The sequence below is a fragment of the Cryptomeria japonica genome, chromosome 9 (genome assembly GCF_030272615.1).
Source record: "Cryptomeria japonica chromosome 9, Sugi_1.0, whole genome shotgun sequence".
NCBI lineage: Eukaryota > Viridiplantae > Streptophyta > Pinopsida > Cupressales > Cupressaceae > Cryptomeria > Cryptomeria japonica.
Genome location: NC_081413.1, coordinates 358,983,476 through 359,238,858, shown reverse-complemented (window position 1 = coordinate 359,238,858; position 255,383 = coordinate 358,983,476). Strand labels below are relative to the sequence as shown.

The 255,383-nt window shown below is 36.4% G+C and overlaps 1 protein-coding gene across 2 annotated transcripts; it reads left to right on the top strand.

Annotated features, from left to right (window-relative positions):
* The first annotated feature begins 24,302 nt into the window (after window positions 1-24,302).
* LOC131029688 (protein pleiotropic regulatory locus 1) lies at window positions 24,303-143,911 on the top strand. 2 transcript variants are annotated; one of them, XM_057960278.2, is made up of 17 exons: window positions 24,303-24,657; window positions 24,828-24,852; window positions 50,376-50,493; window positions 79,252-79,342; window positions 79,485-79,553; window positions 80,603-80,687; window positions 106,287-106,379; window positions 128,221-128,284; window positions 128,395-128,480; window positions 128,588-128,689; window positions 128,774-128,857; window positions 140,101-140,161; window positions 140,255-140,321; window positions 140,435-140,512; window positions 143,100-143,164; window positions 143,247-143,324; window positions 143,479-143,911. In XM_057960278.2, exons 1-17 carry the CDS (start codon window positions 24,512-24,514, stop codon window positions 143,649-143,651), a joined length of 1,485 nt encoding a protein of 494 aa, XP_057816261.2. In that variant the 5' UTR covers window positions 24,303-24,511; the 3' UTR covers window positions 143,652-143,911. The 2 variants fall into 2 exon arrangements, with proteins under 2 accessions (XP_057816261.2, XP_057816260.2); XM_057960277.2 differs by having other exon boundaries at window positions 24,324-24,657; window positions 79,482-79,553.
* The last annotated feature ends 111,472 nt before the right edge of the window (window positions 143,912-255,383 follow it).

Here is a 255,383-nt window from a genome sequence, read left to right as displayed (position 1 = left end):
CTAGATTTTGGAAATTTTCAAGTGATTGCAGTTGGTAAGGTTAATGAAATCTTTTGCAACTTTTGGTTGCATCATGCCAACCATTGACATTCGTCACAACGTAAAGGATAGTAAGATTTTATCATATCTCATACTAGCAACTATAGTTATGGATGTATGCAAGATGCGAAGGCATTGACAAAGCATTTGAACCATCTGATGAAATGCCTCAAAGAGATAGAAACCCATGGAATAAGATGACAGGTTTGTTGAAGAGTTTTTAGAAACTTTAAAGTAGATGCAATTGGTAAATATAAAGCCAAATTCCCCCACGCCTTTGCTAATTCCTTTCCTACACAAAATGGGAGCTTTGAATCAAGTTAAGGACACATCGGTCTTTGTAAGACATTGGAGTTAGAAATGCATGCAAACTGTGGAAACAAAAAAAATACACCGCGAGATGCTTTGGTAGACTTGTGTGCAGAACGTGGAACATACTCATAGCACGCAAATTGTCTCATCACCGCAAGTCAGGATTGCAGAATGAACGCCAAATAAACTTCACAAGCAATCTCTCCATTCTCCTTCACGGGCCTATGTTGTCCAACACTATGCTGATACTGTGGTTAAAGTGCATATGCAATGTGGAAAGCTTTGACACGACATGTGAATTGTTTGACTTAATGCCTTAAAGAAATGTGGTCTGGTTTAGTGCAATGATCCATAGAGAATAGAGGAAGGAATTTGCAATTGCTCTGGTATATATGACTGCAAAATCATGGAGCATAATCACTAAAACAAAATGTCTAATACAACTACATATTATAATCCTAAAATTGCAATCTTTCTACCCGCAAGCCAACATGGAAGCCCTCAAACTAGTCAAGGTATTCAGTAAAGCACATAGGATAAAGGAATTTTGCCAGTCATTGTAGTTGTAACTGCTTTGCTAGACCTGTATGCAAAACGTAATAACATTTGCGTGTCGTGAAGGCCAAGTCCATATGATTGCAGATCATGGGAGCATCGTTTTGGCACGTGAACTATTTTGACATTGTAGACACCCAAAATTGTCATGTCTAATTAAATAAATATTTTATTTATTTAATTATCTAAACCTAATTCTTCTATTAATTAAATAAATCTTTATTTATTTAATTAATTCATTTATCCTCTTCTAGCCTTATTTCTCATTTAAATAAATACATTTATTTATTTAAATTATCCTTTTCCTAAATTAAATAAATATTTTTATTTATTTAATTATCCTACTTCTTCTATTTATTAAATAAATCTTTATTTATTTAATTAATTCATTAGCTTTTTCTACACATGACACATGTCATTCATCTCTTAATTCATACACTACCTACCTCTTTCATTATTTTGGTATTTCTTTTACCTACCCTCTAATCCTAGCCGACCTCTCTTTTTACACCTCTCAATCTTAACCCTCCATTTCTTATTGTGTCTTCTATTTAAGGAGATGCTTTCTTCATTGTCAAACCCTAATCACTTTAATCACTCAGCCTAATCGACAATTTGGAGGACTCGACTACACTACGATCCTACTTGCAACCACATTCCGTTCTTTGTTGAGCTCTTGTGCATATAAAAATCTGAGAGCAAATATATATCAAGCAAGATCAATGGAGATAGGAAGAATGGAGATCCAAACCCTATTGGACATGTGATGGTATAATCTTTGTGATTTCATTTGATTTGCATTGTCTTAGGTAATCTTCATATGTTATGGTGGATCTTTGTTGATTGTTAGGCTAGGGTTTGGTGGTTGAATTCGTTTAGCCTTTCAATATTGTTATTATTGTTATCCATTTTCACCATAAACATTTTGGCACACCCGGTGGGACATGGATTTTTCTTAGATCTATGTTTTTTTGCAGATTTTTCTAACCCTATATTGCTGTTTTGTAAAACAATTTGGAGAATAACCTTGTGCAGCTAGGGTTTTGGACACAAAATCAAGATCTTGGAGAGATTCGATCATAGCTCATAAAAGGCTAGGAAATTTTGCACCAAATTTTTTTTGCAGGTTGAAGAAAGTATCAGGAGCTCTCAATCCAAAATTCAGAATTTTTGGAGCAAATTTTCAATTTGTAGGAATTTTTTATGATTTTTCATAAAAAATTAATTTTGAGAGCAAATGAGAGAATTTTTTGGATTTTCTTACATTTTTGGAAATCTCTCACAATTATACACAGGATCTATTCTTTATGATTTTAATTTTGATGCAAAATATTTCCATAAAAGTCGGATCTTTAAAAATTAGGGTTTTTCCTTATTTTGATCAGATCTCACAAACGGCTTTGAATTTTCACATAAAAATTTTTGTGCAAGTCAGGAAAAGTATCAGAAAGATTTAGTAAAAATTTCAGATTTTTTGGATCGATTTTGCATTTTATATGAATTTTTTATAATTTTTCATAAAAAATTAATTTTGAGAGAAAATTAGCAAATTTTTTGGATTTTCTTACATTTTTGGAAATCTCTTATAATTATACATAGGATCTGTTATTTTTTATTTTAAATGTGATGCAAAATTATTCTTCAAAAATTAGATCTTTGAAAATTAGGGTTTTGCATTATTTTGCTCATATCTCATAAGCTGCTTGGATTTGTTGCAGAAAATTTTTTGTGCAAGTTTGGAAGACCATCAAGACTCTTCAGTAAAAATTTCAGATTTTTTGGATCTATTTTGCATTTTATATGAATTTTTTATGATTTTTCATAAAAAATTAATTTTTGGAGCAAATTAGCAAATTTTCTGGATTTTCTTACATTTCTGCAAATCTCTTGAAATTTTACAGGTGGTCTTTTTTTATGATGAATCAGATCTTTGAATTGGTCAACAAAACGCATTATTGAAGGCCCCTATTTCACAAAGTCTTTTGGATCTAAAATTTACCTAACTTGTGTGCTTGCAGGAAGGGGTGATTATTTCAAACAATCCAAACTACTAATAAATCTTTGTTGCAGATCCTTGCCAAGGGTTTTTGGATTTTTATTGTGTGCCTTGTTTTCATAGACTCGCAAACACTTCCATTGGTGCACTAAAATTGAATCATTGTCTTTTGTGTCTTGAACAATAGGCTCTTTTTTGTTAATCTTTAGAGGGTCTGTCTTCCCGTGTGGTCATTAGGACTACTAGTGAGAAGAGAATGACCCAAGTGGTAGCGAGGAAAACCCACCTCTTCCGAACCACTATAATCAAATGTATTCATGGTGAAAACTATGAATAACGTGTGTTGATTAGTTCATACCGACACTATGTCTCCCCATAAACCCGTTTGATCAAATTTATTTGATCATTTGTAGGGCGTAACCCCTACCGGCTGGGAGCCTTCTGTATTTACAGAGCTGAAAGTGCCGCATGTATGGCCACACGAGCGGATGCCCTTACTAGCACCTTTTTGTTTTAGAAGCCCAAATCCTTCTAGTTGTTGAGGCAGGAGGTCGGACCTCTAGTAGCGGCCCACACACATACGGTTCTTAGTAGAGATACAAAGTTCGCCATGGGGAGTTTTCATGGGGACTGATGCTTGGCTGACCTGAGAAGTGAGTGCCGAGGGTGGAGCCAGTGAGGTCAAGCATCTAAGTATCCACTCTGAATAGCGTAGCCTCGGGGGTAAAACCCCATGTGGGATCAACAACTATTGTCTTGGCCAGCCATAAGAATTGTGCTTGACTTATGTTAAACATTCAAACAATCAATACCAAACAACAAAACATTGTGTCTTTTGTGTCTTCAAGTGTATGCAAAACAACTTTACATCAAACAACACACTTTTCTTGGAGTCATTTTGAGTCTAAACACTTGCAAACATTGAGTCCTCAACAACATTGTGTCCTCTTGTCACGAAAAACAGTCAAACATTCAGATTTGGTCACAACCAACAACTTCACAAATTGGAAAAATTTTACAGTCCAGCAAACAAGAGCAATCAGTTTCGGAATTCTTGAGCTTCCTAGGTTGTTTCTCTAGGGTTTCATTTAGCAATAAACTTGTCTTTGGGTCTCACAAAATCCATCATTGCTTTACACCTTACATTACATTCACATTTGTCTAAACTTGAGTCAAAAGGTCACTTGCTTGTCCTCATCATACTTTGTCAACACACTACATACAACAACACTTTGCTAAGTGGTCCCTCATCAAGGTTTCTTACCTTTGGGTCTCATTTGGTCTTACTTAGAGTCAAGGTCAACTTACCTCATCAAGAGAAACTATCCTCTCTTTGGAAGTCACACCTACTCTACTACATACATACTTGGTCTTACACTTTGGACATTGCAAGTAAACTTCAGATTCATTTACATTCCATTCAACTCTTGGTCTTCCATACTCTTTCCATTTTTCATCTAGTCTTACACATCTTGGTCAATACCTAGTTCATGGTTGAAACCCGTCTTCAAAAATCTAGGAGAGAAACTAAAGAGGCTCAAGAGTCCGCAAACATGAGTTCTTATGAGTATGACAATGAGATCTTTTTCAATTCTGAACATACTACATTACCTGACATGGATGCCTATAGAAACAATCCAAATGTTGAGAACATGGACACTATAAACAACAATGCTACACAAAATGACAATGTGGACAACTTTTCAGTACATTCAGCAGATGTGGAAAAATCCATTATGAATCCCCATTTCAATCGATTGGTTGAGGAAATAATGAGGAGGGATAGACAATACTTCTTACAAATGATGGCACAAAGTGGAGCCAAGATACCTCATGATTTCGACATGTCTCAAATAATGGAACATAGACCTTTGCAACAACCTCACTCCAATATGGATCAAAGGAGACCTAATAGTGGAGGAAATAGAGGACCACACATGGTACCTGAATCACCATCAGCTTTGCTTCAAAAACCAGAGGTCCCACATACACATGCTCAAACATATGATACTTACCTTCGAAGACCATTATGGAAGTCTTATGCAGATAGATATGCTCAATCACATGCTCAAGCTATGGATCAATCAAAACAAGTGGACATTCAAAGGCATACTCAAAATTTGGACACAAGGAAACCTCATGTCAAATTTGGGGGCAACACAATGGAAAATGAAATGCCTATAGAATATGGTATACATGCACAAAATAGATATGGGGTTCCTCAACATGAAGCTATACCAAGTGCTCCATATATGCCGCATCAATATAGACCTCTATATGAACATGTCTACGATCAGTATCATCCATACATGCAACAAGCTCCTCCTCAAATTGGCGTCCCAAACATGGGGTATGCTACAATAAATAGATCTCCTCCCAAGAGCAATTTGGAGCAACAAATCAAAGATTTACAAAAGAAAATGGAGGACATGAGTACACCAAAACCAACATACACTATGAGAGATATATGTCCTTATCCATTTGATAAGAGCATCCCAATGCCTCCATTTCCTGCACACTTTGTGACACCAAAATTTGATAAGTATAGAGGAAAAGGAGACCCCAAGGCACACATAAGACAATTTTTCATAGCTTGCATTGAGGTAGCAGCAGAAGAGACATATTTGATGAGATTATTCCCACAAAGCTTAGGTGATCAAGCTATGGAATGGTTCTCCCAACTTCCACCTGGTATTAAGTCATGGGGTGACCTAGCAGAAGCATTTATTCAACATTTCTCCTACAATATAGATACAGACATATCAATCACTACTTTGTGCAATACCAAGCAAAGAGAGGGAGAGTCTTTTGCATCATTTTTGCAAAGATGGAGAAATCTAGCCAACAGATGCTCTTGTGAAATTCCACAGAAACAAATGGTAGAGATGTTCACACAAAATGTTAACAAGGACATTGGCTATGATCTAAGGAAAGCTTGTTTGTCCACCTTCAAGGATGTTATTGAAAAGGGCTTAGCAATAGAAAAGGTCTTAATTGAACAAGGAGTCATTAAGATAATCAAGGAAAACAAAGATGACTTTAAAGGAAAAGACAACCCAAGATTTTGGAATAAAAACAAAAACATAGTCAATGATGGTGTTGTTGATGCCAACACAGTGCAACCCAAATTCATCTTTTCGGGATCAAGTTCTACAAACAATCAAGTGAATACTCAAACAACTTCTAGACCACGAAGGAAGTACACTCCATTGGGAGAACCACTTGAGTCAGTTTTCAAGAAGCTTGTGGCAAACAAGGTAATCACAATTCCATATTTTCCTCCATATGAACCAAAGGTTAAGCTGAATTGGTGGAATGATGATGAGTATTGTGAATTTCATAAGAGCAAGGGTCATAAGACAGGAAATTGTCATCGACTGAAGAACATCGTACAAGATCTCATTGATAGAGGTGACATTGAGACTGAGGGACACTCATCCAATCAAGAACATGAGATGTTTAAGGAACCATTCCCAAAACATGACAAAAGAAAAGGCAAAGTCACAGATGATCAAGCCAATTACACTAGAGCACCTTACAATTATGATTCTACTATCAATCACATCTCAATGGACAATCATATCTCTACTATTACTATCAAGAACAAAAATCCTGAGAATCCTTCTCAGAGACCCAAGATTGTCCTAAAAGGTGTGGGATCTTCTTCTGAGCATACCTCTGAATGTCATGTTACAACTCATCAAGGTAAAATCATGTTGCCAGGTGCCTCCACTAAGAATACCAATCCTTCATCAACCAAGCCTGAGTACGACCTTGTAGAACAGTTAGGGAAGACACCCGCGCTCATCTCTATTCTTGAGCTCTTACGCATATCCCCCGCTCATAAAGCTATCTTTGACAAAATCTTGAGAGACACTACCGTTCCTACTGATCTGAACGTGGACCAGTTTCAAGCCATGGTGGGATACCTTTCCATTCCACATTCCCTTACGTTCACAAACGCCGATGACGCCTCCATAAGTCAGCCACATAATGCACCTTTACACGTTGAAGCTTTCATACATAAACATTGAATAAAGCGAGTCCTGATAGATGGAGGAGCAGGTCTAAACATTTGTACATTGAGCACTATTAAACAATTGGGATACTCTAACAAAGCTGTGAATTCTACAAACAAAATTACCATCAAGGCATATGATGATGAAGAGCGTTCATCCAAGGGCACAGTCACCTTACCTCTCAGAGTTGGGCCAGTTACAAAGGATGTGGTTTGTCAAGTACTTGATCTTGATCTCACATACAACATATTGCTAGGACGTCCTTGGATTCATGAGATGAGCACAGTCCCATCTACATATCATCGATGCGTCAAGTTTCCACACAATGGAGTTGAAGTGACCGTCAAAGCGGATCCAAATCCATTCATATATTGCAACAATCTGCGACCTAGATCAGAAATAACAATTCCAGCTAATCGAGAAGTTGTTCCTTCATCAGCATATGTGGATCTTGAATCCTTAGAAGCTTCTACATCCAAACAAGCAGAGCTAAAAGAAAAGTTCAAGATTAAAGACCTAGGATGTGGTGAGTATATATTTCATGTTGACCAACTCCCATTATCTCCTAAGGTATTCTGTCAACAAGAACAACCTACAAACAATTTTCAATGCCAAGGAATTGGGTGTGAACCACCTAGTGTTGTGGCTACTAAGTCTGAATGCAAATCTCCTCTAGCGGTGCAAGCAACTCTTGATATCAATAGTCCTAAGAGTGGTTCTAACAAAGAATCTATTGAGTGTATCGCCAACCCTCTTGAGAACTCACATAGCCTTACCATATCATCCACTCATTCCATTTCCACTCCACTCCCAGACTTGGATCAACAAGAATCACAAAAGCCCTTACTCATTAGGGATCAAAAATCAAGCTTTGAAAAGAAAAATCTAAAAGTCAAAAATAAAGAAAATTCCTTCAGTCCAAATCAAAATCAAAAGCTACTGGACTCTGCAAAAATCAAAGTCAAGGATAAAAATCTTATGAAGCAAAAAGAACAAGAGTTGATCTCCCCTAATATCAAAATAACTGGGGGCAAAAATTCTACAATTGTAAGTCAAAAAGCATACTTGTTGATCCTAAGTCTCCATCATGCTATCCTACTTTCACTTCTTTTCACAATCATAAGCCTTCATCAATCATCCACTTGTTCCACACATCCTTTACCTTCTGGCGATACATCATGGACCTTTAATGGAGCTTCCTCGAAGGACTTTGTTATCAGGGATGCCCAAACTTCTTCAGGTGAAACGCATACGGGCCTGTGTAGTCCACACACTAGTAATCCTATCTCAGTTCCTTTATCAAGGAAGACAGACACTCAAGCTACACATCATTCAGTCAAGAAACAATGCAACTACAATCACAAAGTCAAGCCTCGCACATTTGAGGTAGGTGACTTGGTTCTCTGAGAAAACCCCAAGAATCAGCAAGACAGAGAGAAGAAGGGCAAGTTTGAACCAAACTGGCTTGGTCCTTACATTATTACAACAGTATATGGCTCTGGGGCATATCAGCTCTCAACTACAGAAGGTGAACCTTTGGAGGATCCTATCAACAGCATGCACCTTCGCAGGTTTTACACATAGCTCTTCAGAGTATCCTAATTCGAAAACACAAAAAAAACAAAAATTTCAAAAATACAAAAAAATTTATAAAAAAAATAAAAAAAATCGTTACTTGGTGAAAACCTGGCAAACAGGCGCCTTGTGACACAAAAAAATTGAAAAATCGAAAAAAGTAAAGAGAAATAATTTCATCCAACGGTGAAAACCACTTCGGTGGCGCCCTGGGCAAGTACCATGGTGAAAACTGGGTCACCAGCGCCATGCGTAGAGACTTTGCTCCTCTCTCCTTCAGGATTCTCTTTCATCCTTTCACTTTGCACACACTCACAACCTATTCATCCATAATAAAATACCCATTCCCATCATGGCTTGTTATTGATCTACCCAAGATTGGTTAGCCATTCATAATAAATCTCCCTTTTCACCTCCCTTTCCATCCATAATAAATCAGATCCTATCTGTGGCTAAGGCAATTCCTATGTCTAGTAATGGGTGTGGAACTGAGGACATCACATGTTTCAAGGAGTAAAGTTTCTTCCAGCTTTCTTCAGTCTATTCGCACACAATCCGCGATAAAGCAACATTTGCATCACAGATCCGCAATAAAGTTTCATCTTCTCCGCAATAAAGTATCAGTTTCATGGATTCAGTCAGTTTTAGATGAGACACAGCAGCAACAATGGGCTTCAACAAATCAAATCTTTCAACAGACTCAGACAACATATGGTTCAGTGCTATCTATCCTTTTTGTGAAAGTAAACATTGTGACCATAATCAAATAAGACTTATACAAGTGACAAGAGACACTAAACTTAAGGACTACGGTGGATGTTGGTGTCGAGTCTTGGCTTTCTTTTGATTTTATCTTTTTGGTGACATGTCTTTTAGCTTTTCCGGGATGTCTCTGACTAGAGATTCTATCTCCAGGATGTCTTTGACTAGAAAGGCGAGGATGGGGTATCGTCACCTATTTGCATTTGCTGTCTGTGGATTGTCTCTTAGTAATGCTATGACTTGTCCAAGGATATGAGGACACTGTGAGTCTAGTATGAACTGGGGCATTCCTTGTTTGTGACTGTCTTACCTCCATGCAAACGGGTACAATGACTTTCTGGGTCGAACAAATGCCTCGATTGTCATAACCTATTTTGCCATAATAAAGCTCAATGATGATAACGCACAAGAAGCTCTTTCACTTTCATATCTTCTGTCTTTCATCCCCCCTTTCTTGATTGACTTCCATCATCCTTCTCGAGTCCACGTAGCCTGCTATCACATGACTGAGTATAATGACACACCAAAAACATTTGCATTTCATGTAGCTGCACCTACATTACCACATATAAGCATTTCATACATACATATAGATATCACAACTGCATCACATCCTGCACACAACACCTGTTAGCACAATTTATATTTGCATTATCATATTCATCTGCATTACATACATTCACATTTGCATCATGCATACACATATAAAACATAAAAGAACAAAAAAAAAATATTGCATTGCATCATATACATATTTGCATCCATATCATAAGCATCACATAAAACATACATCATGAAAAATCTCATCACATCGGTACACATGCATATAGTTTCTGCAAAGATGAATCATCTCATATATATATAAAGTGTCATGATACAATGATGTCAAAATCATATGGCTACAATCACCCGTAGGTGTCTACATCATTATATAAAATGGTACAAAACTGATACAGAGGAACTCACTGATCACTCCTGCCAACACTATTGGTAGTGCTAATCCTATCCATGTCATGGTATCCCATGCCACGTGTCCTGCCCTCATCTCCAGTCTTGGATCCTAGAACACTCATCCCAGTGCATCCCTGTCTCCATCTCAATCGTAGGGTACTAACTCCCCATCGATCGGTATCTGCAGAATCCTATATACATCCTCCAGGGTGACTGTCATCTCACCCATCGGCAGATGAAACGTACAAGTCTCTGAGTGCCATCTCTTAGCTAGTGCAGTCAGCAATCCCATGTTCACTCGAAACTCAGGCACATACAGAATGTATCTCAATCCCATAGCCTCAATCGCGGCTCGGTCCTCAAGTGTCAACTCAGGTCGCAATCTCTATGTCGACGGGAATCTCTCCTGTGACTCTAGCATCGACAAATACTCCTGCAGTCAAACAACTCAATCATGTCAGTTATAGTGACACTCACTGTTCATCACAAAGTGTTGCTATTTATCCTAGTGGTACTCACTGTTCATCACAAAGTACTACGTGTGTGACACTCCCTGTTCATCACAAAGTGTTACTCACATTTGCACTCCCTGTTCATCACAAAGTGCTGCTCATATTTCAGTACTCCCTGTTCATCACAAAGTACTCTATCTTAGTACTCACTGTTCATCACAAAGTGCCTTGGTCTATCCTAGTCTTCTTAGAGGACCTGCTTGAGTGTATCCTCTCAGTAGCTTATCCAATCGACAGCGTATGTTCATCACAGAACTGTCGATTTGACCTAGAAGATGCAAATTCATACTTTTCAAATGCAAACGCGCTTTCCTGACATAAACTTGCATTTATTACATTACCTAGCATGCATTAATGACAACAATAAATACATCAAAGTACAAGGAGGTTTTGTGGTACTTACTGGCTCTCCTGCCTCTGCTGGTCTCTGAAATCGGCGAACGCGGTCGAATCTGTGTACGAAAGCCATTGCTGCTGACTGCTGCTGCTCTTTTTCTCACTCTGCACTGTGATCTCGTGAAGGTGTAGATGACAATGAGGATGTCTTTTGCCCATGGTCTATCTTATGGCCTACCCTAGCCCTCGCCTTCATTTCCCGAGTCAGTCTTCATTATCCCGTGACTTTGTCACTTTATCCGGTCTGTCCATTCTAGCCTTTCTTTCTTATCGATAGATTGTCTGCAATCTTTTCAGACAATTTCATCCAATCTCTTGAGGGGGCATATCATTCCCATTCTGGGGCAACTCTATATCAGTTCATCTTATCTTTTTTGAAACAACGCGACAAGCCGCATTGTCTCAAAGAGGGGCAAAATGTAGACACCCAAAATTGTCATGTCTAATTAAATAAATATTTTATTTATTTAATTATCTAAACCTAATTCTTCTATTAATTAAATAAATCTTTATTTATTTAATTAATTCATTTATCCTCTTCTAGCCTTATTTCTCATTTAAATAAATACATTTATTTATTTAAATTATCCTTTTCCTAAATTAAATAAATATTTTTATTTATTTAATTATCCTACTTCTTCTATTTATTAAATAAATCTTTATTTATTTAATTAATTCATTAGCTTTTTCTACACATGACACATGTCATTCATCTCTTAATTCATACACTACCTACCTCTTTCATTATTTTGGTATTTCTTTTACCTACCCTCTAATCCTAGCCGACCTCTCTTTTTACACCTCTCAATCTTAACCCTCCATTTCTTATTGTGTCTTCTATTTAAGGAGATGCTTTCTTCATTGTCAAACCCTAATCACTCTAATCACTCAGCCTAATCGACAATTTGGAGGACTCGACTACACTACGATCCTACTTGCAACCACATTCCGTTCTTTGTTGAGCTCTTGTGCATATAAAAATCTGAGAGCAAATATATATCAAGCAAGATCAATGGAGATAGGAAGAATGGAGATCCAAACCCTATTGTACATGTGATGGTATAATCTTTGTGATTTCATTTGATTTGCATTGTCTTAGGTAATCTTCATATGTTATGGTGGATCTTTGTTGATTGTTAGGCTAGGGTTTGGTGGTTGAATTCATTTAGCCTTTCAATATTGTTATTATTGTTATCCATTTTCACCATATACAGACATAACATACATGATAAGTATTTGACAAAATGTATGTGCACCGTGGAGGATAAGTCATGTAGCATGGACATGAGGAATTACAACAAATGTTGTAATTGCAATTGTTTTGGTAAACATGCATGCATCATGGAGCATAGACAGTGTGTGAAATGTTTGACAGATTGTTTCAAAAAGAATGTCGCCTTATGAAGTGTAATTAACAGGTGCTTAACCAAATTTCATAACCTTTATAAAACATCCTTAATTCCATGTCAAAATGAGAGCTTTGGATCAAGGTATAAACACTCATCAAAGTATAGAGATGGAATAATTTCTCCAGATGTCATGATTGCAGCTGTTTAAGAAGATTTGTATGCAGAGCATGGAGTATGTTCACAACAAATGAAATGCTTGACAGAATGCCTTAAAAGAGTGCGGTCTTGTTTACTGCAAAAAACATAGGGTATGTAATGGACGGATATAGAGATGAGTCCGATAACTTTTTGTCATCATAGTCTTTGTCAAGTCAATAATGGAGGTACTGTTATGATGTATGGGCAGCTATTGAAGCATAATGAGATCATGATTTATGTCATAGGTTATAATTGGAAATGTCCAGATATTTGAAGACTTTCAATACAAAGACAGAGTATATAAATTGTTTTGGCAAAGTTGTGAATATTCATTAAAATAGAGCTAAGTGAGCATTATTTTTATTTGTCATAATGAAATATAAGTTTCATAGCCTCGATTATGCTCCCATTCTCAAATGTTCACTTTCAAATATTGGGGATACCAAGTTGGGAAATGCAAGTCTTTCAGATTTCTGGAAATCAATGGAAAGGAAAGATAAGACTTTGATAGCTCAGAGGTTATTAGACAGTGGATTAGCTCACACAGTAGGATACCCCACATCAGTGCAATGTCCAGAATTAGTTTTAGAAAGCATGAAAGCATTTAATCCAGATATGAAAGAAATTAGGACAACAGAAGGTAACATGGTCGCTAAACTTGATCCAGTCTCCATTGCCATAACTTTCAAGTTCCTTTCAAAGATTAGTTCATGGAGGTAAACAGGGAATATGCAAAAAATTATTTTATCAATAATGAAACCGAGTGTTTGAATAACATAGCCAGAAAGTGGTTAGCAAAACCAAGGAAAGGAAAAACACAACTTCCTAAAATAATTCACACGTCTCTGCTAATGAAAGATATTGCTAATATGGTTATCTTCTTGAACCGGGTCACATGAAATGAGGACTCAAATGACTTGGAGGGGTGGATGTTCTTGTTCATTAATATCATATGTGAGGGCATACAATTTATTAATTGGGCTGAGATTATTAGCAATAATCTTTGCGATCAGTTACTCAAACTAAAGGACAATTATAACTTCTACATGACATCATACCTCTTTTATGCCATTGTTGGGATGAAGAAATGGCCAAGATTGAATGTTGGAGGCATTTATGATGATGCAACTCAGATTTACAATTATCATCCATAATTGCAGTTGGAGGAAATTTATCACCACTTCGAGAGGATTAATGATGCTTTCACTATGTTGACAGTAAGAGAGTTGTAGGGTAATATTGGACTCAAAATATCCTCAGAAGTAGCAACATGGATTCAGAAATACGGTAGTTACTTTATACAGTTTTTGAAGTTTACATACATTCGGATAGGAGGTTATGATGGCTGCCCTCCCATGTTGCCGAGGTTTGTTGAAGATAAGTTGATCCTCATTTAGGTATGCCGACAGATTGCACAAGTCAACAAAATTTGCCAGAACAAAAGAAAGGGTATCATTTCTTTTCCCATTGGACTTGGTTATTATAGTTGTGAGAGCTATTCAGATGCTCAGCGTATCGAGAGGTCTATAGCAAATATTCACCTATATCCTTATGAAATGAGATTTCCCTTTGATAACAAAGGATATGCTACAGGAGAGTTAGAGCTTGGTGCCAGATTTGAACACTTTTCTGATATAGAAGATTTTTGGCAAGAATGTGAAGATGATTTTGAAGTGCGGAAAAGGTACTGGATGAGATTTTCTATCAAACTGATAATTGACTATATAATTGAAATAAATGTGAATGGCATTAAGGATGATGAATCTAATTTGATTGATGGTTTTTACTTTGAAAGGATTCAACTTCTTCCACTTCCACCCATCAATTGGTCAATTTCAGAAATAAGAAGTATTCAAGAAAGATCGGCTTATGTGGTTCGAAGGACCCTTGAATGATTTAAAAGTAAGAGGATTGAGCCTATGACAACTAGACCTTCAAATAAAGCTAATTCCTCAAAGGATAGAAATGGAGCACAAAGAAGTTCTTCCATTCCAACTAATTCACAAATATCAAACCTGTGGATGAGTCCACACCAAAATATTTCCAAAGGAGGTGATGATGGAGAAGATCCTAGAAAAAGGGAAGGATCTTGCAAAGGCATGTGAAGTTAGCTCTGTCATTAAGAAAAAGAGATCAAAGACAAAAGGAAAGATAGTGAATCTTGTCCAGGAGCTTGAAGATGAACTAGAAAGTGTTTCACCTCAACATCCTCCCAATGTTAAAAACCAACAATTTCCTTCCGTCTCACCATCTATCATTATTTCATCACCCCAACATGATGATTTTGCCATTCACGAGGAAGTTGAAATGAATGATACTCATGTTGAAATTCAATCTCCGCTCTTCCCAAATAATTTAACATCTTTAACCTCTGCATATGTGAACAATCAAGAATCATTGCCATCATCTTCATCATTCTGGTTACAATAGAGTTTGCAGAATAAGAAGAGGATTGTTCAGCTGATAGCTCCTAGTTTTGATGCAGTTGCAAATGTACTTCATAGGACAACCAAACCCAAGAAAACCCAAGCTGCATCTAGATTGGGAATTAATCCATCATCAGGTAACCTATGTGTTGAAGTAGCTCAGCCCATTGTTGAAAAAGATGTAAGTGAAGCTAATGAGGCCGATTTTAGCATGACACGGGTGGATCTAGGTCCTACAACACATGAGGGAGTTGTCCATAATTTTCAAATTTCAGCAGCTATTCTTGTTGACAAAGCAAATAAGGATAAGGAAACAAAGGATCAACTAAAGCAACAAATTCAAGTTCTTTCATCCTACATCAAATCTATTGTTGATTCTTCAGATACACAATTGGATTCAGCCTCAACTTCAACATTAGTGCATACCGAAGGAATTATTGAGAAGAAGGTGATGAAAGATATACACAAATGCAGGAAATGGAGTAGGATGTTAGAGGAGTGGATTAATCGAATGAAGTCAGAAACACAAGACTTCATTGAGAAGGCCAAGGATGTTCACATAAAGCTGGATGCACAGGAACAATAAATGGCAACGAAATCGAAGAATGCCAAAGAACAAGAAATGTCTTGGCATGATACTTTGAAAGAATTCCAAAGGATAGCAAAAATAGATATGAATGTACTCATTGCTGAAAAGATCTTCTATCATAAAGAAGAAAATCAATCCAATACATGGTGCAAGAGTATAAGTTGGAAATTGGAGAATATCAGGCAATGCTTGGATGAGTATCAAAAACTCTTGATAGCTTGTGAACAAACAAAGATGAAGATAATAAAAGATACAATGAATATCATTGGTGATTGTTGGTAAACAGATTTGTCACTGTGGTCGTTTACCTGAAACTGACCCTGTTTGCCCGATGAGCAATGACAAACGTTCCAACAATTGGAGAGATCGTTCTGTGAAACACGATCTTCCTCTGCATTTGAGAGGGGTAGCTCCCTCGTATGATAGGGGTAATTAGGATTTTTGTGTACTTTTAACCTGAAAGTACATAAAGGAGAAAACATATAACTTAAACAAGATTAATAACAGAAAACCTACTAGAAGACATACAAACACCAAGTAGGATTCCATAAATGATAACAAAGATCTCACTTAGTTTCTCTACAAAATTCTACAGAGTTTTCCCCCTCTGTCCAAAAGTCTCCCATACATTACAAATAGCCTTGTATTTATAGGCTTCCCTAAATAACCACCTTAGTAACTAACTTTAATCCTGGGTTACTAACTAACTCTTTTCTGCGTGAATTTCAATGAGTTAGTAACCTACACTTTTATGCGTAGAAGAAGTCAACTTTCTAACCTTGGGTTACAATAAGCGACATAAGTCACTTTTTACAAACATAATATCAAACCCATTACATTGAAGAAATAATTTGTTTGTTGATTTTGTCGAGGTGGCCTCCATCTTCATTTGCTTCATTTGATCTCGTAATCATCTCACCATTTGAATTCATGTCTACAAGTTCTCGAACATCCTTATCCATCATGAACATAATGTTTCTTTGAACAATAAGAAGGCTTATATGATGAGGACATTATCATGTCCATGAAATTATTTTCGTGGTCTCCTATCTTTTGTGTGTCGTTCCATTGCAGTTGGAGAATGTTGGTTGCGGTTTGTGAAATTAGTGTTGCAATCTGCCAGACCCTTGAAGTTCTTTGACTATGGTTCCACAAGCTCTGCACTTAGATCTTCCCAACAAATATATTTGTCTATTCCTTGCGCTCAATGTGATCCATGAGTCATTCCATTACATTTGTTTGAAATCGTCGCAAGTCGTGAGATGAATTCGAGGCATTATGTAAAATAAATAGCACGTCTTGTCTTATGCTTCACATTCTTCATGTATGACGACCATGGTTTTATATCTAACAGCAATCCTCATTCATTTAGTGCTTCGATCAATTTACAAACTCTGTTTCAAAGTTTTCATTTTGTGTAGGCATGGAGGGTGGCAGCAAATAATTTGACCCTATACTTGTCAATTGCATTCACTTTAAAGTTTCTATCACTTTTCCAATGAGTGCATGTGTGTATCGCTGCCATCATTTCATTACATTCCTGGGATGAAATCTCTTTGAGGCACTCTAACAAACAATTTCTATGCTTGGTCTATGTTTCTGTATTCTGTAGCATTGTTTGTGCTTCCACATCGACAACTCTGCAAACATTTCACGGTATTGGCCATGCGATCATCATATAATTTGAGAAGTCGACTCCTTGAGATATGCTATCAACTTTTCCACCACACCTACATGATGTGAGGATGTGTTTGAGAGAACTTAATTAGATTGAAAATTTGGAGAGCTTCCTTGTGCAATCCATTTTGCATTCATATTTCCATCGTTTTCTTTCAATCCTTGAAATAAGACATCTTTTCGAGCTATTATGTCATACAGTTCACTTGCCTTGTGGGAGCCTTTCTATTATTGTATGTTACATGATATACTATCCAATACTCCAGAATCTGCCTTGTTCTCTGTCAAACGAATAACACACATTGTCTATGCATTGCAATCTACATCCATGAGTACCAGAGTAGTTGCGATTATAACCAGTTATCACATTTTTAGCGTCATTTGACCAAATCACCTGGAGATGTATGACACTTCTTTTTTTCTGATCAATATGCAAAGTAATCAACCATGGTAGAATGCTTCCTCTTGGGTAGCGATGTGGAGGATAATGGCAGGGGTCGTGGGACTTGGACTTCCACGTGCAACTTGCAAAAAGTTTCTCAAGCCTTGGCGACAGATCTATTTTCTGCAAATCTCGCAATCATTGCATTCCATGACACCACAATTCTTTGAAGCATTGTTTCTAATGTTTAAGATGCGGTGTCAATGATTGCACATCAACCAAACAAGTCATATTGCATGACAGTTGAGGGCGTATATGTTTCATTGCTAAAAAGACATCTCTTTGGAGCATTTTGTCAAACAGTTTGCACGTTGCTATGCCTTTACGATCTACATTTGGACTAGCAAATTTCCTTTATTCTCTGCGCCTTGTTGCATGTTCATACCGTCATTCAATGCTTTCCCGATCTGCACTTTATCAAATGCGACATGTATACTCTTCTCTCTACGTTTGGCAAGAAACGTTTTGTCAAACCGTTTGCGTGCTTGTGTATTGTCTATGCTCCATGATGCATTCATGACTTACAGAGTCGCCACACCTTGTCCAAGCAAATAATGACTTTAGAATGTTATGGTTTGTTTCATGTCACAAAACAATTTATAGCGTTGGTCTTCAGTTAATGAGACCATTCTTCTTTAATGCATTCTGTCAATCAACTCACAAAACTCCTTGTTCTCCTTATCTAAGCCTTCCACATGTCTGCATTTCACGGCATGGGCATAAAATGTGTTCATTATACTTTGGTGGATGTCAACATTCTTTTCATAGCTTCCATTTCAACACAGGCTAAGAGGATGCTGGCATAGGTTGCAGAGTTTGCCAATCAGTGGTATGATCTTGTTTCCATGTTGGTATGTGTTTATAACTCCAATGTTTGACAAAAATCGATGAGTCTTTAACCTGGTTCGAAGCTCCCATTTTGCTTTCATGTCTCCAGAGTAGCTACATTTTCAACATCTGGTGAAACCATTTATCTTCAATGCATTGATGAATGTTCATAACTTGCTGCTTGAAGCTCTTTTTTGTTTTTGTTTTTAAAACTCTTATGAAAAAGGTTAAGAATGCTCACTTTTTGAGAATTTCTAACCTTCTTGACAAAGTGGGACCCGAAAGGTTAAGAAATGAGGTTAGAAATGCTCAAAAAGTGAGCATTTCTAACCTTTTTGTGAAAGGTTAGAAATATGGGTTAGAAATGCTCAAAAAGTGAGCATTTCTAACCTTCTGCTTCAAAGACTATGATTTTGACCTCAAAAACCATTTATGATAGAGGAGAATAAAGGAGGAATGCAACTGACTTTTTTAGACAACTTTTTGCCTCAAATGACCAAAATAAAAATAATCTAAAATATTAAATTATTTATTTGAAAAATAATTTAAATATTTTAAATTTAATGCTCATGCTTGAGAAAAATGACATAACTTTCAAACGGTAGGGAGTTAGGTCCTGAAATTTGAAACATGCGTCAATGATAGGTAAATGGGTCTACACAATTATTTACAAAAAGTGAGCAAAAGGTTAAGAAATGAGGTTAAGAATGCTCAAAAAGTGAGCATTTCTAACCTTTTGCTTCGAAGACTGTGATTTTGACCTCAAAAACCATTGATGACAGAGGAGAATAAAGGAGGAATGCAACTGATGTTTTTAGACAACTTTTTGCCTCAAATGACCAAAATAAAAACAATCTAAAATATTAAATTATTTATTTGAAAAATAATTTAAATATTTTAAATTTAATGCTCATGCTTGAGAAACTTTCAAACGGTAGGGAGTTAGGTCCTAAAATTTGAAACACGTGTCAATGATAGGTAAATGGGTCTACACAATTATTTACACCTCATGACGAGGCCTAGGATGAGATATTTTAATCATTTTGGGGCAACAGACACCAAAAATTGAAAGTTTAAAATATGATAAAGTATGAACTGGGTTCAGGTGAAAGTTGGCCACGTGATATCAAATGATGCTTAGATCCTGATTGTGAACTGATTTTCCTCAATTTGTGATAATTCTAAAAAATCTTCCATTTTTCATATTTTTGACTAGTAATGACCTTGGACAACATGCTCATTACTTACGCATAACACCCATTGGACCTTTACTCGACACTGAGACTGATTTGAAGTTCAAATTTTAGGTAGGCCAAATATGGGGGCAATAATGATGTATCAGTAAAAGAGCAATTTCAGCTAATGGACAGTCAACTACTCTTAAGCAAGTTTCAAGATAGAATTAATATTGAATTAGTAGATGTATAAGTGTCAGATGCAAATAGAATGAAGAGGCTCAGTGTTGTTTCAATTGCCTTAGATGTTTGTGACATGCCCTCATATTATCAGGATTTGGTTAATATTCAGGATGGCCAAGCAATTGCCAAACTAAAAATGGATAATGTGATAATTCCCAGGTACCAGTTCATGGTAGACGCGCTCAAAGCATACAAGTCATTCAAGGCCAAAACACCAATTCAACAGAGACAAACAATCAACTAGCATTCTTTTTCGTGATATCGAAAAGTAACACCCTGTTCATATCTTTGTATATTCTCTTTTGTTATGGGTTGCTTGGTTAGTCTTGAGTTTATTTCTGGTTTCATTGTATAAGTTGTGATTTTCTATCTCATAGAATCAAGGTTAATAGGCTGACTTTTTCCGTGCTTAAATATGCTAGTTATTAACTCATTGTAATTCACGCAGAAATGAGTTAGTTTTTAACTTAGAATCAAATTTGGTTATGAGGTAGTTATTTTGAGAGGCCATAAATATTAGAAAGATAGATGGAAGAGGGACTTTTTGGATTTTGTGAGTTTGGGACAGCTAGAAATTTTGAATTGTACAATTTCATCATTTTTGAATACAAGGCAGACTGGGAGTGCTTCCATGATTGTTAAGTGTTTATTTTCTTAATGTTATGTAATTATCATGTGATATTGCAATAGCAAGCATGCAAATTACTTTCCCAGTTTCATGAAGACAATGGTCATATAATGTTATAAATTTCTTTGATATCTCTGAAATATATAGGCGTTATGCAAATTTAATATTTTGTGTCACTCTCTTCTCATGCGTAGTCTAGAGTTGATAGTGACAAGTTTAAAAGTTGATGTAGTCTAAGTGGCAATCGTATGTTTGTTGTGAAGATTTCCTCCAAATCCATTCATAGTTATTGTTCATTTTCCTTTTCAAGGTTAATTATTCGTGAAAATATAAATACCCCTATCATACGAGGGAGCTACCCCTCTCAAACGCAAAAGAAGATCGTGTTTCACAGAACGGTCTATCCAACTATTGGGAACTTTTTGTCACTCTTCCATTGGGCACATAGTAGAATATTTTGAAGTGACAAATCTGTTTACTAACACATCCACATGTTTGTCATTGATTTGGGATCTTGACATCCTTCCTATCACTTCTTTGTCATTTCATTTTAGTAAACTTTAGTTTAATTTGGTTTCACTTTTTTTGGAAATGAAGTTGGAGCACTATAAACTAGAATTTTGGTTTTAGTTGAAATTGAAAATAGTTTCAACTTGAGGTGGGGTTTCAAGTTCTTGGGGAATATGAATCATCTTTTATGAGCAGACAACCTTATGGATGCTCTTTTCTTTACAACACAGGTCGTTATGGATGATCTCCCTTCCTCATCCGCAAACAATAAGTAGAATAAGAACTCTTACTAGTGAAAGCAACAAAAGAAATCATTTTTAATTTCAATGACACTACATTTTGTGTAAGGTGATAGTGATGTTTGAACAAAAGAAGTATACTTCTCTTTATATATTGTTTTTTTTAATAGTGATGCTTGGACAGGTTATTTGTAAACTTGATGGATGACCATGCTATATTTAATTTGTAATTCTTGATTATTAACAAACTATGATTATTAACCTATGAGTCTATTTGTGACTATAATGAAGAACACCTTAGAACCAAGGGATGTAAAAAACAAAAAACAAGAGATTAACATATTTCGTAACAAAAGAAAATTAATGTATGGTAGAATTTTGGTAAGCATGATATTAAACAAACTAAGATTGTTAACCTATGTCTCTGAATAAGAACACGAAGAAGATTGTAGATATTTAAATATAAGAACAATGACCAAAAGAATAACTGGAAAGATGACTGTGATGCTTGAACAAAAGATAGTTAAGTCTACTTCCCTTTAGAAAATGTTATTTTTCTACAGTGATGCTTGAATGCTATCGTAGAATTTGGGTAAGTATGAATAATTGATTGGTGATTACATGTTTTGATTGTTAACATATGAGTATAACTATGATTATAATGAACAACATAGTAGAACAACAGTAAGTACAAGTTTATCAACTTTCATATCTGGCTTGAAAATTATAGTATGGTAGATTTTGTGTAAGTATGATAGGGAACCAACTAAGATTGTTAGTCCATGAGTCTAAGTATGACACAAAACAAGAAGAAGAGGGAAGGTGTAGACATTTAAATATTTGTACATATGTACACATATATATAAACCATGATTGTTAGCGTGTGGCTGTAATGAAGAACACATTAAAGTGAGGGGATGAAAAGTAGTGTGAAAGAGTTTTAAAAACTAAAATTGATAACCTCGAAGTCAAGATAAGAACAAACTTAAACTAAGAACCTATGAAAGAAACAAAGAAGAAGAGGAAGGGCTCTAGATAAAAATTGAGAACAAGAGGAAGGGTTGTTGTCAAATTAAGAGCAAACCAAGTTTTATCGATAACCTATGACTGAAAGTGAGAGGAAATTAAGTTTGTTAACCTATGACTCAAAAAAATAACAAAGGAAGAATAAACATAAGACTGAAATGAAGATGAAAACAAGACTCTTAATCTATAATTTAATTTAAGAACAATAGGAAGGTTGAGTACATATGTATGCACATGTCCAACCAACCTATGATTGTAACAAACGAAAATTAGAGCAAAAAGATAAAAAATCAAAATAACAATTTACCAAATCTAAACCCCTAGCATGCTTTTTACATAAAAAAACAATTGCAATTTTGCAATCACATACATAGTGTACACATATACACCAACCTATGACTGTAACAAATGAAAATCAAAGCAAAAAGATAAAAATTAGAATGACAGTTTTCCAAATCTAAAACCATAGCATGCATTTTAGTAGAAAAAATAATTACAATTTTGCAATGACATACACAATATACACATACACACACACATCATACTAAGAACAACATTTAGGTTGTGGAAACAATAATTTTTTTTTTTGTAATCGCATACACAATGTACACATATACACACACAACATAATGAGAACAAAATATACATCGTGCGAACAATTAAAAAAAACTGTTGCAAATACCATTCACATACACATTATAGATATAACCACAACACAACAAATTGGAAACTTCATCATTTGAACAAAATAAGAAGAAAACAAAAAAAGAGTAAAACCTAGAAAAATGCTTTGTCTTCCTTGTCTCCTTAGGTGGTTGCATCTTCTACCTTGTCTCCTTAGGCTGTTGTGTCTTCTACCTTGTCTTTTTAGGCTGCAATGTCTTTTGCTGGGTTGATGAGTCCAAAACAAATGCATAATGAAATGATTTCATGTCTATTTGAACAAGAAAAATGTACGATTTGTTGGGTGCTTGTTTTAGATGGCCTCATAAATTTTTGTCCTATAATTGTTTTTAATTTTGGAAGTTCATTCAATTTCCTCAATTGAGTTGTTCTTGCCATTAATTTATGAGATGATTGGTTTGGTGAATGCTTTCCTTTCATTTCAATTTGTTTTAAAGGAGAAATGGTGGCCTTACAACATGTTTGCAGTGGATACATGTGTGCATGAAGGTGATTTGACTAGTAGATGTGCAGTGAGGTGACTAGAAGCTGTGTGGTTCAACTAGACAGATGGGATAAAGAGTGCCATAACATGTTAATTTAGTCATGTTTTAGTGGGCACACATGGTCTTAGGAGTTGTATGTAGTTCTTTATGATGTGACAAATTTGACTCACGTGGTAGTATAATTTTTGTTGTGGTGGTTTATAAGTAGGGTGGGGAGCCTCATATGACAGTGAATGTTTGATTTTTGTTTATATGGATATATTTACTTTGATCATGCAACCCAGTAATGGACATGGTAGATTGTATTAGTGATATGACAAATGCTAGTTGATTTCGTCCACACTTATTTAACAATTAACTTTTGTATTCTAGGTTTTATTTTTATATAAAAGAAGAAGAAGAAGAAGAAGAATACACTTTTGACATCCATAGTCTATAAGATAGCCTGTCCAATCAAAACCAACTTTTGCAGTTCAGTTCTTTGCCTATGCAAGTTGATGATGAGTGCTCCCAACTTTTCAATATACTCTCGCTGAATAAATTATACCACAAACTAATAATTAAGATACTAATAAATTAATATTTACCAAAATGTATACATTTATAATTATTTTTTATTTTTAATTTAATAAAAAATTTCAATTAACCGCACAAGTACCAACCCACCTATTGGGCCTCTCTCTACATGTAAACGCGAACATCCAATCCTCTGCAGGCTATTTTTAACCAAATAATAATTTTTTTACATAAAGATGAGTCGGAGCGTTAAGCTTCCTGCGCATAGCTCTGAGTAATTAGCTGTGTTTTTGGCCTCGTGAGTAGAAGAGAGTGAAGGGAAAGCAGGTAAAGTCGGTGGTTTAGTTGGCCCGGAACTGCGAGGGCAAGCGAAGGAGATATGCCGGGCACAGCAACGGGATCAGGAACAGTGGTCGAACGTATTGAGCCGCAGTCCTTAAAGAAATTGAACCTCAAGTCTCTTAAGCGCTCATTCGATCTCTTTGCCGCTTTTCATGGAGAACGTCCACCGCTCGATGCCGCCAGGTTTTTTGTTCTCTAAAATAGTGCGTGATTGCTTTTTTTGTTTGCAAGTTAGGTTTTTCATATTGTTGCCAGATAATTCTTTGGAAGATATAGTTTTTTACAGTGTAGAAATACTGACGACGTTCCTTCTTGTGACGGCCTAAAAACTTTCACATTGTACGGCGTAGCAGTAAAAGAATAAGGATCGCTTGCAAGGTATGCCTTTCGGCTGCTCTTTTTTAATATTTAACCAAATAAAGCAAATTTAAAGAGGCGCTTGAATTGGTTTCAGTCACAACATTTCAAGTTTCATTTTCATGTCTTTATCCCTTCTTAAGCGTAGCAGTGATAGGCTAAACACATGCATTTTATTTATTTATTTTCCTTTCTTATAGGCGTCATTCTGTTCATTAAATTTGTCTTTTCTCCTAACTTCTATTAGCTTGGAGAGCATGCTTAACAGGTTTTGAACTGAATTCATTGTAGCGACTACTTACAGCATGCCATAGTCTAACCAACACATATAAGAACAAATGAGGATCGGAGGTTGCTAGAATTTGTATCCAGTTGTTTTCATGGTGATTTGAATCCGGTCCTTCATTGTGGCAATTCAGCCTTTATCGCTGAATTGCAGCCAATTTACAAGATTTAACAATAATATTAATTTCCTGGCCATTTCCGTATATTTTCCTAGATACTAAATGAAACAAGAAACATAACTTTGGTACTTTGTGAAATGCCACTTTGGTGAGTACATAGAAGAGAATCCAACTTTCTTAAGAAGCTGGCATGGGTTCTGCTCTGGACTATGAAATTTTCCTGCAAAATAGTCACAACTCTCCGCACTTGACCAAGACATGGTTTTGATAGAATTGTGTATGGAATCATTCTATTAGAGCCCAACTGTAACCCTTCTATAACTTACTAGAAATATTAAACTGAAACTTAGGTGAATCTGAAATTTGAACAGAAATGCGAAACTCCTGGAAAGCAATTTCAAAGTCTAAATCTGTTGGAAAAACCAAACCTTGTCTGGAATGCTTTAAACCCTTGGACAAAGCCTATGGTCTGCAATAACTATTGAACAGACATAGGTCTCATACTGGCAGAAAGCATTGGTTTTTCATTTCAAATAGAAATTCAGAATGTTTCTCGAATTACTTATTAATGTTAAAAATGGTACTCAGATTTTCAAAATTTGGAAAACAATCATTATATAAATTTTTGGAAATAGAAGATACAATACAGAGGAGAGAAGATAATTTTATGCCATCTTAGACCAAAATTTGTACAAGAGCGCTATGGTCCCTACACTTGGCCAAGAGATTCAGTCTTCCAATTTGCAAAACGGAAAGGCTTCTGAAGACATAGCCCGACCTTTCACAAGAGTGGAGAAGCGTCTTTATAGGTTCTATCATGAAGACAAAATATTTATTTTGTATCTGCTTTATCCTACCAAACAACCCTGCTACATTGGTTTCTGGAGACATAACCTGACCTCTCATAAGACTGGACAAGCCTCTTTATCCTACTAAATAACCCTGCTACATTATGGTTTCCGGAGATGTAATCTGACCTCTCATAAGATTGGACAAGCCTCTTTAGAGACTTTATGATTAAAACAACCTATTTATTTCATGCTAGCCAAATCCTATCAAGCAATCTCAATACATTAAATCTGAACACACTGGCCAATGGGCAAGTTATGTGAATCTGATGCCCAAAGATGCAGGCTTTCCCATCACGTCAAAAAGTGGTCTGTCTAATTGCACTTTCAAATCCAAAAGTGGTCTGCCCTGATGCTTGAAATATGTGGGCCAGTCCATCTATCTAATAAGGCTATTATCATTGATGCACAATAAAAAAGGGATCACAAGCGCCTAAGTACTATTATTTGGCAAAAAACTATTATTATCGAATTGTTTTTCCTCAAAGTAATAAATGTATTGGATTCTGAACTAATTTTGACCCTTAAAACGATTTTGTAAAATTTCCAAATTTTGAGGACAATACCTTAGGATTTTTTGACCATAGAAAATAGTCAAATAGATCTTTTAGGGAAATGTTTTTGAGAAGAACATGTGTTTGTATGGATATGCTAAAACTTTATATATTTTTCATCCATATTCCTTCACGACGTATGTGGGAAGTATAAAGTTCTCAAAGTTTTTCGTTCTCCCAATTTAGAATAATATGCTCCATTTTTGTGACCATTAACTGTGAATGCAATGACTCTGATAATTTGATGAGAAACAAAGTTGAGGTACTATGCTGTAATAGGGAAAAGTTGATTTCCTAAGTAGCTTAAGATTTCAACTAGTCCCTACAATAGACAAGACTAAGGTAACATAAAAGATTACTATTCATGATAGTTAATCAGCAATGCGCTTAAATTTTATCTAAATGTATTTCTACATAATTAGACTACTTTATTCTCTAGACAAAAATACTGAGTTGGAAATAGAAAACAGTATATACTGGAAATAGGGATAGAAGAAACAGAAACAAACCACATAAATGAAAACTTGGAGCCAGAGAGGGTGAATCTGGAAGAAGACTAGTTTAGATGCTGGTGTACCTACATTTCCTCCTAAAGCTGTGGTATCATCCCAAATTCTTGTTGTCATTGAGAGTAATAGAAAATTAAACTGTCTGTATGGAATCTCTAATATGGAAATACAAAAACAGATGACTGGAAATACCAAATAATAACGGTCTAGTCTAATAAATCTAATTTAAAGGAATTGATGAAATAATAAAGGATAGAAGTACTAAATCTCATTTGCTCGTTGAATCCTCAATGTACCTGTTGGCTGGGATGAAGTGAAAGGGGGTGATTGCTTGGGAGTATGCCAAAATGGTCAAGTTCCTAGTATGGCCTTTTGAACTCTATGGGCAGTCAAATGTAAGGAGGAGATTTGATTTGTGTGTGCTCTTAATCCTAAGTGCATCTAGAATATATGATCAACAATAGAAAGTGTCTGAATGCTACAATCTCAGGTCTATAGAGATTCAAGCAAACTAGTGTATATGGAGAGCAATATGGGAAATGGAATTACAAAGTGCCAACAAGAAACACAAGATTGTACCCACAATAAGACTGATATTGGAGGGAGTGAGAATTATAGCAAGAACAATAAGAATGCTGTTAAAAAAATCAAGCAAGGTATAAAATATCAAAACCCATAGAGTGGAGCTGAAGAGTTGGAAGCCATGAGTGGAATAAAGAAGACTATAAATACTAGTGTTACCTAACACAAGGAAGCCACGAAGATTATGCTTTACTTGCAGGTAAAAGAAGCTGCATTTGGAAAAGGTGAGATGCCCTCCAATATAGAAGCTCTAACAATAAGCAAAGAAGTCTTTGTCTTGAAAATGGAGAAGAGGAATGCTTAGTGTTTCATGCCAATAACCCCAAGAACAATTATAAACACAAAGTGTTGTAGAGTACCACTTTTAAGCTCACGAAACATTGTTCAAAGAATTTTTCTCAAGAAACCAAGGAGAGTACTGTAGATTGCATGGAAATTCAAAATTGCATGATAGAGATGATTGCATTTGTAGGAGAGAAGTTCAACAGCAGGTGACTGTTGGGATTCCTTCCAATGGGTTGTGCGACAGTTACAAAGAAGATTTGGAAGCAAGAAGGTAATTGTTTGGGTAGGAAATGAACCTTGTACGACTGTATTGTTGCAAGACGACAACATGCATGTGCAGACATTTGTGTGCCTGCGCTAAAATCTGAGTACAATTTGGCCAAAAATTTCATAGGATGGAAACAAGACATCAAATGAACACTAAAGAATTTGACAAACTCATAAGCAAGATTTTGACATGAAAGACACAAAAACACAGTTGGCACTAAGGGTGGGGTAGAGGCGAAGGTTAGGTTGAATGTGTCCTAAAAACATGTTAATGGAGATGGACACTGAAATGAGAACACTTTGTTGTGTCAAAAATTGCAGGGTGTGCAATTTTCAACTTTGCACATGCATGAAAAAATGACCCTGCAATTGGTTATTAAGCTGATAGGTGTAATTCTGCAGTGGCAGCACCTAAGTCACCGCGTTCGAATTTGACTTCGAGTTTGGCAACCATAAAATTTGGATGAAGTTCAGCAAGGGTGAAAAATTCAGAAAAAAATGCGACATTAAATTCGCCTTATATATATATTTTTTTAAAATATAAGTAATAAATTGAAAATGAGTAATAAAATAATATTAGTATACTAATATATTTAAAATATACTAATAAAGTTAAACATTAAAGAAAATAAATAATAAATAATATTTTAAAAAATAATTTAAAATAATATGAATATTAAATTTATCTATTAAATAATAAATATATTATAATAATATGTTTAATTTAAATATTTTAAAATATTAAGTTTTAACATATTAATAAACAAAATTATATAATAAATCAAGGTGATGTAAAACATAAAGTATAAATAATTTTATTTTAATTTGAAAAAGTAAAAAATTAAAATAATAACAAAACTTAAAAATTTAATCAAAGCCCTGGAAAAGCCGACTCGGTGCATAGGACTATAGTAGTTTTGTGTGCACCGCCTCATCTATACAGCTAATCTCCCGGGAGCAAATTTAATGTCGAATCGTATTCCACTAATCTATGCTCAAACCTTTCGGAATTATATATACCACTCATCTCCTGGGTAGCGCAAGGCAACTGGCGGAGCTTTCTCTTCCGCTTCGACAGAGCTTTCTTTTGCCATTGTAGTCGGGACATTTTTTTTAAAATATATTTTATTAGAACAAATTTGCTCTTTACCCTACCGAATATATGGCGAATTTCAACGAATTTTTATTATTGTTTTGAAATCTGCTGAATTTTGAACTTCATAATTGAAATTCATCGAATGCGGTGACTTGGGGCAGCACTTTAGGAGGTCAGCGAATCCGTGAAATAAAAACAAAAACTACCACTCTATGATTTTAACTTTCTATTTCTTGAAAATGCTGGAGATACATAAATTTCTATTCTTATTTGCTTTTAGTTGTATCTTGTAAATCCACAGGAATGTCTTTTTGAAAATGGTAGCAATTTATAAATTTCTATTCTTTTTGCTAGTTATACACTGCAAATACAAAGGAATGTTTTTTTACTTTTAGAACAAAAATCTTGCTGATTGTGACTTTGGATGGAAACTTTTGATATCCATCTCCACTTTCGGTGACATGTAAAATTCACCTTTCTCCCATGGTGATTTGCAACTATTGCATATAACAAAATTATTTTCCTATAACAAAATCATTTTCCTTTATGCTTTGTTGGATGTCTGTACATTCTCCAAGGTTTCCATTTAGGTGAAATTTTGTTACCAAATAAACCAACTCAACACTTCCATTTTTGCATTGCCAGAGAAGATGCATAATTTAAGAAACTGTTCACGCGCCCTTCATTTCTTTTACATGTGTTAAAGTTAAGATTTCAAAAAACTATCTATTTCTGCATTCCTAGGTTCCTCCATTTTCTACATTTCCTCCATATTCCTCTTTAGTTTTATTCTTTTTTGTGAACATAAATCTGTGAGTAAAGGATTTATTGTGCAATTTGTTTAACTTTTTCTTTTGAATGCTAAGGTAAAAATGAATTTGATGATTATAAGTATCTTAAGGTGTGCAAAACTAGTTTTGTTTCTGCTATTTTTTATATTCAATAGTTTTGTTATTCTCTTTAATTTTCCTAACAAAAGTATATTTTTAGTAATTTATTTTTAAAACTTGATATCTATCTGGCATATTTTACATATATTTTCAAAAATATGGGTATGCTAGTGTATACACATTTAAAGCACAAAGAAGGGAAATAGCAACACTTTATAGCAATACAAATAAATTGAAAATTATAAAATTGAAAAGAAGCTAAAGGACCCTGAAACAGTGCTTCACAATGACCTGAAACAACCTTCAAAATGGTCACAAGTGCTGGATTTATTTGTTCAAGCCCACAACCCCATAAATCACTGTCAAGCAAAACACCTATCACATATGAAGAGAAGAAGCCATGATTAATGCTATGTAGCCTTGAGAGAGAATTGATCCAAAGAGGAATCTGATAACTAGATTAACCTGTAAATGATTTGGATAGTTTGCAATGAATGAATGACTTGCATTATAGAAAGCAAGAGAAACCTAATCTAAAATTATGAAATTAAAATTAGCTCAAAGAACTAAAGATTAGTTCAACTAAGTGAACTTAATCTATTATTAGTCTAATCTAATATAAGATAAAAAGCACCTAAGTTTAGCTTAAGTGAATAAAGTAATTAAAGGACCTAATTAATTAAATTATTAGATAATGTCCTAATTACTCCAACACCCCCCTTAAGATTAGCTTAGGGATAAGCTAAAGAGCTACCCCCCTTAAGATTAGCTTAGGGATAAGCTAAAGAGCTAATGATGAATGAATGAATGCAAGCATGTATGGGTCCCAACAACACGGCTTGATTAGGTACCCATGTACAAACCAATGCATCTCGCACAAGTAGAGACAAGGAGAAAAATCTAGTGGGAGAAAACTCCTCTCCAAAAGAAAGAGAAGAAATGAAAAAGAGTACACGTGATTAAGAATGAAGGACTCCAAATGTCCCCCCAATTATTGAATCAGTCACATAAGTACAATTAATATCCCTCCCATAGGACAGAGAAAATGAGGATATGAATCTCCCCAAGGAAGAAGTAGCTCTTATGTCGATGATGAGAGCCTGAAGACAAAACACGATTGATTGCCTACAAACAACACTTCTCCCCTTAGGAAGAAACATAATCCATTGGAGTTATGAAAAGCCACTCACATAAACGGGAAGATGTAGGAATCTGAATTCAAATTGTGTGTGCCTTTGGAAACTGCTCATATGTCACTATGTCCATGATAGATGATGATGCCACAAACCAATTAGGTACATGCCCAATTAATGTAGGAGGTTGATGAAGAACAAGCTCCATAGGCGATGAAGATGGGTTGAAAACATTGATGAGGTTATCGACAAAGAGGAGATGGATGTCCTCAAAATAATCCTCTAGATCTGCAATATGAGACTCCACAAACAAGAATGATTTGTTTGCGAGAGAAGAATCCCAAGTAGCTGTGTCTGGAAGAACAATGTCCCACTGCACTGAATCAATGGGGGCCATACATATGCCAATGCCAAGGTCATCAAGAACAACAAAAGATGAAGATTGAGATGGTGTCTCAATGTGAGGAGTGAGAACTGAGAGGCAAGCCTTTGATCCATCAAGACATGAAAGACTTGCAATATTTTGCCTCCACTCTTTATATTTTGCTAGAATGCAATAGTTGGGATCGTCCCCTAAGGTGAAATCCTTAGGCAGCCCCTAAAAGGAATTGTCCAAGTGTTTTTGGTTGCCCAAGATTGCATGAAGCATAAGGGGAGAGCGTACACATGTTGGGTTCCTTGGGATAACAATGATTGAAAAGGAAAGAGACCAACTTAAGCTTTTGATCTTCAATATCACTCTAGGGCATGAGGAGAGAGCATATGTTTAAGAGGGACCCACAAGCATAACATAAAATGGTTAATTCCTAATAATAAATTAGTATATCCCACCCTGTTCTGGATGTTTTTTTTCTGATTTAGGGATATTTTCTAACTTCTGATTTAATTGCTCTTTATTAATATTTTTTTTTGATGTTTTCAGAATAGTAATATAATGCCAGAAATAAATTGTGAATTACAATTTAACTATTTGGTTTTAAAACAACAAATTTCATAGTTAAACCGTATTTCATAGTTAAATCCTTGCTTGCCAGAATTAAATCAATTAAATATAAACATACCCGAATTGCTTGGCAATAGATAATATATTATTTGCTGATAATATATGTTGACCAGCTACTAGCAATAATCACAATTTGGGAAAATGATTATCAATCCTAGGTTTTCATGCCCAGATTGGTGAATTGCATACAATAAATTCAAACGTCCAAGTTTGAGCACGTGGAAGCTACAATGAGGGCAGCTGGCTGGGAAAAGATGAAACATCTTTTTGCAGCCTTGTTTGGTCCAAAATGTGCCCTAGGAAAGTCACACACTTCTCTTGAAACCCTCAAATTGGTACAGCTGAAAGTTGCAATAATATTCCTCTTGAAATGTGTGCAATAACTATTCAAAGTCCTTTAGAATGCTTTCAACTTGCAGATTAGTAATCCCTAATGTATTCTTGAATCCTCTATCAAATTCTGTGAAATAAAGCTCAATTGAAACCTCTTGAAATCATTGCTCTTGGATGATGTTCGACACCTGCAAGCATTCAAACTCTTGGGAGTTTTTGTTCTTAGAAGCCTGAAATTCTCCAATTGCAGCAAACCCTTGCTCACAAGTTCTCCAATTATTCAAAAAGCAATCTTAATAATGGATGAAGAATTGATTGCTTTTTAGCTTTTTATATCTTCCTTAAAGGGCATGATTTTCTATGTGCTTTTTTAATCATGAAAAAGCACATTAAATATTTGCTTTTTGATATAACTTAATTTCTCTATGATGGGCTCCCAAGTTAGCTAAATACATTGGCTTTATTAAATTATTAATACCCCTTTTAATAACCTTTTAATTTAATTTAATATTATTAAATCATTTTACTTTAATAATACTTCAATTAATCCTCTAATCATTTATACAAGCCAAAAATAATAATCTTATGATAATTCTGCTAAACTCCCAGAAGATCACCCAGGTGTGCCAGATCATTCTAATGCCTTACTATAAATAGTAAGGTTGGACCCCATCGTGTCAATGACTTATTGAAAATAGTGTGTCTGTGAAACCTTTTGAAAGATCCCTAAAGGCGATCCATGAACCAACTGGAGAATTGAAGCTGAGTCTGAGGTCAATTCCCCTAAAATAGCATTTAATATAAATAGTAATATGCTAAACATAGGCTCAACTATTCAGGCTCTGAAACTGAAGATGTTGCATGCTAAAGCTGAGAGGAGATTGAAGCTATGGCTAGCTACCAAAAATGGTGGTTACTATGAATAGTAATTGCTTAAAAAATAAGTCTCACAATTGTGACCAATCAGTGTCAAAACTGACACTAACAATAGTAAGTTACTATAAATAGTAAGTCTTGGATGAGTTGTCCAAAATCACCCCAAAAGGTGTCATTCATCTCCACTAACCTGTTTGAACACACTTGCAACATCAAAATACTCCCCTAACCATGTTGGCACCAACCTGGAGACCAACACTAGCTGTACTACAAGAGGGCCTAAAAATGGGGACATTACAAAGTATGCCTAGATTAGTGATAAAATGATGTCTTCAACAAACATTTTCTTTAAACAAAATGTTAGTAGTTTCAAGATGTCGTTGACTAGTGATTGTAGGCTACATAAATAGAGGATAGATTGCAAAAGTGGTTAGAGAAAGTGCTGAAAATCCCCAAGAATTAATGAACAAATATTGGTACTTGCGAGTTGGGAAATTGCAAAACTGCCACAATATAGAGTTCAAGTGCTAAAGATAGAGTGCAAGCATTGAATAGTGGAAGTGTTAAACAATGAAAGTGAGACTTTACAAGACTTGATAAAAAAGATATAAAACAACAAGATATACAAGTGAAAGCAAAGTGTGAAATAAGAACGAAAGCGCAAAAGCTTAGGGCGAAAGTGCTAACTTGCACAAAAACAGTTTGCCACTGGTTTTCTAGAAAAAATAGAAACAAAACACAAAAAACAAATTATGAAAAATGATTAAAATGATAGAAAATAGATTAGTAGAAAATAGAAAATCATAGAAATAGAAGAAAATGAGAAAAATAGAAAACAAAATGAATGCGTGATTCTTTTTGTGGAAGTGTGAAACCATGAAAATGTGACTCCATAGGTCGAATAAAGTTGCCTAGCAACACCTACAAGAATTGTTATATTTCTTGCAAAATACAAGGTTATAACACTAAAAAGACAAATAAAACAAATGAGAATGAGCACGGAAACACACAATGTAAAAAAATCTACAATGATAAATGAGAAACAATTAAAAGATTTTAGAGGTGCAAGTGCTAATATGCAATGCATAAGCGCTGTTCCTATGGCGGAAGTGCTAAAGCACATGAATTAAGTGCTATTCCAGAACTTGGAATGTGTGAAAGCACAAAAAACTTACAAAAATGATGGGGTTAGGAGACCAGGCATGCCAACATGAAGAGAATAAAATGAGATGAAGAAATAGTAAAATAATGAGTATGTAAACTAAACCTTTTACCTCAATTCACCTTACTTTTTGGATTGAGCCAAAGTGAAGTGCACCCAATGCTCCACTTGATTTACTTTATTTGATGTGAGATGGATGGTGGAATGTGGTTGCTTATGGCAGTAGGATGATGTTATGATGAGGATAGGTTGGATAGAAAATGGGACAGCATGTAGTTAAGAAAATAACATCATAATGATATGGTAATGGAAGATGATCAAAATGAGAGCAAAGGCCTCAATTTATAAATTTTCTATGAGGAAAATCAAGGGCCAAGATGCATTGGTTAATAGATGGCTAAGATTGAATGAGAGTGAGGGCATTGATTGAGGGGTTAGCCTTGTGACAAGTGTCACAAGGTGAAGGCATGAGAATGACATGTCATAGGTGTAAGAGATAGGTGTGCTCACACACATAGAGAGGCTCATGAAAGAGACAAGTGAGAGGTAGGGTGGCTACCTTATGACATGTAAGAGGTAGGTTGGCTATTTAGTGACATTTGCATGCTTGCGCATGTGTGAGCTTGAGGGGGTAGGGACACTTGTCAAGTGATGATAAGTTTAGATCTTGATCCATGTAGATGGATCTAATGGCTAGGATTGAATGGACATGAATTGAGGGTGAGATGGAATTAAATATTAGATAAAATAGTAATGGGGATTAATTAGCGTAAATCAATTAATTAAGTAGGTATTAATTAATTGGTTTCGTTGGAAGAATTTTTGGGCTAAGGTTAGCAGATATTTATTTAATTAAGGGTGATGGATAAAGGATGAATTAATTAAATAAATAATGTTTTTTTAATTTAAATAATGGCTAGAATGGAGTAAAGTCAAGTGTGGTCGGGTATGAACAAATTTAGGTTTCTATAGGGATATTTAGTAAGATTATAATCTGATTACAATAAGAGACAAGTGACGTTGTCATATGTTAAAATGAGGAGTTATCTTTGTTTTCTTTTTGACCATAGTTAATGCTTTATCATTGAGTTTTTGTCACATCCCAAAGTCAAAGCTAACTGATGGGGAAATAAAATAAGAAAAAAAATGCAAGGATGGATAAAACGTGGAAGGAGGGAAAAGGAGATAATGAAAATTAATGGGAATGGCGTGGGTATGGTAGGAGTGGTGTGTAGGTGGGATGGTATGGTGTAGGGTACAAAAGCCTGGGTGTAGCTGATTAAGGAGGCATGGGCAAATGAGCCCATTAATGAGATAGGACAATGGGAGTATGGGCAAACATGGACACCCCTCCTGACATTATGAAATGTTTTAATGGGAGAGCAACCAGAGAGGAAAGGGAAAATAAAAATATAAGAACAAACGAAAACGTAAGGAGAAAAAAATAGAAGATACTAATGCAAATATAGTAATTGAAGATTTAAGCTTCTTGTTTGGAAAAAATATTCTTAGTTGAAAATAAATAAAAGGGAAGGTAGAGAGGGCAGCTTGGAGGGGACAAATAGGTAGGCAGAGGTTGGAAAGGGTCTGGGAAGCAAGCCTGATGCCTGCCAGTTGCATTTGCTTGAAAATCTCTAAAGCCTTTTCGACAAAACCATTTCGTGCGCATCCGACAATCAAGGAAGCTATGAGACCACATTTCTCTTAGGCATTTTGTTACGTAGATCACATGCTTGGTCTACGCTTCCATATTTTGTGTGCATGTCTACTAGGGCTGTTGCAACAACGACGTCTCCAAGCTACCATTTTGGCCTAGGCAAGAAGGATGTAGGTTCCCATTTTGGTATAGGCTAGGAGGATGCAGGCTAAAGGATGTGGAATTAGGTTCTATAGCTGCAAACTGCATTTTCTTGAAAGTTTCTAATGCCTTTTCAATAAAATTCACTCTATCCACATTAGGCATATCCTACAATCACTTCAATCGTTGAGTTCACATTCTGAGAGGAGAGGGAGGGAGTGTTGATTGGAGTAGACGTTTGGTACAAAACTGTTGTGTTTATAAAAGAGGAGGAACCCATAAGTTATCTTGCAAATGTAGATTCTTTATACTTGAAGATTCCAGCCTAGAAGTAATTGAGTAGACTTTTGTGCCAGCATCAAAGTGACTTTATCTAGAGATGAGTGAAAAATTGATTGCTCAAAATAATTGGATTAGTCTATTCAACGATATACAACCGTATATATAGAGATTACAAGACGATGTTCTAAATTAAGAACTAGTCATTTTAAATGAAAACTAAATAGCCAAAAAAGCTTAAAATATTAAATGAAGCTTAAAAAGCTAAATAATATAAGCTAACTATGCGTCTTTAATAAAGAAGCAATAGTTTCACTTAACGAACTAAAAAAGCTAAATAAGTCGACTAAAAGCTAAATAGCTAAATAAGTCGACAACTAAGATGACCACTAAGAATAGAAGATGACCATTATAGAATAGATATTAATATTATTTTAACACCCTCCCTACTGGTCATCGTACTCAATACCCTACAGAAGACATTGCAGGTGTTTTGATCATAACTGCAAAGAACACACTGTTGCTACGGCGACCCTCCTAGGATCTACAGAATGTAAATGACCAAGAGTACCAAAAGCCATCCAAGCTAATGTAGCTCTCACACGCGAATTAGAGATCTAGCACACGCGAATTATTGAAGCCTGAAACCATGATTTTGAGGAAAAATCAGCAAACCCTTTTGCAGAAGAGTACTGAGCATTGATTGCTCCAACAACTCCAAAATAGACTGCCAGATACCCCGGTTGCAGATGTTCGCCCTGGCAGGTGCAACATAGCACGATTTTTGAGGAGAAAAATCGCTCAAAACCAGAGAACTTCGTGAATCACAAAATCCCATGCAAACTTCGCATATTACAGATGATTTTTGAGGAAAAAATTGTAAAAACCAACAAACAATTTTTGAGGAAAAAATGGTGAAAACCTATGGACAAAGTTTTAGGAAAAAATCGTGAAAACCCTCAGACAATTTTTCAGGAAAAAATCGTTAAAACCTAGCAAACAATTTTTTCAGGAAAAAATCATGAAAACCAAAGAAATCCCACACAATCTTTGCGGATTACAGATGAGAATTTTTAAGGAAAAAATTATAAACCCTGCAAACAATTTTTCGGGAAAAAATCGTGAAAACCCTGGGACCTGTAGAACGAGAGGTCTGGCCTAAATCAATTTGATCAAGGCAACCATATTCAAATATTGTGAACAAGCGCTGTATCCAGGTGTTGTGGTAGCTGTTTAACTTTTGACTGTGTTCCAACATGATGTTGGTCAAAGATGCCATCACGAAAATTGAGGTTGAACGAGGTCAACGTAGTGAAGGCACGAGACAAGAATCTGATTAAAAAATCAGAATAGAAGCAGTTGCAAAATGAATCTAAAACCTTGGAGTGGAAACCGAGGCACGAATCCCAATGCATGAATTTCTAGGTTTGTTGAAAAACCCAGAAATTAAAATTTCTTGCAAATTTGAACCTTGAATTTTTTTTAAAAAAAATAGAAAATAATATTGATTTTGTAAAAAAAACCAGTAAAAAAAAATGCACAAATCCCAAGGTATCTTTTTGCAAAAAAAATTAAGCTTCCTGAAAAGAAAAAATAAGCTGCAGAAAAATACTATGGTTTTTATTTTTTAAAAAACCAGTAAAAAAAAAGGGCTTAACCCTAGTCGGCAACCATAAACCACCCACAGGTTCGATCAAAAAACCCTAGATGCGAAACCCAGAACGAAATCGCAGAAAATCACGAAAAACGTGATTAAAGGAAATTGCAAAAATAGCGTCGTGCGGGCCACAAATGAGCGTGAAAAATGCACAGGCAGAAATCGCGTGCAAAAAAAAAAAACGAACAGATGCGCCGCCAAAATCCTTCGCGGAACGTGAAAATCGCGTCAAAACAGAATCACCGTTGTAGGAAAAAACGCAGAAATTTGGAGAAAAAATCGCATGCCAAAAACGCGAGTATGAAACCTGCGAAAATCGTGATTGAAAAATCTGCAGGTCACAGTAAAACACAAAGAATACACAGTCGCCCAAAAACCCTAGGCGGGCCAAAAAACAAATGCGACCCTGAGCTGGAAAATCATGCAGAGTAAAAACCACAAATTCTGCAAAAATCTGAAAAGCACAAACCCTAGCCGGAACCTGCCAAAAAAAACTTCTTCTTGACCAGCAAAAACGAAACCCTCGAACCCTGCAAACCTCGAATTACAGCGTAAGAAAAAGCCCACAAAAATTGCAGCACTCGATTTTTTTTCATAACAAAACTCTTAAATTTTTTTTTGGAAATTACTTCCAGGTAGCCTCCACGAACTTTTATTAAATTTTTTTACAAATCCTATAGAAGCCCATTGACCCGCTCTGATACCATGAAAAATTGATTGCTCAAAATAATCGGATTAGTCTATTCAACGATATACAACTGTATATATAGAGATTACAAGACGACGTTCTAAATTAAGAACTAGTCGTTTTAAGTGAAAACTAAAAAGCTAAAAAAGCTTAAAATATTAAATAAAGCTTAAAAAGCTAAATAATATAAGCTAACTATGCGTCTTTAATAAAGAAGCAATAGTTTCACTTAATGAACTTAAAAATCTAAATAAGTCGACTAAAAAACTAAATAGCTAAATAAGTTGACAACTAAGATGACCACTAAGAATAGAAGATGACCATTATAGAATAGATATTAATATTATTTTAACTGAGTACCCTCGTTCCCCCTTGCTTTCCTAAGATAGTATATAATTCTAAATTTTTCACCCTTGCAACCAAGAGGAATGGATCTATTTGAATTGGGTTTGTCTAAATTTTGCATTATATAATTTCTCCCATTCTTCACGTATGAATTACATTTCTTATGACATTTAATCAATTGTCTAGATCCTTGGTCTAAGCAAAGATGTTGTTCCTAAGAGATCTTTGAACATTTAGTGTTAGCTGAACCTGAAATATGCAACTTATTGAATCATTGATATGGAAATGTGTGATTAAAAGTCATCTTATTCGGTAAGGTATATATGCATATACATTGTTTGTTCCATGTTTAAAGTCGAGATGCTAATAAGAATGCCATTATCATGTCTCAAAACATACGGATTATCATACTGTAGAATTTAAACATGCTAAAACATTTTAGGGTATAATTCATAGTATAATAAGTAGATTGGCATAGGAAGGCCTTATCTTAAGGGAAGTATGTAGATCTCTATTTTTGAAAACTAGTATGGTCTTGTGACTATGAACATTGAATTAAAGTTATTGGGAGTATCAAGCATATGAAGATCTAACAAATATATTGTTCCCACTACCTTTAGCATGACTTGGGTGTAGATTGGGCTTGAGCAAGTTAATAATTATGGTTGTATGTCTTCTTATAGTTGGATAAAATACTATAATTTACAGAGTGTAAATGCACTAGTCTTAGAGATTGTGATACTGGTATATGATATGAAGTTTTATTTAATACATCCAAGTATAAGTTTTAAACATAATTTATCCTATATTTTGTAATTATGCCAAAGAACACATTATGACAAGGTGGGTAGGGGAGAGGGGTTAGCTGTTGTACAGGGTCCAATAGTTGTACACCCACTTGTGCTTATAATTTCCAGGCTTACCACATATTTATATTATATATTGTAAATAAATAATCCACATATAAATAAAAAAAATTATCAAATGTTAGTCAAAATTGACCAATACTTGAACACAAGAGAACCTATAAATGTTATATGAAAAAGGCATAAATACATTCATTAACAAGTGAAATAAATAATTTTTTGTTTCAATTAAAATATCATAGCTATCCACTATAAGTGTGTCATTTATAAAATAAGATGCTCACTTAAACAAGTACTGTTATCATAGTGAAAAAATATTATTATTTTTATGCGTACAACTATTGAGGTAGCAATGTATATGCATTGGAGTATTTCATATTAATAATTTGTCTTATCACAAATATAAAAGGTGAACACAATAAATACCTTGTTTTTTCTGCAAAATATGAGGGATCGTCCAAAGGTTTTAGTGTTTAACAATTGACCCCTTTGTGTCCAATATAAGTTGTATTTTAGATAATAATATGTTTTTTATGTATAACAACAAAATAATTTTTTGTGTTCAACCATTGGTCTTCTAGTGTTGGATATAAAAGTTAGAGATAACAAACATTTATGATTACTAATAGGTATTTGGTCAATTTAAGTTGCATATAAGTTATATTTTACATAGAAATACGATATTACACTGATTACAAATGATATTTTTTTATTCAACTACTAGGGATTTTTAGATTAAGTTTTGGTCGAATCTTTTAAAAGTCATTTTTTGGACAATTTGTACTAGATGTGTTATTTTGACAAGTTGCATGATGAGTCATGCCTTCAAACCTTAGTTGTAGATAGTTAAGTGTCCATTTTACATTTCTAAAAAAACGAAGGTCTTCCGATATTCCATGTGACGACTACATGCTAACGAAGTTAGCCCTCACGACTACTGGTCCCTCTCCCCTACTTATAATTACAAGAACTTAGACATGAGTGGTAAGTGCAAAATTAACTAGTTCGAGAACCAAGCTACTACAAGAATAATGGGTCACAAATTAAGGAAATGGAAATAGAATGTTCAGAATATTATCACTATTGATATTAGGGAGTGTATATCTCTCTATATGAAGATAGGATGAGCATAGTGTTGCCAATTGTCTCAAGTTAAACTTGAGCGTTGATCATACTTCAAGCTAGTCGTAAGCATTGACATACGTCTTTTAAGGTTCAAAACGATTTTATGTGGCTTTATTGAGATGATGTCAATAGGATACTTGATGCCGTGGAACCATATTGAAGTAGGACCCACCGTGAGAATAATTGAGACTTTAAGATTATTTTGGCATCATTTTGATATTATGATTACATGATGTTTATTAACCTCTTATGTACCATAACCTTGATAAGAGAGATACCATGGGATCTAAGGAAGGGTTATGATGGCTATGGCGGATGATGGTATGCTTGTGAAGGAATCTTGGCTAAGGTTATGATAAACCTATGTTGTAATACCTATGAGATTTTAGACAATTGTGATATTAGAAATATTAGAATTGGTGTTACATAAAAAAGATATTAAGATGCCTATAATTATGAACCATTGGGGAAATTCTATTGTAGTGGAAATAGGAGAATTAATTTCCTTAATGCCATTTTATCCTCATTGGTTAGTGCAATAATAATATATGCTATAACTTTAGAATGGTATTTGCGTAATGGGGTAAAGGATTTTATAAGACTATAAGATATTTAATGATCCTTTTGGTAGAGGAACCTCCATATCAAATCTATCAGGTGAATTTTGAATGGTGGTGTTTTCTTGTGGGTTTGTGTGAACTAAGGTGATCTTAGGTTGAGTGATAAGGTTAGCCCCTATGTTGATAAAACAAACCTTGCGATGGTCAAGTTGGAAAAGGAATAACATAGGTGTAGTTTGATCTAGGACCTTAATAGCCTTGAAGGGGAGTGTTATAGAAGGGGTTGCTAAATTGTGAACTTAGTCTTATTTCTCGAGGGAGAAACATTGGTCTATGGAGAACATGTGTGTTAAAGAGGTGAACCTATAAGAGGTTTCAGAATATTCCTGTTGATTAACTATGGTGAGGTCTAATCGGAGATCTCGACATACATGAATAGAGGTGATGTGTTATAGGGTTATTAAATTGGGAAGTTGAGTGTAGGTCCTTTGAGAGACCCGGTGAGGGGAACTAGTGTAACTTTGACCTGTTTGGAAGTGGGAATGTAGGCTGTCCTTGGGTGAAAGATGCCCCTCCGACCTCAAGTCCGTAGAGGGAGGTTCTAGAGGGGAATAACTACCAAGTTTAGGGGTTGTTCCCATTTTCTTTAACCATCCTTCTTTAGTAGGCTTCAGATGAGTCCGAAATAGGCATTAGAAGATTATGAAAGAGTTAAGAAAATTGATATCTTGTACGTAATATATAATTTGCTTTTGAATAGCGGGTTGAAGGAATTGAATGGTCAATTACCTTATAATAAGTTTGATAATCCATTGAATAAAGGCCATCTTATGTACTTGTGAATTTTAATCCCCGATCTTTAAGACTTCATGTATATACTTCTAGATTAGTCCATTGTGATCTACTTGTTTTAAATTAGGAGCCTCTTTTCCAGTTATAGTGCTAAGCTAAGTATAGGCGTTGACTTTTATAGCAATGGATGGAGTTAGGACCCTATTGAAAAATAAATTGAATGAATGATTCAATAATCGGATGATTACATTGAACGATATACACACGTATATATAGAGGTTACAAGACGATGTTCTATAATTAGATCATAACGTTAAAGTAAAAGATTAAAGAGCTAAAAGCTAAATTAAGCTTAAAAGCTAATTAACTAAAAAGAAAAAGCTAAATGCTAAATAAAGCTTAAAAGCTAATTAACTAAAAAGCTAAATGACCATTAAACAAGGAACTAAATATAGGTGACTAAAATATAATTAAATATTCTAATACCCTCCCTTAATGGTCATGCTATCTATCACACCAAGCTGCCCTCTAAATTTGAGAAACTTTGCCGGGCTCAAGGACTTGGTGAGGATATCTGCAGTCTGATCTTCTGTAGGAATGTACTGCAGTATCACTGATCCATCTTCAACATATTGGCCGATGAAATGACAACGAAGCTCCACATGCTTTGTCCGCTCATGGAAGACTGGATTTTTGGCTAATTTTAGAACCTCTTGATTATCACAAAACAAGGGAGTAGGTCCTGGTTGAGACATTTGCATGTCTGCAAGCATCCTACGTAGCCAAATTGCCTCACATGATGCCTTAACAGTTCCCCAATACTCTGCTTCGGTCGAGGAAAGAGCTATTGCCTGTTGCTTCTTGCTGGTCCATGTGACTGCACCTGTACCCAAGCTGAAAACATACCCAGAAGTTGACTTTCTGTCATCAACACAACCTGCCCAATCTGAGTCTGTGAAACCAACCAGCCTAGGATCTTTGCTTCTGCTGTATAGAATGCCAAAATCGGGATTGCCCTTTACATATCTAAGCACACACTTTGCTGCAACCCAATGTTCAACTTTTGGGGCTGACATGAAGCGAGAAATATAGCTCACAACATAACTGATGTTAGGTCTAGTGGCGGTGAGATAGATGAGGCTGCCCACTAGTTGCCTGAATGAAGACTCATCCACTATAGGTGAATCTGATTTGGCTGATAATCTGAGCCCTATCTCCATAGGTGCAGATGCAAGTTTACAATCTTGCATTCTAAACTTATCTAGTAGGCTCTTGGCATACTTTAATTGAGAAATGAATATGTGGCTATCAGTCTGCCAAACCTCTACACTGAGACAATAATGGAGAAGTCCCAAATCTGTCATATCAAAATGCTGACACAAATTTTGTTTGACCTGCATGATCAGATGTGCTGCATTGCCAGTAATGATGAGATCATCAACATAGACTACTAGAAATAGAATATCATCACTAGTATGTTTGACATACAAATTGGGATTTGAAGGACTCCTCTGAAAGCCTTGATCAATCAAGTACTTATCATTTTTGATGTACCATGCACGAGGAGCCTGTTTGAGGCCATAGAGTGCTTTGACTAGTCTACATACCTGGTGTTCCTTACCGGCAACCTTGAAACCTGGAGGCTACGTCATGTAGACTTCTTCCTACAAATCACCATTGAGAAAGGCACTCTTGACGTCCATTTGATGGACTTTCCATCCAAATTGAGCTGAGAGAGCGAGGACAAGCCTAATGGTACTCATCTTGGCTGTGGGAGCAAATATCTCCTCATAGTCGATGCCCTCCTTTTGTGAAAACCCTTTTGCCACCAACCGAGCCTTGTACTTATCAAGACTTCCATCAGCTTTATACTTGACTTTAAACACCCATTTGCAGCCAATGGACTTCTTTCCTGGAGGAAGATCGGACAATACCCAAGTGTTGTTTTTCAAAAGACTATGTTGCTCCGCTGCCATAGCCTTTTCCCATTCAGGTACACCTTTAGCCTCTGTATATGTTTGAGGCTCATAAATACTGTGAAGGTTGGCCATAAGAGCAAAATTAACTGTGTTTTGCTGGCTCTTACCTCTAACGGATCTACCCTCAAGAGCTCATCATCATGAAGATCACCAATGGTCTTGGCCCACCACTTAGGCCGGAGAGTAGAAGTACCAGTATCTGCTGCAGCATGAAGAGTGCCTGGAATATCTGGAGCAAGCTCCTCTGGATGTGGATCGAGAAGATCCTGAGGAAAGTCAGGGGGTGCAATGTCATGCTTGGGAGACCCCACAACTTCAGAGTCAACTAAATCTCTCCCATTAGGTGGAGCTAAGGGAAGACGAACACCCATACTTATAGCCTTTGGAGGGTGATCCTCAGTGCTCAAATTAGGAGAGGAAGGCTGAAATGGCCCTCTTTCTTCATCAAATACTACATCTCGACTGAATATGAGGTAATTAGTGTCTATATCAACCAACCGATATGTCTTGTGGTTGTCACTGTAGCTGATGAACATCAATTTCAGACTCTTTGGATCCAGTTTGGTGCGCGTGGCATCTGGAATCCAAACATAAGCCGTAGAGCCAAAAACTTTCAAATGACTGATTTTGGGCTTCCTGCCAGACCAAGCTTCCTCTAGAGTCATCTTCTTAACGACCTTTGTGGGAGACCGGTTCAAAAGGTAGATTGCAGTGAAGACCGCTTCCGCTCAAAAGTGTTTTGGAATATTTCTATGCTCCAACATAGACCGAGCCACACCGTTCTGCTGTGGGATGTAAGGTGTGGTAAGCTGATGCTTAATGCCATGTGATGCACAAAAGTTGGTGAACTTTGTAGAACAAAATTCCCCTCCATTGTCGGACCGAAGAGTGACTATCTGACAGCTAGACTCTTTTTCCACTAAGGCCTTAAACGTTTGAAACATGGCGAACACCTTTGATTTCTGCTTAAGAAAATAAACCCACATGCGTCTGCTGAAATCATCAACAAATAATAGAAAATACCTGCATCTAGTGACAGATGGAGTGTTCATGGGACCACAGATGTCTGCATGAACGAGCTGCAAGACCTTGGATGCTCTCCAAGCGTCTCCATATGAAAACGAAGTCCTATGCTGCTTTCCAGCTTGACACGCTCCGCAAACTCCATGATTCTGAGTTTGAATCTCAGGTAATCCTATGACTAGATCCTCTCGAACCAACTGAGAGAGATAGTGGACATTGAGATGCCCATATCGCTGATGCCAAAGAGTGCTGATGGAAGTACTCCTAGCTGCCATGGCGAGCTCCTGAGAACCAGTAGAATCAACAAGTCTATAAAGACCATGATCCTCAATACCAACTGCAACTGTAGTGCGAGTCTCCCTGTCAACAATGCTGCACTTGTGCAACTCGAAGAGGACATTCAGCTGTGGTGAATGCTGCATAATCTGATTGACTGACAGTAAATTGAGCTTCATACCAGGTACAAAGTATACATTGAGGAATATTAAATCCCTCCCACCAGTTGAAATCTGAACGTTGCCCTTGCCGACAACAGTATACTCTTCGCCTCCACCAAAGATCACTGAATCAGTGAAAGGCATGTACTTTGTAAACCAATCCCGACGATGTGTGAAATGCCGAGAGGCTCTAGAGTCAATGTACTAGGTTGATGATTGAAAATCATCAGAGGAGGTTTGGGCCATGAATGCATAGAAGGCATATTCCTTTTGATCAGGATGCGTGGCAGAATTGGCTTTCTGCTTGGACCCTCCCTGTTTGGATTGCTAGGATGCTATCAATTTCCAGCAATCTTTCACCAAATGGCCATATATATGACAGTAGGAACACTGTAAGCTCTTCTTTTTGGAAGACTGCTGAGGTTGACCTTGACCTTGTCCTTTCTATTGGAAGGACGAAGCTTTACCCTTGTACTTATGCAAAGCTGAGGCTGTGAAAGCCTGTTCAGTGGATGAACTAGCGCTGCTTCCAAATTGCTGCTTCCATGCATCCTGTTGTAGCAACTTGTTGCAAAGATCAGGAAACTTCAAATCAACAGTAGTAGAGGAGATATTGAGCGTATCAATGAAATGCTCGTAGGATCTGGGAAGGTTTTTCAATGTGATCACTACCATATCCTCTTCCACTATGGTTCAACCTATAGCTTCTAACTGATCACTGATGTCCTTGATCTTCGTAAGATGTGCCTGGATAGATGACTTCTCATCCATCATGATAGAAATTACATATTCTTTAGAAAGAAACTCGGCTCTTGTCGGACGTTTCATGAAGATCCTTCAAAAGATCCTAGATCTCTTTTGCTGTTTTACGTGAAGGCACCTGTGGGAGTTGATCATCTATGACGGAGAGTTTGATAAGCATGACAGCCTCTCGATTCTTCACATCCTGTTTGTCTTGATCATCACCTGCTGTTGTAGGACAAGATTCCTTGCCCAAAACAAGCTGATCAAGGCAACGATACTCAAAGATGGTAAGCATATGCTGTTTCCAGGGGTTGTGGTTGCGGCCATTGAACTTCTGATTGTGTTCCAACATGATGTTGGTTAATGATGCCATCAAGGAAATTGAGGTTGATCGAGGTCAACTAAGTGAAAGCAAGAGATAGAAGAATCTAATTTAAAAAAAAAAAAATCAGAATAGAAGCAGCTGCTAAAAAAACGGAAACCCTATAGGAGAATTTTGCCACGAATTCCAAGGTTTGGAAGAAATCCAAAAATTAAAATTTTCTGCACACTTAAAACAGCATAAATGGTGCCCAAAAAACAGCAAAAATCCCAACGTCCACAGAAATAGTAGAAATTGTGAATTGTTTTTAAATTCGAAGGCAAATTTGCTGGCACAAAATTCGAGGTGTTGAAAACGAGGCACCTAGAAAAATCTGAGACCAACCTAGAAAAGCTCTCGAAAAACCCAACAAGAAATTGAAAACAGAATGCAGATCCAACGGCTCAAAAATCGAGGCACAAAAAACGATGCACCCAGAAAAATCTGACGATGACCCAGTTGAAGTCTCAAAAAACCCACCAAGAATCTGCAATCAGAATAAAATTTCGATTTGAACTAAAGGGTCAAAACCCTAGTCGAAAAGTGCAGAAACCCTAGGAAAATTTTCAACCTGCAAAAAAAATCTGTCCAGGAAGAGAAAATAAATCTGCTCTTTTGAAAAAAAAAACAAAACAATTTTAAAAAAATCTCTTCAATAAAAACTTTGAAAAATTTTAATAACAAAAAATTTCGAAAATTTTAATTTCCATGCTCTTATACCATGAAAAATAAATTGAATGAATGATTCAATAATCGGATGATTACATTGAACGATATACACACTTATATATAGAGGTTACAAGACGATGTTCTATAATTAGAACATAACGTTAAAGTAAAAGATTAAAGAGCTAAAAGCTAAATTAAGCTTAAAAGCTAATTAACTAAAAAGAAAAAGCTAAATGCTAAATAAACTTAAAAGCTAATTAACTAAAAAGCTAAATGACCGTTACGTTAAGCAAGGAACTAAATATAATTAAATATTCTAATACCTATGAGGGCATAGGTAGAGGATTGTATTCTTGTAATATGTAGACTAGTCCTCTCTATTTGAGGTGATCACCGAAGGATAAATCCTATGACCCGCTTAGGATAAGCTTATTTGCTCGAGATTAACAGTAGTCAAGGAGCGTACTATGTTGGTAGACCGTCAGCCGTACTACCTAGTTAGCGAATGGATACCACCAATTGCATGTAGACAAGAGATACCACACATTGATCTAGGGTATCGGGCAAATTCCACTAGGAGCATGTGGGCCTGGGGGCCAGTTGCATGCTAGCGATGGATGTCCTTGTTGCTTAGCCATCTGATGGATTGCAAGGAAGAGAATTTCTAATGAAGAATAAGTAGGTAATAATTGGATCAACCATTGTATAATGTGGGAATATATTTATGTGGAAGTGGTATACTCTACTTTGTTAGGATGAGGACGTGCACTTAGTGTAGTATGGGGATACAACGAATCCTAATCTCACTTGCTTGTTGGCGTAGAAGACTAGGCAAAAGAATGTGTCCCATGGTGTAGTGCGCAATGCACTGACATTCTTTTTATCTGGTATGCACTATGGGCAAGTGGTAGCTAGCCGTTCTGGCTATGTCAGTCCATCACTGTGTAAATGCTAGTCACTATGTATGTGATGCCTATTGAAGCTAGTCACTATATATATGAGTGGTGTATATTGAAGCTAGTCCCTATGAATGTGTGACGTATGCTAGAGCTAGTCACTATGTATATGTGATGTAAGCTAGAGGTTGTCATTGTGTGTGTGATATGTACGAGCTAGTCATCATGTGTTTATGGGAAGTGTGCTCGACTCACTCTCTATGGAATCGGGAATTTTGGAGGATCCCTCCCGTGTAATTGTGTATGTACACTATTTGAACGCAATTAGATACTACTTTATTATTGTTGCGCTAATTATTAATAAATAGTCTTGGTTTAAAGAGAGATCAAAGATCTCATACGAGAGGAGAGAATGAACTCCCTCTAAACTTCAAGGGTGAACTACGAAGCCTCTGACTTCCCTCGAAGTGATACATAGGCAGGGTCATTTAGAATGAACCCTCAAGGCGTAGGTCTAGGTCTAATGGGGATTTTGGTTTGAAGAGCTTACCACTTTTGTGTATAAGCATAAGTGGTGGTGTAGAGTTGTCACCTCTATGGTGATTGAAGAAACTATGAAGTCAACACTTCTAAGATAGAACAAGAATCTTGGTCGATTAAGTTGGTACTTGTGAGTTAAAAAAAATTAGTAGCAACCAAGGGGCGGTTGTTACAGTTTGAGATTTTACAACGAGATTGTTTGATTGATTCCCTGTATAATTTTTCTACATAGAACATCCGATGGCCTAACCTCCATAAGGGAATTGATTATCTTTAATACATATTTTTGATTAAATAGTGAGGGAATTTTAATGGTGTCCACACCTCATTAATTTTTGTTAATTTTGGTTTGGGCTTAAAAATTAGATTCCATTTGGTCACTGTGATTTTAGATTATAGATGTCATCCTTACTAATAGCAAGGCAGTAGGGTTCATGACCTTAAAATCAGCGCATTGAGCCCTACTAGATGCTTCTATATTGAACTTTTTTGTTAGTTATATCAATCTGAATTATCCTTGGAGCTTTATTATACCACACTTAATAAAATAACCCAACTTCAACAAATGAATTTTATGTCATCTTAGTTGATCAAAGTGGATAGTATCTTTTGTTGTTGTAATGATGATATTTCTTCCTAGTTGGATACTTGATAGTGGGTTTTTAACATGTACTTAAATTGTCATTTGTTATAGTGATATTGTTAGATACTGCAGCACAACCATCTTGTTTTGAAGAAATATAAATGGCTGCTAATTTCTAGTAAATAATTCACTGTGTTGCATGAGCGTTGGGGAATTTGTGATTTGTCGAGTACAATACATTGATTGTGACAATTTTGTAGGCACGAGATGAATATGAAGTAGTAAAGAACTTGCCAAACTCAACACAGAGAGAAGGTAGCAGTTTAGGAGCAGTGAATAATGCAGCCGAAAGTCAACCATTATCTGCGACTATTGCAGGTATAAGTTTTTTACAAGTTTTAAAGTGAGTGAATTCTTTACATATTTTTTTTCGACTTGTCAAATGAGCTGCTTTTATTTCAGCAAAATGATGTTCTCAAAATGACTATTTTTGCACCAACCTTGAATCAACCATGGAATTAATAAAAGCATTACATTTTTATTACACCTTTCGTCATAGTTTTGGGGTTAGATCAAGGCCTTGGCTGAATATTTTTTCCCCTTTAGTTCTCTAATTGTAATTTCATACAAGAAACAATGTCTTTGATAGGAGTTCTATATTGAAATTTATCCTAGATGTTTCAATCTGTTATTGAAACTTCTCTTGTAGTGATTTTCATCTACTGATATGGTGGGCATTTCGATTTTGATATGTGTACGTTTAATGGCGAACATGAAGTTCTATACTGTATTTTGACATATTTTGATCCTTGTCGATCTTGGTCATTGGATTATATTGTTATCGTTCTACCTCATTGGGACAGGGATCGACACATTTTCCAGGCATCTGAAGGAAATGAGCCCTCACCCTCGTGTAAGTACCTTGCCATGATGTTTCACAATGCTTACATGTGATCTTGGCTGTTCCACTTGTAATCTTCGTCCTTGGAACACAATCACAATATTTCTACAATGGGTACAAGCCTTTTTTTCCCCACCTGACATTCTAAACGAAAAAAAATAAAATTAATAGGTTTGGTTGCAAGATGCAACATTCAATGTCCCATTTTGGTGCCCTCCCTGCCTCGTCTGATTATACCCCTACCTCTTCTGAGGATGACACTAGTGCTGGGGAGTTGGGAGGTGAGGAGTCCAACTCGGACTTTGAGGTGGATTCTCCTCCCCCTCATAAAAAAGCCAAATCTGAGATTTCATCGAAGGCTAAATCTTCTTTGGGTAAGGGTAAGAATGTGCGGAAGCAATTGGTTGTTTCTTCTTCGTCCACCTTGGCTGGCAAGGATTCTCCTGTGTCTAGTGGTAATAAGGCTAATTTTGAGGGCTCCGTAGGTGGTAATAGGGCTTGCATGAAGCCTGACAGCCAGAACCCTGAGAAGCCCCCTTCGCCGCCCCCTTCACCGTCTCCACAGAATACCACCAAGGACCTTCATGCAAAGAGTGCGGAGTTGAGTGATAAGAGGGATGACTATGACAATGTTTTGGGAATGGCTGGGGACCATGCCATTGATACTTTCAGCATGTTCAAGTGGCTCTTTCATGAGCTTAAAGAGGTCAAACTCAACAAAAGTACCTTGGGTAGCAGGATGGAAGTTATTTTTGTGGTCACTGCTTAGGAAAATCAGAAAGGTAACGGGCAATGGATGGAAGATGAAAAGAAATCAGTGGTGTGGTGGACTGCATCAACAGAGCAGTTGAGGGCATTGATCAGATGCAAAAAAAGATTTGAGGATAGGCTCACCCATGTGGAAGAGAGCTATAAGAAAATTCAAGCTATACTCATGACAATTATGACCAACAGTCACAAGATTGTCAAACAAACGGCAGATGCCATGAATGCCTTGGTGAATAATCTTGATAAAGTGCAACAGGAGAAAGTTCTAATCAATATTGGTGATGATAATGAGAAGACTCAGGCTGATCAAGGCCCTTGTAAGCAGACCTGGGGCAACATGAAGAAAAAAGCTGCGACTTAGAGCTTGGATTACAAAGAGATTAGAATGGCTGCCAACAAGATGAGCTTGGTGGAGGTTGAGGTCGCTGAGACCCTGAAGAGCCTCATGTAATTGTGCTGTCTTTTCTATGTTTTTGTGTTTTGTGTTTTGTTTCTTTGCTGGTTTTTTGTCTGCCTGTTTGGGCGTTTGTTGGTTTCTTGGCTGCTCTATGTATAGTCCTATCTTTTGCAACCTGTTTTGTTTTGGATCTTCTAATGCTTTGATTCTAAGCCTTTTAGAATCTTCTATGTAAATGGTTTCAAGGCCCCTTCAAAACCTGTTTTTGCCTTAATCCAAAACATTCAACATCCAAAATAGTTGTTCAAATTCAATGAATATTTTATAGTTCTATCAGCTATATATGAAAAGAGAGTTTAATGCACCCTTGAGATTATGTTCTGGTTTTTTAAATGCTCCTTGTAAATCCTCTTGATTTTGGAGAGAAACATTAATTTGGTTTTTCCACTTCATATTGTGACACATGATTATCTTCTTGGGAAGCATAGTTAACATGTTTAGAATATTTATTGGATCCACATATCAATTGATTGTGGTTTTTGATTTCTCTCATCGTTGCCAGCAGTAATAAGTAAATTTTTTCATTGTAAATGTAGTTAGGTGTTGGGCATTGCACAATTTTTCATTTTACTGATTATAATTGGTCTTGAAATCAATGGCTTTCTTAGAAGGTTATGTGATCCTAGAAAGGCTTTTATAATTATGGAGATCATTGAAGCATCAAAAGTTGTAATAGCATGAGTTTACTATAGGTTTTAATTTGATTGACTTTTTGATACTTTACTTTATCTTCTTGTAAACCTAGAGTTTCATTAAACTATTCATCGGTAACTTTCTTGAGGATATTCTATTTTTTTGTGGGTCATAGTTGGCTAACACAAAACTTGAATTAGACTCATCAAGTTGAGGAGTGTCAATCTTAGATTGGGTCATGGCTGTCACTTGTGTCGGCTATTTTTTCTTTATGTGTGGCGTTTTTCTCTTTTTGGCTTTTCTCAACTCCCTTTTTTGCACTTTTCGTTGTTTTAAATTTTAGGGTTTTTGATTTTGTTGAGGAAACTGCAGGAGATGGTCGGAGATGGTATTGGGACATCTTTTGCAAGCAGCGACATCACCAATTGCGTCTTCGGTACCAGAGATGTGACCTGGTCCTTGAGACGTGTCCTAGGAGGTCAGGGATGCATCTCCCCACAACCTTGTTGACACATGAAACCGTCAACACATCTATAATACCAATTAACAGATGTAGTAGTTGACACCGATGCGTCCTTCGTACAAAATATAAATATTGAAGTAAATGTTTATGTTTTTTCCTTGACTTATCCTTGTCATATTATATCCTAGGATTTTTAAAGTGTTGACATTTCATATTCTGATAAGTAGGAGGCATTTTCCACAGCAAGTCAAATTATGATATTGCTATCAGGATTCAACTATGTAGTTTTCGAGTCAAACTCATTGACCCGTGATTCATGAGTAGTGGTTCACAAGAACCCATCTCTCATGAGAAGGAATGGTCTGCTTAGCACTCATAAGGCACAACACTTGTTGAAGGTTTTGCAAATGGGGTTGCAAGCTAAGTGGGGTTAACCTTGGAGGAAACTCTGTGGTTAAGCACGTGTTTTGACCATTTCACACATTGCCCCATCACATATGGGGATCCCCTCTTTTACTTCCAATTTTTAGGTTTTAGGTTAGATTGGCAGTAGCAATCCTTTAGATGGAGCAAGGTTGAGTTGATTTTATCCACAACGTTTTGGAGTGAATGATTCATGATGATCATTCCATTTGATCATCATCTTTTACTTGCTTAATCAGAGATGAAGTGCTAAATTTGGCTATGGCAAATTGTTTAGGAGAGGTAAATGCTTGTAGGGAAGGTTGGCTAAGGTCCAAATTGTCATGAAGGGGCTTAAGGAAAAATGATTAAGTTAGCAAAGTTGTCATCTTGAGGTCACTTTTAGCTGCCTCCCAAATGTATGAACTTCCAGTTGCCTCCCAAATGTGTGAACTTCCAGTTTCTTCTCAAATCAGCAAACTTTCACATTTTTTTTGCTTGAAGATGATTACGACCTTGCCAGAATGTTGCTAAGAGGTTATCAAAGGCTTGTTCCATGGCAAGTTAAGGGAGCAAATGAAGTAGCAAGTCAATCACCAAATGATGAATCACTTCCAATACCCTTCCAAATGTGCGAACTTCCAATACACACCTCAAGGCGCAAACTTTACCTTGACACTACCGGTGCTCACCCAAAAACACGAACTTCTTGTGATGGTCTAAAAACGCGACATTCACATTTTCCCTTCCATTACCCACCTCAAAGTGCGACCTATCACTTCCAGTGCTCGTCCTAAAGTGCGACCCAACCACATCCGTTGCCCGTGCAAAAGCACGACCCTTTGATGCTCATCACCCGCAGCAAGGAGGAAATCATATAAGTTTTAGTGCCACATTAGGAGAAGTGGCCCACAAAGAAGGGAAACGTTTTAAGTTCAAATTCGTATTGATGAAAGCAAGTTGGCCTTTGTCCTTAGGAAATTGAGATTGCAAAACCATTAAATGAAAGGCACAAGTCAGCCTTATGATGAAGCGCACCCCCTCAACGACTATAAAGGCAATGTTGATCATTTCATTTGATTAACATACAAATGATAAACTGAATGATCTCAATCAGGCAGTGATTTTGATTAAGGAGCAGCGATTCCATTCAAAACAAGATATTGTCAAGATCATCATCGCTAAGGCAGCAAATTCTCTCTCAATTGATAGCAATTTTGTTCAAGCATAAGGCGAATTCACATTCAATCAGCGAATGCAAGGTGGCATCAACGATTTGGTTCTATATTAGGCAGCGATATTCATCAAGCAAATAACAAACCTACCTTTTCAAATCAGCGAATTTACCAGCCAGGCTTGTGTCTTCAATCACAGCGATTTCATTTCTCCATTGAGAGACAACAGCATACTTTAACATCAAGGTTGCTGATCAGGCATTGTCAAAGCTCAAAATTAGCAAATTCACCTTCAAGGGCAGCAACCTTCAACATCAATCACAGTGATTTGATCAAGTAATACAAGCAGAAATCAGTGAAATTTAACAAACCCCTTATCAATTTGCAGAGAATTAAGGATAATTTTGCCAAATCAAAGGCTAATGTAGCAATCAATCAGTTTAGGACATAGTTTCAGGTCTGAAACACGCAATTTTAATCATTTTTCATTGAAAATCAGACTTTAATGCGCTGATATAGCTCCGTGGCCAGGGTTTGTGATTGAGTTTCAGGCATAGAGATTATTTCATATCATGCCTTAAGAGTACTTGAATTAACCATTTGACAGATTTTAATGCAAATTTCATGAGAATTACATGATTATGTTCAAGCTGGATCAGGTTTTACAAGCTAGGGTTTTAACATCAGGACCTATGGTTTTAGCAATAGTGAAGATTTTAGTGAATTATCAACCTTAGAGCAGAAATTGCTAACCTAGGTGATTAATTTCAGCTTGTAGGGATTAATATCATATTATAAACTAACTTAGACAACTCTCGCAGGTAGAGCATGGCAACCTCGAAGACCAAAACAAGTACACGACAAGCCCTCATCAATGAAAACTCGAAGGGAGAGGTGTTGGAATCCAAGGTTACATCATTTTGGAGCAATGTAGGAGACACCAACCTCGGGCAAATTAACAAGAAGTTCCAAGGTCCCTTGTATACCCACCAGGCCTTCCAGATTTTCAAAGATGATGATCGAGAGCGGGATAGTGAAAGTAGTAAGCTTCCCTCCGGCTATACAATGCAATGAGTTGATCGTTGAGTGTGCAAAACACTATGATGCTAACATAAGAACAATATTAGCACCTGATGGCAAGCACTTTCCTATCTATTCGAGATAGCTATCAGTAAAGCTTTGCTATACCTAAACCTAACGGCATGGTTTACAAAAGCAAGGAAGGAACACAGGCGTTGTATGAGGATGACCCTGACAAATGCCTTAACATAATTAGCAAATATTGGTTATTTGGCATATCCAAGCTACCCACCAAGCTTCATAGGATTGATTTTAAGGAAGAATTTAGTGATTTGATCACTTTGCTCAATTGAATTATGGGAACCTCTCCAGCACCCCAGTTCGAGAATTGGATGTTCTATTTCATGGAAGTAATATCGACTGGAAAGTGATGGCGGCAATATTGTACATGAAAATAAAACTAGTTAATTAAGTTGTAATTGTCTTGGTTAGTTGGCAACCGCGGGGTGGTAGTTGCGGTGCGACGGTTGGTGCTCGCACCCCCTCGGTATCTTTATATACTTCCGAATTTAACTTGTGGGGGAAGACAATTATGAATGGAATAACATCTCTTATACTTGTCTGATATCTATGGCGTTATTATTCTGCATTATGTGCTTTATGTTTTAAGTTATTCACCCGAGAGGGCAAACATTTGGCGCCGTTGCCTAGACGTACTCGGGAACGGAAGACGCGGATGGCGCACGGACACGATGGGCCTACCCGTTGGTGAGATAAACCCAGAGGCCGACAACGTGTAAACAGAACTTTACACAGGAGAAGACACCGCAACGAGAGAATTTTCAATTCTGTTCCAGGTAGCCATCCAGACCTATGTCCGACGAGAGGCTGAAATCCCACCAAGTGCCGTGTGGACAGCGCTAGAGGTTAGCCCGACAGTAAATCGGTTGATGAACCACCTCCCTCGGTTGCTTGCACAGGCATCGCTGGCACAACAGGCCACTTGGAGGAGATTGCCCAGGAAGAGCGACGCTAGCAAATCCTTCAACACTACGAAGAAAGCAGCCTACGGGAAGCGGAACGGGATGGCACCAGGCTAGGAGGGAATTGAACCTTGAACTTACTATATTCAAATAAAAGTGTCATTGACACGAGTTGTATCTGACGAAATGAATTAATAAAGACGTGTTTTGGTTTATGTATTGTGAAGTGTGGAAATGTACGGTAATTAATGCCCAACCTATTGAATAAAGATAGAAATAAGAAAGCATAAACGAATGAGTGGGAGGCCGTGCAGAGGGCCTTGATTCTGGAGCAGCAAGTAGAATGTAGACGGAGGCTGAGGCAACTTGCCGAAGGACGACCTGCCGAAGGGGTGGCCCGAGGGGAACCAAGGAGGTGTCACAGAGGGTGCAGAAGCCGACGGAAATTTCTACGTGTCGCCAGAACACAATAGGGTGCGGAGCCACGAAGAGTTTCTGGAGGAAACAAGGTTACGGTGAAATCTAGTCGAGGAGACTCGAGATCAGTTTAGAAACTTATCCCTTACACCACAAAGTGAGGATCACCAAAGGGAGCCAGGAGTGGGCGTGGGTGAGAATGAAGGGGAGGACAACTGTACAGCTGTAAGTGCGACACACGACAGGCAGAACATCGTACCCCCCAGTCACCCACGCGAGACACACCATGGGCGCTGGAGGGAGCGGCGCAAGGGCTCAGACACAGCTATAGCCACCTCAGGGGAGACGACCCCCATCAATGGCAAGTAAACAGAAACTATCGAAGTTCAATGGCGACGGGAAGGAAGATCCCGTTCACCATTGTCGAACGTGCGAAACCATATGGTCAACAAACGGTGTTACCGATCAAGATGAATTGATAACACAATTCCCAACAACCTTGAGAGGAGTGGCCATAGACTGGTACTCAGATATGGACAAGGCCAAAGTCGACACATGGCCCGACCTGAAGAAGGAGTTTGGGATAGAGTTCTGCCTCCTGAGAGATGACAACGAAATAGTCGCCGAAATCTATGGAACAAAGCAAAACAAGAACGAGACTGTCCGAGCCTATAGTCGGCGGTTGAAGGAACTGTTAAGAAAAATGGAGAGTCAACCGGCGGATGGGTTGAAAAAGAGATGGTTTGTGGAGGGATTGAAACACTCCCTTTGAAAGAAGATGAAAATTGTCCCACCGACATCGTACGAAGACGCATACAATAGAGCGATGGATCTCGAGAGCGAGACCAAGACATCGAAGAAGAAAAAGAAGAAGGATAGCTCGTCCGAGGATGATGACTCTTCCGAGGGAAGCAACAGCGATGGCGAGTCCAACAAAAAGGTGCAAGCCCTGCAAAAGGACATGCTGAGGATGATGAAAGAGCTGAAGGTTATGAAGGGAGGTCCGAGCAAGACCGACGAAGGGGAACTTTGGTGCACGAAATGTAAGACGGACGACCACACAAAAGGCTTCTGCCTAAAGAAGGCCTATTGTGATATATGCCAGTTGATGGGGCATCCCACCAGGGAATGCCCCTACAACATGAAAACACGAAGCCAACAAGTATTGCTTATGCAGGACCAACCAACTACATCGGGCGGTACCGATAGCTCCCAGGCAAACAACAATGCAACCTCGGGAGGCTACCGAGATAACTGGTGGGGAGGACGAAACAACAATAACAACAATAACAACACAAGCAGTCGGATTCAATACAACTCTAAAGGTCGATCAATGGTACAATGCAGAGCGTGCATCTAGTGGGGGCACTTCGCCCAAGACTGCCCAAAGGGAGAGGCCACACAATATTTGTGCAAATGGTGCGGACTGGGAGACCACGAAGACGCCACCTGCTCGAAGTCTGGCGTCAACTTGCTCAATGTCGAGGAAACCAAAGAAGAGGAAGTGCTGGCCGTAACCCGCGCCCAAGCCAGACACGCAATGTGCCCAGACCCGGAGATGGAGAAGCGAAGGGCATGGGAAGCATGGGAAGAAATTGAGAAAGAGATACGAGAAAGGGCGAAGGCGAAGGGTACGGCGAGTACTTCCAGCCGACTGGAGGCGGAGGATGCTATACTAAATCAAATTTTAAAATTAAAACTGGAGGTGCCTGTGAAGGTACATGACCTCCTCCAGATGATGCCTCAATTACGAACAACGTTGCTTAATAATCTCTCCCAACCACTCACCAATACCAACCACAGCACAGATGTTCCTGGGGGGTCTGCAATAGACCCCATGCTGCTTCCAGTTAACACTGGAAGGAACCCGACCATTGTGGAGATGGGTATCCTTGGCACCATTCTAACCGATACCATCGTTGATGGTGGATTAGGAGTGAATGTTCTTCCAGAAGAAACCTGGCGGAAGCTGGGGAAGCCGACGCTGTGGCCATCTACATTCAATCTGCTCGGAGCAGATCGACATGGAATCAAACCCATCGGGACACTGATGGACCAACAAGTTACCATCGGGACGCAACCCTTCATAGTGGACTTCGTGGTAATCCCACTAAAGAAAAAAGGGTATGATGCGATCTCAGGGAGAGGGTGGCTGGTGGCAGCCAAGGCCACCCGCAACTAGAAGAAGAACACTCTGTCTATGGAGAATGGAGGAAGGAAGTTTATCATAGACCTCGGGACACAGTTGGTTAGTGAGGAATTGGCATCATCTTCGGAATCGGAGGTTGAAGGAGAAGGCAACCTGAGGAACGAAGGACAAGGCTGCAGGGAGCCCAACGACGAAGGGATTCTCAAACTAGGAGAGTGCTCCGAGGATGAGACGGGGTCATTGAACGGGCTCTTCCACTGGCAGAGGGAGGATTACGAAATGTTCCAGAGCTACAGGCTCGAAGTAGAGGAACTAGCGCAAGTAACAAAGGAGGTGTACCTGCCAGAATACAGAGAATATTGGAAGGGAGACGCCCCAAACCTCGGTGACGTAGATAATCCCAAGATCAATTGTGTCGGCAATGATTGGAACCCTGTGTGGAAGGCCGCAACTTTCAAAATCTTTATTATTCTTCTTCTTCTTATGTACGGGAAGGAGATCGTTGTCCCTGTACAATTTGTGGTTCCAGGTCTTTGGATGGCCATTGAAAATAGACTTGCCACCAACGGATCCAAATTGAAACCCTACCACGCGAAGCGCGTAGGGGACCCGAGAGGATGGAAGGGGACTCGAGAGGCCGGGCAGGCGTCTTGAGAGGCACGGGACCAACGCGGGAGACTCTTGGGCGAGGAAAACCGAGAAGGATGAAGGGCGATCCTAGAGACAGGGGACCCGAGCCGACGACTCTCTAGACAACTAAATTAGGAAATTGAAAAAAAACAAAACAAAAAAAACACCGTACGGTTGTACGGGTCCGTACGACAGTTGACTGTATGACTGGGGGAAAAAAACAAAAAAACAAAAAAAAAACAACAACAACAAACAACAACCGTATGGTCCGTACGACGACCGTACGAGAAAAATAAGAAAAGAAGAAGGCGCATGATGGTGGGGGCCACTGTACGGTGGACCATCGGCGGTGGAGCCACCAAAGGATGGACCACCGGCGGTGGAACCACCGAACAGTGGGACCACTGTGCGGTTGATACCACCATGGGTGGACACCTGCATAAGTCCGCACACGCAAAGGAGAAGAAATAAAAACCCCGCACCACGCAGCCCACGCATGAAGAAAGACACGCAGCCCACGCCAAACAAAAAACGGACGAAGAGAAAAAAAGGAGAGACACGCACAGCAACATAGCCATAAACGCAGCACCGCACAAACAAACACAGCCGTACGGTGGAGGGGTGTTGACCGCACGGGAAGGTGGCCGTACGATTGGAGGTGTCAGTGCTGTTGTTGACAGGACAGGGAGGTTGTATGGCTGGGGTGCCATCGGGGCAGCGCACCTGGGGCGCTGCCCCTGGACCCCGCAAGGGGCGTTGCCTCTCGACCCCGCTGGGACGCTGCCCCAGACCCCGCTGGGGTCATTGCCCCCAAACCCCCAGTTTATTTTTGAGCTACAATACACTTTTTGAGTCTGGCGAAGGGCATTAGAGAAGGCACGGTAAGTGTTGGGTTGTTTCGTATTGTGAGAAAGAAGCCTGAAGCTAAGCATTGGCGGGGAAGCCATAAGCCGTAGAGGGAGACGGATTTGGAGGTTGTGAACAAACAAAATTTTAGGGAAGGCATTGCAAGAACGCGAAGTCATACGACACCAGAGAGTTATTTAGTTCAGTTATTAGCCTTTGGGGAGTGTGATGGAGGATTTAAGGCGTCTCCTAGCCTTTGTGCCAGAGGGTTGTGGCCACCTCCAGGCAGGAATGGTACGCTTTGAGGAACTTGGAGTATGTCTCGGCTGGACGTGAGGTTGCCTTGGTGGATGCACAGAAGGGTCGGGAGGAGTTGACCACCAGGTTGGAGGCAGTACTAGCGTGAAACTTAGCTTAGCGTACCCAGGAGTTGGATGCCGAGAGGGCAATGCCGGTGGCTATCGAGGATAAATTGGCTAGGGAGACAGTATCATTTGAGTAGCAGTTGGTGGAGGCTGAGACTGAAAAGCATGTTTTGCAGACAAGTTTGGTTTAGGCACAGGAGGATTGTGATGTCAAAGGAAGCACTAATGGTGAAATCCACACTTGAGCATCGAATGGTAGCAGAAAAGGGTTTTCAGGCGAGGACGCAACAGGTGTATAAGTTCCGGGCTCGACTGGCGTCAACAGTTCTGTTTAATGTCATCTCTATTTTGTATTAAGTCGTCCGGAGACGACTTCTTTTCTTTTGGGGGGGATGATGTTGGCGGCAATATTGTACATGAAAATAAAACTAGTTAATTAAGTTGTAATTGTCTCGGTTAGTTGGCAATCGTGGGGTGGTAGTTGCGGTGCGACAGTTGGCGCTTGCACACCCTCGGTATCTTTATATACTTTTGAATGTAACTTGTGGGGGAAGACAATTATGAATGGAATAACATCTCTTATACTTGTCTGATATCTATGGCGTTATTATTCTGCATTACGTGCTTTATGTTTTAAGTTATTCACCCAAGAGGGCAAACAAAAAGGAGAAGATCAACTGGGCAAGAATCATAAGAAACAACCTTGATATACAACTCAAGAGGCTTGCACACACCAGATAATTCTACATGAGTTCATATATCATATATTTGCTTGCCACAGCTTGTGAATACACAGGATTGACATATAGAGGTCTAGTTGGAATAGGAGATGGAGAATTGAGAGCATGTGAGTCATACACACATTTGCACTATCCAGGTAGAGCACATTACAAGAGGATGAACCTTGCAAGGTGGCATTCATTACAGGTTATCCCCATAAGCAAAGGAGTTGATAAAGAAGTTCAATGCTTGGTACATTTAGTTTCCCAAGTTCACCTACATCAGAATTCAAGGGTGCTCTTGTCCTCCCTACATGCTACCGCGATATCCTACCAACAAGATGGTATTGCTTCAGTTTGTGAGGCAATTGATGACATATAACAAAATGCAAATGAATAGTCACAAGACAAGAATCACCTTCCCCGTTTCAGTTGGGCAATCATTAGAAGTGTGTCCATCCTTACAGGTAGGCAAAGATGTGTATGTGGATATTGAAAATGAAGATGAAGAAGTAACCTCTCCACCCCGAGAAAATCAACAACTCAATGAGGTGCAAGTAGGAGAAGAGAAATCTGCTATCCCAACGTGGCTTAGGTAGAGGTTGGCAAAAGAAGTAATTATAGTAGAAGAAGATACTATTGATTTCGACAGCTTCTTGAATAGAACTCAAGAGAGTGATGAAAGGAAGAAAGCAACGAAGATGTCAAAGATGACAAGAGATAGTATAGGATCTCGAGTGATATAGATTGCCACTCCGAGAGTAGAGAAGCCCGAAGGCAAGATCATAGCAGATTGTAGAGGTAACCGAGATCATACTTGAGAAGGAGATGAATGAAGGAATTCACATAGATGCCAATCTGCTAGTTGAAAGAGTAAAGATCATATTCTTTGAAACAAATGGATCACCTTTGGAGAGGCAGTTGGATGACATACACACATTCATGGTACTTGCCAACAAGACTAAAGATTATGGGCTAAGATGGGATACAACTTTTGCCTCTGCCTTAGACGAAGTCAACTTCCTAGAAGAACAGTTGAAAAACTTGCCCGTCGCTCCAATAACTGAGATTGAATTCATGACGTCCAGATTCGTTGAATTTGCAACAAAAAAAAGGATAAGGGAAACAAGCTTCTAGAAGATAATTTGTTATGATCCCATGTGGCATCATTTTTCCTATTGGAGGATTTTTTCTTCGATGTTTGTGCCAAATGGGTGTCACATTCCCATTGGCTAATATTAATTATTTTGCAATAAGGAAGGTTTTTGGTGTAATAAACCCTAATTAGGGTATAGGTGGTAATATCTTGGCCCTTGATTTTTATTCAATCTTGGCCATTCATTGTATCTAGGAGCACTATATAAGCCCTACTCTTTTCATTTGTAAAGGATCGATTAGAAGAGTTTTGAAGAATTGTTGCTCGATGTTGCAAAATTAATAAAATCATTGAAATGTTGGTGACTTATTGTGTTTTGGAGCATTTGCTTGTTTCTTCATCCTTTTATGAGAGAACTTAATATTTGAAAAGATAGAAAAAAATAGAATGGAATTCGCTTTAAGTATTTTAGATGAATTAAAGATGCATGTGCATGATTGATGGTGAAGCTTTCATTGTTCACGCTACTGGTATTTCCTTGATGTTGAAGTATCTTGCATAGTCGACTAAACCAATTTTAGCCAAAGCTTAACTTCAATTACTATTTCATCATTGATGTATCTATGCTTTTGGTAGTGATTTGAAAATCATCAAGCTATCCCTAGAAGATTGCACTAGCGTTGTGGAGATGTTCATAGCATGTCAAAGCAAAGCTTAGTTGAGCTCAATTGAAGTTGTCCATTGTCTTGCATTCTTAGCATTAGCATAGCATTCCTAAACCTTACTCTTTTTCATTTTTTTTTATCAAAGATCATTAGTAGTAGGAAAGAGCGATATTGCAACATCATTCGAAGAACGCCATTTCATTGAGCCTGAATTGATAAAGAACAATTATGTAAGTCCCTTTGAAGGTACATCGAACACATCACACCATTGAAGCTATCCAACACATCAAGACTTGACATTGTAAGCCTTGGGGTTGTCTCAAGTGATCCTTTTCCATATTCAGCATTTGAGAAGTCTTTGTTCAAGAGAGGATAGAGTATTCAATACTTTATAATGTGTTCGATCGTGCATAAAAACATAGTCAACAACGTGCTTGGAGTAGTACTGGGGTGGGTGACCTCCCGGGAAGGCCCAATGCTTCACCTCTGTGAGCATCACCTAGATGCAATGAGTGCTAAGCGGACCATTCATTCTCATGAGAGATGGGTTCTTGTGAACCACTACTCATGAATCATGAGTCAATGAGTTTGACTCGAAAACTACATAGTTGAATCCTGATAGCAATATGCCAATATCATAATTTGACTTGCTGTGGAAAATACCTCCTACTTATCAATTGATGAGCTAAAGGGGCTCTATAATGAATAGTTTATAAGGCACAACACTTGCTGAAGGTTTTGCAAAAGGGGTTGCAAGCTAAGTGGGTTTAACCTTGGAGGAAACTTCGTGGTTAAGCGCGCTTGAGTTGGAGTAGCATTGGGATGGGTGACCTCTCGAGAAGGCCCAATGCTTCACCTCTTTGAGCATCTCTTTGAGCATCACCTAGATGCAATGAATACTAAGCAGACCATTCATTCTCATGAGAGATGGGTTCTTGTGAACCACTACTCATGAATCATGGGTCAATGAGTTTGACTCGAAAACTACACAGTTGAATCTTGATAACAATATCATAATTTGACTTGCTGTGGAAAATAGCTCCTTATCAATTAATGAGCTAAAGGGGCTCTATAATGAATGGTTCATAAGGCACAACACTTGCTGAAGGTTTTGCAAATGGCATTGCAAGCTAAGTGGGTTTAACCTTGGAGGAAACTCCACGGTTAAGTGCGCTTGAGTTCGTGTAGTACTGGGATGGGTGACCTCTCGGGAAGGCCCAATGCTTCACCTCTATGAGCATTACCTGGATGCAATGAGTGCTAAGCGGACCATTCATTCTCATGAGAGATGGGGTCTTGTGAACCACTACTCATGAATCATGGGTCAATGAGTTTGACTTGAAAACCACACAATTGAATCCTGATAGCAATATCATAATGTTCATATTCTTATGAATATCATTATCAATATCCATGATTGTAAAGATCTGTGCTGATTCTATACCAATTTTTCCCTCTTTTCCTCACTGTTTACTAATCATGCATTCTATCAAACAGTTTGTCATTTTCTGATTTGTGAGTCTATATGATGCTTGGATTGAAGCAAATGAACTCACACAACATTCACGATGATACTTTGGCATTCACACATGAAATAATAAATAGTCGAAATGATTCGAATAACAGATAATAACTATATCTTCAATTAATAGTCTGCTGTCATATTGCAGATTACAGAGATAAAGAAACACATAAGTTCTGATCTCAAAATGTAACAATATTAATTCTTAGAGAGGAGCTTGAAATATATTGTTTATCCACCATTATGTCATTGAATGAACAGAACAACTATTGCAATGCCTGTGGTTGGGTAACAATGGAGCACAAGAATATCACATCAAAGGACCATGAACAGCGGCCCAAGTCTTCACACCACCCTACCCTGAGCCACATAATCTTTAATCTTCCAATGGTCAGCAAAAAGTGTTGTTTATGCCATCTAAACCCAACATCCTCCTATATAGATAGCAGTGGCCAGCATAAAATTCTAAAACGCCTCTCTATGGTTGTATTTTGAAGATTTGAAACCCCTTTATCTGTCTTTATTCCACACGTCAAGGAATGGAATAGCAATGGCAGCCAGTTAGGACTCCACAAAGCACCTCAAATCTGTCATAGTTCCAATGTGAAGCTCTTGGTTGCTAGGTGACTAGGAATGGAACCAAATTGCCCACAAAAGATAAACCTTCACATCCAAGCCAGGCAACACAATACTCAATCGTCCAATACAATGTTTTCCATTCTGCTGTGTCCCAATAGATTCTCGAAGATTCTTGTGAGTAAAATGGTAATTTGTCTTGCTTGCGAGACTTCACAAATTATAGAAATCTCCAATCGTTAAGTCCAAGTGTGAAACCTATGTGATTCCACCTGCAATTAGCCAGGGAAGATATTCCATCGCTAAAATTGATTTCCCTTAGGGTTTTTGTCCTAGGCTTTCGCTTCAAGAAGCAGCTCCAAATTCACAATAGAGAAAAATAAACAAGCATGTCCAAATGAGCTCCCAATTCTTATTTTTTATATTTTCCTTGTAACATTCTCAAAGGGCTTTCAAATTACTGCTTAAAAAAAGTTTCATTAAAGCACATTAATAAAGTGACTTTTAATAATTCCTTTTTAATATCATTTAAGTCAATTAATTAAAATAAAGCTATCCGTAAAATTTAATTTATTTGGCAACTTTGATTAATTAATTAAATTTATTTGCTGATATCCTGAAATTAGCCTATGAGAATTAAATAGGCTAAACGGGTATTACAATGACATGGTACCTTGGCCCTCAGTCAATATTCATTTTAATGAGTTCTGTTGGAGTTTTCAATGCTTTTTATTCTGCTAACCCTTTTATCTATCCATCTATCCTAATATCATTTCCCTTAAAAGTTCAATCTTAGTGTAAGTCTTGTCAATGTCTTTATCTAACTGTTTCAATTCTTTTTCATGCTTCTTGCAATTGTGCAACTGATGTACCACATGCTCTTGCTTTGGTGATGTTTGAGATTATCAACATGTTCAGTCTGAACCTTTTTATTGCCTTGAGTGTTTCTGTTATGAACCTTTGTCTAAACTTTTTCTAGCTGTTCTAAATCTCATGAAATATGAAGCTGAATGGGAAATCTGAGACAAATGTAGACATCTAGATTTACAAAGCCATAAAGCCTGAACTGATGCAACCCGTGAAATATCTGTTATATAAGTGAAATTTGATGCTGAAAGCTAGAGTCTAAAACTCATGAAAATTTAAAAGTAAATCACTAAAAAGAAAAGGAAAATTGTAACTGTAAAATTACAGAAAATAAGAGAGTATTATATACAAGGAAAATTGCACATTATATTTTCATTTGCATGTGCCACTTTCCAAGGTGACGTTGGAACAAGTAAAAACTCACAAAAAGTGGTCTTAGATGTTCATTGTAGGGTTGACTGGCTTGGGTTGATTGATGTGTTTGTGCTTGTTGTTGCTCAAACTCTTTGCTTGCAAAATTGCTTGGCCACCTTGTTGACTTTTTTTTTAGACACCTCTAACACAGGATAAAATACCAAAGGTATTCTATCCTCTCTTGATCAAAATCATCTTGGATGCTGAATTATACGATAAACCAAGATGAGAACAAGTTTCTATTGTTTGGTCTTGACATGTAGATAGCTCAATGGTTTTGATGTGATTTGCTGGTAATCACAAGGGGGACTTACATTGAACTTGAATGCTTGAATATTGCTGGAATGTGAAATTTTGCTTTATTTGGAAAAAAGAGCAAAAGGATAAAGGGTTTAGGAAATTGGTCTAATCCTAGGAATGCAAGAGCAATGCACAATCTTTGGTGAAACTCAACTAGACTTTGCTTTGCCATGCGAAGCAACAATTCCACAAAGTTTAGTGCGATCTCCTAAGGTAAGCATATGATGTTCAAATCACTATTAACAACAAGGATAGCATCAAGGCAATGCATATCAAAATGTGAATATCAATTGAAGTTAAGCTCATTTAAGGATTCGAGTTGACCACACAAGGCAAACTTACAATCAACAAATTGCTAGTGGTATGGATATATGAATTTCACCATTGATCATGCACAAAGTTCTTTCATTCATCTGAACAACATGAAAAATGAATTGAGAAGTAGAGACCATGCAACTTGTTGAAATAACACATCAAATTCACCATAGCTTCAATGGAATCATATGCTTTTTACAACAAAGTCTTGACAATAATTTTTGCCTTCTCCTATTCTATTCTAACTGCTTGCTATCTAACATCTATCAACTATTCACTACTGTTGAACTATTAACTATTAACCTTTACAAATGAGAGGGAGTGAGCCTTATATAGTCCTCCTTGTTACAATGAAGGGTCATGATTAAATCCACATGAATGGCCAATATTACAAGATAGAAAACCCTAATTAGGGTTTGTTGCACCCTTAGTTGAACTACTCGCCAAAGCCAAAAACTCGCCAAGGCCCAAAAAAACTCAGCAAAAACTTGTTGAAAACTCCAACTTGGCAAAAACTCGGGGACTTAAAATATTGCTTAAATTTAATTAGAAATGCATTTATTTTGCAAAATTCAATGAGGAGATGCATCCAATGAGTCAATAAATGAGTACACAAAAGAAACAAGTCGAGTCTAGATATATTTAATTGATTTAAATGCAAAGTGGGTACAAAATCGAAATCTCATGAGGAATGTTGATGGCTGGAAGCAAAATAGTAAATAGTTTTTGTAAAACTAAAAGTAAATACATCAATACAATTACATCTTCCTCTTCCTAGCTCTAGTAAAAACTAGGGGAGAGGTAGAACTAGAGGGTCTAGTCCTAGAAGTCTACTTTGGCGGTGCCTCTTCGCTCGGTATGATTGGCTCAAGTTGTGGCTCGACCTCCATCCTGGTTGTAGTTTTGCCTCTAGCTGCTCCTGGCACTAGCAATGACTCCTCATCATCGTCATCCTCCTCCATGTCATCTAGTGTGAATCCAAATCTACCCCCCTCCTCCATAGCCCGCCTCTCCAAATCATAGATATCATCCTCAGTAAACAATAGAAGGTGCTCCTGCAATGTCCAATCACTGTAAGGATCTATATCATCCAAATCAATTGGACCAACCGGTGATTCCTCTACCTTCCTTATGCGCAACCGAAGATTATATTGCACAAAGACAAGGTCATTGAGGCGTTTTTGAGCTAACTTGCTCCTCTTCTTCGTGTGGATGGCCTCGAACAAGCTCTAATTGCACTCACAACTGGATGAACTACAAGGCTGACATAAGATTCAAAGGGCAAATTATTTGAGATTTGGGGTATTTCCACCCCAACTTTGCCACCAAGCATCTGCAAAATAAAATATTGAAAATTTAGAAAGTAAAGTGAAAAGTGAAAACATATTTTGTCAAATTATCAATTACTTTAGACTCCAAGTATTATACTTGGGGTTTGAGTAGTTCTTCCTCTCTTGGCTAGCTTCGAAGAGAATACCCCTTGCTTCCTCATAATTTTGGGGTTCGGCCACAACAAGGTCTCTCACCTCAACCTCGGGTATCATCCTCTAAATCCATGTAATGAGGCCCTCCATGAACACTCCATTGGGATTTGAGTAAGAATCCTCCAACTTAAAATGAGGGTTGAGGTAGTACCCTACTGCATGAATGGGTTGGTGGAGCTGATTATTCCACCTCTTATCAATAATTTCTCAGATGGGATCAAATTTGAGTCTATCCCCCTTGTAGTAATTTTTGATAGACTCCTTGGCCCTATCCATGGCCTCATAAACATACCCCATTGGGGTTTGATTTCCATCTACCAAGCGGAGAACTCTAACCAAGGGCTCCTACACCTACAATTGAAAAATATAATTACAAAAAGATTAATTATTGAAGTTACAAATTAATAATGAGAGACTTGAATCAAGAGTAATTAAATATTCAAGTTTTGAAGTTACCTTCACAATCTCTGCAACTCTTTGTGCAAATAGGTTGTCAAAGACTATGCATGCAACACCTTCTCCTTCAAGCTTTTTTGAATAAGGTGAGTCTAGCCATGCTTGACTCACAAACATTTGTTTCAAAGCTATCAATGCACCAAGAATGTTTTGCAATGTTAAGAAAATCATTGCAAACCTTGTGACACTCGCTCTTACCAATTCTTTCCCTTGGGTGTGCTCTCTCATCAAGTGAAGAACCCAAGGGTGATTGTAAATATCTTTTGTTATCCTCGCATCTTCTACAACTAGTGTCACCCAATCAAGCTTTTCTATATCCTCCAAAATAAGGTCAAAGACGTGCTGCACAAGGTGTCCAAAAAAGAGTGGGGTGCCTATCTTGGAGGATTTTACTTGCTGCCACATATGCTATTGCATTATCCATGATTATTTGCACCACATTCTCAATTCCCACCTCCATGACAATTTGCTCCAACATTAGAGCCAAAGTTTCAACATTTTTCACCTTGTTGGAGGCATACACCGATTTCAAGAACACCACATTGTTCTTGCAAGCAACCAAAAAATTAATTATGGTGCGGTTTTTGCCATCTGTCAATCCATCGGAAATAATAGTGCAGCCATATTTTTTCCATTCTTTTCTTTGGTCCTCCACCACTTATTTTGCTCTATCAATTGCATTTGTGAGCAACCTACAAGTACAAAGTGAAATTAGATCTTACTACACAATTTTGATTTAAAAAACAAGAAAAGCATTTAAAAATGAAATTAAGTGGACTAAGTTACTAACCTCCCACCCAAGTCCTTGTGAGAAGGGGCCTTGTGTCCTTTTCTTGAAACTATCAATGCGGTAACCAAATTAAGCCTATAAGGATTGTCTGCCATTGAATGGGATGTTGTTGAAGTACCAAAAATTGGCACATGCAATGTCTGTTTTCTCATGCACCTCCCTATTCCATCCAGATGCCTCTACTAATGGTTGTGCTCCAGGCGTGTTCTTGGACACAAAATAATTACCTAAAGACTGTGGCATTGATGGTGATGCAGTAGGCACTCTACTAGAAGAAGTAGAAGTGGTGGCTGAGGTGGTGCTGGGTTTGCGGATACATGGGCCACGACGAGAACCCACTATGCCCTGAAGTGCTTCTTCTTCTTCTTTGTCAAGGTCAATTGAAGTACCTTGAGATTCAGCTATGGCTGCTCTCATGGCTAGTTTTGTCCTCTCCCTTCGCAACTTTTTCTCTTCCCTAGTTGCAAGTATGGCATTAACGTCTTTGTTTATTTCTTCTATGGCCCCAGGTCATACCCTAGCATTATGCTTCTCAATGCTTGCAAGGTGGTATTTGAGGCAGTTTATGCCTCCCTGAAATACTCTTTCACATTTAATGCATATTACTGACCTAGGTTTTGGTCCTTCAAAGGCATACTTCTATTGATGGTGTTTTTATGCACTATGCAACATGGAATAAAATACTAAGTATTCTATCCTCTCTTGAACAAAGACTCCCAAATGCTAAGCTACGTGATCAAGTGGGACGACTCCAAGGTTCTCGAATGTCAGGTCTTGACGTACTCTTGGATAGACTCAGTTGTATGTAAAAAGTATGATTTCAAAATTGTGAGAGAATGAGGATGAATCAAAATCGCCTTACCCAGTCTCCAAAATCGTAGTGGTCTGCAATATAAATCGCTGCCATATGATGATCAAAACAAAATCAGTGTCAAACCAATTCGTTGATAATTAGAGGATTGAAGCGCAAATATAAAGGCAATATCGACTCAATGTGTTGATCAAATGTAATTATCAGCACATTATTATAAGGGATAGGATGATGTGGGAGGTAAGAAAGTAGCAAAGGATAGGATGGGGGGTATGCTAAGGGGATAAATGGAATAAGTTGTGGGCTAGGATAAATAGTTAGGAGGTATAAAAGGTAGGAGAGTGTGAGATATGGGATGTAGGTTAGGATAGGTAGGTTAAGATGGGGTAGGAAGTGAGGGTGAGAGGGAGTAAAGGAAGTGAGGGTGTATGAAGTTAGAAAGTGGGGAAGGTAAAATGGAAGGATGGGGGAATAAGATTGAAAGGTTAGGTGGAGTGGAAAGAGATGGAAGTGGTAGGGAAATAGAAATGAAAAGGGGAGATGGATGGGGAAGTGATTGGGCTTGGGCACCCATTGGCAATGATGAGCTTGACTCATCCTAAAGAGAGAGAGACTTTTCTATATCACATCTTAGCCACTTGAGATACTACACTTCTTCCAAATGAAAGGCTAATAGCTAAAAGACTCAAAAAACTATCCTAGAAAGCAGAAAAAAAGTGGGGTCCCCATTTGCAATGGGGCGATGTGTGAAAACGTCACAACAACTTCCAAGCCCTATCTCTAGCACCTTTAGGATGAGTGCCTACATATCCAGATGGGCATGCATCTACTGACGGGGTAGACCTTGAAGCTGAAGTTGAACCATCTATATTTGCCATTATAAATTAATGGTTAAACCGTTTACCATTAACCTACACATACAAAGTGAAAAGACAAAGTTAATATTTTAGTTAAAAAATTTAGCAAACTATCTAAATTAGTTTAAATAATTTTAGACATGATTGAAAGTTGAAAAAATAAAAAAAATTGTTAGGGTTTGAATTTTTTTGAAAAACTAGACTTTCTTGAAAAAACAGTGAAAAAATCAATAAAAATTGTCAAAAATGGTGTTAAATCTTGTTCATATGACTCTAAATCAATTTAGACTACTTAGGAATGATTTTCTATTCATCTAGATGCAACAAAAAATAAATAAAATGTTTTAAAAAAAACATAGGAAAAACAAAATCAGAAAGCCTACCTAGGAATCTGATTTTGCTTTAAAAACCACCTCAAATCCGCCTATAATTGACAAGAATCGATGGAAACCAGATTGGAAATGCTTGGGAGTGTGTTTTTCCCCTTGGCAGCAAAGTAGAAAACTCAGAATGATGAAATGAGCTTTTTTTTTGACGTTTTAAACATATGTAGCAGTGTGGCCGAGTTTTTAACATGGACTTGCTAAGTTTTTGTTAAAAACTCATCAAAAACTTGGCGAGTCAATGGCATAAAAACTCGCCAAAGGAAAAAATCATGAGTTTTTAAAAACTCGCCGAGTTTTCTGTGAGTAGTCCTATGGTTGCACCCATTACATGGCATTTAATGCTTGACCGATGATAAAATTACATTAAATAGGACACATCTCCTCCTTTGAATTCCAACCAATAGATGATAGGGGTAGGTACATTGAACTTTGTGCCCATGTGGTAGTTATCCTCTTTGATGGATGAGCTAGGTGCATTAAATCTGGATGCCTTATTCTTGAAGTGATGTGTAATTGGATAGGTGGTGACTAGGCACCTTAGCCACCTGCTTCTCCTGTAACCCATCACAAGGAAGAGTTTGTGATGGAGGCATATCTCTTGATACTCAACTTTTCCTAAGTCAATGATGAATGAGATAATGGGGGGAGATATTCCCAAATTGCATCATCTGCTAACTTTGATTAACTCTTCTGAAACTATCTCCTTGAATATCTCAATGCTGAAAGTCATGAAGGTGCAAGGGGTATATGTTGACTTCCTCTTGGTCTTGAATCTTGATACCCCTTTTACTTCGAGAGCTAATGAAAGCTTTGAATGTGCTTAGCCTCTTGATATGATTGAAATTCTCCTCTCTATGTAGCAAGTAGCAATCTGCTCCCACTTAGCTTGTTTTGAACCTGTTGATCTCCCTGACATTGTGAAGTTCTTTGTATTACTTGAAGCTTGACCTCAATCCTTTTACAATATTGAGTCCTCTAAGATGATGTTGTCTTTCCTCACATCAGACCTGAAAAACAAATACATTTTAAATCAAAATGTGATCATGATATTTAACACTTGTAATTCTCAAATCTGAAAATAAGATTTTAGGTCTGGAAATGTGGATTGTTTCAGATCTGGAAAATTGAACTTTAAATGAAAGCAACAGGTGTGGAGTTAATGGTGAAATCTAGTTAAATCTGAATGTATATTTTCTTCACCAATGTATTCTCCCAGTTTTGTACTCAATTTTCCCCAATCTGCACCTGTCAAATTTCAATTTCAGATTGCTGATAACATTCAATGAATGCTGGTAATTGCCTCAAAACCTGATATAAATAATCTTTTTCTTTGGAAAATTTGTTCCTCAATTTCTATTTCAGGTCCGAGTTCGCCTATGATGGATTAAAATTTGCTTCCACTTAACTGGAAATCATTCTTATGTGTCCCTGAGACCGCCTTCTAAGTGTGCTTCTGATTTGATTTTCTTTGAAAGTTGCCTTTAATGTCTGATCTGATTTGACCTTGATCTGCCAAATTCGCATCTGCTCCTAATTCACTGTGGATTGAATTAAACTTGATTCGATGCCTAGCAATGAACAAATTAATCCTCTTCTTAAATACCATTCCTCAAGTTCGATTTTGCGATCTTAATATTAGGCCGACTTGCACACTTGGTAGTTGGGAAATGAACTAATAAAATGTCCTTTAAGGTTGGCAAGATTAGGACTAATTGTTTTGCCTTTTAAAATTTGAGTTTCCATTCAATGAAGGCCGACCTACTTGATAATGTTTTTATTTTATTATTTTATTTTTTGATTTCCATCGGTTATGTTTTGAATGAAATGCCTCCTTGAGATCGGCTACCTTTATCCTAGTTGGTGCCACCTCATCCTCATGCATGTTGGGGATTAGAAAGGGACATGGATATCCATGTAGACATGCCGTGGTGAGAGGGGTATATGGGATGTGAAGGAAGTATATGCTACGAGTGAGAGAGGGGTGCAGGATGTTAAGGAGGGATGTGCTGCATGGAAGGTGGGTGTAAGGGATGTTGTGTAGGGGATGAGTGGAAGGGATGCAGAAGGAAGATATGCTGCGTGGAAGGGGGGTGTCAAGGATGTCAGGGAAAGGGAGGCATAAGGAATGGAGGATGTGTTGGGGGATGAAGGGGGGTAAGGGATGTGGGAGGCATAAGGGATGGAGGATGATGAAGTGGAAGGGAAGTTGGGACGTGAAAGTGAAAGGAAGGTAAAGGAGGATGTTGAGAGGTGAAGTGGTGAGGGATATTTGGGAGGTGAAGGTGATGAAGTATGTGGGAGGTATAAGGGGGTAGTGGAAGGTGAAGGGGAAGGAAGATGGAAGGAAGATGGAGGATGGATGGAAAGGATAGATGATAGGTAGGAAGGAAGGATGGATGGAAAGGATAGATGATAGGGAGGAAGGAAGGGATGATAGAAAGGTGATCAAGTAGGGATGGGCAAAAGGAAGGAAGTGAGATGGAGGATATGGGATGGACGGAAGCATGGAGAGGCAGACTCCCTCATATGAATATTTTATCTGTGAATTTCCTTCTGGAAATACAAGGTAAACAACTGATACTCCTAGTTTCACTCTTTTCATATATTTCTTACCCTGAACCCTTATCATTTAATTCATGCCTGGACACGACCTGGAAATTGCATTGCATCTTCTCTCAAGTAAGAGGCTAAAATTAGGAAACTATTGCTAAACTAAGACAACCTAAGCAAAACATCTACCCTAAAAAGCGAAAAGCTGGGGGTCCCCATTTGTAATGGGGCGAGTGTGAAAACGTCACAACACACCTTTTAATGGATGCAAGGACGAGTTGACTAAACTGCTGGTCAACATTGTTCTGATTTTAAAATCTGAATGCCAGATTGCATGACATGTGGGATTCACCTAGCTCTAAGAGGTTGATGCTGACTGACTATAGTGATCAAATAACATGATAAAAGAAATAAGAAGAGGAAGAGGAGAGGAAGAGGGAGACACCATGGACACAATCTTACAAGAGAATAAATGGGAAGAGCAGCTCGTGACAAAAGTAGCATTTGCCTTTAAGTTTAATCTAAATGCTTGAAACTTGAAAATAAAGTCTAATTATATTTTCACAGTAACAAGTTGCACAAGAACACTTGACAATCCAAACAAAGCATGTGTATAGGAAAGTAAAGGGGGAAGACAAGCAAGAGATTAAGATGATGATGAAAGAAATCAAATAAGATGCAAAATTAAACTAACCTAGGTTTATACAAACAACTCAGAAACCTTAAGTTTATGTGCCAAATGAGAAAGAAAGGGCAAAAGTTTGCTTTTTATGAAAGCTGCAAGGTAGCTCAAGAACGTTGTAAATGAATTCTGTAATGTCCTGTCCCCTACAGGAACCTTACTCAATTTGCTCTGAATTTACCTAATTAGGGTTTGGATGATGTTTGGAAATGTGTATTGTTGAATTAGCATCTTAATCTTCAGCCTGCAAACAGGTTAGCATCACAAAATAAATAAACATAAAATTCAATAACGTACATATAGAGTTACAATTTTCAAGATATTCAATAGATGCCTTTGAAGTGGCATCCAAACAATTCATTGCCATTATGGAGCACCCGTGGGAGATCATACAAGGCGCCTTTGAGCCTATCCAACAAGTTCAGGGGCATGGAAGTACAACTGCCATACTGCTGCCTGCTTAACTCTTTGGAGTTCAAGGGCACGGAAGCACATCCGACATTCTACCTCCTGCTTAACCCAGATGGATCTTCCGCTACTTGCCCTCCTTGTATGTACTATATCTCCTCTTCACGATGGATTGATTGGTTGGTTGGAGCTCTGAAGAAATCATTACATCTATCCTATATTATATATATGTGCAGATTAAGAATATGGAATAGTAACAGTAATATCATATGTTGTAACAATTATCCATAAGACAATATTATAGAATATGTCATACAATAATTATAAATATCGAAATTCAAGCTGCTGAGAACAAGGTTTATATCTGAAATTGAAGATGTTTCAGAGTACTTGTGATTGTACTTCTTTTTGCTGATGATACTAAGATCTGAAGATTTATTGGATTGATTCCTGATGATTGAGACTGTTATCTGAAGATGTGTGTTTTGTTGATTGATGCCCTTACGGAACTCATTCCTTTGCCCTTAATAGCCTAATGCTTTCTTGAGGAGAGGGGTCTTTTAGAGATTACTATCCCTGCAGTAGAGTCATACCCTTCTTGCTGGCATCTCTTCATTATCATTGTTTGTTTAAGTACCCTTGTAACTGTTGTTATGCTGCTGTTGCATTAGTGTTAATTAATGTTCCTTTAAGAAAATTGCTGCCATCTGAATCACGTGACCTTTTTTTCTCAATCACTGGTCATCCTTTGTCGATTACTGCCTGGAGATTGCCTCTTTGCATCGTCTCTTCTGTTCTCACGATCAGATCCTTTCTTGATGCCGGAACATGACAATTCGCTAGATAGAAAACGATATAAAATATTTGATGTTAGAGACAATACTACTGAAAATGAAGAGCAGCTAGGCTAATTGATTTTGAAATTGAATGTACAATCCAGGAATGATGATGCAAGGTAAGAAGTATGTTAACATTTACTTAAACAAAGAATGCTACTAGAATGATGCATATTTAAGGTTTACAAGAAAATCAAGTACTATTATGTAAACAAGCTGGAAGTTGCTCGAAACAACAAAAATCAATAAGTTGTAAAAGCTATCGAAGTTGTCAAACTTACAATAATAAACATTAATTGCCTATAGATGCTGGACACATCAAGGATGACTAAGAATTGGAAGAAATGAGAAAATATGTGCAATGAAATGAAAGAAAACAGCAAATTGAAAAGAGAACGAAGAAATTGCAAATGCAAAGACTCTTGATAGTATCAGAATGTTTAAAGTCATAAATTCGTAAGAACAGCAAATGTGAAAATGAAAGGAGATATAAAACAAATGAAATAAGCAACTCAGTAAGGAAGATATAACTTTAGCAAATCTTCATTATGAATTAAATCAATAAGAGACAGTCGAGTATCCAAGACAAATACTTAGAAAGCAATTTAGGAAAACCAAGAAAAGTAAGCAAACATTGTAAGAGACGTGTAACAATGAAAATCAATACCGATTTTAGGATGTTAGAAGAGTTTGCAAAGGACCCTACTATATGAAAGTGAAGTTTGAAACTCTTGAAAGCAACTCAAGACTCAGTGTGCCAAACTGAAATAGTCAGTTATGAATGAGAATGCTATTGAAAGGAGCTCTTTATGATTTGCAAGTGTGACCCCAAATGAAGTTACGAGGATGCTAAAAATTATGAGGCATTTGTTATGTACAAACAAAGCTAAAAACTTTCAAATGCTTGAAACAAGGATCAGGCAATCAAAAAGCAACTGATTATACAATCTGGTATAAATACAATGAATGAAAAAACAAATTATCAATTTCATCTAAACCAAATCAACTTTAATTATAAAATTAAAAGCGAGATAATCTTGACTTGCCAAACTTGTGAATATAAAGCAGACTTGAAGCAAAATGCCAAACGGGCAATGACCTCAAATATGTTCAGGAGCATATGTTTTGTATTCCTTGTGGGGAAAGGCTAAGCCAATTGATCTACATTTAAGGCAAGCCAATATTTATTGCTGATGACACAAAAGTCAAAAAACATGGTTGTATAATGCAAAAAAATATTGAGATTGGACTATTGCAATTTTTCAATCCCTTGTGAAAAAAAATGGGATATATTTAGGACTAGGAATAACACTAAAAGGGACCAAAGAAGATCAAAAGGACAAAATTTGACCAAACACAAACATTAGAGGACAAGCGGTTGAACAGGGTTTGGCATCACTAGGCAACAAACCTATGTTTTGAATAAAGGAGATGTTTGAGTCATCAATGGATATAACTGTGGTATTGCAAAGTAGGAATTATTTTGGGTGCATATAAGTACACAAGGAATTTCCCCCAGCTTAGGCTAGAAGGTTTCCAAGAGTAGTATGATTGCTACACTCAGACAAAAGATTCAGCCTTCGAGTCTGACAAAGAGGAGACTTCATAAAGCATAACAGAGGAAGCAAGCTTCTTTTTATAGACTTTACGCAAAGAACCCTATCAATTACCTATCCTACCAAACCCCACCAATCAGCCTTGATATATTAACTACAAAAATTCCTAGGTATTTAATAAGGTTGGTTGGCAAACTACTTAATAGTTATAAATTATAATGGCATATAACCAAGGAATTTGATGAGAGTTAGCATTTTAGTGTGGGCTACGTAGTTCTTTCTATGTTATAATTCCAATCATTCATATTCCATATTGATGGCAGGGTATTAGTGTTAGTAACATTTTCTTCAACTTTCTTTCATTAATTTGAGCTCCCTTGTTCATTAGTTTGGTCCCATCTTGGAGACATGGATATTGTCTTGACTCTTGATAACTTCATTCATAATTGAATATTGTGCTTTTGCTGTTGTCCTCTGCTACTCATCACTGTTTTGTCATCAAGTGCAACACAAACATTTTGTACGAGCTGCATTGGTGTATACATCATTGTTTTGCATATTGAAATTCTCATTTATTGAATTCCACTCTTTCCTTTTCTTCATTATTGATAAATGACTGAATTTTTTGGTCGTACAGGTCTCCAGAGTGATGTACCAGGAGACCTGCCAAAAGATGAAGGGAGGGAATCCGCCATTGTTGCCATCCCTTCTCAGCTACAAACAAGATTGTGTGTGGTCATTCTTCTAGTCTATACATAGATTTTTACTTCACAATTTTGAAGCCAACTTATAATCAATGTCTAAAGGTTTTTGTTTTCAATTTCTTTGCATTGATGTCACAATGTAACTAATTTTTTAATGCCGTAGCAGTGGCGATGGAAAATCCATAGCAATAGCTGGAGCAGGTGCTGCTATCTCTGGTGTTGAAACTTCAGAGCGGTAAGTTTCAATCTTTTGAACTGGTTTACAAGTACACATTATTATTTTTGTTTAACTATTTGAGTAATGATAATGTGGTGTCATGCAATATTAAAAAAATGCCACTTAGAAAGTATTTAGATGGATGAACTTAGTTTTAAGATGTATGGACTGCAAATTCAATTTCTTAATATAAATGTTGCATTTTTTGAACATTATTGTATGAAACCCACTATAAGTCTTTCCTAGACTGGCCCAGAAATGGTCAGACATACTTATGTAATGTGTGCTACATAAAATCATGGGACACTCTCCAATATATTACTTTGTTCTTTCCTCTAAACATTCATATGTGGTGACCAAATCCTCTTCTCATTTTATGTAAATGAACTCTTTTTCATTTCAAATCTAGCATTCACTAGGTTATAATAAAGTGGTATTTTTCTTTCATAATCTTTTTGTACTTTCTTTTATTTCATTTCCTCAATATTGCAATGCTGTATGCTCTTAAATTTTGAAATTTTGAAGGCCCCGCTTTATCATGTTACCTAGGAATAGAAGAAAAAAATAAATATCAGATTCTGCTTTATTTCCTAATTGTTCATTTATTCTTTAGTGGAATCCCTGTTAAAATAGTGCATCACTCCAGGTTTTTAAAAAATCTATTGATTATGTTTCCACTTCCACTTTCTACATGTTTCTTTTTTTGGTTGCTAAATTTCCATTAATGTACTGGATCCCATTCAACACCTTTAATTTCTTGCTTTCATTTATATACAACATTGGTTTTCCTTTTTTTGTACCATTATCATGATCAGCATCTTAAAATATTTCACCTTACGCTAACAGTTGCATCCATTTTAATTTGTCCTTAATTACCTTTTTCCTTTATTAGTTTTTAGATGTAAACCTTGAAGTAAGGTATTGTTATGATGGCAAATATTACTATGTAATCTCTTTGATATGAACATGTTAGATGCTTTAATTATTTCATAAAAGCTTCCTATTCTTTTAAATCTTTATTTCCTATAAATAATCTGAGCTTTTAGAATGGGGTTTTATGTTTTCAGGTACCAGCCAAGTGCAGCCATTATGAAAAGGCTTCCTAGTAAATGGCCACGTCCTGTATGGCATCCTCCATGGAAGAACTTCAGGGTATGCTATACTTCTCATTGTATGGTTCATAGTTGAAAAACTTGGACTTAGCAATTATTTGGGCTGCCCAAATTTTTTAAAAACCCATGACTATTTAAAAACTTGGTACATTTATTGAACACTGAAAAATGCATAAATTTTAAAAGATAATCTTCAAAAACACACCTGTTACTGATTTCCTACATATTTAAATAGAAAATAGAGTTTAATACATATCATAGACCAAAAAATGAGATCACATTTTTGATAGATATCAACTTCAAGTTTCAATATCAATAAAAATTACAAATCATAAATTTTTATACAACTATGAAATGCACATAGAAAATACTGAGAGTGGGGGTGGGAGGGGACGGGGTGGGGGTATTTTAAGTTTTCAAAGACACGAAACCTCATAAAACATAGAGAGAGCAAACATCAAGATGCAAACACCAACTTTCTCATGAAAAACCCTTTTGGGTAAAAAACCATGGACACAATAGCTTTCATTAACAAATGGGCACCAACCCAAATTACAAAAGTGAGCACCACCACTCCTTGAAGCACCAACTTCAATAAGCTGAAGCACCTACTCCAGTCTTTAACATACTCAAAAACTACTGAAACTTATAGAAAGATCTTCACATTTTACATTTAAAAATCCTGTCATATTCACATAAGCAGCTCCATTAAGTATCTCTCAAAGTTAAGCTCCTCACTCTGAAAATAAATCTAGACTCCTTTGAATTGCACTCAGCACAATCATATCCTCCTTATTTTCACCAGTTCACAAGCTCAGGTATCCTTCACGGAGCACACATATCTTTTTCAAAACTTTCCACATACATATATTACTGTGAACTGGAACAATGCAGAAACTTTTTGTTCTCATTCAAAACCATCATATCCCACGAACTAGAACACAAACTTTCAGCCTGTCCTCATTCAAAACACACATTTATTTTTAGAAAAAATTTGAATCAGCCAATAAAAAGGAAGACTGAGAAACAGTGAAAAAACGTAAGTCATAAAGGAATATCTCATGCCGCAAACAATCAGCACCCTAAAATAGAATCCACATTCACTTATTCAGCAAATAAAGGTCTGCATTGTATAAAGCGCTCAAAAAATGTTATCTTAAGTTTGACACCGAAAAAGATTCTAGAAACCTTGCATGTCCTTACTCCCAACCTTCGCCACTTAAAACTTTATTAATTTAGATCTGACTTCCGTTAGATATCATAATCAGTACCGTAAGAAGCAATTCTGCTGCCTCCACTCAGAGAATTAAGAATATTCAGAATGAAGGCATATTAAATTTGGCCACCATATGCCAAAGACAATTGCTGGCCATGAATAAGGTAATTGTGCCTATTTAAACCGACTTGCCTTGAAGAATCCACCACAACCAATGACATGGCAAAATAATCTGACATGGCAAAAGAAGCTGGCAGCAAGTAGGTGACTTGGACAAGCAGTCAGCTCAAGTTGACAACCACATAGCTTAACCACACAGCCAAGAAGCTCAACTGAACAACCAGGTAGCTCAACCAGACAACTAGGTAGCTCAACCAAACAGCCAAGTAGCTTAACTAAGCAACCAAATAGCTCAAGCACACAACCAAGTAGCTCAATCAGGTAGCTAAGTAGCTTAAGCAAACAGCCAAGTAGCTCAACCAAGTAAGTGACCAGCTCAAGTAGACAACCAAGTAGTTCAACTCAACAATTGATGAAGATCTAATGAATAATCAGCAGCTTGATGAGCATCTCATTCCAATTATTTTCAGAAAGCCAAGCATAGTTCCCTATTACTTTGAGTAATCCTTCAAAATATACACAACCTTGATCATCATCCTTTGACATCAATGACAAAATATCCAACAAACTAAAGCTTGGAAAAGTCTATTGCCAATTTGTAGATGTCATGGAATTGGATGGTACAGCTGTAGTATCCTCAACACGAGCTACACCAAGAGCCTCATGGATGGGATAGGATCAAGCTATGTATGTAGTGAGCTCATCTTTAATTGTTTGCCAACCTTGCCCTTTACCTCCTCATATAGTGCCACATCCACTTCCCATTCCCTTACATCCCTCTCCAAATCAGCCATATCATCAGTAGTAAATAGTAAATCCACATCTTTAGGAACCCAATCCAAGTATGGATCAATGTCAGTGAGGCCAAGTGGATGATGAGTATTTAAGGTCATACTAGATAAAGACAAGGTTTTTAAGTGCCTTAGAGTCAACTTGTTGCATTTTTTTGTGTGAATGGTGTCAAAAACATTCTAGCTGCACAACCACAAGTGCTATAGGGCTGGGATAAAATGTAGATGGCAAGCTTTTTAAGCTTAGGCATTGAAGTACCAAAATCTGTCCACCACAAATCTATAAAGACGGGATTTAGAACTTTTCAAAGGTTTTAGTAAACTTAAAAGTTAAAATAAATAGTAAACTAAAAGTAAAATATGTTTTTTTACTTGGTTGTGGAGTGGTTTTCCTACAAATGCATAAAGATTAAGAAAACAATCTCCCTTCCAATGCCTTACAAATTTGTAACTTGTTGTGTATGATGTGTCAAAGGTTCATTAGGGACCATAGTTCGTAGATTCGGTTAGTCATTGAGTACTCATGAGTTTTTCCCTACCGTGAGTTATTTCAAGGTAAATTCGCTGAAAATTTTCCTTCCTTTTTGATGAAAAATTGTTGATTTTTTCTGCAAGTCAGTGAATCACTGCAAAAGACTTGGTGTAGGGTCATGGGTTAGATACGATTTTGACAGTAGAACTGCATGCCTTACTGTATTGATGCAATTTTTATTTGGCTCGGGAAACAACCTTTGGCTATGGTAGGGGGCTATAACTAGAATTGCATTATTAATGATAGAAGAATAAAATTGACTTCACATATCAACAAATTTGTGGATTGATTAAAAATTAATTGATTTGCTCTAATTTACAATTGAGTGTGTGGACCATACCCTCTATCACCATGTTTTCACTAGCATGGGTAAGAGGAAATTGTAAAACTTGTACTTGTTACTTGCTTAGGTATGCAATTTATATTGATGATTTTCAAAGACAATCATCATAAATTCATAATAGGTATTAGTTAGTTGCTAACTATATAATCTGGCTTTGCATGGCAATGCAATTTTGTAATTCATATGTAGTCAATAATCAAATCTAATAGAAAACACTTAATTGCTCATGGTTTTTTAGACTTATTTGATGCATTTTGTAATTGAAATTTGCAAACATGTATTACTAAGAGATTTAAGTGTTGTTATAAGTCATTGAGTATTACCAAGTTAAAAATTTTGGGCTTGCCAAGTTTTTGTAGAGTTTGAATCTTCAAACTCTGTTAGGGACTAACCTCTTGATACACACATTGAGGCCAAGCATGACCTCCTCATCTGCTTTGAATGAAGGGGAGAAGAAAAGTTGGGGTTAATTGGTAGCAACATGAATACGTTGGTTCCACCTTTAAACAATAATATGCTAGATGGGTTCATGTCTATTTCTATTTGACCTATAGAAATGTGGAATTGCTAGTTTGGCCCCATCTATGGCCTCGTATAAATGCCCCATAGGTTTTTTATCCCAATCCGTCATCAATGGTTCTAATGCCTAAAACAAGAGAGTTAATAAAAGGAAAATTAGAAAATTAAACTAAATAATAACTTAAAATTACCAAATTAAAATATTAGAATTTTACAAAAAACAATTTGTAATATTGTATATTTAAAAAAATTAATTTTTTTTGTTTAAAAACTTACTTTGATGATCTCCTCCATGGTTTTGGCAAATATATCATATAAAATGGTCTACATGAGCCCCTTTGCTATAGCCTTTCTATTGTAAGGACTCTCCAACCACCTTTTGCTCCTAAGTGTGCATCTAAGGTTGGGCAATGTAGTTGCTATACATTGCAATGTGACAAAGCATGTAACTCTTCTTTGCACAAGCTTCTTGCCATTAGTGTGCTCTTACATGACATTTAGGACACACGTGGATATAGATATATTTGGTGACGCTCCTTGCATCTTGCACCACATTCTTCACCTGAGTCAATTTCCCTATGTATTGAAGGGGAAGGTGAAGGAAGTGGAAGATATAAGGATTCCAAAATATTGTAGGGCGGCTCTCCTCTAGTAGGCTACTGGCTGCCACATAAGCAAATGCATTGTTTGTTACAATCTAGATAACATTTCCCATTTCCACCTCCATCACCATCTCATTCAACGTGCTACACAAAGTCTTGATTTTTTTTACTTCACTAGACGCATCAATTGATTTCAAAAAGATATACTATCCTCCTGAAGCCTCTAAAATGTTGAGTATCTGATTCTTACCATTTGTCCACTTGTCAGATAAGATGCTATAATGTTTCCTTTTTCATATTTGTTTTTATTCGTCTACTAACTTGTGTTTTGGACCTAATTCTACAATAATAGGCCACTCAAGTCGTAATAGCTTGAGGCCTTGAAATCTTTACTTGCCATGATCAATGCACTAACTAGTTGCTCCCAATAAGGACTTGAAGCAAAGATTCAATGAATGCTATTGTAATACTAAAATTTAGTACATGCCAACTTTGCCTCATGATGCACTTCCTTGTTCCAAATAGTACCTTGCAACAAAGGTTGAGGATTAGAATTGTTATGAGGAACAAAAAAGCTGAAATTATGGCTACCCATAGGCCTAGTCCTTGTATTTGCATACCAATGTCAATGGAAGAAGAAGAGCCTACTATAGCTCCCTTAGATACAAACCTTGTAGAACTAAAAATTAGGGATGGAGCTCCCGTTGCCTTTGTCATCCTCTTTTTCTTTGCTTTCCTTTGCTCATATGTTTCAAATAGGGCTCTCACTTTATCCTTAACCTCCAAACTTGCTTGTTTACATGGCTTTACATCATGGCATTGGATCCTTGCAAGGTGATATCTCAAGTGATTTATGCCTTATCTCATATTCTTGGTATAGTGGCTGCAAATAACCATTCCTCTCTTTTTACGTTCTTAGGCTTGCTAGGTCTCTTACTTGTGGATAACATATTTTTATGTGATATGATAAAGCCTAGCAAAAAACAAATAACAAAAAAAGTTAAAACCCTAGCTTAAAAAATGTCATTAACAAGGTATGATATTAATTAAAATTTTAAATAAAATGATAGATAAAAAAATAGAAGTTAGAAATGCACATGCTTGAACCCTAAACCCTAATAGAAAAAGGTGAAGTTCAAACTTGGAAGCTTGAAGCATAATAGGTAAAGATGCAGTTGCAAAATTTGAAAATTGGAGGTTGTAGTCATCATTGTACACGTAGTAGATAGAAAATTATTAAATTGTTCCCCAATTCTGTTCACAATAGTTGGAAAATCTTCAAATTGTGCCCAAGCCATTGCTCAAAGAATTCAGGACAAAGACAAAATTATGTCACTTGTTTGGACATTCTTTAGAGTTTTTTGAAAAATGTGAGTTTTGGTGAATTTCTTGCAATTCAGGCAATTTTTTTGAAAAAACTTGTGGTGATTTGTCTAAAATTTGGCCTTGAATTGTAAGGCAATTATTCATTTGGGTTTTTTTTGGCAAGTCTTTGTGAGTCTTGTGTTACTTGCAAGTTTTTTCATCTATGATATGGTTATTCAATGGAATCAAGTATCCTTATTTGACGATTTTGCATGCGTGGTTTTAAATTGGACATGTAGATATTTCATAATGATCAACTATTTGTAAGTTTGGGAGGGCAAAATATGTTGATAAATTAAGTTCTTAAAAAACATTTTTGGGTGTTTTCCTTAGAACTATATGTTGATACTTCGAAATAATTTGTGTTAATACTTTCATAATGAAACCTGTTCACATAGAGATGACATGCATAACCAAAATTGATACCTTATTAGTGTCAAGATCACATCTGTTTGTTAAGCAGATCCATCTGACACTTGTCTAATAATCTACTATCTAAAAACTAGTTTCTAACTCATATAGTTTGAAGATCAAAACATATTGAACTCCAATATTTTTAGAATAAATGCACATTGGTGGCTTATTGTAACGAATATCAATAAACTTGCGTGAAAACTAACATATGAGAAATTGTGAAGTGAATTTATTTGTTTTGCTCCAATTCTTTGATTACCCAATGCAATAAAAAATAATTTGATATTGCCCACTTCAATCCCCCTATCTTCTAAAATAATCTAGATCTAGATGCAAAAATGTTTTGGAAGAGCTACTAGTCACTAATATATAGAGGACGGTTCCCCAAGTACATTCACAATAGTTTTAAGTAAAATTGTAAAACTTTGAGTGAATCTCTATCTTCCTCTCTATATGTTTATATATTTTAAAAACTTTCCATATACATGTCTGCCATCCCTCGCTGTCACCAAAAAAATTGACATATTATACCTATAGTTTGCAAAAAAAAAAAGAGGAATTCCTAACTCATGTAAAAGTGATAAAGATAATTGATAATTGATAATTCAATGGCAGTTGTCAAATCAATACAAAAATAGTATGTTACATGACATTTCGAGGATGGGGACAACATTCTGGGTGGGCCATTTTTTGGGGATGGGGATGGGGGTGGTCGCAGACATAGATATATAAAGAGAAAAATTCACTCAAATTTTACAATGCTATCTATGCATTACATTAAAATTTAAATGTAGAGTCTAGACATTCATAATTGAATGATTCATACAATGTATCAAAAGAAATAGCAGCATGCATGTTTATTGATTCAAGTATACCAGCCAAAAAATACAAATATAACATGTTTGATTTCATTGTTCCATTGTTTAACAGACAATATCAAAATGAAAATGTACCATGCCGGCTTTCAACACGAAAAAGGTCATTTGATGTTAAGTCACTATGTATATCATCTTGTGACTCATCCAGTGGAATCCCATCCAATCCTAGGATCAGCATCCCAAGTGCAATTGGAGTTTGTTGATACTAGAGTCGCAAGGCACCATGAACTGCAAATAGTTTGAAAGCAAATGGTCAAGTGAGAATTAACTCAAAATCAGTAAGTGTTTTAGATTATTAGTGTATATCAAGTTGTGATTCATCCAATCTTTTCCAATCTTGATTGCACCTCCTCGTCAATCTGTTAGAATCCCCAGGATCAAAATCCCAATGTACAGTTGGAGTTTGTGAATTTTGGAGTTGCAAGGCACGTGAATTGCAACTATCTTGTCCACTCATCTACTATTCTTCTTGACCAAGTGGATGAAGGTATAATAACAACTTATGAAAGTAGGTGAAGAGCAAATTGCCTCAGCTTTTGGTGAATCTTTCCAACACCATGTCCACTATTCGATAGGGTATTTGTTCACCAAAATGATTGGACTGAATTGAGGCTTTGTTTACCTTAGTTTTGGTTTTGTTCACCAATCTAAATCCAATGCAAATATTCATATTTCAGCTTCTTTAAATGATGAGGATCAGCAAGATCCTATGTCAATCTAGGGACGTATACTTGTAGTAGTGTTATGGCAAAGTATATGCACAAGAGCTGTGGGTTTTAACTTAGAAAAAGACTGACAGGGGAACTAGGTTCTACTGCAGAAGCAATCTGTAAAAACAATTCTTATGCTCAATAAAGAAATTGCTGCAAGTAAATAAAATAGTTACACATTTGAGGGTTAATATGCTACAAGTTGTCACAGTACTTCCACATGTAGTAAAAATCCTTACACATAAAATACAATTATTAGAATATTAACCTACAGCAAAGGGAAATATAATCAACTATAATTCTCACAACACAAGTATGCCACCAGTAAGCAAGAAGGAATTGTTACCAACAGGTGGGCTCCTGAGCATCCCCTTTCTCACTTGCCTGCTGCAGTTAACTTCCTTGGAGAATTTCTTTTATAACAGGAGCACTATATTTGCATTAAATTATTTGTTCAGCTACAACACAGGCTTCCTCACACTATTATATTTCTACTAAGATGTTGTTCAATCAAGCTCTATTTTATCTGAGTATTACAAAATAGACAATGCTATTAAGAACAAATATAGTTCCTCTAAGTCTGGCCTGTCTATAGGATGGCCTCATATAATAAAACAGAGTCTGGTTTAAACTAACAATTCCTATCTTTATTTGCTGCCTCCTTTCCTTGTATTGCCTTGTATGCTGATTTGTAGGAGTTCATTAAGAATTATGCGTGCAGGAGCTGATTCTAGCATAACTCTCCATTCTAGTTGCCAACTGTCAACTGTCAACTCCAATTTTTTTTGTGGATGTGTTTATCATCTTTTATGTCAATCCAATTAATCTGAGTGTTCAATGGAGATCCACCCATCAAAAAACAGGCCGTATCAAGCATGTGGATGTCCATGGGACTCGGGACAAAGATGGAACCCCTTGCAGCTCCCCGAAATGTCTCCAAGATGTCCCTGCCTGTGTAGAAATGTGCCAGATGTGTCCCCCTTGGTAAGGGATGTTGGGTGGACTCCTTGATGTCCATAGGATCACCAGGGGATGCTTTGGTGTCCTTTGACCATCCTAGGGATATTAGGGAGTCCTCACACTGAACAAAGCTTCTCCATGTCATAACAACGATTTTGATTTGTTTCAAATCATTGGACAAACAAACAAATTGATGGCATGTACAAATGGTTGACCTTGGAAGAAAGGAACATTGAAATGCTTTTGGAGGAAAGATAGACTATTAAAACAATTGTTATTGTTTTTGTTTAGTCAGATGCATGCTCTCTTATCTCAACTTTATGAAGTTGGTGATCAAATATTTCTTAACTCATAAGAGTCATAGACACCTTAGGCTTAGTAGAAACTTGAGGAAGAGCTGGGTAGTGGTGGATGTTATTTAGTTTTCTAAAATGTTTGCGAGTTTCTGTTAATTGTGTGATGTCCCCTTTTTGAAATGGAACTTAATAATAAATAATAATAAATTAAAATAAAAAATAATAACATTAAAAATAATATATTTTTTTTGCTGGGAACATTAAAAATAATATAATTATAACATATAAAATTAAAACTTAATTAAGTTTAATGAATGGTCAAAGGGCATGAAATAAAGAGTTATGACTATTGAAGGATTAAAGTGAAGAGAAGATAAAAAGGAAGCAAGCAAATAAGCAATCAATGAAGGAAACAATCAACCAATTTGGAAATAAATGATTATTCTCAAGAGGCAGCAATGAAGGGTGGTGACTCCTTCAAGAAATAGATATAAAGGGAAGCCATCGATCATTCAAGCGTCATTCAAGCATTCACTTATCAATCCTTCAAGAAATCAAGCGATCAAAATATCAGCAAAGATTAATCAAGCAATCAGCAATAAATCAATCAAGCAATCAATCTTGAATCTGAGGAAGTGACTTTTAAATAAGGAGGACGAAACCACTCCCAAGTTCATTTAGGGATTTAAGGATGAAAACTCTTGTTTATCTTATCAAGTTTGGATGAAAACCCAAGCCTTGATAGTGAAGGACAAAAACCCTCCAAGGTGAACCAAGAGTTTGATGAAACCCGCTGATTCAGCAGATTTGAAAGCATTTCCAAAGAATTTCAAGATATGTTTGATTTTCAGAATTATGTCACGAATTAATGATCTGAATGTAATAACAGACATTCATAGCTGCAAATTTGAATGGAGATTACAGCAGAAGACACCAAGATAAGTTTTATTCTAAGAATTATTCATAGAACTGTATAAGTTGAACAATATAATAAAATTTCATCATTTTTGATAAAATTATATTTATAAACATAATGCACTTATCATTTTAAGTTGGCAAAAATCAGAAATTTTCTAGAAAGTTTCTGTTAACTGCTACATGGAGTTTCTGTTTCTAGATAAGAAAATCAATAAAAATATTCAAGAATGGTGATATTCCTATCTTCAACCGTGCATCCCTCATGATTTAGACTGGTCACATTCCCCATCTTCACTGTTAATTCAAGAAGGAAGATCTGGCTAGAAATAATGAGGATTTGCTCTCAATGAAACCATGGATTCATGGGGAAGGCTTATATTTATAATATCATTTATTATTCATATAACTAATAATTATAAATATTATCTAGAACAATTAATAAAATTCTATATTAATAATAATATTATTTTCTATATATATTTATGCAATTGTATATATAAGTATATAGTATATGTATCATAGCTACGATACTCAAACCTGGCTTGGACTTGGCAAGCTAACTTTTGACTTGGGCTTGGACCCAACATGCAAACTCAACAATTTCAATAATCATGAAATATAGAGATTTATTAAGGATTTAAAACTTTTATCATGCATCCTTAAATTAATCAACAGTAAAGAAATAATAAGCCTATCAATTAGAAGCTACTTTGATCACATACACAAGTATACATTGATCAAATGGGTACAAAGGAAAATTTTAGTTGAAGGAAACAACAGTTTTAATTATATAAATAGTTCTCAATTGTTATATGTGTACAACACACATGTATTATATATCCATGGAATCAAAGACAAAAGTCACCTCATGGAGTCATGAACTATGGTAGAGAGGAGTTTGTATCATTCACTATCACTAGATCTATATGATAATAAATGAATAGAATGAACTAAATGATAAAAATAAACAATGTTTAATATATAATTTATATTTATTAAATATTAATATTAATGTCATATTTATCAAATAATAATATAAATTTTACAATATTATATTATTGACAAAATAACAAAGTAATTAGAAAACAAATTCAGAAAAACGACTATTCAATAAAAACAATATATAATAGAATAGCAATCATCCTGAACAATAAATAAAGTTAATTATTAAATTTAATACAAGTAAACTGCTGGTGTCAGAGATTGTCCCCTCACAATAGACAGTGATATTCAGTAATATAATCAAAACTAATCAAATTAGACTTAGTCTAGGAAGCAAACAATTGGTGATATCATAAATAACTAATAAAGGATTCATGGCAAGTAGAATGATCGCCCATCTTAATGCCCAATACAATATTTAATAAACATTTAGGTACTGCTCAAGATAATTGAGTCAGCAAAGGGATTAATTGAGTATTTGCATAATTAAGATAAGAAGTGAGTTCTGTTTGGAAGCATCGCTTGTCTTGGAAGGGGCATGTCTTTCAAGGAGGAGCATATATATGAACATGAACATACCGGCTGGAAGAATATGGGGAGGTTCCAAATCAATTATCGCAGGTATAAGGAATCAGTGGCTCATCATAATCATCTTGAAATATTATTGCCAGCGATGTATATATCTTCCACTATAGTGTAAAATGTACGTACTCAAGCACCATGGTAATAAGACTTTGAGGATGAACGGATAATTAACGGCAACAATATAAAAGGCTGGACTATATCAAAGGCAGCGATCTTTATGAGGAAGAGACACCATACATAACAATTAATAATTTTGGCGGTAAGGAAAATAGAAGATTTGTTAATTTTAAATTCAGTTTTACAGTGCTCTCACAAACCAATAGACAACCAAGACAAAGGAAGGTGACAAAGGAAGGTAAGGTCCCATCTGATTGCAAGGTGAAGAAGCACATATGCACCATGTTAATTCTCAGATACAGTGCCAAAAACGACAGCAGGAGTATAAAGATATAATCAGATTCAGCAACATATTCAAGTTGGAGTTTGTCTTCCACTTCACCACTGTTGTTGCAGGCTTCTACAATTAAATCTGAATTAAACATCAACCTTCTTCATTAAAGGATTGTGGAAGTTTATCCACATAAAGCTATTGTCGAATTGGAGAGGGTTATCAAGATAAGTCCTACCCTTTGAACTGGTCTTAAAATTTTAAGTTAAATATTATAATAAAATGTCTCCAGTTTGGGTAAATTTTGTATTACAGTTTCTCACCTTAAGTTGGAATTGCTGTTTCAGGATTAAATTAAGGAAATTCTCAAAAGGGGATATTACAGATTGACTTGACAATCCAAAAGTATCAATTCAATTCAATTACTTGGGAAAATGTTGAAAGAATTAAAAAACCTTTTTGTTTTATCCAACATGGCCCAAAAAGATTATTATTTTTTAAAATTAGAGTGGGGGTTTTGGGGCAGCAGTACCCCTTGTTGCGATATGGGGCCACATACCATTTTTCACAATTTTATCTTTTGGAACCAAGCTCAAAGAATACTCCAAACTGTTAAAAAAATGCGAGTGTTGAAGCAATATATTAGTAGTTAGGCCCTAACCACGTTTGCTGGGTTTTGTTTCAATGGATTGTATTTTTAGCTTCAATATTTTCTCCTTGCTTGTGCTTACAAATGAAATTAATATTTTTTTGAAGTGTTGAAGATCAGTTTATGTGTTTTAGGTATAATTGTTTTGAATTTATTGCTTTCTTTTGTTTTTTCCATCTGATTTTAATGGCTGAGTTTTGCATATGAGACTCGCTAGGTTTAACAAATTTGTAGACTCAATGAATCTAATCAAACTTGTCGGGTGTCTAGGTCATGAGTCTCTAGGCCTTGGTTTGCTTTGCTTGCTTTGACTCACTGAGTGCAGATGAGTATTATAACTATGATATATATTATAATTTATATTTGCGTTCCCATATTGCAATCCCCAAATTTTGGTCCACAATCTCTTGTCCCTCTTGTCCCTAGAACTCATCACTACATTCCCTTGTCCCCATATTTTAAAACTTTGTGGATCATAGATTAATCTTTTTTACCTATAAAAAGGTAAATATTAATTAATATTTATTATATGGTAAATGCTCTTTTTTAGAATCTTATCTTATTCTTAAATGGATTAATGTTGTAATCTTGCTGGAACTGTATATATGCATACTAACCTTATTTGATATAAGGTTATATTAAAAAGTGGGTTGAACAGGTCACATCCCTTTGGATTGTACCCCATATAAACATCTTTTCATGTTTTTTTTTGTAATATTGTCCTTATTTGTTTAAAAATGAATCCTTTAAATTTACAAGTCTAGAAAAGTCAAAAGAGAAGAAGTATTTTGCATTAAACCTACTATCTAGGCTATTACTCTTGAAAGAAGTTTATTCATTTTCAGGAGAAAGAAAATCTATGGTAGAGTACTGTTGACGTGTATTTTATACACAATCATACATAGAATAAAATACCAATAGGCATCTTATCCTCTCTTGAGAAAATAGTCTCTAACTGCTGAAGATCTGCAAAAAGGATCAGTTAGATGGACTCCAAGGTTCTTTTAGTGGGGTCTCCACGTGTGGACAAGCTTTTTAGTGGTATGATGTGATTTGCTGTTTCCTCCAAGGCGTCTTACGGATTCCAAAGGCTCGAAGATTCTTCTAAACTAAAAAGGAACTTTCAAAAATAGCAAAAGGACAGGGTTTAAGGAAGTCTAATCTAGTCTAACCCTATGAATGACTTAGCATGGACGAGATTTGGCAAGACTCAACCAACTTCAATTTTGCCATAAGATAACAACTCAATTGAAATTAGTGCGATCTTCTAAGGTAATAATGATGTTCAATGCATCAAAGACCAAGGACACTACTACGAAGGTACATATCCTAGATACGAAAATGCTTGAAGGTTAAGGACTCAAAATGTTCTCCAGTCGACCACGCAAGGCGTTCCTACAATCAGCAAGAAGCTAGTGGTTTGGATAGCGAATCCTACCAAATATCAAATCCCACACTTAGTCTTTCAAATTAACAAACTACTTTGATTGAGCGTGATTCAAGTACATCCAACAACCATGAAGATAACTTAAGAAATTTGCAACAAAACACCATAACTTCAATATTTTATTGATTTCCAAGTCATCATATACAACAATTGCTTGAATTTCTCTCTTCAAGACTCAATCTTGCTACACAATAAAATTGCTTACAACTCTAATCTCTCTATTTCACTCTTATCTGACTATTCGACTATTATCTATTATTAAATGAAATGAAAAATGGGGGTATAAATAGCATCCCCAGTTACAATGAAAGGTCTAGATTGAAAATAAATCAACAGACAAGATCATGACACCTAAACCCTAATTAGGGTTTGTTACAAATGACCTCCTTTTTACTGAACAATATTAAATACATAGCCAAATATTAAATTCGGCACAAAAATCTAGGAGGTATCAACCAATGAGAAATAAGATGTCATGTCATCTGTAACAACCTTTCATCTAGAATCTTATTCCCTTTCCAATTCTCTTTCTTAGCATATGCAATGAATTTCGTCACGATTCCTTCGATTTCTGTGATTGGAATCTCGGGAAGATTCTTGATACTCTCTTCTAAGTGGATGACCTGATCGAATGCATCTAGAAGAGCTGCGTCCCAAGTAGGTTCAAGTTCCTTCGTTCTATCAATCAGGAGCATGGTGGCATACATCTGATCATACTGCTCATCTGTAACATCTGCGTCCTTGCGAAAGATGATCTTGATTCTATCCTCAAATTCCTAGATATCCACATCTGTCTCGACCTCGATCCTTCTGCCAAGAATGGTACGAAATACCTCAAATACTCTGTCTTGGATCGGATTGATCACCTCCTCAACTTGACCACATCTAACACTGATGTCCTCGAAGAGAACACTCTTTATATGGAGTAAGGTTGACCACTGAAACAAACTGTGAGAATCACCTTCCAAGATCCTCTCCTGCGCTAAAATTCTTCTGGATGTGTGTCTTATTACCTTCAAGACAGGGATGACAACGTCCTTGGTATGGGCAAATGCAGCTACTGTTGCCATCAATCTGTGGATAATCTCAAGAACTTGGATAGCCTGATGAATGATCTTCGACATCCTTGTAACAAATTCTATGGCCACTGTATGAGATCTATCCATCCAACTACATGTACGCTGGACCAGGTTCCTGAATCTTTCTGCTTCATTGATCGATTGAAGGGGCAATGCCTGCACTGGTGATCTAACTGGATCCTGACGTCCCAAAGGTTCATTGATGTGACTGAAATATGTCCTCCATGCACCGACCTCTCTCTCCAGCTTTCTATTCTTTTCTACTTCTTCTCTAAACTTGTCCTTCAATGCCTCAAATGTGTCGGTGGCATCATCTAAAGTCTGCTCTGCTGTGGATGGTCCTAACTCAAAAGTCTGTACATCGTAATCCTCTGCTAGGATCTCACCCTCATATTTATCTGCTGCCGGTGTAGCTATCTGCAGTTTTCTAGATCCAGTCTCATCTCGAATCATCTTGGACATCTTTGTAGCCTTCTTCTTCTCTGTTATCACATGTGAACGCCCAACAAGGCTCTCTAAATCAATTGCACTGTCCTCGTCCTCAATTACGATCACCTTAGTCAATCTTTCCTTCAACCAATCTGGGATATTCGATCTTGTCTCTTGAACTTGAATTTCTTTATGTACTATTTCTTCTTGTCTGGGAGGAGATGTTACTTCATTATCTTCTTCTAAATCATAGTCTTGGAGAGATCCATCTGATGAAACATGCTGTGCCTGTTCTTCCTCCTGTCTGTCATTCTGTACCATCGACTCCATGGACTCTTCCACTCGAACTGTTCTATCCTCTGGTCTAGAAGAAGTACCTGGTGTTTGATCTTTGTTGGCACCTTGTTTTTTCTTGGAAGACTCCTTCTTTTCTGATCTTTCCTTTCTCTTTGAACCTCTCGAATGGAGATTGCCCTCACTGGCACATCGAAGGTTACCTTCACTTGAATTCCTAGGATTAGGATTGCCTTCACTAACACTTGCTCCACCTTCGGTTGGCTTTTCTTCCAAAGTAAAAGACATAGCTATGCCTTGTTCTCTCAACTTCTGATGCTGAACGTCTACCCATCTGCGAGTACAAGACAAGACTGGTGTCATCAAATCATCTAAATCCACGACCTCAGGTTCATTCCAATTCAAACTAATTGTTTTGCTTTCTCTATCATATGAAGATTGGATGTGCCTGCCATTGTCCTGAGCTTGGTCGGCCACTCTGTAAATCCTGCATTTCCTGATGAAATCCAAAGGCAATCTAGAATGTATCTTTCGTTTCACTTCGAGATCATCTAGGAGATTCATCATAAAATCTTCAATTTGGTGCTCATGTTTAAATCTTCTACCGACCGTCTCCTCTAAATGTCCATGTGGATCAAAGCTATTCCTCCAAGCAAAAGATGAAAAAGAATACAAGGCTAACTCCTTCTCTGCGTCATCCATGGCTAAGACATTAGGACATACCTCAACTGAATTACCCAAAATAATAGGTACCTGAACTCCATTCTGATGTCTATGTCTGAATGCCTTCACATATGCTGCCAACTGCCTTGTTACTTCAAGTAACACGATTCTGTCTGTCGGGTACCTCGGCAACATGTATGGAGGTAAAGGACATCCATGCACTCTAATGTAAGTGAACTTGGGAAACTGAATGAACCAAGCACCGTACCTCTTGATGAACTCCTGGGCATCCTGAGATAATCTGTTGTGAATCCCTCCTTGCAACGTCCTTGTGATGTTCATCGTGAAAGTATCATTGACTAACTTGTAGTTCTTTCCTGGCGGATGATGCAAGTAGGTATAGGATTCACAAGCTCTGACCTCGCCGGGTCCTCTTCCAATCACTCCTTTGTGAGGTAGTCCTGCGTACTCAACACTTCTGATCAACGCATAGATGACGTATGAACTCATGTGGAAGGACTTAGTAGCCCCGAGTCTTCTCAACTGTACGTCTAAGCAATGGCTAATTATCCTAGCCCAATGTATTGTACCCTTTCCTTGAACAATCACCTGGATGAAGTAAAACATCCACTTCTCAAAATAGAAGGCATGAGGTGCTCCTGTAACTCTGTTGAGCATGGTAATCAAATCTCTAAACTCCTCCTGGAAATCAATCCTGTGCGGTGTGTTCGGTACTTTACTCAGACGGGGACGACTCTTAAGTAGCCAGTTCTTGTTAATTATGCTTAGGCAAGCATCTGGATCATCATCGTACATTGATCTGGCTCCTTCAATGCTCTTGTATATCATGTCCCTGTGCTCTGGAAGATGGAAAGCTTCACTTATGGCCTCCTCTGAAAGGTACGCCAAAGTGTTTCCCTCATTGGACACAATTGTCCTGGACTGTGGATTGTAGTGACGGGCACACTCGATCATCAACTCGTGGCACTGAATAGCTGGAGGAAAACCGGCCGCCTTAATGATGCCACTCTCTATTATTCTCCGGGCGACAGGTGATGGCTTGCCGATGTAAGGGACCTCTCGGAACTTCTTCGTGCTAAAGTTCCCCAAGTTGGTATCTCCAATGTTGCTCCACTTCGATACGATCTTGGTCTCCACTTCTTCGGTCTTCTGATCTTCTTTCATGAGAGCCGAGCGGCTGGTGGATGCTCCCGCCTTCGGGGTTGCCATACCTACACAACATTTCATTATAAGAAATAGATTTTGCAATAAATAACGTAAATTAGAGAGAGAAGTTTTTAGGAAACATCATGATAAGTCTCTAGAGTTATCATTTCCTAAAATAAACGATTGAGCTTAAAAAAAATTCAAAACTTCAAAATTTGAAATACGACGATGAATGAATAAAGCAATAATAATTAAAATCGCCATACCTCGATAGAGAGCTAACTCTAGAATGCAAAAAGAACAAAATTCGCCTAAGCAAAATTGAGGTATAAAATAATCTTCAATATGATCTCCTCAAAATTGACTTTGCCACCTTTGGAGTGAACGTGATCTTCAAGTATTGCCTTAGACGTGGTCTTAAATGATCTTCAAATTTGCCCTTGACAAATCGCTCAAACAAATCCTCCAAGTCTTTAGCAAATTCGCCTTAATGTATCCTCAAGTTCGCACTTGGTGTGGTCTTCAAATTCGCACCACCTTTTGATAACTAAGCGCCACCCTTGGATGAATGAAATTCGCACCACCTTTGGTCTTCAACGCAATTCGCACTCCACACTTAATGATATACTTCGCATCACCTTCGCTTCTCCTCAAGATCGCATGTGAAAGGATGAAAAATAATGATGTGAAAATGAACATTTCACTCCCCTTATATATAGCGCTCACACCTTTTCATCCCCTAGGCCGACTTGATAAATAAAATCATTTTTAAAAAATGATTTTAAATGATTTGCAATAAAATAACAAGGCCGACTTGCTTAATTGAGCGCTCCAAATCGATTTTTATATTAATTAATTAATTAATTATTAATGCCTTGCGTTTTTTAAATGTGAATTTCGATTTTTAAATAAAGGCAAAAAAATAATTAATAAAAGATAACGCCATATTAAATGCTAAATAAAAATGGATTTTCAATTTTTTAATCGATTTAGCATTTAAGGAAAATTCGAATTTGTTTATTTGGCGCCAAAATTGGAAGACAAAGGGACGTACCTCATCGCTCTGGTCCCTTGGAGAGGGACAGGAGCGATCCATGACTTTGGTCTCGATTTTTGCATTTCTTACGTCCAACTTCTTCATCTCCACGTTGAAAATCGATCATCTCGATGGTCTTTCGAATTTGATTGCCTTGTGTGCGCATATGGGTGTCTTTTGAGTGTACATCGCCCTGGTCCTTGTCCAAAGGACAGGAGCGATCTTCTTGTTTCCACGTCCATCTTGCATCTTTTAACTTCGATCTTTTATATAACATCCTTTGTTCGTGTCTTTTGCGCTTATTCTATTTGCTCGCATGAAGTTTTGGGTGTATTAAAGGGATCATCGCCCTTGTCCCTTGGAGAGGGACAGGAGCGATCCATGTTTTCTCCTTAACCTTGGCAACTTTACACTTTGATCTCCTTTGCAATGTCTTCTAGACGCCGTCCTTCGCTCTTCCTAACCTCGCTTTGCTTTGATCTTGAAGGAACGTGAGTGTTTTGATAAGATCGCCCTGGTCCTTGTCCAAAGGACAGGAGCGATGTGAGGCTTTTACATTGTTTGGCGATGTTTGGACGTTGAAAACCCTTGCGAATTATCTTCATACGATGCCTTGGACCTTCTAAAACATTGCGAAGTCTTGTCCTTACGTAAATTTTGCATGAAATGGCCAATGCATTCAACATCGCCCTGGTCCCTTCCTGAGGGACAGGAGCGAACTAGGCTATAGGGTGCGAATTTCATCATTGCGACGACCTTTGAACGTTTGTGCTTGCTAAAAAAGTCTTGAAGTGTCCCTCGCCACCTTGACTTAACTTGGATCGTCTTGAACTTGCATAGGAAGTAACATCACCATTGTATCGCCCTGGTCCCTTGGAGAGGGACAGGAGTGATCCTCCTTTTGTAGCCTTTATCTCACTTTGTCAGGTTCCAAGTCTATATTCAACGGATTCGTCTTTCTTCACTCCATTCGTTCATGCCTTGACATTGTTTGTAACTTTGCAAGAAAATCAATTATATGAAAAATCGCTCTGGTCCCTTCCTGAGGGACAGGAGCGAACTAGACATTTAGGACCTTTGTGGACGTCCCAAAAATCTTCATTTTGTATTCAATGCGTCCATCCCATGTTCTTCCTTGCTTTTGAACGTAAACTTGCCTTGACCTTTGTCTGGATTTTGCATAATGAAGGAAATCGCTCTGGTCCCTGGGAGAGGGACGAGAGCTACAAGGTACCTCGCCCTGGTCCCTTGGAGAGGGACAGGAGCGATTTGGTCAATATAGGTCATTCTCCTTCGTTTTTGCATCTCAAATTATATTCATTTGGCAAAGCATCTTCCTTCGGACCCTTTCAAATTGTTAAGTCATCGAAATCTTGCAAGGACAAGGCGAAATTTGATTTGTAGCTCCGGTCCTTCACTGAGGGACAGGAGCGATTTTCCTCCTGGAAGCATTTCTGTGCTCATGAAAATCTTCAATTTATATTCAATGGAAAGATATCGCCGTTCCCCATCACTTCCAACTTGGAATTTGTCTGGACTCTGCAGGGATGATGAGATATTTGAAAATGAGCTCCCGTCCTTCACTGAGGGACAGGAGCGATTTTGCTCCTACAGGCCAAAATAATATGATTTTTCACATTTTAACACTTCACGAGGCGAAAACAAATCAATTCCAATGCCCAGGATCAAAATCAAAAAAGTCAAAATTTGGTCAAAATATTCAATCGGACAAAAATTCACATTGTCTTTCAATACTTAGACAAATTTAAGCTCTGCATTAACATTCCTATTGAAAATTAGACCATTTTGGCGAATTCATTGCATTCAAAATTTGCATCCTAGAAAAGGAAGCTCGAAAGCTCTCAAAAACGACTGGATTTTGGCTTGAAAAGGCAAAATTAAAAACCCTAAGGCTTGGCCCTAAATCCAGACGACTAACTAACTAGCAAAATCCTAAAAAACGAAAGCAAAAGCGAGCGAAAGACAAGCAAAAAGAGGGGGTCCCCATTTGCGATGGGGCGATGTGTGAAATGGTCACAACAAGTACCAAATAGGTAAGTGGCTCTAATAGTTTTATTGGTTAAGGGGCTTTTTCTTTTTTGACTATAAAGTCATTAGGTATGACTTTCATTACTAGTAATTAAACTAGCAATTGCACCCAAAGGTGTAATGGGCATGCCAATAGGTTTGAGAAGAAATCATAAGAGGAATGTTTTGTTTGTAGTCATACTTCAAGAGCTACACATTTTGAGAGAGACATGAAAGATCTATAATGTAATGATATCATTATTGGAACTAACAAGACACGAAAGCTAGGGGAGAGTACCAAATAGGTTAGTGGCTCTAATAGTTGTATTGGGTATCAAAGGGCTGTTTCTTTTTTGATTTTAAAGTCATTAGGTATGTCTTTCATCACTAGTAATTAAACTAGCAATTGCAACTAAAGGTGTAATGGGCATGCCAATAAGTTTGAGATTAAAACATAAGATGAATCTTTTGTTCGTAGTCATATTACAAGAGCTGCGCATTTTGAGAGAGACATGCAAGATCCATAATGTAATGATATCATTATTGGAATAAATACGACATTAAACTTGAAAGGTTACCTGATTTCTGTTAGTATGAGATATCATCATCTTTGTACATTATGTAACAAGGGGAACCAAATAGATCTCTAGGAATTGTGTTGACATTATTTAGAGATGCTCTCTTGTTCTTACAATTATGTACAAATTGTTTTGTATGGTGTATACTATTGGAATGGGAATGTAGGGGAGATAGGTAAATCACACTATCTCTGAACTTGTGTTGCTATATTGATTGTAAGACCTTATTGTCAGTTTCCAAGCCATTGTTAATGGATTTTTCAATGGCCAACATGAGTGACTAGAACAATTGGAATGAATTGTGGGTCATGTGTGTCCCAATCAAGTCCAGTGTAAAGCTGGAACTTCATGATAGCATAGAGTGTAGATTAGGTGACCTACTCTCATTTTTGTAGAGGATATCAATGGATTTGTCATGCCCACAATTGACAAGTCTAGTTGAAACCCACAAATTTGAATATAGTATACCCTGCTGGCAAGCACACAACACCACCTTTATCTCTAGTACTTCACTTTCCAAACTTGAATTTGCCTTGCCCCTTGTTTGCATGGTAGTGGATTCTGCAACAGGTGTGGCCATCGATTTCAGCATTTGTTTGTTATGTATTGCAACAGAGTCATTTGTTGCAAACAAATGTATTGGTGAACAAAATATATCTTTTTCGTTAGTAGAAAGGTAGGGATTGGTGCCTGACCTAGGGTATTGCCAATTTGTGTATATTGCCTTGACATTCCTTATATTGGAAAGGAGGTTGGGGAAATTGATTTGAGAAATTAAAAAGAATTACAAAATAAAAAGAATTTCTAAAGAGAACTATTTGATGCAAAAAAGAGAATTTTTTAAAATATCTACGTAAATTGTAAAAGCAAATGGAAATGTGAACTTTGTTAAGATGTAGAGAAAAGTAAATAGAAAATAGAATTTTATGTTTTGATGTCACCAACTTTTCAAAACTTGCTGTCTATGGTAAGTGCTGAATAATTGAGAGATGTGGTTACCCAAATTCAAGGAGAAAAGATACACCATATAATTACACATCAAAATCAACATCCAATGGCCAGTATCACTTTTTGAAATCTACAAACAAGATTGTTTCAATGGTAGTCCTTTCATTCTTGTCCATCCAAACACAACTGAAAATATACTTCTCTAAGTGCTCATTGGTGTAATAAAAAATAAGTCATAGAAAAAGCATCAAATCATGTGATGACACTTAAAACTACCAAACAGACAAGACTTAATGAAAAAATTCTGTGCCAACTTTTTTCATTTGTATTTATGACAACCCAGCAAAAACATGTTATGACACTGTTTTTGATGATGCAGAAAGCAAACCTTAAGTTTAATTAGTTAACTTGATAAGTAAAACGATGTAAAATTGAGTCATTTGAATTGCCATGTAAATGCTTGGGGGATGCAAAGTTAGCCTAACAACTATAGGGTCCTCTTTCTTTCAAAGAATGGGACCTTTTTATCTCTCATCCATGCCATTCAACATTTCAATATTAAAACCTTTTCTATTCATATCCGCATTATGGCACAAAAGTTTCTAGCACCCAAGAGCTTTGGAGAATCTTCATGCCAAACTATGGTGGGTAACTGATTGCAAGTATTACAGAAAATGATGTTTCCAAAAAGACACATGTCAAATATGTGCTATTAAATCATGATTGGCACACACAAACCTGCGTAAAATCTCAATGTTTTTACTTCCGACGGGAAAGAATGCTGTGACGTGAACTGCAGATGAAACCGACCCTCGATTTTGCACCAGAAACCCTCAATTTGAAAAAAAAACCTTTGAAAGATTTTGTTCAAAATTTTTTTTTTAAAAAGATTTAAAAAAAAAAAACTAATCCCGCTCCAATACCATGAAATGGTAATTGGATAAACAATTAATGAAAACAAAGTTACATTTAAAGACAATTACAAATCAATGTTTTTAAATGAAACAATCGTAAAGAGAAGCTAAATTAGAAACTAACTAACTAAACTAAACCATCCTAAATGACCATTAAATAATATTATTTTACTTTAATAGCACCTTCATATGCAAGGATTGAAGAAGCAACAAGTACCAAAACAACCAGGATGATTCTTGATCCTCCACAACAATGCACACGGAGATTATAATCTAGATCAAATATGAGCCACAGATATGATCCACCTTGACATGCAAGGACTGAAGAAGCCACAGTTACCAAAGCATACTACTTTGCTTAAATAGAGAAGAGATCAAAAGATTAGGTGATCATAGATCTTAACTGTAATACACACTGGGACTGCAAAGTTGTTCTATGTTACAATCAGTACACAGATATGGATATTAGAAGGGTTTGCCAATAAAGAAGCCAAAAGATGTAATGTTTCAGATAATGTGCCTTTTTTACCCAGAAACGTGTGCCATTGCCTGACTTTTGGTTGCCAGATTCATGTTTATATGTTCAAGTTACACCTACTTTTTGTAATGTCCTCCCCAGTTTGTACTAATTTTTTCGCAATTCTTTTCCCAACACTCAGCTGGTATTTTGTGAAACAGTTTGATCGTCTGATCTGTATAAGTTTGGTGCAAGTATATTTGCAGACATTGTTTAATACCACAGGAAAACTTGAAACAAATTCATTCCCAGTTTGATCATTACAAGATTAATTGACTTGCATCAGACAAAGAATTACACACAGCAAAGGTACCTTATTTGGACAGCTATGGAAGTTTCCTTAGATTTGGAATACTCTCTGTTTTTGGACAGGATAGGAACAGCAGTAGGAATGCACCTTCAGAACTGAAATTCTTCCTCTCCAAGGCATGCAATAGAACATCAATGCAATTTGCAGAATAAGGAGATCACACACATTAGTTTTTGAGGAAAAACGGTAAAACCCCCAAAACAGCAACACCTTGCATGATTTTTTGTGGAAAAAAATTAGAAAACTCTTCTCGGAAAAAAATCAGAAAACCCTCCAAAACCACAATCTTTGTTCAAAAAAATCACCAAAAACAGAAAATCTTTATGTGTTGGAAATTCTAGCTGCAGAAAAACCCACCATGATTTTTTGGGAAAAAAATCAGAAAACCCTCTTGTAGACTCTTATAGAGAAAGAATCCACGATTTTTGTGAGAAAATATTGTGCAAAAAATAAAAACCCATGATGCAAACCCGCCCTGATTTTTATGGAAAATATCATGCAAATCCCTTTGATGGAACGCCTTCAAAAATCTTCAATAAAACCCTTCTGAATATTTCTTATGAAAAGTTCAGGAAAAAATGAGGATTTTATTTAAAAAATTGTCAAAACTTCTGAAAAGATTTTTAAGTAACAACACCACCTTGACTTTTTTTTTCTATAAAAAATCGTAAAAAACTTCTGGAAATAAATTCCAGGTAATACCCATGATTTTTTTTTTTCGAAAAATCGTCAAAAGGACGTAACCTGCTTTGATACCATAAAATGATAATTGGTTATATATTAATTACAAAGGAGACAAAGGCTCCTTATATAGAGAATACAAGAGGATCTTTCCATAATGGAAACAATTGAGAATAGAAATAGAAAAAGATAGAAAGGAAACTTCCTAAAACTAACTAAAGACAAAAGACATAAACGGAAGTCTCTAAATACTAACTAAATGACTAAGATGACCATTATCGCAATATTACAACATTACTTTAATAGTCCAGGCCCCTGACCACCCTTAACAAATGGATCTATAAAAGTTCCAATTATCAAAGAAGTTATATATGAATTATACCTTATGTATGATGTGCTTATTGTTGCACCCCAGGTGAGTCATTCCTTCCTTGTGAAGAGTATAAGTTTACTTGAGTAGTTTAGACAAGTTGGACAAACCTTAAATATGTGTATGCATAAAGTTAATCGATAGTTCTTAATATATGTATTATCCCAGTTATTTAGGTATTGAATTTCTAGTTAGTTCTTAATATATAATGCTGTACTTTATGTAAATCTTATAAATTTCCATAATATTTAGTTTGTTACTGCAAAGTTTCACAAATTAAACAATTACCAAAATTTTGTATATGATACATTATAGTGACTCATTATGCAATCACCTCCATCTCAAACATATGAAAGCAGAATGCCAATATGAAAAGCCTTCAAAACAACTAAGAGAGCCAACCTTCTAATATAGAATAGAATTGGAATGGATTAGACGAAATGGTGAGAACATCTACCTCTATTTACCTCTATTTAGATGCTATTTATGCACATGAAATGAGAATAGGCTGATCAATAATGACACATCCCAATGTAATATCATAATCTACAAGATGGTATAATCCAAAGGTGTACTACATGCAAAGGTAACTCAAGGGGACCTACAAAGATGGGTTTCGTATATTCTAATGTTGCATATTGGCCAACTTTATAAACTTAGTTTGGGTTTGTTTGTATTGAGAAAATCAACACAAGTAGAGTGTTTTAATTTTTTAGCTATTTAGATATTGTCTTAAGTGGGTTATACTTCTATCTATCAACCTAGTAGTCTTGCAGCTCTTGCTTGATAAAATTGTTACTGTATAGGGAACAAGCTGGATTTAACATATTCATATTTATAAAAATTGACTCTGTGATAATACATATTAAGATTTTACCATTTTGCGTGCCCTAGAGTTTACAAAGGTTGTTCACATTTATAACATTTTTGGTCTTTCTTTGTTGGCTCAGGTTATCAGTGGGCATTTGGGCTGGGTGAGGTCTATTGCTTTTGATCATGCTAATGAGTGGTTCTGTACTGGCTCAGCTGATCGAACAATAAAGGTACTTTTGGACTTACTAGTAAAAATATCATGTACTTTCTGAGATATGCTTCTTTAAAAACATCTTTTGAATTCTGGTTTACCTCTTTGTTGTGTTTCATTTGGACTTCCGTGATGTGGATAAATTATAAGGACAAGTGGTCCATATTTGTCAAAAGCTGTGTGTATGTTCAAAAGGACTTCTGTTGACTTTCTCATTAAAAGTTTCATTTAACATGATTTTATGCTATTCCTAGGTTTCAATATTGTTGCCATTGGACTTGTAACTGATCGTGTAGATAATATTGATGCTGAGAGGTTTAACCTGCAGCTACAGCTGGTGTCGGTGGTAGCATGTAATGTTCATAAGTGGTTCACAAATCATGGCCATATCTAAAATGTCATGTATAAATGTTATGCATTTTTATTTTAAAGAGACAAAGTCAAATTCAAAACATCAATTAGTCGTTACTGTGTTAGCATCACGATTTATCCTTTTCTGGACAACTCAAACTGGAACAGCATGTGAGAAAGTCCTCGCTTTGAATTTGCAGGGGAATTTTTCTCCTAAAATCGAATAAGACAACAAGCTCACTTGTTATGCACATTAACTTCTGGGTTTTCGCATGAAAACAAATATATCTTGAAAGCAAAGTTTACCTATCATTTTGATCTTGGAAGTTTGAGCACAAGACCTGAATGTTTTTTTATCTCACCATGAGAATTTTCTGTTTATGTAGCTAAACAATAGTATGAATCAGAAATAAATGCTATCTGCAGGATAAAATCAAAGATTGGAAGATTTGTGTCAACAACAAGATTAATTTAAATAAAAGAAACACTCCACGTACATCATGAAACATACCACAAGATTGAAAACCAATAATTTCTTAGAAGCATATAAAGCTACTTCAAAGAACGAAGACAAGTGCTGCACAAAGTTAAACATGAATCCTCTTATTACTAACTTATCAAACTCTCACATACACAACGAAATGATTCAACTGTAGAATTGGAATGAAAGCTTGTACTACTCCAATCTGACATCAACTCTCATTCAAATTATGTGCTTAAAGCACTTATTTATAAGCTTTTAAGAGGTAGCTTTTAGGGATAAACTAATAATAAAATATTCCTATAAAAGGACTGCTTTAAAGCGATTCTTTCCCTAATTATGGAAAAGAGGAAATAAAACATCTTTAAGCAAACTACAGATAATAAAACAAAGGCCTAATAATAGGCTTATTTTTGTCTCCTTAACATAGTTACTACTGATGATGGTAGTTACCAGATGTGGTTGTGCTGGAAAAATAGAAGCTTTTGCCACATAAATGATTTTAGAAAATCTAAAATGACTTTGGCTTGCAAACCTGATCAAATCCTTTAAACTTGGTGATTTTTTCCTGAAAATCAGTGAAAGTTGTTAAAACTTCATGAATGTGAAATTGATGAGCACTTTGCCATGAACCAATTGATGACCTTAAACATGAGCTTTGACCATGGTGGATCCATTGATACTTTGTCATGCTGATATGTCAGTCCTTCTAAACTTGGCACCTGCAACTTAAGAAGCAGACCAATCTTTTTCAAGTATCTCAATAAAACCTCAGGTTTGATACTATGTCAATGCTTTGTACTAGTAAACATACTCCGACAACAATTTGAATACCTCCTCCACGATGGTCAATGACTTGCAAGCCTTCAAAATTGAAATCTTTTTGGGATTGTGGAATCTGAATGATGAACAACATCCTTATTAGTGTTTGAAACCAGCCTTCAAACCTGCAATAATAAGATAAATGTCTTTTTTTTGTATGTACTGTAGATGGAACTGTTTGCCAAGTTTGAAAGGGCATTATCCTTAACATATAGGCGTAACATACTTTATTTTCTTGTTGTTTTTTCCTTGAAAGCTAAAAGTTATGGTGGAAATTTCATGTCTCAGTCTTATTGCTATCTATGGGCTAGGCAGAACTTTCAAATGGCATTGCCACCTCAAAAGTGTGCCTTATGACTTAAGTTTCTTCTTTTCGTGCTTGGTGCCTTTTATGACTATCTTTGCTACTTTATACTTTGTTTTGACCGAACTTTGGAAGGTTTGAGCCATGTTTTCAAACACAAGGTGCAATTTTCCTAGGGCCTTAACACCTCAAAATGGTGCACAAACATTGCTATCTCATCTTTATTAACTTGTCACATTTTGGGAGTGTCTTTACCACATTTGTAATATCTGGGTGGAACTTTATGTTGACATGGCCACCCAAGAATGGCACTTTCCACAGCTCCCTGCCAGTTTATCTTTTAGTGTTGGCGTATATTCATATTGTATTTGACATTTCATGAAACCTTGGCTCAGATAACTAGCTATTGTCATCATTTGGGTTAATTTTTCTCATTCCGTTTTGAACTTTTGTTGCTGGGCATAAATCACTTATGGATTTGCCAACTAATTAATGCGCCCAACTTAATAATTGTTACATAACTTTGGCCTTGGCATAGATTACCAAAGGATCTACCATCTTTAGAGTGCCATTTTTGATTGGCTCTGCCTCTGTAAAGTCATGCCTATCTTTTAATTTCAGTGTTCGTTCCTTTCAGGCAGAATTCCAATTCAACATTGCCACTTTGGATATCATGGGGTGGAACTTTGTCATGGTCTTGTCATTTAGAACTAGTACCAAAACTGTCAATTTGCCCATCTTCTTCACAAGCCATGTTTGGTCATAGGCTAGCTGCTTTAGCGCATTGAGCTGAATTTTTCCATGTATTCACCACCTTAAGGACATTGGCAGAGTTTACTAGACACGTTGCCATTGCAAAAAGATGCCAAGATTGGTTGATATCTATCCTCTTTTATAAGCTGCCTTTTTGGATTGCCATTGCCACCTCTATTATCTTGGGCTGAATTTTGAAGCAGCATTGATATCATCAAATTTTGCCAATCTTTACTTTGCCTTTGAATGCTTCTATTCGGTTCCTTTGGACAATTTTCTCATGCTTTGTTGGCTGAAATCTGCCCCACCATTTCTGCTCAGGCATGGTAAGAACTGTTGCATCCTCCCCAATTCGGCCCTTGACCTCGTCATCATTCGTAGCTTCATTGAGATCATATTTCTCTACAAAACTATTATCTGTGGGACCAAGAACAAGACAAGCTTTGCAAACTGATTGCTGGGACAACCACTGACTTGTGCTTGATGCAGTTTTGAGGATTTACCGACCATTAATTGACAAAAGGTGGCATGAAATTGGAGTTTCATAGGGGTACCAACAATTGGCGCATATGTGGGACTATGGGAGAAGCTTGAGAAGTAGGAGTGTTTTTGTAAAATCAAATGACAAGTATCTAACCTGTGGGAAATACAGTTGAGCCTATTCTAACCTAATGTAAACAAGCAAACACATTACAATAATGGGAGAAGCATTACAGCATTACAAATCCTAGAATGATTGAATCGACGATTAAAGCTTTAACAATGAAGCACAAATAAAAGAATGGGGAATCCAAAATGTCACAATCAACAAAGTCCAGAACCTAGGCGAAACACTAAAAGCACAATGAACAAACACATCTGATGAATAATGGTAAAAATCAGAGTATATAAATGTGAAACTCAGAAAAATCAGAAAATTTAGCCCTAAGGGTGTAATGCCCCCTATTAGGACATTTAATTTGCCACAGAATTCCTAATTGAAGCATGGATTAATGCCTTGATTTAGATCCTGCAACCAGGTTAGTCATCAATAGAAAAATAAACATATATTTCAAAAATGTTCCAAAGGGAATTCCACTCATCATTGTAATACTCTTAATGTACATGAGATTCCCCTAGGGCTTTTACCAATATTCCTTACACACTATGAAGCACCTGGGAGATCATACAAGGCACATTGAGTCTATCCATCAAGCCCAAGAGCTCGTTAATGGCATCCGCCATTTGGCCTCCCAGCCCCACTCTGGGTTACCACTACTTGAATGGACCTTTTTTCTACTTGCCCTGCTCATATGTCCTACCTCCCCTCCATAATGAGATGGTGGATTGGCTATAAGTTTAAAGGAATCTTATCCACATTAATCATCATTAATTATATGTTCCTATTATTAGTCATACATCAGAAGCAATAGAATCTCTGCAAACATTCATACTTCTTATCAAATGAAGACATATAATAAGTTATCTAAATCATATGATAATGCATTATATTCATACGGTATACCACAACATCTGCTTGTTATCTAACTGTTGTGTTATATATATATATAATGTTAATTTCTGAGTTCGTAACTTGTATTGGCTTGAGTGCGAGTTGATCTTCTTTGATGATCCCCTTGGAGTGGTCAAGTGAGTTGTATGTGTATTCCTCCAATGGTGATGAGAAGTCATGTCTCTTCCTGCGGTTGCATCTGCTCGTGGGAGAGGCGACTCTTCCTTGTTTGACTGCTGCCATTTTGTAATTAATCACGTACCTTTTGTAACTAATGAAACGTGTAACCGATCTGTATTAACAAACCGTTTTCACTAATAATGTTATTGCTATTATCTAGGAGAGTAAACAATTTATAAAAAGTGTTATGTTCGTCGACCATGAACATTAACTAGTCAATCCTTCCCTATTGTAGTCCAGCTTGAACTAAGTCTTTAGAAAATTGCGAAGTCTTGAATCAAGGCAATTTTCTCTTGTCGTTTATATGTGTCATGGCGGGGGCATGACAGTCCGCCCTTCCTAAGATTGCTTGCCCTCAAGCAATTTCAAATTCAGATGATTGAAGATCTCTTCTCCTTCCCAATTAGCATCTTCTATAGGCAGCCCTTTGCATTTGACAAAGAATTAGGGAATAGTCTTATTGCTTAATCTCTTCTCTTGTAAATTGAGGACGGTTCCAAGCTCCAAAACTAATTTGCCTTCATCATCAAGTGTAGGTAGTTCCACACACGGGGTAATATGTTTCCCTAGAACTTTTTTGAGTCAGGATACATGGAAGACGTTGTGGATTCTACTGTTTCTCGACAATTCCAATTCGTAGGCTACTTTGCCTATCTTTCTTAGAATTTTGTACGATCCATAAAATCGAGGTTTGAGTTTCTCTACTCCATTGGTCTTTAGTGAAGATTGCTTATATGGTTGTAGCCGTAGGAAAACCAAATCTCCAGCTTTAAAGGTTCTTTCAGTTCGATTCTGATCAGCATAGATCTTTTGTTGGTTTTGTGCATCATGCAAATTGTTCTTGAGTGTGTTCATGATGTTCATACTTTGCTGCACGAAATCCTTTGCCCGTGGCACTCGACTTTATTGTAGAACCTGTAGCGTCGTAAAATGTACACCTTTAATTAGGGTGCTTAATTCCACTCTTTTCTAGTAATCACTTTAGTATGTCTCATTTTATTTCAATATCGGTTATTTATGGAGGTGGAAATTACCAAAACAAGGAATTGACTAAGGCAAACCCCTATATAGCCACAACCCTATCTTCTTTCGTTTTGCAAGTTTAGCTATAGGTTCCCAATGGAGATAGGAGGATTAGAAGGCATCAACGAAGTAGAGACGGAGCACCACATCAAGCTAGGATAGGGACACCCTGGACAAGGGCATGTGGGGCAACCCTGTCCTAGGAAACAACTTCAAATTTGACAAAAAGTCAGTTCTGGGTCTCAGGAGGTTAGATCTAGGTTGGTGTGCAGTAGTTGGAAGATTGAGATGCTCTGAGTGACCCTGTCTAGTGAAATCAGCTTCAGATCCCAGACACAGGTGCACCTCTGTACTTTCTGCTCATTTCTATGCTTGTTGTGAAGCTTCTGTTTATGCATCAATATACTATAGTGTTTCAAGATTTCATTGTCTCATACTTATATCCTAGTTTGATATCATTCTAAACGTATTCACTTTCCAAATTAGTGAAGGAATAGAATCCCTAAGGTATCATTTGACTGTTTTTGACAAGAGTTAGTCAAATGCAATCACCCTTTTTGTGGCTTTGTATTCCAATGTTTTAGTGAAAGTGGGTCTTGATCCTAGTTTTGTCTTGTTCCATTTTCATCCTAAAAGAACCAAACTCCCTAAAAAGGTCGCTTCGTAAGCATATAATGCTTTGAATGGGCTCATCTCGATTGACATGTGGTGGGTGTTATTGTAGCAATATTCACCAAGGTGTAATCATTTTATCCATGCATTCTATTGGCCTGTGATATAATTTTTCAAGTTTCCCGCCACACACTTGTTAACAATCTTTGTCTGTCTGAGGGTGATAACTATTAGAATATTTAATTATATTTTAGTCACCTATATTTAGTTCCTTGTTTAGTGGTCATTTAGCTTTTTAGTTAATTAGCTTTTAAGCTTTATTTAGCATTTAGCTTTTTCTTTTTAATTAATTAGCTTTTAAGCTTTATTTAGCATTTAGCTTTTTCTTTTTAGTTAATTAGCTTTTAAGCTTAATTTAGCTTTTAGCTCTTTAATCTTTTACTTTAACGTTATGTTCTAATTATAGAACATCGTCTTGTAACCTCTATATATACGTGTGTATATCGTTCAATGTAATCATCCGATTATTGAATCATTCATTCAATTTATTTTTCATGGTATCAGAGCATGGAAATTTAAAATTTCGAAAATTTTTGTTATTAAAATTTTTTGAAGTGATTTTTAAAAAAAAAAAACCAGATTTTTTTCACTTCCTGGGTAGTTTTTTTTTTGCAGGTTGAAAATTTTTCTAGGGTTTCTGCAATTTTCAACTAGGGTTTTCATCAGATTTTTCTAGGTGCATCGTTTTCTGTGCCTCAATTATTGAGCTGTCGGATTTGCATTTTGTTTTCAGATTCTTGGTGGGTATTTCGAGAGCGTTTCTGGGTTGGTCTCAGATTTTTTTGGGTGCCTCGTTTTCCATGCCTCGATTTTTGTGCAAGTAAATTTGCCTTGGAATTTAAAAACAGTTCACAATTTCTGCTATTTCTGTGGACGTTGGGATTTTTGCTGTTTCTTCCAAACCTCGAAATTTGTGCCTTGGAATTCGTGCCAGAATTCTCCTATAGGGTTTCAGTTTTTTCAGTAGCTATTTCTATTCTGATTTTTATAAAAATCAGATTCTTTTGTCTCTTGCTTTCACTTAGTTGATCTCGATCAACCTCGATTTCCGTAATGGCATCATTAACCAACATCATGTTGGAACAGAGTCAGAAGTTCAACGGCCGCAACTACAACACCTGGAAACAACATATGCTTACCATCTTTGAGTATCGTTGCCTTGATCAGCTTGTTTTGGGCAAGGAATCTTGTCCTACAACAACAGGGGATGATCAAGACAAACAGGATGTGAAGAATCGAGAGGCTGTCATGCTTATCAAACTCTCCGTCGCAGATGATCAACTCCCACAGGTGCCTTCAGGTAAAACAACAAAAGAGATCTGGGATCTTTTGAAGGATCTTCATGAAACGTCTGACAAGAGCCGAGCTTTCTTTCTGAAAAATATGTAATTTCAATTATGATGGATGAGAAGTCATCTATCCAGGCACATCTTACGAAGATCAAGGACATCCGTGATTAGTTAGAAGCTATAGGCCGAACCATGGTGGAAGAGGATATGGTAGTGATCACGCTGAAAAGCCTTCCCAGATCCTACGAGAATTTCATTGATACGCTCAATATCTCCTCTACTAGTGTTGATTTGAAGTTTCCCGATCTTTGCAACAAGTTGCTACAACAGGATCGATGGAAGCAGTGCTAGTTCATCCACTGAACAGGCTTTCACAGCCTCAGCTTCGCATAAGTACAAGGGGAAAGCTTCGTCCTTCCAATAGAAAGGACAAGGTCAAGGTCAACCTCAGCAGTCTTCCAAAAAGAAGAGCTTACAGTGTTCCTACTGTCATATATATGGCCATTTGGTGAAAGATTGCCGGAAATTGATAGCATCCCAGCAATCCAAACAGGGAGGGTCCAAGCAGAAAGCCAATTCTGCCACGCATACTGATCAGAAGGAATCTGCCTTCTATGCGTTCATGGCCCAAACCTCCTCTGATGATGTTCAATCATCAGCCTGGTACATTGACTCTGGAACCTCTCGACATTTCACACATCGTCGGGATTGGTTTACAGAGTACATGCCTTTCACTGATTCAGTGATCTTTGGTGGAGGTGATGAGTATACTGTTGTCGGCAAGGGCAACGTTCAGATTTCAACTGGTGGGAGGGATTTAATATTCCTCAATGTATACTTTGTACCTGGTATGAAGCTCAATTTACTGTCAGTCAGTCAGATTATGCAGCATTCACCATAGCTGAATGTCCTCTTCGAGTTGCACAAGTGCAGCATTGTTGACAGGGAGACTCGCACTACAGTTGCAGTTGGTATTGAGGATCATGGTCTTTATAGACTTGTTGATTCTACTGGTTCTCAGGAGCTCGCCATGGCAGCTAGGAGTACTTCCATCAGCACTCTTTGGCATCAGCGATATGGGCATCTCAATGTCCACTATCTCTCTCAGTTGGTTCGAGAGGATCTAGTCGTAGGATTACCTGAGATTCAAACTCAGAATCATGGAGTTTGCGGAGCGTGTCAAGTTGGAAAGCAGCATAGGACTTCGTTTTCAGATGGAGACGCTTGGAGAGCATCCAAGGTCTTGCAGCTCGTTCATGCAGACATCTGTGGTCCCATGAACACTCCATCTGTCACTGGATGCAGGTATTTTCTATTATTTGTTGATGATTTCAGCAGACGCATGTGGGTTTATTTTCTTAAGCAGAAATCAGAGGTGTTCACCATGTTTCAAACGTTTAAGGCCTTAGTGGAAAAAGAGTCTAGCTGTCAAATAGTCACTCTTCGATCCGACAATGGAGGGGAATTTTGTTCTACAGAGTTCACCAACTTTTGTGCATCATGGCATTAAGCATCAGCTTACCACACCTTACACCCCACAGCCGAACGATGTTGTTGAGTGCAGGAACCGTACAGTCACTCAGATGGCTCGGTCTATGTTGGAGCATAGAAATGTTCCAAAACACTTTTGGGCGAAAGCGGTCTTCACTATAGTCTACCTTCTGAACCGGTCTTCCACAAAGGTCGTTAAGAAGATGACTCCAGAGGAAGCTTGGTCTAGCAGGAAGCCCAAAATCAGTCATTTGAAAGTTTTTGGCTCTATAGCTTATGTTTGGATTCCAGATGCCACGCACACCAAACTGGATCCAAAGAGTTAGAAATTGATGTTCATCGGCTACAGTGACAACCACAAGGCATATCGGCTGGTTGATATAGACACTAATCACCTCATATTCAGTCGAGATGTAGTATTTGATGAAAAAAGAGGGCCTTTTCAGCCTTCCTCTCCTGATTTGAGCATTGAGGATCACACTCCAAAGGCTGTAAGTATGGGTGTTCGTCTTCCCTTAGCTCCACTTGATGGGAGGGATTTAGTTGACTCTGAAGTTGTGGGGTCTCCCAGGGATGACATTGCACCCCCCGACTTTCCTCAAGATCTTCTCGATCCACATCCAGAGGAGCTTGCTCCAGATATTCCAAGCACTCTTCATCCTGCAACAGATGTTGGTACTTCTACTCTCCGGCCTAAGTGGTGGGCCAAGACCATTGGTGATCTTCATGATGATGAGCTCATTGAGGGTAGATCCCTTAGAGGTAAGAGCCAACAATACACAGTCAATTTTGCTCTTATGGCCAACATTCATAGTATTTATGAGCCTCAAACATATACAGAGGCTAAAGGTGTACCTGAATGGGAAAAGGCTATGGCAGCAGAGCAACATAGTCTTCTGAAAAACAACACTTGGGTATTGTCTGATCTTCCTCCAAGAAAGAAGCCCATTGGCTGCAAATGGGTGTTTAAAGTCAAGTATAAAGCTGATGGAAGTCTTGATAAGTACAAGGCTTGATTGGTGGCAAAAGGGTTTTCACAGAAGGAGGGCATCGACTATGAAGTGACATTTGCTCCCACAGCCAAGATGAGTACCATTAGGCTTGTCCTCGCTCTCTCAGCTCAATTTGGATGGAAAGTCCATCAAATGGACGTCAAGAGTGCCTTTCTCAATGGTGATTTGCAGGAAGAAGTCTACATGGCGCAGACTCCAGGTTTCAATGTTGCGAGTAAGGAACACCAGGTATGTAGACTAGTCAAAGCACTCTATGGCCTCAAACAGGCTCCTCGTGCATGGTACATCAAAATTGATAAGTACTTGATTGATCAAGGCTTTTAGAGGACTTCTTCAGATCCCAATTTGTATGTCAAACATACTAGTGATGATATTCTATTTCTAGTAGTCTATGTTGATGATCTCATCATTACTGGCAATGCAACACATCTGATCATGCAGGTCAAACAGAATTTGTGTCAGCATTTTGATATGACAGATTTGGGACTTCTCCATTATTGTCTCGGTGTGGAGGTTTGGCAGATTGATAGCCACATTCATTTCTCAGTCAAAGTATGCCAAGAGCCTACTAGAAAAGTTTCGAATGCAAGATTGTAAACTTGCATCTACACCTATGGAGATAGGGCTCAAATTATCAGCCAAATCAGATTCACCTGTAGTGGATGAGTCTTCATTCAGGCAACTAGTGGGCAGCCTCATCTATCTCACCGCCACTAGACCTGACATCAGTTATGCTGTGAGCTATATTTCTCGCTTCATGTCAGCCCCAAAAGTTGAACATTGGGTTGCAGCGAAGCGTGTGCTTAGATATGTGAAGGGCACTCCTAATTTTGGCATTCTGTACAGCAGAAGCAAAGATCCTAGGCTGGTTGGTTTTACAAACTCAGATTGGGCAGGTTGTGTTGATGACAGAAAGTCAACTTCTGGGTGTGTTTTCAGCTTGGGTACAGGTGCAGTCACATGGACCAGCAAGAAGCAACAGGTAATAGCTCTTTCCTCGACCGAAGCAGAGTATCGGGGAACTGTTAAGGCAGCATGTGAGGCAATTTGGCTACGTAGGATGCTTGCAGACATGCAAATGTCTCAACTAGGACCTACTCCCTTGTTTTGTGATAATCAAGGGGTTCTAAAATTAGCCCAAAATCCAGTCTTCGATGAGCGGACAAAGCATGTGGAGCTTCATTGTCATTTCATCCGCCAGTATGTTGAAGATGGATCAGTGATATTGCAGTACATTCCTACAGAAGATCAGACTGCAGATATCGTCACCAAGTCCTTGAGCCCGACAAAGTTTCTCAAATTTAGAGGGCAGGTTGGTGTGATAGATAGCATGACCATTAAAGGAGGGTATTAGAATATTTAATTATATTTTCGTCACCTATATTTAGTTCCTCGTTTAATGGTCATTTAGCTTTTTTAGTTAATTAGCTTTTAAGCTTTAATTAGCATTTAGCTTTTTCTTTTTAATTAATTAGCTTTTAAGCTTTATTTAGCATTTAGCTTTTTCTTTTTAGTTAATTAGCTTTTAAGCTTAATTTAGCTTTTAGCTCTTTAATCTTTTACTTTAACGTTATGTTCTAATTATAGAACATTGTCTTGTAACCTCTATATATACGTGTGTAGATCGTTCAATGTAATCATCCGATTATTGAATCATTCATTCAATTTATTTTTCAATAAGTGGTACTAGGAATAAGTTCATTTCCCACTAAACGAAAGAGTTCTTGCCAAAATAAGCTGAGAAATCGGTTATTTATTTCACTAACAATGTTTCCTGGAAGGCCATGTAGTCTACAAATTTTCTTGAAGAAAACCTCAGCTATTTGAGGAGCTCAATACGGTAGATATTGCTATGAAGTGTGCGTACTTGGTGAGGTGATCCGCTATTACATATATACAATCCTTTCCTTGAACCTTTGTCATGCCCTTGACATAAACCCTAGTCGCAATAGTAATAAAACCCTAGTTGCAGCAGTCATGAAACCTAGTCACAGATCTATGTAATTGCAGTGTTCAAAAACTCAAGTTATAGCCTTTATATAAATTAAGCTAGGGATTTTTAAAGAGTAAAGGGTAAAAATTAAATGAAAGGCTGACAGGCATAAATTATTATTATGATTTCCTTGTTAGAGGGCCGACTTAGATTAAAAGCTGTTATTCTTTATTAAGGCTGACCAAAAGATTAAATAAAATAAAGCCTAATAATTAGGGCCAACCTCTCTCATAAAGACGCATCCCTTGGGTAGGGTATAAGTAGAAGATAAAATGGGAGAGGATGGGGAAGGAGGAGGAAAAAAATATTGAATAAGATAATAGCAGATAAGTAGAGGTAAATCTTCAAAGCAATAGGCAACAAGTAGCAGCAATAAAATATTAAAGGCTGTGATGGAGGAAGAAGCAAACAATCCACCCATGGATAGTGTGGAAGAACTTGTGGAAGCAATACTCAAGATTGGATCTCGAAATAAAGAAGGATGTCTCCTTTAGGGATAACTATGATGTTAAAACATGAATTTCCCCAAATAAGAGAAGAGGACAACCCGATAAAGACTTGAAAGAGAGGGCTAGTAAAATGATCCTCTCCAAATTTGATGGATTTGGGAAGTCTACAACTCGTTCATGGGTCCAAAAGTTGGACACGTACCTTGCATTTAGCCCCATGACAGAAGAGAATGCCATAAAATTTGCTGTACTCCACTTGGAAGGAACAACCCATGATTGGTGGCATCATGGCCTTATTACCTAGGGCCACCAACACATTACAACCTATGATGAGTTCACCCAAAAACTCATCCAAAGGTTTGACCAAAAACATCCCGAATGGTACTTTAGGGAACTTACACAACTAAGGCAACAAGGAAACATAGAAGAGTATGTCACGAAATTCCAAAAACTTTCATTTATGGTACCAGAAGTATCTCAAAGTAGACAAGCTTACCTATTTGTCGAAGGATGAAAGGACTCTAACCATGGATTTGTAAGCGCCCTTGATCTTACATCTCTTGAGGATGCAATCCAAAAGGCACTAAAGCTAAACATCACACATACAAAGGACAAATACCATACAAGGAATCAACCTTACCCCTCTCTGTCTTTAATGAAAGAAAAGAGCTCACAAACAAAGGATTATGTTTCCAATGTAAGGGAAAATGGGAACGTGGACATGACTGTAATTGAGAAAGACTTGAAAGATGATGAGAAGATCCAGAAGAAAAAGGTTTGTGCTTCAAATGCAAGGAAGAATGGAGGCCAGGACACATGTGAAAGCCAAATACATGATATAGAGGAGATGTCTGACGAAGAAGCAAAAGGAAATTGAAGTGAGAAAACAAGACACGATGACGAAGATTTAAAAGCATCCAATCAAAAGAAGAAAGGACAATAAACAAGTGGAGCTTTGAAGAGGACCCAATCTAGTAATTATGGTGCCCTTACATCCTCAAGATCTATGGGACATATTAAGAAAATGTTTGAAGCATATTGGAGCAAACACACCAATGAGCATATGGGAGCCGGAAGATGGAATCAGGCCCATTTTCTGGGTCAAAATGGATTATGGGTAGAGAGATGGGGTTAGGCCCACTTTCTGGCTCAAAATGGATTTTGGGCTGAAAGATGGGGTTAGGCCCACTTTCTGGCTGAAAAAATTATGGACAAAAAGATGGGGTTAGGCCCACCTTCTGGCTCAAAATGGATTATTGGCAGAAAGATGGGGTTGGGCCCACTTTTTGGATCAAAATGGATTATGGGTAGATAGATGGGGTTAGGCCCACTTTTTGGCTCAAAATAAATGTAAGATCCCCTATGGAATCTTGCCCAACTATTTTGCACTAACTACTGAGCATAATGACAAACAGTTTGCCCATGTGCAATTCATATGATTTTCAGATTTGAACACGCGTATGTCTGATTTGCAAATGTTTATTTTCAGAGTTTGCAGAGGTGTAAATATTTGATAAGATGTTTTCAATATATTTATCCATTCATGTATGAACTGAACAATAAAGATTAATGTTCCCAACTTTATATAACTGAAATGACAGAAGTTTAGTTTAATTTCCAAAAGCAGATACAAAGTTATTAGGAACAAAATTACAGATTTGTGACCTTATGTTCTGTGCATTAATCTGAAAGTAGTATTGCAAAATTCAGAAATTTATAATCAACAGTTGACCATCTGCTCGTACTCAATGTTATGTCTTTCCAAACACCTCATACAATGCAGGGTCTTCATTAATAAATTAGTGCCAAATCTAGAAGGAGAATGAGTTGCTACTATAACCAGTACCTAGTCACACATAGTCAAAGATTCAGCTCTTGTTTCTGATTTCAGCCCAGAAATGCCTCATGTCACCTCTTATAGAGTCCTTTCAGACTCACAACTTGCCTTGGATGCTTCTTGTCCAAACACAAACAGCAGATATTAAAGAGCAAACTCTATTCATTCCTCATGCACTGATCCATATGACTACCTTCAATCCCAGAAATATTATTTTTTGCTTTTACTCTTACGACCATGCTTAAAACTTGGCGCCCGGCACTATAACATTCGCCCAAATGTTTGAGTGACCATTGCCGTCCTCTTGCAAAATCCCACACCATTAAACAGTCATGTCCATCACAAGATATGTGCACCCAGCGTACATATAAACTCAGAAATCATGAATTCTAGTTAATTTCCAGTCAATATATATAATTTCTATTAACACAAAATACCCAGCAACAAGATAAACTGAAAGGACAAAGGTTTACTGTAGCAAGTACGGCAATGTAGCAAGTATGGCACTGTAGCAAGCACGACACTGTAGCATGCTTCCAACAATTATAAATCTTCACCCATGTATCTTGAACTTCACACCCAGAAAACTAAGGCATTGATCAATGAAGCACAATTTGAATTCTGAAATGAATCCAACAAAGGGTAGACTTGGGTTTTCATCTAATCCACCTAAATCCCAAGGGTTTCCATCCTAGGACTCAAAACTGAAAGCTAGAAGCTCCCAAATTCTCCAAGTGAAAATAATAAACCAAACATATCCATAAATGAGCTCTTAAGAACCTTTAATAACTTTCTTGGGAGAGCTCACACACTTTCCAGCCAATGAGGGATAAGAGTAGGGATATCAACAACCCATCTAACTACCGCACTATTATGGTCAACCCCCTTCTAGGCAAACTTTTTGGGAGCTTCGTGGAGCGTAGAATCAGCAGTTGGGCAGAAGCGGAAGGAAAAAGGGCCAAAGGTCAAGCCGGTTTCAGACCTAGACACTCCACCATTGATCATTGCATCACTCTTCAGCATTTGATAAAGAATCTATGGGACAATCAAGGGGAAGAAGCATATTGCTGTTTTGTGGATTTTAAGAAAGCATTTGACATGGTGCCTAGAGACAAACTTTGGAATAGAATGGAAGATATGGGTGTACCTGACATATATAGAGCGGCAGTCCATAGACTTTATGTGAAAGTTAGAGCTAAAATCAGAACTAGTGAAGGAATGTCTGAGTGTTTTGGTAGTGACATTGGCGTTAAGCAGGGGTGCCTTCTATCTCCCACTTTGTTTGGTTTATACATTGATAAATTAGAAACATGGTTAAACATGTCGGAAGGTGAAGGTGTCCATCTTGTAGGCTATGTGGTGAAATTACTTTTATATGCGGATGATCTTATCCTAATATCTAAAACGGCTCATGGTTTGAGAAATCACTTAAGAGCTCTAGAGCACTTTTGTCAAGAGGTAGGAATGGAGGTGAACATTACCAAAACCAAGATCATGATTTTGTCTTTAAAGAGGAAAGCTAAGCAAATTACCTTTCTTTTTGAAGGTCGTCCGCTGGAAATTGTGAAAAAATACAAATATCTTGGCATTGAATTTCAAAGTAAACTTAGTTGGGAAACTTGTAGAGCGAAAAGGATACAGGGGGGATGGAAAGCGTCATATTTACTTCAAAATAGGTGCAGAAAAGCTGAGCTGTGGGATTGGAAAACCAAGAAAATTCTTTTCGGTTTGCTGGTCACACTAGTTGTTCTCTATGGATGCGAGGTTTGAGGGGGCAGCATGTCAAATTGTGGATGGAGACAGTTAGAAAGAATTCAAAAGCACTTGATCACAAGCAATCTCAAAGTTAAAACTTCAGTGCCTTATGATATCCTTTTAGCAGAAGCAGGTACTTTTCCGTTGGAGGCATCAGCTATAATCCGGTTAATAAGTTATCTAAAGAAGGTTGAAAACATGAATAACCAAAGGTGGCCCAAGATTGTGGTGGAAGAGGGTCTTAACTGTAGGAAGAAATCTTGGATGAAACAAAACAAAAAGTGGATGAACAAATGGAACATCAAACTGCACGAGTGTCCTAATACTAATGGGGAAATAAAGAAGTTCGTCATTGAAAAGTTTCAAACTGCCATGTGGACTAATCACATTGGTCGTAAAAAGGCGTATTACATCAAAAAGTTTAACCCAACTGGAGAACATGGTGAGAAAGCATATTTAGGAACAGCTATTAAAGAGAAGGCAAAGCTGTTACTTGCTCAATTAAGGACTGGTTCACATCATCTCAGATGTGAAACGGGTAGGTGGCAAAGACCCAAAGAGGTTTGGGAGGAGAGAACTTGCTTGTTCTGCAAGGCGAGTGCTATAGAGACTAAACGTCACTTTCTCATTGAGTGCACTGCTTACAATGATATACGTGCTCAATATGAGTTTATCTTGAAAGCCGACATGTATCATTTATTTGATGAGGACAAGATCAACCAAACTGCTAGCTATCTGGTCAAGATTCATAGCAGGAGATCTGACATGGAAAGGAATTCAAAGGGTCGAGTGCTGTGATTTTCTTGGTCCCATAGACTGATCAGTCTCGTGCACATCAGTAAAATCATTCATTCTTTTTAAAATTTTTTTTTTTATTGTTTGTTATTTTATTAGATCAAGCGCTTTTGACTGGAGCTATGAACCAGTGAGATCACAAGGAGGACCTCATCTCCGAATCGAGGGTCAAGGCATCCTCTTTGAAGCACCCTACACAACTTGAGAGCACAGCTGTCATTTTCCTAGCCAACGAACGAAGAGTAATCGACCAACCAGCATGGGGGGACCAAGAGCATGCTCCAAATTTATCATTCACTCACTCCTCGGCGTGCACCAACAACGAATAACCTCTCCGGCCAAGTCAACAGGAGACACCTCTCCGGCCAAGTCAACATACCGGTTCAGCGAGAGACGAACGAATGACTTGGGTGGAGAGGGGCCAAGCCCCGTGCATTGAACTCATGACCTCCACTGGGGGAGGCTCGCAGCACTACCGCTGCGCTATGGGGTGAACCCATTCATTCATTCATTCATGTCTCCACATACTTTAATAAAGAGAACTTTTAATATTTAAATTACATTCCCTTTTAAGTTAAGTTCCCACATCAATAAAGTTAAAATATTTAAATTTAACTTTATAACTTAACTTTATTGATAAATTAATTAATAATCACAAATGATTATTAAAATCTCAACTCAATATCATCAATAACCATTGACAAGATATTATTCATGAACCTAAGTATCCCAAAAACACATCAAAACACCTCAAAATCGCCTGTAACTGAAATTGCCTAAGCCAAATATCATCAAGATCCCTTAAAAGTCATGGTTAGCCTACGGGACCATGGAGAAATAAGCTAACGACAACATCATACAATGCGTGCTAGAAAAGGGGACATTACAATAGATATGAGCAGAAAGATTGGGGTTAGGCCTACTTTCAGGCTCAAAAAAATAAGAAGGGATTTAACAACGAATGTATTTGCGTGTATACCTTAGGCTCTTGTATCCTTTTGGAGCCTCATTAATTTTTCTCATCATTTATCAATATGATGAATGAAAAATATGAAGGCCAATCCAGTTGCCTAGGAACATCTTGCTATTTGTTGATTGGTGTAATGTACCCTTATGTTAATGCTTGGGAAGAAGGGAACAATTAACTTGTAAATCAATTGCAAGAAACTTCTTATAAGAAACTCTAAATCCTTATGAAATATTGATAATGCTGATAACAATCCTTCATAGAATGATAATGTATCAATTTTGAAGAATATGATAATATAAGTAATATGTATAATCTGCAAATAATAATATGTGGATTGGATGGTAGATCACTGCTGTATCTGATATGACTTGAGGAATTGTGCAAGTTTTGGATGTTCTAATTGGCAGAAGTATAGAGAGATCTCTGCTCTTCCTGATGTGTCAATATGAGTTATATGCTATGAGCCTCCTTCTTGACGATAGCAATAATGCCATAAAATGCTGATAATCTTGTCCTCACCTGTAGCAATGAAGAATGAATTGCTGTTTCTGATTATGACTTGGGAAATATACAATGTTTGTGGTGCTATTTCTGATTTATCCTTCGAACCATGCAACCTGTTTGATGCCAAAAGAAAATGCTTGATTGAGCAGATCCAAATATGGATACAAAAAAGAAATAAAGACAAAATACGATGATTCTGGGAATGGGTATTTGATCCTCCCTTAAATATCTTTAAGACTGATCGGTTGTCCCTTCGATTTGGAGTAGTCATGTCTTCCCTTGATCATGTCTCCTCATCAGTGATTGTTAGGGGCTAATCGCACTCCTCAATGAAGATTAGATTTGCTGTTCTAATCACACTCAATGAATTATTTGTAATCAGAGTTGCTGGTTATATAATTAATATTTAAATGATTAACCAATGGAATGGTTAGTTTCTGATCCATCCCTTTAATTGATATTTGCTTAATTCTTAACCATTGCTTAATCGCTGGTCATTAATTGATGTCCTTAATCAGTTAGTTTAAGCAATATTGATTCTCCTTTGCAATCATCGATAGGTTTCCTGATTGGCATGATCTTGTCTTGCTGATTGGATTCATCATGGTAGTCAATATGTCTTATTATTTAATCATGAGGCAATTGACACTCTTTCTGTTATCTTATGACAGTGATGAATAAGAATGGATGTTTGATAAGAAATGGTCTTCATACATGATCGACATTGTGATGACAGTCTTAATGATGATGTTGGAATACCATCTTATGGACATATCAGGTTATGGATTTACTTGTTTATTTTGCTCATATTGGATCAATGTAATTAATAGTAGGGTCATGATCTATGTGTGTGTAGGATAGTTTATTAGCAAGGCCATCATACTTGACATCATGAGAGCTTAGCATGTTGTATGGTCTCAAAGTCTTCATTCCTTGATGGGTGGATAATATATCAAATTTCTTCTCTTCACTTTTATATCTTGTTCTCTATGTTTTACTTGGATCCTTGATGGGAAAATCATGAAGTCTTATGGAATAACACGATTTTCCACAATGTCTTCATGATACAATCCTTTGTTGATATAATATACTACTACCTACTTGAACTATTATTTACAAATTGTTATTTCCTAACTAATTGGAGGTGTTTCAAGGCTACCGCCCTTGATCACATAAGTGTTTTATTAGTTCCTATTATAAGGTTAGAGATGGGGACATCACAATTGGCAAAGTCATGTTGAATTGTCATTTCCAATGTATCCTTTGGTCTCTTATTTGTAAGGGTTTGTTCTTGAGGAATGGCCAAAAATGGGTGGCTCTCTACCACTGGATTAGATGAGGGTAGAGGGGGCTTCATTCTATGAGATCCTTTATTTTCTAAAGGATGATTTGCTCTATGCCTTGCTACTTCATTTATTTGCTCTTGCTTTTTGATACATGCTATCTTTTACTTTGATGGCGCGGATACATCATTCGCTCAAACTTTGATGCCTTGTCTAAGTATGCAACACAAATAGGGTCTCACTTGATTGTATTAGCTTGAATACCTGACAACATACCAATTGCAAATCCAAATATACCCCCATCACATGGAATTGGTTGTATCATATCAACATATCTCTAAAAATGAGAATTTGGGTTTGTTTTGAAGCTAGATTGACCCATGGAGTTATAACTAGCTCCCATTGTAATCCCTGTGGCAATAGGTATGTTGAACAATATATTCAAAACAATTGAAAACTATATATACATTTAGATACACATTTAATATTTTAAGCATATTGGCACATTCATAGAAGAGTGAAAACAAAACAAGAGACTTTGCTTAAAAAACAAAAAGTACTTTGAAAAACCAAAAAAATTTCGTCTTTACCAAAATTTTTGCTCTATCGTCTCTTTGTCAGTAAATGTGCTCTTGCATAGATGTAGGAATAGCAATGCAACTACTTCAGAACCTTAAATGATCAATCTTTAGCTCTCTTGTAACGTCTCCTACTAGGACGCTGCCAATTCCCAAGAAAATAATATGCAACACTACTCATATTTTTACCTCTAAATTAATTACCTAAACTAGTGATTATGTTTTCTCATAGTACATCTGATATTTGCCACCTTCAGGCCTAAGCCTTACTTCCATCTAATTCTCAGCCCTGGATGGGGATTTACTTGTCTAGGGTGTGGTGACACCACCTCCATAATGAAGTCCAGATCTCAGGAACATCAGTCCATTCACCCTTGGGGCTCTAGGGATGGATTTACTCCGCCTCTCCTTAAAAACAACACGTCTCTCCTTAGGGAAAATGAATTAGAACTGAATAAGAGCTTGGAACTGTAAATATGTCAATATCTTGCTGTACTATGAACATTAATTTATACATAAAGGAATTTTGACATATTTGATTTACATTTCTGATTGTCCCATTATTTTTATATATCAGTTATGATGAAATGTAAATCAGACAAACAGATATACTTATTAAAATATAATAATAAGAGAGTATTATTGTACAAATCAGCAGAGTGTACCAGTCTACTGTCCCAGACAAGAATGTAATACTTATTGCAATTGAATACAGATCCAGATCCGATTCAGGCAATGACAATATTATTCTCTATTTCCTTTTTTCCTGCCTCTTCCCCCCCTGGCTCTTGGTGTTGGAACGCTCCTTTATAACCTTTGGTTGGTGCTGGAAGCTCATGACTTCCCCTACGGATGACAATGATTTGTGAGGGATACGTCTCTTCAAGAATGGTCACTGCCTCTTTGTAAATTGCTTTCTATTAACTTAACTAATGATAATCGCTCCTTGCTAATTGCCAATGATAATCTTATTAATTTTTATTAACTATCAAATGACAAGGAATATGATTTCCGTACCATGGGGAAGAGGATCGATCCTCAGACTGATGCAGATCCAAGAGATGGGCGATTAAAGTACTGTGGTTGGTTTATGAAATTGTGAAGTCTTACTTTGTAAGACAATTTCATATTCAAGTTTGTTGTTCGTAAAATGGATATTAGGTCAGGGCCTTGACATCTCTTTTTGTAATGACGAGCGAGAATGAAAGATCAGCAAAAAGGAATGATTTTTGTTTTCTACATTTAAATGAGGTGAAATGAGTTTCTTTTAGTTTTTCAAATGGTTTAGATGGCATTATTAGGGTTACAGATATTTTTGATCCATGGCATTATTAGGGTTACGGGTTATTAAATGCCTAATATTATTTTTAATAGCAAAAAAATAAAAAAAAGGCGTCTAAAATGTGATGAGTTTGCTCGAGGTTTGTTGTGGTTTTGAAGGGTTATCTGGGTTTGCCCTAGTTTTTATAGGACAAAACCACTGGCCATATCCCACACCTTGTGTGAATTTCAGATGGGTCGACCTAGATCACAAATCTGTTTTGAACTAGATTGAGATGTGGGGCTACATACCAGCAAAGTGACAACTTAGGATCATAACCACTTTGCTGCCACTGAGTTCTTTTGGCATAATTAATTGAATTTGTATGTTAGAGTTTCTATTTACTTGTCTCAAGAACTTCTAGTTACCAAATGAAAAAGAGATTTTAGAGTGAAGAGAAGATTCTTTTGCTTGATTGCATTTACATATCTGTAGTCTTTAGTTCCTGGTTATTTTTATCGTGTTCTATATTTAACACTTGTATGCTTTAATGGTATCTTGCAGATTTGGGAAACAGCCACAGGAAAGCTCAAGATTACATTAACTGGACATATCGAGCAGATAAGAGGTTAGTTCCTTTGAAAACATTACTTCTAATTTTCACTCAAAATTACGAGCTTCCATACAAACTTAGGGTTATGTTTTTTGTCACAATTTTTTTATATTTCTCTGTTTCAGGTTTGGCTGTAAGTTCTCGACATCCTTACATGTTTTCTGCTGGTGATGATAAGCAAGTGAAATGCTGGGACCTTGAGTATAACAAGGTTTGTCTTATTGAAATGTCACAGAATGCTGTTGTATCATCTTGTCTAGCTTGTTTGATATTAAGGATTATCCTAGTATCACTCTAACACTATACTCAACAATGCAGGTTATCCGTTCTTATCATGGGCACCTGAGTGGTGTTTATTGTCTAGCACTTCATCCAACGTTGGATATTCTCTGTACTGGGGGTCGTGATTCTGTGTGCAGAGTATGAAACCTTTGTCATGTTTACGCTCTGAATTTTCGTTTATGGATAAAATTTAATGTTGACATAGACATTTGATATCATCAGGTATGGGATATACGCACTAAGGCCCAGATATATGCACTTAGTGGTCATGAAAATACCGTGTGTTCAGTTTTCACACAAGGAACGGTAATTAAAATCATTCTCAGCTATAATTTTTCAATTTTCAAACACAGAATTGATTCTATTGTTGAATATGGCTTACATAATTAATTTATGTTGTTAGATCAGTGAGTTTATGGAGTTTCATATGAAAGCTTTAGCAGAGCACTGAAAATTTATATTAGTCATTGGATTAGCTTTTGCATTTATTATGATCTCTATTTTTGATAGGAATGGTTTCTCATTTATACTTTGTGCACATCTTTTAATTTTTCAATTGAATGTTCCAAACATGTCCCCCTCCAAAATCCCCACATTTTTTGGATGGGGATATCCTTCGGATGTGGGGACTTGGAGGGGAAGTCCCTCAGCTGTCCCGCCACTGCCACAAGTCTCAAGGACATTTCCGAGATGGCCTCTGGCTTGGGGACTTTGGGATGTCCCAAATATCTTTAGGAGACTTCAAGGAGTCTACCAACCGTCCCAAGGGTTTCTATGTGTTGCAAAAAGTGAGTGACAGAATTCTGAAAATGACATTCACCATGAAAGGCATGTGAGGGTTTGAAGGCCTTAATTTGTGTTTGGTGGAAGGGTCTCTGCCCCTTGACACTGCCCTATATCGCGATAGGGAACATGCAAGGTGAAGAGCACACAGGAAATACTGAAAGGGGGAGGGGGGCGCTGGGGTGAATCAGTATTTTAAAAAACTTTTCAATAAGCAACCTTATAAATCATAGACAAAACAAATAACAAGACACAAACATCAATTTTCTTGTGGAAAACCCTTTCGGGTAAAAAACCACAGCACACAGAAGCTTTCATTAACAAATGGGCGCCAACCCAAAATTACAAGAGTGAGCACCAACCCATTGAGAGCACCTACTCTCATTGAAGCACCTACTCTCATTGAAGCACCAACTTCAAACTGCTAACACACAAGCTTTAGTTTGAGCACCAACTCAAAACAATCCAAGAAATAGGATTACCTTCACACACCAAAAAGGATATTCAATGCATAGCTCTGAGCTACAAATCCTCCCACAATCAACACTACAATCACACACACAGCCTGCAATTTACTGTGACAAAATTCGACATAGAATCAGTCTATTCTGCCTAGGTATATTCCAGTTAACCAGTAATGCCCATGATCTCTCTGCTCACAATCACCTCACAGAAAACATCCACCTGGAAAAACTAAAAAACTTTTCTTTTCTGTATGGAAAACACTCTTCAACAGATTATCCCATAATCACCATTTTCAAAACAGACAAAAAAGTCATCTCTCCTTTTTAATTGTCGAACGTAAAGAGGATTCAAAATAGAGCAGAACGTCTCATCTTTTCGCAGGCACACACGTCACGTTAATGCATCCTATATTGTGCACTTCAACAAAACAAGTAAAAACTTCACATCCAAGGACACCCAAGACACCACAGAAGACGTTTCACTTTTTAGTTCAGCATCTCTCCTTTTTGTATCTCCATATTTCACTTTATAAAAAAAATAAAGACCAAAATAAAAAACGAATTCAGTCTGCCAAGATTTTTAAAAACATTCATTAATCCCCAGCCGCACAAACCAGAAATGAAAGACGCGTTCATCATGACTTCTCTAGTAAAAACGTAAAAACATTTTTAATTGATAAATTTGTGCCAAAAACATTTGACCACGTCTGAAGAAGGCGTTACAAGGAAAAGGCATGACTTCCATCTATCGCAGCACTTTATAAAAGAAAAACGCATCACTTGAAAAATGACATCCATATTTTATTTCCCATTCCACTCTCTTTTATGAGCAGCACAATATCCCTCAACTCGGAATGCTGCCAGCACTTAAAACAGGTATCGACGGCTTATAATTAAAAACCCATATTGTTGTCTTCTACCAACTCACAACACCCAACACCTTTTTAGCGATATATCAAGTGTTATATCAAAAAGTGGAGCCGTCCCATTCATACAAGTCGTTACACAAGCTGGAGCCATTATAAAATAGTTATAAATACAAGGCGTTAAAACCTGAACTGTGAAGGATGTTTCACGAAAAAGGTGGAAGGAATTTAATGAGTTTTGTGCATCCACTCAGAAAAATGTAGCAGAATACTGAGGCCAATGCACCAAAAGGGAATTATTGAATGAATTAATTTCATTCAAATAAACCGTCCAAAAGGTGGAGTATATGCGTTGAAAGGAAGTAGCTGCAATTTGTCAATATTCTGAAGCGCTTACCAAAAGATTAATAAAAGATGACTTTAATCCAAGGAAAACACCAAGTATGAATATGTTGATAAAAACTTAATTAAGATAGCCATGATATATAAACTTCACAAAAATTGACCCCTTCGAATATTCAAACAATGACATGGCAGTCTGATTTGACACTTGGCACAAAAAGTAGACAAGAAGCCAGCTGAAGTCGACACACAACTAGGTGAAGTAGACAGGCAGGCAGCTGAAGCACACACCCAACCAGCTGAAGTAGATAGCCAGGCAGCTCAAGCAAGTAGGCAACCAGCTCAAGCAGACAACCAAGTAGCTGAAGCAAGGAAGTAGATAGCTGAAGCATAGCTGGACTACTCGCCGAAAACTCGGCAAGTAGTTAAAAACTCACGAGTTTTTCTTCAGGGCGAGTTTTTACGACTTTTACTCACCATAAAAACTCGCCGAGTTCTTGGGAAAAGCTCGCCAATTTTTTGTTGAGTTTTTCACAAAAACTCAACGAGTTTCTATAAAAAACTCGTCTGCATTAAAAAGAGAGGTCTAAACATGTCAAAAAATTATCTTTTTTTTTCAAGTCAGTCTCATTCTCTTCATCAGAATATATACATGAAATCAAAATTAAAAAACTCTTAATCGGCAATAAATCTTTTGGCTGAAATTTTTAAAAAAATTGGGAATCGGAAAAAATCGGCAATAAATCGGCAAATTTATCGAACATTTGAAAATATATAATTTCTTACAATATTCTTAAAAAACATACATATAGACATATTATTAATAATTAAAATTCTAAAAAATATATTTTAAAATATGAATTTCTAATATATAATGTTATAATATATTAAAAAAAATAAAAATAAAATAAAACAATATTGATACATTTTAATATATTAAATTTTATAAAAAATGGAAAATGGGGGCACCTATTCCGTTAATTAAAAGTTGTACTCACATTATTTAATTTCAAAGTTTGGAGGACATTGCTTAGTTTTATAAAGAAAAGAACATTAAACATAACTTAGTTTAATAGAGAAGAGAAAAACATAAAAAATAAAGGTTTTATTTAGCGGACGGACGCTATTTAGTAGACAAATTTTTTAGATTTTTATGAAGTTCGACGGATTTTGGATTCCTTCCTTGAGATTCAGTGAATGCTATGACTAAGCCTAAACGTATTTAGATGCCTATTTTCTCCCGCGCGCCTAATTTTGCCTTCTTTCAGGATCAAAACAAAGTAAAATTTTGCATGACCTTTCTAGGGTTTTTTATAAAAAACAAAATGATTTTTTTAAATGCGATTTTCTGGCATTTGCTCGTGATTTTCTTGCAATTTTTAGCTAAAAATCATTGCCAATTTTTTCGAAGATTAAATCGTTTAGGGTTTTAATGCCCAATAAATCGCGATTCATACGATTTATTGACGATTTTTTCATCTATGCATGAAATATAACATTTAAGTGTCTTTTTCCTTTTTTATACTTTAAAGTTATATTTCTTGTTTATATTGGTAGGATGTTTGAGAGTGGTTTCAGGTCTCTAGGAGTTATAATGCAAATTCTAGGTTTTAGAAGATCATTTAAATTTTCAGACACATTCAAATTTCAGTAATCAGTATGCTCCTATCAACATTCTATCGCTCTTTCAATCTCACTCACTTTATCTGCCCTGAATTTTAGACCTATCTATCTCCCTATCACTCTTCCTCTATCCCCCTCTACCACTCCATCTCACTCTCTCCTCTCTCCCCCAAGATCTAGACCTATTTCTCTACCCCTCTCTTTCTCACCCTCAAACCCTCACAAGGGGTGCTACCCTCAACCTAGTTTTATTTTGCAGATGCTTGGTGGCAAAGTTGGGGTAGAAATACCCCAAATCTCAAACAATTTGCCCTCAAAATCTTATGTTAACCTTGTAGTTCATTTAGTTGTGAGCGCAATTGGAGCTTGTTTGAGGCCATCCACACAAAGAAGAGGAGCAAGTTAGCTCAAAAATGCCTCAATGACCTTGTCTTTGTGCAATATATCTTTTGTTGCGCATAACGAAGGTAGAGGAAGCACTAGCTGGTCCAATTGATTCGGATGATATAGATCTTACAGTGATTGGACATTGCAGGAGCAGCTTCCATTGTTTACAAAGGATGACATCAATGATTTGGAGAGGCAGGCTACAAAGGAGGAGGGGGGTGGATTTGGTTTCACATTGGATGACATTGAAGAGGATGAGGAGGATGAGGAGTCATTGCTAGTACTAGGTGCAGCTAGAGGCAAAACTACATCTAGGATGGAGGATGAGCCACAACCCAAGCTAGTCATACCGAGCGAGGAGGCACAATCATGCCCACAACAGACTTCTAGGACTAGACTCTCTAGTTCTACCTCCCCCCTAGTTTTTACTAGAGTTGGGAAGAGGAAGATGTAATTGTATTGATTTATTTACTTTTAGTTCTACAAAAACTATTTATTATTTTGCTTCCAACCATCAACATTCCTCACAAGGATGCGATTTTGTACCCACGTTGCATTTAAATATATCTAGACTCAGCTTGTTTCTTTTGTGTTCTCATTTATTGACTCATGGGATGCATCTTCTCATTGAATTTTGCAAAAAAAAATGCATTTCTAATTAAATTTAAGCAATTTTTTAAGTTCTCGAGGTTTTTGCCAAGTATTGGCCGAGTTTTGCCTGATTTTTTTTTTTCGGGGCTTGGTGAGTTTTTGGTTTTGGTGAGTAGTTCAATTATGCTGAAGCACACAACTAGCCAGCTCAACCAAGCATCTCAACCAACCAACCAAGCAACTGAAGCAGGCAACCAGCCAGCTCAACCAAGCAACTCAAGCAGCTCAACCAAAATTGAGAAAATCTAATGAATAAATAGTAGCTCGAAAAGCACTTCAAACTTAGTCCAATATTACTTTGAGTAACCCTCAAGTTTGAATAGCACAAGCTTGACAAAAACCACTTGACATCAATGACAAAATGTTAACCCTCAAGTTTGAATAGCACAACACAAGCTTGGCAAAAACCACTTGACATCAATCACAAAATGTCTAACACCAAGCACCTCAACCAACCAACCAAGCAACTGAAACACACAACCAACCAGCTCAACCACCTCAAGGAAGCTCAAGCAACTCATGCACCTTAAGCAAACATCAAGGCAGCTCAATCTATTACTTTGAGTAATCCTCTAAGATTTATACGATCTTGAATCATCATCCTTTGATATCAATGACAAAATATCCAACACAAGGGGTGCTGCCCCTTGACCTTGTTGTGCGCATTACCCCTTGACCCTGTTGTGGGCACTACCCCCAAACCCGCACAAGGGGCACTGCCCCTTGACTCAAAACCTCCACTTACCATCGTTAATGTTCAATGCAATCATTGCCATGTTTTTAATGCTTATTAGTTTATGCTTAGTATGCCAAAGTTTTATTTGCAATTTTTATACTTATTCTTTATTTGCCCCAAAACCTCTACCCACCATTGTTAATGTTCAATGCAATCATTGCCATGTTTTTAATGTTTATTAGTTTAAATATTACTTAGTACGCCAAAGTTTTATTTGCGATTCTTATACTTATTCTTTACACATCTTTTTATAACTAATTTTTCGAAGTACTATATGTATTTGTGCAGGGGCTGCCTCATTCTTGAAACCCATCCCCTGTTCCCCCACCTCATCGTGGAAGTATGGTTTTTCAAGGGACCCTGCCATGATTTTGTGGTTTAGAGGTTTTGCTTTACGTTTATGCTTGTAGAAGGGTTTAAGCTCATAAAAATAATAACTTCATAGGGTAGAGTTAATAATATGGAAGCAACACACTTTTTAGTTTGATTTAGAGAAGTCATGACTAACACATTATGGGTTGTCCATGTATGACAACATGCTGGAGTTGCTTGTTTCTGAAAATTAATACCAAAACAACCATCTTACTAGGGCAGTCATTTGTCAAGAAGACCCTTTGTTTAACTAATATGATCAAACTATTTGATCATAAAGGATGATAAATCACTACTCTTTTCTTAAACCATTATGTTTTACGACATATAACTTTATAAGGAGCTGTTAGTGTAATTAAATGTTTTACCTAGTCATGTCTTCACCTAGGTCCACATTACACTTAAGTGAAGTTTACTTAGTGACCACTTTAGGAACATTCCCACTATAAGTGGAAGTTCCGTGGAAGTTCCACCTTTTAGTGGACTTTTAACACTATCATTTGCTCAGGATTATGACACTTGTCAACATCTTGTCTAAGCCTTCATTTGACCTTGCCTTTATATGGAAGGGTCATCATGTACATTTTAATGTCCATTTGCAATATTCGTCAATCTTGCATTATGAAACAATCTTTCCTTCCATTCTCTTTTGTGGAAGTTATTTTGGTCTTTAGAGATCTTGGGGTGTTATAGTGTCACCTAATATGGTATCAAAGCTCTAGATATGAAGGCTCCTCTTGAGAGGTGTATTTTGGCATGAATTTTCACTGGGTGCAGTTTGAGGCTGAAGGCATCACTAATATGTCTAGGAGATCTTTCTGACGAATTTTGACTACAAATATGTGTATGCTCGGGTAAAATTGTTTTCAAAACAATTTCTTTTTGCATAGAGAGGTCGTACAGGTCCTTCTGAGCTTGTAGAGTATGGAAACCCTTTTGTCATCTATTTCTTTTGCAGTGTTATTTTGGTCAAAATATTATTCTAGGCAAAATTTTAGTTTTAGAGATGGCAAAATTTTTGTATTGGGCTAAATCTTTCTATAGTTGCATCGGTAATATTTTATTTGGTTGGCATATTCCATGGTACAATTGTTTGGCACAATTAATTTTGTCAGGCAAGGGTTTTCTAATTGAATCTAACTATGCATCTGTTTTGACCTTGTCAACTCATATATTGTCAGCGTGTTTATTTGTGCAGGCTTTTATCTTGTCAGTTCTATTCATCGGCCCATGCAATTCATTGGTCAGTGTTTGATTGATAGTTCTATAGTTTGTGATATTGATCCCTTTTGTTTTGTTGGTGTATCGGTTTGTTTGATTGCGTTGCAGTTTTGTAGCTCAAGTTAGCTTCAACATTTCCCAAGCACACTTTATCGGCCCAAGCTTTGCTAATGTCTCATCGGCCTATAGAGATCTCTTCATTGGTGCTTTCTATTTCTTAGAGGTGGATTTGTTTGGACATGTGTTTAGTGTGTGAAGGTGGTGTTTTAAACTTGGCATGACGCATTCTTGTTTTATGTCCAGCGTGGGCGTGGGTGGTTGGCTCTCCATCTTTGACAACCATTTTTTATTGGTCGACACTTCCTTTGTTTGGTTATAATTGTTTTGACTAGCCTGTGAGATAGTTTGTCTGTGTTTACTGATCAATCTGGATACCTCTTCCATCTGTTGGTGCATGTTTTGATTGTCCTCATTAGCGTGGTTTGATTCTTATCCATTCGACATCTAGCAGGCCACGACTTCATATTTTTGCAGGTTCATTTGCTGGGTTGAAGTGATTATGAGTGGCTTGCAACATTTCGAGTGATTGGCTAGCGATACAAGTTGGCCGCTTTATCTGTAGTACACAGCCAGTGAAAAGTGCTTTTGCAAATCTTTCCTACCTTGGCTAGTGATTTTAGTAGTGCAAATTTTGGAGATGTGCACTGGTCTGTGGTTTGGTGTACCCGTGTTTGACAAAGATTGCAGGGTTTGTTGTGGTGGAAGCTATAGTTTCTTCCTTGCCTGGCTTAGCGCATTGCTCCACTGATCAAGCGATTTTATGTTTTTTCTGATTGGCTTCAATTGTTTTGATTGGCTGGAGGCTGATTTGCTTGGTCCACCTTAATTTTTGGTGGACGGCTTGACCGAACCTTTACTAGGTGCTGTGAGGGGGTGTGTGTTCCTTGGTTGGAGCACATGTAAATTATTTGTTCCACATGGGTCTCTTTGCAGCTGGTGCTTCTTGCTTTATTTCTCGTGATTTGTGCAGTTTGGCGATCTCGTGGCAGTATGGCCCATGCATCAGATCAACCAATCTATCCTTTGGCAATATTTTTACTCCTTGGCCATATTTATCCACTTGGATTAGGTGTATAATATTATTAGTTACTTCATTTCAGCTATATGTCGTGTTGTTGATCTCTATTTGCTATTTGAGAAGCGTATCATTGATGTAATCATGGGTTATGCAACACATCCTTTTGTTATCACTTTGACCAAGGACAATTATGAGTCATGGGCAAAAGGAATCATCACACATTGTAGGTGGCTTAATCTCTTGCCTCATCTTTATGGACTCAATCCTGAGCCAAAGACCAAATGGAAGAAATCAGTTTGGGGTAATAGAAATGATTATATCATAGGAGTGATTAGTTGTAGTATTAATAAAAGCTTGACCCATGACATCTATCCCAAGTTTAGAGGTATTTAGTGCCCACATACAGTTTGGCCCATTATTTGGGAGATTTTTGGAGATCCACATGTTACTCCATTCTCAGAGGATCTTACTTCAGATTGCCTTCTTCCACTCGATGATGGTGACAATATTCCCTTTGATGTTGATACCTTAGAGGAGTTTGAATATGAAGGAGCATTTGAGAGTTATGATGATCAAGAAAATTCACTTGCAGCTCCTCCAGTTGAGATCACACATTCATCTTTTGTTGGTGATTCCAGTGAGTCATTGCAACAAGTATCTTTTTGTTCTTCTAATTGGGATTTCTTTTCGCTCTAATGATAGTTTCATTATAGTTGGAGATTCTAGATTCATCTACCTTGTCTTTGGAGATTGACATTCATGAGTCTCCTCTTTCACTTGATTTTCAAATTTCATGGTCCAGTTTGATCATGCTTATGTGATGGCTTCTTCGAGTTTGGAGGCTCCTATTCAGATTTTAGAGCCATGATTCTTCGAGTTTGGAGGCTCCTATATTTGTATTCCACTTCCTAATTCTTATTTAGAATGGGAAGCATTCTTGCATTTGTACTTGGTTTATCTTTTTCCCAAGGGGAGAAACGTTGTTTGTAAGCATTGCTAATTCTTAAAGCACTCACCATCTATGTAGGACATTGTTCATTATGGGGGGGTGCTATGTAGTCTCCTTTCCTTCCTATGGGAGGATACTTGATTGTATATACATGATGTATGTAGTCCTTGGGGGGTTTTGAGTTCTCCATGCATCGTCATTTCCTTGTTTCTTTTCTCTCTTTTGGAAAGGAGTTTTCTCGCACATGGTTTTCTTCTTTTCTCCTGATAGATTTGCATTGTACATGGGTATCTAACATGGCCTAGTAGTTGGGACCCATATTGCATTATAATTGACTCTCTAAGTTGCACTTAAGGTGGGGTGTTAGTGTAATTAAGTGTTGTATCTAGTCATGTCTTCACCTAGGTCCACATTACACTTATCACTTAAAGTTTACTTAGTGAGTATTTTAGAAACATTCCCACTATAAGTGGAAGTTCCATCTTTAGTGGACTCATCACACTATCACTTATCCACCTCATGTGGGTGATTGGTTATCATTTGCATAGGATTATGACACTTGTCAACATCTTGTCTAATCCTTTATTTGACCTTGTCTTTATATGGAAGGGTCATCATGTACATTTTAATGTCCAATGGCAATATTCATCAATCTTGCATTGTGAAGCAATCTTTCTTGCCATTCTCTCTTGTGGAAGTTATTTTGGTCTTTAGAGATCCTTGGGGTGTTGTAGAGTCACCTAATACTCTAACAAGAGCAACTTAAGAACTTTCCCCCTGTAACTTGTACCTGCAAATTGCCATTTCTGTATATGATGGCCTCAGTACATCAACTGAAAGTTGTCTGAAATGTTGATTCTAGTATTTGAGAAACTACATTGGGCTATCGTATTAGATAGAACTTGCTCTCATAGGGTTCTGTAGAGAAGCTGGCCTTTAATAAACTAAACTCACCTTTGAAGAGTAAATTCCTTGCAGGCTTTCCCGCATATGGTGCATAGGCACAACCAATATTAATATTTTGGCCTTGAAATAGAACGATAATTATTATAATCATTCTTTTTGTGGTGGACCACTCTTTATATCAAATTTTATTGAGAGCCAACAATCATAAGATTAGTCAACGACATTATGCTTGCCCACATGGCACATATGGTGCAACTGCATAGGCATAACAAATATAATAATTATTGACTTCAAATAGAAAAATAATTAACATGATCATATCTGCAGTGGACTAAACTATGATTTGTATCTCTTATTTCATCAAGAACCAGGAATCATAAAATTGGTCAATAAAATCATTTAATATTAGCTGATTTGAGACTGTATCAGGAATTACCAAACAGCTAGAGAAATGCACGCTCTTTCAATCACATGCTATAAAAATCCACATAAATTGATGGACCAGAAGTTCAATTGTAGCAATGGTGGTTATCTTGTATGTATTTCTATAAGATGCTGCAGATAAGTTGTTCAAATGCTGAGGATATAAGACAAAGCAACTGAGAAAGCTTCTATCAAGCCATAGCAGATGAACTGACTTTCAGGACAACTAACCATGAAGGACAGAACATATAAGTTGTTGGGGATAAGTATTAGTGCATGGAATTGGCATTCTTTAACTTATTGTTGGTTGTTTTAAGGAATTATTGTTAGGAATTGTATTTTTCATAGGTTTTAGGTAAGTTGATGGATCCTTTCATATTGAATATTTTCTTTGGTATTACAATTTTAAGTATTAGTGCATGGAATTGCCGTTCTTTAAATTATTGTTGGTTGTTTTAAGGAATTATTGTTAGGAATTGTATTTTTCATAGGCTGTAGGTAAGTGACGGTTCCTTTCATACTAAATATTTTCTTTGGTATTACAATTTTAAGTATTAGTGGATGGAATTGCCATTCTTCAACTTATTGATGGTTGTTTTAAGGAATTATTGTTAGGAATTGTATATTTCATAGGCTGTAGGTGAGTTGATGGATCCTTTCATATTGAATATTTTCTTTGGTATTACAATTTCTTTTTCTTAGCCATATAAGAAAGATGGTAGTTGTGTGTCGATTTTCTTTATTGCAGGATCCACAAGTGGTGACTGGCTCCCATGATACTACAATCAAGTTATGGGACCTTGCTGCAGGCAATTCTTCAACTCTAATTGGGAATTGATTTTATTTGTAATTGAAATAACAGTTTTGAATTCTTAATTTCTCTATGTTTCATTTCTGGACAGGGAAATCAATGTCCACTCTTACATATCACAAGAAATCTGTTCGAGCACTAGCAGTGCACCCTTTCGAGTATGCTTTTGAACCATTAAAAAATGTCCCTAATATTTTCAATGATTATATTGGTTCCTGTCATTTGTGGCTAAATGTATATGATCAGATAGTATTCTGTACTGTATTTGCAGGCACAATTTTGCATCAGCATCTGCCGATAATATCAAGAAATTCAAACTCCCCAAGGGAGAATTCCTGCACAATATGCTGTAAGTCATTACAATTTTTGTACCAACCAAGTGCTTCATACGTATGTAAAGATAACAATAATTTATTTTTGATGATATTGATACACACTGTCTATCTCCATTAATGAAGTGATAATTTTCACTTATGCATGACAAGGGTCCTAAAGACAGAAATATAGTAATGTCCATTAATGACCAAAGTAGGTGAACAAGACTTGAAAGTGCATGAAGTTACAATAGCAAGTAAGAGCATTAAAAGAGAACTACAGAAGCCCAAAAAAAAACAAAAAACTATCTGTAACATTGAGTATCAAAGCTAGACGAGTTGAACCCAAATTGGGTAAAACTGGAAGCCCTAAGAAAGGTGGAAAAGGTAAAAGCCATTTGATCAAAGGGAAAATAGATATTCAAAACTGAGATCTTTCAAACAAAAAAAAGCTGGCTTCAGTTTGTGGTATTAAATGATAAAATTTACATTGTCGCAAAATAATCAATGGACATGTCCCTAGCCTCTACATTTTTTGTTTACTATTTTTTTGGCATCCTGGTGATGTCCCTTGTTTGAGAGCAATATTTAGGGATTTCGTAGCCCCATATGAATATTTGTCGAAAACAAGGATAAAATTGTGAAAACTAAATATAAAAACAACAGTGGGTGCATTTTCAAAGAGTCGTTTGCATGATTATTTGATAGTAACAATCAGATATTCATAATCACAATTTCATATTTGTATTTCAATGTTTCATTCAATTTTCTATGCTCAATGTTGAATGGTGGTTGTTCAGTGTCCTAAATGTTGTTATTTGAATGTCAGCCCTTTAGAATGTTAAATGACAACAAAAAAATAAGTTTTGTCAATTGGCAAATGCCTGGTTTATCACATGCTTTGGTCAAATGGTTGGAACCTAAAGAAGCACCATGAAGTGTAAATGGGAAACAAACTCCTTTTGGTCTTCCATTGGGGGAAGAAGGTTCTCATACAGCAATTTGGTGTCTTTCTTGATGATGACTATGAATAAATATTGCTTAGTTGGAGAATCATTGGAGGAAAATTGTTACTATCCCTAGAATTGTTCAGGATGTATACATGGTTGATGAACCTTTATAGGTAGAGAGAATGGCTGATGTGCACCGATCCATCTAGCTTGGAACACAATGGCCTTTTCTGCTATAGAGTGGTTAACCTTTCATATCCAATCCCTGAATAGTGAATACAAGTATTGGGTTGGTGGCTGTATATGAAGCTAGGGTATCATATCACTAACCCACCTTCATGTGTTAAAGTGCAATATCGAATGGTGCTTTAATTCATCAAGAGTTTGGATTAGCTTGAAATGACAACATCATTTTGGTAGCCCTAGCAATATCCCGTTAAGGCTTGATGTACAAAAGTATGTCTCTCCTGAAGGTGAAGGGTCAAGAATACCTCTGGTTGGGATGACAAAGAGAGGCTCTGTCTAATCTTGAGGCTCATTACGACTATACCTCTAGAAGGTATCATGGCAGATAGGTCACCTAAAAATAAAGGGATTCTAAGTGTGTATTTTTTGTAGAGAACACATGGAAAATCATTCCCCATCTCCCTCCCTGAAAAAAACAAAAAAGTGTTGTTCCAAGGATGAGGATGGGGACAAAATGCCTGCCTATCACCCTCGCAGCCTTGCTTGTGGAGGGGGGAAAAACAAGGTGACACCTAACATTTCTGTAGATCATGCTTGGGAGCCGAGGAAGGAAAAATCAAGGTGACATCTAACACACTGTGAGCCGAGGAAGGAAAAATCAAGGTGACACCTAACACACTGTGAGCCGACTTTCTAGATGCTACAGATCCTGTTTGCAGCAGTGGTTGAGGAGATAAGCTGGATGGTCTGTCTCTGTCTCTGCAAGAAAGTGGTCTTGCTGCTTGAGGCATGTGGACTTAATTATTCTGTCGATATTTTGTGCCATTTATGACAGTTTTTTATGGATATCAGAATTAAGTATTAAGTCTTTGCCTTTTGTGAGGTATGTACCCAATTTGACAATTCCAGGTGTTCCATTGTACCTTTTTCTTGTAATATAAACAATTGACGTAATGTCATATTAATACAATGCTTGGAACATTACTTAATAATTGGAAAACTTCCTTTGTCCTTGTAGAGTCTGGGAGTCTGTCTCAACTTGTAGCAAGTGGGAACAGATGTTCCATTGGCCATGAGGGTTCTAATTTTGTTCTTTCCTCCGTTTGATAACTAATCCTGTAGTTGGAGATATTAACACATTACCCATCAGCTTGAGGAATCTCATTTCATGTTATACTTCCTGTTTTCTCGAGATTCTATAGTAAAGATACCTACCATATTTAGTGTCTGTAGTGCCTAAATGCATATGGATTTGTATGTTGAGCTTGCTTTCTATATGATTTTAGTCTATTTAAATGAGGAATCATATCAGTTCACTCTGATTAAGCAGAAATTTCAATTGTCAGCTCTTTTGCACTTCCTTTTGAGGTTGACTTTCAAATATAATTCAATATATATTTTTTCTAGAATGAAAAACTCATTTTCCTGCTCATTTTCCTATTTTTGTGGTCTGATCACTAATTTTTTATTCATTGCCTTTTAACAGGTCACATCCTAAGACAATCATAAATGCAATGGCTGTAAATGAGGATAATGTGCTCGTCTCTGCAGGTTTGCTGTGCATAGATTTATGTAGGAATGAATGTTATGTAAATCGAGGCCTTTTTGTTTACTTATGTTACTTTTGCTGTAGGTGACAATGGGAGCTTGTGGTTCTATGATTGGAAGAGCGGTCACAATTTTCAGCAGGCAAAAACAATTGTGCAGCCTGGTAATAAAACAATGATTTTTTATATTTTTTGAAAGATGACAATACCTGCTTGTTGTGCTGTATTTTTAAGCTGCAGAGTCAAATGTTCTCATTTAACACCATTTTTCTGGAGAGTGTGGTTTGTTTGTTTCTAAATTATGCATCTGTTTTACAGGGTCGCTGGATAGCGAAGCTGGAATATACGCACTCTCATATGACATAACTGGCTCTAGGCTTGTTACCTGTGAGGCTGACAAAACTATCAAAATGTGGAAAGAAGATGAAACAGCCACTGCTGAAACTCATCCATTAAACTTTAAACCGCCTAAAGAGATTAGGCGCTTTTAATAGTCATGAATTATTGTAGTTTGTTTTAATTTTGTTGCAGCTAAAGTTTCATAAATGGAAAGTATTCTCTTTAACTTGTTTCATTATGAAGTTATTGAGAGGTCTTCGTCACCTGCAAGATGTGCCAAGAGCTAAGTCTAGGTTGTAGTTGAAGTTTAGTATAGTATTTGCACTTTTTCGACACAAGTTTGTATTATGTACGGTTTTATCATCCACGGAATAGGGCTTTCCTTGGCACAGGAAAGGTTTTCAGTTTTGCATCTCACTGTTTTGCAATCTGAGCTTGTAAATTTTTTTGTTCCTATATATAAAACTCATTCTGTTCAATGAAACCTCATAAAACATAGAGAGAGCAAACATCAAGATGCAAACATTGAAATTCACGTGGACAACCCTTTTGCGTAAAAAACCATGACACACAAGTGAAAACTAAATTATGTTCTTGATCACACAATTGACTCACATTTAATAGATTGTGTTTCAAACCTTCTACATATAAAACATTTCTAATTTTGGTCTCACCATCATCCAAAACAAGTGCATTTTTACCTTTGATCTTTACTGAAGAATAACCACCAAATTTTACCTTTCATCCATTGTTCATAGTTTGCAATTTAAATTTCGGAAAAAAAATTGAACTTCCAGGAGTCTCTGTTGAATTTAAATCATCCACATGGCCACACCTCATTTCTAGTTTGTTAGGTCTTTAACTGTCATCATTGGCTTTTCGAAAAGAAAAAAGGTTTCGACGAATTTATTAGTTCGCAAACTTGGGAAGATGTGCTGATTGAAGTGCCATCATTTGCCTTTTTTTCAGCAAATTTAAGAGTTCGCTAACTAGGATAATTGCCGATTCATTCTTTTGATGATTTGATCAATTTGTCTTTCAATCGAAACGAATTTTGGCGAACTTAAGAGTTTGCTAACTTGAACTTTCGCCAAAACAATAATGCTTCGAAAAACTCGAGTTTTTCCTTCATTTTTGTCAGATGGGAGCTTCGACGAACTTGAAGGATGGTGAACTGCATTGTTGGGCTAAAATAAGCTGAAGTTTGTAAACAGAAGTTTCTCACAAAGAAACCTCTCGACGGAAACAAAAGTTGACAAACCAAGACATTGCCTTCGCTAACACACGAAGTTTTAGTACTGCTGGAGAAAGTAGTTCATGAATTTAAAAGATGGTCAATAAATTCTTTTCGACATGGAACGAGGTTAATTAACCAACAGTTGGTTGATACGCAAAGGTGGTTAACGATGTCCTGAGTAAAGTTAGAGAAAAACTTTCTATTTCCGGAAAATAATGCAATTTCAAGAGAGGACCATTTGAAGTCATTCAAATATTTAACTTATGACTAGGAAAGAAAAGATACTGAAAAATATACTGATATATTAATCATTTTATTTGTTAAATATTTAGATGATATTACCAGAGATTAATATAAAAAAATGTTTGCTGGAAGAATTGATTTTTGGAATGAATTTCAGAATTTTTAAATTATTTTTAGAGAGAAATATGGTGACATAATAGTTCCAAGGTTTATTATCAATGAATTAACAAATATTATGGATATAATGAATCAATTTTAGACTTCAATGTTAGATTTGGTAGATTAATGTTAGAGAACCTAGTATATATGAGACCCAATGAATCTATGTGTTCAATATTATACTATAACGTGTATGATGCTAAGATGAGGTACCTAATAAGACAAAAAAATCCTCATCCATTAAGGGTAGCATGTAGAATTACTACAAATATTGAAAGTAATCAAGAATATTTTGGAAAAGTTAAAAAATAAGTGATGTAAGAGTTTTACCTCATGATAAGGGACAAAGAAGTAAAATCAAAACACATGAAGATCAATTAGATCAAGTAATGATAACGGACAAAAAGAAGTAAGACGTCAACTCATGAAGATAAAAATTAGATCAAGTAATGATAAGGTACAAAAAGAAGTAAAACCCTGACTCATGAAGATAAATTAGATCAAGTAATCTAAGTTGTCAAATAATGGAGTTATAAGGGGAAAAAAGACAAGAAATGATTCTTACATGGATCGGGAATTCAAAACAATATATAATCTATTTCAAGGTGGCTTGTGATGGTCCTGAAAATGACTGTGCAAAAAATCTTCATGCCTTAAATCAAAATATTGGTCATTTTGAATTTATTTGGCTCTCTATCCTATGTTTCAAGCTTAGGGTTTAGGGTTTATGTCATCCGTTTGAGTCTCAATGTTAAAAAAAAACCCTAAACATGTTATAATTCTGCGTTACCTTTTTCATTTAAGTTTGAGGGTCATGTCGTCGTTGGAGGGGCCATATCTTTTCCTAGGCATTAATTATTTTGTCGGGCCCCTATTAATTTTTCCTATGTCTCGTGCTATACCTTGTTAGCCACGTGATCGGGTCCCCCCTTTTATTTCCTAAGGTTATGTCTACCTACATCATCCTAGGTGGGTCCCCTTTAATTTTTTATTCAACGGGCGCATTAATTTTCCTAAGTCTAAACCTTATGTTATTTCCGTCGGTGTCCTTAACCTAAAGATCGAGCTACTAAAAACTTCTCAATCTGCACAAGTTAAATGGATGGTGATGTCCTAATTGCGGTAAAAATGGTGCTCGATGGTTAAGCGACTAAGGTTGGCGGTCAATGTGGCCGAAGGATAAACCCTGAGTAGATCGAATGGTCCTTGCAACCTCGCGGTCGAAGATGCATGAAGGATAAGGAACGTGACATCACGAGATGATGCCACGTGTCCAAGGTGGGTCGAGGTGAGCTGATGGTGGGGCCGTTGATCGAGATGAAGTGGATGGTGAGCTGGAGGTGCTACGTCATACCTTTGACAGGTCCACTTGCCACATATGATGGTCAATGTCAGATTGACCAATGTAGATCGTACAATGTGCCAACGTGGAGAAGATCAATGGTCTTGTTTCAAACTTAATTCAAATGCAAATTGGAGCTGTTTCTTCGCTTGCGTGAGCAGTAATGGTGACTCTTCGTTCCAGAACGATAATAAAAACATTTTTAGAGCTGTTTTCAACTCACAAAGCAATTCAAAGGTGATCAAAAGGTGATTTTTGAGTTGGAGAAGATTGGAATGAGTTCTTGCAGTGCAAAATTAGGGTTCGTCTGGTGCACACAAAGTTGTAAGTTGCTCAATCTTTCTTCTGTGTTTTTTAGAGCGGTTGAAGTGTGAATTGTGTGAAAATTGTAGGGAAAATATTGTAAATTGCTCTAGGGTTTAGAATTTGGCATAAAGAAGTAAGAACTCATACATTTCTATGTTGTAGATGATATTCTCATGTTAAGCCCTAGTTTTCTTCTTCCCTCTGTGGGTAATTGATAAGAAACCCTAGTCTAGTAAGATGGCTCCCTTGTGAAACCACTCAGGACAAACAAAATATTTGAAGAGAAACCTTTTTGATGATTTTCTCGATCAATTAAAGCCCTCAACCAATGATAGATATCAATCCCCATTTTCAAGTGCTTGGTAATATTACTTGGGCAAGTTGGTAGTGCCGAATGTATTCATGGATGTCGACCTTTTCAAAGTTGTTGCAGACAGGTATGCCCCTATTTCAAGGGTTATAAGGGGAAATGAGGGAGAAATTTTGTTGACAATCAGGAGGGAGGAATTCCAAGAGATTTTTGATTTATATGAACCTTCTGCTACCCTAGTACAAATAGATTTGGATGAGTTGAAGGCAACATATTATAGGATGAAGGATTTCATCAAAACTAGCCTCCTTTCGGTTCATTTGGCAAAAGCAAGAGAGACAACTTACCATATTGGCCCTAGTTCACAAGAGCCTTTTCCTATTGGTGCTTTTGCCACCTATTTTCAAGCCACCTTCTTCTCTCTGTGTCAGATCTTAACGATTCAATCCTATTACAATCATGCCACTTGATTTTATGTATATGGCTATATAAATTCAACATCCAAATTTTACAATGATCTTTGACTTTGACCAATACCTTGAAGAGAAGATTCATGAGGGGTTGCAAGATGTCAAGAGTAGTGTATTTAGCACTCATTTCTATTGGCATTCCTTGCTAATGCACATGTTATTATATAGAAATGCAGATTACTTTGAGGGCACCATGAATCTCAGAAGAACAATTGACAACAATGAGGTGCCAGTGTAACTTTGGAGCATGGATATGTCTTGGGACAGGCAGGAGGCCAGTTTTGTGAGGTTTGATAATAATGTTTGCTTGTAGATTGAGGCAGAGATTAGCAGTGAATCCACCAAGGATTCCCACACAGCTGCATGATTTTATAAGACCTAAAGAGAGGTTGCCACTTTTGAGAATTGAGCACAATTGGGGGACATTATCCCTTATCCTGTCAGTACAGTAATCAGAGTTTATGGCTTCCCTTGTGAGCCACATGTATTACCTTTCAATGTTTCTTTAAGATTGGGTTTTGTTGAAGTGATGTGGCAAATAGGGTGCATACACGATAAGGAGTTGAAGGGGAGAGGCAAATGAACTATTTTCCTTGATTATACTGTTATACCATATTTTGTGATTATTAAAAGGGAATATGTGCATTTTGACAAGCTTTTTACACCATATGTTTTAGGGGTCAATCTACCGAGACATAGTGACCCTGAAGGGTTTTACAACATGTTCAAGGCAAGAAGTAAAGGAGGTCCAGTGCCCCATGAGCATAACTTCCCTGAGGATATAATAAGAATGAGTTTGACTTCACGACTCAAGATTGGAGGAAGGAGAAATGGATAGCTTTTAGGAAGCTATGGGCTATAATACAAAGAATATATTCAAGCTATGATCCATTGAGAGATTTCACTCCATTTTGTGCCAAAGTTGATTGTGTAATGAATAACTTTGATGAATTAATTCTTGCATTGAAGTAAACAAGGATCAGACTTGAAGAAGTCCATGGCCAACAGGTTGAGAGAAGAAATTTACAACGACCTACACCCATAACACCAAAAGAGGCAACCTTGATTCATCAAATGAGAATGAAACAACCAGGCCCACGACCTCCTCCACCCCAAAGAACAAATGGGCTAGAAGAAGGCAGACCTAGTTATGAGCCTTCTCCAAAGAGGGTAAGAAAAGAGACAAGTAGTGAAGAGGAAAGTAGTAGTGATATCGAAGAGTTGATGAGGAGAAAAGGAAAGAAAATAATGAAGACATAACCACCCCAAAAGTACAAGCAAAACCTTTTAAGGGGGTCAAAATCATTGATCTTGAAGAATCAAACAAGAGCCCCTCACCACCACATGTGCCCCTTTCACCTCCAAGGCAGGTTGAAGAACAAGCAGTGGAACAACACATGGAAGAACAACAAGAGGAGGATACTATTGTAGTGAAAGATGCAGATTGGTATCCCTCATGTGCCACCAACATTAGAATTGGGCCTCACTCCTTTAGATATTCAAGCTAGAGCCTTCCGAGATGCAAGAAAGGAGGCATGGGATAAATTTATTGACGACGAGGCTTTTGTGAGAAGCTCGACCTTCTTGCAATTTGTATGGAAAATGAAAATAGAGGAATAAAAAAGGAGAAGTGGAGAGAAAGGCCCAAAGGCCAGATAGGTCTAACCAAGAAAATCAAGAAGTCAAGAATGAGATGACGAAAGAGTTCAAAAAAATCATTGCAGATGAAGGCAGGATCATCATAAATCAAGTCGGGGTCTTAATTCTACTAGAGTGGGATATAGAAGATGTAGTGGCTTTTGATGCCATTAGGAAATCAAAAGAGCACCAATTCAATTCAGAGGAAGAAGCAAGGTTAGCATTGAAAGGATCAGAATTTGTAGATGATTATGCAGCCTTAACAATATGGGCATTAGAGCAGGGGCCTAGAAGGCTTGATATTAGTGATATAAATCCAAACTTGAGGGGAAGCCTCATCATAAAAAGAGGCTCTGATACATCAAATGTGGAAGCTTCTAAGTTAACTATGGATGTGGTCAAATTGGCCCATGAAACTTCTAAGAGGGAGGCCATGGAAAAAGAGGAACTTATGAAGAAGTTTGAAAAGCTTTCAATGAATAGAATGCAGTTCAAAAGAGACGTGTGGAGCTGCAAACTAGAGTTCAACTTCTTCAGCAGAGACAAATAGGAGCATCCCCTTCCGCTCCTACAATTGCATCAATACCATCAACATCTAGGTCTCCACCTGTCATCCATGTAGATGCAACAGTTCAATTTGACAGTGAGACTGATATCCCAAGCATATCATTAGTGCCATATGATGATGAAGAACCTACTAGATCAACTGATCCAACAAGATCCCAACTTTTGGAGGTGACTGAGTTGGAGAATAAACTAAAGGAGTCAGAGGATCAGTCTGTCTCAAAGCAAAGAGAGATAGTTAGCTCAATGCTAACACATTTGAATGAGAAGGTGGATAGTAGGTTAAATAGCATTAATTCTTTATATTCTTTATTATTTAATATTATTCAAAGTTTTGATAGAGATAAGGAAGTGGCAATCCCTTTGTTTACAAAATGGTTACAAAGGGGAAATGAACTTAGAATAGTGTCAATGGCTTCCAAATATCATGCTCAGAGGCCACTTACGCTTCAGCCAACCCATTTGTTGGTGAAGTCAATGCAAGAAGCCCAGATTCTGCTAGAAAGTGTAGAAAGAAAGATAAGGGAGTTGATGAGGAATTTTAGTGAGCGGAATGAAACACTTCTACTAGGTATTGTGGTTGAAAATGGGGCAATTAAGCCTTTACAACTTTGGAAAGAAGAGGCAGAAAGGGTTATCAACACCCAAGTAGAACTGATTTGTGAGGGGCTGGATATTGGCATGCTGGAGGACAACATGGACAAAATGATATGTATAGGGACATTCTTTGAGTCTTTTGAAAGAGAGGCAAATCAGGTAGCGGTTAAATACACTCCATATAGAGAAAAGGCTGATGAGGTCATGAATTTTAGATGGCCATCTGATGAAGAATATGGCGAATGGAGTAACACGTACTTGAAGGAGGAGTAAGGACTGCAAACAGTTAGTTTGTGTGACAGTCTAGCAGGCAATTTTGTCTTCTAGTAGCAGTTACCTTTTTGAGCACGAACAACAGCAAGGTGGGCCCATATTAGATCTTCGTCGGCAACAACAAAAGGGATAAAGTGCATGGAATGTCTTTTTGAAGCAGTTAGAGATATTGGTCTTGGTTGTGACATTCCATAAAGGGAATATTTTGTAACAAGATGTCACATGTTATCCAATTGTCTTGTGACATGTGTCTCCTCTGGCCCGTAGCTTGTTAGCTCCCTTGTTTCTATAAAAGGGAATTCAAGGCCAAGAGACAAGGTTCCGATTTTGGCTATGAGTTTTGCTAAGTCAGAGTCATAGGTTCTTGTAGCAGGTTTTAGGTGAAAATGAGCAAATTGTAAGGATTTTGCAGAGCAATAGATAAGAGTCCCGTTTTAATTTTTTTGCAGGTTCTTGAAGGAGTTATATGCAAATTGTTTTATGACAGAAATAAAAAATTTATTCAATAGAAATACAATTCTGATCTATTTTTCTCCGTTGTACAATTCTATCATCTTTTGAATGAAATATAATCAAGGGTTTCTTTCATTCAGTGCATTGTTGTGATGTATGTAATTTGTGTTTATGCTTTGATCTAAGGGATCAATTAAATGCTAAAACAAGATTGCAGAATGGTAGGGCTTGTTCGGGGATTTGATAAGTAGTATGGGTTGGGATTGCAGATAAGAAATATTGTAAGGCGATATTATCTTAGATCTGAATGCTATTAGATATAACTCTTTTATAATTCATCTTATGTCTTTTGAATTCAAGCACCCAATGGAATAAGACATCGGTCATAGCTTGTCTTAAGTCTTTACAGTTAGTTTTATGCTCCGTTCATCTGTATTTGCTACAAATTTATTAATTATCAGAATACATTTCAATTCAGGTTCACTGTTATATGTTTTATTCATCTCATGCTCCAATAAGGTTGAGGATCACTGAAGAATTCACCATTCTTGAGCATTCTCCCTATTGTTGAGCTTGTATATGAGATTAACTACTTGCTTTTGGTGTAATTTGTGAGTATGGTGCACAAATTATAGATTCACCAAGGGATCACCCTCACGAGTCTTGCAGAGCCCAAAGTGTAGAAGGATTTGCATGTCATAGTTGGTCCAAGTTCTAGAAGATATTGATAGTTGGAATTGGCTTCTCCATAGATATTTGAAGAATCAACTTGGTTTCTTCCCTGTTACAGTGTAAACCCTTTGGGGAACCAACACCTTGTGTATCAAATATTTCACTCAATTGTAATTCTCTACAAATTTAGAGGTTTTGAATATAAGAACATGAGGGATATAAAGATATTATTCATGAATCATTACAAAACTAGGGTCACCAGGAAGTAATTTTTTTTTTCAAGAGGTTGTCATGAATATTCTTAAGAATGAGTGTGGAGCTAAATCAAATATTGATGATACAAATTATTATCATCAAAATTTATCTTACATAGTGAAAAAGAATATTCTTATATGTATAGTGTGAATTTACTATGAATACAATTTAATTAAGGTTTTCTAAAGAGGAAATTAAAATGACAATTGCAACAATAGTTGTTAAAGCCAAATTCTATTATAACTTGTGAAGTAAATATGATTAAAAAGGAAATAATAGGTTAGAAAATATCATGGGTATTTTCATGAAAGAGAAATAGACAAAGCTGAAGGTCTAGTTTGCTACAAAAGTTTGAAATTTAAATGAAAGTAAAAGTTGTGCGTTGTTAGTCAAGAAATTAACAAAAAAATAAATAAGAAGGTTTAGATTATACCAAATGTGGTAGTTGGAAGGAAGCTTGGTGAACAAGACATTGTTGGTTATATCTATTTTCTATAAATAAACTAATATATCCGTTTATGTTATTTTACTTGAATACATTTTGGTAGATATGACCCAAATGCTAAATCAAATAAAAGATCATGTTCCTTTGAAGGAAATGAAGAGAATAAATGAGCATAAAAATAGATCTTTATTTCATATTTGTGATGTTCCCTTAGATCAGTTGGGTAAAAAATATGAATCTAATATACAATCAAATCATAAGATTGAATAATAAAACAGAAAACATTGAGAGGCTTGAAGTGTATTTGGAATTAACATTGAGAGAAATTCCATCCAAAGTTGACCTCTTTAATATAAAATTATTAATAAGTGTTAAGTTAGTAAGGAATTACATGATCAATTCAAGTGCTCTTGCTAATATCACGCCTCTTCAAATAATGAGATAATTGGATATGAAAATTACAAATTCATTTGTAAATATTTTATTATTAATTCTAGAGAGGTTTCCATCATAAGCATACTGAATGATATTAATTTTATATTAGTTTCATATATAGAGGAGTATAAATTGAATATAACAATAATATAAATTCCTCTACATTGCAGTATATTCCTATAAAAAAAATGGTCTATTAATATACGTGAATATATATAGATAGATTCCTTGCATACCACAATTCCATGAATGGGAGGAATGTGATACTGGATAGAGAAAAATAAGTCTCGGGTGTGATTGAAGATGCTCTTGATTTGAACCTGTAGATGTCTAAAAATGGTCAACGCTTGCGGAGTCATACTTTAATGTTGGCGCATTGCCTTATTTTAGGTTTTTGCGTCACATTAACATTTCTTCTATGTTGCGTACTTGGTTTTTATCATTTGCGAGCATCGAGTCTTTCTTCTGCATTCCTCATTTTTATCGCTTTTGAATTAGGGTTTTGTCCTCTTATCAATCTTGTCGTTTTGAGATCGATTTGTCATCGATCCTCGTCCTTGTCAATCTCGTCAATTTTGCGATCAATTTGTCATCGATCCTTGTCCTCTTCAATCATGTCAATTGGCGCATATCAATTTGGTCTCTTTATCAATATTGGTCAATTTGTCAATCAATCTCAATTGTTTATCAATCAAATCATTCAGAATCATGATCAAATCGAATCTACATCAATTATCTTTTGTCAAGACCTAACTGTCGTTCTTGCATTTCTAATTCAACTTCTAAGGTTTTATGATTTATTCATTTAATCTTGTTTGTCATTTTCCCTCTAGGTTAAATAATTTATTTATTTATCCTAAGTCTTCTTGTCACAATTAAATATTTATTTAACTGGCTAATTAATTCCCTCTCTTTTTGTGAATTAATTAATGAATGAAAAATTGTTAATTAATTCACTTAATTTTCTAATTTCATCATTTTCTAATTTTTCCAATTCCTAATTTCCACCTAATTTTCTAATTTGTCAAATTCAATTTCCACGTAATTAATTTCTCTCTAGTCTCTCCCTATTTTTGTGCTTCAGTGGAAGCATGAATTTCTCATGCGTCATACTATTGGCATAGTAAGATGTCATAAGCTTTTAGTCCTCTAACCTTTGCATTGGCAATATGTCATAATTCATGACATAGAAGGTGTCATAACCTTCTTCCTTCAACTCAATTGTGCCAATTTTGAAATCAATTGCCTCTAATATCAATGTCATGCTAATCTTGTCTTTTCTCCGATTTATCTATAAATTGGATGAATTTCTTCAATCAAGGTCCCTGATCCCTGGTCGAATCAATCACGCTTCTAGTACCCTTATGCTGTCATGCTATCTTGTCAATCTTGCTTTCATCTCATGCGTATGCACTTGAAGGTGAGATCCACAAAACAAAGCTATTTGAAGGAGAAAGAAGGACAATGGAGCCACATGAAGGAGACATCTGCATTTGGTTTGCTTAGTTTTCAATCTTGAATGTCTTGTTTTCATGTTTTCATTGAATGTTTTTAGGATTGTTATCATTGCATTTGAGCTTTTGTGATTGAGCTAGATTACTAATATTGATTTGCTTTGATGTTTTCCATATTCCTATCTACATTAATTGGTGAACCCGACGTGAACTAACCCCCTAACCATGCTTTTGAGTTGATTTGTAGTTGAAAAACTCAAGAAACAGGGCGACCCAGAGCTTTCTGGACACTTCTATGCCTGTGTAGGAGGGATCTGCGCCTGTGTAGGCAATCCTACGCCTGTGTGAGTAATCCTGCGCCTTTGTAGGCAATCCTGTGCCTGTGTGAGTAAACATGTGCCTGTGTGAGACAATCTGCGCCTGTGTCAAGCATTCTGCGCCTGTGTAAGTCCAGAAATAGAGGTAAAAAAAAAGCAGTTTTTTTACTTGCAAATTGTTTTGTTTTGCATTCTGTTTCTGCTTTTTGGTTTTTGGTACCGATTCTTTGTGCAACACCTTGGCATTACGCATGGCAAAGACAACAAATGAAACTACTAACACGTTTTATGTAGGTTCGATAGTCAAAGACTAAACATATCAAACTTCTGACTTGGGTTTTGCAGGTTGCCTTGGACTACAACTAAACTTTGTGTTTGTAATTAATATTTAGGCACCTAGTGTGATTTATAAATAGGATGGAATGAATGTATGTTTGCTTTGATTGTTGAGTTTGACATTGGAGTAGGAGAGTACACTCTCATCCTTCTTAGGGTGATCAGAAATCCAGATCTTCGATACCATGCTCATGTTTTTGATTGTGTGTCACCTTTAGAGGGCCTGCCTTCCCGACCATTTGCTTTTGCAAGCGACAATCGTGAGAAGGGAACGACCCAAAGTGAGTACGGCTAGAATACCTTGGCATTCTAACTCACTATAAACAAATACCTGATGGGCGAAAGCTTTGAAGGAAGGGTTACGTGGGAATTGCAGTTACTTGGGAAGTGATGACCCTTGAACTCTTTCTCATATCAACATCTAAGTAGGACCTCACGGTCTAAATCATGCTTACGCGACTACATTTGTTTGGTATCTTGGTGGGCTTAATGTCTCAATCACGCTTGCATGAAACCAAGGAGTAACACTTAACAAAAACCTTTACTAAACACCTTGTATTTAGAGGCCAAAAATCATTCTAGTTGCTTGAGAAGGACAAGTTTGGATACTTGGAAGAGATACTAAGTTCGCCATGGGGAGATTTCCATGGGGACTGATGCTTGGCTGCCCTGAGAAGTGAGTGCCGTGGAGGGGATCCCGTGGGGTCAAGTATCTATGTATTCTCCTTGAATCCCATAACGAGTCCACCTCTCAAGTACCTACTGTTTTTGCCATCCATAAGAAATGTGTGAATGAGCATGATTGTCTTGAGTCTAAGTTGAAGTATCTTGTCTTCTTTGCTTGTCAAAAGTTGAATTGTATCTCATTTCAAAACCAAGACAAATTGATTCAAAACAAGGTTAAACACAAGAATATTTCAAAGTTCAAACACCTTCAAACATGGTTGTCAAACATTTTTCAAAATCTTGTCGTAACATTCATGTCACTTAGATTTAGGTTCATCCTAGGTTTGCATTTTGCAAAGTCATTGTCAACTACCAAGGTTAGGTTTCACCTAGGTCATACTCCTTTGCATATCAATAAGGGTCATCCATTTGCATGTGTCCTCTTGCATTAGAGTAATACCATTTCATAATTCAACCTTAGGTTTTGCCTTACGTTGACATTGTCATACATTTACATTTGCATACCCTAGGTCTCTTCATCAAGCTTAGGTCATTATCATGTCATATTAGGGTCATTTGCATAGTAATTGTCCCTTTGCATATAGTGTTAAAACTAGGTTTTGTCATACTTGAGTAAACCAAATCTTTGATAAACCCTAAGTCATTGTTAAGAAGTCTAGACCTTATCAAACCTTTTCTCTTTTTGTCATTATTGTCATTTGGTCAAACCTAGCTTAGAATCCAAGCATATAGGGGAGACATTGTCATTTTGTCCTTTTGTCACTTGGTCCTTTTGTCCTCTGAGGTCTAGGCATCATTTCAATTTCCTAAGGGTCTCTTTTTAGATTTGCATTTCAAAAGTTTGTCAAAATCTTCAAAAACAACAAAAACCATAGATTGCATTCTTGCCATAGATTGCATTTTCATCTATTTAGTTTGCATTTAGTTGCATATCATACATCATCCTTAAAAAATTCCAAAAATATTGCATTGCATAGTGACATGTTTGTTGAAATGAGGTCTCAACCTTCTTACGAAGCCATGTCATCACAATTGAGAAATCAATCATGTCAATCCAATCTCTAGATGTCTCAGAACTTGGATCAAACTTATCATGATGATGTAAATGTCCAAATACAAAAAATAGAAGAAAAACTAGCTCAAGAAAAGGAGATATTGGAACAAAAAGTGAAAAACATTGCATAGAATAGATCACAAATGTCCAAAATGTTTCAAAAATTTCCAGGTCGAAATCCAAAGATTGAGCCAATTGATGTAAGATCTCTTCTTGAACGATCAGACATACCAGCTCTCCTATCACAAATAGAGATGATGAAACAATTTCAAGAAAAGAGACAACATCAATTTCAACATTATGTGCCTCCACAACAAGAACAAGAAGGTGTTTACTATCAATCAGATTTTCAACCATCACAACCAATTGTTCAACAGTTCCAACATTTCCAAAAGACACAACCAATGGTCCAATTTCAACAACATATACAACCAATACAACCAATGGTCCAATTTCAACAATATGTCCAACCAACTATACAATGTCCACAAATGGTTCAACCAATGGTGGAATATCAATGTCAACAACCACAACCAAACATTCAAAAACAAAGGTTGCAACACACACCAACCCAAGTTCCAAACATGTTAGAACAATTGAACCAAGTCCAATATCAAAACATGACATCAGATCAGAACCAACTCCTTGCCAAACAAGTTCAAATTCCAGATACAACTATGTCAAAACCTCGAAAGAAAGGTGGCTTTATTGCAATGCTCTTAAGGAAATTACCAAGTGAGTTCTTTGAGGAAGATCAAAATAATACACTTATGTCTAGCAATGCCTCATCCTCCCGCAAACAAATTGACTCTCCAGTGGCATCTATCCCTACACCTCTAGAAGTTTCACAAGAACCTTCCATATTGTCCTTATCAAATAATACACCCAAGGATGAAATTATCCAAGGGCTATCCATAATTGATTGCCAAGATAATCCAATTCATGATGCACATCCTTGTCATGTTTCAGAAATACAAGACCCAATGCCACCATGCACTTTATTGCCATTACCTATTTTAGAGGACCCCATTCGAAGTCCCTCTTCCTCATGTTCAAGCATTGATTCCTTGCCAGCATCCATCATAAATGTTCAAAGTGCATTTCCTTCATGCCAAAAAATTGATTCCTTGTTAGAATCCCCCATGCATATCCAAAGTCCAACCTCATGTCAAGAGGATAATTTAGAGCACGAAGAAATGTGTCTTAAAAAAGATCAAGGTCAAGATCCTGAAACCTTATCATCCCATCCAATTGTTGACCAGGACCCCATATTCCCAGACACTCACAATGATTGCCCTATTCTTGTCCATCCTATCCAAAGTCCTATTGACACTCCATTCCTTGAGCAAGATCAAGATATTCCAGTCCATCCAATCCCAAATGATCCCCTTCCAATTTATGAAAAAAATGTCCTTTCAAATCCCATTGACATTTCACTTCCTAAGAAAGATCAAGATATCCTTTCCATCTTTTTTGATGATCCCATTGAAAGTCAAGAGAAAAGCACCTTTAAAGAGGATTCCAATGATCTTCCTCCTTGTCAAGATCAAATTATTCCTTTAAATCCTCCACAATATCCTTTTGTTCCTCCATCTCCTTGTCTTAATGCTCCATATACACTCCAAGATCGCATTTCTTTTGATGATCCCATTATTTCTCCCATTCCATCTCTTGAAGAGCCTGTCATTGAACCATGTCCACTACACAATCCTAGTCCCTCTCATGATCCTAATCCCCCTCATGATTCTAACGTGTCAGTGCAAGATGTTCATGAACCCTCGACATGCACAATGGGTTCTTCTACTTTGGTGAAATCCAATCCACTTCAAGACCTCATTATTTCTCTCATATCATATCCACCTCATAATGGACTCGCGTCTTCTTCCCAAAGAAAAGAGTATCCTACAAGTCAAGATATTCATAAAGGCAAAGGAGTAGACCTTCATGAGAAAGAACCCCTCCATATCAAAGAAGATCTTAAGGGTCATGTCTACACAACTCACTCTCAAGACGTTGGTATCCCTCCATCACAATCCAAACATATCCCTTCCCCATCATACCTCCCATCCATCTTAGGTCCTTATATCCCTTCGTCCTCTATGCAAGGTCAGCAAAGGCACACATCCTTGAGTAAATTTCATCCATCCAAAAGAAGTCCATTTCATTCCTATCCATTCATGCATTCCTTTCCTCCTCCAAGCAATTTGGATGCCAAGTATGAACGTCATAAGTCTAGCAATCCACATGTATTCAAGGATCAACATGTCCAATATAATCGACATGTCAAAACAAAGAACAAATTGATCTATAAAGAAAAAGAAATATCCAAAAGGCCACAAAGGCCCACTGAGCAAAATAAAGCAAAGTCAAAATATATATGGGTTCCTAAATCCCTCGTGCAAGCAATGCACTCCAAGGAACCACAAAAGCATGAAAAATCAAAAACCATGTGGATTCCCAAGAAGCTCCTTGAAGAACAAAAAGAACAACCCAGATTGGCATCTAAAATTTCTATTCCTCCATCTAAACTTTCCAAGTCTATTCCTCCACCACCTTCTTCATCCGTTTTGGGCCCTTATGTCCCAAAATCCATAGCCTTTCCTTCCTCAAAATCTCATTATCCAAAATACATTTTTCCTCCATCAGTCCATCACCCCTCAAGGTGTGTGCCAATGTCGATCTTGCCTTCATTTCCATCCACTGAAGCCCAATTCTTCCAATACCCTACCTATTATCCAATGCATATTTTCCATCCTTCCATCCCTTTGATCCAATCCTTTGCATAAATCCTCGCCTTAGTTTCATCTTATTTTCCATGTCCTTATCCTACCAACGTCTTTGAGCATGCTTTTAAAGGTCATGGTCCATTTTTTTCAAGGCTACCATCCAAACAAAAAGATGTTTGAGTCCTTCTTTCATCCCCTATCATGTGTCCTTCTATTGAAAAAGTCAAAATAAAAAAAAAAAAGTTAAAAAAAAAAAAAAGAAAAAAAGTAAAGAAAAATAATTCATCCACTGGTGAAAACCTGGCAAATAGGCGCCTTGGGCAAGTACCGTGATGAAAACCTGGCAAATAGGCATCATGCGTAATTTATGAACTTCTTGCACACCACACTTGGGGGCAGGTTTTATCCTATCATATCTTTTTGTCCTTCATTGTTCCATTATCCTATTGAACCCCTGTCATTACCCTTCATATCCTATTGCCCTTCATTATCCTATTGAACCCCTGTCATTACCCTTCATATCCTATTGCCCTTCATTATCCTATCAAACCCCTGTCATTACCCTTCATATCCTATTGTCTAGTTTCCCTTTCCACCTTTGATCTTGACAAGGCTAAGGATCATCATGAGCATCATGCATCATGTTTGCAGCTTTCAGTCTATCATAGCTTTTGGTCTTTATCCATTTGCTTATTACAACCTTTCATCCATATTCCTTGTCTTATTGCAACTTTCTGCCACTATCACGTATCCTATCCCAACCTTTAGTCCATGTCCCTTATCCATTCTTGGTCTTGCTTATCCTATCCATATCTTATCACTATCGATACACTCTTTTTCATTCTTTGATCTTGATCTGACATAAGGACGCAAAATTAAAACACGGTTTCAAACACCTCTTGACATGTCCCTCATGCCATGTCACTTCTTTACATTGTCATATCCAGTATCTTGTCCCATCACGCCATAGCCCTTGAAAATTGCATCCGCTTTGTCTCCATAATAAAAGGCCTTTGTCTTCCCTCTATCCACCAACATTTCAGCAAGCTTATTTATTCACTTGTCATATTCCTTGCCTTGCTAGACACTGGGGGCAAAGTCATGAAAAAATCTCTAAAAATCAAATAAAGTCCTTAAAAAAAATCAAAAAAATTGAATAATGTCCTGAAAAAAATCTCTAAAAAATTTGAAAAATGTCCTGAAATAATCAAACAAAAATTGAAAAATGTCCTGAAATAATCCAAAAAAGTCAAATAAAGTCCTAAAAAAATGAACAAAAAATTTCAAAACATTAAAATCCAAAAACAAGCATTTTGCAATAAAAATATATCCTCTGTGCATAGACAGATCACTGAGCATGCATCCAATGACACACAATCAAACACTGCGTTTTACTGCAAATCACGTATTCACAGATGAACTTTTTCAATCAAACTAGACATTCAAACTGATCATAGTTGTCTTATCAATCGCACATCAAACATCAATATGGTTTGTCCTTGGCACATTATCATGAGTCTTATACAGGGTGTGGTATACTCGAAACCAGCTTGTGTCCTGTCTTAGATGGGGTACTGCATTCCCTGAAACTAGATAGCATGATCGTCCTATCAACACTTTCAACTTTTGACAATGAAGATCAAGATGTTTGTTTGACTTGTTGGAATTTGTGCATCTTATCTTTTTACTGATTTCTCTTCGATCATGTTCCTATGTTGCTCAATGATGTCACTGAGTGATTTAGAGTGACCGGGATGGTTCATGGTCCCTTTCTTTTTTTTTCGTGATTGTTGTTTGTCTGCAACGTGTCTGTCTTTTGCAAAAAGGGTTGCATTTCAGCTCTGGCCTTCAATGCCATGATGCTAGGCATCCATTTTGCTACATTAAATAAAGGTTCTCATCTACAAAGTGCATTACTGAAAGCAAGTTTTTCTTCGTCTCTAACTGTCCTCTGTCTCATTTCTTCTTACTAACATTTCTTTCGTCAGTTTGGGCAATCAGTCCGGTGTAGTGCTCCAATCTCCAAAAACATATGCTGCATCCTGCATCCATTTGGTTAGTACATTTGCATTATATCAAACATCACATCGAGCATCATATCAAGCATTTTATCCATTTCATATTATAAATGCATCAAAAACACATAAAAAATACATCCATACATGTTCCACAATGGTACATAAATAGTGCATACGCCATCCATACATGGAAAATAAACATCAGTCATAACACATTGCATCCCATCATATCGATGCATGTCATATCATATATCAAAATAATATCAGAGTACAAAATTGGACTGTCTATCCTAAGTATGGCCCACAGGCTGACTACATAATGTCAAACTACATCTATCTCTGTCCTAAGGAGCACGTGCCTTTGTCACTGGGTGCTCCCTTTGTCCTCCTCATCCCTGCCATGTCTCATGGATGATGTCCCTCCTGGTCCTGGCTGTGGTGGTCTCATAGGTCCACTCACCCCCATGCTGCTCAATGACCTTCGAGAGCGTGCCCTGCTCTCTGTCCTCGATCGTGCCTGATATGACGCTGCTCTCTGCTCTGGTGGAACTGCACTCTCATATAGTGTCCTCCAATGGCGTATCTCCTCTCCGGTCTCTACCAACATCTGTGCCATCTCCTGTGCACTGGCATCCCAAATCGACCTAATATACTCAGTGACTCTCTGTTCTTCTCACTGTGCCTGAGCTATCGCTGTATCTCGAGCCACTGTAAGTCTAGCTATCTCCGCTCTGAACTGATCTTGCTCTGTCCTCAAGATGGCATTCTGTCTCTCTAATGTTGCAATGTGATCATGCTGACTCGCTATGGTAGCCCTGCACATCTCCATCTCCTCTATCCTAGCTATCTCCGACTCTATGGGTATATCCTGCAATGACTCCTGATCGGTTGAGTCAGGCTCATAATCGTCATCCCTCTCATCATCTCCGTCCCCTCTATTGCCATCTGCTCCAGCACTCTTCCCCATCCAATAGGGAATCTATGTCCTCGTCTATCTCTTGCTAGTAGGAATGCTATCACCACAACTATCACCACATATCGTCAATCATAATCTGATGCCATGGTCTCCCAGCCAATCTCCCTCTCTACGATATCCAGATCATCTGTGTCGCACTCAAATAATCTGCACAACATGTCTCTCCCTGTCACTGGGTCATACTCTATCATCTCCCCATGAATCGGAATGCGGAGGATACGCCATACATCCTCTAGTGTCACAGTCGCCTCTCCAGTCGCCAGATGGAAGGAGGAAGTCTCTGAGTGCCATCGCTCTGCCAGTGCGGTCAGTAGTCCTGTGTTTGCCCTAATCTTAGGCATGAATGTGATATAGTATATCCCAAGTCCTGCTAATGTATCTCTGTCCGTGCTTCTGAGTCTATGTCGTAACATGAAGCAGTCAGGTCGGTTCTCCCGCGTGATCAATGGATACTGTCGACTCTGCATCACAATTGGGGCACATTTTGTCAGTTTTAGGGTTTTGCTCCTACGGGCTGCATTTCCTTGTTTCATGTCCAAATCAGGGTGTTTCTAATCTCTTTTGACCTATCCTATTCTTATCCCCCCTTTTCGGATCATTCACATGCCATTTTTGACCAAATTAGGGTTGCCAGAGCACAACTATGCCTGTGTGCTCACTCCTGCGCCTGTGTAGCAACAAACTACGCCTGTGTACCCTACACAAGCATAGAAGACCCTACACAAGCACAAGATTCACCCTACACAAGCGCAAAAGTCAATTTCTGCATTCCTTGTGGGCCCGACAATGTCCAGCAAGCAAGTCCAATTCATCAAATTGACAATATGGGTTTTTGAGATACATACCGCTGCTCCCGCATCGTTCGGTCGTCTGTAGGTGCATACACATTCTCCAAGGTGATCTGCCATTGGAATGTTCATCATCTCTCTGCAAGTGTCCATTTCCAGAGCAACAAATCCTCTTCTTGGGCTAGTGCAAATGAGCAATTTTCACTCTCTTTGTCTCATTTATAGATTTTTGTCAGTGCATAGATGGACGTGCACTCTCTCCATCTTATGTCGGTCGCGGTCTTTTGCACCTTCAATTGCTTGTCATTCGTATATCCGATCTCCGATTGTCAGTATGTTTGCTCCTATCATGTTCTATTATTCTTATCGATCAATTGGCCTCTTTTCTGGATGTTTCCGGCCAATTCCTCAAGGGGGCATGCATATGTCATTGTTTTTGTCTGGGGCATTTTTCATTATTGTTCTTTGAAACAACGCTTAAAATCGCATTGTCTCAAAGAGGGGCAAAATATAGATGTCTAAAAATGGTCAACGCTTGCAGAGTCATACTTTAACGTTGGCGCATTGCCTTATTTTAGGTTTTTGCGTCGCATTAACATTTCTTCTATGTTGCGTACTTGGTCTTTATTATTTGCGAGCATCAAGTCCTTCTTCTGCATTCCTCATTTTTATCGCTTTTGAATTAGGGTTTTGTCCTCTTATCAATCTTGTCGTTTTGAGATCGATTTGTCATCGATCCTCATCCTTGTCAATCTCGTCAATTTTGTGATCGATTTGTCATCGATCCTTGTCCTCTTCAATCATGTCAATTGGCGCATATCAATTTGGTCTCTTTATCAATATTGGTCAATTTGTCAATCAATCTCAATTGTTTATCAATCAAATCATTCAGAATCATGATCAAATCGAATCTACATCAATTATCTTTTGTCAAGACCTAATTGTCGTTCTTGCATTTCTAATTCATCTTCTAAGGTTTTATGATTTATTCATTTAATCTTGTTTGTCATTTTCCCTCTAGGTTAAATAATTTATTTATTTATCCTAAGTCTTCTTGTCACAATTAAATATTTATTTAATTGGCTAATTAATTCCCTCTCTTTTTGTGAATTAATTAATGAATGAAAAATTGTTAATTAATTCACCTAGTTTTCTAATTTCATCATTTTCTAATTTTTCCAATTCCTAATTTCCACCTAATTTTCTAATTTGTCAAATTCAATTTCCACGTAATTAATTTCTCTCTAGTCTCTCCCTATTTTTGTGCTTCAGTGGAAGCATGAATTTCTCATGCGTCATACTATTGGCATAGTAAGATGTCATAAGCTTTTAGTCCTCTAACCTTTGCATTGGCAATATGTCATAATTCATGACATAGAAGGTGTCATAACCTTCTTCTTTCAACTCAATTGTGCCAATTTTGAAATCAATTTCCTCTAATATCAATGTCATGCTAATCTTGTCTTTTCTCCGATTTATCTATAAATTGGATGAATTTCTTCAATCAAGGTCCCTGATCCCTGGTCGAATCAATCACGCTTCTAGTACCCTTATGCTGTCATGCTATCTTGTCAATCTTGCTTTCATCTCATGCGTATGCACTTGAAGGTGAGATCCACAAAACAAAGCTATTTGAAGGAGAAAGAAGGACAATGGAGCCACATGAAGGAGACATCTGCATTTGGTTTGCTTAGTTTTCAATCTTGAATGTCTTGTTTTCATGTTTTCATTGAATGTTTTTAGGATTGTTATCATTGCATTTGAGCTTTCGTGATTGAGCTAGATTACTAATATTGATTTGCTTTGATGATTTCCAGATTCCTATCTACAGAACCAATAAGTGTTGCATGTTGATACAAATATAGATAATTTTAGAGTTAGGGTTGATGGTCTAGATGAAGAAAATAATATGCCATTTTTTTCAAAAAGTCAATTTGAACAAATAACAAAAGAGGTATTAATTATCTTTTGATGACACTCGTTCCAAGTATAAAGCAGGTGGTGTTGATATCTTATTAGGTTTTCTTTCAAATTAATAGTTGAATGTACAAATAATCTAGTAGAGTATGAAACTTTGTTGTTAGGTTTTAATCTATATTTGAAGTATAAGCTACATAATCTGAGCTAGCCATCACATAAATCAAGGAGAAATATGCTTCAAAGAATAAGAGAATGGAGTAATACAATAATGTTGTTCTAAAAAATATAGAACTAGCTCATATATATATATAGACACACACACACACACACACACACACACACACACACACACACACACACACACACACACACACACACACACACACACACACACACACACACACACACACACAGAGAGAGAGAGAGAGAGAGAGAGAGAGAGAGAGAGAGAGAGAGAGAGAGAGAGAGAGATCCTTCTCGAGGTGCCTATTTGACTTTACGGTATAAAATTGATAAAAACAAATAGGTGCCTCAAGAATGATTTCTCTAGAAGCGTTATAGATATAATGTTAGTATATATAAGCTAGTAGTGATTGTGGCATAACATACAATACATTAAATAAGTTAATATATAACTATACTATTGTATTATTAGACTTAGGGTTAGGGTTAAGTTTTAGGCTTACACTTATGATAAGGGTTAGGGTTTACATCATGGTTAGGGTTAGGGATAGGGATATGTTTTGGGTTATGATTAGGGTTTAGGTTTAGGGTTAATTTTAGGGTTAGGACAATATTATTGTTAGGGTAAGGGTTCAAGGTTATGGTCAAGTTATGGTTAGGATAAGGATGTGGGTTAGGGTTACATATGGTTATGGTTTACATCACGGTTGGGGTTAGGGTTATGGTTTACATCATGGTTGGGGTTAGGGTTTAGGGTTATGGCTAGGATTATGGCTAGGGTTAGGGTTAGGATTAGGGTTAGAGTTTACATAACAGTTAGGGTTAGGGATAGGTTATGGTTAAGATTTACATCATGTTTAGGGTTGGGATTTACATGATGGTTAGGGTTAGGGTTAGGATTACAGTGAGACTTAGGGCTTTGGATTATGGTTAGGAATATAGTTATGGTTAGGGTTAAGATTTACATCATGGTTGTGGTTAGGGTTAGAGAGTTAAGGTTAGGGTTAGGATTGTCGCTAGGATTTACATAATGTAGGTTTATGGCCTGGGTTAGAAATTACATCACATTTGAGGTTAGGGTTAGGTTTAAGGTTTGGGTTACAGTTAAGTTTAGGGTTAGTATTATGATTACGGTTAGGGTTTAGGGTATGGGTTAGGATTAAGGTTAGAGTTAAAGATTAGTGTTATGGTTAGGGTTTGCATAGTGGATAGGGTTAGAATTTACATCACAGTTAGGGTTAAGGTTAGGATTAGGGTTAGGGTTAGGTTTAGCATTATGTTTGTGGTTAGGGTTAGGATTTAATTCATGGTTGGGGTTAGGGTTAGGATTATGGTTAGGCTTTGGGCTTAGGATTATAGATAGAGAAATGGTTAGGGGTAGGTTTACATCATGTTTAGGGTTAGGGTTTAGGGTTAGGATTTAGGGTTAGGGTTAGAATTATGGTTAGTATAGGGTTAGGGTAACAAGGTTTAGGGCTAGGATTAGGGTTAGATTTTAAGGTTAAGACAAATGATTATTGATAGGGTAAGGGTTCATGGTTATGGTTAGGATTAGGTTAGGGTTAGGTTTACATCATGCTTAAGGTTAGGTTTAGAGTTAGGGTTAGGGATAAGTTTAGGGTTGAGTTATGGTTAGAGTTCAATTAGGGTTAGATTAGGGTTAGTGATAAAGTTAGTTTGGGGTTATTGTTAAGGTTAGGCTATGATTAAGGTTACTATTCTAGGCTAATGCTCGGGGTTAGCATTAAGAATCAATTAGAATTAGAGTTAAGGCTAGGGTTAGTATTCAATAAGGTTTATAAACATTACGTTTGATTTACGGTTAGGGTTTAAATAGGGCTAGAGTTATAGTTCAATTAAGGTTATGGTTCATGCACAATTAGGGTTAGGGTTAAGATTAGGTTAGGGTTGGAGTTTAATTAGGGGAAATATTTGAGCTAGGGTTAGGTTTAGAATTAACTAGAGTTAGGGATCAATTATAGTTATGATTTAATAATAGTTAGGGTTAGGATTAGAGTATAATTAGGGTTAGAATTCAATTATATTAGGGTTAGTCTTTAGGTTAGCATTCAATCAGGGTTAGGGTTGAAATAGGGTTAGGGTTATTGTTCAATTATGGTTAGATTATGGTTATAGTTTGAGGTAGGGTTTAATTAGTGTCAGGGTTAAGTTTAGGGTTAAATTATGGTTAGGGATTGATTACAGTTAGATTAGGGTTAGGGATAAGGTTATTTTGGGGTTAGGGTTAGTGTTCAATAATGATAAGTATTACAATTCAATTACGGTTCAATTAGAATTAATGTTAGGCTAGGGTTAGTCTTCAATTAAGATAAGTATTACAATTCAATTAGGGTTATAGTAAGTGTTAAGATTCACATACAATTAGTATTTAAAGATAAAGCATGGCGTTAGGGTTAGAATTCTATAATAAAGCTTGGATTTAAGGTTTGGGTTAATATTTAATTAGGGTTAGGGTTAAGTTATGGGTTAGGTTAGAAATTAGGTTCAATTAAGATCAAGGTTCGATTAGAAGTAATGTGAGGGTTAGGGTTAGTGTTCAATTAAGATGTATTGCAGTTCAATTAGGTGTCAATTAGGGTTATAGATAGTGTTAGGATTCAAATAGGGTTGGGGTTTAAGGGTAAAGTATGTTGTTAGGGTTAAGGTTCAATAAAGCTTGAGTTCAAGGTTAAAGTTAATATTTAATTAGGGTTAAAGCTAACATTTAATTAGGATTAGAGTTAAGTTATGGGATGCATTAACATAAAGGTTTAATTAGAGTTAAATTTAATGTGAGGTTGAGTTTAGGGTTAAGATTACGTTAGGGTTCAGGTTGTTGTTCAAGATAGGGTTTAATTAGTTAGGATTAATTTTAGGGTGAGGTTCTTGTTAGGGTTTAATTAGGGTTATATTAGGGCTATGCCTAAGATTAGTTTATGAATAGGATTGATGTTTTTGATTAAGGATAAACAGGTTTTAAGGGAACCCGAAACCCCTTACAATAGGTTTTGAAGGGACCCGAAACCCTCAGATTTTACTAGGATATGGAACCCACAAACCAACGCTGCCACAAAAGAATAATCAAAATGAAATACCAACAACCAAACCCCAGCCAAGGATGGAAAAAACCAGCCTCAATCACATACACAAGAGTTTTACTAAGGCTTCCTTTACCTTCAACTCATACCATGGGTGATTTCAGGCACCCATCACCTTCAAAGGCACCTAATTACAATAGATAGACATACAATTACAATCTGGACACATGAGGTTTTGAAAGGCTCCCCTAACCTTCATCATGGGTTTTGAATTGGCCCCCAAAACCACAAGAGAAGGATTTTTACAGGATCCTTTAACCTATAACAAAATGTTCAGATTGCCAATAGCAATATCAATCCTTAACCAAAAACAACAGCTGGCCAGACTGGGCCCTTGAAAATTTCTAGCATCCAGCCTACCTGATGGATAGGATTAATGTTAGGTTATGATTAAAGTTACTATTCTAGGATAAAGCTTGGGGTTAGGGTTAGGTTTAGGTTTGATATAAATTTAATTGAAGTCTAATTATTATTGAATCCTAATTTAACCATAAATCTAATAGTAATTATAACTAAAAACTATACCTAATGTTTATTACAACCTAATGCTAACTTAACCCTAAATTATAATAGTAATTTCTGAAGGCTTATTTCACCTTTTACACCTCTTTTAACTTAAATGGTTATTGATCTTAAATTCATCTCATTTTAGTTACATTTTTTCAGTTATTTATAAAGTTGTTTTTTTATGAAGTATACATAAATATTATTAAATATACAATTCTATAATAATTTAAATATAATGGATTAATTTTTTAGATGAAGAATTATTAATCAATTATAGATTTTTCTTTTGAATAATTGGTTTTCTAACATAATTATTTAGATATGAATTGTATTTCTGCCATTTTAGGGATCTTGAAAGATTAATAAGATTGTTATCATTAAATTAAGACAATCTAAAATTGGATAACTAAGTTGAAACAAAATCATGAAGATTTTTTTAAGGAATTCAAGGCTACTATTTATGAATAAAGTTACTATTATAGGACAAAACTTGGGGTTAGAGTTAAGGTTAGGGTTAGGGCTGATATAACTTTAGTCGAAGTCTAACCCTTATTGAATACTAATTTAACCATAACTCTAATAGTAGTTATAATTAAAAATTATACCTAACCTTAATTAAATCTTAACCCTAAATTCTAATAGTAATTTATAAAGGTTTATTTCACCTTTTACACCTCTAATAACTTAAAAAATTATTAATGTTTTTATTTCCTTTTAGTTACATTTTTTTCTGTTATTTATAAGGTTGATTTTTATAAAGTATACATAAATATGTGATGAAGGAAAACATTCCTTAATAATTTAAATATAGTGGGTTAAACTTTAAGATGATGAATTATTAATCGATTATAGATTTTTATTTCATTAATTAATTTTCTAACATAATTATTTACATATCAATTAGATTTCTATCATTTTAGGGATCTCCAAAGATTAATAAAATAGTTATCATCGTACAACCTGAGTTGGCCTAGTGGTGGAGAACTTATGCTCTTGAAAGTGAGGTCACAAGTTCAAATCCCACAAGAAAGTAGGGTATGTACACCTTATCAACTTCAACCCATTACCTATCAAAAGAATTATTAAAATAGTTATCATCCAATTAAGATAATCTGAAATTGGATAAGTAAATTTAAATAAAATCATAAGAAAATTCTTAAGGAATTCAAGATTACTATATAATTTATCCCTTAAGAATATGTACAATAATAATATCATAAATCACAATATATGTAATAAAAAAAAATGCAGTTTTAAACCAAAGCAATCAAATTTACTCAACCAAACCATATTACTTTCAATTTTTTAATTAATCTAAAGCCATGTTCCATACATCTCCCTCAATCATTCGAAAGTACAGTGGATTTCTAAATATTGTAATCTTCAAATCTTGTAGTTGGAAATAAGAAGAGGGGAAACAAATTGCTTTGTATAATTTCCAGGTCTTGTCTTCTTATTGGATATAGATGAAATCAATTTTTTTTTTTGGTAAAGCCACACAAAGCATAAATTTAGAAATACATGAAAATTAAAGATGCCTTACATTCTGCTAATATTTATAGAGGGTTGTATTCAGTATTATCATTTATTAAGATGTTTATATTAATCATACTCAGTTAAGAGAGCTATAAATATTTGCACTATGCATCATTTAATTATACCTTTACATGCAAATGCATATATATTTAATGTTCTTTAGTTGCATAACAAGGATTAAACACATATGTAGACATACATTAATGCTCTTTGTTGCATATTTCTTTGACTAGACAAAAAAACACGTCTTTGATTGTACAAAAAAAATAGGAGATTTATTTCCTCTGTAATAAGTAGACAAAGACGACAATATCCAAATTTAAAAATATTGTCAATTGAATTACCCATTTTTAATCTATAATACTTATAAATATATTTGTAGAAGAAAATAAAGAATACAGTCTAATATATGAATCCATTGGGAGATTCAACAACACTAACCCTTATGATCTCACATCTGAGCTCTTTCTTTGAATTGTCTTCAAATTCATTTCTTTAAGATAGAGATGGAGTACATATTGGTATTGTGTTGTCATTGATGTCAACTAGTATGGAAGTTGATGTTACCGGTATGCAAGTAGGAGTATTGCAGATTGTTGGCATGTTGATGTCAACCGGTAAGTATGCCAACCAATAAGCAAGCAAAGAGACAAATTGAAAGACCTGGATACAAAGATGAAAGGATGTGAAGTGTTTACCACTTTTGAAAATCGGTTAGTGCATATCGGTAGAATGTTTGGTCGGTGATCGAGTTTGAACCGACACAATCAAGTGAGTTGGATACTAACAGAGATGTCACGTGGACTCCAGGTGGTGAACATGTAGTGGTAGGTGAATAGTGCATAAATGAGGTAGTTGCCGATTAGGTCGATATTAAATGAAGACTGTAGAAATCATGGATCGATTGCAGAGGATTACGACTTGAATCATATCAAAAGGAAGAGATTTTAATTTTTGATATTATGATCGAAGCATGACATTTGATCGTCTTGTTGATCTAGAGAAGGAAACATCTAGATCATTTATTGTGGTTGACAAAATGAAAGATGATGAACAAGATCCTGCTTGCTAAATATAGTAAACGTGTATTGGAAGGATAAAAAATGGCGCTGATGTTTGATTTGTTGCAGGTTGTTAATCCAAGAAATAAGATTTGATTTGATTTGATACGGAGTGAGTCAGTAAAGAAAACCCTAGGTGCGTAAAGCTTGAGCTTTTTTTTTTGGCGGGAAAGCATGTGTATAAATATGCAAATCAAAGACTTAAGCTACTTGATGTGGGATCAGTGAAGAGTAAGTGTGATCATGCTAGAGGTGAGTTGATCAGTTTGAGTGTTGATAGAAAAATATTGAAGTGACTGAGTGTTAGAAGAAGAACCGACAAGAAGGGTTTAACCGACAAGGTTTAAGTTAACCGGTAAACTTTTACAGAGCATAACAATCTATCAAATCGATAAAGATTGAATTGGTAAGGTAGCCTCTAAGAGTGAAGGAGACAAGAGAGACTATGAGAGGAGATTCGACAAGGCATTAGCTGAGTTGAAGAGGATTCAAATAGAGAGAACTGAGATCCAGTAGAGAAGAAGCAGTGTGACAGAAAATAGTTCAACCGGTAGAGTGAATAGGTCGCAAAGGTTACAAAACTCATTTGTAACAAAGTGTTTATCATTTTATTGTTTTTATATCTCATTGTATTTCACTAAGTGGGTGCTTAGTGTAGGGGTTGGTGCTCACAATAGATCAGGGGTTGGTGCTCCTTTGGGTAGGTTCCCATAAATTGTTAGGGGTTGGTGCCCTAAAACATTGTAAAACTATTATTTCATTGTGAGGCTGGATTGGAGCAGTAGATCTCCAACAATATTTTTCACCAAGATTTTTCCCACATTGGGTTTTCCTCGTATATCCGGTGTTATGTGATGTGCTCTTGTGTGTGGTTGCTTGATAGTGTTTTCATTATCCTACCGGTTGCACACATTGTTTGAAATTGTTTATAATCATTGATTCACCCCCCCTTCTCAGTGATATCTTGTGCTCTACAATTGGTATCAGAGCCTTAGGTTACCTATTTTACTAATACAATTGGCCTCAAATTCCGAAGGAGGTTTCCGACGGACAAGACATTTTGTTTTCAAATTTGATTAAAAAAAAAAAATCCCAATAACGTCGAAATACCGACGACGTTTTTCGACGAAGCCCGTGTTAGTTGAAATTTCGATGACCACAGGCATTATTAAAAAAAAAGGAAAGCACGGGTTCATTTGAAAACCATGCACGACAGATTGAATTAACTCTTGACTTCCTCTGCCTCTGCGAATTCCTTTGTTTCTTTTTCCTCTTCCTCTGCCTCTGCCTCTGCAAATCGGGTTCGATGTGTCCTTCTCCCTTTAACTCTTGACTTCCTAATTAATAACAACAAATTTATAGCCGAGTGTTTTGTTATCTTTAAAGCCTAGTAGGGACATCGAAGGATTCAATTTTAACTTGCTCTTGAACAAGACTATCACTTCAAGGGTATCTATATGAATTATCTTTTCCTAGTTTAAAATTGGGTTGTCTAGCAGGTGATATCGAAGGATTGAGTAGCTAGTTTGGAGGGTATCGAACTATTGGAGATGGCAAAATTCTTGTAGATTTTTGTATGCCTGTAAATTCTTGTGGACTTGCAGTTTGTGTGTTTGAATCATGTAAAGTTGGTTGCAGACAAGTTCATTTCAGAGTGTGTGTCTCATAAATTTGAGCTTGTCATCCTACCGTTATGTTCTCATTTATCTGTTTTTCTTTACTTTCCTAATGTTGCAATTCCTAGTTATTGAAAAGTTTTCCAATTATCGATTATGTTAGATAAAGGCTAAAAGTATTATATAAAAATTAAAAAATAAGTAAACCCTATTTACAATACCAGAATCGAGACATAAGCACCAGTGATGTCCACATATTTATCTAAGTGGTGTTACAAAATAGACGTCAACTTCCATGTTTTGTGAAATCCACAGAAAAATCTTTTAAAATCAAATAAGGTGATAAGCATTTGAATCTTCCATAGTTCAATTTGGCATGAGTTGTAGAGTGTGTTGGGATTCAATCTAATAGTTGAAAATTTTGCTTGAATGTTCCCTTGTGCTTATAGCCTTATTTTGCCCATCATATCTAACAAATTTGAGAAATATTTAAATGGATCTCCCTTGGTCAAATTTGTCTTCGTGTCATTCCTTTTTATTCCACCTACTATTATCATATTTTGAAAGTTGCAAAAGCCCAAAAAATTTCTCTGTCTAGGAAGGTTTTGGTCATTTTTCTCACTTTTTGTGGAGTTGCAGACTAAAGAAATTATTCTAATTGTCTAATATCCAGTTCCAACTTTCAGTCCCACGTGGAAGCTGTTGGTTCCCAAAACCACAGATTGGAAATCAAAGAGTTTTTCCACTTCTCTTGATGAATTCCGAATCAGTCTTGGCCAACAAACGAGAATCATCGATAGATCAAATTCCCTTGCACTTTAGGCTTCGCTAAACCAAGGCGGTTGAACCTATATCTAAAACCTAAAACTGTAGGTTAAAGACGTTTCTATAGAGAATTTAAGAAATTAGGTGACTTCAAGATGACAATTGTTCCTGAACCCAATCTTATTATCTAAAACCTGTAACTGCTTGCTTGTATATGAATGTTTATAAAGTAGTGATTGTATGAATTAGAAATATGATTCCTTAATGAAACTTGCTTTGGAAATACTTGATTCAAATATATAAAATCAATAAAAGACCAGGCCTTGATTCCTTACTGGTTTCATATCATTTCAAATGAAAAATCCTACGTTTAACCTTAGAGACAGTTTTAATAACTTGTTAATGAAACAAGACCATCATCTCAAAGGCTTCCATATAAATTGCAATTAAAATGTGACATCAGTTAGTCTTACTGAATTCTAACTTTACTTTGAAAGACTAATAAAACAATTCAAAGTTTGCCAACCAATCCTTCAAACTGAAAATCAATCTTAATTACAACAACATAAGATTGCACAATGAAACAACTTATGTAAATATATTTATCCAAGGAACTGATCAATCCATTGAAAAGATAGATACAATCATGAATGAGAAACACTTGAATCTTTATATTGAAAATAAAATACTTAAACCAGTTGATTTCAGTGCATATCCTCCATCAACTTGGTACTTCCAGACAACGAGTTCATAAGAAAATGCATAGAGATTGTTTTGATAAAAAAACTATAAAATTGTGATATCTGTCTCTCCTAAAAGATCCTCCACATATAGATGAGGATTCGGTTTAAAAAATGAAAGGACATACCCTTTCATTAAACTAAAATTAACAAAAAACTATCTACCTAAAAACTACCCTAACAAACTAAAACTATAAAATACAAAGTCACATCTTTAAACATCTTTTGATATCTATGGCTAGTCTCCAAGCATTTGATCGCACTTCTGAATGTGTTTCAAATATCCTTATGATTTGTAGGTATTTGCATCGTAGATAATATTTCTGACCACAATCTCCAAAGTGATGAAGTTTTCCATCTGCTCGATTGCCTCTGTCATGTCAAGTACATCAGACCGGATAATGTTAAGGGAAGCATTGAGAAAAAATTGGCACTCCATAATCCATTTATCCTTATCCTTAATCTATCCATTCTGATCTTCAATTTCTGGAAAACCATGTTGTACTATTTCTTTACATTCATTAAATTCATTTTACAATTCTGTGTCAAAGTCTTCATTCTTTTTCAATAGCTTTTGTATTCCTTTAATGACTTCAGCATCTGTATTGGCCATTGTCTTATGATGCAACATAGTTATTAGTTTGTTATAAATCCAGTTGTGAGATATTGCATTATCCATATTCTTTTGATAAACAACCCATAAATCTTCAAGGAAACCCTGCAATTTTTCAAATCTCTTAGTCAATAAAATAGAGGGTGTGTCATCCCTCACACTCTACATTTGCCTTTTCAACTTGTTATTTTCGAGTTGCACTTCCTCACATTTCTTTTTCGACTAAGACCTATTATGGATTTGTGGCACAGGCTGTCCTCCTCTTTTTAGCAATTCTTCATATAATCCCTTGTACTGATCTCTTTCTTTGATCACTTTGACCAATTGTGCTTTATTAAATTTTGAAATATCAATACCCATATCAGTAGTAACAATCACCAACTTTAAATTTCATCATGTGACCAAAGGCTTTATCCACATCAATTATTTTTGGCCTCTTATTTGGAGGCTAAAGAGCCCATAAAAGAAAATCCTCTTCATTCTGGTCAAATCTAGAGCCGACATACACATCATTTACCCCCTGAATATCCAATTTAAAATCCTTATTATGAGAATGTAACATGCTATCAAAAATAAATGATGCACTCATGTCCCATCCTGGAAAGATGATGATGCCTGCTTCACTAAGAAGTTATCTTCCCCTTTGAGGGGTTATAGTGGTCAATTCTAAACTGATTTCTTCCTTTAGTTTCCTCAACAATTCCGATTCTTTTTCAGGGGTAACATTTGGGATAGAGTCTCTTAGTTTTTTCCCTTTGAAATTATATAAAAAGGATTTAAATTCTTTTGACTTAATAAAAACATTATCAAACACAAAGGCAGAATACTCATCATATCTTGCATCACTATGGATATTCAACCTAGCAACAATTTTCTCTTGCAAGTCTGGCTCTTCTGCTATGTTTGGTGCTTGATGCCTAGATACCACCTCAACTTCTTCGGACTCGCTTTCACTCTCTTTTTCTTTAGTTTTCATTTCTTGCAATCTCTTTTTCTTTTCTTCTAATTTCTTGTTTAATTCATCAATGACCATCTGGGCCTCTTCCTCCTCCATGTTTCTAAACATGTCCTCTTCTTCCAGGTAAACATGAAGATAATCTCCCATATTTTGACTTTTCTTATAATTGTGAATATATCCCTCAGGGTCATAATTGACTCTAGCAACATATTTGAACATATTGTATTCTTCAATCAGTTTCCTATCAATGGCTTCATAAGACTTTGTTGATACAATGGTAAAATCCCCAAAACTAAGAGTCCCAGGCAGAAAAGTCTGCTTATACATATCTCCAAAATGTTTGGTATTCGAAACACTTAACTGCCTCACAATCTCCAGATAAGAAATTTTGTCTGGTACAAGTTTTGGCAACAAATATGGGGTTCCTTCAAAACCATAAATCCCAAAGCAAGTAAATCCTTGCGAACAAACCAATCACCTCAGTTGTGATTGACAATACCTCTTTCATAAAAAATAGCAGGTCCAAGAAATTTTTTAACTTCAGTGGAAATAGATCCTTCACAAGGGACACCATACATGTGGTATAATGTCTTTACTATTGGCTCTTCAAACTTGATGTAGTTTTATTTCACATATCGTGAATCCCAAACTGATGTCCACATTTGTATTGGTTGTTCTTTACCTGCTTTGTCCATTGTGTTGATTGGCCACATACCCATAAATCTTCCATAAAATAAAATCAAATGCATTAACAATGAGTAAAACTTAAAAGTGGGCTCCCTATTATCTCTCAGCAAGAAACCTTCATGTAATTTTTCTAGAAGATAAGTAGCATAATCAAAGGGTCTTAGCTCATACATCTATACATTTGCTGCTAACACCAGCGACCCAATATTAGCTACATCAGGGACCTCTATACGTCCAACCTATCCGCATGATATATAGGTGTACTATAAGTAGTGTTTGAAAATGTCCAACGTTGAATGGGGGACCATCCTCTTCAATTAGAATGCCCTTCTCAACCCTGTGGAAAGCTAAGTTCCACCCTTTAAAAGTAGTATCCATTTTAACAAATTCCTCCTCTAGTTCTTCAAACGACAAGGGTACATCAGGGTTAGGGTCTAAGCTAGAAACTTCATCTATGGTGCCACAACTAAATCTGATAAATACTTCTCCATTTGGAAATTGAATGCATCTCTTCACATAATTGTAATTTTTGACCAAGACTTCCATCAATCTGATATTTACGAAAACATTTGGAACAACTAGTTTACCTAAGTTGGTTATCAACGGGTTACAAATTGGGACTTCTCTATCCTTTCTCAGAAAATGAAATAGGAAGAGTTCATAACCTCTCACCTTTGTCCACACATCTCCAACTGCTTTAAACCTGTACTCAAGCTGGTCTTTTCTGGGCAAATGCTATTTCGACCTCCTTGATTTTGGGCATGGGGACTGCAATTGATCAATGATATCTTGATTCAGTTCCTGTGCAGGAGGGACTTCCGCTATTTTGGATTTTTAAGACATGGATTCGGAGCCCTTAGCACTCCTCTTTCTTCCTGATGAACTTGTAGCCTCCACGATGCGTGATGAATTGTGAGCAATAATTCTCACCTTGTGTTTTTTACTAAGACGCAACCTGCATTTGGTTCTTAATTTTCCTTGTGCGAGCCATTAATCTACTCAATTACACGCATTAAATAGAGGTTGCTTTGGTTTTAGTTTTGAATTATATATGTAACGGATAATCGGTATATGCTTTCTCGATGAATTACTACCTTTGCACCATCGACAATATTTCATTTCTTAAGTTGCTTTGTTTTTTATCGGTGTGTGTCTTCCCAAGCCCTCCATCGGGTATCGACATAATCTTGAGCAACCTCTGCTGATAGTTACCTTTCCTCGATGAATCTCCTGCTCTGTTATTTCCATTGGGCATTGGGATAGTTTAAAATGTTACACCCCGATCTCTTAAAGTTTTACCGATGACTAATGCTTCTCTTCCTATCGATGTAACTCTTACCGATAGCCTTATCTGCTATCGGCAAGACAACAATTCACATGTTACAATAGCGAAAGTCATGCCAATGATACTTTAGTAAAGATTCAGTCGGTGTATATCCTCCCGATGTGTCTATTAGGTATCGGGATAACTCCTATCCCCTTTTAGCAATAGTTAATCACTTCCTGATGACCTTTGGCTTTGCTAGGGTGCTTTCTTCAGGGTAGGCTACACCGATGGTTTGATTTGCTTATAAAATGTGCTCCCCTTAATGAAATGCACATGTTTATGATTTTTTACATATAAACTTAACAAAACCTCACACAAGCTCAACCTCTGAGATATCACATAGATCTTGCCTCTTTGGCTAAATTTGTCAAAGTGGAAGCCTTATCTTTACTCAGTGCCACGCCCCAATTGCCTGGCTGATGGTTGACTCACTAGAGACAGATCACATATGGATGGGAATTGATGTTGTAGGATTACTCCTACACATAAAATTTCAGTAGTAACTATTCTCATTATAAAAATACTTGTTTAAAATAATAAGCAAATAGTATCTCAATAGCATAAATAATTTAAAAAATTATGTGTTGACAAAAGCTCTGCCAAGTATATTGGGTTTTTCTTCTCTTCATATGCTTTTATTTCCTCCTTTTGTGGGTTTTTAACAAACAACTAGACTTTTGTCTCTTTATCCCAATATTCCATTCTCTTCTGCATCATTGCATTGTCATGTACTCCAAAATTTTCTTGCATTCTCTAACTTTACTTGCTTATGTTACCATTTCATCCATTTTGCATAGTTCCAGACTTTCGAGGTTCATCCTTCCCTTTCTCATCCCAACCTTTGGTCTTTCTTTGCTCTCAATTTTTGCAAGCCTTTGCTCCTCTTCCATTTTCCCTTTTGTGGACTTTTGGAGGTCATCCAAACTTCTTCCCATCCTTGTCTATCTTGCAACCTCCCATCCTTCTCTGCAGCCCCACAATCTTCAATAACTTCTGATGCTCTGCAATATGGAGGAAAATTAGAGAAACCTGTGGTGAGGCAACACACACACGAAAAACACAAGAAACAAAGAGTTGTTAGTGTTAATCAACCAAAGATTATTCTAAACAGGCATACCAAGAGAGACACTAAAAACACAATAGAGCATTTAACTATGAAAATAAATGCAACAAGGCATCTCCAAATGCCTTCCACCATGCTTGTAGCTCCTCCTCCCTTGTTCCTCTCCTCTCCAAGTTCCAAATGAGTGTAGCTCTCAGCAACTTTTTGCACTATGGATGTGTTATGGAGATTTAAGATTGAAATGCTTTAACTATGCTATGCAAGTGTAAAACAAACTAATTAGACATGCTATGAAATGAACTAAGATTTATTTTAGTCCAAAATGACAATATATTAGTGATTTATGCTAAATGCTCTTCTCTAAAATTGGCTATAAGTTAAATGCATACAAGTTTTCAAGATGATAGCTAAAAATGCTAGATGCTTGAGGATGCTTGAGAATTTGAAAATGAGGAGTGTGAGCTCTATTTATAGGTAAAATGGAGCAATGGATGGCTGAGATTGAGTAATCTCAACAAGGGTCAGGATTGAATGGTTTAAGATCCATGTGAGGGCTTTCAACCCAATCCCAGGATGACAAGTGTCAACATGCGATGGACATGAGATGGGTTGAGAGGAGAGGGAAGAAGCATTAAATGCTTGACATGACCCGAGGGTTAACTTAGGAGGTAAGGTTAATGTTGAGTTGAGTGAATAAATTTATTATTCAAAGAATAATGCTTTTATCCAATGGATAAACTCTTGTGCAAGAGTTAGTGAGGATAACCATGGTCAAAGCAATAAATGCTTGAGGAGACACATGGGTTACATGAGGGTTGAGTTAGGGGTCAAAGTCCCTAACCATAGGTGCAAGTGGATCTAACCATAAATGGTTATGTAAGAGCCATTAATGGTCATGTAAGAGCCATAAGTGGTTTGGAAGACTTTAGAGGTTAAATTGTTGAACACATAAAGCATTAAATATTTTTCAAAGACTTTGGAGTCTTTGAGAAGTGACTTCAAGTTGTTTAGGAATGTGACAATAATTAGGGGATGGATTAGGTTAATTAGGAAGAGGTTAGAAGAATCTAGAAGGGGTTTAAGATTGCAAGTGGGTGAGGGAAAATAGGATTTTTATTAAAATAAAATTTATTTATTTCAACAAATAGGTGCAACTTGCATTTTTAGGAGAATGCAAGTGGGGGGGGGGGATTTAATGATTTAAATAAATATTTTAATTATTTATTTAAAAGAGGAAAGGGGATTAAATTAAATAAATAGGATTTATTCATTTAATTGATTGTGAATTTGGTTTAATGAATGAATTAAAATAAATTGAATAATTTATTTAATTAATAGGAGAATGTTTGAAGATGAATTAATTAAATGTTAATTTAATTAACTGATGGCTAGTGGGTTTTTTATCAAATAAATATCAAATATTCATTTAATTAAAATGGACAGATTTATGTGACTACATTTGCCCCTCTTTGAGACGGTGCGGTTTATTGCGTCGTTTCAAAGAGAGAAAAATAGGTGTGAAGAAATATGCCCCATAAAATGTTAATTTAATGGGTGGTATGCCCCCTCGAGAGATGGGCCGAAAATTTTAAAAAATCAGGTGATCTCTTGAAAAAGAATGAGAATTGGCAGCGAGGTAGAAGAGAAGAATATAGTAAAATTGGTGAAAGAATGGAAGAAATGGAAATAAAATGGAGAAATGGGAGGTACTTGAAGTTCACGGGGACCACGACGGTGAGAGGGGTAAAATTAGGTTTAGGGCGAAGGGTATATATGGGGGTGAAGGGGTAAAAACAGGGTCATTTGCATTCATCTCCACGGTGATTTTAGAGCTCTGATAGGGACCTCTTTGAAAGAGCGACCCGAAGTCAGGATGCCTGTACCGATAGCAGATCATCGTCTACAGAGGGTTCATCGATTCCAGCGGCCAGATGACTACGGACCAGCGGTATGTAAATTTGAAATTTTGCTTTTCATGCATTTTTGATGTCTGTTTTGAAGTGTCCAAGTTGAGTCAAAATAATAGCACTAAAACTATGTTTTGACGCTGTTGTCAATTGAACTAGCGCTATTGTGCCGCTATAGCACTATCACATAGTGGTTTTAGTGCTTTTGCAAGTTGTAGCATAGTTGAGTAGTTGTTTTAGCGCTAATGTAGTTTGAGCGCTATTGAGTCCTTCTTGTAGTGCTATTGTTTTGAAATGGCGCTATTGCGTAGCTATTGTAGCGCGATTGTTTGTTTAGCGCTAATGTGTAGTTGTTGTAGTGCGATTGTTAGCAGAGTAGAGCCATTGTTTGAAAAATAGATGCCCCAGTGTTTAGAAAAAGAATCTCCTGATGCCAATGATGGATGGATGGAGAGCTTAGTTATTTTGAACCATAGTAGCCTCATTGAGACTTAGGTCATTAGGATAAACGCCTGTTGTAGTCTAGGTGTGCCATGATTGCTTACCTATTGAGACCCAACGATACTTGATCAAGTATCTGTTGATAGTCTAGGTGTAGTACCCCTACTCATTTGAACTCATTAGACTCATGTTTTATTATTGTTTGTGTTCAGAGGATACATTACCATGATGTGTTATTCATATTTTTTATGACATTATTTCATGCTTTATCTGGATATGAGTTGAGTAATTTATTGCAATATCTCAGTACTTGTGATTTATGGCATTTGATGGATTATTGCTATTAACAGACATTTTACTTTATCTATGCAATGTGTAATTATATGTTGTGTGTCTGTGAGTGTATTGGATGCAAGGGGATGATTTTCTTTCACTCATTTCGGTGAGACATGGAACGCCGCGATTCTCCTTCATTAGTGTGTATGCTGTATTTTTTATATTGTATATATGCATGTGTGGTTCGGTGATGCAGGATAATGCAGGTACAAGTATCAGGTAGGTACGGGGTATTGTCTCCACCTAGCTTCACAGGTCTGAGTGTGCCTTATATTTTCCGATGGAAGTGGAGGAGATAGTAGTTGACCCTATTTTACTCAGTCACACTCTTGTGAGTGTCGTCAGTTGGTCGCCCTAATAGTTTGTTCGGCCTTCGTATTTTGTTGTTTGATCTTTTTATGAGTATTTACTTGAGGTTTGTTTAGTTTATGTGTTTTAGTGGATTTACTTAATTAATTAATCAAGTTTATGGAATTATCTCATAGTTGAATTGTTTATGCATTGAGATTATAAATTTAGTTAATTAAAAGAAATAAGTAAATTAAGTTGCAAGCTGCATGATAGTAGAAATATATTTTTATTTAAATTTTAGTGAAAAAATAAATTAGATTAATTTTTTTTATTATTTCCTAGAATTTTAAATAAATAAAAGAATTAATTAGAATTAAAGTATTGCTTCAATTCTTTATTTAGAAAATTAATTAATTTGCATGAGAAAAGAAAAGAGAGAATAATGATTTTTAATTATTGCATGTTAGCTTATCTTTTGTATAAAATTAGAAAATAAAATAAAATTACTTTGATTCTAAATTTAGGTTTTTGAGAAAAAGCTATTGAACCTAGAATTTTAGTTTAAATAGGGGAATAGGTCTTTATTTTATGGATACATAGGAAGCAGGTCAGGGGTTTAGGTGAAGAATTTTATTTGAAATCTTGTTGAAGGATTGGTTCTCTTCTACAAATTTTCTTCTAGGAAAGCTATACCAAGCTGGGTGGCTTCTTTTGATTGTTTATTTTAAAGAAAATATTTTTATTTCTTCTATCTTTTTGAATGATGTGCGCGTTAAGATGTTTGTCAAATCTAAAATCCTGTTTGATTATTTCTTGTTCTTGGCTAAAGTCCATTCCTGAAGTTAATTTCTAGTTTGTGGAAAGAAGTTATTACCTGGGTGTTTGTAGATTAAATTTTGAGAAAATTGGAAAAAATTATTATGGCAAATTTTGCCAAGATTTTTATTGTGCATGAAAGTTACAAGATTTGGGAGGAATAGGATTTACCAGAGAAATCATTCCCTCTTGTTTGATTTTTGTTTCGATATTTGGCTATGGCAGTTTTTTTTAAATATTTGTGTATCTCTGTGATATTATTAGTTATTAGAGAAATAAATTTAATTATTAATTAAATTTATTGTATTATTAAAAGTTAAGGGAAATTATTTTATTATATTATTTTGGAGAAATTATGTATTAATTAATTTCCCTGTAAATAAATTTGATTGGAAATAAATTTTGGGTGAAAATAGAATTTACTTGTTTTAGATTATTGTATTAAAAAAATAAAATAAAATAAAATAATATTATATATATATATAGTATTGTGGTTTTATTATGTTATTTTGGAAATAAAAAGTTATTGTAAAATTAAATCTTCATTTTATTATATATTTTTAATGTGATATAATTATATGATATTATATTCGATGAGTATATATATATATATATATATAATTTGGAATTTAATTTAGATTATTGGTATAAGTTAATCAGATATATTTGTAAATTAATCATAAGCATATAATTAGGGGGTTAATTTTTATGTGATTGAATAAGCCTTATTGGACAGATGACAACATTGATTTCTTTGTCTTAAATTAGTTGTATTTTCTTCTTGTCTGGAAAATCTTTAATTGCAAGTTATTTATGCTTTTGGCTGTTTTAAGAAAAGATTGCCTGTATTAGAATCTTGTGTAAATGGTATTTGCAGTCAAACTTAATTTCATTGCAATTCTAGTTGAGTTGTCATTGTGTCGTATGTTATTGTATCTCCTTGGTTAGGTGTTGTTTTTATAACCTTATTGATGTGAGCCATTGTGTGTTTTGTCCAAATGGTCAATCTTGGGTTAGTGATTGTGTATCCTTCACCTGTGGTTTGTCAGGATTTGTTATGGTTGTCTGTTTCGCCATAGAGTTCTCGTAGAGAGACATTTCCTGTTAGTGTCCTATGAGAGAGAGTGGCTTTCGAGCAGAGGTTGTGCCCGAAGTGGATGACAAGATAACCCGTCGAAAGTCAGTTAAACAGTGATAACCTAATAATTGATTAGGGGGTGGGTAAAATAAATATTAATTAAGATAATGTACCTCATGCATAGGTGTGGTGCTTGTATAGGGCTCATAATGCTACGAGAAGGCTTGGAATGGCAAACTTACCACGTTGTCTACACGAAAGGATTGGTAGGGTACGCATGAGACTTAGTTGGAACTGGAGGCTCGGGAGAGGTTACCAGGAGAAACCCAGGATGGGGGCCGGGACCTATGGAGGCTGTACCATGGTAACCATCAAGCTATGCGATGACACTCTCTCCTTAGAGTTACTTGTGTTTTGTGAGTTGAGTTACATGGATGTTTGCGGAGTCTTGTAGTCCTTTCGTACTTGTCTTACTTTGCTTGCTTGAGGGTTTTCTACTATCTCCTAGCATGGTGGGGTGGTTCCATTTCAGGATCACATGGTTAGGTGGTAATGCCACTTCCCATCGGATGTTCTGGATTGTATCTTCAGGCGAGGAAAGGCTTCGCTAGTGTTTCTTGGTTTGTGGTTCATGTACCAATTCTTGTTCGTGATCATTGTTCAGTTGAGACCTTGTGGTCATTGTATCAAACTTTTTGTAACCTTGATATTGTAACTTTGTAATCCATGGTATTATTGGAAGCCATATGTATTTATGGATATTGTAATATTATGTCAATGGAATGTATGTTAATTCAGTTGCTTTGATCTTATGTATAAATGATTTATGAAAAATTGAATGCATTGGTATACTTGAATCTTTCATTACGGAATTTAGAGGTATGTGTAGTTTTTAACTTAAGCATTTAATTTACCTAATTAAGTGGACAATTGGATTAACTATGGTGTTAATATAATCTGCGAATTAATCTTTGTTGGTAACCCTTAGGAAATCGTGTGTTAGTCTTCCGCTATGTTATTAGATGTGCAATGGTTATAATTAATGCACTTAATTTAAAAAAATAAAATTATTTCACCCTTTAGTTGCCTAGTTGTGTTGTTTTCCTTTAGGGTTCCTGGCGGGGCATTACACTAGGTTTAAACTTAAGAAAGTTTGAAACAAAACAACTGATGATGATGGTTGATGTGCATGTGTAAGAGGATCTTCCCATCTTATAGATGCAGGAGAGGCATCCAGCCACACAACAGTTGAGAGATCGGCTGACAAAGGCCGAGATTGATTGCATTGCAGCGATAGGCCTGTACGATGTGATGTATATGCCCGTGATTCGGACGAATCACGGTTTGATGACAACATTGGCAAAGTGGTGGCACAGTGAGACTTGTACGTTTCACCTAGCTATGGGGGAGATGACTGTTACACTGGAGGATGTGTGGCGGATCTTACACATCCCTATCCGAGGGGATATTGTGACATATGACCAAGCCTGGGGGACAACAGCGGTGCAATGGTTTTTTGATGAGGATGTGTTTATTCACGATGGCTCGACAGCATGGGAGGATATAGCTACATTATATGAGCCACTACCAGTTGTATTATCAGGTATTGTTTGGGGCCTACTATGCACAGATCGACGATCACATGGAATGGCCATGGGTTGGGGCCAGGTTATAGAGCAGATGGTGATAGAGGGGACCCGCTTCACATGGGGACTGTGCGTTTTGTCACACCTATATCAGGAGCTGCATGAGGTGGTGTACCGAGAGACAAGCTCGTGGGGAGTGGTGATCACTCTACTGCATATCTGGGCATGGGAGCGCCTACCTGTGACCCGACCTATTAGTTTGAGATTTAGGGCCGTGGATCAACCCTATGTATATATGTATGGCGGTATGATGAGTCAGCCCCACCTGGGGAAGTTAGAGTGGTGGCGATGGACGTTAGATGATTTAGATGCAGTGATCTGGAGGCCCTATATTGAGTGCGAGCCCTGGGAGGATGATGCAAAGGCCTTGCCTTATGTATTTATGACACGGTACTTGATTGGTCGGACAAACTACAATGTGGAGAGACAGGTACCGGGTAGAGTGCTGAGGTAGTTTGGATGGAGGCAGGGATTGCTGAGTGGGTCAAGAGAGTATGCATGGGTGGTACAAGAGAGGTTCCAGTGGGGGCCAGTATTACCATATGATCAGGCTTTAGCAAAGTTTCAGACTCTATAGGCGAGACCATGGCAGATGAGGTCGGGGATTGTAGATGCAGGGGTGACAGATGAGTACACCTAGTATATTAGAACACATCCTATTCCACACATATTGGATCTGGAAGAGCTGATTCCAACCTTTGAGGAGGATAGGAGACAGAGACGGAGGAGGAGAGGGGGTCGAGGATTTGGAGTAGGGGGAAGAGGGAGAGGTGATGGAGGAGGAGGGGATGGAGGAGGTGATGGAGGAGGAGGTGATGGAGGAGGAGGAGGTGGGGGTGGTGGATTTGGGGGGGGGGTGGGGGATTTGGAGGTGGAGGTGGATGGTTATAGTGGAGAGGGAGAGGCAGACAACCATTGCGACTATCACAGGGTCCTTTGATGTAGGGAGGAGTTAGATTAGGTGGCCAGGATGTGGGGGAGGGAGAGGCACCTATGGATACTAGAGCTACTGGAGGAGGAGAGGGAGCTGCAAGTGGAGGAGGGGATGTAGGAGATCTTCGGGACCAGATGATATTATTTTTACAGACTCAGTTGGAGGATATGGAGGCAGAGGTTGCATCTAGAGATGTTCAGCTATTTGCATGGGAGTTAGAGTTGACTATAGTGTTGTGGGAGAGAGATCAGGTAGTTGATAGGGTGATCTAGCTACATGAGAGAGTTTGGGCCTTGGAGGGAGTATAGGGACATGGGCCATTGACTGATTCATTAGTGAGGGAGTTATAGAGGGCAGGGGGAGAGGTTGATTATTGGTGGGGTCTATATGAGTAGGCGGTATTGTCTAGTCAATGGACACTGAGCTATTCATAGATGCGTCGGGAGAGATCAGAGCAGTCTCAGAGGATGCAGAGCAGTGGTGGTGTGATGGATCCTCCATGGCGAGGTAGTGCAGGTAGTGCAGGGGGTAGTGGGGGAGCAGGTGGTGATGGTGGTGCAACATCTGGCCAGAGTTCCATTTGAGAGAGCTCTATTTGTATTTTATTACATTGTGATTTTGGACTGTGACTTGGATGGCTCTTGGCAACCGATATTTTTGACATCATTTTACTCTGATACACGTATGTTTTTGCGAGATGATATGATGTGATATATGAGGAGATCCCATTTTTTGTGAGGATATGTATGTTGATGATATGCATGGATTTATGTAGGATGATGATCTATGATTTATGCTTAGATGGATATTTTTACTTTCTATATGTATGTGTTTATGAGATGATTCCTATATGCCTTTTTTTATATTGATTTGTATGATGTCTATATGCATGTTTTATGAATATGATGCTAACATGTGGATGCAGGTTTATATATGCATGATTCATTGGTGTAATGCTTTATGTATGTATAATGATGATGCTAACAATGATATAGATAACACTTGTGTGTTATGTTGATGAAATGATGATATGCAGTTGTGTTGATTATGATAAAATGCAATGAATTGAAATGACTTATGTAAATGCATATAGATGGTTGAAATGAATGCAATAGGGATAAACAAAATGTAAAGTACAAATGTTTATGTGATGACGTCTAAATGAATGCGTGTGTAAAATGTATAAACCAATGTTGAGACAAATGGTTTTTGTTATGATTCTAAATGTTGATAAAATATGATTAAGTGAAATGATAATGTGATGATAATGCAACTCATGGGTAATGAATAACTTCACCTTAAGGCAATTAAAAGGACAATGAATGCATTTTAATGAATCCTAAATGAAATATTTGTAAGATGAAATGAATGAGTATAAGAATATACTAGATGGATAGATGACTGCACTTAGCTAATGGATAGATAAATAAATGCGTGCAACTAAGGAAATCTAAACAAATGTATGGTAAACAAGCTTAAATGATGGTGAATGATGATTTTAAATGATACTAAATGAATGCATAGTAATGGCTAATAATGGTAGTAAATGTAATGATGAGAAATTTATACAAATGAATCTAAATGTAGTGATTTTTGCAATGATGTAATGAGACTAAATGCAAGTAAATGATAATGAACTAGGTACATTTTAAATGCAACTAAATGATATTTAAATGTATTTAAATGAAGATCCAAAAATGAATTTAATAAAACCTATAGGTAAGTACATGATAATGAACTAGGTGCATTTTAAATGCAACTAAATGTAATGAAATGATGATGTGTTCATGATAGATTAATGCAAGGTTGGTTAGACTTTGCATGATGCATTGATGATGTATCAGAGAACTCTGTCGTGATTGTATCCAAGACCAATTTGTTTTTCAAATAACTTCTCATATTTAAATTTGTTCACACTTGCATACAAAACCATGAATATGAATAATGAATGATCAAATGGATGGGTGATATGCAACGAAATGCAATATAAATAGATGAGATTGAATGACGATCCATAGTGCTTTATTTTCATCATTGAGAAAGGGTAGTATCAATCTTGGATGAGGCAGTAGGAACCAAGTTTGGAGCATTGTACCTGCAAACAAGTAGCATAAATAAATAAATAAAGAATCTGGATAGTCCATAAAGGTTCATGCTCATATGGTCGAGGTATACGCTGTAGTCAGCAAGCCATAGTGATCCATGACTGTATTTTGCATAAGATCACGTAGCTTAGTGAACTTCCCACGCAGACACCATTAGTACATGCCCCAAAACTTCATTGGAATAATTTGTAGAAGACACACAAATAAAATGATACTTAGGAACCATCCCGGCCACTCTAATCACTTGTGGATATCCCGGAGTAGCGTAGGAACCTGATATAAATGAATAAGTAACTTATCAAACCGACCAAGTACTTGATAGCTTAAACAAAATTTTCTTGTCAAAGAAAATGTTATCATGTCTTTGTTTTGGGTAAGGAAGGATGCATCCTTGTTAATACAATTGGCATGTCGATGTTGATTGTTTGGTTGATATGATAAGTGGTCATCATTTGAGTATTTTACAATGTTTGTTTGGTATCTGCTTGGATGCGTATATACAAAGTGTTGCCATGTTTTTGATTGATTTTTGATGTTTTCTGATGTTTTTTGGATTTTGTGAGTGTTTTTGGTATTTTGTGAGACAGTTTTGAATGAATAATGTAATGAATAACAAGTAATGCATAATCCACTTCCATCAATAGATTAAGGGCATTGCCCCCAGTTTAGACACGACTATGAAAAAGTGGGATGCCAAACACATGAAGTACTAGCCTTGATTGCAGATCAATAACAATCCATGGTTTTTGACTGATGGATGTGTGGATGCAATGAATGTGATCACAACAAGTCTGAAAGACAATGGAGCCATAGGCTTTACGAGTGGCGATTGTTTGCCAGGTTTTCGTCATCGCACTTACCTAAGGTGCGACCGGAGTGGTTGTTCAGCGTTTGGATGCATGATTTTTCTTTACTATTTTGATTTTTTTGTATTTTCTTCAGGACATTTATCTGAATGTTTTTAGTGTTTTTTTGGTATGTATTGGATCTTGATGCTTTGTACAACTTATGTATAAAACCGTTTGAGGTGCATGTTGTTGATTGGATCTGCTAGCGGTTCTCCTTCTGAAGTAGCTGACTGATATGCCCCAGACCCAAATACAATAGTGATAACATATGGACCCAGCCAGTTTGATTCAAAATTTCCTTGATGTTCTCTGTTTGGTTGATTACGAGGATTCTCTCGAAGAACAAGATCACCTACCTCAAATGTACAAGGTCTAACTCGATGATTATAGTTTCTGCTCATGCGCTGCTGATAGGCTTTGAGGTGATTGTATGCAGCTTGTCGTTTCTCATCAAGTAGTTCCAAGTCTTGAAGACATGATACTCTGTATGCTTCATCATCTATGATATTATGCAAGGAAACCTATAGAGATGGTATCTTGACCTCAATAGGTAAGATAGCTTCTTCTCCATAGACTAGTGAGTAGGGAGTTGCACCTGTAGGGGTTCGAATGCTAGTTCGATAGCCCATAGTGCTGGATTTAATTGAACATGCCAATCATGACCAACATCATTGACTATCTTCTTCATAATTCTTGATATGTTTTTGTTTGATGCTTCGGCTTGACCATTTCCTTGTGGGTAATAGGGAGTGGAAAAGTGGTGTTGGATGTGAAACTTCTCACATAGCTCACAGACATCCTGATTTTTGAAAGGAAGGCCATTATCTGTGATGATGGACATGGGTACACCATATTGGTAGATGATGTAATTAAGGATGAATGAGGCAATCTTCTTGCCGGTGACTTGGGTAAGTGGAACAGCTTCGATCCACTTTGTGAAGTATTCAGAGGCGATAATAATGAATTTGTGGCCGTTGGATGAAGATAGATGGATCTTACCCACAAGTTAAAGTCCCCATTGACAAATGGGCCATGGTGTTGTGATTGGTTGCAATTCCTATGCTGGTGCATATATCAGGTCTCCATGAACTTGGCATTTCTTGCATTTTCTAGCAAAAAAGTAGGAGTCTTTTTTCATGGACGACCAATAGTATCTAGTGCGTATGATTTTCTTTGCTAAGGAAGGACTGCTTGCGTGAGTCCCACAAATTCCTTCATATACCTCTTTCAAGGCCTTTGTTATCTCATTCTGTTCCAAACATCAAAGGAGAGTACCATCAATACTGCATTGGTATAGGGTTTCAGCAATGATGGTATATCGAGTGGTTTGGCGAATGAAGGTTTTATGTTGGTTATTCGATTGGTTAGGAGGAAGTGTGTGATCACGTAGATAGGTGTAGAACTCACTGTACCATGGGGATTCAGAACCGATAAGGCAACATATCATCTTGGTTTCAGGGATATCATAAGCAGGAATCCAAAGCTGTTCTACCAAGAAATCATAGCGTGTTAAATTTTGTGGAAGATCTAGGAGAGATGCAATGGTAGCCATAGCTTCAGTGGCTTGATTCTGATATCTAGGTATCTACTCAAAGGTTATAGTCATAAATGACGCTTTTAAATCTCCACCATTTGCTTGTACAACATGAGTTTATCATCCTTGGTCTGATATTCATCCGTGACTTGTCAGATGACCAGTTGGGAGTCACCATATATTTGTAACTATTTCAATTTCCATTGTATGGCTAGTCCGAGTCCTGTGATCAAGGCCTCATATTCTGCTATGTTGTTTGTACATGGAAAATTTAGCCGGTAAGACTTCAGGATGCTGTCACCTTGAGGTGTGATAAACAGAATGCCTACCCCCAAGCCGTGTCTAGTGTATGAACCGTCAAAGTATAGTTTCCATGGTTGTGCTGCTGTGATCATGAATATCTCTTCATCTAGAAAATTGGAAATGAGAGGATGATCGCCGATAAGAGGTGCATTGGCCAACTGATCCGCAATAACTTGACCCTTGATAGCCTTATGATCCACATACTCGATGTCAAATTCACTTAGAATCATCACCCATTTAGCCAAGCAGCTTGTCAATGCTGCTTTGCTAAGTAAGTACTTGAGTGGATCAATCTTAGCAATGATTTGTACTTTATGTGTTAACAGGTAGTGCCTCAGTTTAGTGGCTGCCAAAATTACTGCTAAGCAAGCTCGCTCAATAGGGGTGTAATTGAGTTCATAGCCGACCAGTGTGCGAGAGATGTAGTAAACAACACACTCTTTCCCTTCTGCATTATGCTGTGCCAGTAGTATGCCCAATGCTGTATTTGTTGCTGAAATATAGAGCAAGAGAGGTCTACTTGGATCTGGTGGGATCATCAATGGTGTATTCATGAGATAGTCCTTAAGCATCTAGAATGCTTGCTGGCATCTGACATCCCATTGAAAGAAGATTTTTTTGTATAACAGGTATGTAAAAGGATGATACTTATCTGCTAGTTGTGCAATGAATCTTTAGATGGATTGTAGACGCCCTTGTAGTGTCCATAGCTGACTGATGTTCCTTGGAGGTGGCATGTCCATGATTGCTTTGACCTTTGCCGGATCGACCTTAATGCCTTTGCTTGAGACAATGTACCCTAGAAGCTTCCCTGAGGTTACTCCAAAGACACATTTCTTTGGGTTTAGTTGAACATGATACTGTTCTAGTCGATCAAAGATTTTATCTAAGATTTCTAGATGACCTTCTTGTGTTAAGGATTTTGCCAATAAGTCATCGACATAATCCTCCATGATGGTATGCATCATATCATGAAATATGGTGGTCATTTCTCTTTGATAGGTCGCTCCTACATTCTTTAGACCAAAAGGCATTACATTCCAGTAGTGTGTTCCCCATGGACATGTGAAGGCCATTTTATGTTGATCCTCTAGTGCGATCTTTATCTGGTTGTACCCGAAAAAGCCATCCATGAGAGAAAGCATGGCATGTCCCGCTGTTAGGTCTACAATCATGTCAATGTTTTGTAGGGGGAAGTCATCCTTAGGACATGCCTTGTTTAGATCTCTAAAATCAGTACAGATACAAATGCCCCCATTTGGTTTGCCAACAGGTACAATATTGGATATCCAATCTGCATAATCAATTGGTCTAATAAAACCAACATCTAGAAGTTTCTTCAGTTCTGCTTTGACGAGAACCACAATTTGAGGGTGCATCTTGCGAAGCTTCTGTTTGACAAGCTTAGCTCCTTCTGCTATGGTGAGGTGATGCATGACCAAATTAGGATCAAGCCCAGGCATGTCTGCATATGACCGTGCAAAGTTGATCTGACACTTCTAGAAGAACACTACAAACTTAGGCTATTCCTTTGGAGTTAAAAGAGATGCTAGATGTATGTGGTGAGGAGTTTCAAGAGTCCCCACGTTGAATTCTTTTGTTTCCTTAATAAGGATTGTTGATCATTCCTGCTGCATACTAGAAGGGAGGATGTCAAACCTTTCATCCTCAGGCACCTCAGAGAGGTTTTCACTGGAAGATCCATGTTTTATTGTTATATTTTTACAGCTGAAAAGTTTGGCATCCACCCCAAAGTATGCTATGCTATTAAGTTCAATGGCAAATCCCGCTCTATGATCCCCACTTGGTATGTTATCTCGTAGTTCCAAAAAGTCAATGATCGCCTCATCATTTTGGAAATGGTCAAGACATGGGGGATTAGGTTGGTTCCATTCAATGAGGTTAGGATGGATAATGGGCATTACCTCATCGATCAGGTTAGGTTCATAAGATGTATCAGTGAAGGTTAAGACGTTATGGTGAAAGTTGTTGATGGTACTCTCCTTGTCAGAATTAGGCGTAGGATGTGATGTAGGGTCTGTGGAAGATGTTTCCAGTTCAGGAACCCAAGAGGTTCTAATATGTGCTTCTTCATAATTAGGGATTTCTTTGTGAGGTGGAGGGGGTGATGCATCTTCCTCATCTGAAGTATTGAGCTGAACGGAATCAAATTCCCACTCATGTGAGTCGGTCTCTGAGTCACTTTCTAATATCCGATTACTATACCAAACCGGGATATCGTTTGAGTTAAACATTGCTGGTGTAATTGGCTTATGTACCTTTGGAGATGGAATGGTTGGTGTTGCGGGAAGGATTATGGGAATCAGTGAATCCAAACTAGGAGTATCAATATTGTTGGATCTGCTGCTTCTGATGGAATTGTCAATGTTGTCGATACTGCTGGGGGTTCTGATACTGTTAATGGTGTTGTTGATGCAGTTGCTGCTATTGATGGAGTTGTTGTTGTGATTGGTGGGATGATTGGTGCTGTGGATGATATTTCTCAAATCCTTAGTGGGGCAGTTGGTATGGTCCTTGGTGCTGCTGATATAATCAAAGGCGACCTCTTTAGAGTTTTAGGCTAATATAGAGGTTTGCTGGGTTTTCCTTTGAATCAAAGATTAGGAAGAGTCTCCTTTTGAAAGCCTAATCCGGTTTTATCTTTAGGCTTTAATTTTGGCTGCAGTGGCTCATGTCATCCTTTCTTGCAAGGTCCCAAAGCACTCTAACCATCATAGCCCATTCTTTGCATAATGAGAAGGCCTTTTCCATATTGATCTGTGGGAAGCTTAGCTTGTGGGATGTCCGTGGTGATAGGGTCTTTATAGATCCATTTTGCTAAGTCCTCATCTCTGGTCTCTTCATCTTGACTCTTTCCAAGGATAAAAGGCATCAAAGTGCATGCTGGTTTGACCAGTGGCATTTGAAGTAACCTTTGTGGTTTACCATGAGTTCTAGGGGAGATGGGTAGTTGCCCAACACAAAAGAGTTGGCTTATATTGTACTCCCCAGGACCTTCCTCTGCCATTTTCATTTTTAGCTTCTCTTGCTTGGGTACAGTGGTGTTTGAACTAGAAAGAGAGTCTGAACTTACATATGATGTGGACGGGATAGCTTCTCTATTGTTGGGAACGGTAATCTCTGGCTGATTATTGATATTATTACAATATGCAAATGGGTTTGCATCGCCCAAGATTGTAATTTCTACACCGTTATGAGGGAACTTGATACACTAGTGATAGGTAGATGGAACAACTTGCATGTCGTGTATCCAAGGTCTTCCTAGCAACAAATTATACAGCAGAGGAAGGTCCATAACTTGACATATGATGTGCTTCACCATTGTGCCTACTCGGATTGGTAACACAACTGCTCCTTTTGATGAACGCTCTACATCATCATAAGCTTTTATTGTTATCTTTTTGTGGGGATCCACTGATTGAACTACATATCCCAATGCTGTGATCAGTTGTAGTGTACATATATTTAGGCCTGCTCCATTATCAATCAAGACTCGCTTGATCCTGTGTTGGTTGATAAATCCTTCAATATGGAGTGAGGCGTTATGAGGTTGGTGGAAGGATGTATTGTCACTTTCCGAGAAAGTGAGACATGGTGATGACCTGAAACTACCAACCATAGATTGAAATTGATCTGTGTTTAGATTGGTAGGGACTGATGCCTCTTAGAGAGCTTGATCCAAGATTGTTTTATGAGATGGGGATAGGCGCAACAACTCTAAGATAGATATAAGTGCAAGCGTTTTATCTAATTGTTCCAAAAGGTTGTACTACTTTGGTATGGAGGTGGTACCTTGTGGAGCTTATTTAATGGTGATCTTGCTACGACGCATAACAACATTGCAAGTAGAGCTTAGATTTATGATGATAATGGTTGCAATTTGTTCATTGACATCATATAGGTGATTCACAGTGTAATTATAAGTGGCTTGCGTATAATCATTAGTATTTGTGTTTCGTCCTGAAGTGGAAGGACCCCTTTGATCTTGTGATGGAAGTGGATTTTTAAACATAAGATGATCATTATTCATGGTTTTTGGGTCATGTCCTTCAATTTCAATCTCTCCTCGGTCAATAAGATCCTGAACAAGATCTTTCAATCTATGACAATTACTTGTTTTATGACCTTTCCCTTGATGGAATTCACAATGTTCATTATCCCTCCACCATGGAGTTTTGACCCGAGGTTCATAATTAGATGTTTTGGGTAAGGTCACTAGATTTGATGAGACCAATTCATGTAACACTGTTTCAATAGGCTCCCCTAAGGGAGTGTATGTACATTTTGGTTTATAATTCTGTTGTCTTTGCCTTGGTTCTTCTTGCTAGACATTGCATCCTTGATTTGGTGGGGGAGGAACCGTGTTGTCTTAGGAGGGGGGTTTTGCCCCGCAAATTGGACCACAGGTTGTGCACTCTTGATAGTCCTTGCATCTACAACCCTGTCATTGATGATGTTTTTGTTTTTATTCCAAAAGTTAGGTTTATCATTGTTAAAGCACGGGCGAGGGGCATCTTTTGGTTCATTGTATATTTTGGTAAGCCCCTTTTTGATGAGGGCCCTTTCACATTTTAAACCCGTGTGATCACGTCATTAAAAGACTCTATTCCTTTCATGTCTAAATGAAATTCCATTTCTTCATTCAAGTTGGAAATAAATATTTCCACTAGCTCTTTTTCAGGTAGCTGAAGGGAACGTCTGCTAGACATTTGTTGCCATCTTTGCAGGAAAGTTGAAAAATAGCTCCCTTGGTTTTTGCTTGGTGTTACACAGGTCTGCCATGGTGACATCATGCTTGATGTTATGGGAATAATGTGCAATGAATTTCTGGACCAGTTCTTTGAATGTCCTAATGCTGCCCATTAGTCGAGAAAACCATTGCGTGGTTGTCCCTACCAAACTCTGAGGAAAGAGATGCATTAGGTATGTGTCTTTAGATGCCACTTCTAGACAAGTGGAGTGAAATTCCCTGACATGATCGCGAGGGTCTCCTTTTCCCCAATAATTTTTGAACTTAGGTGTTTCAAACCCTCGTGGAAAAGGTGGCATATGTAGATTCCTATCAAAGGGATAGGGAAAAATATCATTAAGTGAAAACTGGTTTGTTTTCACACCACTATGGAGTTGTTGGGCGAGATTCTTGACTTCTTGCCTCAACATGTCAATGTCATTTGGAGGAGGGGGAGGTGGGGGATTTCCTTGATGAAGGTTGTGTCTGATGTGATCTCGACCTCTTCCATCCTCATTTGAATCTGGTGTTTTGATGCTTGCCATAATTGTGCTGTATCAAAATCAGAGGGTAGTTTGGCTCCCTCTTGGGAAAGTCTTAAAAAGTGAGCATCAGCATTGTTCCTAAGGATCTCATCTAAAAGTCGATTGAAGAGGGGGTTGTGTTGTGCCCTTTCGATTACTTCAGGAGTGGGAGTATGAGGATTTTCATCATTTGCATTTCCTCCAAGAGATTCTTGGAATTCATTGAGATTTTCCTCTTCTTCCTCTTCGATTTCTTGTTGTCTAGTCCTTGATCTAGTTTGAGCCATTTTGTTTGAAATTTTTTGTTGAAGTTTGATGAAAATGATGATGAGTTGATGATGAAATGAGAGATAAATGTTTGGTGAAGTGTTTAGCATATGGATCTCTAGCACTAAAGGTTTGATGTTACCAAAGTCCTTTTATGAATTGCTTGTTGTGTTTGTTGAGAATGTTTGATATGATAAGGTTTAGAGATGCCTGAGATGTGTTACAGACCTAACTACCTAGTAATGAGAGGATGCACTCATAGACTAGTTTTAACCTGCGTAGTAATGCCTCTTAGGATGAGTTTATCCTAGATGTAGAGACACTCTAAAAAGTGACGTGTTGTGTTTGATTCAAGCAAATATCAAAAAAGAACCTAGGACAAGACCTCTTTATGCTTTGAGATTTTGAAATGGATTGATGATTGTATGAATGTGAGAATGGATGGAATGTTTAAACTTCAATAAAAACTCTGTGTTACAAATGGGACAAATTCTTCCTCTTCTCTTTTGGGGGTTGGTGGTTCTTCCCAAGCTATATTATATGTGATGCAAAGATCTAGAAAGAAGGCAAGATTGAATTTTCCTCCCTTGTTTTTATGATAGCTCAAAGCTCTATATTGAGTAAAAGCTCTATGGTTTAAAGACTCTTGATCAAATTCGTTAGATTTTCATTAAAGATATAGACGCATGTGATGTAAGAAGGTTCTATGTGAGACAAAGATTTGTCTATTGAGATAGAAAAATCTCCTTCTTTTGATGAAATCCTTTGAGCTCAATGGTCTTTTCTTCAAATTAATATGTTGATGAAGATTCTTCCTTCTCAAAATGTGAAGGATGGTCATATAGTTTTGATACCTTTGTTTGTCTCTTTGGTTTTTTTGTTTGTTTGCCAAAAGGTTGTTTGTGAAAATTTTGTGTTGGATGAATACTTGTTTTGGAATTGTTCTTTTTTTTTTATTTGACAAGAAAACAAAGCTAGCACACAAACACAAGAATGTTGCCTCAAAAGGCACCAATAAGTGTGGGTCTAAATCAACCCAATCTTTGGACTTTTATGACCCCTTTTCCAAATGTTTTTGAGTATGTTTTTTCAAAAAGCCTGAAGTTGGCTCAGTTTATCACTGGTCTTGATACAAAATGAAGACACTTGAAACACACTTTATCCCTAAGGTCAAATGGCCAGTTGCGATAATTTCAGCCCACATCTTGATATTTCTTCAACTTTGGTACTACATGCCTTATGAATCCCACCGTGGTAGGTAAGGATGTGATATACTAAGTCTTGCACAAGCATAACAAATAGATGATCCCTATGATGGGGGAGTCACCACTTTTATCAAGCTACAAGTAGCCTTTCAAAAAGCTATGTTTCTACTCAAGGAAATATGTATGGTGAGTATCTTGGGAGCAAAACCATCTATGCTCTTGCACTGAATTTATCACAAATATCCTCAATCAATAGAATGGGTGGGTTTCTACATAAAAAGGTGTTTAGTGATTTTCGATGTTTTTGGACATAAGTTCATTCTATAGTGACTCACTTAAGAGCCTTGTAACTTGTGGTGGGGCCCATTTTTCCTTTCGACAAGTTACACTGTAGGAACATCTATACCCAAGGCTACAACTTTTGCTCACACTTGATTTCTATAGCGGATCCAAGGATTTACCGCGCGAGGTCATTCCCAAGAGTGATGTGTCTCTTGGCAGAACTCTCTTAAAAAGATAAAATTTGAGTGTTACTAACACTTTTCTCTTGCTCCTAAGGCCACAAAAGCCAAGGGAGAGGATAGTGTGTGTTAGAAGTAGGACCACTCGACCAACTTTGCACAAGTGTGCCAATCAAGAAAGCACTTGTTCTTTTTAACTGCATTTATAGCAATGCGATCTAACTATTTGGAGATGTTGCTCCATCAATCATGGTGTTCTTTTTAACTTCAAAGGCAAAGTGTTTTATGTAATCTAGGAACTTGAAATCTTGGTCAACTGAATTGAAACATGTTTGCTTGAAGTAAATCGCTCTTGGAAATAAGAAAACTTTTAACAAGTTGAGTGTTCTTTTTACCTTTGCAAAAAAGGAAGTGTTGATTGTGGATTTTAACTTTGATGCAAGAAATAAAAGTTGTTTTGTCTTGTTTTAAAAACCAAAATAAAAATGAATCCTAACTTGCAAAGAAAGGAAATTTGTTGGATTTGAGTTTGTTGTTCTTTTTATTTTGCACAATGAGGTTCCTTTTAAGCCCAATCTGAAAAAGTGTGATTAATTTTTAGAACCCAAAATGAAGTGTGAAGTTAATGCTTTAAGCCCAAAAGAGAAAGTGAATTTATTTTATTCCAACTTTGAAAAACAAAGTGAAAGAAAGAAATTTAAATTCTTTCTAATCTAACTCCTTCAATCCTACACAAACAATCAAACATTTAGTCCCAAAATAAAAATAAAATGAGGCATGGGTGAGCTTCCACAAGCCTAAGTTTTGATTTTTGATTATTAAATAGAAAATTACAATTCTTTGTTACAATAGCGCCAGTCTGTGTAAACACATAAGTGCTATTTAACATGAAAGCGCTAATTTACGGACATATGCACTAAAATAAATACAAATGCGCTATATTGAGAACAAAAGCGCTAAAAGACTCTATCGAACAAAATAAAATTTTGTCAAACAGAGCGTGCGAATGTGCTAAACTAATAACAAATGCGCTACTGCAAATACAAAAGCGCTAATATACGGTCAATAACGCTATTTCCCAGACAATAGTGCTATTCTGGTGAACAAAAGTGCTAAATAAAGAACTTTCGTAAGCGCTAAAACATGTTTAAAAGCGCAAAAGTGCAACCTGTGTGACAATTCAAAAAAGAAAAGTTAGTAGTTTTTGTGGAAATCTTTGTGTTTGATTCACGTCAGGTTCACCAAAAGATGCTCTGTAAAATGAAGGAATATTAGAAAAACCTGTGGTGAGGCAACACAAACACACGAAAAACACAAGAAACAAAGAGTTGTTAGTGTTAATCAAACAAAGATTATTCTAAACAGACATACCAAGAGAGACACTAAAAACGCAATAGAGCATTTATCTATGAAAATAAATGCAACAAGGCATCTCCAAATTCCTTCCACCATGCTTGTAGCTCCTCCTCCCTTGTTCCTCTCCTCTCCAAGTTCCAAATGAGTGTAGCTCTCAACAACTTTTTGCACTATGGATGTTTTATGGAGATTTAAGATTGAAATGCTTTAACTATGTTATGCAAGTGTAAAAAAAACTAATTAGACATGCTATGAAATGAACTAAGATTTATTTTAGTCCAAAATGACAATATATTAGTGATTTATGCTAAATGCTCTTCTCTAAAAGTGGCTATAAGTTAAATGCATACAAGTTTTCAGGATGATAGCCAAAAATGCTAGATGCTTGAGGATGCTTGAGGATGCTTGAGGATTTGAAAATGAGGAATGTGAGCTCTATTTATAGGTAAAATGGAGCAATGGATGACTGAGATTGAGTAATCTCAACAAGGGTCAGGATTGAATGGTTTAAGATCCATGTGAGGGCTTTCAACCCAATCCCAGGATGACAAGTGTCAATATGAAATGGGTTGAGAGAAGACGGGAAGAAGCATTAAATACTTGACATGACCTGAGGGTTAACTTAGGAGGTAGGGTTGATGTTGAGTTGAGTGAATAAATTTATTATTCAAAGAATAATGCTTTTATCCAATGGATAAACTCTTGAGCAAGAGTTAGTGAGGATAACCATGGTCAAAGCAATAAATGCTTGAGGAGACACATGGGTTACATGAGGGTTGAGTTAGGATCAAAGTCCCTAACCATGGGTGCAAGTGGATCTAACCATAAATGGTTATGTAAGAGCCATTAGTGGTTTGGAAGACTTTAGAGGTTAAACTATTGAACACATAAAGCATTAAATGCTTTTCAAAGACTTTGGAGTCTTTGAGAAGTGACTTCAAGTTGCTTAGGAATGTGACAATAATTAGGGGATGGATTAGGTTAATTAGGAAGAGGTTAGAAGATTCTAGAAGGGGTTTAGGATTGCAAGTGGGTTTGGTGGGTGAGGGAAAATAGGATTTTTATTAAAATAAAATTCATTTATTTCAACAAATAGGTGCAACTTGCATTTTTAGGAGAATGCAAGTGGAGGGGGGGGATTTAATGATTTAAATAAATGTTTTAATTATTTATTTAAAAGAGGAAGGGGGATTAAAGTAAATAAATGGGATTTATTCATTTAATTGATTATGAATTTGGTTTAAGAATTAATTAAAATAAATTGAATAATTTATTTAATTAATAGGAGAATGTTTGAAGATGAATTAATTAAATGTTAATTTAATTAACTGATGGCTAGTGGGTTTTTTATCAAATAATTATCAAGTATTCATTTAATTAAAATGGATAGATTTATCTGACTACAACTTCTACTTTGTAGACTTGTGGAGTTCTAATGGACTTCTTCCATTTCTCTTCCACTTCTAGACATCCATATTTAAAGAAATACATACTCTCTTGTTTCTTAAAGAAAATGGAGAACTAAATGGTACTAGGATTAAGAAGCTACATACTCATCATGAGTAATAAGAAATAAACAAGCTTGTCAAGCTTGAAATCAATGTGTAAGGCTAACTGAGCCATTTTGTCAAAAGTTGTCAAATAGTCCCATTCAGGTCCTGATTGTTCAAATAATGTAAATGTAACCATGGAAGGGTAATAAAGGTTTAATATATATTTTTGAGTCCATTCTAAGGTGTTCAAAGTATCTAAGTAATGTTTAGTGGTCATTCATGTCAAAAGGTAAAAGTTGTCAAGGTGTTACTAAAAAGTTGTAATGCAACAATGCATAAAATGTTGTCAAATTGTACATTTCGGTCTTAGGGGTAGTTGGAACAGTTATAGAACCATGAGAGGCTATGAAATCCATAATTTATTCATATTAAGTGTGTGTGACAGAGTTGGAGGAAAGGCTTGTAAGGCTAGATCAAATAAAGCCTCTGACTGTCACTTAATTCTCCAGGGTTGTGACAGTTACAGGGTTGTATATCAGTTTGAAAGTAAAACTTCCATGTAATTGTTTGTTGGATAAATAGGAAGGAAGTGTATTTCTATAAAGTATGTATTGGAAAATGTTTTTGATGAAGATTCAATGAGAAAATTGATATTTTGTTCAATAATTTTAACTATTGTTTTTTACAGTCATGATTATTTGCTGCTTTAGATGTTTTTCCTAATAAGATTTTTATTGAATCCGGCCCCTAATAACTTATATGAGTTTGTATAATGAAGAGTTATCTTTGATTCAAGACAGGTTTGGAGGTCATCCATGGATAATAAAGAAAATTCTAATGGTTTTTGTCAAAACTGTCATAAAACCCTTGTTGACAGGGTTGCAACAAAAGAATTGATTATAACTCTTAATGTAACCGCTCAAGTTTCTTTATATTTTGGACTGTAATAGTGAATTCAATTCTCTTTCATATGAAGTTGGTTTCATTTTGATTGGTTGTATAAATTATAAGAAATCTTATACCCTAGCAGGTTAAATATGGAATGAGCCTAAATGCCATTGATTCAAAACCACATTATGAATGATAAAACCTTAAAATTCTCAAATTAAAACCTTAATACATTGTGAATGAATTGATTTAATTATTTGTAAATTCATCATTCCTAAGTTTATTCTATTAGATGACACAATAAAAAGGTTTCTCTTTTTTTAAAACAAATATTTTTCATCAACTTGCCAAAATCAAGCTTCTTTTCTAGCCAAGAAAACTATCTAAATAAAATAGTCTTCATAATTGAAGAGAGTCTAAGTTTAAGTAACATTTCAACTTCTATATAACTAGTTCTAAGAAGACTTTGGTACTTGCAATATCCTTTTGCGTAGTTTGTGAAGGTTATGCACCGAAGTTTCAATAGCCCAATTTTTTTGTGTGTGAAGAAAGATCATGTCAGAAAATATCCGCGAAGAACAAAATAAGGAGACAATTGCTAGGTTGTGGTCTAACTTGAAAAGAAAAGGTGATGAAAAATGTTATTGTCCTTGGAAAATTTGTAAGGGATTAAAGACTATAAGATTTATAATCAAAACAACTAAGAAACATTGTAGGAAACATGGTCACATTGAAGGGGGACATGATTATCATCCATTGGTAAGCTATTCATTATATCATTTTAATAATTTATATACATAAGAAATCACTTCATGATGAGATCATGATCATGGTTTATTTATGTTGATCATTTTTATATAGGTTGAGCTCCCCAGGGCACATGATATGAACCAACATAACCCAAAGAATATGTTTTCCGAAGTGGAGGAACATGGAGGTGTGAATATTGAAGCTGAAGATAATGATCCCATGGAAGATGACGATCATGCTCCAGAAAACACAATCGAAGATGATGGTACAAATACATTGATCCATGACACATTTAGTACTGGTGCAACCGATCATGATGATCAAGATGACTTTGATGTTGTTCATGATTTACCTGTACTTGAGAAGGCATACAAGCCCCTTTATGAAGGCTCCCAAACAACTCTTCTCTCCGTTGTATTGTTGTTGGTGAAATTCAAGGTTATGAATGATTTATCCAACATAACAATCTCATGTATGTTAAGGTATGTCGTATATGTCATTATAGTTAATAAAGGGTGAATCAAGTACCATTAATATTCTTTATATTAACAAATAAATATTCTGTAGATTGATAGGTGAGTTTTTGTTACCACCATCAAATATTCTACCTAGCTCATACCGAGAATTATCTTCCATTCTGAAAGATATTGGAATGGAGTATCAAGCAATAGATGTTTTTCCCAATGACCATATTATATATCATAAACAATATGAATTTGCAACATAATTCCCTGAATGTCATATCAGTAGATATCGAACAGATTAAATAACAAAAAAGGTGCCTCACAAGGTTCTTCGTTATATTCTCATTATTCCACGTATGCAACGGTTATTTAGGTGCACTAGCTTTGCACAATTTATGGATTACCATGCATGCAATAGAAGTTGAGATGACATTATTTGAATGCCTACAGATGGTTCAACATTTATGGACATAGAGGAAAAGTGGCCACACTTTAAAGAAAAACCTCGTAATCTCAAGATTTCATTGGCAGCAGACGATGTCAATCGATTTGGAGAGATGAGATCTGTTTACTCGGTGTGGCCAGTTTTTTTTATCAACAATAACATTCCTCCATGGATGTCAATAAAGAGGGAGCACATAATATTGGTGATGATTTTTCTAGGTATTTTATCATTTTATAGTCATCTACATTTAATAATAAATATTGCAGTAAAATGGTCATAATGATTATGTAATATTTTTGTTCATTCAACTAGGTAAGTACCAAGTTAAAGATATGAATGTATATATTGAGCCTCTTATTGATGAGTTGTTGGATTTATGGAATGGTGTCACTATGTATGACGTCTCTAGACCAATAGGACAAAGACAATTTCAATTCTATTCAATGCTTGTATGGACAATACATGATGCCCTAGGGCTAACACATTTTTGTGGTATGTTACAGTGTTCAAGTTGCGCATTATAATTATAATTATAAAAATTAACATATTTAATATAATTATACATTATCTTGTAGGTCTTCAAACAAAGGAAAAATTTGCAGGTCTAGTTTGTAGTCCAAAGATGAAATCCCGTCATTCAAAAAGTTTAGGAAAGCAGGTGTTTGATGAGTATATGCACTTCCTCCACAGAAATCATAAGTATCGAAATACTAAAAAATATCTTTTCAATGGGAAAGAAGAGACTAAATCAAAGCCATGAAGAATGACACCTTGCCTATGGAAGTTGGAATATAATAGAATTAATTGTCAAGGTAATGTCATTCCATCTAATGGTTTATGTTTGGAATTTGTATTTTTCTATTGTGTTTTGTTTACTGATGATGTAATTGATGATTGTGAAGGTCATCAAGGCATTAATGACCACCTTCCAAAGGGACTAAAAATTTATCTGAGACAATTTAGTAGGTTGCCCTACTACGAGCAACTACAAATTGTGCATTTGTTTGATGCTATACATATTGGAAAGAATATAACAGAGACAATATGAAAAATATTGGAGGGAAGGCGTAACAAAGAAAAAAAATGTCAAAATTTGTAGTGACATTCAGGAATCCAATCATGCAATAAAAAATGTCATTCAATCAAATAGTAATGGAGACCGGATTAATATAAGTGCCTTCCTTGGTTATTAACGGACCAACAAAGCAATGCTATAAAAGAAGTCATCCAAAAAATTTGATTTCCCACAGGATTTTCTGCAAACATAAGCAATCTCATATCAAAGAAAAGTGAATTTGGGGAAGGGATGAAAACACATGTTTGGCATACCTTCATTAAGGTAATTCACGTTCTTGTGTATTTACTAAATATTTGTATACTACACATGTACTTTTCATTGAACTATGTTAGAAAACAATGAAAATATCATTTGATAATTGTTGCAGTACGTTCTACCTCTATCTCTCTTAGACAAATTTGACAATAATGTCAAGCAAGTCATATATGATCTTGGAAAATACACGAGGTTGGTAGTGATCTTTGTTCAATTTGTTGTATAGATAATATATTTGTGATTTGTTTTACTTGCTATGTAATATATAGTATATTATTTTGTAGAGTCTCATTTATATATTTTTGCATCTTGAATATCTTCTAGGTGGTTGTCATCTAAAGAAATCCATAAAGAATATATAAAATATTGGAAGAGAAGAATTCCTCATTTAATGTGTGAAATGAAAAAGTGTCTACCTTCAACTTTTTTCAATGCACAAGAACACTACCTCATACACCAAGTTGCGGAGATTGAATTGTGTGGACCTATACACACTAGGTCAATGTGGATGGTTAAGAGGCACTTGAAATTTTTGAAGGCTTTGGTTTGACAAAGAGCACATCCTGAGGGTTCTATGGTGGAGGGATATATGGTATACTAGAGTATGGTATATATTGCTGAATATCTTCCTAAGTTTGCAACAGAGATCCATGTAGATCGCATTTGGGATCCCAACCCCATTAACAAATTTGAAGGGGAGTACTTGATGGGGAAAGGTAGATTGAAGAAAGTGAGAGGTAATTATAAGATGTTATTGTAGTTAATTAATTCTTAGTATTTTAAATAAAACGGTTGTAAGTCATCTATTAATTATTTGTACAGTTGGTCGGGAGTGGGATGCACTACATTTATATATTGCAAACAATCTTGATTGGATGACGGTGTGGATTGAACGGTGTCAACATTCTAGTCGCACATTAACATGAGAAGGTGTGACTTCATTGGTTAAAGAAGCTCATCGTAATGGAGATTCCAATGTTACGCAAAGGGAAATTGATTTAGCATATGGTTTAAGAGATAAATAGGTACGTATAATTTTATTAATCACCCGTATGTTTATCAACTCATGATGCAATAATTTTAACATGCTAGACATATTGTAGGTCAAACACCATAAGGCTATGTGCTGCAATGGTCACAAATTTTGCATCAAAAAGTTGGATGACATGAATAAAACTTGTGATTATGGGATAACTGCAGTCTTTGAAGTGGCCAATCTTTCATCTAGAAATGACATACATCCTCAAGAGTATCAAAATTGATACTATGACATTTTGGATGATATACTTGAGGGTGACTTTAATTCCTTCAAATTAGTTTTGTTTGTCATCAAATGGTATAGGCTACGACTGAATAAAAATGATCCTGATAGAACTGTTATTGAACATGATAATGGATTTACAATGGTTAATACAAGGTCATTTGAGCCAGGTGGGGATGAGGCCTATGTTCTTCCAAGCCAATGTGAGAAGGTATTTTACTCAGAGGTTCCACATAAACTGGGTTGGTCATTTGTTGTTAGACATGATCCAAGAGGAAGGCCAATAAAGTATAATGAGATGGAATAAGAAGATACCGAAGAAGTAGATGATGATGATTATGATGATGATGATGATGCTACTGATAATGATGATGATGGTGATGGTGATGGTGATGACAACAACGATGACGATGACGATGACGACGACGACGATGACGATGATGATGATGATGATGATGATGATGATGATGATGATGATGATGATGATGATGATGATGATGATGATGATGATGATGATGGCGATGATGATCATGATGGTCATGATGATGAGTTGGATGAAGAAGAAGATCAATGACATGAATGAAATGTATGACATTTTTTGAACTTTGTGTTTATTTATGGAATTTGGATTGTTTATTAGCTATGTGATGGATGGTGATTTAAAATACACATGTGATGGATTACATGTTTATGATGATATATTTGACATTTTTTGAGCTTTGTGTTTATTTATGGAATGTGGATTGTCTATTAGCTATGTGATGGATGGTGATTTATGATACATATGTGATAGATTACATGTTTATGATGATACATATGTGATGCCTATGATGCTCAATTACATATTTGATGATACATATGTGATGCTTATGATGCTCATGATACATATGTATTTATTGTTTATGAAATTACAAATGTAATACTTATTTTTCTCAATTATTGGTGTTGATATCATGTATGTATTTTCTGTGATGCTGTCACCCTTGGTGTAAACAGGTAATTAACTATAGACATCGTCAACCCTTTAGTTAGAGATCCTGCACAGTCTACATAAAGTAAAGGTAAGAAATAAAAAAATATACAATGATTATGATGATTGCATATTGTTCATGTTGTGTACTATGTAATTTTTAGTATACATATCATGTTATTTTTAGCTAACATAAGATAATTGAATTACATATGCAGGAACCTGAACCCCTTTGACGAGGATCCTGCACAGTCTCATGGATTGACCGGTATAAGTCAATACACCCTATAGAAATAGTTTATTTTTTAAAAAATACTAGGAAAACAAACTTCCCGAGTTCTTCAAACCTCGACATTAGCAGAAAATCTAATACAATTTTCAACACTTGAGGCCCCAGTTGGACTTATTCAATTGTTAATCTCAACGTCAACTTCAGAGCCGACTTCTTCATCAACATTACCCTCATTTGCAAAATATCTCTCTCATTACCAACTAACTCTCTCATTTGATGGAGTTTAGGTACCACCACATAGGTATTTGTCAGATGTGTCTTCCTCGAGTGAGGGAAATGTAGGAATAGTAGATGAAAGTGAGACATGTAGTAGGTCTAAAATAGGGAGATCAACTAGAGGTAAAAGATTAAAGAAAATTCAATAAACACATGGAATTTTTACTTTCTGAAGGGGGGTCATGTTCTTATGATGATGAGACCAAAGGTGACATCGAGGTGCCCTTGAGGTACAAACATCTACAAAAACAATGGGTACCCAAGGAACTTCCCCCAATAAACACCAATTTTTAATGTGTGAAATGAAAAAGTGTCTACCTTCAACTTTTTTCAATGCACAAGAACACTACCTCATACACCAAGTTGCGGAGATTGAATTGTGTGGACCTATACACACTAGGTCAATGTGGATGGTTAAGAGGCACTTGAAATTTTTGAAGGCTTTGGTTTGACAAAGAGCACATCCTGAGGGTTCTATGGTGGAGGGATATATGGTATACTAGAGTATGGTATATATTGCTGAATATCTTCCTAAGTTTGCAACAGAGATCCATGTAGATCGCATTTGGGATCCCAACCCCATTAACAAATTTGAAGGGGAGTACTTGATGGGGAAAGGTAGATTGAAGAAAGTGAGAGGTAATTATAAGATGTTATTGTAGTTAATTAATTCTTAGTCTTTTAAATAAAACGGTTGTAAGTCATCTATTAATTATTTGTACAGTTGGTCGGGAGTGGGATGCACTACATTTATATATTGCAAACAATCTTGATTGGATGACGGTGTGGATTGAACGGTGTCAACATTCTAGTCGCACATTAACATGAGAAGGTGTGACTTCATTGGTTAAAGAAGCTCATCGTAATGGAGATTCCAATGTTACGCAAAGGGAAATTGATTTAGCATATGGTTTAAGAGATAAATAGGTACGTATAATTTTATTAATCACCCGTATGTTTATCAACTCATGATGCAATAATTTTAACATGCTAGACATATTGTAGGTCAAACACCATAAGGCTATGTGCTGCAATGGTCACAAATTTTGCATCAAAAAGTTGGATGACATGAATAAAACTTGTGATTATGGGATAACTGCAGTCTTTGAAGTGGCCAATCTTTCATCTAGAAATGACATACATCCTCAAGAGTATCAAAATTGATACTATGACATTTTGGATGATATACTTGAGGGTGACTTTAATTCCTTCAAATTAGTTTTGTTTGTCATCAAATGGTATAGGCTACGACTGAATAAAAATGATCCTGATAGAACTGTTATTGAACATGATAATGGATTTACAATGGTTAATACAAGGTCATTTGAGCCAGGTGGGGATGAGGCCTATGTTCTTCCAAGCCAATGTGAGAAGGTATTTTACTCAGAGGTTCCACATAAACTGGGTTGGTCATTTGTTGTTAGACATGATCCAAGAGGAAGGCCAATAAAGTATAATGAGATGGAATAAGAAGATACCGAAGAAGTAGATGATGATGATTATGATGATGATGATGATGCTACTGATAATGATGATGATGGTGATGGTGATGGTGATGACAACAACGATGACGATGACGATGACGACGACGACGATGACGACGACGACGATGACGACGATGATGATGATGATGATGATGATGATGATGATGATGATGATGATGATGATGATGATGATGATGATGATGATGATGGCGATGATGATCATGATGGTCATGATGATGAGTTGGATGAAGAAGAAGATCAATGACATGAATGAAATGTATGACATTTTTTGAACTTTGTGTTTATTTATGGAATTTGGATTGTTTATTAGCTATGTGATGGATGGTGATTTAAAATACACATGTGATGGATTACATGTTTATGATGATATATTTGACATTTTTTGAGCTTTGTGTTTATTTATGGAATGTGGATTGTCTATTAGCTATGTGATGGATGGTGATTTATGATACATATGTGATAGATTACATGTTTATGATGATACATATGTGATGCCTATGATGCTCAATTACATATTTGATGATACATATGTGATGCTTATGATGCTCATGATACATATGTATTTATTGTTTATGAAATTACAAATGTAATACTTATTTTTCTCAATTATTGGTGTTGATATCATGTATGTATTTTCTGTGATGCTGTCACCCTTGGTGTAAACAGGTAATTAACTATAGACATCGTCAACCCTTTAGTTAGAGATCCTGCACAGTCTACATAAAGTAAAGGTAAGAAATAAAAAAATATACAATGATTATGATGATTGCATATTGTTCATGTTGTGTACTATGTAATTTTTAGTATACATATCATGTTATTTTTAGCTAACATAAGATAATTGAATTACATATGCAGGAACCTGAACCCCTTTGACGAGGATCCTGCACAGTCTCATGGATTGACCGGTATAAGTCAATACACCCTATAGAAATAGTTTATTTTTTAAAAAATACTAGGAAAACAAACTTCCCGAGTTCTTCAAACCTCGACATTAGCAGAAAATCTAATACAATTTTCAACACTTGAGGCCCCAGTTGGACTTATTCAATTGTTAATCTCAACGTCAACTTCAGAGCCGACTTCTTCATCAACATTACCCTCATTTGCAAAATATCTCTCTCATTACCAACTAACTCTCTCATTTGATGGAGTTTAGGTACCACCACATAGGTATTTGTCAGATGTGTCTTCCTCGAGTGAGGGAAATGTAGGAATAGTAGATGAAAGTGAGACATGTAGTAGGTCTAAAATAGGGAGATCAACTAGAGGTAAAAGATTAAAGAAAATTCAATAAACACATGGAATTTTTACTTTCTGAAGGGGGGTCATGTTCTTATGATGATGAGACCAAAGGTGACATCGAGGTGCCCTTGAGGTACAAACATCTACAAAAACAATGGGTACCCAAGGAACTTCCCCCAATAAACACCAATTTTTGTGTTAACGAGAGGATATATCGCATAGCACCTTCGTCATTACATGGTTTGGGCCTATTTTCCATGGACGAAATAAAGGTCTGTTACAACAAAGTTGTTGAATTGATGGAGTATGTCAGACCTTGTTACAATTACAAAAATTGGATGCAGATTGTTCGATATAAAAAAAGTATGCGTAGGTATGCACTGTCAGCAAATTATATACAACAGAAAGATAATGATCAAAGTAAATAGTGTCTGTATACATTGATGGAAGGCCAAAAGAAATAGGTAATATTGTAGGTTTTATAAATAGTACGCGACCTGTGTCAACTAATAAGTAACCCAATTGCATATTTGAGGTGCGCGAGGGAAATTGTGTATTCGTATGTGTGACAAAATCAATAAGTGTAGGGGAAGAGATGATAATCAATTATAATTTGAATCATATAGATACAAACAAAGCTACTAACATGGGAGTGGTACATACTATATACCATTTAAACCAACCTCCAATTAATGACTCCAATATACAATCTTATTATTAAGTTTTTTTGCTAAGTCTATTGGTTTCATTTCACTAATGTGTTTATATTTTTTCTTTATCATAGAGCGACCTGGATCTGTCACATAGCACAAAAAGGGATGTAGGTCTTGACACTTCTATCGAGCAGGTAAACCTCATTGTAATTGTACAAATTAGATAGAAGCAAATTGTTACATTATTATGTTATTTTCTTGAGTGTTTTGGAGTAATTTTGGTAGTATTAATAATATTCTTGTCATAGACAAATGTTGGGGGAAAGGGAAAGGAACCTCCCTTACATCAACACCTCAACACAATATTAAGTGATGAGGACTACACAATTTCCACAAACCCTGTAGAAGTGATAAAAATGTCCATCACAAAAATTAATAAAGAGATTGTTGCTTTGGTATGCACGACCCCTCAAATTAATGAGATAAAAGATAGGCTGAATCAATTGATGCAAGCATCAAAAAACATGTGAGTAAGTAGTAATGAAAGCTTTAATTATAACAAAAGTTCAATAATGGTTTATATTTTATACTTTTATGTCACTAACTAAAATATGTACATGCTGTTTTTACATAATTTCATGTGTCATCATCAACCTAGTGGACATGATCAGGGTATTGCAGGTAGTGCAGGTGATGACCATGTTCTATACATTAAAACTACTCCTTCTTTGGACTTGTGAACTTGCTTTTTTAATGCTAGTGTTATTTACATAGGCCTTTCCTTGTCTATACTATTGCTCTCTCTTTAGAATGAATAATAATTTTTGTGTGTATATATGATTATAATAATAGTTTATTAAACTATTAATAAAGTTTCACAATTAGAAGTTCTCATTTGATCTGATCTTATCACTTGTATTTTAATTTACTATTATTAAATTATATTTCAAAGTAGGGACATTACAAAGACCAATAAGACAACATGAAGTTTGACAACATGAGATAGCACATTGAAGCAATCTAAATAAATAGATTCGATGGACTATCTTTTGTAAGGACTATACTAGTTAAAAGATGAACTCACAAACCGTATGGTTGAGTTGTTCGGAAATGACACATTCGACAAAACCAAGCTCCTTGAAAAAGTTGACACATATCTAAAGTATGTGAGGGACCAATACAGGACACATTTAGAGAAGAACGCAAAGTACGAGCGTCCCCCCATGATTCCAGAGAGGGAGTGGAAGGACCTGATTTTGGATGCCAAGGAGAGAATTGAAAGGAAAAAAGGAAATACACCAGTAGATGCCAAAAGAAGGTATGGGATACTATTAAGAATGTAATTATGTACTAATTACTCTGTATATTTATATAATCTAACATATTTCAAACTTTTCATAGACTGAGTGACACGTCAAAGGCAACCAAGGAAAGACAAGAAAAGCACAGGCAACACAAACTCAACTCTGATGGTTATATGAAACTTTCCACATGAATTGTATGTATCAGTAAATGAAATATCACATCAAAATATTTATAGAATGTAAACAAATTTTTTTTGATCAAACAATGCAAGCAAAATTCACGATACCAAGCAAAAATGTAGGGCTTTGAATTCAATAGAGTACCCACATAAGATGACAAAATAATTTCCTACCAGCAAGGCTATACAACTGTGACTGAATGACTATGAGAATTGAGTGGGAAAATACAAGATTCTGGTGCATCCATCACACAGGTAAATAAGCTAAATGAAAATTGTTTCAAATTGAATACTTTACCAATAATCTAATTGATGTTGAGTTCCAACATAAAGTGACTATATTTTTTTAAAATAAGCAAGCAATGATAACAATGTGCATGACATTGGAATGCAACTTGCTAATCGTGAAACATGACCTACACATGAAGGTCTGGATGTGCATCACAGTAGTGAAGGTATTCATTTGCTATTCAAATTTATTTATGTAATTATTAATACAATTAAACATCTTAAATTGTAATTAGTGTAGTAATTAATATAACCTTTTTTGTTAATATTTTAGAGCATGTAGTCGGTGGTGACCAAGTGGAGCATGATCCGACACTAGTACATTTGGCCTAAAATTTTGTCAGAGGTTTTTGACAGAGAAGGTATATTGTGACCAAATTTGATTTTTTTTTTGAAAAATTTCCCGTATTCGTCGAAATTCTGATGATAATTCAATATCTGGTTTTGACAGAGAAGGAATTGGCAATGGAATTTGAGTTTTTTTACAAAAAGTGCCCACGTTTTTCAAAATTCTGATGATCGCGGGCATTACTTAAAAACACAAACAAAATACCAAGACACTTCATATATTATTCTCATGGCCTCTTCCCATTCTCACGTTGCCACCCCCAACAGCGTAATAATGGGTGGGTTTGGCTTAAACATACATTCCCGCCCATAATCAAACCCCATGGAACAAATAGGTTTCCATGGACATAGCTGTGTTTATTTCCAGCATACTCTAGCTTTTGGATGAGGCACATGAACCGTTTGACCGATTAATGCCTCCAAGCAATGTCAGCTCATGGAATAGGGATTTGTGAAAATGGGAGCAATGCTGGCTCATGGAATAGGGCAGGTAAAGCTCTGTCAACATCTCCTAGCCTGTGCGAAAATGGGAGCTTTGGAGTAGGTTGTGGACATCCAAGAATTGTATTAGTTGGTGTAGCTACAATTGCCCTGACAGTCATGCATGCAAAATGTGTGAGATGAGATAAGGCATGCTGACTGTTTGATAGACTGCCTCAGAGAAATTGGAAGTTTTGGAACAAGGTATGAACATCTATCATAGGATAAATAATAGAGGAATTTTGTCACATGTTGTAGCTGCAATTGCCAGGGTACATGTTTTAAAGATGTTTTATATCATAGAATCAACAATCCAATGTCTATTTATTTTTTAAAATTTGGATATCGTATTCCCAACTGATGTCTATTTTCATGAAACTATTTCTTTAGGCAAGCAAAAAAAGCCTAAAAAAACTACACAAGGCTTAAACCATTATTCATAGCCCCTAGAAAATCTCTTCATTACCAAAAAAATCTATTCATACTTGAAAAAATTATTCACACCTAAAACATTGTCCATGCCTAAGACATTAATCACAACATCAAATAATATTCATAGTGTAAATAAACACTGTTCATGTTTAAACTATTGTTCATAGATTTATTTTAACCTAAAAAATTACTCTAGAAGCTCTTGAGTCCAAATTTGTTGTTCTCTATACGAATTATGGGGTTTGAAATCTATTTAGTATGATTGTGAGCTCTTTTCTACACTAGTATGCATTGATTATACCCTTATGTGTAAAACTCGGAAAAATTAAACAAAACATTTGTAGAACTAGAATTTTGATGCCATGTTAGAGTTATGATCTTGAATACTTTCTCTTAGACAAGAGATAAAATTAAAAAACCACATGATTACTACAATAAATTTATTTTCTTATTAAAAACATAAATAATTACATTAGATATATATTCCACATAAAGAAAAGAAATGATGAAAATAATTTGTGTCTTAAATAATGAGATCAACAACTAAAAATGGGAAAATAATATCCTAATTATGACTCCCTAATTAGTATAAGATACCATTTCCAATATTATACTAAGGATAAATATTCAAAAAATATAATAATTACACTAATACATATACCCCTCTCATGCCTTCCTTAATTTGATATAAGTTCCCTCTATCCAAATATGAAGTCTCAAGGGAGTTGTATGTGTCAATTATTCAAGCTTCTTCTAAATCTATTCCAACCTCTTCTTCTAACATGTCTTGATTATGGTTGAGGATCTTTAAACTTTGAAATATGAATGAACACACTCCTCTAGACATGATTTAAATACCACATTTAATTATAAACATGGATGCAATGGACATGATTTAGGATGTGTGCAATGAAGTGTGGAGGTTCATGAGAAATATACATTACATTTTTCTGAAGAAGATTTAGGTTTCTATCCTCCTCCTTTGTTGACATCCCTCCCCCATTGTCTAATATATCTATGAATTTTCCAACAACTTTTAATCACAACAAGAGATAATTTTGTATGAGTTTCTTAAAGCCAACTTTATTACTCCCCCTTTGAAAAGTTGAAGAAAAAACCATAAACAAAATTAGGACAATCCTTTTTTCAAGCATCATCAACTATTCCACTAATGAATGTCATGATTTGGAGATTAAAATTCAACAACTTATTGTAGTTCTAGTAACATTTAAATAATAGGTGACAATGAGTTATACACTCATCATATCCCTTCTAAATGACATTTATAACCTAATATGTTTTTATCTTGCTATATGGCATCGGTAGCTTAATTACCTATTAGGGGCTCATTGTCATTCATGGTACTACGATTTCATGTGTAATCATACTTGGGAGGCAACGTAATAGCCTATTTCTTCTTGTCTCTACATTGTGGAGCAAGAATAATAGTTGTAAGTTGTTCCTCTTTTTTAAGGATCCACTTTACCTTTGTTGATTTTTATCTTTTATAACTTTATATCCTTTCTCGCATAGAATTATCCTCAATCCAAATTCTCTCCTTGCTTGGACGCGTGTGTTCCTTGATTAGGACCTCTTTCTTTCTTGAAACGGTATGTATTTTATGAACGATCTCTCCTTAGTGATAGAAAGTGTGCAATCCTTCATCAAGGATACCATTTCCTAGCAATATGGAAGGTTTGTATTCTTAATCTCCTGCCCATTTCTTAATTTAAAAGATGATATCTTTATTAAATATTCCTCTATTTTTGGAGTTAGACATCTTTAGGAAAAGATCTCATCCTCCCTCTTTAAAATGATCCCTTTACACTTGTTGAAAAATATCTCTTTTACAACTATCTCTTCTTTCTTATAGCAATGAGGCATGTACAAAGATCTTTCTTCCTAGCTTGGAATGCATGTATGTTTATTAAGGGTATCTTTTTGGTGTTGAAGGTGCTTATCCTTGATCGCTATCTACCTTAAGATATCAACCTAGAGGTATGTTCACATCTTAAGGGGAGGCATATGAGCTCTCCTTTTTTCTCGTGTTAATTCATTTATGTATCTTCAAACTAGAAGTGTTGTGTTACATAGCGCTCCCTAGGGCATGGTTATCATTTTTTTGAGATTCATTAAAGGTTACTTGGAATAGAATGGATTGATAGTGTGATCATTGTTGTTGTTTACACCTTTTCAAGTGTTAGTTATTATTGTTGTTTGTGTTTTGTGTCACTACAACAACCATTTTGTAGTAGAGTTTTTTGATTGCCTTGCGAACAAATGGTTTTGTTTGTTAATCTTCTCTATCATGGATCACCTAGCATAACACAACTTTCTAGCCAATGAAATCCATGATGTAGCATGAATCACCCAACATTACACAACTTGTTAGCTAGTAGTATTCATGTTTCTTCTCTTTTCTCTTATCATATGACTAATAGTAAGCATCTCCTTAGTAGACCTAGAAGTCATATCTCTTCTCTCGTGATAGAGTGTTCAAGTAGAATTGTTGGGACTAGGAGGTGCGGATCGACCAGATCCTCCACCTGTCAGATGCAGACAAAATGAATGCCTTTTGGATTAGGATGGTACACAAAATCTACTATCAAAGGTTGTCAAAAATTCTTGGGACTAGGAGGTGTGAACTGGCCTAGTCTTCTGCTTTTCATGCCATCAAAATTTGAGTTTGATTGTCATCATTTACTTTGCCAAATTCTTCACACGTAACTCCTGAATCAATTTCTTACACACAAAATGAAGAAAATAGGTTTGTTGATGGGGGCTTTCCTAGGTCAAACCTTGGGTTGTGAATTAACCTTGAAGTATAATGTTTTCCTTTTGAGGGAAAGGATAGAAATAATCTAAAAATACTTGAAATTGAACATGATACCTTGATGAATCTTTCTTAAATCCTTACACAAGGTTTTAGGATGTCATGCAGAATGTTGATCATGAATGTTGTGCTTTAACTTGAATTCTCCTTCAATGCTTGATGAATGCTTGATTGCTTGTTCACTTGGAATTGAATTGATTTTATAATTAAGAGATCACTTGAATTGTAGGTAGACCCCTTCAAATGACAAGGTAGGCTTCCTTTTATACCTAATCATAAATAAAGTGTTTGAATTTTTGGAGCCAATTGACATGAAGATAATTTTTTTTTCGCACACATGAGGCAAGAAATGAGGGGTCCTATTTTGGGTCCCAATCATGAGTACCAGGGCACCTAAGGCATCCTAGTCTTGTCAATGAGGAATTAGAATTGAACAGAGGTTGAGGAAGGAGTTGAAAATGCAGATTTCAAGATAATGTGAGTAGAATCAAAGTGGGCACGAAGAAAAAAATGCCTAGGGGATATTTAGGATGGGACATGCTAAAGTGGGCATCAATGTCTCAAGATTAGATGGACCTTAAGTGATTTTCTCCCTTGCATATGATTTGCTTGGGTGATATACTTCACCATTCTACTCACAAGAATTTTATTAAGTCTCAAATATAGGGCTCATAAAAAGTCCTTCATGAAGGACTTCTAGAAGTATTTTTGGATGAGTCTTTGTCAAGTGTAGAGAAAATACAATTGATGCTTAATGGATTTAAGGAACGTGCTTTCAAATCGGAAGCCTAAGTTTTGAAGGATGTAGAGAAGAAGGTGGAAGAGAAAAGACTAGAAGTTTTGGTGATTAGTGTGCAACAACACATATCCAACTATAAGAAAGCATAATTTTATTTAGAAAAGTGTAAAGGACGTAGTGGTGGTATACATGTTTTAAGAGAAATGGACTAAATATACTAAGGACATTAAGGGTCACATAGGTATTATAGCATCACAAATTGTACAACTATCCAATACTATAGACATGAAGAATGATGCAAAAGGAAACAAAAGGCTTCAAATAGAAAACTTGTACATGCAACTAAATCCATTGACTAATCAGAAGAACAAAATTAAGAAATGGTTCGATCATTTGAGAGATTTTGTAGACTTGCAACTCACTAGCACGGTGAGACTGTTTGAAGACTCTTAGAAGCTTGATTTGGTGGTGAAGGTTTCAGATAGCTGTAGGGAGGCAGAGGATATTATTTTAAATATTTAAAGTCAATACAATATTTTGGACTCTACATAAAGAGATTGGAAGACATCTTGGTATCAACTCAAGTTTGTTCGCAAGGGCATCATGCCCCTTGCCATGCAAGCTACTTAGTTTTTGCGGGTAAGAATTTTTTTGTTTTTGTACAAACATATGTAGATGAGTAGAAGATTTTTGGAGCACAATTTTGGTTCTCAATTTTGTTCATACACTAAGGGAGAGATGATGAAGATAGGGGAAGAAATTTTGTAGAGATTGATGGAGTTTGTACAATGATGAAGAGACGTCCTTATCTTTGATGTCAAAGGGGGAGAGATATATTGGTGTTTTGGTGGTTTCATGAGTGTGTCCATCAATGACAAAGGGGGAGATGTTTTAAATATGATTTTGTGTTGTCATTGATTTTTCGTACTCATCGAGATAACATAAGTTGATGATCTCTCTTCTTGCTAATCGATGCGAGTTATCCCGCTAGTCTCATCGGGCATCAGGATAGCTTAAAATGTTTTCGGACAATGGGCATAGAGGTTGAATACCTAGTGGATTGTAATGTGGTATAGTGAATTCAAGATTTTGAAATTATTGAGTTTTTATTTGTCCCTTGCTATTTATGATTTTTTTGGTTATGGTTGTGGTGTTTGTAGGGAGACATTTACAAATTTATATCTATTTTCACTATTTTATGGTTTATGGGTTTGTAATGGTAATTTAAAGTTCTTTCATATTTTTGTATAGATACTTTATAATATCCTATTATGGTGATGTGTTCTATTATGGATAATGTTGTGGGTCAGACGACTTGGCCGTCAGTGCATGAGAGCATTTCATGAGTTCTACTTTTAAAAATTATATGAAACATTTTTAATTTATTTGATTGAGTGTTATTTGAAAAAAAGATTATCAATGATGTTTCCTTTCTTGAAGAATTGGATCTAGGATCTTTCCATCAGATAATATGTAACATCCAATGACTAAATATTTTCTTTACAAATGCTTATTTTATTTAATTATCATTTGAGCATGAATTATAATTTATATCTATGCGGAAGCAGAAGATTCATGTGCAAGTAAATTTCGTAAAAGAAAGCAAGCAGACATTATCTTGAATGATATGGAAACAAGCTCATCAGCTACCTAGAAGAGAGAAATTGGAGAAAAGCAGAGGAAAGTGTTGAAGGGTGATAAATACATAGAGAGTATGCAATACACACAAACAATGTCTGGAGTGTGTAATGTGACATCTCTAATTTATGTCCGGAGGGACTAACTAGTTTTGGAGTTCTTGGGAAACCTATTGGGCCACGCTTGGAGGAAATAAATGTGTTCATGAAAGGGCCACCTTTTTTCTATTATGAAAATGATTCTTTTGCACCGAAGGATATTTGGAAGACACTATCTAAAAATTTCTATAGTGTGGAACTAGAGTTGGTGGACTCGAAGTACTTTTTGGCTTCCCGAAGACCAAGAGGTTACGTACACAATCTCCCAATAGAAGGGAGATTTCAAGCATTACCTCTCCCCCCCATGACTATTCAGGAAGCACTTCCTTAGACAAAGGACTATTAGCCTCCATGGGATCAAAGAAAAAAATTGAATTACATAGATTCTAGACGATGTGGTGGTGTCCTTCGTGAAGAACTCTGCACTATAATTGAAAATTCATGAGGGAAACTGTAAGATAGTGAACAAAAATACATTCTTGAAAATTTCAAATAATGGAACTTGGTTTGGGTGGGGCCAGGTCAGGTGGCTCCTCTAGAGGTTGAAAAGATAGAAATTATATTAGGATTTGAAAAAGATCACACTTGTGGAACCTAGTGTGTGACTGATCGATTGCACTATTTGGGTAATGCATTCCAAATAGATATAGTTGCATACCATTTATCTGTCTTGAAACCATTTTATCCTGATAGCATTAAATTAAAGTACTTTCTCTATTTTCTGGTATTGGTGGAGCAAAGGTTGCATTGCATCAACCTAAGATACATATTTCTGCAGATACAACACAACTTAAATGTATCCCAGGTCGATGCAAAGCAACCTCTGCTCCAGAGATCACCAGAAAATAGAGAAAGAACTTTAATTCCATTAGGATAAAATGATTTCAAGACAGATAAATGGTATGCAACTGTATCTATTTGGAATGCATTACCCAAACAACGCAATCGATTAGTCGCACACGAAGTTCCACAAGTGTGATCTTTTTCAAATCCTAATATGATTTCTATCTCGTCAATCTCTAGAGGAGCCACTTGACCTGGCCCCACCCAAACCAAGTTCCATTCTTCACACTTTTCAAGAATGTATTTCTATTCACTATCTTGCAGTTTTCCTCGTGAATTTTCAATTATAGTGTAGAGTTCTTCACGAAGGACACCACCACATCGTCTACAGTCTATGCTTAAATTTTTTTCTTTGATCCCATGGAGGGCAATTGTCCTTTGTCTGAGGAAGTGCTTCCTGAATAGTCATGGTGGGGAGAGGTAATTCTTGAAATCACCCTTCTATTGGGAGATTGTGTATATAACCTCTTGGTAATTCTAGAAGCCGAAAAGTACTTCGAGTCCACCAACTCTGGTTCCACACTATAGAAGTTTTTGGATATTGCCTTCCAAATATCCTTCAGTGCAAAAGCATCATTCTCATAATAGAAAAAATGTGGTCCTTGCATGATCACATTGATTTCCTCCAAGCATGGCCCAATAGGTTTCCCAGGAACTCCAAAACCAGTTAGTCCCTCCGGACATAAATTAGAGACGTCACATCACACACTCCAGACATTGTTTGTTTGTATTGCATACTCTCTATGTATTTATCACCCTTTACCACTTTCCTCTACTTTTGTCCAATTGCTCTCTTCTATGCAGCTGATGAGCTTGTTTCCATGTCATTCAAGATAATGCCTGCTTGCTTTCTTTTATGAAATTTACTTGCACATGAGTCTTCAACTTGTATCTTCTGCTTTCGCACAGATATTTATTATAATTCATGCTCAGATGATAATTAAATAAAAGAAGCATTTGTAAAGAAAAGATTTAGTCATTGGATGTTACATATTATTTGATAGAAAGATCCTAGACAATTCTTGGAGAAAGGAAACATCATTGATAATCTTTTTTTGCAAATAACACTGAATCAAATAAATAAAAAATGTTTTATGGAATTTTTAAAAGTAGAACTCGTTCAATACTTTCATGCACCGATGACCAAGTCGTCTAACCCAAAGCATCTGATACCGTCGAAATTCCGATGACAACTAAAGAAACATCTGACAAGGATGCTGTATGTCTGACGTCACTTCCATGTCAGACAGTCGTCGATTCATGGTAGTGGGGAGCATCGAAATTTTGATAATCCGATGATATTTTTGGCTGGAGGAGCAAACATAGCAGTCGTCGGAAGAGTTCATAACGTCGTCGGACTGCCGACACAAATAGCATCATCGGGAAGACCGACGATGATTTTTTGATGGTTACATTTGTCGGAAGTCCAACGTGTTGTTGTCGAACTTCCGATAATGAGCCATCGAAAATTAGGCCTGAATGTACTAGTGCGGGTACACAACATCAGGAACGTGATGTTCCTCAATCAGGTAAAGAGGAAAACTGTTATTCCTTTAAACAAATTTAATTGCAATTGGTGTTCAACATTAATGTAACCTTTAGTATTTCAACTCCAGAGGATCTAAAGGGTGTTCAACATGTTGAGGTTGAGGCTAGACAAAATGATGTGGCCCCATCAAGTAAAGAGCGCCACGGTTATGTTCTTTAAATTAATGAAATACTTGTAACAATAATAATAAAATGTTTTGAATTTAACCCATTTCTTTTTTATTGTAGAGGAACCCCCCTTCGCTTCAATGTCCTCGTCCTCAGTATATGACTAGGCATACATCGAGATCATGAGCAGAGGGCAGAACAACTGAAGAGGGGGGAAATGATGAATAAAACAATGCTCCACTTATTCTTTACATAGATTCAAAGAAAAAACAAAAAAAAAAATGATTGTAATCTACCTTATTTGATAATGACTGATTTTTATGTGTTAATGAATGTAATTATGTGCTAATGAATGGTTATGAATGATATGTGTTAATGAATATTGATGAATGTTGCATGTTAATGAATGTTATGTGTTAATGAACGTTATGTGATATTAATGAATTAATGTTATATTTTATTAATGGTAGAAAGAATGAATTAATGTTAGATGTTAATGGGGAATTTAGAGTGATGTTTTGTGGGGGGGGGGGGAGGGGCCAAATGAGCTTCCACTTTCACATGTTTGGCCCTGTTAAGTAGAGAATATTAAACTATTCTCGAAACAAAGTGAAGCTCAATAAGATAACAAAATTTTCAATATTTCATTATGTTGCACAGTTAATCTTATTGAAAAATGTATATTGAATCTTAATTGTAGGGTCCAATAGAGCTAATACGAACAACAACACCACAAGTAAGTGGTTTGTTTTTAAAGTTATGTTTTTTCATGATAATCTGGGAAGGTTCATTTGCAATGTTATGTGTAACTGTGAAGGTGAGAAATTTATATTTTTTGTGTTGTGACATTGATTTTTTGTTCTAGGTGGATGACTTGGAAGAGGTCAGTGATTACTATCAAAATAGGGGTTGATTTGATGAACTCATATCCGTGTTTGTGATGAGCAACATCACTGGAAGGAACTTACACATTTAGATATTCAAGATGATTAATATGATAATGCTACCACTACTATCATGAACCATTCTCCAGAGGCATGGGATCATATGCAATTCAAAGATGTTGTAGTTAAAGTGGCCAATGTTGAATTGCACTAAAAAGCTATGCACTTTTATTTGCAAGAACACCCAGATCTTATTAATGACCTCTTTAATGTCCTTTCCCTTAGGGTAGACCACACACAAGTGGTTGACATCATGTGTAAGGTATGACTCTCAACTCTTTTATTCTATTACTATTTTTAGGATTACCAAGATGTCTTTCACTTGGGTATTAAGTTTTTCTAGATGTTCTCTTTAGCAACTATTTGGTTTGGAAAAATTTCATGAGTATCTTTTGTTCTGGTGTATTTGTTATCCATGCTAGACATCTTTGTCTTGTGAAGTCGTTCATGGTTGCAATACATAGCAACAATGTAGCTGCTATTAATGAGGCTTTGAATTAAATTTATGTAGAAGAGGAAGATTATGATAGGCTTCAAGAATCTATAGATATACATGATAACTTTGATCAGATAGGGCTTCCTTAGAGGGTGAGAGGAACTTCTCTATTGGTTCTTTCATTTAAGTTAAAGTCTTCCTGATAGAGTATGTTCCATCGGTATATGTTTCACCGATGATTTGTTTGGGTGTCGGGGTGGCTCAAAGTAACACATACCGACCGTTTTGGTTATACTGATGCAACTGACTTCATCACCATGAGTCTTCTTGATAGTGTCTTCGATCTGCTCAATCAGTCTAATCCTTCATCAGGTATCGAGGTAATCCAAAATAAAACATACCAATAAGAAAAGTCTTCTCGATAGAGTATGTTCCATCAGTATATGTTTCACCAATGATTTCTTCAAGCATCGGGGTGGCTCAAAGTAACACATACCAATCGCTTTGGTTATATTGATGCAACCAACTTCATCACCATGAGTCTTCCCGATAGTGTCTTTTCTTCACTCAATCAGTCTGCTCCTTCATCGGGTATTGGGGTAATCTGAAATGAAACATATCGATAAGCAAAGTCTTCTCGATAGAGTATGTCCCATCGGTATATGTTTCACCGATAATTTCTTTGGGCGTTAGGGTGGATCAAAGTAACACATACTAATCGCTTTGGATATACTGATGGAATCTTCTTTTCACCACTCTTATTGGTATAAGTCTTACTGATACCCTCATCGGTTATCGACAAGATAATTCTTCACTGGTCCCGCTAGTGTTTACTATGCCGATGGGTCATATCAGTATATTTTTTGCTGATGCATCAATTCCCCTCAACTTTTCTCCTTGATTGGTATAACTTCTGTCGATGAGTACAACTCTGGCTTGCTACTCTCTCTCATCAGTATATGGTATCCTGATGCAAAATTGGTCTTTGTTAGTGTATCTGACGCCCCAACCATCGCACATAAAACATCCTTGTCAGTGCGGATGCCTTTGTTGCCGTTGGACATCATTGGAAGTCTGACAGACCCCCACAAAACATCTGAGGAGGAAGCTATATATCCGATGACATTCTCACTAGATGGGCGGTCATGTTCATCGTTGAAACATTACCTGGAAGCTGTTGGAATTCTGATGAATTATCAAGTTTTACCGATGGCTAAGCACAGTCATGGTCATCGTCTAAAGAGTATTTGATGATGTTGGAATTCCAATGGTCTTGAGCACTATCAGAATGTCCAACTACAAGTTTTTGATGGTGTTGCTTGTCGGCAGTCCGACAAATTATATTCAGAATTCTGACGAATTGCCGTCGGAATTGAGCCCCAAATGTACTAGTGTTTGTCAAAGATTTCTTTAGCTTGGGTAGATTCTGGTTTAAGAACACAATGGAAAGGAATGAATCTTCCTCCTCCAAATCTCCCATGTTTGATGGTGCCAACTATTCCTTCTAGAGGAGAAGAATGGAAACCTATCTATCTTCCCTAGGTTTTGATTTTGGATGTCTGTGGAGAATGGGTATACTATCCCTAATGGCCCCCCTATAGATCCAGATGCTAAGAAGGAGTATGAAAAACAATACCAAGGCCAAGCATGCTATTCTCTGTGGATTGTTTGATAATGAGTTTGTTAAGGTTATGCACTGCTCTTCCACCAAGGAAACTTGGGATAAGTTGAAGAGATTATTTGAAGGATATGTTAAGGTCAAGGAGGCTAAATTGCAAACACTAAGAGATCAACTTGAAGGCTTGAAAATGAAAGATGAAGAAAAGATTGTTGATTATCTTCAGAGAATTGATGAAATGGTGAATACTATTAGAGGACTTGGAGAGGATATATCTGATGAAGTTATTATCAAAAAGGTACTTAGATCACTCACATCTAAGCATGATACAAAGGTCTCAGCAATAGAAGAAGCCAAGGATCTAAAGAATTTTTCAATGGATGAGTTATTTGGGTCCCTAACTGCTTATGAGATGAGAACAACCGGCGAAGAAACTTCAAGAAAAGTGGTTGCTTTCAACTCCATCAAAAAGGGTAAGGAAGAAATTTGTCATGGAGAAATTAGTGAAGACTCAGATATAGTGGTAGAAAACTTTGTAAGGAAGCTTAAAATAGGATTTGGTAAGTACAAAGAAAAATTGCCTTTCAAATGTTTTAAATGTGTAAAAATAGGACACTTTGCTTCAAAATATCCCTATGGTGAGAATGCTGGAGAGGAGAAATAAAGCACCAACAGATCTTTGGGTAAGGATAAAAATAAGAAAGCCTACCGACAAGAAATAAGAAGCTACCAGAAGTAGAACAACCTACATACTTTTGAAGATGATGCTATAGATGAAGAAAGTGCCTCAAAAGATGACTGCTATGAGGATGAATGAGAAATTAATTTCTTCATGGCACAAGATGAACCATTGATGGAGCTAATGAAGATGAAGAAATTGAAGCTAAAGTGGACTTGGAAGGTGAGATCATAAGTGATCTTGAAGAGTTGAGAGAAACAAGAAGGGAACTCAAGAAGTGTAAGTATGCTGCTGCAGAAGAACAAGATTGTTTAGAGCAATTTGTGGAGGAGTCCAAGAAAATAATTTCTGATCTAAAACTCTAGTTGGAAGAAGCTAAAAGGATATGTGAGGTTACATCCTCTGAATTGATAAAGAAGGAGAAGGAGCATCAAAATCTGGAAGAAGAAATTTTAAGGCTCAAAAAGGAGCTTGAAAAGAGCAAGAATGAATAAAAGATGATGAGCAAATATGAAATCAACACTGAAGCCTTGGACAAGATGTTGAGTAATCAGAAGCACTCAAAAGATACCAGAGGTATAGAATCTGAAGAGGGACAAAGTTCCAACAACAAAGACACACCCTGCAAGGAGATACAATTTACTTCTTGAAGTGAAAGTAAAGAAAAACAAACCTTTACAGTCAGCAAAGCTACTGAGAAGAAGACCTATGCTGAAGCTGCTAGAAATCAGCTTGCGAATTAGAATGCTCAAACTTTGAACCAGAAGGCTCACTCATTGTACCAAAATGTAGATCCTAAAGGAAAGCCCAAGGTTGATAAAGAAGGGTTCACTAGAGTCAATAACGTGAGAAGAAGACACCTGGTGAGACAAATATTTTCTGGTCTAAAGAGATAAGATTGGTATGTACTCAAATTCCATGGTTACTGTCACCGGTGTAATAAGTTTGGACATGGAATTTCTGCTTGTAGTTTAATGCATAAGCACCATCATAGTTTTGAAAGTAGAAATCTATTTGCTACACTTCAAGAAATGAATGTTATTTGTTATCGATGTAGTGGGTTTGGTCATAGAAGTTATGAATGTAGGAGAAGTTAGACGGTATCCTACAATAGTTTTTTAAATTTATCTTTCAATGTCAATGTGAAATGTTGGCCACATTGCAAAGCATTGCAAACTCAGAATGACTAAGAAAAACAAGGCAGTATCAGATCAAAAAATGGAAGCAAAACCGGAGTAGAAAGGTGTTGCAGGAAAGGAGAAGGAAGCCAAACAATTTTGGGTAGAAAAGGATAAGAATAAGGCTGAGTCAAGTCTGATTGTCCAGACTATCCTGCATGTAGAAATAATAAATTTATGGGTAGTTGACATTGGCTGTTCCAATCACATGACCAGAGACAAAAAGAAGTTCATCAAGTTTGAAGATTGGAATGGAGGTTAGGTGAGGTTCAAAGACAACTCTTCCATCAAGATAAAAGGCAAAGGTACTCTAAACATAGATGAAAAATTAAAAGCACATGATGTATACTATGTGGAAGGCCTAAAACATAATTTTCTAAGTGCGAGTCAGATGTGTGACAAAAGATACAAGTTCACTTTTGACTCTACCAGTTGTCAGATAAGAAAGGAGAGTACCAAACAGATTATTGCAGAAGGAAAAATGACATATGGAAATGTGTACAATTTTAAGGAATTCTTTGAGTCCCAATGCTTGATGGGACAAGTAGATGAGAGCTATTTGTGGCATAGAAGATTAAGCCATATAAAATTTGATAATTTGGTTAAGGTGAGCAAGAAAGGCTATGTGAGAGATATACCACAAATCACCAAACCGTCAAGCACTTTTTGTGATGAATTTCTAAGAGGTAAGAAGACTAAGGTGACCTCTAAGACCAAAGAAAATAATACCTCAAGGCCCTTAGAACTTGTACATACTGATCTGTGTGGACCAACCAGAACAAGAGCTTTAGCCGGTGAAAGATACTTTTGTTGGCAATATGGAGGAATTTTTTATGTGTTGCATTGATGTTTTGTCATTGATGTCAACACTATCTATTATGGTTGGTTATCGACATACATGTTTTGGTTACCGATAGAAGATCTTGTGTTATCGGAAAGGGTTTAAGGTTTTACCGACATAACTTTTATTGAGAAACTTTGAAAAAATGCATAAGTGGTATTGGTGCGGCTTCTAGATGGAATTCAGGATGCAAAAGGCAATCCTTGATCGTGCATTGACTGATTGGAGACATTGCTTTGGCGTGGTGGACCCAGATTAGGTCCGATACCTATCTAGGTTATGGACTGATATCATGTTAACGTGTTCTCTACATGTTAACAAGATGTTTTATGGATTGGTTATTGTTGTTTTGATCTTAAGCCAACATGGCATATCATTGTAATATGAATGCATGTAATGATCTTATTGTGTTATCTTTTAGGTTCCCGACCTAATTGGTTTAGGCCTTAAGGTTTGTATAAATTGATGTAAGATCTCATTGTAGATCATGGGAATGGGTATGGGAATGAAATATATGTTCATTGTCGAGGAATGAAATATCATATGTGAAGGAGATCTGGTCGATCATAGGTGTTTGAATTGGGTTTAAGTAAGAGGTCAAAGGCCTCCGGTATTGAGCTTAACTAGGACTGTAATCAGGCATGGTAGATGCTATCTATGGCAATTCATTCTTCTGGATTGTTGTCCAATTATCTTGAGGTGGTTATAACCTCTCTATAATCAGTGAGACTCTTTTGTAATGAGCAATATGCTCTAGGCAGTGTGCCTTCTTGCATCTGCAGGCCCCTTATTGTATCACATACTTTCTGCAGAAGTATCATCTGACTGTGGGCAGACTTCCCACCATGGTTTTTCCCTTTACTAGGTTTTCCACGTACAAATCATGGTGTTATGTGGTATGGTTGCATTGTGTTAATTCTCTGTTTCATTCTTAAGTTTTATTGCTTACCGATATTTATTTCTACTATTCCGGTATTCAATGTTTATGTTCTCCAATTAAAGGTTATGAAGTGGTTTGATTAATATAATATGTTGACAACTGATTCACCCCCCCCCTCAGTTGTCCATAGGTTATCCTAACAACTTTATCTTGTTCATTGATGATTTTTCAAGAATGACATGGGTCACTTTTCTACATGAAAAATCACAAGCATATGAGAGGTTTAAAATATTTTGGAAGATGGTTGAGAAGGAAAGTGGATACAAGATGAAGTGTCTGAGATCAGACTGGGGTGGTGAGTTCACATCAAATGAGTTTGAAGACTACTATGAGAGACATGGAATCAGAAGACAATATTCAACCCCAAGGACACCACAATAAAATAGTGTTGTAGAAAGGAAAAACAGGATTGTCAAGGAGATGGTGAGAACTATGTTGAATGAAAAAAATATACCAGATATGTACTAGAAGGAAGCCATTCATACTATTGTATATACATTGAACCGGGTTCAGCTGAGAGTAAATAGAAGAATGACACCTTATGAATTGTGGTATGACCGGAAGCCATCAATCAAATACTTCAAAGTGTTTGGAAGTAAATGCTTTATCAAGAGAGATAAAGATGGTTTAGGTGGTTTTGATTCTAGGAGTGATGAAGGTATTTTATTGGGTTACTCAACTCACAACAAGGCCTACAAATTCTACAACAAAAGACTGAGAAGAGTCGTTGAGAGTGTGCATGTAAGAGTTGATGAAAAAATTGCATAAAATCAGACAAACACAAGTAAACTGGTATGATCACTCATGTGATGAAGATCAAGTACAGTTAGAAAGTGAACACAAAGAGGCACACAACAAGACGCCTAATAGATATGTGCAGAAAATCACTCAAAAGAGAAGATTATAGGAAATAAAAAATGATGGTGTGCAGACTAGAAGAAGCTTGCATGAAAAAATGAACAAGTGAATTTTTGCCTCATGACTGAAATGGAACCCAAAACATTTGATGAGGCCAACAAAAATGAGAAATAGATGGATGAAATGGAAGAAGAGTTGCAATAGATTGAAAAGAACAAGACTTGGGAGTTAGTTACTAGACCAACATATAAAAATGTCATCGGTACTAAATGGGTCTACCAGAATAAGATGAATGAAAAAGGTAAGATCATTAGGAATAAAGAAAGATTAGCATGCAAAGGGTATTCTCAAGTAGAAGGAATTGATTTTGAAGAAATATTTGCATCGGATGCAAGACTTGAGGCTATTCGAATGTTTTTGAGCATTCTTTGCCTACAAAGGATACAAGGTATATCAAATGGATGTTAAATCTGCCTTCTTGAATGGTAATTTGAAAGAAGTCTACATAGAACAACCAGAAGGTTTTCTACTGCATGATGATGAAACTTTTGTGTGTCGACTGAAAAAGGCATTGTATGGTTTGAAGTAGTTTCCAAGAGCATGGTATTCAAGGTTAGATAAGTATCTTCAAGAGCAAGGTTTCAGAAAGGGAAATCAAGATAATAATATGTACATCAAAGAAGATGGACATCACATGATTATTTTTGTTGTGTATGTGGATGATATAATATTTGGAGGCAACAAGGATACCTTGTGTAAAGAGTTTGCTGATCAGGAGCAATCAGAGTTTGAGATGTCAATGCTTGGAGAGCTATCATATTTTCTTGGTTTGCAGATTTCATAGCAAGATAAAGGAATTTTTATCTCTCAAATCAAGTATGCAAGAGATATGTTGAGTATCGACAATATTGACAAAATATGCTTACAATAATTTAGAAATTGAACACATGCTAGTTCATGGATTCCAAGGGTCACCAAAATCTATATCAAAAATCTATATAAAAAAATTATCCTAGATTTGAGTAGTCATAACTTTCAGCTCAGTAATCAAAACTATGAGCCATTTGCATCGATGGAAAGGTCTCTAAGAGTTGTATCTTGGGCCCTATAAGAGTCTGTCTATGGTAACACTCTAAGGGATTGACCAAATTTTTAAGGGCTGAAAATTCTATTAAGACCTTCAAAATGCCAATTGCTAATATGTATAAAATATATATAATTTTTTTTTTTGATATTGTCAAACATTTCTTCTGATCACATGGGTAGTGTAATATGATGTTATTGAACTTAAATCACTCTTTGTTTTGCATATAGGAAAGGTCATGAAATATTAGAAATCTTAGATGCTTGTACCTATGCCTCTCCCTGGACTCCCCTATAAATCATAATTTTGTGCAGAATAAGTATTTATTTCTTATACATGCCTCTTGTATGAAAGGAATGTCCAATGACTCTATGCAGTCTTGCTTGCTTTACTAAATTTTGATGCCTACCTGGATGATATGGGTTTCTTTTTCTATACATAGATGATTAGGGAAAGGATTGCATGCATACTCTTAAGTCATGCTATGTATTTTTAAAATATTTGATTGTTATGTTGACTTCCTTATAGATAATTAGGTGAATCATGTAATAGAAGTGCTAAGCTCATGTTGTAATGATTAAGTGTATTTAGTTGTATTAATGACTTTTGGGTGATACCCTAGGCTTAGTGAAGAGTGCAGTAATGATGTGTCCTCAATATGTATTGAGATGTGTTATAATGTTATAATTCATAATAGGAAAGGAAGTGATTTCAGATCTTATCTTGTTATGCGTTTATGTTGGAAATAGAATTAACTCATGATATTGGTTAAGGTATGTGTAAGATGGAACAAATGGAATTAATTATGAAGTGGGTTATGTTTTAGTAAAGAACATTAAGTATATGGAGTGGTTTTAATATATATATATATAGTGTATTCATGAGTTGTATATGACTATGTCATTGGAGATCATGCTAAGTTATGTTAGGGAGGAATTGAGTGAGCATGTCAATAATGGTGATAGTCTAGAAATGAGATTTGGTTACTGATCATGTAGGTTGGATAATTGTAAATATGGTGGTAAATGTTACTTTGGAACTTGATTATGGCTGTGAAAGATACATTAGATGGTGTTGTACTATTTCTTCTAACTTGGAATATAGAAGTGAAAATGAATTATTTGTAATATCCTAATTTTAAGTGGATTCCTCTAAAGTATGAATAATTATGTTGTTTCTAAATGTATGGTCATAATAAATACCTTTAATACATGGATGAAGTAGGATAGTTGATAGAAGATGCTTAGCCTAGAGAAGCACAAAAGTGGTTTGTAATGTAGGGTACCTAAGAGAATCATCAAGTGTTCTACCCGTGTATGATTCAACATGTAAGAAAATGATGTTGGTAAAATTATATCATTCCTTCATGGAAGAGAATTCTAGGTGCATCTGTAATACTAGGAAATGCCAAGGGAAGCTGGATTTGCATACCATAGAAGGATTATATTAGCTACATATAGCATATTTAAGAATTGAATAGTTCATGCTTAAATTTGTGGGTGTGTATGTGGATTGACTACCAATGTCCTTTCTCCCTCACCTTTCCATTTTGTAAAATATTTATGTATCTAGAAGATTATTGCTATCTTGATTTGTCATTAGTAGAAATTTTTTTTGCATGCGTTAAAAGAGTTGAATAGAATAAATTTGCATTGAAGTGTAAGATTTAGCTAAAGCATCCACAATTTCTAATTTCTTAAAAATAAAACTAGCTATTTAGATAGAATGTTTGTCTATGTATATGCAAGTGTTTAAAAATTAATAAGTGAGAATACCACGATACAATGTAGATATATAAAAATAAAGCTTGATACATGACATGGATAGAGAATGATACCATTATGTCTTTCATCCTTTGATAAAATATAATTTTTTATTTTGAATAGGTTTGGTGTGGTTTGGAGGAATGTTTTTTTTAATCAATGAAGTGGAAAAAGAATAAATGCTATTTCCTTTATTTTAATTTTAACAAGGTGTCTCTCTTGAGAGTTCTAGTGGGATTTAAGGATAATTAATTGAATGAATTTGTAATATGTCTTCTGAATGATAGTATCCTGGAAAGGTTGAAAATACTCATTCCATAAATGCTTGCATTTAAAGTAATGTTAGGAAGTGAGTCCAAATAGGGTAATGTGTGTACACATTGAATGGCATGACAAGGAAAAGTAAGTTCTACGAATAGGATTGTGACAACCATAGTAGAGATAGCTAACATGCAAAAGAGATTTATGTTAATAATCAGTTTGGGTGTAGTAGTTACTCCATCCCTCCCTTGAAATTGTAACTTTCCTAAAAGATACTCATATAGACCTTCGTTAAAACGGGTTCATTACATTAAAGGAAATTAGGAAAATATGGAATTTAAGTAAAGGTCTTGAATGCATGGTGTACACTCTCTACTCATTCAAGGGCATCATACCCTTGGGTGTTGTGAAGGGGTTACTCCCTCTGATGTGACTAACATTAGTCACCTCGTGATGTGGATTGAATGAAATGTTTATTTCTATGAATTGTGAGTGGTATTGATGGAGTTAATATGGTTTTGGATTATCCTTACCTTGGACTGGTCACCAATTTCTTGCTTCTGTTATTTTAATTTACCTTTAAGTGGCACTTGTCAGGCTTCTTTCTTGATTGGATTTCGCCGACAAATTTTTTTCTTTTCGTGATTTTGGATTTGAGTATTTTTCTTTATGGTTTCTCTTTTACTATTAATAGCGACCATTCCAAATTTGAATGTCTTATGGACCCTTGTTGTGTGTTAAGTATTATTTCTATCTTGTTCCTATTGAACCTCTAATAGTATGTGCAAGGGAGAACACCACAAAGAATTACACTAGACTAAACATTTAATTGGACAATGAGGATATTAGTTAAATAGATGAAATATGTTAGTAAAGTAAACGTATTGGCAAATTTCTGAATCTAATAAATATAGAAGTGCTTGGGATCGAGTAGCTTACGATGGACCAATAGTTAAGCAAAAGCCAGTCGATTGATCTTATGTCTTCAAAACTTATGTGAATATTTTATGTACGGTTAATAAATAAGGCTGATTGAATCAAAGTAGCATAGCGAAAGCATGGTGGAAAATATATGTTGTTAATGTGTCGAGAATCCCGTTTTTCTAAATAAGTAGGTCAACTAATTTTAAGTATTTTGGGTTATCTTGGATAAATTGACCTGAAAAGTTGTGCTTCAAAGAAATTTATCTTTTATTTAGACCTATGTTATGACCTCTTCAGTGATTTAGGGATGTCTTTATGCGGAAAATATTGTACAAATGTATAATTATCTTCTTATGTGTGTACAAATAGATACTAAAGGAGTGTTGGCATGCTTAAATAGTATGAATTATTTTGAGTTTTGCCTACTCGATGATATAAATTATGAGTTTCGTGTTTGCAAATTAGGTTAAATGAAGTTTCCTTGGTCATAACTTACCAATTTAGCATACATATGGTAATTAGTAGGAGGTTTGTAACTTGTTTGATGGTATGATGAAAGAATAAGTATCCAGTAGAATACTGAGAGGGGGGGGGGGATGAATCAGTATACTAAAAAACTGATACAAAGTTCCCAAACACAAATTCAACCACACAAAGTAAACATATCTCAGTCAAGATCAATATTCATAAGAATACTTGACATCAACCGATTTGATTGTTATGACAACTTAACAGTAAACAACTTCAATCTTGTAAACATCAACAATACTTAATCATAACTCAAAATATTCATCTCTCAATGCTTCTAGTTATCATGTCTTTATCAGAAGTTAATCAAATCAACAAATAAGATCATAACCACAAAAGCATTCACCACTTGACATAAATGTTTATACGTGGAAAATCCAAATAGCTAAAAACCATAGGGAGATGAGACTCACAAGGATAGCTATTTGAACTCTTTTGAAGTTCACCCTATTAGGAGCCAAGCCTGTTAAAGCTTTACAATAAGTCTTGTTAAGTGTAAACACCTAAAAATGTCTCATTGATCATGTACTAATTATTCATCTAATTGATTAAATAATTCTTTAATTCTTTAATTAAGTTAATTAATCTTATTCTTCTATTTCATATTTGCTCATCATCTTACTAATAATTACTAATTCTTATTCTTTTATCATTTTATCATTTAACCATTTTCTAATGTTAATTAAATATTTATTATTTAATTAATTCTGATTAATTCCCCAATTTAAATAATCTTTATTATTTAAATAAATTAATTCTCAATTTCTTCTCTAATCATCTAATCATTCAACCCTCTTCTTAATATTAAATAAATATTAATTATTTAATTAATTGTGATTTATTCTTTTAATTTTAAATAATCTTTATTATTTAATTAAATTAAATTTCTAAATAATCAAATAGTTTCTTTAAATTATTTAATTAACTAATTATTTCTTCTAATTCTTCCAAATCCCCAAATTCTAATTTCAGTTAATTTCATTAATTTCTAATTTCTTCCAAATTCAAATACATGTGCATGATTTCAAAAACCAAATTGAAAATCAAAGTCAAATTCTAAATATATTCAAATGCTAAATTGAATTAAAATAAATTCAATTATTTGAATAAATCTCATGCAAAGATTAAATTGAAAATCTAAGTTAAAGTGTAAGCACATGCTAAATTAATTAATTCAATCAATCAATTAATTAAATCATTATCTCTCCAATCTCTATTTTCATCTTCTAATTAGCTTTTTCTAAATAAAGCTTTCTTTGTCATCCTCTTTATTTCCTCCAATCATTCTTTTTCTTCCCTCAATTAGCTTTTTCTCAAATAGTTAACTCCTTTAATCTATTCAATCTATTTTGTTTCACCTCTAAATCAATAGTTCAACTATCAATTTTCATTTGAGCTCACCTAAGTTCCACCTCTTGATCAATCTGTTCCACCTTTCAATCAATATTCTCCAATAATCTATAAATTGAGCATTCAATCTCCATTTTTCAACAATCACGATCTTTGAATCTTTGTGTCAATTGCAGGTTGCTAGCGCAATATCTGAGAGCCATCATACCACAAAGAGGAGAAGAGAAATGGAAGCCATGATGCACAATAGGGAGTTTTATATTGTTTAATTTTAGTCTATTTTGCATCTATTTCATTGGTTATGTGTTCAAATTGCTTAGATAGTTAAGGGATTCATGATTTTCCTTATTTCCTATTTAGCAATTGTTCAATCCAACAATAAGAATAATAACTCTAGTGAAGTCTCAACCCGAAGTTTGGACATTCATTTGGTAAAGTCACTATTTTCATAGCTAGTGTTCATTTGATTGTCAACCCAGGGACATAATACTTGAAATGGGTCTGCACTATATATGCACTAAGTTCCTGCAACAACTACTCTGCATTATTGCAGCAACTAACATTATGTGGAAAAGGTAATCAAGAATGGAAACTATGGAAAGGCTATAGGAAGACTTCTACATAAACTCATAAAATCAATATTGGATAAATTCAATGCTGATAAACAAAAATTACTCTATTCTGGCTTGGTTGCAGGAACAATCAGTAGATCTATTTCCAGTGGCTATATGAACAGTCAATGCAAGAATGTCTACTACGGCTAAGGAAAGAAAACTAATTTTAACAAATGCACAGGAACACTCACCAAGTGGGCCCCCTTGGATGAGTGATACCAGGCTTCCCAAAAAAAGAACTCTAACAGATCAGAATAACATAATTTTATTCATTGTTCTTGAAAGTCATTACATGATTCAATATGAAAATAAACTCAAAAATACTTATGAAAATCCTCTGCTCTATTCTTCTCTCTTTCTATCTAACCTCTCAGAAGAAGAAGAGCTTCTTATTAAAAAGAAATCATCTACAATAGACAACACAAATCACACCGAAAAGAAGAGGCAAATGATTGATTGAGAAAGGAGATAGCTGGAGTTATGCTGCAGGAAACGGGGATCTAGACTGAACCACAATTATAACATACTGTGGCGGTATTTACAACTTCAATGTCCACTTTAAGTTAGACATTGGTAGTATTGCTTGATTGCTTCTCTTATGCCGTTCCTTACGCTTGCTCAACTTTTCTACAGTTTGATCTTCAGTCATCACTTGAGTATCCTTCCCTTCAACAGGCGCGATAGGCAAACATCCACCACAACATCATTTATTCTCTACACTACAAAAGAAATAACATACAAGAACATACATACACATTTTATTTAATCAACACATATATTAATTTCACATATGATCTTGCCTTAAATAATCCACATAGCAACTGGAATAAATCACATGGCTGTAGGAATAAACAAGCAAAGATAAAACATGATTTAATAAGTTTAGGCTTAACATATGGAATACATATAGTCAACTTCCAATACATCACTACTACTATGAAAACCAAAAGATGACAAAAACTCAAGAGTTCTAAGGATAGAAACATGACAATGTCTCAACCCATCATGCCCCCCAACTTTAAGAGCTTGCTGATCCTACAACAAAAGGAAAATTTCTGACTCTTGCACTAACTCTCAGATCACTAATGGTTCCTTGACCTATTCCTCCTGAAGCTAAATTCCAATAAAATCCCTTCATCTTTTCTAGCCTAGACCATCTGGCTGATTCTTCTATTACTACATCATAGGGCTTATCTAGAGTCTGACATCCCAATAGTGACCACATAAGAATAGGAGGTTGAAAAATTAGTGGTAACCAGTTATTGGCCTTTTCTCTGCCCAATTGTATATATTTGGGGGGCTCTTTGCATAGCTGCTTGAAAATTTTGTAGTGAATAAGGTTCTCCTTGCTTCAATTTGTCTAGTAAGTTATTCTAGTGCCTAGTTAACCCATCTATTGCAGCTGCACTGTCAGTCTGAACTAAATGCTCATATGCCTAGTATATTTCTTCTCTCATTAGAAGCACTAGTTTCCTAACATCATCTCTTACCAATAATTTCTGCCATTCATAATAAAGAACTCTTGGTTCCTTTTCTTCTTTCCTCAATGGCAATGGGCAGTCAAATTCAAAATCTGTATATTCCTTGGTTTGTGCCCCCATGCTGATCTCATTTTGGATCCATGACATTAAAGATTTTATATGGATATCCCCAATATATAATAAAGGGTTCCACTCATTGTCTGAGGGTACAACATAGTTATGTAGATAAAATTCACATAGAAAATTATTCACAACTGTTGGAGAAGTCTGGTAAGCATGATAAAATTCTTCAAGGGTTTCTAAAGAGGGGCTAAGGTCCCTAACAATGTGGTTCAATTTGAAATTTAAATACCACTCCTTCAAATGCACAACATAAACCCTTGGAGGTGCCCTACATTGCATCAATTTGGGGATCATACCAGTGATTGTTTCAACCTTAGCCTCTAATTCCTCAATTTTGTTATCCCTCTTTTCAATTTCTCTTTGTTGTTTCTCAATAATCCCTTGCAATCTAGCCCTCTTTATTTCCCATTGCCTATAAAATGTTAAAGCAATAGATAAAATGCTTAGGGATGATGGAGGTCTAATAGGTGTTACCTTAGGCCATGGGATCTCTTCAATAAATTCCTCAATCTGCCCTGGAATCTCTCCAACTATTTCCTCAAGTTGATGTGGAATTTCTCCCATAGTTTACTCAAGCTACTGTGCCACAAAAGAAAGATTTGTCAGTCTATCTTCATCACCTTCTTCATGGATTTCAACAACTGCAGGGCTTCCTTCTTCTTGAATTTCAACATCCATAGGGATTCCTTCTTATGATGTTTCCACTGCAATAACATCTGCCAGATCACCTGCTGGATGAGCCTTCTAGGTCCTACTCCGTGTTCTTCTCACATAAACTTTTGGAGTGGCTGCAAGAATGGTTTCAGTTGCTGCAGGAGTTTTTGTTTTTGTTCTATGTCTTTTGGCTGCAGGGGAAATTTGAGTTGCATGCAACTGGGCCATAGGTTCCTTCCCTTTTCTGTTAGCAACTGGTGACTCTCTTTGAAGAGAAGTGGAGAGTTTCTCCACATTTGCTTCAACCATCTCTTCTTCCACAATAACCGCAGCTCCTTCGGCAACGAGCAAATTATCTTCTGCAGCAACTACGGGAGAAGAGGGTTCTGCAATATTTTCTTCTTCAACTGGTGGATCCTCTACAACAGGAGCATCCTCAACACTAAAATGCAATACATCCTCAAATACCCCCCATTCCATCTGTGAAAGGTTTCTAAGAGAACGTTCTACAAGCAATTTAACCAAACCATGATGGCTGACGGAACGATTTCCATTCTTCCGCGTTTCCTTAGCACTTGCAGAAATGAGGTGGTATAGAAAATTAGGGACATTCACCCTCTGGCCATGCCATAAATGACTAAGTAATTTAAAATGTGGTGAATGTAGATTTGAATATCTCCCTTCGCAAGTAATGTATTTTATGACATATAAAGCTACCTGAGGCCACTCTATTGGTAAGGAAACTCTTCTAGTTCCTTGCTTGTCCATCGTTAGAGGTCCATATGTGGGAATTGTAAACTCTGCCCTGGTGCTCCTTGCATCTTTTGATTCTGGAAACAATTCTCCTTCCTATGGAAACCCTGTTACTTCATCTATTCCCTGCTCCATAGCATTAACCCTTAAACCTTTAACCGTAGCTTCTCCTTCATTAAAGGAATGGATAAACTCTGCAACAATTTCTTCATTAAAGTCTCTGATTTTCAAAAAGTAATCAATCCAACCATGGTGTCTAAAATAATGCTCACAAAGAGCATCCTACAACAACACTTCATGGACCATTGGCTCATGGCAGATTGGATCACCACCCATTCTTACTTTGTTAGTATAGAACACTCTGCAACTGAGAAACGGAGGAACAAAATATCTGATAGACTTGCAAAATTGAAAATTCTATACATATCTCCATTTGGCGGCAGAATTTATTACTTCCTTGCATGAAAAGAATATCTTGTTAAAACAATGATTGCAAGCAATCAATTCTAAGTACCGAAAAGGATGAACAATCACTAACTTTGGAAACCGAACCATAAAGCACCCCCCCAACTTAACCTTGCATGTGTCCACACAAGCTGACAAGATTTTAGGGAGTGTACGCAGATTTAAAAAGGCATAATCATAATGAAATAATAATGCGTAAATAAAATAAAATACAATATGTACATACCTGCAATTGTACAAAAAATGATGGCGAAATGAAGTGAAATGACAGATAAGAAGATGGGATGGAATGACATGGATGAAATTTTATTTATGGAGAAGAATATTCCCACAAGACATGAAAATATTTATGATGAAGTGACAAGCATGTTCACTGCAATGGCTGCAAGAACATTACCTTTATTACTTTGCTCAATTGCAGCAGGAGCCTGCTCAGTTCCTGTAGGAACCTTATCAATTGCTGCAGGAACCTTTGTTTCATCCTTTTGGTCAAATTTCTACAAGAACTCCTCTTTAGTGACCAACTTATGATACAGATGCAATCGGTGACCATTCACCAAAAGCTTAAACCGAACAGGGTCAATTGTGGTCATACGTACAGCTCCATTGTTGAAAAATTCTTCTATCTCATATGGACCTAACCATCTAGTTCGCAACTTCCCCATAGTATCTTTATATCTGGATTTATACAATAGTGCTCAGTCATCGGCTTTGAACTTCTTTTCTTTGATATATTTATCATGCCACTTTGTTCTCTGATTTTGGATCAGTTCTGTCTACTGGACAACTATTTTCCTCCATTCATCCAGAGCATTCAATTGCTGAATACGTTCTTTTTGTGCTTCAGATAATGTCATATTTAATTGCAAAGTTGTCCTCAAAGTTTTATGCTCAAATTCAATAGGCATCATTGCTTCTTTTCCATAAACCATCTTAAAAGGTGTAAAACCAATTAGTGTTTTCCAAGTTGTTATGTATGCCCAAATTGCTTTTGAAAGCCTATGAGACCAATATTTTTTATGAATAGATACTGTTTTAGTAAGAATAGCCTCAAGCTCCCTATTTGTAACCTCTACCTGTCCATTAGCTTGTGGATGATATGGAGTAGATTTCCTATGCCTTATATTGTATTCATTGACCAAAGCTGCAATCAATGTTGAAGTAAATTTTGGGCCTTGGTCTGAGACAATTTCTCTTGGTAATCCATATCTTATAAATATCTCCTCACAAAGAAACTCAGCCACCTTATTATCTCTTGCATGTGTCATAGCACGAGCTTCCACCCATTTTGTTACATAATCTGTACATACTAAAATGTAGGATATGCCATTAGAAGGTGGATCAATTGGGCCAACAAAATCTAAACCCCATTTATCAAATGGTGCTACTGATATTTGTTGATATAATGGCATCTCATTAGATTTAGTAGGTCTTTCCATACACTAGCATCTGTCACATTTTCTTGTATACTGTGCTGCATCCTTGTGTAATGTGGGCCAATAGTATCTTGTATTTGGTACTTTGAGAGTTGTTCTTTTGGGAACAAAATGTCCTCCACATGGCTCATCATGACATGCATGCAGGATATCATATGTTTCATCTTCCCTTACACATCTTCTCATGACTTGGTTAGGCCCAATATAAAACAAACAATCAACAATCCATGAGAAGTTAAAACTTTTTTCTACTAACAACCTTCTTTCTTTACGAGAGAAATGAATTGGCATTTTAGCAGTAGCTAAATAGTTGGCAATATCAGCATACCAGGGAGTGTGGGATTGTATAAGGAATAAATGTTCATCTGGAAAATCATCATCTATTATTGTAGAATCCTCTTGCAACTGAAGTCTTGAAAGATAGTCTACAACCACATTAGACTTCCCTGGTTTATCAACAACTGTGATATCAAATTCCTGCATCAACAATAACCAGCGAGCCAATCTGCCAGTAATTGAAGGCTTATTCATGAGGTATCTGATTGCAGTATGATCTGTATGCACAAATATGGGATATCCTATGATATAGTGCCTGAATTTGTTGAGTGCATATATAACAACTAACATTTCCTTTTTAGCGACTGTGTAATTCAACTCAGGTCCCTATAAGTTCTTGCTAATATAATATATTGCACTTTCCACTTTGTCAATCTTCTATCCCAATACTGCTCCTATTGCATAATCAGATGCATCTATATGAATTTGAAATGGTAAAGACTAATTTGGACCTTTAAGAACTGTTGCTTGGGTCAAGGCATGCTTAAGCTTTAAGAAAGATTCTTTGAATGCAAAGGTCCATTTAAAATCCATATCCTTGGTAAGAAGTGAATATAAGGGACTTGCAATTTTGCTGAAATCTTTGATAAACCTTCTATAGTATCTAGCATGACCAAGGAAACTTCTTACATCTTTTTGCTTCACATGGGCATTGATATGCTGAATGACTTCAATCTTTGTTGGATCCACTTGTATTCCTTTTATAGAGATATGATGACCAAGGACTATTCCTTCCTTCATCATGATGAAACATTTCTCACTATTTAATGACAAACTATAGTCCTCACATCTCTGCAAAACTTTTTTCAGGTTCCCTAATGCTTGTTCAAATTCAGAACCATAAGTTGTAAATTCATCCATATAGATTTCCATGATGTCTTGAGAAATATCAGAAAAGATACTGATCACTGCTCTTTGAAAAGTGGTTGGAGCATTACACAACCCAAAAGGAAGAACAAAATATGCATATGTGCCCCAAGGACAAGTAAATATTGTCTTTTCTTGATTGTTTGGGGCTATCTGAATCTGATTGTAACCACTGAATCCATCAAGAAATGAAAAATATCTTTTACTAGCTAAAGAATCCAATACCTGATCCACAAATGGTAATGGAAAATGATCTTTTCTTGTTGCTAAGTTCAAGGCTCTATAATCAACATATACCCTCAATTTTCCTCCTTTCTTAGGGACTATTACCAAAGGTGATACCCATTGACTATCACAGATAGGATAGATAAATCCAACCTTTAACAACTTTTGCAATTCTTCTTTAACTATTTCTTTTAATGTAGGATTGATTCTTCTTTGCGGTTGTCTAAGTGGGCAACATTCTGCTTTTATATAGATACGGTGGGTGCAAACTGTTGCATCTATCCCATGCATATCTTTATAATCCCATGCGAAAACATTTTTATGACATTTCAGCAAGTCCATGAGGGTCCCCTTTTGAGTATCTGAAAGATCTTTATTGATATTCAAACATTTATTCAAATCAACTTCTATCTTGATAGTAAGATCAATCTGGTTCATATAAGAAAAATGAGAAGAAGAAACTTCATATGGCAACTGAGTATGCAATATATCAGTGGCTGCAGGAAAGTTCAAATCTGCAATATTCAGAACCAACTCCTGCAATTGTTGTTTTTGTATCAACTCATTTATCAGAATTTTATAAAGAATTGAGTCTTCATCATGTAATTGCATGAATGGCCTTTGATTAATCATCATAAGGTGATTAATAGAGTCAAATTCCTCAGATTCTTCTCCCAAAATAGGCCAAATGGCTTGCTGTTGATCATACTGGGATTGTGCAGGAGAATACAAGGCTAATGTTTTTATAGAGTTCCCATCTGAAATAGTCATATCCCCTGATCTACACCCAATATATGTATCAATTGTGGCAAGCCAAGGTCTTCCCAAAATTACCGGATATCCTCCCAATGTTGCCTTTGGAGATAGAATCATAAAGTCTTTAGGGTATTCCCAGGAATCCAAAATAACCACTACATCTTCAATCATACCATCAGGTCTCACTGTAGAGCTATCAGCAAGCTGTAAAATTGTGCGTGTAGGCCTTAGACTATTGATTTCAAGTTGTTTCATTACTTCTCTTGTCATCATATTAATGGTTGCCCCTAAATCAATTAAAACATTTCTTATCTGGCTGCCATTAATGACTATACTTACAACAGGACTACCTGGATCAGAATATTTTGGAATTGCAACCTTGCCTAACATAATATCTGCCAGTTGACCCATAACATGCACTGTTTGTGGATCCTTCTTCTTCCTACCAGGTTTTTTTAGACATGCTTCTCTCAGTGCCTTACTATATATAGGAACATCTTTTATTGCTTGCAACAATGGAATTTTAACACAAACATGTTTCAGTTGATCTATAATATCAAAGCCTTGCTCTTAATCTCTGAGAACTTTATTTTCTTTCAATCTCTAGGGAAATGGTGGTAATATCTGCTTCTGAGGTATTGTATCTATTGGATCAGAGATTTCTTGTTCTTCTTGTACCTCAGTGATAACTGGAGGAGATGGATTAGGCAGTTTTGTCCCAGATCAGAGGTGAATATCACTTAGAGATAGAGAATAGGCTGGGTATTGATTAAGATCAGCTGAATAAGCTTGTTGGTGCTGAGATTTGATATTAGGATTTGGCATTGGTTGAGTGGGAAACTACATTGGTTTAGGTGGGACAATAGTGGCTGTAGGAGGAGGCACTATTGCAGGAGGTTGTGGCTGCTGAATAGGTTGTTGATAACTAGAAGATTGGGCAGTCCATGGCTGACTCCCCCTCCATTGAGGAGTAGGTTGCCAATTCCCTTGAAACTGACTTCCTTGGCCTTGAGGTGGATACCAATTCCCTTGTGGCTATTTCCATTGTGGCATTTGATTAGCGAAATGCTGCCCTTGGCCTTGAGAACCATACCAGTTTTGATAATTACCAAGATTTTGAGCATATGGTGGTTGCCATTGGTTATTTGGTACATAAGAATTTCCACTATAACCAGAAAAAGAAAGTGGATCCGGAGGCATACCTTGTCTTTCAAAATTGGGTCTTTTTTGAGAAACATAGAAGAATTGCTCATCCTCACCTTGTATTGGCTTGAAGTCAGGAACCTCCACATTTGCAACCATTTTACATCTGCAATCCTTCTTTCACTATCTACAATGAGGGCAAAATTCTGCAAGAAATGCATCAGCTTCTTCATGCTTCTTCTTAGCTGAAAGTGTATCCAACTGAGTAGCCATATTATTTATGATGTCCTCCTTAAAGTCCTTCAATAAATGACTAAGTTCCATTCTAGAAACTCCAGTACTAGATGCTGATGAAGGTGTTCCTGGCTTGAAACGTCTATTCTTCTTAGAAGAAGATCAGGAATACTTCTTACAAATTTGCCCTATTTCAGCCCAAGTGGACTGTGTAATATCACCTCCTCCCATAAGATCCAAAGAATCAGTGCATTCATCACTGATTCCCCTCAAAAATATCAACTTGAGGGAATATTCATTTAGAGTACTATGTTTGGACTTCTTGACACTAAACATAAACCTCTCCAGATAATCTTCAAGACTCTCATCCTCTTTCTGTGTCATTCTAAAGATATCATCCCCATGACGATCAGTGCCTCTACAATAATCTTTATATTTTGCAAGAATCAACCATTTCATCTCATCCCATGTATTGATTGTGCTACTACCCAAGCTCATGAACCATCTTGAAGATGATTCCTTCAAGGTTGCAGGAAATATTTTGAGTCTATGGGCATCTGTAGTATAGTCAAAACTCCTACAGAGAACATCAAACTCAAATAGAAATGTGCCTGGATCCTCTGTCACCAATCCATAGAATTTAGGGAGGGAAGATGTTGGAATGTTCTTGAGATTGGCATTATCATGCTGATTAGATATGGGAACTCAAACGTTGGGTCTGGTGGTGGTGGTGGATTATTTCCACCAGGAGGTGGGTTTCCTTGCATTGGACTTGTGGGGGTTGTTACTATATGAAATTCTTCTTCTTGAGGTCCAAAGAGGAACTGAAGACTACCTTCTAGGAATTTAGATTCAGGGTGGTTCAAACTCTCTAGGGTTTGATAAAGTTTAGCAAAAGGATTTATATCTGAGGAATTGTTTTTTGCATGATTAGGATGAGTGGGAAGAAATCTACCTAGAACATCTCTTCTTCACCTATGCATGCAGATTCATGAAATTTTTTGAACAATCAGGTATGCCAAAAAAACAATTAACTGAAAACTAAAAACTAAAAAGACAATAACCATAACAGGTTCTTAGTTTAACACCATCCTCGGCAACGACACCAAAAATGTTCAACCCAACAATAAGAATAATAACTCTAGTGAAGTCTCAACCCAAAGTTTGGACATTCATTTGGTAAAGTCATTATTTTCATAGCTAGTGTTCATTTGATTGTCAACCCAGGGACGTGATACTTGAAATGGGTCTGCACTATATATGCACTAAGTTCCTGCAACAGCTATTCTGCATTATTGCAACAACTAACACTATGCGGAAAAGGTAATCAAGAATGGAAACTATGGAAAGGCTACAGGAAGAATTTTGTATAAACTTATAAAAGCAATACTGGATAAATTCAATGTTGATAAACAAAAATTACTCTTTTCTGGCTTAGCTGCAGGAACAGTCAGTGGATTTGTTTCAAGTGGCTGCAGGAACAGTCAATGCAAGAATTTTTATTGCGGCTAAGGAAAGAAAACTAATTTTAACAAATGCACAGGAACACTCACAAAGTGGGTCCCCTTGGATGAGTGATACCAGGCTTCCCAGAAACAATTCTAACAGATCAGAATAACATAATTTTATTCATTGTTCTTGAAAGTCATTACATGATTCAATATGAAAATAAACTCAAAGATACTTATGAAAATCCTCCGCTCTATTCTTCTCTCATTCTGTCTAACCTCTCAGAAGAAGAAGAGATTCTTATTAAAAAGAAATAATCTACAATGGACAACACAAATCATGCCAAAAAGAAGAGGCAGATGATTGACCAAGAAAGGAGATAGTTGGAGTTATGCTGCAGGAAACACGGATCTAGACCGAACCACAATTATAACATACTGTGGCAGTATTTACAACTTTAATGTCCACTTTAAGTTAGAAATTGGTACTATCGCTTGATTGCTTCTCTTATGCCATTCCTTACGCTTGCTCAGCTTTTCTACAGTTTGATCTTTAGTCATCACTTGAGTATCCTTCCCTTCAACAGGTGTGATAGGCGAACATCCACCGCAACATCATTTATTTTCTGCACTACAAAAGAAATAACATACAATAACATACATACACATTTTATTTAATCAACACATATATTAATTTTACATATGATCTTGCCCTAAATATTAAAATAATCCACATAGAAACTAGAATAAATCACATGGCTGCAGGAATAAATGACATGGCTGCAAGAATAAATTGACAAAGATAAAACATGATTTAATAAGTTCAGGATTAACATATGGAATACATATAGTCAACTTCCAATACATCACTACTACTATGCAAACCAAAAGATGACAAAAACTCAAGAGTTCTGAGGATAGAAATATGACAATGTCTCAACCCATCAACAATGATGAATTTAAGCATGGTACATTTTGGTGAACCCGATGTGAACAACAACTAATTAACCTTCTCTATTTTCTGTGTGATTTTTGCACGTCCTACAGATTTTTTTATTTTTTGCAGGTTTTGCACGGATTTCAAAGTGGATCTCATCATCATGCAATCACATTTGCAGAATCACACAATCACATAGACAAATTTATGCATTCATGTAGATACGAATAGGCATTCATAGTTTTTTAGTTTCTTGTTTGAGTCACGCATTCGCTAATATTTTCACGCAATCACCCTCATATTTTTACGCATTCTGCTAAGTGTTACGCATTCACCCAGACATCATTACGCATTCACCCAGACATTATTACACATTCACCTACACATCATTACGCATTCACCTACACATCATTACACATTCACCCACACATCATTACACATTCACCCACACATCATCACACATTCATAGTTTTTAGTTTTGTAGGTTTCTGGTAAATGTTTATGCTTTTGATAGGGTTCATTAATTGTCTGTTTGTTTGTCACGCATTTGCCCTGTCATTTTACACATTCGCTTTGTTAGTTTCACACATTTGCTTTGTTAGAATTATGCATTCTCTTTGTTAGTTTCACGCATTCACTTTGTTAGAATCACACAATCGCCTATGCAAGGTCACACAATTGCACAGGTATCATCACACATTTGTTTCTATTATATTTGGGTTCTATGTTTTCTGTTGATTTGATTTGATTACTAATCATCTGTTTGCAGCCTGTGGCAAATTTACAAAAAGGATTGGATTAGTATTAGATCAATAACACTCATGCTCTCACACTTCATTTTTTGGGCTTAAAATCAACAATGGTTAAAATTGACATGCATGTGTAACACTTCAATTTGGGCTTAAAATCAGCAATGGTTAAAATTGACATGCATTCCTTCACATTTTAGTTTGGTGTTTAAAATTGACATGCACATGTGTATTCAACACCTCAATTTAGGCTTTAAAATGAACGTGAATCAAGCTGCATATAGATTAACTCACATTTGATTTTCTTAAAGGAGAGAATCTTTTATCGTGTTTGGGGTGAACCTACTATTGCATTAACTACCTTTTCACCTACCTTCGGGGTCTTGGGAGAAAGGAAGGAGGTGATAACGACACTCAATTTTATTTTATTTCAAGTAGTGAGGGGTATCTTTGACTGGGGATTTCATCACCCCATAGAGGTACTTCGAATTGGGATGCATTGGGGATTTCATCTCTCCCAGTGTACTCTCAAGAAGGTTTTTCAAGCTGCTATATAAACATATTGGTTAGGTGGTTAGAGTGTTGAGTGAATTCAACGTATGTGGGGGCCTTCCCTGCACCGATAAGCTCAACTAAAGTCTTAAGTGGCTTGCTCTGAGATTCCATCATTGGATTGGGATCCCTCAATATTTTACAATAAGAACCAACTTAGTAGTCCAAAAATATACATTCAGTGATTCTGGGAGTGTGGATCGTATCCCATAGATACCCTTCATGTACCTTGCATTATGATACAAAAATCCCTCGGTTATAAGATCTTTGGATCTTTGGGGTAAGAGAGATTGGCATGCCCAAGAAGTGTGTGTCATGGAGTGGAGCCAGTGCTACTAGACTTTCTATCTGTTCATTTTGTTTCAATATTTCATAAGGGCCTCATTTGAATGGTTTCCAATTTCCACTTAAGATTGTTCTCTGTGTCTTTTCATGTATCATTGTATCAGACCAGTATTGAGTCAGTTATTCGGGCTATTTTAGGCCCTATCTTGCATATCTCTGAATTCTCTAAGATTGTTTGAAAACCAGTTCAGTCAGCTATATCTACCTCCAAACAATTATTCTCAGACTCGAAAAAACCACAAAACTTGTCCTACATAGAGAATTACTAAAAAACAAGGTCCATTTTGAAACATCAAAACTCAAGGTTTTACATACTTGTGACCATAAGAAGTCCTTGCATAGTCCTCATTTATGTCCTTACTATCATCCTAAGTCCTTGCAAAGTCCTCATTATCATCCTCATATACATCCTTGTCTAGACCTCATATATGTCTGTCTTAGTCCATCGTCATTTGCATAATCAACCTATAAAGTTATAGCATGCATCTTAATGGGTCTTCAAGGTGATAGTTTTCTCCCATTCAAGCAACCTAATCTAGTGCCAAATGGTGGTCAATGAGAAATTATTGAAGGTATAGCTAACTTAGCTTGGGACTCAAGGATAAACGCACCACAGTATATAGGAGTTGAATACGAGATAAATATCGAGTATAAAATCGCCCGTAGGATTGATAGAGAAATTCTTGTAGAACGTCTAAGAGAAGACATAGAAAAAATTGTACTCCAAAAATCCCAAAATACTCAACAAGTCTCACGTCAAAATCCCCAATAGAGAGTCTAGTATAGTTTTGCATACCTCATACCTACGTGTAGAGTCTAGCATTAGTGGTTGTCTTGCATAAAGTTCTAAAACCACCATCATATAGAAGTCTTAAATGACTATCACAAGGTCACAAAAGGAAAAAGGTACGATGGACCCAAACAACAACTTGTCAGTAAATCCAACTTGGAATATTGACATATCTACTAATCAACAATCAGGTACTCAGTCAATGTCTACACTACATGAACTACAACAACATTTAACACAAGAAGAAATTGAATCATTTTAACAAGATCCACATTTTCTTATGATCTTAGATGCACTTATACATAGTGATAGGGACAAGTATCTCTCATTGTTATTACAAAATGGGGTAAAATTACCTAAGGATTTTTATGTCACAAAGATCTTACCACCAGGAAAGAATTTAGGTCAAGATAACAATCAAATACTGCATATAACACAAATACAAGCAATGACCTCCAGTTTTCCTCAGAATGCACCTACGCAAACAAATATCAGTACAAATTCAAACTCTCAATAAAGTGCATCATCTTCAATGATAAATGGTAGCGTACCAACATAGAGCATACCTATAATATCAAGTGTCTCAGCACCTATTTCAAGACAAATTCCTCATACAATGAGTGCAACCCAACCCCCAGTTTCCTATTCTATAGGATCGACATATAGTCACCAAAATGCAAATTTATGTCTTTCAAATACAACCACTACAACTTAGCCTAATATGGGTTCACATATCAACTATTTCACAATACCTAGTGGAACGTACAACATGAGAAATTACAATCACGGTACCTTCCAACAACCTCCTAGTTATGCTACCATGAATCCTTTTGTAGAACACACACAGACATAAGGTGTACCTTTGACTCAAATGGATATTATGACACAACAGTTACACAATTTGCAACAACAGGTAACCACTATGCAAACTGGTAATGATAAAAAGAGCTACATACTACAGGAATTGCGTCCTTATCCTTTTGATCACACATTGTACATGTCGCCTTTCTGACCATATTTTGAAATGCTGAAATTCGATAGGTACCGAGGGAAAGGCAATCCTAGAGACCATATCAGAGAGTTTTTTACATCATGCATAGAGGTTGCAATAGAGAACACTTACTTAATGAGATTGTTTCCTAAAAGTCTGAGAGGCTTAGCCTTAGAGTGGTTTTCACATTTTCCACCAACTATCACATCATGGGGAGAATTAACTAAACACTTTATTGCAAATTTTTCACATAACATTGAAACTCCAGTCACTTTAATGGACTTGTGTACCATGAAACAATATGAGAATGAAACATTTGCATCCTTCATACAACGATGGAGAACTCTCTATAGGAAGTGCAAGACTATTATTCCAGAAACAAAGCAAGTGGATATGTTCACATAAAACTTAATCCCTAAGATCAAGTACCCAATACAAATGCAATGTTTGACCACATTTAAACAAATCACTAAAAAAGGTCTAAAATGTGAGAAAGGACTAGTGGAACAAGGTCTTATTAAGTATGGCAACAACAACAACAATGATAAATCCAAATTTTGGTCGAAAAACAAAAATGTGACCAACGATGGTGTTCTAGATGCCCAAACAGTAAATAGAACTCAATCGGTTTTATCTCTAGGCACGAGTCAATCATAAAATCCACATACAAAGAATAACACTGCTTCAACAAATGTAAATTCTATGCAAAACATGAACACAAAATACCCCAGAGTAAATTCTCCAAGAAGGAATTACACACCTGTAGGGGAACCTATTGAATCAGCGCTAAAAAAGTTAATACAGACAAACATGATCACATTGCTAGAAATAAGAGTATATGAACCAAGTCCTTTCAAACCTACATGGTGGAATGATAATGATATCTGTGATTATCATTGTACTAAAGTTCAAAAAATGGTGAGTTTCTATAAGTTGAAAAACTTGGTCCAAGATATGATAGACCAAGGTGACATCATGATCGATACAGATAAAACTTCAGCAAACACGAATCACACAATCTTTTAAGATCCATTTGTCAAACATGACAAAGGGAAGGATACTACATCAGGTACTCACGATAATACAACTAATTACACAAAGGTATCATATGACTACTCTATTAATGCCATTAGCTCAGGAAATGTAGTAAACAATGATTCACAAGAAATAATTGATCAAGATGAGCGGTATCTAGACACTCACACAGATGACAACCAAATTTGCATGCTGTCAGAGACATCGAACTATGATGAAGATAGAAATATTTATCTCAGAGACTAGGGGCATGATGAACCATTTCAGTTAGGATGATTTGAAGATGAACTTATAGAACAAATCATGGATGTCAAACATACACATGAAAACTATGAGGAGGGATTTAACATAAACCTTTACAACACAACATATGATACCAACAATACTTGCAAAAGAGATGATACGGTGGCTACAATCACAATAACTCCCAGAGACAGAGACTATGTAGTAGTTACTCGCAGATCAAAGGTAACTTTACAAGGAGTACCACCAAATCACCCACCAGCAGTAGGGACTTACAATGTTGTTGACCAACTTAAGAAAACCCTGGCACAAATATCACTATATGAATTACTACAAATTTCACCCACACATAAAGCTATTCTAGACAAAGCGCTTCAAGATTCAGTAGTGGACAAAGATATAGATGAAAATGCCTTCCAATCCATGGTAGGGAATTTGGCATAGGGCACTCGCATTGCATTCACAGATTTAGACATTCCTAGTGACAGAGTGCTCCATAATGACCCACTACACCTAGAAGCTTACATACATAAGAGAAGAATCAAAAGAGGACTCGTAGACGGAGGAGCCAGTCTCAACATTTGTACTTTAAAGCTAGTTAAGGCATTGGGATATTTTGAGCTTCATATTGATTCATCAAAGAGAATAAATATTAAAGTATATGATGATGAAGAACACCCCTCAAAAGGTATAGTAACACTACCTATGCAAATAGGACCCATAACAACAGAATCACTTTTCAAGTTTTGGATAGAGAACTGAGAAATAACATGTTATTGGGTCGTCCATGGATTCACACCATGCAAGCAGTACCATCGATATTTCATCAGTGCGTCAAATTCCCGTATAACAGAATTGAAATCACTATAAAAGGTGATCCAAATCCCTTCCAACACTGTAATTACTTGAAAGAAAGTGTGGATAATCAGGTACCTATTAATCAAGAAGCACCTCTCACTACAAAACTGGATGCATTAACAATCACAAAAATAAAGAAGGATATGCCTACAACATCTTCTTTATAGATACAAGATATGGGTTGTGGAGAGTACTCTATTGCAAATACTTCAAGGGGAAAGCAATTGTCTCTATCTTCTAAGTCTTTTGGGAAGCCTAAAAAGGCAGTACAAAAACAATACAAAGGAAAAGAAATTGTTAGATACACAGACTCATGCTCTTTCATTAGATGGGGTGACTTACAGGAAGAATACCTGAATGAAGATGTCAACCATTGGATATATAGAGAAGAGGATCATATGAAAATACCTAGAATACCCCCAGATCAGTATGGCAATGGATTCAAAATGCTCCAGAGACATGGATATGATGGTACCATAGGCTTGGGGATATAGAAATAAGAAAGACTAGAACCTATTATTCCTAACGATAATCCAGGGAATCAAGGGTTAGGGTATAAGCATGCACCATAGATCACGAAAGCAAGACAACGCACACTAGATATACTGAACAGACCAGGGATACCATCAGACTACATATCTCAAAGGGAGTTGTCCACATGAGTGTTTCCCTCTTCTTCTCAAACAAGCAATCAAGTACCAACATCGCCTAGTGTGGAATTAGATGGGGAAGATATGAGAGAATTCCTGCAAGAGCCTAGCGCTGAGTCACAAAATGATACAGTTCTCGACACAATGACACAAGTAAATGTTGCAGCAAACATAGGTTTACCACTAGAAAATGAACATAACCCTTGGTTATTATCAATACGTCTACCGTAGGAAATGACTCAAGCTCAACCTAATGAATCGAATGAAGAAAGATTGCAATGGCTTATAGCAGGCCTAAGAAGGGTAGCTACTGTGCAAAGAAGATCAACCAATATATGCCAAGATCAGAGATAGGAACAAGAGGAGATAAGTGATAATACCTCAGGTGATGAAACATACATTGAAAGTGAAACAAACTCTCACAACTATGAGTTCTTGTTAGTCCATGATTCTAGCCCACGAACAAGTGTCATGCTAAGGTATCAAATAAAGCCTATACAAGATCAAAATAGACCAAGTCAATCAAACAATAAAGTCCTCATGTTATCAAAATCTAGTATAGAAGGGAGTAATGACTTGCCCCTTATACACTCACACTTGATTGATTGGGGGAAAGAAGGAAAACCAACTCTAGATTGGTTTGAAAACAATGAAGCCATTGTAGAATTCCTCAAAGTCAGAGAGGAATTTCCATAAGGTGACCACAAAGCAGGATTTGCTATAGACCTCGATAGGACAACATACTTTGGAGAGGCAAGTACCTCTACAATAGAAGATACAGATCAAAATAACCATAATGGAAAGATCGAGTTAGGTAACCTCCCTATCAAAAGAGAAAATTCAGCATTGCTTATAGAAGAAACTGAAGAGGTAAACATAGAAGAAGGAGAGGTTGTACATAACATAAACTTGGGAAAATCATTAAAAAAAGAAGAAAAGGATAGGTTCATTCATTTTTTCAAGCAAAAAACTATTAAATTTGCTTGGTCCTATGCAGATATGCTAGGCTTAGATCCCGAGTTGGTGTTACATCATTTACCTTTGCTACCAGGAGTTAAACCTTGCAAGAAAAAATTGAGAAGAATGCATCCACAAATTGCATTACTAGTTAAAATAGAACTCCAAAAGCTTCTGGATGTAGGTTTCATTTGACCTATCGACTATGCGAAATGGATATCCAACCTGGTACCTATGACTAAGCCCATAGGAGGCATAAGAATCTATACTGATTTTCAAGATTTAAATAAAGCTTGTCCTAAGGATGATTTCCTACTACCCAATATTGATATGATAGTTGATTTACCAACTAGAAATGAAATGCTATCATTAATGGATGGTTTTTTAGGATACAACCAAATCAAAATTGCACCAGAAGATCAACATAAAATGACTTTTACCTGCCCATGGGGAATATATTGCTAGAATGTGATGCCATTTGGTCTCAAAAGTGCATGAGCAACATACCAAAGGGCCATGACAATGCTATTTCATGACATGATCCACAACATAATGGAAGATTATGTGGATGACTTACTGGCTAAATCACAGAAAAGAGAAGGTCACCTTGCGGTCCTTGCACATATATTTGATCGGTTGGAGCAGTACAATTTTAGGCTAAACCCAAAGAAGTGTGTGTTTTGTGTAACAACGGGTAAACTGTTAGGGTTTATCATGTCAAATAGAGGAATTGAAGTAGACCCTGCCAAGGTAAAAGCAATCATAGATATGCAACCTCTGTCAACACTTAAACAACTAAGAGGTTTACAAGGAAGACTGCAATCCATAAGGAGATTCATATCGCAACTAGCAGA

Bases quoted from the DNA above. Each gene is read 5' to 3' on its own strand.
- LOC131029688 (XM_057960277.2), top strand. From the start codon at position 24,512: ATGCCGGGCACAGCAACGGGATCAGGAACAGTGGTCGAACGTATTGAG. The intron at 106,380-128,220 runs GTACTTTTGGAC...GGTATCTTGCAG, and splicing joins CAGCTGATCGAACAATAAAG to ATTTGGGAAACAGCCACAGG. The intron at 143,325-143,478 runs GTAATAAAACAA...TCTGTTTTACAG, and splicing joins AAAAACAATTGTGCAGCCTG to GGTCGCTGGATAGCGAAGCT.